Raw genomic sequence first — 234542 nt, forward strand, 5'->3', positions numbered from 1 at the left:
TTGATGAATCGGCCCCTTGTTATTGGTATATATAGTGTATACAGTATATAGGCCAGTGATTCTATATTTTGAAAATATGGCTATATTTATGTTTGGTGCTACCCTAGGCACTGGACCTCAATCCGCCCCTTCTCATAGCTGGTCAGAACATGTTCTAGGGAACAAATTGCAATTTGCAACATGTGAACATTATTTTAAGCAAAATATATAGCAAGAATGTTATTGCAATTGTCTGAACCTTGATGAATTTTTTTTTATTTATAGTTTTTATTAGTTTTCATTTAAACAGATAATAAGTTCAACCAAGTACAACACATGTTCCGCTATAAATGATCCATTATCTAATAGCTTTATATTGAATCACATAGATCATTCTGTGGGTCTGTTCAACTCAAGTGACCTTTCGGGTTGTACAGTATCTTCACTGTTGTCTTGCGGCTAAAGGGAAAGATGTAGGGAGGGACAGCTGGAACAGGAGGAGGAAAGGGCAGGTAAGAAAAATAGGTCGAAAATACAGAAGTTCTCTAAATTCAGTTTTTACCAGGGAACACCTCATCTAAATCGTTGTTTTGGTAATTTCAGAAGCGTTGGTGTCAGTCTTGGATTTAATTTTTTCAAGGTATTGGGCCCAATACCTGGAATGCTGCTGTCAGGATATGTGTAGCGTGTTTATGGCCCTAATTTTCATGCCTAAGAGAAATGTGTGTGGAGCTGCCTGAATGGTGTTGTGTAGAACCTTGGAGAGCAGAGTGGCTACCATCTTCCAGAATTTTTGTGCCACTGTACATGTCCACCATGTGCGAAGAAAGGACCCTTGTTCCTCACATCCTCTAAAGCAGGCAGAATCTTCTGGATTTCCACTGAGTTTGCTGATGCGTGTTGGGGTATAATACCAGCGAAATATGATTTTATATACTCTTTCGCTGATGTTTTTTTGGCCAATTTCCAAATGTATGACCAGGTATTTTCAGAAATTGGGAGGTCTAGGTCTGCCTCCCACTTTGTCATGTAGGGCTGATGTATATCAGTGGTATCTGAGGAAAGTTGGCTATATAGCATTGATATAAGATGAAATAGGTAAGAGCGTTTGAAACAGATTGTTTCAAAGTGGGTCATGGTCTGTGCTTTCTGGGTTTTGATTTCAGATTCCACATAGTGTCTAATTTGCAGGTATCTGAAAAACTATGAGTGCAGAATATCATATTTCTCCTTACATTGTTGGAATGATATAGTATTTTGGTTTGGGTGGAAGTTTGTGAGACTAAGCATGTTTTCATCTATCCACGGTTTAAAGTCTATTGGATTACACCCTGGTGGGAAGCTCTTGTTACAGAGGATGGTTCCGTATCTAGTGTCATGCGTGCTTAATTTCATCTTAACTGCTATGGAATCCCACAAATCCAGTGCTTGTTGTGATGAGGGTAAGAGGTCTCTAGGAGTGACTCTATTTGTCTTAGGTATCCAAAATAGATGTGCTAATTGCATAGGTGCTGTAAAGTGATTCTCAATTGCTTTCCATGGTTCCTCAGTATGAGCGTGTATGTGAACCATGGCCTCTAATCTACTGGCTAGGTAATATCTGTAAATATGTGGAACTCCCAGTCCTCCCAGAGACTTTGTTTTTGTCATAATTGTCGCATTAATTATGGGTCTCTTTCCTCCCCAAATGAAATCAGATATATCTTTTTGTAGTGAGAGGGCAATTTTTTCGGGGAAATTTATTGGTAATGTTCTAAATCAGGGGTCAGCAACCTTTACTATCAAAAGAGCCCTTTTGCCCCCTCTTCCACTAAAGAAAAATAGTCTGGACATAACATAACACCGCTTATTAACTTTTAAAAGTTTTAAAAAAATTTTTAAAATTGTAACTGCTATAACAACAGAATACAACAAACAGAAGTGCAGTGGGTATGTGTAGGCCTACTTTGAAATAAATTATTTAACTGAATAGCCCTATTAAATGCTAGTGGTCTCATCTGTTTAATGTGACTTCTGTTTCTGAAGCTCCATGCTGGTCTTCCCTCTCTTGTCTTGAGTGTGTGACCGCGGTAAGGACCATGATGAATCATATTGCTGTGGCTCGGGTTGCCTGTCACTACTGGGAAGTCTTTACAGCCCTCACACCTGCTGGCCGCTTCCTGAGTGTGCTACCGCGGTAAACTGACCGTTAGCGTACCGTGGTCGCACACTCAAGAAGCCGCCAGCAGGTGTGAGGGCTGTATAGACGACGTGACAGGCAAAGCCGCAAGACCAAGCCGCAGCAAACAGGATGAAGAGCAGCATGAGGCTCCGGAGCCGCGGGTTGCCTACCCCTGTTCTAAATAGATATAAAAGTCTTGGCAGTAGTGTCATCTTAACGGCTGCTATTCTGCCAAACCAAGAAAGGTTGTATGTATGCCATGTGTATAGGTCCTTTTTAAGTTTGTCAATCAATTTGGGGTAATTAGATCTATATATAGTGTCATAGGATGGGGTGAGCTTACTTCCAAGATATTCTAAGGTTTCCTTTTCCCATTTATAGTCATAATTTAGTTGGAGTAATTTTAATTCTGATTTGGATATTTTCAACGAGAGTGCATGTGTCTCTGTGGAATTTATTCTATATCCCAAAATCCATTGAAATCACTCTAGTATGTATCAAGTTAGGTAAGTTAGTCTGGGGTGCCGTAAGTGTGAGTAGCATGTCATCTGAAAAGATATTGCTTTAGTGCTCTTTGTCTCCCACATGAAATCCTCTTATATCTGGGTTTTGTCTAATGGCATGGGCCAGAGGGTCCAGGTATAGGACAAATATTAACGGAGATAAGGGGCAATCCTGACGTGTCTCCCCTTTTATCTCAATATGTTTGTTTTGTAGTCCCATATTGGTTACCCTCGCTGAAGGTATGTCATATAACTGTCTAGTCTAATGCTTCTGGTATTTTCAGTTTTCCAGGACCGCAAACATATACTTCCAGTCTAGTCTATCAAATGCTTTTTGTGCATCTAGAGACAAAAGGAGGGAGGAGGTGGGTAGTTCAGGTGCTAGGCTTATCAAGTTGATTGCTTTGCGAATGCCATCAGCTGCTTGTCGTCCTAGTACAAAGCCCACCTGGTCCTTATGAATCAGTTTGGGAAGTAGTTTTGCCAGTCAATTGGCCAGTATTTTTACAAATAGCTTAATATCGGTATTTATTAATGAGATTGGTCTATGGCTGTCACAATTTTGGTGGTCTTTTCCTGGTTTTAAAATCATTATTATATTAGCTAACTGCCTATGTTGTTTTAGGGGGGGGAGCCCTTTAGCAGCAATTGAAAGAGGTCTTTCAAATGTGATGTTAAGAGTTTCTCAAATTTTTTGTAATATTTTGTCGTGTAGCCATCTGGACCAGGGGCATTACTTGCTTTAGAGTTTTTAATCACATTGATTATTTATTCAGTTTCTATGGGTGAGGCCAGCATTTCCTGGTCTACCTTAGTTAATTGAGGTGGGGACCACCTAGTCAGGAAGTGTGATTCTCTGGCGAGATTGGCTTCATGGGCTTTATCTGCAGAGTATAGTTCCATGTAGAAATGACTGAACATGTTGAGAATTTGTTTTGTGTCTCTCGTTACAATCCCTGTTTGTGCTCTGATAGCGTGGATGGTTTGTGTAGCGTGAAGGGCTCTCAATTTGCGTGCTAACATTGTATGGGGTTTGTTTGCTTACTCGTAGTACTGATATTTTTTTTTACGCATTGCATAGGCTGCTTTATCTGATAGGATTTGGATGAGCTGTGTTCTTGTGTTTTGAATTTCCCTATATTTATCTGGAGTAGGGTTTTTTATGTGCAATGGCTTTTTCATGTATTTTTTATTCGGGATGCATGTTTAATCAAAATCCCCTGATTACCTCTTTGTGAGTGTCCCATCTGGTAGCTAAAGAAGTATCTGTCGGAACATTACATTTAAAATATTCTTTAATTGTGGTGGTTACTTCAGAACAGAAATATTTGTCTAACTGTAGGGATTCGTTTAATCTCCAGCTTCCTCCCCCTCTCACCTCATCCCATCTAGTAAGGATCCACTATGCCATGGTCAGATCAAGTAATGTCATGGATTTTGGCTGAATGGATGTATTGTAAGGGAGGCCTCCGGTGCAGCACTGTATGCTGAGGATGTGTCTGGGCCTATGTACCTCATGGCCCCCTTGACCGCTATGGGCCTTATATTCTCCAGGCACTCAATGCCTCCAAATTGTGCCCAATCTGTCCCTGTGTATATGACCAGGATCTGTCTCCTCGGGGGTCTCTCTCCCACCAAGGCCTTTGTAAAAATTCTGGCCAGAGAGATATGACATAACACAGCCTCCCCTACCTCGTGTGCTCCGTCCTCCCAGTTACAGCTCTGCACTGGGTGATACCGATCTCCTGAATCACCCATTTGAAGGTACTTGGAAGACTCCTGTCTCAATCTGATGTTCACTCTTTTGAGCACCTCGGTGAGGCCCTGTGGCGTGTCCCAGAGGGTGCGGCACTGTCCATTTCACTGGGGTTGTGATCCGACCTACTCCTCCATGTGGTTCCTTTATCCGGTAAGGGCTCAGATTGCTCCCAGTATTCAATGTTTCAGCTTTGATCCTGTGCTTGGCGGTTGTCGCTCCAGAGCTCTTCCGTCCTACACAACATAGCGGCTAAGTCAGAGGTGAGGGTTGGTAGCGTATCTCACCCGACACGTGAAGGGCCATCTGCATGCTCAGACACTGTGCAGTTTGCAGTCGGGTCCTGCTTCTGGGTACCGAAGGTCTTTAATGGTCCCAACGAGACTATTTAGATGTTTATTTATGTGTTACAGTATGCTGATGTAGGAATTTGGCTGGTTTGACTGCAGTGCTAATACAAAATATTGGCGTGACATTACTATGATGCAGCCCCGAGGCGGACCAATGATGATGTTGTAATAATGTGCCCATGTGTGACATCGACATACCACAAATTGCTACCATATTCAAAATTAAAGACTCTAAAGACTCCAGTTAATGCCTCAGGTTACTGGCTAATTGTCTGTCCCTTAGCATCTTGTTTCCTGGCAGCTCTGACCTTTACCTGAATACTGACTAGGAGACTTCTTAACTCTGTAGATACCACACTACTGGCTTGTTCTGCCTGTCAACCCCTCCTAAATCCTTGTTAACTGTTATGTCTACTATAGTTAGGGTTGCCACCTCACCCCTTTAAAACCGAACACATATGGAATACACAGTTTGCATGACTAATTAGCAATTAATTTAGATGCATGATGCATGGCTGCACATTAATCAGTTCAGTCCGCAGAATGCTTCTAAATGAATTTCTAATTAGCCATGCAGGCTTTGCATTCCATATGTGTTCGGTTTTAAAGGGGTGAGGTGGCAACCCTAACTATAATGGCTAAAGTGAACATTTCAGTGCAACATACTTAAAAAGGGCTGTTGCTTCTACTAACAGGGTCTGAATGGTAAACTATAAGAACATTTCATGAAAGTGCTCTTTGTACATAGTTCATTATTTCCTGTAATCACTATACATATAATTCACTGGTGACATTATACTTGTAGGTAATGCAAATGAAACAACATTTTGACCCTGTAACACTATACTTGAACATTGAGTAAATAATATGATTTGTTTGATAATGACACGCATAATTCATAGAATAAAATCTACAGGCCACAAAGCATAAATTAAACAGAGAAAATGAGAATTAAAACAATTAAGAAATTAAAAAGCAATAGAATCAAGGACAAAATAATAATTGTCATTGATTGCGGAATAATTGGAGCGTGATTACAAATCTTAGGACTGTACATTATTATCGTTATGCCAATGGGATTAGTGCAAATCAATTTAAAAAAAGAAAAGAAAATCACCCTAATAAGATCTAATGAAATTGAATTGATTGTTTAAATTTAGTATAAATAAATTATGCAGAAATTAAAAAATCATTTTGGAGTATTCACTGATTTGATTGAAATTGATTTGGCAAATATCTAATCATTAATCACATGCACATTAAAACATTATCAAATATGTTAATCAGACAATAGACAGTAAGTGCACACTTTGCTTGGAAAATAAAGGAACCCATCTACAGATTAAAGTGACACATAATAAACTAACATTGATTTATAATCCAATCACAAACCAAGAAAAGTTGTTGCTGCAAAAATCAAACATTTCTTGCAACACCTTTCTTCGCTGTTATTAAATCAACCTGTTTATCTGCTTAATCTCAGGTTGAATCAAATTCATCTTGATTGATTGTTAAATAAACACAAATTAATAATAGCTGTATTATTTAAACAAGTGTATCCAGGTAATGTGGTGTGTTCTGTTTTAGCCAAAGAGGAAGTACACAAAAACCTGTGAAAAACAAAAGGAAAAGCATATATGCATAATATGGATTGGAAGCAAAGACAGATATACAGTATCGGGGCAAATGCACTAAAGGGTACATTTTTGCCAGCGAAGGCTTCGCCACACTTTGCTCCACTTTACCAGGCTTTAATTTGCTACCACTATGCTAATTCACTAAAATGTTGTGTCTCAGCAGCTAAACGCTGGCGAAGTTTCGTTAGCATTAATTCATTGGCGCAAGCATTTCAAAGCAAACTTTTACTAATGTTTATTTCTACTTAGTGAAACTTCGTTCACTAACACTTAGGTAAATTTAAATAGGGCAGGTACATATAGTTCGTATAGACATCTTTACTTGAGATGTTGGTGGCTACTTATTATTACAAATGTCCAAGGAAGCAAAATAAAGGCAAAAGAGATCCTCTATTGTCCTAGACTTGAGCCCAACCTAAAACAAATGTGGCATGCCCCTCAGATTGTAAAATAAAATGTTAAATAAAAATGTTTTAATAGTTATAACTTTAAAAGACAATCCCACTTTAAAATATTTTATGACTTTTCAGTATACAGGGTTTGATGTCACTGACACAAGATTGAGGCTGATGTAGCTTCATCTTATCAGCTTAGACCTGGCTAAGGAAACTCTGGCGAAAGAGGCAAAGTTCTGTAAAATTCAAATTTGCGGATTGATCGCCTGAGCGAAATTCGCCTGCCGATAGGGAACTAGCAATGGTTTCTTTCGCTAGCGAATTGTCCTCTAGTAAATTGGTGATGTCCCTGCGGATTGGATTTCTGGCAAATTTTCGCTAGTGACGGCCACTTCACCCTTTAGTAAATCTGCCCTATGGAGAGGTGGGTAATGCAAAGGAGCCAGCTAAGAACCAATTAGACTTGTGAAGTAGATTACAGTAGTAGTTTGTTCTCTACACAGATATTTTTTTTTTTTTTTAGAATGGTTCCTAGTGTAGGTAGCTAGCAATAAATCCATAGCCTAAATTCAGTCCTTTCTGCAAAAAGTTGCATTCCCACACTTTTGAGATTGCCTTTGACAACTGTAATTTTGAAGTTGTCCAGGCTGTGGTTGGGACTGTTAAATGTCCAGTATTTTATTGTTTATAGTAAACAGATGATGAATAGAAATTTCTGAAGCTTTGTCGAGTTTACATAAATGCCTCCTGTTTTGCACTTTGTGTTTATTATTTCCCATGGATATTGTAATCCTCTAGTGTGCTAGGAATTGCCAATTTATCTAAGGAGAGGCTGTGTGGTCATGTCTTGCATCTCTTCCTTCCACATACGTGGGTTCCCTCATTGTTTTATATTTTATTTCATTGTTTTATTTGTTTTATGTTTACTCAGGTTTGGATTTTGTCTAAATGCTAGAAGAGGCAGATCCGGAAATATGTTATTTAGCCTTTCATCCCTGGCTATTTTCCTTAGGGCCTTTAGCTCTGGATTATAGGTTGTGACAAGTGGTGCCCAACTTGTCTCCATTTGTTTGTTTGTATTTTAGCAGTTGGTTCCTCACCACCTTGCTTGCTCGTGTATGTTGTGGTCTGCAATCCTTGTTTATAGCCTCTGTTAATAAAGTCTTTCCTGAGGATTCAGATGTTCAGTTCAGGTGGCAAGAAGCAGTATCAGGGACAGGCAAGGGTCAATACAATAGAACAATAGATTAGGAAGCACCAAGAACTCGGAAATAACCTTTACACTGGGCATGTATTACAGACAGATTGCTAGTGCCGGGCCAAGTCGGCTGGGCGCCCAAGGCATGTTGCCTCCTCCTCAATCGCCCACGGGAACAAGCGCAAGCGCGAACTAGCGCACACACTGGAGATGCGTACACCCTCATGTGTATGGGTGCTTGGGCAGGGGAACACGTGCATGCATGGAGGAGAATGCGGACAGACGCCAGCATACCAGAATTGCTGCCACTGGTGGGGAAAAAGGGGAAAGCTGCAGAAGAGGTACCTTGCATGGCACCCCTCCAACTTGGCGCCCTAGGCACGTACCTCTTCTGTAGTGATGGGCGAATGTATTTGCCAGGTGCGAATCCGCAGTGAATTTCCGTGATTCTTCAAAAAAAATTGGACGCCGGTGTCTGTTTTTTTGACGCCGGCGTATTTTCACTAGCATCCAAAAAGCAGACACTGCCACCTAAAAACGGACGTCGGCATCCCGGATACCGGCGTTAAAAACGAGACCCCTGCGCCGTTTTGCAAATTTTTAGCTGTTTCGCAAATTTCTCTGGAAATTCGCTAATTTTTCGGCTAAGCGAAATGGCCAAAATTCACCCATCACTACTCTTCTGCCTACCCTTAGTTCCAGCCCTGCAGAGTGCCCTCTAAATATTTGAAATTTGTGCCACTGCGCGATGACTAAACGCATCGCTCAGGTATTTCCTTAACTACCCAAAGCGCCGAGCAACCCAGAAGAGCTGCTAATTCGGCACGAACACCAAGCAAAGCAGACGGCAGCAGGCATCCCCACAGGCAAGACGGCGGGCGTCCCCGCAGCCTGCCAGGTATTATTCTTACATTAACCAAGTATTGTAATACACTAACTACACCATCAGAATTTCTATTATCTATGTTTCTATAGATCTATCTATTTGTCTATGTCTGTCTGTCTATCATAAAAACATCTGAGTTAATCGGAAAAAAAAATGTAACAGTTATTTCCACACATATACAGTAAGTAACATAGTACATAGTAACATAGTAAGTTCGGTTGAAAAAAGACACACATCCATCAAGTTCAACCTTTTCAACTTTTTTTTATCTTGCCTAAATGCCAGTTGATCCAGAGGAAGGCAAAAAAAATACCTTCTGAAGCCTCTGCAATTTGCATTAGAGGGGGGAAAAAATCCTTCCTGACTCCAAAATGGCAATCGGACTAGTCCCTGGATCAACTCGTACTATGGGGTAAATTTATCAAAGAGTGAAGTTCCGCCACTAGAGTGAAATTCCGCAGCTCTCCATTCATTTCTATGGGATTTTAAAAGGCGTATTTATCAATGGGTGAAAGTGAAATTTCACCCTTTGATAAATACGCCTTTAAAAACCCTATAGAAATGAATGGGAAGTGGCGGAATTTCACTCTAGTGGCGGAACTTCACTATTAACTTCACTGATAAATATACCCCAATGAGCTATCTTCCATAACCTTGTATTCACTCACTTGATAAAAAGCCATCCAACCCCTTCTTAAAATTTTCTATTGTATCAGTTGTACTAGCTGATTCAGGGAGAGAATTCCACATCTTCACAGCTCTCACTGTAAAAAACCCCTTCCAAATACCGAACCTACTGGTAAATAAAGCATTATAGAGATTATTATATGATCCCCTTATATATTTATACATAGTTACCATATCACCCCTTAAACGCCTCTTCTCCAGAGTGAACATCCCCAATTTGGCCAGTCTTTCTTCATAGCTAAGATTTTCCAAACCTTTTACCAGCTTTATTGCCCTTCTCTGTACCCTCTCTAATTCAATAATGTCCTGTTTGAGTGATGGAGACCAAAACTGTACGGCATATTCTAGATGGGGCCTAAGCAGTGCTCTATTAAGTGGAAAAATGGCCGCTTCCTGACGTGAATCAATGCCCCTTTTAATACAGCTCAAGACCTTAATTGTCCTTGATGCTGCTGACTGGCATTGCTTGCTACAGCCAAGTTTATCATCTACAAGGACTCCAAGTTCCTTTTCCATAATGGATTTGCCTAGTGCAGTCCCATTAAGTCTATAAGTGGCTTGGATATTTTTACATTCCAGGTGCATGACTACATTTATCAACATTGAATCTCATTAGCTACTTAGCTGTCCAGATTGCCAGTTTGTCAAGATCTTGGCTGGAATATATTGGGCCCGATAGTTTTGTGTCATCTGCAAACACTGATACATTCCTAACAATACCCTCCCCTAAGTCCTTAATATATAAGTTAAATAAAAGTGGACCCAATACCGAGTCCTGAGGGACCCCACTAAGAACCTTACTCCAAGTAGAGAATGTACAGTTAACAACCACCCTCTGTACCCGATCCTGTAGCCAGTTTCCAATCCATGACCTTAGTTTAGAAAGCAGTCATCTGTGGGGCACAGTATCAAACGCTTTGGCAAAATCCAAATACATGTAGATCACATCTACTGCCCCCCCCCCACTGTCCAGCATCTTACTTACCTCATCATAAAAAGCAATCAAATTTGTCTGACATGACCTATCCTACATTGTGTTCTATGGGTGATGGCTAAGTGATTATAAAATGATTTTGACACTATCTTTCCTCTGATTGTTACTAAAAATGTGCTAGCATATAGGATACATATTTTGCTAAAATGAGCTACTTTTGATACACAGTTGGTAATTTTTTTGTCTTAAGTGTTGCTTTATACCTGACAACTAAGACTGCTCTGTAAATGGACATTACCTCAGAAGTTTTTTCTGCAAAGTTTTTCTGCAAAGTTTTTTCTACAAACGAACGTAAGTATTTTTATTCAAATGTGCTTATAAATGAACTTTCATTGGACTATATAAATTCGTGTTAAACAGAGAAAAAATTTTTTATGTCAAGTTTTTATGTCTATTTTTGTACAATTCACTTGTTTTTCACATGTGGGGTTAATTTTTTCATTACTTATGCTAATACTGATGACGAGTGTATGATGTCATGCAGGGGGTGTTAAATAGCTTTCTCTCACAACAAAAATGTTATGCTTGATAAAGGGGCCTGACCCCGAAACGTCGCATTTTCTGCTAATAAAACGCAAGGGACTGTCCCTGCTTGCACCTGCCCTTTGAGTGACAGTGATTTCTTACCTACTTGCAGTTGGAGGTGCTGATCCCTTCGTCACCCTGCACCGGGCAATCAACACGTAGGCCAGGGAGTGCGAGAGGAGCTTCTATTTGAAATTATTTCTATCCTTCATAAAGCCATGATGATTGCTGTTCATAATGCAACTCACTAGGACAAAATTTTGAATGTGATCCCTTAACAAGCCTTCAAATAATAGGTGCTGGTCTAAAACTGAACTAAGCTCTCTTAGAACTCGGGGGTGTATTCCATCAGGCCCTGGAGCCTTGTTTACATTAATTTTTATTAAAGCTTTATGGATCATATCCTGAGTCAGTCACTGACTAGATTGTAGAATAAAGAGAGAAGGTGCATACCCTATTAGATAAACCTACAGGGTGCTAATCACTAAATATACAGAACAAAGAGAGAAGGTACACACCCTATTAGATTAACCTACAGGGTGCTAATCTGAATTGACTAGATTGAGCTGAGCCATCAGTGCAGCTATGAAGTGAGCCTGGGAACTCAGACTCCTCTATTGTATACGAAAATAAGTGATTTAGCACATTTGCCTTTTCTGTATCTGTTACAAGCATACTGGTACAATTTAGTGATGGGCGAATTTATTCCCCAGGCGCGAATTCGCTGCGAATTGCCACGATTCACCGCCGGCAAATACATTTTAAAAAAATGGACGCCAACGTCAAAAACGAGACGATGTTGCCGTTTTGTCAATTTTTCATTCCAAATTCGCCCATCAATAGTACCATTATTTAATGGAGCAACACTCTCAACCTGCATCTTTTTGCTATTAATATATTTTACAAACATTTTTGGGTTAGCCTTAGCCTCCGCCGCTATGTACTCTTCATTTCCTTTCTTTGCCCTCCGGATTGCTGATTTACAACATTTATTATAGTGTTTATATTCATTAAATGCAGCTTCTGTCCCAACAGACTTGAAGTTTTAAAAGTACAATGATACAATTTAGAATAAATTCTCTGTATCCATATCATTTTCATTTTTGCCCCAGACATTCCAGAGGCATCCTTTATGTCATTTTTAATGACAAATCTTTTGCAGATTTGTATCCATTTGTTTGGAGGCATGTACTGTAAGTGTACATAACACTCAACCCAATATAACTGGGCAGTTGCATTTTAGTTTTTAAGAAGCAACTTTAAAATTCTCCAATTATAGGAAATTACCTTTGATACTCTACATTTATCTAATTACCTCTTAGTCTTGAGCTGGTCATACACCTAAGGTTCACTCATTTGGGAAGGTCACAAAACAAGCAGATGTTTCCTTGGTATGCCAGCCTTGAGGTAGGTAATTTCAAGCTGATGTTGATCATGTGGCCCTTGTTTGGATCATAATTGCTGCCAGTGCACCCCTTCGGGGAGAGGACCAATGGAACATTTTCTAATTGGACCAGTGTTGTTAGTGGAGTACCGCAAGGCTCTGTACTAGGTCCCTTGCTTTTCAACTTGTTTATTAATGACCTGTAGGTGGGCATTGAAAGTACTGTTTCTATTTTTGCAGATGATACTAAATTGTGCAGAACTATAGGTTCCATGTAGGATGCTGCCACTTTGCAGAGTGATTTGTCTAAATTGGAAAACTGGGCAGCAAACTGGAAAATGAGGTTCAATGTTGATAAATGCAAGGTTAAGCACTTTGGCAAAAATAGTATAAATGCAAGTTATACACTAAATTGCAGTGTGTTGGGAGTTTCCTTAAATGAGAAGGATCTAGGGGTCTAGCATGTTTAACTAATTCTGGGCAGTGCCATTCTTTGGCTACTAAAGCAAATAAAGTTCTGTCTTGCATAAAAAAGGGCATTAACTCAAGGGATGAAAACATAATTATGCCTCTTTATAGGTCCCTGGTAAGGCCTCATCTGGAGTATGCAGTGCAGTTTCGGACTCCAGTACTTAAGAGGGATATTAATGAGCTGGAGAGAGTGCAGAGACGTGAAACTAAATTGGTTAGAGTGATGGAAGACTTAAATTATGAGGGTAGACTGTGAAGGTTGGGGTTGTTTTCTCTGGAAAAAAGCCACTTGCGAGGGGACATGATTACACTTTACAAGTACATTAGAGGACATTATAGACAAATAGCAGGGGACCTTTTTACCCATAAAGTGGATCACCGTACCAGAGGCCTCCCCTTTAGACTAGAAGAAAAGAACTTTCATTTGAAGCAACGGAGGGGGTGCTTCACAGTCAGGACAGTGAGGTTGTGGAATGCACTGCCGGGTGATGTTGTGATGGCTGATTCAGTTAATGCCTTTAAGAATGGCTTGGAGGATTTTTTGGACAGACATAATATCAAAGGCTATTGTGATACTAAGCTCTATAGTTAGAATAGGTGTGGGTATATAGAATTTAATTAAAACTAGGGAGGGGTGTGTGTATGGATGCTGGGTTTTCATTTGGAGGGGTTGAACTTGATGGACTTTGTCTTTTTTCAACCCAATTTAACTATGTAACTATGTAACATCAACATGCTTGTTTTGTCCTCACCCAGCGGGAAAATCAAACCTGATGGATATATGGCCAATTTTAAGCAATCTTTGTCAGACAGGCCAATATTTTTCTATGTCATTTTGTTTTGTTTCTGTCTGTGTTTCTGAAAATAAACATAGAAAAATACTTATTGTAAGTGTCGCTATAATGCCCTAATCATCATATACTGTAGTATAGGAGACTGTAGGAGAGGAGACTTTTCTACTGTACCTTTTTTTCAAACATAAGGTTTATCATTGGTGCAAACTTGATGCAAACTTTTTCCTGGTAATTCTGTAATGTTTTTATCAGTCTATAGCATTCTTCCTATACCATTCTATGAAATTCTAGAGCTTTACCCCCAAAAAAACACAGGTCCAGAATTTTTATTTCTAAATTACACTGTTTACATTACAAATAATTCATTCTACCATATAAAATGTTAATCATGAACCAATAAGTGTATTTATTCTTTAGTTGTAATATTGGTGTGTAGGCAGCTATCTCAGGTCATTGTGCCTGATCCTGTGCTTTCAAAAAGAGCCAGCTTTTCACAATGGAACTGCTTTCTTATAAGCTATTATTTCTCCTACTCAATGTAACTGGAGAAGTCACAGTGGGACTTCCCATTGTTCTGCTAATAGGCTGCTTGGGGGACGCTGGCAGAACACATCTCTTTGTATTACAAAGGTTCACCTCCATGATCTGCACTATAAGACTGGATTGTTTCATATCAGTGTGACTTATGTAAGTGCAATAAGTTTTAAAACCTTTTTAAAACTAAAGGAAAATTACACTATGGGCACTGTCCTTGCTTTTTAATGTCTTTGCAGAAAAAGGATTACCCTGGAGTTGATATTGATATGCTGCTTTGAAATCAGGAATTTTGTAAATTGTCAATCCCACCAGAGAGTTGAGAAGTTTTACTGCTTGAAGAAAACACCATTGTACCATACTTTAATTTATTTTAACTTTTGAAGCAAGCACTAAAAGCACCGTGTTTGAATTAATTATAATTTTATTTTGGAGATAGCTCTTTGAAGAAATCACTATAGCACTTTAGAACACACAAGACTCACACAGATTAGTGCTGCAACACTTTGGTGACTGCACTGAATATTAACAATATTACACTAGGTTCTGTTATTTGTTTTTTTCCAAAGCCTGTGGCGCTGATCTATAATTGTATTTTGCTTTGGGGAAAGTGGAGGTGATATCACTCCAACTTGCAGTGCACCAGTAAAGAGTGATGACGTTTATCAGAACACAATGGCACATGGCTGAGGTCACCTAGGAAACTTAGCCCCATGTCAGGTTTCAAAATTTAAAATATATTTTAAAGGGAATGTTCACCTTAGACCATATTCTACATTTGAATAGCCCCTGTAAGAAAAAACATTTTTGAAAATAATCTTTTTTATTTTAAATGTTCCTTTTTGAAGTTACAGGCCTGATAAGCCATGGATTAGCTCTGCTAAAGTTCTCTCTTATGTGCAGTCAGTTCTCTGTAGGGGACTTACCAGCCCTGGACTTCGCAGGCAGTTAAACAAAAAAATTATATATATATATATATATATATATATATATATATATATATATATATATATATATATATATATATATATATATATATATATATATATATATCACACTGAACTGGCTCTGCCCATGCTTCCTTCTCCTCTTTCATTTACATATCTATTGATATGCACGCATGCACAGTAACCAGATCAGTGTCAGCTTCCTGTATGAGGGGCTTGATTTCAACAGCTGGTGAGACTAGGCTGCCCCCACATGTCCCCCCGGGAGCGCACGAGCCAGAGCAGTGCTCCAGCGCAAGAGGCTGGATGGCATGCCACCCCTAATAATTTGGTGCCCTAGGACCGGGCCTTTGTGGCCTTGCCACAAATCCAAGCCTGCCTGTATGTGCAGAATGGAAAGCAGTGTCGGTGATCCCTAGCTGAGAGGCAGCAGAGAGACGAAGGGAGAGTCTTTTAGCAGCAGCTTATATGGATATATACTTTTTTCTGAAGGTGTACCACCCCTTTAAATATAAAAAAGAAGCTGTTTGCTCTTTTGAAAAATGGATTTCAGTGCAGAATTGGAGCAGCGCTAATAACATGCATTATGGGGGGAAAAAATGTTTTCCCATGACAAAATCCCTTTAAAGAATACATATTAAATGGGGATGCTATTTTACAGACACTGTGTCTTTATATAGCTGAACCATGTGTGCAAAATCTCTGGCAAAATGTATTATTGTTATGAGGGATTACATACTAGGGTTCCTCTTCCTCGACACAGTGTCGGACTGGCCCACCGGGATACCAGGAAAACTCCCGGTGGGCCCAGGTGTCAGTGGGCCACTTGCTTCTGACCATTTAGCCTATTAGCCTATTTAATGTTTTTTAATACATTTCAGTAGATTTAATAGATGCTCTGAGTATTTTAATTGCTGCATTTTACTTATTGCCATTGTCAGATAAATGTGACCCTTTAGCAGACTACTTACTAACTATTTTTTACTTACACTGTACTTGGCTTTTATAAGTGTGCACAGACTATTAAATATTGCCACAGATATTCAACAAAAAAGGGAAACAAATCTTTTTTGATGTTTATCAAAACAGATCCGAGCCTAATGGCAGAAAAACAAAATTTTCACTGGGCCACTGAAGAAATGCCTGTTAATCATTTGCTGTATAAAGCACTTGGAGGGTTATTTGCACAAAACTAAATATACTGTATATGTGCCCACTGCCCTAGGGTGTCTGCTCAAAATCAATGAAGGAGTTTGGAGGGGGGGGCGGTTTTTTTCAGCCCCATGCAGGAACCAATACATTTTTAAGAGAAGTGACTTGGCAGAACATGGAAGCCCATGTATGGCTAGCTTAAATTTAAATCTTCAACAGGACATTCAAGTCATATGCTGTAGGTATAAGGAAATACCCACATACTTCTTCACACTAATGGGAAGAGCTGAATCTTTTTCAGAATTCTACTTTACAGAACTTTATTATAATTTACTCCCATGACACAGACATAAAACTTCTCAGTGTTACACAGCAGATGTACAGTTTAAAATAAGGTTTTCAGATTGTTTGCTTTCTTATACATAAGCCAGACTGCAATAGCAACAGAACCAACAATGAATGAATGCAAAATGGCTACTCCCACCTGTCACATTAAATGGGTTGTTCCCCTTTAAATAAACTTTTGGTATGATGTAGAGAGTGATAGTCTGAGACAATTTGCAATTGGTTTCCATTTTTTATCATTTGTGGTTTTTGAGTTATTTAGCTTTTTATTCAGCAGCTCGCCAGTTTTCAGTTTCAGCAGTCTGGTTGCTGGGGTCCAAATTACCATAGCAACCATGCATTGATTTGACCATGATGAGACTGGAATATGAATAGTAGTGGCCTGAATAGAAAGATGCATAGTTAAAAGTAGCTAATATATATACATTTGTGGCCTTACAGAGCATTTGTTTTAAGATGGGGTCAGTGACCCCCAATTGAAAGCTGGAAAGAATCAGAAGACGGAGGCAAATAATTCAAAAACTATAACAAATAAATAATGAAGACCAATTGAAAAGTTGCTTAGTATTGGCCATTCTATAACATACTAAAAGTTAAATTGAAGGTGAACCACCCATTTAAGAAATAATTCTAAATCCTATGTAATGGTGTTAGTCAAGCAAAATAAACTTCACTTACACTGTATAAAGTATTTAAATCTTGATTATTTTAGTCACAATCACATCACACAGGCAGGTGCCATTTTGTGAATGCTGTTATTAAGGCAAACTTTGCATCATGGCAAAATCTAGTTTATGCACCAGAATGGCCAAGCACTGGCTACACAATTAGATGGTGAGGAGGGAAAAAGAATGTGAGGAGGCTAGTAACCATCTAGGAAGTGCAGAAAGGGAAAGTGAAAGTAATTGTCTGCCCCTAAGGCATAGAGGAGGGGCAAATATAATATGATTGACAGTTGAGACTTTTAAACAAGTTTATAACAGTTATGGATGTTTTAATTAAAGAGAAAAATAATTTTGCTTTCATGTTTAATTTGCAAAGGACTTTTATTATACAGCTTTTTATGTCTGGGTGACAGGTCCGCTTTAAGGAATTAATATAATACACAATACTTATACTGCCAAATACCCAAGTAACAAGATTTCCCAGGCCACTGGGCTCACTGGTTGCCTACCTTCTTGTTTCTCCTATTCATGCCAAGAGCCATGCACTGTACAGACACCAGGCACTGGTTGGCCTGTGTTCAGGGTCATAAAGTCTATCTAATCCTAGTTTTCTTTTCAGTGGGTCCCTGTTGGCAAAGTATCACTGGGGCACTGCACCCTTTTTTACTCCTTGTTGAAAGTCTCAGCTACTCAACTAACTGTTGACTCCTTTGGGGACCCTAGTGAGGTGGCAAGCTACTGTTCATTGCTTAAATTATAGTAATGTTTAGGAAGTAGTATGCATATGAAGGATATTGCAGGAAAATTTAGAAATGCATTTAGCATAGCTGCCATCAATAACAGAAATTAAAACTAGACACAGTACATTCCATTTTATCCTCTGAAAAACAAAACGGTTGCGCATTTAGTTTGATGGCTAAAAGAAGAATCTCTTATGGTGATTGTGTGTGACTGAACCCAAGGGGATGGCAAGCAGGGAGAAAATGACATTCTTAGACATTTCAACATAGGACTTAACTAACACTGTAATTATAATTCTGAAAGGAACAAAAATATTTAAATATGATTTTTTCCCAAAGCATATTTCTCCTACATCACTTTAACAATTGCTATGATAATATTGTCTTTAATAGCATTTTAAAACAGTGGGGAAGTAACTATTAGTGTATGTTCACAGGAAATTAGATTTTATTTTAATCATTGCGCTGTGTAATGATCTTGCTGCCCAGCTTCTTTTGGAGTTCTGCGATTTTTTAACAAAGGGAACAATATATATGCAGTATTGAACTGGGGATTCCTTTTACATGGTTTACCATCTTCTTCATGTTATACCTATTATCTGGGAAATATACTTTTGATAGGACCCAGACTACAAACACCCCATAGGCATAAATCTTTGCAAAACATTTATAAATAATGTTTTAAGGGTCAGACATTCACATTAAAACTGAAAATGCCAAAAATCTGTTTTACAATAAAGTGTTCTTTATGGAATAAAAGATCAAGCTCATTTAAGGTAAAGAAGTTTTATGTGATATGTGTATACACTTGACATATATAACATAAGAATTTATATATTGTAAGCTTTTTTTGGCTTTGCTAATCCAAAGGTTGATAATGTCTGGCACAGAGGGTAGTGAACACTACACCTGGAATAATGGAGAATAATTTTGATTTGAGTTAGCCGCCTATTAATCATTATAGTCGCCTATTTCCCTTTATTACATTTGTTTTTTTAATGTTTTAAGCAATCAATTTTTTAAGTTTTGAATTTTTTTAAATAAGCAGACATTACATATTTTAATTTTTCCTTCATGTGTTTTCAAATTCTAAAAAAAGTGAACATTCAAATGTTGATAATACAATTTCTTAGCACTTCAACAATGCTTTTCCAGCATCCTGAAAGTCACATGGAAAGGTGTTAAAGTGAATTGAGAGTTTGATACCAGCAAACTCCATCAATAAGAAAAAAGGACACAGCCAATGAAACCCAGGAATACAGGGAAAAATCAATAATGGGTAAAAGAATGAAAAATTAATTACAGACAAAATATTAAAAGGTATGGACTGCGGGCAAGCAGTGTTTGTGTAAGAAGTGTAAAGGTAATGGAAAGAGAAAGAACAGAGGAACATAAGTAACAAAATTTAAAAAGAGGAGGAAAGAATATAGGAACAAAAAAATAGAATGGAAATGACTGTGGAAGAGGAAGAGGGAAATGTAAACAAGGAGGACAAGGCAGGTGTGGAAAAGAGGAGTGAGGAAGGATAAACAAAAGATGTGGAGGAAAGGAAAATTAAATAGTGAAAACAGATAAAGGAACATGACTAGGAAAGACAAGAAGTGAGACGTTAAGCAATTACAGAATTATAATAATTAGAATGCTAATGTTGTTAATAGGGATGCACTGAATCCACTTTATGGGATTCGGCCGAATCCCTGAATCCTTCATGAAAGATTTGGTCGAATACCGAACCAAATCCAAATTTGCATATGCAAATTAGGGGGGAAAGGAAAAGGTGGGAAAAATATTCTTTACTTCCTTGTTTTGTGACAAAAAGTCACATGATTTTCCCTTTGCATATGCAAATTAGGATTCGGATTCAGTTCAGCCATGCATAGGGATTCGTCCGAATCTGAATCCTCCTAAAAAAGGCCGAATCCTGGATTCGATGCATCCCTAGTTTTTAATGGGATTGACTGATTCTTCTGGCTCCAGGGATGGGGGGTGGTATACCTTTATAAAACAAAATAATTATATATTTTTTTGGAAGTGTTGATTCTTTTTTGTTGATGTTTTTACACAGGCCCAACTGAATAAGCTCATGTCAAAAAGGGACGTATAGTTTCCCCTTGAAGACTAACCCTGTAGATACTTTTAGATGCATAGTTATGCTGAGCATCAATGCCTCGTTCTTGTCTTTTTTGGTGAATCATTTTCCACCCTGGATGTGGCAGTAATTTCAGGGTTACTGTAGCAGGTTGCATCAATAGGTTCTACAGACTTCTAGTATCTAGTAAATCAGGCACTAAATATGTTTGTGCCAGAAGTGAAGCAATTCCCAAAATGTGAGCTGCAAACTGGACCCGATTTGCAAAAACACACATGCACTAGTGCAATGGATGCAACTTACTACCCAGTGTAACAAATTATGATGATGATGAAGCTTTTGAATGTAACATCTCTCAGATAGGACAATTATTATTATTATTATTTACACCATCCATAAAATCCACCCTTTAAGAAAATTTGCATGTAGCAACTGCTACATTCCATTTTGAAAATGAAAAAGGTAGACGGGTGCATCAAGATGATTCTAATCAGAATAGCTCAGAATGTTGGAGAAACTAAAATATATATCCAACCAACAGAAGCAAAATTCATGTTAATTTTTTTTTCAAACATATGAGCCAAATCCAGGCAAAGCCTCTCAATGCTTGCAGGCTCTGAAGTCAGATTTAAATCAAAATCTACTGCCCCACTGCACATTTCTAATATATACAAATAATGAACTTCCTCTTCTCAATAAGAAATCACAATTAAAGGATGTCTGCTTTTGTTTTTGCCAGTTTCACTTTCAATCGAATAGATATTAAGTATAAGTGTTTTAAAGTAATGATAATGATAAAATATTATGTAGTGTTGCCCTGCACTGGTAAAACTGACCTGTTTGCTTCAGAAACACTACTATTGTTCATATAAACAATCTGCTGTGCAGCAATTGAGGAAATTGAACAAAGGCTATATGACATAGAGCATATCTGCTATCTGCTGTGTAACCTGAGCCTTTTTTCCTTTGAATGGGTGCCCCCATTGCTACACAGCAGCTTATTATATAAACAATAGTAGTGTTTTTGAAGCAAACACAGCAGTTTTACTAGTGGAGGGCAACACTGCATTATATTTTTATTACTTAATTTCATTTTTTGATGTTACTGTTCCTTTAACTTAGGATCTTAGGAAAACTAGAAATGCCCAAAACACTCTCTATATTATCTCTGCAGGTAACAGGAAAGAACTGAAGCTGAATGTCAGTTACTATTCAATAATTAGTCTTTTATTCTTACCCCATGAGAAGAGCAGGTTAAGTTTATCACGTAAAGAGAACTACAACGTTGAGCTAAAAGTGAAAGTAGTGCAAGAGAATACTCTATACATACAACTAATGCAAGTGTCGAAAATACAAGGTGGCACAAAACTGCAGAGCACAGAGACAATTGTATTTAAGGAAAGATACACAATGTTCTGTTTGGGAAAATATATTTGTAATAATATTTGATAGTAATTAGTAAAACATCTCTTTTATTTTTCAGTCTGTAAACAGTTGGATTGGACCTGTGGGATACTGGAGAAAACCAAGGAAGGGCTCATTCCTGGTGAGCCCTTGCTTCCTAACACAGAGTATATATGTGCAACTGTTCAAGCACCAGCTACCTTTCCTCACCTGTCTCACCTGTGCATATCAGATAGCACTAAGCACACAGAGTAATGCAGGTGCTCCGTGATTGTGTGACTTTACAAATCTCACTGTAAAAAAGCTGGTACCTTAAAGGAATAGTTCAGTGTGAAAATAAAAACTGGGTAAAGAGATAGGCTGTGCAAAATAAAAAATGTTTCTAATATAGTTAGTTAGCCAAAAATGTAACGTATAAAGGCTGGAGTGACTGGATGTCTAATAAAACAGCCAGAATCCAACTTCCTGCTTTTCAGCTCTCTATAACTCTGAGCTACTCAGCGACTTGAAGGGGGGCCACATGGTACATTTCTGTTCAGTGAGTTTGCAATTGATCCTCAGCATTCAGCTCAGATTCAAAAGCAACAGATATGACCCATGTGGCCCCCCCTCAAGTCTCTGATTGGTTACTGCCTGGTAACCAGGGTAACCAGTCAGTGTAAATCAAGAGAGCTGAAAAGCAGCAAGTAGTGTCCTGACTGACTGATGTTACACATCAAATCACTCCAGCCTTTATACATTAAATTTTTGGCTAACTAACTATATTAGAAACATTTTTTATTTTGCACAGCCTATCTATTTACACAGTTTTTATTTTTACACTGAACAATTCCTTTAAAGTTAAACTTACTGGTAAAAAGCCAAACAATGAATATAGTATTGATTAGAATTGCCCATGGCGGGGGTTCATAGAACTCTTTAGAGAATGCATCTACCATAAGGGGCAAATGTATTATTATTATTTCCTTCGGTTCAGGTATATCATTGTAAGAAAACACAACAGAGCTCTTAATCTTTTGCCAGTTTTCGTGCATTCATTTTCAAACCACAACCCCTCTTTGTAATGGTTGGCACCCTAAAGTCAGAACCGATGCCAAGCACCTATGTCTCGGCTCGTGCTTCTGCCTGTAGCAGCCGCCTTTGGCCTCGGGAGGAGCCCTCAGCTACTCAGGTGCCGCCAGGTCTTAAAACGAGAGGTGCAAGGCGAAGGTTTCTGACCAAGCAAAGGGGCACAACGGTATGCAAAGTCTTTGGGCGGAAGGTCGCGAAACAAGGCGCAAGACAGAATCGTAGTCAAATCAGGCTGGGTCGGGGCAGGCAGAGTACAAACAAAGTCAGGCAGGCAAGAGGCAAAACCAGGAAGTCAATCAGAGGGTTAAGCAGAATCGGAGTCGGTAATCAGGCAAGGGATCAGGATACAGAATGTAGGATCGTCAAAAGCCAGGCAGGGGTCAAAATAGAATCAGAATCAGGTTCAAAACAGAATAGCAACAGCTAACAGCACCAGGAAACAAGTCCTATAACGGGCAGTGTGGAAATAAAAATTTTACCTTTAAGTACATTTAAATTTTGCGCCATTGCATGATAGCGTCACCACGCCAGTGCGCCTGCGCCTATAAGTAAGGAAGAGGTGGCCGAGGGGGCGGCTGGCGTCCCTGCCATCCCCCCACTAGACCAACAGGTACAGCTTTAATTACACTCTTTTTTTGTAAATTATATTTTTATTAATAAAAATATATTACATTGTCAGAGATACATCTAGCATATTTCAGTAAATTATCACCTCAGAGGGCACTTTCATGTGTAGTAATAAATTGTGCTGGAATGTTCTATAAACAATAAAAGAGGAAAGAAAAATAAATAAACAATCACTGGAAAAAAAACTGGTAAAAGACATCATAAAACATTGCACATTTTCACATAACATATTTTGGATGCATACTCCTAGAGTATGTATGTGGCTAGAAGGTAGCAATACAATTGCTGAATAGCGGTAGAGGACAGTGTGCGGCTGAATGTTACAGTGCTGAAAGAAATCAAGTGGCCAAGTTGTGTAATTCCGATACAGTAATTTGCAGATTTTTGGCAGAGGGTCCTCCAATAATAGTAGGGTCCAGAGGAATCTGGCGAGAGATTGCCCAATTTAAAAGGTCAGTTACTTACTTTCATACAGGTTGGATAATGGGACAATCCCATAGAATATGTATCAGAGTTCCTGTGCTCTGCAGCTCCTCCAACAGGTCGAGGGAAAGTCAGGAAAAGGTACTGTATATTGAGTGTATCTAGAGTGTGAAACCAGAACATCAGGATCTTAAAAATATGTCCCTTTTGTTTGAAACCTGCACATCCCCCTAGCGTTTTGTTAGTCCAATCTGCCTCAGACTTGGGTTTTGAAAAATGGCATCTGATGTATTATATATATTTTATATTATTTTATTTGTGTGTGCTTTGAATATCGAAGTCGAAGAATTTACCATAATTAGTTTCGTTCGATTCGAAGGATTTTAATCCATCGATCGAACGTTTTTTCTTCGGCCAAAAAAAGCTAGCAAAGTCTATGGGGACCTTCCCCATAGGCTAACATTGACTTCGGTAGCGAACTGGGGGGTCAAAGTTTTTTTTTAAAGAGACAGTACTTCGACTATCGAATGGTCGAATAGTCGAATGATTTTTAGTTCGAATCGTTCGATTCGAAGTCGTAGTCGAAGTAGCCCATTCGATGGTCGAAGTAGCCAAAAAAAACATTCGAAATTCGAAGTTGTTTTTCCTCTATTCCTTCACTCGAGCTAAGTAAATGGGCCCCTAGTGATTTAGTTGTTAGTTTATGTGCATTGTTATAAAAATGTCCTTCTTAGGCTACCATACTCTTACCATGTGACCATGTGTAACACCAGGAAATGATTAGTATAGCTGCCATCTTTATAGTGTTCACAGCTAGAGAATACAATCCACAGTAATCCTACGCCATCAAGCCTCATGGTAGTGTCGTTGGTAGGTAAGGTTGCCACCTGGCCGATATTTTACCGGCCTGGCCGGTAAAAATGTTGGTTGATTCCAATGTTATTAATAGGGAAAAAAGCTAAATATATAGGAAGGCCGGTATTTTTTTCCAGAAAAGGTGGCAACCCAATCCTGGTCTTTAAATGCAGATCATTATTTATCTGTTTGTACTTTACAAAAGTTTAGAACTTGTTATATATGTGCAGTCACGTCATGGCACTGCTATTTCAGTTCCTGACAGGTATCGAGGCCTTATGTTATATACATATGCCTCTCACCCTTTTACAATTGTACAGGTTGCTGTTTAACATATTCTGTTTAACACAGTGATTAATGTACAGGTATGGTATCCGTTATCCAGAAACCAATTATCCAGAAAGTTCTGAATTACGGAATGAACATATCTCACAGACGCCATTATAATCAAATAATCCAAATTTTACAAAATGATTACCTTTTTCTGTGTAATAATAAAACAGTAGCTTGTACTTGATCCAAACTAAAAATATAATTAATCCTTATTAGAAGCAAAAGCAGCCTATTGGGTTGTTGGGGAAGATCCAAATTACGGAAAGATCCGTTATCCAGAAAACCCTAGGTCCCGAGCATTCTGGATAACAGGTCCCATACCTGTACTTTCTATACTATGATGTATTGTTCAGCCTTATTAAGCACTTTAATTTCTGTCTCCCAGTTTTACACCTTCCCCTTGTTAAAGGACCAGTAACATCAAAAAAAATTATTAGTTATACATAGAAAAAAAACCACCAAGACAAATTAAACTTTAAAATTGCAAAGCCTTTATTAAGAAATAAATTATTGAAACTCCGCTTCCGCTCCTCTTCAGAAAAGGTGACACGTGACGATCCATTGTGCAGCTACATTTCTCATACCTGGCTATCTCCTATAAGGAAGGAGAAATCGAGCACTACACAATGGATCGCTTGATCGCTTTCTGAAGAGGAGCACAAGTGGAGTTTCAGGTAAGTAATTTCTTAATAAAGACTTTTAAAGTTTCATTTGTCTTTGTGGGTTTTTTTCAATGTATACTAACACATTTTTTTGATAAAAATGTTTTGATGTTACTGGTCCTTTAATAAAACTCAATCTTTCTAATCTGGTCTCAGTTGATTAATGAAGGAAGGAGTTTAGCTGCATGTCAAACTACACACTACCCCAGGGTAACACGTAGTGAGGACAGAACATGTAAAGAAAAGAGACAAGGAGACTAGAGGCTGAGTAAGAAGCAGGAGAATAATACTGAAAGTGGGACTATGGTCTAAGGTTTTTGGGTGGGATCCTGGTCTAAGGTTTTTGAGTGGGCCCCCGGTGTCCCAGTCCGACACTGCTTCCTCCTGCCCATGATAATTCCTTTTTTGTAATTAACCCTTTTTCGATTATCAGGCTTTTTATTGCTGTGTGTGGGTCTAATGGGATCAGGTGAACGAAGCTCTCAGAACAAGCATCTACAATCTGCCATCTCCAGGCTCCGCCCCCACACCCCTTCTTTTTTAATTCACGATCAGGCTCTTAACAGAGTATGGAACACACATTTTATGTGGCTAGCTTTTTATTTAAAAAAAACCCAGACCCAAGGTACAAATTATAATGACATTGCCTCTGAAGATTCAAATGGGGGTACAATTTTGTGACCAAAAAGTCAAAGTTTGTGCTCATATAACTAGTTTTATGGTGACTTCTGCATTTGAAGGACTTATAAAAGGTCACATTTTTGCAGTTTTAGAGGTTTTTGAAACCAAGATTTTCTCTGAAATCACTTAGGCCATGAAAGTTTTTAAAAGATCTGAATTTAAAAAGTACGAACTGAAAAAATTCTGAATGATGCATTATAAAAATAAAAACCTCTAAAAATGTAAGTTTTTTATAGATAACTACTAAAAAGTTCAAATTGATTAAATATGGTCAAATAGTATCAGTGTAGCTCCCACTAACTATTGGTATACTTGGAACAGTTTTGTACAGGTATGGGACCTGTTATCCAGAATAATCAGGACCTGAGGTTTTTCGGTTAATCGGATTTGGATCTCCATACCTTAAGTCTACTAGAAAATCATGTAAACATTAAATAAACCCATTAATATGGGTTTGCTTCCAATTTGGATTAATGATATCTTAGTTTGGATCAAGTACAGGGTACTGTGTGATTATTACAGAGATAAAGGTAATTTTTTAAAAAAATGTTGGATTATTTGATTATAATTGAGTCTATGGGAAATGGCCTTTTTGTAATTCGGAGCTTTCTGGATACCGGGTTTCCAGATAGCGGATCCCATACCTGTGTTACAGTTTTTGTAGTTTTTACACTTAATAAATCTCAATATTTTTTGAGGTTTAAAGAAATACAGAAAAACCATGAATTTTTAAATTTTTTTTAAAAATGTCATATGTTTGCCTCTTCAAAACAGAAATTTATAAATACATACAGTTGTGTTCAGAATAATAGCAGTGTGTTTAAAAAAGTGAATGAACTTTTGAAGTCCTTATAATGACTTTTATTTCCACACACACTATTTCAAATCAAAACATGAAGGAAAATTGTAAAATTTGTGTTATTCCTTTACAAAAGGTGAAGAAACGGGAATATTAGACTGTTCTAAATAGTAGAGTCTGCATTCTTCTTTACAAACTCAAACGGTATATACTGAAATATGTTTCAAGGATTTGCTTTCCTTTGAAACTATTTACTTGTATAAGCAGTGTTTCTGAGAACTGCTGCACACCTGTGTTGCATGGAGTAAACCAACTTCTGGCACTTTTTACATTCCACAATACTTCTGCATGTTGGTTTTGCCTCAGAAACAGTATTTTTTACATCACCCCACAAGTTTAAGGTAAGGTCCATGGATCGGCTGAGCAGCCTATAATTTTTCTTATTTAAATGTTTCCCCTCTCCAATCAACTTTTTTTTTTTAAAGAAAAAAATTTAGTTTTACAACAGTAAAGTAAATTATATAGAAGTAATAAAGGAAAGAGAGAGGGAGCTGGAGAGTGCAAGAGTCATCACACTGGAAACCAGATGTCCTCAAACTTTTTCAGGCATCCTCTTGCCAGGTAGGTGAACTTATATAGTTAACAAGTATGATCCATTTATGCATAGTTGCTGGTGACGGGCCCATCCAATGTAGTGCCAAAACAAAAGCAGTCTTATTAAGTGTCTAGTATTTGTTCTGGGCACCATGGAATCTAGGTACTTGCGTAGGGTCTGTTCTGTGCCCATAAAGTGTGTGATCTGTTGCCAAAACTTCTGCACCTCGAGCCAGTTCCACAATAAGTGCAGGAAGTCAGCAGTCTGGGTCTTGCACCTTGAGCAGCTTGGAGAGACACATTTGTATTTTTTGTTATGTGAAGTATGTCTGATGAATAATTTTAAACTATATGAGCTTATCTCTGGTGCTTACTAAGGGTTGATAAAGACTGTTTGTAATTTCTTCCAAGTCATCGGGATCCAGTTGGATCCCAAAGTATTTCACCCAGGCCCGGATTTGTGGTGAGGCCACAAAGGCCTGGGCCTAGGGCAGCACAATTCCAGGGGCGGCATGCCACCTGCTGCATAACTTTCCTAATGCACTACATGCATTACAAACTTTAGTTAGCTGCGCGCAGTCTTCATTGTTGAAAGTGTCCCGAAAGTGTGTGTGCATGTGCGCAAACGCACCTGAGCGGGCCTGGGAAGCAGGCAGACTGCGGACAGCATAGATGCATCCGAAATAGAAATCCGGCCCTGATTTCACCCAGGCCGTTGGTCAAACTTCCTAGTCGTTTGTAGGTATTGGAAAGAAGTTTAGTCTTGGATGGTTGGGCTATAAGGCATTCTAAGTCTGGATATTGTATTTGTGGTGTAGCTGAAAATTGATCTAAACAGAGATGTGTTATCTGTATGTATCTAAATTCAGACAGGTCGAGTCGAGAAATAGCTTGCTATATGAGTGGGCGTGTGTGTAATTTTCCATTAGTATATAAGTGATTAATACATTTTACTCCCAATTTAGCACATGCTCCTGCCTCTGTAAAGGCTGCAAAGAGCGATAGATTGCAATTTCCCCACAGAAGCGTGTCTGGGGACATATCCCCTGTCTTATTGGTTAGCTGCATCATAGCATCTCAGGCTCTCTTAGTGGCATCGAGCAAAGGTGGTAGCAGGCTTACGTATATCTTTTCTACTCCTATATAGGGCATTGCTTAGACTTTCTATTGAGGTGAAGTAAAGTGCTTCTCGAGTTGACGCTGGATTTTCAGTGTCAAACGTCTTCCAGTTGACTATATGCATACTTTGGGATGCTATATAATACAATTCATAGTTGGGTGATGCTAGTCCTAGTTGCTCCGGTGGTGCATTGAGAGTGGGTCTGGAGAGCATAGGAATCTTGTTTCCCCAAATGAAATTAGATTGGGTACGATCAATATCTAGTAGGGTTTTTTTGGGGATATGGCATGGCGTATTACTTAATATATATAAGAAATATAAAAAAATTATTTTACATATATTAATTCTACCTATAAGTGTGAGAGGCAACTTTGTCCAGTGGGTTTCAGGGTAATAAGAAGTGAATTAAGGTTGTGTAGGAGAAATTGTGCTGTTCCTTTGTTAATATTAATGGCCAAGTATTTAAAAGTATTAGCTATTTTGAGTGTGCTTTGAGAAGCCATCATCTCTGGGATCTTACCATCCAGGGAAAAATGATGGATTTCTCTCAATTGATTTGGAGGCCTTGAGAACACCCCAAATTGCCTAATTATATCAAGGGCTGATTGAAATGATGTACGGTGATCTGCTATATAGAGTAATGTGTCATCTGCGTACATGGAAATCTTTTCTTCCACCGTCTTGTAAATGAAGCCACGAATCTGTGAGGAATGCCTAATCATTATCACCAAATGAGGGCATTACAATAACATTAACTTTAATGGTGGCTTTAGGTTCACTGTACAGTTGCATCCATTTAATAAATCAGGGGCCAAAACCCATTCTAATCATGACTTCCCACAAATAGCGCAATTCATTAGAATCAAAGGCTTTGACTGTATCAAGTAATACCAGCAATCTGAATCCTGCATTTTCATGTAATACTGTTATAGCCCTCTTCTGCTACTGTACGAGACCTAGCACGCATTTAGTTGTGTGTGGCGCTACAGGAGCCCTGTGCCTCCGCTATATGGGAGAGCAGGTTCACTTTAATATGGCGTGCCTCCACCCAAGGTCAGGACAGGCTGAACTGTAATGCCCCTCCCTGGGAACTTCTCTGATCCTCAATACACATACACAGTGGAGCGGTTGATGTGTTTATTTGGCAGGACACTATACCTTTAAATTGCAGTGATACAGGTAGACTGCCAGCCAGGAGCAACTTCACTCAAATAACACTGCTATTGATCTCTTGACTGCTAAAGGGAATCCCCACTTATGTGGCAGTTGCTTCAAAGTCCTGAGGAGGACTCCCTTTGGCTTTCTGTGCCCTGAAAAGAGCACTCTTTGTTCTTCAAAATCCTGACAAGGACCTCCTTTCCTTCCGTAACCTAAAGAGAGTTCGCTTTTCTGCCACTGGGGTTCCCCATTAAGTTTCACACACAAAACTCTGGGAGTATGTCCACTGTACTTGTAGTCTGCTGATTCTATATCCCAGCAGCACTTCCTTTCTCCCAGCAGCACTTTCTCTCTCCCTCTTCCTTCCTGTCAGCTCATAGAGGGTGGGGCTCCTCCCCCTCCTTGCACAGAAACAATACAGAGGTGAGAAAGTGTACACAGCTCTCCTACACTGTAGTTGTAAATAGCCTTCTGAGGTTAAAGTTTGTGGCTCCAATACATTTTTTAATTAAAGTACCCTGTTCCTCTGAACAATTTCTGGAACAACCCATTTAACTCAGATTTTCAAATAGAAATGCACTATAATCAGTCTACACAACATTTGCTGCCTTACTTCCTTAAATAAGGGCCATAATTGACACATTTTTCACAGAATGAATGGACTCACAAGTTGAACTCCACGCTGATCTTATTTGGAACAAGTTAATATTATTTTCAACACTGCTATTATTTGGAACAAGCCTCAATTAATGTTTCAATTACACAGACTCATCAGCATGCATGTCATGACTGTTGGGTCTGTCGGTTTTCTATTACTCTGCTACACCTACTAGTAAATTATTTGCCAGGTAGAAAAAAAAAATCAGTGATTGATCAGTTTAGTGAAGTCTGACTGCTATTATTATACAAAGCTGTAGGTTCAGATTAGTAAAATTACTCATTATCCTATGGTATATTACACCCCTTAATACCATGATATATAAATACTTCACTACCCTAGCTAAATCTGTCCACAATGTGGTCAGATGTGACCTTGTAGTTCCCTGTTAATTCCCAAAATTTGGGTTTTTTAAAAGTAGAATGAAGCAAAGCAAATATTTGGTGGTTAAAAAAACATGCCAGTCCTAGATCCAAAGTAATTGAGGCAATAACATTTGTTCTGTGCTTCATTGCCAGGTTACCTACCATACATTTGTTCTATTGTTTAGCAGCAGAATGGATTGGTTTAATGTTCTGCAACGGCAGCTGAGAGGTTTGATATGTTGGTCCTCTCCGTTAACATGGAAAATATCTTGTTACTGTGCTCAGCAATACCTTGCTTCAGTGATAATGACTCTTCCAGTAAGATACAAATATCTAACTTGATGACAAATTCTTAATAGTTTCCCTTGGGGCAAACTGTCATCCAGTAACAAATAGCACCACTCTTGTTTTTTCCTTAGACGATCATTGCAAGTAACCAAGATAATATCTAGAATGTCAAAAACTCCACATCACAGGTTTATTTTCTCAAGAAACATACTAGAAATATATATCTTTAGGTTTAGTCATATGCAGTAAAATCAAGAACATTAAATGGCTCATCTATGAGAGCAAGTGATCAGTGGTGTGTCAGTTGCAATTTCCATCATGTTAGCTAACCAGAATGCAGAGTTTGACCCACAATTTCAATACAATAGTGAACCTGAGGTGGCAATGTGTCTGATGTGTTAACAATTAGAGCTAATGTCTTAAAACATACCCAACTACACTTTTGCTTCAATGTGAATTGGGTGCAATTTCACTGAAAATCTTTGGTCTTTCAGTGAAGCTAAACAGGTCAGATTCGCCAATGACTAGTGTTGGATATTTATATAACCAAGTCAACTGATGCAAAATAGTGCTGGTGAATCTGGCCAGTTTTGTTTCCCTGAAATTCACAAAATGGCAAAAAAGTCACCATTTAATTACGCATGGTTTTATGTGTAATAGATCTTGCCAGACTAACTTAATTTCTTTTTATGAGAAGGTAAGCAGGGACCTTGATTTTGGGATGGCAGTGGATGTGATTTACTTAGACTTTGCTAAAGTATTTAATACAGTGCCACACAGAAGGTTACTGGTTAAATTAAGGAATGTTGGCCTGGAACATAGTATTTGTACCTGGATAGAGAATTGGCTAAAATATAGACTACAAAGAGTGGTGGTAAATGGAATATTTTCTAATTGAACCAGTGTTGTTAGTGGAGTACTGCAGGGCTCTGTACTAGGTCTCTTGCTTTTCGACTTGTTTATTAATGACTAGGAGGTGGGCATTGAAAGTACTGTTTCTATTTTTTCAGATGATACTAAATTGTGCAGAACTATAGGTTCCATGCAGGATGCTGCCACTTTGCAGTGTGTTTTGTCTAAGTTGGGAAACTGGGCAGCAACCTGGAAAATGAGGTTCAATGTTGATAAATGCAAGGTTATGCACTTTGGCAAAAATAATATAAATGCAAGTTAAACACTAAATGGCAGTTTGTTGGGAGTTTACTGAAATGAGAAGAATCTATGGGTTTTTGTAGATAACAAGTCTAATTCTGGGCAGTGTTATTCTGTGGCTACTAAAGCAAATAAATTTCTGTCTTGCATAAAAAAGGGCATTATGAAAACATAATTAGGCCTCTATAGGTCCCTGGTAAGGCCTCACCTGGAGTATGCTGTGCAGTTTTGGACTCCAGTCCTTAAGAGGGATATAAATGAGCTGGAGAGAGTGCAGAGACATGCAACTAAACTGGTTAGAGGGGTGAAAGACTTAAATTATGAATGTAGACTGTCAAGGTTGAGGTTGTTTTCTCTGGCAAAAAGCGCTTGCGAGGGGACATTATTATAATTTACAAGTACATTAGAGGACATTATAGACAAATGGCAGGGGACCCTTTTTCCCCATAAATAGGATCACTGTACCAGAGGCCACCTCTTTAGACTCGAAGAAAATAGCTTTCATTTGAAGCAACGTAGGTGGTTCTTCACAGTGAGGACAGTGAGGTTGTGAAATGCACTGCCGGGTGATTTTGTGATGGCTGATTCTGTTAATGCCTTTAAGAGTGGCTTGGATGATTTCTTGGACAGATATAAAATCAAAGGCTTTTGTGATATTAAACTCTTTAGTTAGTTTAGATATGGGTATATCCATTGGAGGGGTTTTTGCACACAAAATTAAAGCTAAATTAAAAGTTAAAGCAAAACATTGTGGGCACCTTTAAGCCAGTAGCAGAATGAGACATTATTGGGTCTGGAGATAATATTTAAACCTGGGATCCCCTATTCCCTACCCCATACTGTACCTTAACGATAGCTGCATGCACGACACCTCAATGCAGTTACTGCCCCCCATATAGTGTATACTGTTTCCTGTGGGTTCATTTTGCTTTCTGCCATATACAACAGATGTGACAAGAAGCTATAGACACAATTACCTATAATAACTTGGGGTGTTTCCAACAACAACTGCAGCAAATATGGTTGACCACTACAAAATTGTTTTAGTTTTGTTTTGCATTAATGTTTGTGACACATTAGGCTGAAATGAACTGGAGTCAATGGGAAGGCAAAATTACATTGTAATTAAGGGAAATTTAGCACTGCAATAGCATATACATTGCCTGGCCTTGTTAGTGCTCATTTCCAGGGTGCTACAACTGTAAAAGGGAAAAAAAGACTTTCAAGACCTCCATGTTCGAAATTTCTTCCATCAGTAACATATCTTGTTTAGTAACCAGACCTAGATTTGTGGGAAGGCCACAAGGGCAGAGGCCTAGAGAGGCAGGATTTTAGGGGTGGTACATCAGCCAGCCACAATGGTTCTGAAGCACTGGGGACACACAGAAGGTTTGATCCAAGTGCTCTGACCCAGCAATGGAAATTCACAAATGCACACATGTGAAGGTGAGGGAGCAGGGTCAATTAATGGTAGCAGGCCTAGGGGTGCCCACTGTTTAAAAGCAGCCCTTTTAGTATCTCTCCATTCACAAGCACAAACTCTCAAAGCAATGGCTGCCCTGACAGATTCCAATATAGACAGGAGGGTTTACATTCCATTGGTTAATTTGAAAGGCAAGGGGTTATTGTAATCCTGTGAACAGACAACAATTTTTAAAGGCAAAACAGACCATATTGGAAAATTTTACCAAAGATTTGCAAAAACTTTGCCACTGGCAGAACCGCAAATGTGACTGTGAAGCTGTACTGTTCGCTCATCCCTACTTGGGAAAAAGTGCAATGACTCACTTGTATGTGCTACTTGGATCTTCATTTAAATTTGCACCTGGCTGCTTTTTACTCCAAAAACATGCAAACAGCTAATGGACTTATAATGAAATTGACTGTAGCATTTTTTATGTGATAAGTATCTTAGATTGCAAGCTTTCCTGTTTAAAAATGGGGGGGGGATAATAAACACACTTAGAAAGCTCTCATGCAGGCACTATATAATTGAATGAAAAATATTTAATTGTCATGGAGCATGACCGCTAAAATAGTCTGAGCTTAACAGTTACGTCTGCATGCTAATGGGCTGCACAGAGTTTTGCATGGATTTTAGTTGCCTAGCAATCAAAGTACCTCTGTAATTATCCTCCCTTTACAGAAGAAGAGACTGACATTAACTGGATGGTTATTCTCTGATATTCAGGTCCATTCCTAGACATGTATTTGTAAGGAAACCCATTTAGCAAAGTACCTTCTGCAATTTCAGGTTTAGGGAAAAAGTGATATTGTATTGAAATATTAAAGGTAAATATTTTGCAAATTACATTTTTCACAGGGCTCTTTTATGATCGCAGATAAAGTGCGGTCACATAAAAAAGGCTGCGATCATTGTGCCCATTGACACCATTAATTGAAAGTGCGTGAGACCACCCACCATCTGTTAGGCAAGTACATCTATTCCTGCAGTGGATTTTCAGGCAAAAATCCAAAAAATTCAGGCTTTTTGGAAAAAAACACAGAGAAAAATTGTACGATACAAATTTTTGCATGATTTTTCTGTGTTTGTCCCCGATCCGATTAAATCATGATTTGTTATAATAAATAAGGTCCAATAGTGGATTCTAGTTTTGGTCAGACATTTTTAATTAAAATACTCAGACTTTGATAAACAAGGCCCCCATCTACTAGCAAATCATGTAAGCATGAAATCAACCCAATAGGCTGGTTTTGCTTCCGATAAGGATTAATTATACAGTATGGAAGTTTGGATTAAGTACAAGGTACTGTTTTATTATTACAGAGAAAATGGAAATAATTTTTAAAAATTTGATTATTAGGATAAAATGGAGTCTCTGGGAGATGGCCCTTCTGTAATTTGACGCTTTATGGATAACAGGTTTCTGGATAACGGATCCCATTCCTGTAGTAAATTTAGTAATTTTAAGTATTTCTAGAGCAACCAGACCTGCTGAGTAAATTGAATATGTTTCACTACTCATCAGAGAGGTGACACCTGAAACTCACAGAGATTCAATTCTGATAGGCAGAATTACACATAATATTGTATTATCCAAATAGTTTATTTAATTGTCCTTGTTCATTTTGTGATCATAGAAAAGTGTCATTCTTGTACGTATTGTGTACCATGAGAAAACCAAAATTCCCTATCCCTTAAAACAGCTAACCTTCGAGCTAGTTACCTATTCAATGCCAATGTATAACGTGTTCTAGTAAACAATGACTTTTCTAGAGAACAGTAAACAGGGTTAAGCTCATTTATCTTGGGTATCTGGGAATTACAGGGCCTGCGTTAGCAGACTTATGAGGGGGCACTGTTTTGCAGAGGCTATGCTTTTTCACAAACACTTGCCTATGCATTTTACATGAGATTAAGGGGCAGATTTATCAAGGGTCGAATTTTGAATTTGGAAAACTTCGAAATTCGAATTCAAAAAGACCAACCGAAATTAAATCAAAGGTTTTTTTGGCCGAATAGGTCTGTTTTCGATCAAATAGGTAAGTTTTCCATTGCATTCGAATTGTACAAATCAAAGTAATAGTGCATTCAATACAAACGATTCGAAGTTTTTCAAAGTCCACCAATTGACTCAAAATAGGTTTTAGGAGGTCCCCCATAGGCTAAAACAGCAATTTGGCAGGTTTTAGATGGCGAATGGTCGAATTTTAATTTTTAAAGAGACAGTACATGATAAATTTAGAATTTTCAAATTTTTTTCAAATTCAAATCGAATTTGGACTATTCCCTAGTCAAAGTACACAAAAATTAGCATGAAATTCTATTTTTTTTAATTAGAATTTTCACTTTGACCTTTGATAAATCTGCCCCTTAGTATTTATATTTATAGTACTTTGTTAAGAGGCTGACCTTGGAATTAAATTTGTTCATTGACTAGGGTAATGGGGTTGCTAAGACAGAAAAAGCTAGTAGGTTTGTAAATATGCTGAATGACAACTTTTTATTCCAGCTCGTTCAAGAACCTACTAGGAATACAGTAACTCTCTTTTGGACCTTGTAATAACTAACAATACTGAACTCATCTCTAACATTTGTGTGGGTGAGCATTTAGGGAATAGTGATCATAACATGAGATTCTGTTGCAGAAGCAATTCTATAAGGGAGTAACTAAAACACTAAATTTCAGACGTGCAAACTTTGACAGTATAAGGGCATCTCTGCAACATATTAAGTGGGAAATGCTTTTCACAGGGTTAAACACAGAACAAAAATGGGAAGTCTTTAAAATGCTGCTTAATAAATATACTTGTCAGTATATTCCACTTGTAAGCAAGGAACGTCGTTGCAAAGCAAAACCTTTTTGGTTCAATAGAAGCGTTGGTGTTGAGGTGGGTAAGAAAAGACGTGCTTTTAAGGCTTTCAAGTTAGCTGGTACAGCCGAAACATTTATAAGGTACAAGGAGGCCAATAAATCATGCAAGGAAGCTATAAGGCAAGCTAAAATTGCTATAGAAAAGGATATTGCAGCTAGCAGTAAAAAAAATCCAAAATTATTTTTTAAATATGTTAATAGTAAAAAAATGAAGCAGGAAGGGGTGGGACCCTTACTATCAGAGGGGGGTCAGCTGGTTGATGAAAACAAAATAAAAGCGCAGATTCTGAACTCATATTTTTCATCTGGCTACACAAATGAGGAACCAGTAAGTGAAGGTTTCCTTCTTAACAGTCCCAATTCTAGTAATACAACAAATGATGCATGGTTCACACATGAAGAAATTCAAAAGAGACTAGAAACATGTTAAGATTAACAAAGGTCCAGGGCCAGATGGTATTCATCCCAGGGTAATTAGCGAGCTTAGCTCTGTGATTGCCAAACCTCTTTACTTAATTTTTCAGGATTCATTGAGATCTGGCATAGTGCCGAGAGACTGGCGAATTGCTAATGTGGTGCCTCTATTCAAAAAGGATCCCGTTCTCAGCCTCAAAACTATAGGCCAGTTAGTCTGACGTCAGTGGTAGGAAAGCTTTTCGAAGGGTTAATAAAGGATAAGATACTGGACTTCATAGCAAATCATAATACTATGAGTTTGTGCCAGCATGGTTTTATGCGTAATAGATCTTGCCAGACTAACTTAATTTCTTTTTATGAGAATGTAAGTAGAGACCTCGATTCTGGGATGGCAGTGGATGTGATTTACTTAGACTTTGCTAAAGCATTTGATACAGTGCCACACAAAAGGTTACTGGTTAAATTAAGAAATGTTGGCCTGGAACATAGTATTTGTACCTGGATAGAGAACTGGCTAAAAGATAGACTACAAAGAGTGGTGGTAAATGGAACATTTTCTAATTGGACCAGTCTTGTTAGTGAAGTACCGCATGGCTCTGTACTAGGTCCCTTGCTTTTCAACTTGTTTATTAATGACCTGGAGGTGGGCATTGAAAGTACTGTTTCTATTTTTGCAGATGATACTAAATTGTGCAGAACTATAGGTTCCATACAGGATGCTGCCACTTTGCAGAATGATTTGTCTAAACTGGAAAACTGGGCAGCAAACTGGAAAATGAGGTTCAATGTTGATAAATGCAAGGTTATGCACTTTGGCAAAAATAATATAAATGCAAGTTATACACTAAATGGCAGTGTGTTGGGAGTTTCCTTAAATGAGAAGGATCTAGGGGTCTTTGTTGATAACACGTTGTCTAATTCTGGGCAGTGTCATTCTGTGGCTACTAAAGCAAATAAAGTTCTGTCTTGCATAAAAAAGGGCATTAACTCAAGGGATGAAAACATAATTATGCCTCTTTATAGGTCCCTGGTAAGGCCTCATCTGGAGTATGCAGTTCAGTTTTGGACTCCAGTCCTTAAGAGGGATATAAATGAGCTGGAGAGAGTGCAGAGACGTGCAACTAAATTGGTTAGAGGGACGGAAGACTTAAATTATGAGGGTAGACTGTCAAGGTTGGGGTTTTTTTCTCTGGAAAAAAGGCGCTTGCGAGGGGACATGATTACACTTTACAAGTACATTAGAGGACATTATAGACAAATGGCAGGGGACCTTTTTACCCATAAAGTGGATCACCGTACCAGAGGCCACCCCTTTAGACTAGAAGAAAAGAACTTTCATTTGAAGCAACTTGGGGGTTCTTCACAGTCAGGACAGTGAGGTTGTGGAATGCACTGCCGGATGATGTTGTGATGGCTGATTCAGTTAATGCCTTTAAGAATGGCTTGGATGATTTTTTGGACAGACATAATATCCAAGGCTATTCTGATACTAAGCTCTATAGTTAGTATAGGTATGGGTATATAGAATTTAATTAAAAGTAGGGATGGGTGTATGTATGGATGCTGGGTTTTCATTTGGAGGGGTTGAACTTGATGGACTTTGTCTTTTTTCAACCCAATTTAACTATGTAACTATGTAACTAACTATGTAACAATATAAATTAATGCAGTCTGTGCCTGAAACATGTTGTGCATGTAATAGATGCTTCATAGCACAGTTTCTGAGTATTCCTGTGACTGCCTTCATTTATTCAAATTTCTGTAAAAGAGGGCTCCTTTACCACCACTCCGAACAGAAATGGACATTTGTTAAATTCATAAAATGTACTTGCATACACTTCTTGTACTTTACGATTGGTACCAATGCATCCATCCTGCCTCCTGTTCCTAATCATGCCCAAGTGCACCCATGGTGCATGCCAACTCTGGAACTACTGCCGTCTTGAAGGTTACCAGTTATTATAGGGTTCCCACTGTGGGCTGTCTCAATACTTGCTGCAGGATTGCACCTAAGGAATCAGGCCCAGATGTCATTGGGAAGCAGATGACACAATATAAATGCAGGACAATTGCATCTAATTTTCACCAAAACATAGGCACATTTTGGTGCACCAGACAGAATTGCTCCAAAGGCAAGTTCTTCTATCTGGAATTGTGAATAAAATGTCAAAATATGTCTAAAATTTAACTTTGCATGCTGCATTTGTGTTTATAAGTAAAATGGGAACACTTTTCACAATGCAATTACAAATGACCCTTTGTCATGTATATTGTAGTTACCAACAAACGGCATTAGAATCTTGACCGCACAGGGTGAGTTGAGGACTTCAACTCAAAATCAGATGAATTGCTTTGAACAGGCTGCTGGTAATAGATATTGCTAACACCATGCTACAGCAAAAATATTTTTTACTCTCATTCCCCTTTAAGTGAATTGGATAAAATTTGGTCAGAGTTTGAATGACCTAATAATTTTGAGCAGAAGTGGGAAGAAGGTTTTGATGCCCCAAGTCATGTGACTTGTGCTCTGATAAACTTCAATCACTCTTTACTGCTGTACTGCAAGTTGGAGTGTCATCACCCCCTCCCTTTTCCCCCCCAGCAGCCAAACAAAAGAGCAATGGGAAGGTAACCAGATAGCAGCTCCCTAACACAAGATAACAGCTGCCTGGTAGATCTAAGAACAACACTCAATAGTAAAAACCCATGTCTCACTGAGACACATTCAGTTACATTGGGAAGGAAAAACAGCAGCCTGCCAGAAAGCATTTCTCTCCTAAAGTGCAGGCACAAGTCACATGACCAGGGGCAGCTGGGAAATTGACAAAATGTCTAGCCCCATGTCAGATTTTAAAATTGAATATAAAAAAATCTGTTTGCTCTTTTGAGAAATGCATTTCAGTGCAGAATTCTGCTGGAGTAGCACTATTAACTGAAAAAAACATGTTTTCCGATGACAGGATCCCTTTAAAGTGCATTACAGCCTTTGTGTGTGCATCGGAGGGGGAGGAGTTAGCTGACCTGGTTTGCCTAGGACACCCGGAAAGCTTGGCCTGGCCCTTGTACATAAAGCTATGATTTGCCAATAGATTTAGTTTGCCACTTATTGAAATTTGCTGAAATGTCCGACCATGTTGCTTCACATGCCAAGATAAGAGTGGTTTAAAAACACTCTAAACAGTCATCAAATGAAAGCTGTTTATTTTCTCCCACCATATTACATTCCATTAGCTCCAGTGTATAGTTTGCATACAAACATAAACAGCTTGCAAGTAATCTGTGCTGTGCCATCTGGTCACAAATAAAGAATCTATGGGAGTAATTTTACTGCTTTCAGAAACAGAATTTATACTGATATTATGACTGTAAAGCAGTAATATCTATAAATTGTCCCAAATAATAGTATGTCTATTAAATCTAATCTATTAATCTTGCTTTGCCAAAAAAATTGTGAAAATTTGCGAAATGGAAGTCAATGGGCATCAAAAAAATTTTTAAGCGGAACTAATTTTTACGTGCGCAACAATTTTTTTTCACTCCAAAAGTTAATTTGCATTTTTTTGTGGCAACTTTTTTGTATCAGTGACTTTTTTGTCCAAATTGATTAAAGTCAATGGGCGCATTTTTTCTTATGGTGACCTTTTTGTCTTGGCAAATTTTTTGTTGCAGCAAAAATTTTCGCGGCACATTTTGCAGCAGTTTCACAGATGGTGAAATACAGAAATTTGCTGCAAATCCACGTCTGCATAAAAAATTCACTCATCACTAGCCGTGGGCGAACCCTGGAGAACCTCGGGAGGTGAAGGTAACTTCAGAGTTCACACAGAATTGCACATAAATAGATGCAGCAGCTCTCAATTAAGACTATACGGAAGTGCAAAGAGCACATTTGGACCCAAATTCCTTTAATGAAAGTGGTTTTTGATGCAACTCACTGTGGGTAAGAGAGCATGCCCACTACATCTTCAAAGTAAATGAACCTTTAAAATGTACAAATCTGTTTTATACCCCCCCAAAAGAAAATGGGTTTACTTCAAAATACTGCCTTTTCCCCCACTCTGCTTTGTAGACTTATTTCATGGTAATGTTGCTCAGATCCCACTGAATGTAACAGTAGGAACACTTTACTGTCATTTATTTTGAATACTTCACTTTTACACTGTTATGACTTGGGTAGGTGTTCTTTAATCCATATTATAAGTGTAATTTTCAATGCTTCTTTTAGCTGTGCTTTTTATGAGTTAGATTAGTATATTTAGAAAGATGGAAATTATGGGAAAATAACAGAGAAGGAGGTAATTGCCTTTATGCAGTTTGTTGTTCATGGATTAAAGAATACTGTGCCATTTTTGTCAAAATTACAAAGTATAAAGCATGACGTTTAAAGATAATTACAAATATTCCTAAAAGCAAAAAAAAAAAATAGTAGCTGCCATTTGTAAAGCTAAAATCTTTTACATTCAGCTCTTTGGTAAACCCTCTACTGCTGAAGCTTTTTCCTTCTTTTCATTGACAGCTTTATTTTTCCCCTTTACAATTAGACATATCAGTCATTCCAGTCGCTTTTTTGGTGAAGTACTGAAACATGCATTTTCCTCTACACTGGGTTTATTAAAGTGATATCATTTGCCACAGTGGAAAATAAGAAGAGATACTTTCATCCCATAATTTGTCTTTTTGAGTTATGTCTAGAGTGCCACCCCCCTATCGTAGTTTCCCAAACCATGTGGCTGGCCCACTAGAGGGACATAATACAGAAATAAGTTCTGTTATCTGGAAAATCATTATCCAGAAAACTCAGAATTATGGCAAGGTCATCTCCTATAGACTCTATTTAAATGAAGTAAATCAAAATGTTAAATCATATGTATCATATGTTTGTGAAAATAAAACAATACATTGTACTTGATCTCAACTAAGATAATAAATCCTAAGGCAAAACAATCCTATTTGGTTCAATTAATGTTATGGTCCCCCACAGACCCAGACCTGATCCTTATGGATGCTGCGGTCACTCCCCCACTTAAAGGGATCCTGTCATCGGAAAACATGTTTTTTTCAAAACGCATCAGTTAATAGTGCTACTCCAGCAGAATTCTGCACTGAAATCCATTTCTCAAAAGAGCAAACAGATTTTTTTATATTCAATTTTGAAATCGGACATGGGGCTAGACATTTTGTCAACTTCCCAGCTGCCCCTGGTCATGTGACTTGTGCCTGCACTTTAGGAGAGAAATGCTTTCTGGCAGGCTGCTGTTTTTCTTTCTCAATGTAACTGAATGTGTCTCAGTGGGACATGGGTTTTTACTATTGAGTGCTGTTCTTAGATCTACCAGGCAGCTGTTATCTTGTGTTAGGGAGCTGTTATCTGGTTACCTTCCCATTGTTCTTTTGTTTGGGTGCTGGGGGGGAAAAGGGAGGGGGGTGATATCACTCCAACTTACAGTACAGCAGTAAAGAGTGATTGAAGTTTATCAGAGCACAAGTAACATGACTTGGGGCAGCTGGGAAATTGACAATATGTCTAGCCCCATGTCAGATTTCAAAATTGAATATAAAAAATCTGTTTGCTATTTTGAGAAATGGATTTCACGGCAGAATTCTACTGGAGCAGCACTATTAACTGATTCATTTTGAAAAAATAAATATTTCCCATGACAGTATCCCTTTAACCACAATCCAAACGAGGTAAAGTGTATGTAGAGCAGGGCAGGTGGGTGTTAGGAGCTGGCTAGGAGTTGTCTGCAAGGCAGGTATGGGTTAAACATACAGACACAGACATAATATCCAAGGCTATTGTGATACTAAGCTCTATAGTTAGTATAGGTATGGGTAGATAGAATTTAATTAAAAGTAGGGAGGGGTGTATGTATGGATGCTGGGTTTTCATTTGGAGGGGTTGAACTTGATGGACTTTGTCTTTTTTCAACCCAATTTAACTATGTAAATTACCTTCAGCTCAGACATCCAATCCTCTGTGAGGGGAGGCTTTTTATAGCCCTTGGTCACCTGATTTCCCCGCTTGAGCTACAGATTGTGTTAATTGGGAATATGGTTGGTTTGGTCCGTGGTTAAGAGGTTGGGGAAAAATCTGTTAAGTTTGCTTAAACTTATTCTGTGTAATTCCGTGTTGGACTTTGCTTTCAGCAGGTGCTGTTATTTTCAGTTAAACTTTGTTGGCAGTCAGTGACTGATTTGAAACATTGTTGCTACGAAGGGGGAAGCAGACAGAATACTTTGTTTCACGTCCGCAGCTGAAGGACTCACTGCTCTGCATTCAGCCCCCGCAGCCACGCTGCTGCTGATAATACAAGCAGCATGAATTCCCCATAAATCTCTATACGGAGTCAGAAGCCGCTCTCTACTTGGCAGTCCTTAACTCCCTTAACGGCAGTTTGTTAATTAGACCCGCTCCCTGCAACCGGATCCAACAGAGTTCAGGGTCGGAGCCTTCCGTTCCTAACAGTGGGAGAGGCAGAAACTGGGAGGGAGGCTTTGACTTTGCAGCTCCAACACACCCCAGTTTGACTCTGATTCTACAAAAATAGGATTGCCAAAAGGGATTACCTGGGGGTGCTGGATATTTTACCCCATATGATCTAGCTTTTCATTATCCATTTTTTTTTTTTTATAAATTCTTTATTTTCCATTTGCACATCTTCATATCACATCCAGCATGTAATTGTACATGGTTGTTCTTCTGTATTATGTATCATTATTGCAGCAAATCAATACACATACAAAGATACAGTTCTGCGTCATGTGCATGAGTAACAAGACCAATAACATGAAAATATAAGAACATAAGAAAATAAAAGAATTATGCCGTTTGTTTAACAATATGTGTGATTCTATAATCCATTTTATTTTTACATTGCAACCATGTAATACAGAAATTTCATTATATGCTGATATTTCTGTACCTTCATGGGGTCATGTACCCCATTGAATACCTGGTTGGGTTTTGGGTAGAAAGTTATGATTACTTGATTGTGTGGGTAACCCATTTGGGTACCCGGGTAAGTTGCAGGATTGGTCCCTGCAGCTTTTTCCTGGTGCTGTGGCAAAGTTTCTTTCTTTTCCCTTTGGTATAGGCTCTGATGTGACTTCATTTCCGACTCACAGTGACGTCACTCCCAGTTTCTGGGGCCCTGGGTCGGTTAGTAAATGAACTATTTGCAGGTCAGGTAATGGGTCTAGGAAGAGGAGGATACTGGGTAGCAGGCACGGGTTGAGTTGCAAATCATCGGGTCCATGTTGGTACCATGCCCGCACAGGACCTCTAGTCTACTGAAACAAAATTATAAAATGTTTCCACTTTTTATTATACTTCACCTCATCATAAAAACTAACTTTTCCAAACAAACCTTACATGTAAAAACTAAAAATTACGAGGCAGATTATTTTGCTCCATTTTTTTGCAAGGCAGTGATCTTACTTGAAATACAGCATTTTATATAAGCTTACCAGAGGTACACATATTCCAATTTCAGGGAACAGTAACTTCATCTTTGCCATTTTCGCATTCTAGCACCAATCGAGACCAATATAGCTTAAAAAACTGTTTAACATAGTTTTCAAGCTATATTCTTTTTTTTAACAATTATTTTATTGTGCAATTTGTATCAATACAGACAAAAAAGGTACTTTTAATGGTTGTATTGCATCTTTTTTTCCTTTTAACCAAATAAAACAATCTTTACAAACATTAACCAGCATGGTGTTATTGTTTACCTTCAGGTAATTATTATACTCAGGTTTATTCCAGTTACATATATATTAAATTCCAGTGTTACATACATCAATTTCCTCTTACTGCAGTTAGCCTAGATCTGAATCCTCCTCTGTCCAGGTTGCCCAAACTTTATTGAATTTTTCCGGACAGCCCCTTCCCATATATGTAAGTTTATGCAAGGGGAGCGCTCTGTTGATTAGTTGCTCCCACCCTGGTGTCGTTGATCCCCCTCTAGTTTTCCATTTTAATGCTATAGATTTTTTAGCGTACATGCATTAACTGATTAGAAGCATCCTCTGTGCTCTTTTTGGAGATATCTCCTCCATAAGATTTAATTTTAACACCTTGGGGTCCATTGGTACTGGAATACCAGTTTTTGTGCTGATTATTTGTATTACCTCCATCCAAATGTCTGCATGATCGGACAATTCCAAATCATGTGCATAAAGTTCGCTGGTGAGTTTGAACATCTGGGACATTCATCTCTTCTATTTGGGTTCATTTTATTTAGCCTATAAGGAGTAAGGTATACTCTATGCAGGTAATTCTGTCCTTACTGCAGATGACCCCTTCCAAACTCAACTCTAGAATCTCCTCCCATTCATCTGGAGCGAGCCCAGGAATATCTTGCTGCCATCTAGTTAAAAGTTTAGTGAGTGAGGGGCTACCAGCCTTCGTTAGTTGGGCATAAAAGTATGACAGTGGTTTCTTAAGAGTCTCTGAGCGGATATCTATTTCTACCTTCCTGGGGGGTAGTGTCAATTGGGCCATTTTTAAATTGAGTTTCTATAGCATGCCTCAATTGCAGGTACCTAAAGAACATTGAATTGGGAAGGGAGAGGTTTTGCTTTAATTCCTGAAATGACCTGAGGTTTCCATCTGACATAATATCTGAGAGGTACTTAATTTCATATCGCATCTGCGGGTCTGGGATAGTGCGAAGGTGTTGCAGTTTGGCGTTACACCACAGTGGGGAGAATTTTGAACAGTGCGGATGATAGTTTGGGATAGAATTGTGAAATGGTTTGCCACACTTTGATCATGGTGGACATTAATGGTGAGACATTCTTTGTAAGAGAGGTACCCCTGTACAGTAGATTCTTTAATCCTTCCCATGAACCCACCAGTTGCGCTTCTAGAAGAGTTGCTGCATTTGTGTGCGACGGAGAAACCCAGTTTCTTGCCACCACCAATTGTGACGCCAAGTAATACCAGTAGAGGTTAGGAGCCGCCAGACCACCCTGGACAATAGGAAGTTGTAGAGTGCTCATGGCTAATCGGGTTGGAGCACTATTCCAAAATAGGGCCAACATAATACTCGAGTTTGGTAAAAAATAGCCTTATGTATGCTAATCGGGGACTGTCTAAATACATATGTGAGTTTTGGAAGAATTATCATCTTAAACAAGTTAATTCTACCTAGTAGGGTGAGGGGGAGATGCACCCAAGCTTCCCTTTTTTCCACTATGTATTTAAGTATGGGTTGTTTGTTCAGCTCAACAAATTTCTTGAGATCAACATGTATCCATATCCCCAAGTATTTAAAGGTTTCTGCCCACTGAAGGCCATGTACATTCTGAGGTAGATTCCGTGGGAGGGGGTCAATGGAGAAAATCGCTGATTTAGACCAATTGATCTTCAGCCCTGAGTACCTTGTGTGTACGTTTATTATGGCCAATGCCCCAGTGAGAGCCTGATGTGGGTTAGGTAGGTAAAGAAGTGTATCATTTGCATACATGGAGATAATTTCCCTTGTTTCCAGCTGTAAACCCTTCACCTCCTGCAAGAGTTTTATTCGGCAGGCCATTGGTTCCATAACAAGAGCGAAAAGGAGAGGGGACAGGGGGCATCCTTTTCTTGTGCCCTTTCCAATTGTCAAGGCCCTCGACACTTCTGTGTTGGTTCTAATCTTGACCATTGGCAGGTGGTAAAGTGCCTGTACCCATTTTATGTATTCTGGGGGCATGCCCATCCTTCTCATTGCGTCCCATAGGTAACTCCACTCCACCGAATCAAACACCTTCTCATTATCCAGTGACGCCACTACCCTCTCCCCTTTGTTATCGTGTGCCACTGAGATGTTAGTGAACAACCTTCGAATATTAATGTCAGTTGTGCGGTCTGGCATAAAGCCAGTTTGAACCTTGTGCACCTTGCTCTCTGTTTCCTCACCTCTGTAGAGAAATCCGGGTAGATTGAGATCCTTTGGTTCTCATAGTGAAGCTCTCCTGCTTGTCTAGCTGCTGCCAGTGCCGCATCCCTATCCCTATAGTTTAGTAGCCGTGCTATTAGGGGTCGTGGGGGGGCACCTGGCAGAGGTGACTTCCCTGGTACTCTATGATCTCTCTCTCTCTCTCTCTCTCTCTCTACTGTGAAAGCTGTTGAGAATGTTGTCTGGCCAAAGGTGCTTGTGAGCCACTGTTCAATAAATCTTTCTGTTGCAGCCCCTTCTGCCCTTTCAAGTAGCCCTAGGATCCTGATATTATTCCTTCTGGGCTTATTTTCCAAGTCGTCTGTTTTAGTCTCCAATAAAGCAATTTGATTTTCTGCAGCAGTTAGGCAGCCAGGAATGGGGCGAGTATCTTCTTTTAGATCACTTATCCTCCTCTCTGCTTCCCACGTTCTCTCTCTCAGCTTTTGCGTGTCATGTTTCAGAATCGCAAAGTCTGTTTTTAGCTCATCTATTTTTCCCATGAGCACAGTATGATTTGTTGTAATAGTGATAAGAACCTCATTTAGCGTTGGTTCTGCAGGCTCGGGGCTTAGTGAGGGCTGGGCTACTGTGTCATAAGTTGTGGCCTTCCCTGGTGTTTCAACCCGCTGGGAGTCAGTTCCCTGTGAATTTCTGGGCTCACCTTTAGTTATCCATTGAGACTTGTGATCTCTTACAAACTGCGCAAGTCTATGTGCCGCCGCATCCCTGGCGCCCAGTGTGTGATCAGGAGTCATGCTGCGTGCGTTTGGGTCGCCGCCATTTTGATTCGGCATGTTGCGCTTTGATGTTTTCACCGGTGCTGCGCTTTTGCATCAGCCTCTCCACACCATCTGATTCAGCTGCCGCTGCGTTGAGGTACTTGCCTCTTAGCAGTTTTGCCTTTTTTGCCAGGTATTAGCAGGATAACTGCAGTTTTTTTGTGCCCCAGGTCAGAGCTCACACGTTGCATGTCCTAGCCTTCCTCCATGCAGGCCACGCCCCCCCCTTTCAAGCTATATTCTAGTTAAGACGTTTATGTTTGAAAGTTTTTTGTTAAGGAAGGCAAAACCAGCTAATACATATTTGTTATTCCTCTGGCACTACTTACACTAGTATCATGCAATATTGAGTGAATCATGCAGAGGTTTTATTATTATAATCAACTGTGTGGTGGGGACACAGCTGTGTATAGACTGTTTAGGTGTCTTTATCTATACTATTGTCCCTGAAGGACCACGACCACGGACCAAAAGACGTATGTGACATATGCCCAATTTACTAATCCACTATTATTAGTGATATGCAAAATTGGTACATTTCACTTTGGCAAAAAATCCGCCATCTGCATGATGAAATGAAGACTGAAATTACATTAATATAAGGCATTTTTAGCTCTGCAAAAGTAAAATAAATTGACCTACCTTATTAGAGAAGCTTCTTCCACTTTGCCTCTTGTCTCTCTGTTTGTATCTATATTCATTTAAATTGTGTATTGGGTTCCATACAGAAAGAAACTGTGATGGTTTGGTTGTTGGATACAACCAGTCTTATTCAACTGATGTATAAATTGTACAGACTGTCCACCAGAGGGTACCAAAATAGTGTTCTTGTTTGCATTGTAGCTCAAGGAGTGGGTTATTTGTAATTACTTCTAGATTATTTAGTAATCTGACATATATGCATATTCCCATTCACAGACTGTGTTCTTTCTTTGTGATTTTATACATTGAGCAATGAATGTAAGTGATATGTATAATAGGATATATTGTTTTGGTAGGTAGCACCATCCATTGGTAGAGATTTGAAACGAAAAAGGTGGTGTGCAAGGTCAATGAGAGTAATTGATATCATCGAGAGAGGAAGAAAAAGTATGACCCATATGATTGCACCTTCCCACATCCATTAACTGAGTCCCAAAATGAAAAAAATAAAGCGTAACTTTTATTAATCACATTCTAAAATTAATATGGAGAAAAATAAACTAAGTGTGTATTAAAAACAAGGTTAGGTGAGGAAGCCAAACAAGACTCATGGTCAGTAGCTTATAAACGGTGTTTGAAAGTGGGAATAGTGTGGATTTTTAGACACCAATGATGGCAATTTGTCCACACATATCACCACAGTAATGGAATGCTGGCGGTCCACTGAGTATATATGGAGCGGGTGTAACGCAGGGTAAGGTTGGTATTGGAAATCTGGGCCACGTCTGATTAGGGCAGTCTGTAGTCACTTGAGCGCTATGTTAAACCGTCAGAATTAGCTGCATATGGAACTTGGCGTGCGTGTTTGGGCAGTCGCCTACTATCCCCGTTTGATACGCCTGTCAGCGTCGGGGAGGAAAGAGCAGGTCTCTATTTTGAGCTTAACTGCCGACTTACCCCCGCACCGCCCTTCCTTAGTGAAACAATAAGACTGCTAGGCAGAAAGTGTCCAACACACGGAGCGCTATGCGCTGTGTTGGCGTAATGATACAGCCCAAACCAACCTTCCACCCTTCCACCCTTCCGTTTTAGCCACCAGTTTTTCCCTTGCACCGTCCCTGCCTAACAATTAAAAAAGAGAAATTCTAAGAGCGCCTGACACGCGTTTCGCTTGCTGAGCTGCAAGCTTTGTCAAAGGCTAATTTTTGGCGCTGAATCAGTGCAGGTTTAAATAGGGAGGTGAATATCACTCAAAATTTGAATGAGCCAATCAAGACACAGGAGGTGGGGCTATACGTTGCCCAATGCATCAGCCCAATACCTCTACAGGACACACTGTAATTAGTGTCATTGGCAACAATAGTACAAATGTATTAATGTGAAAAAATGACATGCTGTGAATTCTTGAAGTTGTTTTCGCAACATTTATGGAAACAGCTGAACATATGTTACAAAAAGCAGCAATAAATAGGGAAAAGTCCCCTCATCATGTTACATGTATATGGATGTGCAAGTATAAGCATATCATGGCACATGGTATGGTCAAATAAAAATATTCATAGTAATACTTTCGTTGAGACCTTGCAGACTTAAGGTGTTTAATAGGAAAATTAATTCACTTTCTTTAGAGAGAAGCAATGTCTCTAAATCGCCTCCTCGGATCCCTAGATTAATATTAAATAGACCAACCGCTTGTAGTCCCTTACTTATGCTATTGTGATATTCCATGAAATGTCTGCTAACCGGTGGAAGTTTCTTGTTAGCTTTGACCCAATCTGAGGCATTATCAATACTTGTCACATGTTCAAGGATTCTCCTCTTGAACGCTCGATTGGTCTTACCTATGTACATTTTGTTGCATGGGCAGATTAGCAAGTAAATCACATTAGTCGTGTTACAGGAAAAGTAGTGTGTCACCTTGTATGCTTTGCCAAATCTATCCATTACCGTTGTAGTGTTGTGTATGTACTTGCACGCTTTACATTTCCCACATGGAAAAGTGCCTGTTCTCACAGGTTTTGTCTTATGTTTAGAAAGATGACTTCTAACCAGGCGATCAAGTAGATTTGGTGCTCTACGGCTGCATAATTGTGGACGGGAGTCTATTGATGTAGCCAAGACAGGATCTGTAAGTAATATATGCCAGTGTTTTGACAGAGTAGAGTTAATCTCTGGCCATTGTCTGCAAAAGGTACTGATGAATCTGGTACAGTAGGTTGCTCAGTTGGGTTAGCAGAGTTTTTAGTTTTAGTTAATAAATCAATTCTTTGCGTATTAACTGCCCTGAAATAGGCTCTTTGAATTATAGATTTAGAGTAGCCTCTAGCTCTGAGTCTCTCAGTAAGTTCACGTGCTCGCAGTTTGAAGATAGCCATATCCGAACAATTCCGTCGTAATCTCAAGAATTCGCCTACTGGAATTCCCCTTTTGGTCGAGATTGGGTGATGGCTCTGAAAGTGTAGTATGGAATTAGTGGCAGTGGATTTGCGATATAGATCTGTGGAAATTGTACCGTCTTGATCCAGAATTAATGTGATGTCCAGGAAGTCCAGCTTCTGATTGCTGATTGTGTGTGTCAGTGGCCCAGATTTCCAATACCAACCTTACCCTGCGTTACACCCGCTCCATATATACTCAGTGGACCGCCAGCATTCCATTACTGTGGTGATAGGTGTGGACAAATTGCCATCATTGGTGTCTAAAAATCCACACTATTCCCACTTTCAAACACCGTTTATAAGCTACTGACCATGAGTCTTGTTTGGCTTCCTCACCTAACCTTGTTTTTAATACACACTTAGTTTATTTTTCTCCATATTAATTTTAGAATGTGATTAATAAAAGTTACGCTTTATTTTTTTCATTTTGGGACTCAGTTAATGGATGTGGGAAGGTGCAATCATATGGGTCATACTTTTTCTTCCTCTCTCGATGATATTGATATGTATAATATCCTATGGTTTTTAATTTCTGACATACAATTAAGGATGCCCTGTGGGTGAAAGTGGAAGCTAGTTGACAAGGGTTATTGTAGACAGGCTGTTCATCTTTTATGCTGTGTAAAAAGTGCAAAGGGGGTTTAGAAGCAATGAAATAAGGATCCTAAAAAGAAATTATGCAGTGTTAAAATTCCAAAGGCTTAGCTCATTAATATTTCCTTGAACCAGTTACAAGCATCTCTTATCTCTTTACAAGTGAGTCTGTATTTGAATTTTTTTTGAGAACATTAAGTGAATTCAGGAAAACACAACATACTGTAAATGAAGTAACTATTTATTTTGAGCAGCCTATTAATGTAGATTTTATTTTTATACTTAACTGTTCCTTTAAAAGAAATTGCAAAAAAAGAAATCGGCTCTCACATTTTTTCTTATATATATGAAATTAAACATCAATTTATATATGAAACAGCACAATTTTTTAAAAAAAAAAAAAAAATGTATGTTATTATAGGATGTCCTCATGGAGAGCATGAAAAGCATTCTACCCATCTTTTTTTTTTAATAAGTGCCAAATTTTACATTATTCCCAAAAACTCAAATTGAACAATAGCTTGAATTTTGCTAACAAGAACTCCCACTGACTTTTACTCTAACCATATACAGTCAGATTTCATGTATTTTACACATCAAAACTACTGTACCCAATATTTCATATATTTAAGTTGTCTGCTGCTAGGGCATGCTCTATATTCTAATTTATGGTAAAAATCCCCTTTTCCTCTAAAAGAATTGGGCAATAGTGTTGTAAGCAGTGTTAAATAGCCAAATATCAACCTGTTTTTGCTAAACAATTTTATTGTAAATGTAAAAGTTTTTTTATGCAGATTTTAACCAAGGTGCTCCAAGGCCCCTTATGCAGAAAGCCCCAAGTTACAAGGCACTGATACAAGTATAGGATCTCTTATCCAGAAATACAATAATCAGAAAGCTCTAAATTATGGCAAAGGTATCTCCCATAGACTTAATTTTAAGTAAATAATTCTAAATTTTAAAAATTATTTCCCTTTTCTCTGTAAAAATAAAATAGTACCTTGTATTTGATGGTTACTAAGCTGCTTGAATCTATATTGGTGGCAAAACAATCCTATTAGGTTTATTTAATCATGATTTTTAGCAGACATGCATGGTGATCCAAATTAGCCCAGATGCCGCCAACCCTCTCCTGCTCAGAACATCAGTGTGAGAGCGGGTCAATTACTAGTACAATGAGTGCAATAACACTCTATGCACTAGTGGAGCTAAAAATACCTTGTCCAAACATGGAAATTCGGCTCTTAAATTTACAAGTTACAAATTTACAACTATTTTTAAAAATTAACAAAGGTAAGCCAAAAAGGCAGGCTGAAAGGAAAGTCCAAATGCAGTCATTAAATCAGAGCAATAGCAGAAAAACAAAATCCATGACACAGGCCAAGGGTCATACTAAGAAATCAGCAGGAATACACTCACATAATAACAGCAGGAAAGGATTCTCAGGATATCATTGACTTGCTCACAGCAAGTAGTTTTGTTTAATGATCCAGCAAGCAGGAAAGAACATCCTTAAAAGCCCTTTAATTGTGAAATTACCTGCAGATGGATCAGGAAATTTAACAGGTGTGAAACAAGGAAGGCAAATGCATTGACTGTCATCACCATTAGCTATGGTTCTAAGCTCCTTTCCTCCTGTAGCTCAACCTGGAAATGCAGCAGTCTATGACAACAGGTTCTAGATTGGGCAGATCCCAATAGAAGGTTATTTTAAAGACATTACCCCTTAATAATTACCATTTTCCAATAATGTTTTTCCAGAAAAAAATAAAAAAGAGATCTTCCCTTGTTCTATAAACTCTGTTTGTATATTCTTATATAATTTATCCATAAAGGCAACTTCTCGCTGGTCACAAAGCTCTACTTTTAGTTGTAGTCTCTGGCTATAGTCTTCAGTGGCCTATGATAGGGAAAATTAAAACATGATCTGCAAACTTTGGGGTTATGGGATTATGCGTTCGAAGAAGCAATTGCAGAAGAGAGACGATACTGGAAAACCGATACATTTAAAAGGTTTGCATATACTGGATGTTGTTACTCATCTTTATATTCAGGCCTCTCCTATACATATTTCAGTCTCTTATTCAAATCAATGCATGATGTCTAGGGTAAATTTAACCCTAGTAACCAGATTGCTAAATTTGCAAACTGGAGAGCTGCTGAATAAAAAGTTAAACAAACTCAAAAACAACAAATAATAAAAAATCTGCAGTGGCATTGAAGTGGTGACATTAGCATGCATTGGGTCATATTTACCTAATTGCCACATTTACTTTTAAAATAATTGGCCAAGAATGTCTTAGAGCTCATCATCATCATCATGTGAAAGTGTAAATTACACAAAACAATGGAATGTCGTTTTTAAGTTACCAAGGCTTTGCCAGATGAATAACAGCTTGGAACAGAAAGAGCCACAAGGCATCTTTTGATAACTGGCTGCTTCAGTCTATAAATATTTACAGGTGATCCAGCTACTCCCTGTGGGGTTTATAGACTGAATATGTGCATTTAATATATGAAATAATGCTCTGGGACTTTCTACCCATGTAATGTTTCTCTCATGGCCTTAGCAAAAGCTTGCCCTGATACATCAAATACAGCAAGATGTGTGTCACAGAGGTAAAAATCCAGCCATGCTTGAAATTGATTTGTTACATAGTTACAGAGTTAAATTGGGTTGAAAAAAGACAAAGTCCATCAAGTTCAACCCCTCCAAATGAAAACCCAGCATTCTCCCTACTTTTAATTAAATTCTATATACCCATACCTATACTAACTATAGAGCTTAGTATCACAATAGCCTTTGATATTATGTCTGTCCAAAAAATCATCCAAGCCATTCCTAAAGGCATTAACTGAATCAGCCATCACAACATCACCCGGCAGTGCATTCCACAACCTCACTGTCCTGACTGTGAAGAACCCCCTAAGTTGCTTCAAATGAAAGTTCTTTTCTTCTAGTCTAAAGGGGTGGCCTCTGGTATGGTGATCCACTTTATGGGTAAAAAGGTCCCCTGCTATTTGTCTATAATGTCCTCTAATGTACTTGTAAAGTGTAATCATGTGCCCTCTTTTTTTCCAGAGAAAACAACCCCAACCTTAACAGTCTACCCTCCTAATTTCACAAAGGTTGAAACATATGCCCTTTTTCAAGTGTGAATACAAGTGAATTACAAAGAAATATATATAGACCACACAGGGGTGTGTAACCACGCCCCCCCACCTGATGAGTTAAATAGTAACCATTAAGCGATCCCATATAAAAGTGTATACAATGTTTCAAAAGTTCATGTTGTAGCAATCGTGTAAAACAAAGAGAAGAAATTCTCATTTTTCAAAACCTGAAGGTTAAAAAAGAGTGTTAAATGTGCCATTAAAAGTTGATGTGCCTTAAAAGATTAATATATATCAAAACCACATATATAAATAAACAAGGTAAAAACATTAGAAAACTTGCTACAAAGCGGAAGCACTGCCTCAAATAGGCCTACTTCTGCTTAGGGCGCATGTTGCACAACAAACTTGTATATACTAAGCTGTCCCTGCTGAATTATACATTACAGAAAAAGGTACATTCTTACCCTTAGAGGCGAATAATTAGATTTTCAAAATCTGTAAAAATAAGAAAGAAATATATCATGAAAAGGATTATAAGAAGGGTATTAGGCTCCAATGATCATTAAGGCCCATGGGTAACAATGTGTTAAATTTTTTAATCCATCGAGCTTCATGTTGAAGGAGCAATTTCTGAATATTGCCCCCTCTTTTTGGTAGCTTAAAATTTTCCAATACAAGCCACCTTAGTTGCATTTGATTATGGCCGTGGGAAGCAAAATGCCTAGATACTGGGGTGTCTGATTGAGTACCTGGTTTAAAATTTCTAATGTTACCCCTGTGTTCTTTTATTCGTTCTTTTACTGCTCTACTTGTTTGTCCTATATAGGCTAAACCACAGGGACATTTTAGCATGTAAATTACATTCTTAGTCTCACAGGTTGAAAAATCTCTAAGATTTATAGTATTACCTTTAGTGGGATGACTAACTGATTCACCTTTAATAATAGACGAGCAGCATATGCAGTTTAAACATGCAAATGTACCTCTTTTTGGTGGTCCCCAAAATGGTGTTTGCCTTTTGTGTTGAATAATATCAGAGGGACATAGAGAGTCTCTGAGATTACGACCTCTGGTGTAGCTGAAAATGGGATTTTGTTTGAAAACAGACCCATATTTAGCATCCTGTTGCAAAATAGGCCAATAGTTCTTAATGATTCGTTCAATCTTTTTACTTTGTCTGCCAAATTTTGACACAAAAGGAATTCTATCTGTGTTCTGCTGTTTAGAAGCGGGCACTTTCAAGAGATCCTGTCGATTAATTTTACTTACTTCTTTTTGTATCAATTTTAATTTTACTGTAGGATACCCTCGTTCAGATAATTTGTGAGTGAGGGTATCTGCAGCCTGTTTGTACTGTGAATCAGTGGTTGCTATGCGTCGTGCACGTATGTACTGGCTTTTAGGTATGGCACCCAATGTGTGTGGATTATGATAGCTAGAATGGAGTAATAGTGTATTACGGTCTGTAGGTTTTGAATACATTTCAGTGTAAATTTTATTATCACAGACGCTAAGTCTAACATCTAGAAAATTCAAAGATGTATTAGACCATTCACCAGTGAATTTTATAGTGGGATGGCACAAATTAGCCGTAGTCAACATTTCTGTAAAAGCTTGTTCAGTGCCTTGCCAAAATATCAAAATGTCGTCCACGTAACGCCAGTATTTAAAAATATATTTACTGTACGGGCCATTCAAAAAAATTTTTTGTTCCAAATGATGGACAAAAATATTTGCAAAGGAAGGGGCCACCGATGCCCCCATCGACGTACCCTGGCGTTGCCAGTAGAATTTCTCGTCGAACCTAAAGTAGTTCTTATGTAATACTAAGGTCAGGCAATCCAATAAAAAATAGATGAGGTGATGCTCAATGTTTGTTTCTAGGAGCGATTCCTCTATATACTGGAGGCCTTCATTCTGGGGAATAGCAGTGTAAAGACTCTGTATGTCTATACTACAAAGGCATAGATTGGTATTTGGGAGAGATAGATCCTGGATTTGTCTAAGTAAATCAGTAGTATCCAATAAGCATGTAGGTATGCCACGTACAATGGGTTGGAGATATTGGTCTACTAATTTAGACAAAGGTTCCAGTACCGATCCAATCCCTGAGATAATGGGACGCCCTGGTGGATTAACCAGGGATTTATGGATTTTAGGTAATAGATGTAAAATAGGTGTACAGGGATGATCTGTAATGAGGAAATCCTTAGTGGATGTATTAATCACACCTTGTTCCCATGCTTCTGTAACCAAACCATCCACCTCCCGTTTAATTGCCCAAACAGGGTCATTAGAAATTAGTTCATAGTGTTCAGATATGGACAGTTGTCTATTGGCCTCTTCCATATACTGGGAAGTGTTCATTATCACTATGGCGCCCCCTTTATCAGCTGGTCTAATTATAATTGCTGAGTTATTAGTTAAGGCGTGTAGAGCCTCCTTATCCCTTATTGAAAGATTGTGTAAGAACCTCGGATTACCCCTTATATCCCATATTTTTTGGACCTCCTTGCGTATTACATTCTCAAAGGTAGAAATGGCTGCATTGTCAATTAGAGGATTAAACGTCCTGGATTTTTTTAATTGTCTGGGATCAAAAGATTTGGCGGAGTCAGTATTTGGATAATCTACAAAATGCATTTTCAATTTCAATTTCCTAATAAATTTCAAAAAATCTATTTCCCAATCATACACATTGTTTTCATAATACGGTATATAACCCAGACCTTTGTTAAGCAATGAGATTTCCACAGCAGTCAAAGTATGTGAGGATATATTAATACATAAGTCTAATACCTCACTTTCTGATGGGTTCGTTGCGGGTATCGCTCCCTTGGTATTTGTGCTCGTGGGTTTCTGTATTGGCGTTTTGGTGGGTAGCGTTGCTCTCTGGTATCCACTTCTAAAAAAGGCTGGCTGGCTGGAGATGAACTAATTTCTAATGACCCTGTTTGGGCAATTAAACGGGAGGTGGATGGTTTGGTTACAGAAGCATGGGAACAAGGTGTGATTAATACATCCACTAAGGATTTCCTCATTACAGATCATCCCCGTACACCTATTTTACATCTATTACCTAAAATCCATAAATCCCTGGTTAATCCACCAGGGCGTCCCATTATCTTAGGGATTGGATCGGTACTGGAACCTTTGTCTAAATTAGTAGACCAATATCTCCAACCCATTGTACGTGGCATACCTACATGCTTATTGGATACTACTGATTTACTTAGACAAATCCAGGATCTATCTCTCCCAAATACCAATCTATGCCTTTGTAGTATAGACATACAGAGTCTTTACACTGCTATTCCCCAGAATGAAGGCCTCCAGTATATAGAGGAATCGTTCCTAGAAACAAACATTGAGCATCACCTCATCTATTTTTTATTGGATTGCCTGACCTTAGTATTACATAAGAACTACTTTAGGTTCGACGAGAAATTCTACTGGCAACGCCAGGGTACGTCGATGGGGGCATCGGTGGCCCCTTCCTTTGCAAATATTTTTGTCCATCATTTGGAACAAAAAATTTTTTTGAATGGCCCGTACAGTAAATATATTTTTAAATACTGGCGTTACGTGGACGACATTTTGATATTTTGGCAAGGCACTGAACAAGCTTTTACAGAAATGTTGACTACGGCTAATTTGTGCCATCCCACTATAAAATTCACTGGTGAATGGTCTAGTACATCTTTGAAATTTCTAGATGTTAGACTTAGCGTCTGTGATAATAAAATTTACACTGAAATGTATTCAAAACCTACAGACCGTAATACACTATTACTCCATTCTAGCTATCATAATCCACACACATTGGGTGCCATACCTAAAAGCCAGTACATACGTGCACGACGCATAGCAACCACTGATTCACAGTACAAACAGGCTGCAGATACCCTCACTCACAAATTATCTGAACGAGGGTATCCTACAGTAAAATTAAAATTGATACAAAAAGAAGTAAGTAAAATTAATCGACAGGATCTCTTGAAAGTGCCCGCTTCTAAACAGCAGAACACAGATAGAATTCCTTTTGTGTCAAAATTTGGCAGACAAAGTAAAAAGATTGAACGAATCATTAAGAACTATTGGCCTATTTTGCAACAGGATGCTAAATATGGGTCTGTTTTCAAACAAAATCCCATTTTCAGCTACACCAGAGGTCGTAATCTCAGAGACTCTCTATGTCCCTCTGATATTATTCAACACAAAAGGCAAACACCATTTTGGGGACCACCAAAAAGAGGTACATTTGCATGTTTAAACTGCATATGCAGCTTGTCTATTATTAAAGGTGAATCAGTTAGTCATCCCACTAAAGGTAATACTATAAATCTTAGAGATTTTTCAACCTGTGAGACTAAGAATGTAATTTACATGCTAAAATGCCCCTGTGGTTTAGCCTATATAGGACAAACAAGTAGAGCAGTAAAAGAACGAATAAAAGAACACAGGTAACATTAGAAATTTTAAACCAGGTACTCAATCAGACACCCCAGTATCTAGGCATTTTGCTTCCCACGGCCATAATCAAATGCAAATAAGGTGGCTTGTATTGGAAAATGTTAAGCTACCAAAAAGAGGGGGCAATATTCAGAAATTGCTCCTTCAACATGAAGCTCGATGGATTAAAAAATTTAACACATTGTTACCCATGGGCCTTAATGATCATTGGAGCCTAATACCCTTCTTATAATCCTTTTCATGATATATTTCTTTCTTACTTTTACAGATTTTGAAAATCTAATTATTCGCCTCTAAGGGTAAGAATGTACCTTTTTCTGTAATGTATAATTCAGCAGGGACAGCTTAGTATATACAAGTTTGTTGTGCAACATGCGCCCTAAGCAGAAGTAGGCCTATTTGAGGCAGTGCTTCCGCTTTGTAGCAAGTTTTCTAATGTTTTTACCTTGTTTATTTATATATGTGGTTTTGATATATATTAATCTTTTAAGGCACATCAACTTTTAATGGCACATTTAACACTCTTTTTTAACCTTCATGTTTTGAAAAATGAGAATTTCTTCTTTTTGTTTTACACGATTGCTACAACATGAACTTTTGAAACATTGTATACACTTTTATATGGGATCGCTTAATGGTTACTATTTAACTCATCAGGTGGGGGGGCGTGGTTACACACCCCTGTGTGGTCTATATATATTTCTTTGTAATTCACTTGTATTCACACTTGAAAAAGGGCATATGTTGTCCGAAACATGTTGTGTGGAAAATAAATTTACACACCAGCAGTAACTCTGCTTCAGCGTCCTGTCTGTTCTCAACCTTTGTGAAATTATATTACTAAATTTTGGTGCCGGGACGGAGCACCAGCGAGACAGCTATAGGACCAGCTATACTCTCCACCGTGTATATATCTACTATTGTGACAGTCTACCCTCATAATTTAAGTCTTCCATCCCTCTAACCAATTTAGTTTCACGTCTCTGCACTCTCTCCAGCTCATTTATATCCCTCTTAAGGACTGGAGTCCCAACCTGCACTGCATACTCCAGATGAGGCCTTACCAGGGACCTATAAAGAGGCATAATTATGTTTTCATCCCTTGAGTTAATGCCCTTTTTTATGCAAGACAGAACTTTATTTGCTTTAGTAGCCACCAAATGACACTGCCCAGAATTAGAAAACGTGTTATCTACAAAGACCCCTAGATTCTTCTCATTTAAGGAAACTCCCAACACACTGCCATTTAGTGTATAACTTGCATTTATATTATTTTTGCCAAAGTGCATAACCTTGCATTTATCAACATTGAACCTCATTTTCCAGTTTGCTGCCCAGTTTTCCAATTTAGACAAATCACTCTGCAAAGTGGCAGCATCCTGCATGGAACCTATAGTTCTGCACAATTTAGTATCATCTGCAAAAATAGAAACAGTACTTTCAATGCCCACCTCCAGGTCATTAATAAACAAGTTGAAAACCAAGGGACCTAGTACAGAGCCCTGCGGTACTCCACTAACAACACTGGTCCAATTAGAAAATGTTCCATTTACCACCACTCTTTGTAGTCTATCTTTTAGCCAGTTCTCTATCCAGGTACAAATACTATGTTCCAGGCCAACATTCCTTAATTTAAGTAACCTTTTGTGTGGCACTGTATCAAATGCTTTAGCAAAGTCTAAGTAAATCACATCCACTGCCATCCCAGAATCGAGGACGTTCCTTGCTTACAAGTGAAATATACTGACAAGTATATTTATTAAGCAGCATTTTAAAGACTTCCCATTTTTGTTCTGTGTCTAACCCTGTGAAAAGCATTTCCCACTTAATATGTTGCAGAGATGCCCTTAGGGCTCTTACTCACTGGCGTTTTGACCTGCGCTCCCCTGCGTTCCGTTTTTTGGCGTTCAGCCGCAGGGGAGCGCAGGAATAGACGCAAGTCATTATTTCAAATGGGGCTGTACTCACTCAGGCGCGTGTAGGCGCCGAACGCAGGTTCAGACGCAACATGCTGCATTTTTCCTGCGTTCGGCGGCTACACGCGCCTGAGTGAGTACAGCCCCATTTGAAATAATGACTTGCGTCTATTCCTGCGCTCCCCTGCGGCTGAACGCCAAAAAACGGAACGCAGGGGGGCGCAGGTCAAAACGCCAGTGAGTAAGAGCCCTTATACTGTCAAAGTTTGCACGTCTGAAATTTAGTGTTATAGTTACTCCCTTAAATAGAATTGCTTCTGCAACAGAATCTCAAAGGAGACCCTGTTATGATCACTATTCCCTAAATGCTCACCCACACAAATGTTAGAGATGAGTTCAGTATTGTTAGTTATTACAAGGTCCAAAGGAGAGTTATTCCTAGTAGGTTCTTGAAGGAGCTGGAATAAAAAGTTGTCATTCAGCATATTTACAAACCTACTATCTTTTTCTGTCTTAGCAACCCCATTACCCCAGTCAATGTTTGGATAATTGAAGTCACCCATAGCAACAACTTGACCCAGCTGTGAAGCCGCTTGTATCTGCAAGAGTAGCTGGGCTTCATACTCGACACTTATACGAGGTGGTTTATAGCATACACCAACGATAATTCTTTTTGTAACCTTTTGCCCAGTCAAAATCTCTACCCAGAGTGATTCTACACCCTCACCAGTGCCAGCTATTGTTATTTTTTAGCGCATGGCTTTAATTCAGGCTTTACATACAAACACACTCCTCCACCCTTTTTAATCCCTCCGTCCCTCCTAAAAAGGGTGTAACCATTTAAATTCACAATCCAGTCACATGTTTCATCCCACCAGGTCTCAGTGATACCAATTATATCATAATTTTTTAGAGCATGCAATTAATTCTAGGTCTCCCATTTTACCTGACAAACTCTGTGCATTTGCCAGCATACAGCGGAAGTTACTACTTTTACTTTTGAAATTTACATTACTTAGTGGAGACTTATATGTTAAATTATTATTCTGTTTTCCTTGTAACAGAGGGACCTCCTTAGCTGGTAAACTGTATGCCCCCCTCACTCCTCCACCATGACCCCTTACTAACCCCACTGCCCCGTCTAGCCTAGCTTCCCCATAATTCTTTATCTCACCCACCCCCCCTAGTTTAAACACTCCTCCAACCTCTTAGCCATTCTTTCCCCTAGCACCGCGGACCCCCTTCTTAAAGGAACAGTAACACCCACAAATTTTAGTGTTTTAAAGTAATGAAAATATCATGTAGTGTTGCTCTGCACTGGTAAAACTGATCTGTTTGCTTCAGAAACACTACTATAGTTCATATAAACAAGCTGCTGTGGAGCAATGGCGGAAATTGAAAAACGGCTATATGGCACAGGTTAGCTAATGGATAACAGATAACACCATTAGACAAACAGAGCTTATCTGCTATCTGCCGTGTAACTTGAGCTTTTTCTCCTTTGAATGGCTGCCCCCACTGCTACACAGCAGCTTATTTATATAAACAATAGTAGTGTTTCTGAAGCAAACACAGCAGTTTTACCAGTGCAGGGCAACACTGCATTATATTTTCATTACTTTAAAACACTTTTATTTTTTGATGTTACTGTTCCTTTAAAGCTCAGTGTTGAGTCTACTGAAACGAGGTATATAAAGTATATAGAACATAATAAAAGAGGACAGAAGGAAGAGAATGTTTTCAGGATAACATTTTAAAAGAATAGCACAAATCCTTATTATTTATACCCTTTTACTTTTAAGGTTACACACACACATATATATATATCTCCTATATACTTTACTTAAAACTCCCCACCATACTCAAGCCCCAGCACTGGAAAGAACACCTAGGTGTACTGTACTTTTGCCATGGCCCTCCCAAACAAATATTCATTATTTCATCACTAGAGGTCCTCAGTGACTAAAGGTCTTCACAACCTCCTATGGAGCTCTTTGCCAAGAATCCTGCATTTTTTATACTGTACATTTATTTAACTGTCTTTTCCATACTAGCACCATCCTTGCCCTTGTGCTCCCCTCCCAGAATTTACCACTGTACACGTAATCTTTAGGCCACCCTACCTTTAATCTTTCCCTGAATCTTTCTGTGCCACTTTTTGTCTTCCTGCTCGTTTTACTTAAATTATTGTACCAATTCATGTAATAACATTGTTGTAATCTGAGTAAAGAAGATCAATGGAAACATATTGTTGGTTTTCTTTGTTCTCTGCCTCTTGTCTGTTCCCATTAAAAGAATTGGTTTATGTACTTCTGTAATAGATTGGGTACATTTTTATAATACCGTAACAGTACATACAGGGGAAGTAGCTTTGCAATGATAACAAAAAAATATGCATAGTAACAAAAAGATACACAAGGACAGCAGACCTTTCCCTGCACCATTGAGTTTACAATCCAAGTGATTATGGTCAGATGTGCTAATGTTGCCTAACAAGATCAAAACATTAAAGCACATCTGGACCAAGCAATAAAGTATATACTTACATATATAAATATACTCTGATAGGAAAAATAGTTTTTATAACGTGTATTTGGCTTTACATTTTGTATAAATGCCTAGAATATTGAGTTAAGGGAAAGTAAATTAACAATGTGTCAGTTTACATATCTGCAAATAAATTGGATTTGGGAGTAGTTGGAGCGCAGGCTAGGTATGTTTAGAGCTTTGCAAATTCTTCTTCTGTTACTAACACACAAACAACCAAAAATGTTGTTTATATACTGTAGAAGCACAGTGGAAAACTGGCTATTGTAAATTTGGTTTAGAGGGTTGAAAAAGCAATTTAATTGCCCTTCCCCAAGAAAAGTAAAGTTGTCTACTACTACTAAAAATGAGCTATTGGTAAATATTACAATGTGATCTTGATATTTTTTTCATATTATCCATAATAACATATAAAAAAAAAACAAATACAGGTATCTGGGTCTGTTATGTGGAAACCTCCCATAGACTCCATTTCTCTTTCATTTTTTTTCTTTCTTTTTTTCCCCATCAAAACAAAATGCATTACTTAATTCTAGTACAGATTAGTGAATATGTTTCCCACTTGCAAAAATGCAAATTTTGATACAAATTTATATCAGGCAAAAAAATTTGCTCATTCAAAGTTTTTGATTTTAGCTTTAGATTTATCTTTACAGGCAAGGAATGTATCAAGAATCTAAATCGTAACTAAAACTCAATAAAAATAAAAAAAATATATTTGACGAGGGGACTCTTCAATTGACTCATTTGCTTTCAACTCTCCCACTGAACCCTAATGAAATACCGGGAGTCAGAAATGGTGTAAAATCGCCACAGCGTTTATACACATTTTATCAAATAAATATGACCTTGCCAGCCTCCCCCCGAGGCAATATTCAAAGCCAAAATTCCATAAGAGATTGCTACTATGTTCTGCCGTTCCTCACTTGAGATCAGCACTGTGTCATTATATCCACCGATGAGTATTAGGCTGCCTCTACCTAAAGAGAGGATGGCCCCCAAATCTGCTACGAGCAGGAGCTGCATCTCCCACCATGAGAAAAGTTTAAAAGTGCTGCTGTTGGTCCTGAATCTGCAGTGTGTCGATGATAGGGCTGTCACCTAGCACAAGCAGTAGTAGCATATGTATCAATAAACACACCATGCAGTCACAGGAGAGAACCTACTTTCTTTAAAATACATTATTATATATCCACTGTTTTGATCCAGAGGAAGGCAAAAAACCCTACCTGAAGCAAATACCAATTATGCCTTAAGAAGGAAAAAATTCCTTCCTGAGTCCAGTGGAGAATGGAAACATTCCCTGGATCAAGCATTTAACATTCATTTAACATAAATGATACAATGCAGAATCTCACCTTCATACTGTATGTACTGAAACCACAATATAACAATGCATGCAGAAAAACATCAACATTTAGTTATTAATAGATAATATGAGAGCATAAAAAAGAAAAAATCCTGACATTTCACAAAACATGCAAAAAGAGGGGAGGGTGGGTATAATGTTTCTAACTGCTCAGAAGAAGGTGAACTGCTTCTTCCCCTGACATCACATCCCTCTCTTTCTCCAACCCCAGCACAGATTTCCCTTACCTTAACTCATTCTTTCTCACCCAATCACAGCTGCATCTGATTCTGCCAATCTCTAAATTTAAACCAGTGTAATCTGGCTGCTGGTCATTTAGATCCCTGGTCATGCAGCTCCTGCATGTATAGCCCCAAGGCTTGCCCTTTTTTTATCAGTAAGCAGCATGACAAATGTATACTTGTGTAGGGACCCCTACTGGGTAATCTGCCCTGCAGCTTTAAGGCCCCCACCTTTTTTCTTAAGAGTGATCTGCCAGGAGAGAATGACACTCCACTGCTATATAGTTTGTGTAGGGAGTGGCCACTTCCTCTTTGGCCTGTGGATGGTGATCCAGCTGGGTGTGCTCAGGGGAGCCTGGGCACAGCTAGGCCCAGAAAGGCCCATGTGCTTTGAAAGAAGAAGTCGGGGACCAGGTAACCCCGTGAATGAGGAACAGATATACTAGGGAAGACTTGTCATAGTCTCTCTAGGAGAGAAAGGCAGAGAGGTGAGAGAGAAAGAGCAGCTGAAGCTCCAACAAGGATTTGCAGTAAGGGAGTAGCTTCCCAGAGGCTTTATGTGTTGCCTCCAGTCAGGGACCTCAGTGAAGAGGGACTGTAGGGTAGAAGCTGCTTTCCTGACAAATTCCAGGAGGGAATGTGTGTGAATACTGCAAATGCCTAATGGACACCTTTCCTCTGTGAGAAATGCCTAATGCCTGCAGCTCTGTGTGAGAAATGTGCTATTGCCTCAGCTCCTGTGTGAGTACTAAACCTGTGGTCACTTGCCTCGTGCATAGTTAAATAAACCGTTTTCTGTTTTACTGCAAGAACCTCCTGGCGCCCATCTTTTGTTGTATGCACAGTAGCCTGGGGGGATGTAGTTGCACTACACCATAGAGGGAACACTTCCACATGGCGAAGGCCCTGACCCTGTTGTGTGAAGTCGCGTGTAACCCATGCTTCTACTGCTAGCTGGACAGTTTAACTATTTGTGTGCTATGCAGCCCAAATAGGTGTTACACTTGTTTAATACATTTACTAGTAAAATTATTTATAAATAAAACTAGTATATGTAAATACTGTATATAAAAGATATACATATAGTATACAGTATATGTGCTAATGAAGAAACTTTGCAATAAAATGTATTGTTCATGCAGCTAACCAAGAATGTTATTCTTTTTGATGTTGCCTCTGGGCTAAAATAAGAACATTTCATAGGTCATTCTCTACTCTAAGGCTATGTATTTATCATTTTAGGTTAATGACAGCTAGACCCAGCAAAGACTGTTTATGTATATAAGCAGAGAAATTATTATTTTTCTTTGTGAAATTACCTTCATCCAAAATTTTATTTTAAATAATATTAACTAGTAAGAGCTTAAAAAACATCAAGATATGTAAATAGAAAAATAAGCTATATATATTGGTCCTTGGAGTCTTTCTATTCTTTTTTACATCACCTTAAGTATAAATTGTGGATAACAAACAAAATGTTCATATGGCAAGATCTACCTTTCTCCCAGGCAGAATCAATATTTTTAAAATGATCTTCCCAGGGTTCAGTGAGTCTATGGGGTGGATAAAATATTCAGGAGGCTTTTATAGGCAATGCAGCATCCATGCTTGAACATCATGTTACTACAAGCACCTTCTTCTGAAGGGGGCCTAGCTTAACCTAATCGCAAACTCTATTTTATTGCCGCCCAGCTAGTATATGCTCATTGGTGGCTGCTCCCTAATATAAATAACTCAGCGGTAAATTATGAAAAAAAAGGCATGACTTTTCTTGGATTTATTTAGCAACAAAACTGTGACAATTCCAAATATGAAAATACTCCAGCTAAATTCTGTCTAAATAATGTAGAAGTCAAAGGCAGATGTCCCTTTTACAACTGGAAGATTTATTTGTGGTTTCAAAAACCTTTAAAACCACTAAAATTCTACCTTTTATTAATGGGCCTCCCTGTGTCAAAATGCAGAATGCAGAAGGGCTCAGCTGCAACTCTTTCTGTACCTGTAGTGTAATTACACATCCCCTTAATGTCCTACCACACGAACCATTTAGTTCAACATACATATGGCAAAGGGTATAGTGTACTGTTTACCATATCTTATGTATTTGACAGCTTGGACATTTACCCAAAATGAAACATGCATTTTGCGGGAAAACAGAGTGGTAGATGGGTTCCAAACCATTCTGTAAGAATGAGCAAAGATGAACTAATTTGATATTCTTTCTGTTATTATCCTTATTATGAGGATAAACCCAGCTTCATAGATGCAAAGGATCCACCTAGCCACATTCAGCATGGTTTCTAACTGTCACGGTCGGCACCCAAAATCCAGAACCAATGCTAAGTACCCTGTTCTCGGCTAATCGGGTGCCGCCAGGTCTTATTAAGAGAGGTGTCAAGTGAAGGGTTCTTGACAAGCAAAGGGGCACGACGGTAAAACAAAGTCTTTTGGGCAGAAGGTCGCAGTACAAGGCGTAGACAGAAGACGTATTCAGTCAGGCTGGGTCAGGGCAGGCAGAGTACAAACAGAGTCAGACAGGCAAGGGTCAAACCAGGAGATCAATCAGAAGGGATACGTATAAAGAAGAGCCGGTTACCAGGCACGGTCAGGATTACCGAAGTCAGAATCATCAAAAACAGGCAGGGGGTCACAACAGATATTAGATATCAGACATCAGACAGAATACAGGCTCAGAAGCACCAGGAAATGACTAGAAATGATCCTATAATGTGCAGTGAAAAAATACAAAATGTGCCCTTAAATACATTTGAATTTCACGCCATTGTGCACTGGCGTCATAACGCCAGCGCGAATGCACCTATAAGACAGGAAGAGGCGTGCCGTGCGCACCCTAGGAAGGCTTTGAAGAGGAACAGCAGCGTGGCGGGCATCCCCGTCTAGGGGGCTGCAGGCGTCCCTGCAGACCCCCTCCCACTAGACTACCAGGGTAAGTTATTACACAACAGTCAAAAGAGTTATCTGGCTGGAACAGAAAATGAAGGAAAAAAGTCTATATTAAAAAAAGAAATCAATATAAATACAATAAAGTCTGCCTTAACTGATATACTGAACAACATTAACTTTAGATTAGAACCTCCTATAGGAAGCAGTAAAAAAATAATTAAGATTCTTCTCAGGGAAGAGGTGAAAGGTCTAGAAATGTTCCATGAGTGGTTGACTTAATGAAGAGTTTGGGGGATAGAGCTGAGAGAGAGATCAAAGAATGACAAGGAAATAAAAGAAAGTGAAAAAAAGTGCACTAGCCCTAAGAATTCCCTTTGAGAAATCTATGATTCAAGCCTAAAGTCCTTAGTTAATAAAATTACTGATTAATTTTATTTAATAGTTTCCAACTAGATCAAACCCAAACAGTAGTAGTTCTTAGAAAAATTATACCAGACTCATGTTTTATTTAAAGCTGTATTGTTTTTATATCCAAAATAAAGCTTTATTATTAGATAGAATTTCCATTTGAGAGGCTTAGGAACAATTAAGCATGTCATTTTCTTGATATGAAAGCAATAAAAAAGGACATAAGGTGGAATGAGGATGAATAAAGCTACATTATCAAGTAAATTAATCAAAACAGAACAGTGAAAAAATAAATTTTGATTCGTTGTAATGAACTGCTGAGGGCGCAATAGAACCCTGTTATGTAATAAGCCTATTAAGATAAACAACTGGATATTTTATTTATTCGAGTAATCTTTACATATTTCTAAGGGGAAAATAACAAAGGGTCTGGGGATAATAAATGATAGAAAGGGAAAGTTCATGAAGGAAATTGAGAAAACTCCCAGCTTTAACGGGTGGCTTGGGGCACATTTACACAGCTCGAGTGAAGGATTTGAAGTAAAAAAAACATCGAATTTCGAAGGTTTTTTTGGGTACTTCGACCATCGAATAGGCTACTTCGACCTTTGACTACAACTTCGATTCGAACGATTCGAACTAAAAATCGTTCGACTAAGTACGGTCTCTTTAAAAAAAACTTTGACTACATACTTCGCCACTTTAAACCTACCGAGCTACAATGTTAGCATATGGGGACCTTCCCCATAAGTTTTCTAAGCTGTTTCTGATCGAAGGAAAATCCTTCGATCGATTAAAATCCTTCGATCGATTAAAATCCTTCGATCGATTAAAATCTTTCGAATCGTTCGATCAAACTATTTTTCCTTCGATCGATCGATCGTAGGATTTGCGGTAAATCCTTCGACTTCGTTATTCGAAGTCGAAGGATTTTACCTCGAGGGTCGAATTAGAGGGTTAACCCTCGATATTCGACCCTTATTAAATGTGCCCCATTGTGTAAGACACCAACTCACTGGAAGAGGATGAATGACGAGGATGTTCAATTATTTTTAGGAAATGTGGGCTATTTTGTAAGAAGGCACATACTGTATTTTAGCAAATCAAGAACTACCCTGGACCTGTTTAGGGATTTATTTAGGGCTACAAATTGGGGATGTCACTAACACAGCTAGTCTCTGCATTTAACAGCATTCTGTGGCTGCGCCATTGTGTTTGACTAATTTATTCCTAGCATGCCTATGTATTTAAGCCTACAGCCTTTTTGGTGTTCAGAAGTGATCCATGCATGAGCACTCATGCACTTTTCCCCAGGACAAATAATCCTAACTGTATTAAGTCAGATTTAGTGATGGGCGAATAAATTCAGGAGGCATAGATTTGCCGCGAATTTACACACTGTGAATAAATTCGTGAAACTGCGTCAAAAATTTGCATAAGAAAAATCCACCACAACAAAAAAATTGTCACGCATCAAAATTGGCGCGTGCATAAAAATTGGTGCTCGTCAAAATTGTTTGGACGTCCATTGACAAAATAATTGTGCATATAAAAATTGATGGATGGAGGATGAAGAGGATAATCACTTCAAAATTATTTTGACGCCTATTGACTTCAATGTGTTTTGCAAAATTTATCGTCCCTTTGAGACAGATTCACCCATCACTAGTCAGATTTAAGAAACAATACAAGGCAAATCATGATTTTCGTAAAAGTCTTATTCACTGGACACATGTTGCAGGTAGATTTAAACTAGATTCTAGTGTAGGTTATGCGATAAATATGCAACACACTGGACTTGGAGATGAGTAAATATATTTATTTGGACAAACTGGGGAAAGGGCATGGGTCTGTGTGCCCAATGTGCCGTTGTGATGGCCCATCTCTATGTAAAAGTATTTTACTGGTTTATTATACATTTGTAATCATTTTCTTTTCAGAATTGAAAAATTCATTGGGTTAGCAATGTTTTACATACTGTTCATTCTGAAAAGAAAATGATTTAAAATAAACTCTATTTCCCACATCTCAGATAAACTCCTTGAGGTTACGTTGTGCTGCGCTTGTCTTGTTCTTTTAACAGCTGTTTATTTTATTGTATTCAAAGTGCAAATTTATTCTTTGCGTGCCACAGTATTTATTGGTTTAGAGATATTAATCAAACAACTCCATGTTAAAACAGGATAGATCTGTAGAATACAGATAAAACTACTTAAGCACCAAGGCAGTGAGACTGAAAATATACCAAAGAGCAAGGTGAATGGGCAGGTGACTTTTCTTATAGGTTGGTGACTTGAATTATTAACTCCAACCAGCGGCGCTGTAATACTTTGCTCATAAAGACAAGGTCACTGGATTACCAATAACATTAATTGTGCTTTCTTCAAGGGAAATGCTTGGGGATGCTTTGACTGTGTCACCAAATATACAGAAACTTGCAGGCAAAAATCTTTGGAGCAATAATGATCTGTGTGTATGTGAGTGATAAAGACAAGATTATAGGTAAGGGATCTGTTATCTAAAATGCTCAGGACCTGGAGTTTTCCAGATAAGGGATCTTTCTTTAATTTGGATCTTGTCTGATAAAAAATCATGTAAACATAACCCAACAGGATGATTTGCCTCCAATATGCATAATTATATCTTTGCTTGGATCAAGTATAAGATACTGTTTCTTCATTACCAAGAAAAAGGAAAAAATATTTAAAAACTGAAATTTGTGATTAAAATGGAGTCTATGGGAGATGACCTTCCTTTAATTCAGAGCTTTCTGGATAACATGTTTCTATAAGTGCAGGGTAGTGTGTAAAGTGCAAGTTCAGGGGATAGTTGCCATGTTTTTAACCACAATGCAGTTTCGTGGCAACTAGCACCTATGTGTGCACTTTGCACACCACACCCATAATTGACCCCTACAAAGTTTTCATGTTTAAGTATGTGCCTCTGTGCACAAAATGCATGAGGTTGTTTGTGCACCTTATATTTAAAATAATACTTTTCCTTTATCCATACACCTGCATTCTCTTGGTGTGGTTATTTTTTTGTGCTATAGGTCTTGGGCATTTGCAGTTGGTCCTACATTTGTACTTATGAGCTTTACCCACTATGATGTTATTTGGGCATTATATGCATTTTTTTCATATCTATTACAACCCTGGACCTACTGACACCTCCAGGGTTCCTCTGTGGTAAAAGGTGAACCCCATTTAATCCATACAAATGCCCTAGCGGGTGCACTGGCACTTTGTGCCAAAACCTGCAAGTGAAAGAAGCAGTTTTTGATGCAAGTACCTTTAACAAATGGTGCCACTTTGCACAACTACTGTAATAAACATTTCATGACCATGAGTGTGGTTGTGCTTAGTAAAAAACCAAAGAAGGGAAATTTGTGCTCACCACTAATTTTTAAAACCATTAGGCGGGGGTGCAATGAGGCTGTGACCACAAAATACATATAGACAAATACAAGAGTCCTCTGCACTTAACCCATTATCAATATATTTAAGACAGAGACATTTTGTGCATACTGCTACTGAAAAATGCCTTACCCTTTAAACAAAACAGGGTTTGTTTGTCCGTCCTATGCTCAATTTTCATCTGATTCATTAAGAATTCTATTGCTTCATTATACATTTTACAAAGGGACCATAACCATAACTATAGCCGTTATACAGGAGCAGTGACCAGCTCCATGTTGTAGCTCCCATCCTTCCCAACTATAGTCAGGTGATCCCACTGGTGTCTAATAAAAGGGCAGCCAAGTTTGGGAGTTTTACTTTGAAAGCAGCTAGTAAGTTGCAGGTAATACTGTCAGGCTCTTTTGGAGACTCAAGTAGGAAGAGCAGTTAGAACTGCTGTTAGTGTACAGCTCGCAGGACTTGACACGATGAGGCGAGTGCAAGTTGCAGAAAGCGTGGTCGAATATCAGGCAGAGGGTCGGTAGGCAGGCAGCAAGTAATACGTAGTCAGGGACAGGCCGAGGTCAGAGGCAGGCAGAAGATAGTCGTATCGATAATCAGGCAGAGGGTCGGTAGGCAGGCAGAAGAGAATCGAAGTCCAAAGTCAGGCCGAGGTCGGTAACAAGAAAAGCAAATCCAAGAGTTCTCAGGAAAACACAGGAACGAGTACTGGCAAGGGAAATCACCAAGCACTGTTTGCTCTTGCTGACGTCTATTTACAGGGACAAGTTTGGCGCCAAAACGTAACGACGCAGCGTCAACGCGCCCGCGTCATCACGACGTGCGCGCATCCGAATGAACGGACGCGCGCCCGCGCAAGGACGCACGCGCGGGCTCAGAACGAGGACAAGCTGCAGCTACAGGTACCTTACAAATACTTAGTAACAGTTATAATGAAGCAATAGAATTCTTAATGAATCAGATGAAAATTGAGCATAGGACTGGCCAGATATGGGATGACTTTGACGTAGTTGGCCAGCTTAAATATATTGCAATATATGGACAAACGATCCCTGTTTTGTTTAAAGGGTAAGGCATTTTTCAGTAGCAGTATGTTTCTGTCTTAAATATATTGATAATGGGTTGAGTGCAGAGGACTCTTGTATTTGTCTTAGTAAATAAGCCCCAGAGCTCCTTCCTCTTAGCTCCCATTGGGCGTTTCATCAGAGGATGTGAAATGCATTATTAGGAACTTTGGAGCTATGGAGCTCTAGACCACCTTTGCTGTATGACAGGGGTTCTCAAACATTTTTTACCCATTTGCCACATTCAAATCCAAAAAATTGGAGAGCAACACTAGCCTGAAGAAAGTCCAAGGGGATGCCAAATAAGGGATGTGATTGTCTATTTGCTAGACCCTATGTGGCTTGGCAGCATGTATGAGGCTCTACTTGAGAGTTAACCTAGTTTTTATGCAATTAAAGCTTGCCTCCAAGCCTGGAATTCAAAAATAAGCATTGCGTTGAGGCCCCTTAGAGCAACATCCAAGGAGTTGGTGAGCAACATGTTGCTCAAGAGCCACTGGTTGGGTTCAACTGCTGTATGATATTCAAGGTTGTTATATAATTAAATACACTAAGTTTGCCCAGGAGCAGTAACCCACACTAACCAACCAGTAGAAAGAATGTAATGGTGACCTTTATAAAAGCAAATATCTTGGTTGGTTGCTATGGGTTACTGCTCCTGTGCAAACCTAGTGCCTTTTATTACATATAGTGGTAAATGTTTTAATGTTTAATTATGTACACCAACTAAATGTAATGTGTAATGTTGTGCTTATAATTGTGTATAAAGATTTGTTTTGTTTGTTCTCACATGAACCACAAAGAAGAGAATGTGCCTCTGCTTTCAGTTTCAGACTTTGCCAATTTAATACAAGAAATATGAAAAACCATAGGTATTTCATAATTAAAACAATAGGCAGAAAGCATGCTCAGCACAAGCTCTATTCTTTCAAATATAATTCCCTGCAGTAAGAACTTACAGTACTGATGATTCATACAAGGCATTTGAATCACTTATGGAGAAGCCAATTAAGGTGATGGGCACTTTTGAAAGAGGCTGATTGCATGTCGATAATTCAAGGTTGTGGGTAAGGTTTATTATATGACTAGCTAGTGCTTTATAGAACAATCTATTTTTTATCTTTAGCTCCTTAAGCAATAAAGAATCTGTTTTATCTTGAAAATATGCAGATACTGTATATGCAGATACTGTATGTGTAAAGGCAATAATGTTCATGGTAGATTGGCAATCTGGGCAACTAAGTGGCAAATGAGATTCAATGTTGATAAATGTAAGGTCATGCACTTGGGATGTAAAAATATCCAAGCCACTTATACTCTTAATGGGACTGCACTAGGCAAATCCATTATGGAAAAGGACTTTGGAGTCCTTATAGATGATAAACTTGGCTGTAGCAAGCAATGCCAGTCGGCAGCATCAAGGGCAAATAAGGTCTTGAGCTGTATTAAAAGGGGCATAGAGTCAAGGGAGGAGAGGGTCATTCTTCCACTGTATAGAGCACTTGTAAGGCCCCAACAGGACATTATTGTATTAGAGAGGGTACAGAGAAGGGCAACTAAGCTGGTAAAAGGTATTGAAAATCTTAGCTATGAGGAAATTTACCAGTAGGTCTTTCCAGCTGACACAAGGTCACCAATTCCGATTAGAAGAAAAGAGGTTCCGCCTAAATATTCGGAAGGGGTTTTTTACAGTGAGAGCTGTGAAGATGTGGAATTCTCTCCCTGAATCAGTTGTACAGGCTGATACATTAGATAGCTTTAAGAAGGGGTTGGATAGCTTTTTAGCAAGTGATGGAATACAGGGTTATGGGAAATAGCTCATAGTACAAGTTGATCCAGGGACTAGTTCGATTGCCATTTTGGAGTCAGGAAGGAATTTTTCCCCCTCTGAGGCAAATTGGAGAGGCTTCAGATGAGTTTTTTGCCTTCCTTTGGATCAACTGGCAGATAGGTAGTTAATAATAATAAAAAAAAAAAAGGTTGAACTCGATGGACATGTGTCTTTTTTCAACCTTACTTACTATGTTACTATGTTACTATGTAGATTAGGATGTCCAACTGGAAAACCTTGGACCAGATGTGACCCTTGCTCCATGGTGGAGGGTCAATGGAAGCCATTGCTGATGACTCCCTGTTTTAAACCACACCCACTTTAAACCACACCCATGTTACCATAAGACCAAGGGGCAAATTCACTAAGAATCAAAGTTGCGCCAGGCGCAACTTCGCCGCACTTCGCCAGACGAATTTTCGCCAGCGCTCCGCAAATTCACTAAAATGCGAAGTTGCGCACAGGGGTAGCGTAAGTTTGCGAAGTTGCGCTAGCGTTGTTTCGCTATATAAAGCGAAGTTGCGCTAGCGAAGGCTAATTTGCATATGGCGCGAAATTCAAATTTCAATGGAGGAACACGTATCTGCACTACAAATGCCTAGAAAACCTTCAAATCAGCCAATAAAACTTTTATTTTGCCCTACACATGTGCCCACTGTCTAGGTAAGTTGCCATGAGTCAGGAAATGTAGGGGGGAGGAAGGGGAGCCCCAAAAAATTTTCGATCTTTTTCAGCCTATCACCCGTCATGTAGAAAACACGCCAGCGTTTTTTGGGACTTAGAAAAAATTTTGACTTTTTTTGAAACAATCCCTATCTACTCTATTGCGCTTCGCCAGGTCTGAGGTGGCGAAGGAAGTCTAGCGTAAAAGGTAGCGTTCGCTACACTGCGCAAGTTAGTGAATTTGCGTAGTTTCGTCGCTAGCGAAAATTCGCCTGGCGTAAGGTTGCGAAGTAACTCTAGCGAAACTACGCCAGCGTTCGTTAGTGAATTTGCGCAGTAGCGAAAATGCCGAACGCTAGCGAAAAAACGCTAGCGTTCGGCGCTTCTCTGTAATTATACCCTTTAAATCTTACACATGATAAGAAGACACTTTCATGTGGGGGGGCCAGACATGGGCCACCCTGGGACAGCCCTGATCTAAAAAATTGAGTATTATTAGATGATGTCATTTATTTCACGTGATTTATTGGAATATAAGAAGTTTGTTTAAGCCTAGTCAGGCTTTTTGGGGCGAAACTCGATTTTTTTTAAAGATCAAGTTTTTTAAGATTTATTAAAGCCTGATGCTGCAAAAAGTCTGGATCCGAAAATCCAGCATCTCAGACCTGCCGAGGTTGTATATAAGTCAAAGGGAGAGATCCCTATTCTGTTTGGAAGTTTCTGTTGTCTGCACTGGAATTAGCCCAAAAATCTGAACATTTTGGGCTTTTCAGGCAGAAAAATTTGGGCTTTTTGGGAAAAAGCTTGAAAAAATCATACGACTAAATTGTGCTTTTTTAATAATAAATAAAGACACATCATGGATTCTAGTTTGGTTGAACATTTTTATTTTAAAAAAATCAGAAAAATTTAGATTTTGATAAATAACCCCCTAAGTGTTATAAAGAAGTGCTGTCTTTCTATGTTCATAAACTCTTCAGTGACGGAAAACTTACAGCAGGGAATATACTATCTTTTTAATACTTAAAGATTATTCATAACGTTCATGTAATGTTCATTTAATGTAAAGAGCACCTATTATTCAAAAGTTATTTACCTCACCAGGGATGTGGGCTAGTGATGGGCGAATTTGCGCGAAAAACGAGACGCCGGTGCCGTTTCACAAATTTTTCGCCATTTCGCTAATTTCGCTGGAAATTTCGAATTTTCTGGCAAAACGAAACTGTGCAAATTTGCCCATCACTAATGTGGGCTATAGATCCTGCACTCCAAACAGGGGAAACAAAAGTATTTTTTTTTAATAACCACCCCCCTGTAAGCACTTTAACCACTGCACAGTGAGTGAGCACAGTGTACAGTCATATTGGGGTACATGCATGCTCATAATAGGAGATTCCATCTTGCCATGCATGTGTGTGTCACAGGGCTGGAACTATGGGAAGGCAAAAGCAACACATGCCACATTACCTCTTTTGTTGAATATAGACTCAGTGAAGTGGACTGTATATTGGACTTTTTTTTAAATTTAATTATTGTGCAACCACTATTCTTGCCTACTGTTTTCTTTCTCCTGTCCTCCAAGAAATGTTTTTGTAGAAGTGCATTGATATTAGAACCAATAACAATGCAATACAAGAGCAAGAAAAATATTCTCTGTTAAGGTTTCAGAAGAACTACTTCAGTATCTGTAATGATATTGTGCTCTAATAACCAGTAACGTAACTAGAGGGGGGCTGGCTCTTGCGCGGGATGTGCAGCCGGGCCCCCCTCCGTACGCCATTTCCTGTCGCCGGAGTCAGTGGTGCGCGAGCTGCCGGGGGGCCCTGAGGGGGTGCGGGCCCTGGCCCAATCGCACCCCCTGCTCCCCCGGTAGTTACACCACTGCTAATAACAAAGGAAAACAAACAAATCTTATACTTAAAACTAGTAAGAAAGCTAAAAGGAATGAAATAGTAACAAAGGTTATGCCCCTGACATAAAAAGAGGTTTGTTATACCGTATATACTCGAGTATAAGCCGACCCGAGTATAAACCGAGGTACCTAATTTTACCTACGAAAACTGGGAAAACTTATTGACTCTAGTATAAGCCTAGACACAACTACAGCCCTGTCTCCCAGCAGCGCACATTCTGCCAAAGTGACCCCCCCAGCGATCAACCGGACTTCTTTGCAAAGTTGATGGTGACAGAGAATTGCCAAACGGATTACTGTGTGCATTGTCCCACTGTCCCACTACCATGTGCAGAGGGTGCTGTTTGATATTGCTATCACTGTTAATCTTTCGTATAACCAACAGAGGGCACTGTGTGATATTGCAGTCACTGTTAATCTTTCATATAACCAACAGAGGGCACTGTGTGATATTGCAGCCACTGTTATTCTTCCATATAACCAACAGATGGCGCTGTGTGATATTGCAGTCACTGTTATTCTTTCATATAACCAACAGAGGGCGCTGTGTGATATTGCAGTCACTGTTATTCTTTAATATAACCAACAGAGGGTGCACTGTTATTCTTTCATACAACCAACAGATGGCGCTGTGTGATATTGCAGTCACTGTTAATCTTTCATATAACCAACAGAGGGCGCACTGTTATTCTTTCATACAACCAACAGATAGCGCTGTGTGATATTGCAGTCACTGTTATTCTTTCATATAACCAACAGATGGCGCTGTGTGATATTGCAGTCACTGTTATTCTTTCATATAACCAACAGAGGGCATTGTGGGATATTGCAGTCTCTCCCCAAGTGTACTGTTGGTATAGGAATGATTAAAAGTGACTGCAATCTCAGCTACTCGGGTCGGGTACCGCTGACCCGAGTATAAGCCGAGGTAGACTTTTTCAGCACATTTTGGATGCTGAAAAACTCGGGGTATATACGGTATGTGTTTATTGCCAGGACACTGAGAAATATGATGTTCCATTTGGAATACAAAGCATTCTTGTTAGCATGCATGTAACTTCAATTGGAAATATGTTAACTGACTGGTGATAACTATAATGTCTTCCCATAGTGACAAATAGGTCATTCTCTAATCCCATATTCTGGATAATTTTTAATCCCCAATTTTGTCTGAGCCCCAACAGATACCTCCTGGATGCTAGACTGATGCCTACCTTGCTCCTTTTGGTGATGATAATGGGGCAAAGCAACTAGCAGAATAGATTGATGATGATCGATAGATAGATAGATAGATAGATAGATAGATAGATATACCCCGATCATTTCAAAACTGTGTGCAGGTATAGGATCCATTATCAGGAAACCCATCATCCAGAAAGCTCTCCCATAGACTCCCTTTTATCCAAATAATCCAGATTTTTAAAAATGATTTCCTTTTTCTGTGTAGTAATAAAACAGTACCTTGTAATTGATCCAAACTAAGATATACAGTAATTAATCCTTATTGGAAACAGAACCAGCCTATTGAGTTTATTTAATGTTTCTGTGATTTTTTACTAGACTTAAGGTAAGACGATCCACCTTATGGAAAGATCCCTTATCTGGGAAACCCCAGGTCCCGAACATTCTGGATAACAGGTTCCATACCTGTATTTTTTTTTAAAATGATAATATACTAGTAAATATAAATAAATCGTGCAAAAGTGCTTTAATACAAAGAGAGCGACAGTGTAATGCATTAAAAATATATACTAAATATATTGTTAACAAAACACAGCAACCTGAGAGTAAGAACAATTTAAATATTCATAGATATATATCCATAGGTTTATTAATATCAAAATAATAAATAAAAAACATATCATAATTAAGAAGCCTAATAGTCTGAAGATAAAAACAGATAATTGCAAGGATTATTGATATCTTTAAAAGTTCTGAATACTCTACATCTCCTTGCATCAAAATCTTGTAGTGATGGTAAAGCAGATCTAATGCAAAATTATTCTGCCCGTATCACCTGCTGTAAATCATTACAATCTTGTACACCACAGTCCCCAAACCTTGAGCTGATATTCTGTGGCAGAACACTCTCCACGTAACCAATATAAAAAGTCTTTGAAATTTCTGCTGAAATCCCAAATTTCCACAATTTTCTTAAATAATAAAGATACTGTTTGGCCTTTTTAGACTGTGCTTAAATATGTTCAGACATGTCAAATCCTCAAATCCTCAGCCACCTTTCACTTTGGGAGGAGCTCTTCGCTACTCGGATGCCGACATGTCTTCATGCGAGAGGACCATGGAGAGAATTCTTGGCAGACAAGAGAACTGTACATTTGCAGGAGGAAAGAACAACAAGGAGCATGGTCAAGGGACAGGCCTGGTCAATACCAATCAGGAGAAGCAGTACAATTACAGAAGATGAAAGAATATTCAAGTCAAGGTAGTCAAGTCAAGGCCAGGTCAAACACACCAATATTGCAGTACAAAGCAGGATCCAAGAGAGTAGTCAGTACACGGGCAAGGTTCAGGACAGGCAGCAGACTAGACAAGGTCAGGGACAGGCTGTCAAGAACAGATAAGAAACACTAGAAATCTCACCAAGGAACTATTGAAAATAGACTAAGTTGGGCAGTGTGTTACCTAGCGCAGGCCTTTTAAATATTTGAATTTCGCAACAATATGCAATGATGTCAGAAACAGTGCTGCATCAAATCTGGAAGCGGCGAAGCGCGCTGAGGAAGAAGATGCAGCAGTCGTCCTTGCCGCACCACCGCTAGCCCACCAGGTATTCGCAGAAAGAAGATCTTTGGACGGAATAAAATGTGGCATCTTGGTGAATCTATGTACATCTACCAAAACAGTGTTATAACCCCTAGAGTGATGAAGATCAACTATAAAATCATGTCATTTAGCTCCACTCTCTACTGGGTAAGGGTAAGGCTTGCACAAACCCAAGTGGCGAAGACCACGTGAGCAACTTTGCTTCTTGAAAACATTTGGCAATTTTTGCCAAAATCCTTAATATCTTGTTTTAACACCCGGTCTCCAACATTTTCTGTCAATTACAGGGTTGTTAACCTTCCAAACACTTTTTTCACTTCAGTTGTTTTCAGATCACCAGAAATTAAGATGTTTTCTTATTTTCTTAATTATTTTCTATGTTTCTGACTGCTTTATTGAAGTGTAAGTAAAATTTTACATCACCTTATATCATATCTTTCTAAAGCAGCTCGGTGGGGGTGGTGGGGGGGTGCCGACTCTGTTACTGTTTTAAATTGATACATTAGTTGATACATTTCTTATTTTTGTCCCTGTTGATCAGAAACCTTGAGTTTCATTGAAGCAGGGGTGTCCAAACTACGGCCTGCGGGCCAACTGCGGCCCGCGATCCATTTTTAATTGGCCCGCAGCAAATTCCAAAAATATAACAGAATATGGCCCGCACATTGTAAACCTTTAAATTAAAAAACCTGCCCCTGTTTCTAAAACTCCCTGTTGTACAACAATCAGTGGGTTAAACTGAAAGAATCCGTCACCTTGCATGGTCATTTATATCCATTATATCTCCTCCAAATCTCTATTACAGGCGCCACATTTAACATCTTCCAGCACAGAAGCAGGAGCCTCTGCCTGCCACAATACTTCACAGTGAGTTGGAGGCAGTGGCGTAACTAGATGTTGCTGGGCCCCACAGCAAATTAATTTTCGGGCCCCCAACATATTCAGTGTTTGTCCTGTTTTACCAATATATGTTCAAATTGCTCATTAATGAGAGCCTCATGGGGCCCCTGTACCTCCTGGGCCCCCCTGCAGCCGCAGGGTCTGCTTCCTCTGTAGTTACGCGCCTGGTTGGAGGAAGCAGGCGCAAGGATTCATTCTCTCCCTGAGAACACATACTGTGTAGGAGACCCATGCTGCTTAGAAATAACTAGCTTCTTTTCTTTCTGCACATGCTGCTGTATATTTCAAGGAAGATAGTGGTCACAGCTCCCCTCCTATCTTCTGGTCTGCCTCTTGGAATGCGCCCACTGCTCTGTTAATTAACCCAGTATTGCCAAAATTTGAAATGTGCCTGGCTTTGAATTGTTAAGAGCTTTTAACTATATGGTCACATAACAACCCCTCAGTGACTTCTAATATCCTTATCATTTTCAGTAGGGGGTACATTATCCCTTATAATACATGAGTGATACTCAGAGTTCCCTGTATAACTTGGCCTGCAGCCTTGTGCCTTTATATGGTCACAGAACAACCCCTCTGTGACTTCTAATATCCTTATCATTTTCAGTAGGGGGTACATTATCCCTTATAATACATGAGTGATACTCAGAGTTCCCTGTATAACTTGGCCTGCAGCCTTGTGCCTTTATATGGTCACAGAACAACCCCTCAGTGACTTCTAATATCCTTATCATTTTCAGTAGGGGGTACATTATCCCTTATAATACATGAGTGATACTCAGAGTTCCCTGTATAACTTGGCCTGCAGCCTTGTGTCTTTATATGGTCACAGCACAACCCCTCAGTGACTTCTAATATCCTTATCATTTACAGTAGGGGGTACATTATCCCTTACAATACATGAGTGATACTCAGAGTTCCCTGTAAAACTCAGCCTGCAGCCTTGTGCCTTAAATAAACCAGGTGAGGCAATACGTACTTCACCTCGAGTGAGTGGCCCGGCTGTTTGTGTATTTTACCGCATATGGCCCTTGGTGAAAAAAGTTTGGACACCCTGCATTAAAGGCAGCTGAAAAGTGTATCAACTAAATGTAGCAAATTGTAACAGTTCAGAATACACCTTTACCAAATTAAATAGAAGGTTTTGGGGGAAAAAACTATAAAATGGTCTGGTGAAGATCTTTGCAAACAAAAAGTGAGCTCTCAAAGAACAGAAAATTCCACAATCAGATGGGACAAGGGGTCCAAGGGTCCAAGATTAGAGGCCTTGAAAGTACATTGGCTTTGTCTTTTTTAAAACCAAGGTGAATAGTATTAACAATATCAAATCTAAAAAAGAGCCACATGGCCTTCTTATCATCAGTTATGGGGAGAGACAGGGGGGAAGAAGACCCTTAACCCCCTGTCGCTCCGACAGCAACATTAGATGCATCCACCTCAATGTTAAAAATAAGTGTTGGAGCCAAGGTAAATATAGCTTTAAGTTTTTTTAAACGCCCCTGGAGCAGTTAAGGTCCATTTTAATGGACACTTTTGTCAGTAAGGTAAGTCATAGGGCTAATAAAAGAAGACACATTTCAAATAAATCACCTGTAACAACTAGCAAATCCAATAGGTTGCTTGCTGGACCTCTTTAATGCAGGAAGAAACCAGTATTGCAGAATGGCTTCCAGATTTTCTCTATGGAAATAATCTCAGCTAAGATTCTACCCCAGTGATAGGATATCAAAGTCAAGTAGCATAGGGAGAAGGATGGGGAAGCAGCTACTGCACTGAAAGACAGAATTTAATAAACCTTTCTACAGTATCTGTGGAGGTCTATTCAAGCAAGTTCACTTTTAATAGCACTTTCTAGCCCCTTCCTAAAAAAAGGGGAACATTTAAGGCCAACCTGTGGTGTCAGATACCTACCTCCTGAAAACTGCTGCATATTCTTCCAAAGTACATTGACCCTGCAACAAACTTCAGATACAAAAGTCAGATACAGCAGTGGCAGCATGATTAGTATCATCATCAAACAAGGCATGCATGGCTGCAAAAAACGAATAGAGATGTATAATAAAGGGGTTTGCTGTTCAATTAACGGAGTGCCCTATGCCAATGTCTCACCTAGAAGTAAGTTTAGAAATAACTCAACCCTAATTATAATTAAATCTCAGATTGTTGCCCTTAATTTGAAGAGCTACTTACCAGTAGCTTTCCTTTACCAGAGTTCTTCTGTTCCAGTAATCAAATATTGAAGTTAAAAATAATGTAAAGTGGTTTGCAAGCATCCAGCATGAACTCTGAAGTAGAAAATAACAAGTTGAGGGTGCAAACTGGAATAATCTTAAAGCGTAAGCAAGGAAAAACCTGGGAGGCAGTGTACACTTGACAAAGAGCCAGGAGGCTTGAAACACAAATTTACTATAGCGCTACACGTATATACTTTTATAGCTTTCCCCAGGACAGCAAAGATGTTCAGGTCACATGTACATAGGGATCGTCATTGCTGACTAGGGATGTCGCGGACTGTTCGCCCGCGAACTAATTCGCGCGAACATCGACTATTCGCGTTCGGCGAATGTTCGCGAACGTCGCGCGACGTTCGCCAATTTGGGTTCGCCTTAGCTGGCGCTTATTTTTGCCCTCTCACCCCAGACCAGCAGATACATGGCAGCCAATCAGGAAGCTCTCCCTCCTGGACCACCCCCACACCCCCTGGACCACTCCCCTTCCATATATAAACTGAAGCCCTGCAGCGTTTTTTCATTCTGCCTGTGTGTGCTTGGAAGAGCTAGTGTAGGGAGAGAGCTGTTAGTGATTTGAGGGACAGTTGATAGTAACTTTGCTGGCTAGTAATCTACTTGATACTGCTCTGTATTGTAGGGACAGAACTCTGCAGGGATTTGAGGGACATTTTAGGTTAGGTAGCTTTGCTGGCTAGTAATCTACCTTCTACTGCAGTGCTCTGTATGTAGCTGCTGTGGGCAGCTGTCTGTCCTGCTGCTGATCTCTCATCTGCATCTGTTCTTCAAACAACTGCCACCTAGCTGTCTAAATATCAATAATAATACCGTCTCCAGAAACACCACCCGAGTGACGTTTTTCAAGCAGCAATAATATATTCCGTATCCAACGGCTGTAGTGTATACGTTGACCTTGCAGGCATTATTTGCCCAGTCTTTAACCAAGTGCCACCTAGCTGTGTGAGCTTTTTCACATTCCGTGTCCAGAAACATCACCTGAGTGACGTAGTGTGATTTCTGCCCTTTACAGCACAAAACGCAGCGCTGTGTCAACAATGGATTTTTCAGATACATTTTTGCCCTTGATCCCCCTCTGGCATGCCACTGTCCAGGTCGTTGCACCCTTTAAACAACTTTAAAATCATTTTTCTGGCCAGAAATGTCTTTTCTAGCTTTTAAAATTCGCCTTCCCATTGAAGTCTATGGGGTTCGCGACGTTCGCGAACTATTCGCATGTTTTGTCGCAAGTTCGCGAATATGTTCGCGAACATTTTTTCCGCCGTTCGCTACATCCCTATTGCTGACCTCTCCCTCAGCTCCCCCTTAGTGCACTAATACTGATAATTTGGAAGTTTAATGAACAGTATAAAAACAATCCTTGGTGGCCAGTGTAAAATTAACAATGCACATGCACAGTTAGGATAGGAAGCCAGGAGGAAGTGACGGGAGCTCAGGAAAAATGGCAACCGCAAGGAATATTGAAATCAAATCACGCTTGGTGCAGGCAAACCAAGTAAATGTTCAGTACAGCATTTCAGGAGAGAAACAAGAAGATTTAAAACCATTTCAAAAACTTAGGTTTTTCTCTCCTTTGACCCCACTCTTGTTATAGCATTTTTTTGTGGGAGGCATTTTAGGTCACACTAGGCACTTTGTATAGTAAATGCTGCACCTGAATCAGCACATTTTGCATTACTTGTGCCATAGTTACATAGTTACATAGTTAAATTGGGTTGAAAAAAGACAAAGTCCATCAAGTTCAACCCCTCCAAATGAAAACCCAGCATCCATACACATACCCCTCCCTACTTTTAATTAAATTCTATATACCCATACCTATACTAACTAGACTAGAATAGAGCTTAGTATCACAATAGCCTTTGATATTATGTCTGTCCAAAAAATCAACCAAGCCATTCTTAAAGGCATTAAACTGAATCAGCCATCACAACATCACCCGGCAGTGCATTCCACAACCTCACTGTCCTGACTGTGAAGAACCCCTTACGTTGCTTCAACTGAAAGTTCTTTTCTTCTTGTCTAAAGAGGTGGCCTCCACTTTATGGGTAAAAAGGTCCCCTGCTATTTGTCTATAATGTCCTCTAATGTACTTGTAAAGTGTAATCATGTCCCCTCGCAAGCGCCTTTTTTCCAGAGAAAACAGCCCCAACCTTGACAGTCTACCCACATAATTTAAGTCTTCCATCCCTCTAACCAATTTAGTTTCACGTCTCTGCACTCTCTCCAGCTCATTTATATCCCTCTTAAGGACTGGAGTCCAAAACTGCACTGCCTCACCAGGGACCTATAAAGAGGCATAATTATGTTTTCATCTCTTGAGTTAATGCCCTTTTTTATGCAAGACAGAACTTTATTTGCTTTAGTAGCCACAGAATGGCACTGCCCAGAATTAGACAACGTGTTATCTACAAAGACCCCTAGATCCTTCTCATTTAAGGAAACTCCCAACACACTGCCATTTAGTGTATAACTTGCATTTATATTATTTTTGCCAAAGTGCATAATCACTCTGCAAAGTGGCAGCATCCTGCATGGAACCTATAGTTCTGCACAATTTAGTATCATCTGCAAAAATAGAAACAGTACTTTCAATGCCCACCTCCAGGTCATTTATAAACAAGTTGAAAAGCATGGGACCTAGTACAGAGCCCTGCGGTACTCCACTAACAACACTGGTCCAATTAGAAAATGTTCCATTTACCACCACTCTTTGTAGTCTATCTTTTAGCCAGTTCTCTATCCAGGTACAAATACTATGTTCCAGGCCAACATTCCTTAATTTAACCAGTAACCTTTTGTGTGGCACTGTATCAAATTCTTTAGCAAAGTCTAAGTAAATCACATCCACTTCCATCCCAGGTCTCTACTTACCTTCTCATAAAAAGAAATTAAGTTAGTCTGGCAAGATCTATTACGCATAAAACCACGCTGGCATAAACTCATAGTATTATGATTTGCTATGAAGTCCAGTATCTTATCCTTTATTAACCCTTCAAAAAGCTTTCCTATCACTGACGTCAGACTAACTGGCCTATAGTTTTGAGGCTGAGAACGGGATCCTTTTTTGAATAGAGGCACCACATTAGCAATTCGCCAGTCTCTCTGCACTATGCCAGATCTCAATGAATCCTGAAAAATTAAGTAAAGAGGTTTGGCAATCACAGAGCTAAGCTCGCTAATTACCCTAGGATGAATACCATCTGGCCCTGGACCTTTCTAGTCTCTTTTGAATTTCATCATGTGTGAACCATGCATCATTGGCAAGATTTTCTGACAGCCCTGCTACAGCCTCATCACTAACAGCAGAATCCATTTGAGAAAATTTTAGTATTTCTTATACAGATTTCCCATGGCTAAAAATTTAGGATATAATTTAAAGAATCCCGGTGGCTGAATGACACTGAGAACGTATAGGCAGACCCTTGGTAGCTAATTATTATTGAGCAGGAAGCAGGGCTGAATGGTAACTGATAGTAAGGGCATACTGTCCAGACTTATACAATGTAGCAAGGGAGATGTTTATATCAAGGTAAGATGGCCAACTAGAACATACATTTCAAAACTGCATGCTGCTAGATAGCATATTGGCAGGGGATGGGTCATACACTAAGAGCCTTATTTATCAAAATCCAAAATTTTTTAAATATTTAGATAAAAAAAAGTCTGACCAAGCTAGAATCCACAATTGGACCTTAGTTACTAATAAAAAAAACTATTTAATTGGATCGGGGACAAACTCGATAAAATTGAGTCAAAACCAGAATCATATTATTTTTTCCGAGTTTTTTCCCCAAATCACACGATTTCTTCAGGCTTTTTCTCAAAAAGCCTGAATTTTTGCCTGAAAAGTCCGAAATATTTGGATTTTTGGGCTAATTCCAGCGCATACCACAGAAACTTCCAAATAGGATAGGGGATTCTCCTATTGACTTATATATAACCTCGGCAGGACTGAAACACCGGATTTCCAGATTCTGCCTTTTTCCATCCTTGAAAAATTTCAAGGTTTTTATTCCACTAAACATTTGAATTTTTATAGTAAAAAAAGTAGAGTCTTTGACATTCAGACTTTAATAAATAACCCCATATATATGTGTGTGTATATATATATATATATATATATATATATATATATATATATATATATATATATATATATATATATAAACACAGTACCAGGAATGAGAAAGAGACTAGGTGCATCCAGGTCATACATAGAAGGCTAAAGGAGAACTAAAGCATAACTACAGAAGTGGGCTAGAAATGTCGTACATTATGTTTTGTGCTTCTGTACCAGCCCAAGTCAAATACAGTCCTTTAGCAGGGAAGATCTGTGTCTCCAAAGATGCCCCATTAGCTCCCAATCTTCTTTTCTGCTTATTCTCTGCACATGTTCTGTGCTGTTGGCACTTACTGAGCTTAGGGACCAACTCACAACACAGAAACCAATGCAATAAGCATCAGAATAATCAGCCTTGTAACATCAGATTATATTACAGGCCACTTTCACTTTCAATTGCAGGAACACTCTAGCACTACCATAGAACCTGTTTGCCCAATTTATGAACCGGCGGGGTGGGGGTGGAGAGGGACCCAGAAGGAACTTTAAATAGCCTCCCATAACAGCTGCTTGGATGAGACAAAAATACATTTAACTCCAACTGTGGCTGGGTCCTTTGTTTGAAAAATTTATTGCCATTTGAGTGTTTCCATACAAAAGGACATTTTACCACTAGAAATAAAATTACCCATTTAAAAAAACAAAACTTCTGCATTCAAACCCTTTTATCAGTTATTCTTGAGAACTATCAAGAACTATTGAGAACTGCTAAGTTATATTACAACACGCGGGGTCGGAATTTGCCGACGGGACACCGGGAAAAAACGGGTGGGCTCCGGCCCAGACCTGCTCCCCCAGCTGCTCCTGAAACAGTGGCTCCTGTGCCGCCAATGCGGGTAAGAATTTGGAGGTCAGGAGGGGGCATTTTGCAGCCCAAGTGGGCCCCCAAGGCTCCAGTCTGACCCTGACAATACCAAATGCGATAAATATAAGTGATATGTTTAATAAAAATACAGAGAGAGCTGAGTTCACAAGAGCTGGGCATAATACTGCATATGCAAATGTATATATGAAAGCAAAACAAGTCAAATGTAAATGAGATACTTGGCATGTTGTAATGTTGTTGTCAAAAATAAAATAACACGTAATGTACGTTAAACATGTCACATCTGTGTAACAGATGGGTAGCTATGTTTTCATAATTTCCCTTAGCTGCCCTGTGACACAGACATACTGTAATATAAATCTTTCACTCTCTTCTTTCAAATCCATTGAGTTGTTTATAAAGCCATTGCTGACAAAATAATCCTTGGCAACCGAAAACAAAATGATAGAAAAAAAATTAGCAACATTCTGTTTTTCCATTAACACATGGAAAACATTGTTTGCAGGGGGGTGGGGCTACTGAAATCTCAAATATGTTGAAAAATTTTAAAATGTGGCTCCAACTGGACCGCCTCCAACGCAGGAAAGATATACATTGGGCGCCGAAAAGGGCTGCTCCTGGTACACAGTTGCCCCTGGGATCTACTAAGGGGTGGCAAGGAGCAATCTGCAAAAAACCAAGCTTTTTGCCCATAATGCACTTTGCACAATGGTACCTTAGGCATTCACTTAATAAAGATCTGCCTTTTGCCTTCTGTGCCCCATGTTCCATTGCTAATATTTCAATTATAATTAACAGGTTACAAAAAAACACAGTATTATTTTTAAAAGTATAGGATCATTTGCATAATTACCTGGAAATCTCCCAGGTGACAGTTTTGAAGCCACATTCGAAGGGATGTACATCATATAAAATATAAGAGGAGTGTAGTGTTCAAACTAGACATATATGGTTACAAAACATAAAAAGAAATTGCTGATGCTAGGCTTCCCCTGGGGAATAAAAATTATTTGTTGTGCCAATGTGTGGCATAGTGAATGCACGGTACATTGCCAGTCATTTTGGGCATAATTTCAGCATCTTAATTTTCACACTGTTGCATAGAATATCTTATTTATCTATTTCAGTAGATGTTTATTATGCATATTGTTTGTGTGATACATCATATCATTACAAATAAAGAGTATATTCCCTACTCCTGAATAGTGATGAGCGATTCTGAATTTTGCAAATTTGCCCAACACATTGAAGTCAATTGGCATTTTTTTGCACAACAAATTTTCAAAGTGTGCAAAAATATTTAAACCGCACAACAATTTTTTTTACTACAATTGGATAGTAAAAAAATTGTTGTGCGGTTTAAACATTTTTGCACACTTGAAAATTTGTTGTGCAACAAAAATGACTATTGACTTCAATGTGTTGGGCAAATTTGCAAAATTCAGAATCGCTCATCACTATTCAGGAGTAGGGAATATACTCTTTATTTGTAATGATATGATGTATCACACAAACAATATGCATAATAAACATCTACTGAAATAGATACATTTGGAGAGGTTGAACTTAATGGACTTTGTCTTTTTTCAACCCAATGTAACTATGTAACTATGTAGTTTGTACCTGCAATGTTTCTTCACTCTCATTATATTCGGTGCCTCTGACTTTTCGCACCCATTTTATCGCGGGGCACTTTTGCTTACTTTTTCTGTAATCAAGGGAGGGAGTGCAGCATGGGGAGCTACGGATAAGGGCAGATGGTGATTGGGTCTGGTCCTAGTGTCCCACTTGCCCAATCCAACCTTGATTGTGCCACTTACAGCGCTTGCAGCACACTTGCATCTAAAGAATTTGGTTTACATGTCACTCTTGCCCTGAATACCAGAAATCTTGTTTAACGTTGCACTGTGCTCACTGAATTTGTGACTGTAAATGACTCCTTAGGTGTTTTCGTCACCTGCACAAAAACACAGATAAGAAAAAGCTGATTCACTGTTCTCTGCTCCATGTTCTGTGCCTGTCAGCACACACACACAGGGTAGGCTTCAGCATGGAAATCCTGATACTCCCCCTATACTGTAGCTGTCTGTAGCTGTCAATGTATACATAACATAGAGCATAAGACAGCAGAGAAGACGTCTATTGTGTCACTAACCTGAAGGTAAAACAAAACAATTATCCATTAATTCTAAGTAATACAAAAATAACTCATCACTACCAATAACTTGCAGTGGATGGTCAGATGGATTTCAGTGCTAGCTGAATACAGGTATTCTTACCAGTCTATGAGTTTCTTAAAGCTATTAGGTGTTCCCATTGCCAGTTGCATTGACTTTTGCAAAAAAAAAAAATCCATCTTAGAACAAGGAGATACTGAGATGTTTCCAAGACAAAACATTTCCCTGCAGCTGAAATCCATGCACAATTCTATAATAAAATGCAGCAGTTAAAGCCTGGGGGACAAGCATTACAATACCTCAGCCCAGGAACAATGCCATTTTATGGCATTATGGCTTTCCTTGCTGAAGCAGTAGTGCCTTTATGTTGAACTTGAAGGTGACAGAAAGCCTTCATGTGATACTTTATATATTAAAAAGACTCTGCACAAAATGTAATTTTGCTTCCCTTTTTAGAATTGTTTTCTTATCTTGACGAATCAGATGTAGTTGAGTGGGTAGTGCTTAATATCTGGGGCTTGCCATAATAATGACATTTGCACATTAACCATGGGACACAAGTTTGGTGTGAGTATTTAATGAGTGGCATCAAAGCAGTCAACAGTTGCATTTAGCCCTGTAGAATCATTGGATCACTTTATGTTAAACTGATTGCTGTAAGAAACTCAGAAAGCAACAAAATACTGTAACTTTACAATAATCAAACATTAACTACATAGGGTGAGAACTTGTCAAAAACAGGAATGGATCAGCTGAAGAAGAAGAAACTTTGTTATAATTTTCCCATAATAGGACAGTAGTACAACATCCCTTTGTGTCATCAACCTAAATCATAATATTTAGGATCACACAGAATCATTGCTGGTATTATGGGAAGTCTTTAAATTATTAACAGCATCCAAAATACTATGTCACAGTGAAGCGCTGGTGAGTTTTACATTCAGAGCTGCACATAGGCTTTCTAGCAAAGCTATATCAGTTGCGATATACAGTAGCGGAATGGGAACTATTATCTTGAAGCCCCTTATTCAGAAAGCTCCAAAATACAGCACTGCTATTTCCCATAGAATCCTACAAGCTTCTTCAGTTTTTTACGATTTGTTAGTTCTTTGTAATAATTAGACCATTTGTTGTACTTGATAATAAGTAAGCTGTAAGACACAGTGCTCCATATTATTTAAAGGTTTCTTATCTGGAAAAACCCCAGGTCCCAAGCATTCCAGATAATATACTGTATCCTCATGCCTGTATATTTTTTGGACACTAGATCATTCTAAAATTACACTAAACAAAAGGCATTTATACAGGGAGGCACACTAATTTCTTGTCATCTACTTTTATCCTAGAAAGGTACAGGGCATTGGGAATGTTACTCCTGTCTGAGTGAATTGATTCAGTTGGGTGCAGTGTATTGAGTACAACCTATGACATTAGCTCATTGCATTTTAAGCTACTATATAAAAGAACTTCCTCATCTGCGTCTTTGGGTTGATTTGCAGTGACATAATGAATCCTCTTCTTTCATATTATATGTCTGTCCCTATATTATGTAACCACCAGCACTTTACATCCTAATGAAATATTTATTTTAGAATTTAAGGAGAACCAGAAATGTTGGGCTAAAAATATGAAAATGTTTTAATAAAACTATTTTAAAGATGTTTTTCAGAGGTATTGTAGCCTACAAATGAAATGGCATCATTGTACATTATACTGTATATGGTAGTTGGGGCAGTTCATGCAGATGTTCCATAAACATCTGCATGAAGATTACATCACGCTGGCGCAACCATCCAGACACCAGTACTGGGGATTGACTCCGGAGTACAGATTAATGAATTCATTTGCACATGGATAGGAAACTGGCTACAGGATCGGGTACAAAAGGTGGTTGTTTATGGTACATTCTCTACTTGGAGTAAGGTTCTTAGTGGGGTCCCTCGGGGCTTGGTATTGGATTCACTTTTATTTAACTTGTTCATTAATGACTTAGCGGAGGGTATTGTAAATAATTTAGCAGGCTGGCACAGTGGTAATTTCATGTATAATGCTCCAAGTGCGGACTAAGTAAATTATTTTGAGTGATAGACACCCCAAGCACCTCAAGACATAAGTGACACCTCAGTTTGGCATTCCATGTATAAAAACTCATAGGTGGATGGCAGAGTGGCAATTGCATGAATAATACACTAGTGATAGGCGAATTTTGACACCGGAGACAATTCACCAGCGTCAAAATGGACACCGGCCGTAAAAGTAGACGCCTGCGCCCATTAAAGTCAATAGGCGTCCGTTTATCATCTGCGTCTAAATTGGCGCTGGCGTCGGAACCGTCGAAGAAACATTGACGCCGGTGTTGAACTTGTGACGCGAATTCGCACCTGGCGAATAAATTCACCCATCACTATAATACACCCATAACAGGGAGATTCTGAGGCTAAAGAGCCAAAATGCAACAAGGTAACAGTGATAATGTAGGTGAAATGCAGACAGAGTAAATAGTAAACAAGTAAAAAGTAGCAGGATGTTGTTGTTTTTACCCGTCCTTTCTCTGTACAGTTGGGGGGCAAAGGGGGGAATTGCAGAGCAGCAGCAGAAGATTTTCTCCCTCCCCTTCACCATTAGGAATCGATTGGCTGGAAATTCCCCGCCGGGCTCTTCAGCTTCCGGCTCACTTCGACTGCTGTGCCCATGCTCCCCCTAGTGATAGAAAGGTTTATCACTGGCCCTGCTTTACTGAACTTCTCCATGCTTTGCACGCACACACACACAGGGACTTTTAACTGTGCATGTGCCATGCGGGGACAGTTCGGAAGGGGTTTTTTACAATGAGAGCTGTGAAGATGTGGAATTCTCTCCCTGAATCAGTCGTACAGGCTGATACATTAGATAGCTTTAAGAAGGGGTTGGATGCCTTTCTAGCAAGTGAGGGAAGATAGCTAATAGTACAAGTTGATCCAGGGACTAGGCCATTTTGGAATCAGGAAGGAATTTTTTCCCCCTCTGAGGCAAATTGGAGAGGCTTCAAATGGGTTTTTTGCCTTCCTCTGAATCAACTAGTAGTTAGGCAGGTTAAAATAGAGTTAAAATGTTAAACTTGATGGGCATGTGTCTTTTTTCAACCTAACTTATTAGAATTAGGACTGTTTCCATGGTCGAGATGTGATAAATCTCAAATTCTAATTTACATTCAAATAGGGGAATTAAAATTTTAATGTGTGAATTTTGACACTCGAAAATTTGAAATAAATTTGATTTACTATTTGACCTTTGATAAATCTTCCCTCGGTATAGAGATCCAAGTTACAGAGAGATCCCTTATCTGGAAAACTCCAGGTCCCATACCTGTATGCCCAGTATACAAGCATCAAAATAGGTCATGATGCTTTAACATGCATGTGAATAAAAAATGAGGACTTCAGAGGGTTCTTTCTTTATGCAGGCTGCTGTACAAGATTGTACAACTTCCCTACTTTACATGTAATTCAGTGTAAATTAATTCCCTTTAATGGGACATTATAGTTCATAATTATAGATGAAATAAAAAGGTTTGTATTATTGTTTTATTCCTATTTATTTATTTTATTTAAAAATAAGCACTCAATAAATTTTCTCCAACTCAAGGAGGAAGCTATATGACAGATTCCATCACCCCCCCCAAAAAAAAATATTAGTATAAATGAAAGAAAAATTTTCTACCAAAAGAAACCTCTAAGCTGTATGAATACAATAACAACAAAGTAAATCTGCCAGTACCTTTCTACAACAATTTGAGTATTGTAAAAGCATTTTCAAGACCTGGCTCATTGCCATCCATACTTTAAACAATGAATGCCTACTAAGCATTTTAAGAGGACACTTTGATTTATATAGAATGCATCCCCATCACTGTCTGTAATATCTCCAACCCCCCCCCCCATTTGTTAGTCATGAGAGTCTCTTGCAAATTGGGTAACTGATTCAAAGCAATAGGATCATAACATCTCTCTCCTCATGGAAGCTGGCCATAGATGTAAAGATTTTTAAACGTTTTTTTCATTATTGTTACACCAAGCTTATCTTGAAACGATTGTTTAAATGTATGATTTGTTCATCAACTAAAAGACCATTTCAAGCGATGTTGTCTAGTTGAAGCCAGGGAAACTGAGGGTAGCTGCCTGCTTGGCCCTGCAAACAATAGGTAGATTTCACTGCGACCAATGAAAATTTTCTAACCTGGCCGATCAATTTTCTGACTGATGTCGGACGAAAGATCATTAGATGAACGATCGTTTGATTCCCAATAACCTCGCGATAATTTGATGGATTGGTTGGATTGCACTAAAATCAGTCTTTCATCAAAGAAAAATTGTTGCGTCTATGGGGACCTTAACTAAAGCTGAGTTTTATTGTTATAGTTTGTAAATCAAAACAAATCAATACAAAGCAGCAACTGCACAGGCAGACCAGATGGCTAGTGCCAGAGGAGTTTATAGTCCTCTAACCTTTTTAATGCTTAATTTTTTCTCAAACCATTAAATGCAATTTTTCCACGTTCCACTACCATTTTCATGCATTTTATGATATTTTTTTTCTCTAAAACTATGAACCATTACTAACGTAAATGTATCTGTTGGGGCAAGATAGTATATGTGTAAAATGCTGCAAAAGGAGAAACCCATGATACCCTTAAAGGTTGTGAAATTAGCAGAACAATTAACTCTCTCTGCAGATTTTATGCTATTAATCAGTGTACCTTAACCAATCTTAATTGGAAGAGTCTGTGACTTGTGTATTTACATTGTACAACAATCCAATGGACTGCAGATATTGATTGTGGCAGTAATAGACTTTCCTACAGATTCCTACCACTAAGTAATAAAAAGGACACAAGTGGGTCAGACTTTAGCACACAAGAACCTTGTACATCACAATACATTTCACTGTCAATATATATATATATATATATATATATATATATATATATATATATACACACACAAAAGAGATAATAGAGATCGCACTTGCAGGTCTTAGAAGAAATAAGTGTATTTTTATTAGTGGACAATAGCTGAGGTTTTGGCTGATGCAACAGCCTTTCTCAAAGTAAAAAAGTGGTTCAAACAAACGGAATAAATAACAAGTGTGGAGGGAAAACAAAAAATAGCAACCGAAAGCAGGGGGAAGTGACGTGAGAGAAACATCATCAGTGACAACATAACAATACGTAACAGGAAAAAAAGTTTGTTACACGAAAAATAATGTTAAAATTCTAAGTAGACAATAGTAGTGAAATAATAAACATTAAGAATAATTAAAACGCATGAAATTGGGTATAATAAGTATAGCCGCAGTTGCCACGAACTGGGACCCTCTAAGTGGTTACTTAAAGCAGTATAACATTCTCAACAATCTAACTAATCTCTCTTAGGTCAGAACAATGTATCAAAATGAACCAGTATCAATTAAGGATCGTGAAGGAGAAGGAAATGGGAGACGCTATGTCACACAGTGTATCAATACAATAGTGGATACGTCTAATCAAGGCTATATAGTAGGGGTCAAGATCGGAAATAGAGGGAACGAGGAGAAAAGGAAAACATAAATGGGAGCAAAAAGTAGAGAGGATTTCGTGTAACAAACTTTTTTTCCTGTTACGTATTGTTATGTTGTCACTGATGATGTTTTTCTCACATGACTTCCCCCTGCTTTCGGTTGCTATTTTTTGTTTTCCCGCCACACTTGGTATTTATTCCGTTTGTTTGAACCACTTTTTTACTTTGAGAAAGTCTGTTGTATCAGCCGAAACGTTAGCGATTGTCCACTAGTAAAAATACACTTATTTCTTCTAAGAACTGCGAGTGCGATCTCTATTATCTCTTTTGCATTCATTCTTCAACGAGGACTGCACCCAGGCACAGTTGGCTCCATTATCATGAGTGCCGGTTTTTCTCCACTGTGTGTATGTATATATATATATATATATATAGTCCTCTGCACTCAACCCATTATCATTATATTTAAGACAGAGACATTTTGTGCATACTGCTACTGAAAAATGCCTTACCCTTTAAACAAAACAGGGTTTGTTTGTCCGTCCTATGCTCAATTTTCATCTGATTCATTAAGAATTCTATTGCTTCATTATACACTTTACAAAGGGACCATAACCATAACTATAACCGTTATACAGGAGCAGTGACCAGCTCCATGTTGTAGCTCCCATCCTTCCCAACTATAGTCAGGTGATCCCACTGGTGTCTAATAAAAGGGCAGCCAAGTTTGGGAGTTTTACTTTGAAAGCAGCTAGTAAGTTGCAGGTAATACTGTCAGGCTCTTTTGGAGACTCAAGTAGGAAGAGCAGTTAGAACTGCTGTTAGTGTACAGCTCGCAGGACTTGACACGATGAGGCGAGTGCAAGTTGCAGAAAGCGTGGTCGAATATCAGGCAGAGGGCAAGCTTTAATTGCATAAAAACTAGGTTAACTCTCAAGTAGAGCCTCATACATGCTGCCAAGCCACATAGGGTCTAGCAAATAGACAATCACATCCCTTATTTGGCATCCCCTTGGACTTTCTTCAGGCTAGTGTTGCTCTCCAATTTTTTGGATTTGAATGTGGCAAATGGGTAAAAAATGTTTGAGAACCCCTGTCATACAGCAAAGGTGGTCTAGAGCTCCATAGCTCCAAAGTTCCTAATAATGCATTTCACATCCTCTGATGAAACGCCCAATGGGAGCTAAGAGGAAGGAGCTCTGGGGCTTATTTACTAAGACAAATACAAGAGTCCTCTGCACTCAACACATTATCAATATATTTAAGACAGAAACATACTGCTACTGAAAAATGCCTTACCCTTTAAACAAAACATGGATTGCTTGTCCATATATTGCAATATACTTAAGCTGGCCAACTACGTCAAAGTCATCCCATATCTGGCCAGTCCTATGCTTAATTTTCATCTGATTCATTAAGAATTCTATTGCTTCATTATACATTTTACAAAGGAACTAAGTTTTACCTGCAACTTACTAGCTGCTTTCAAAGTAAAACTCCCATACTTGGCTGCCCTTTTATTAGACACCAGTGGGATCACCTGACTATAGCTGGGAAGGGTGGGAGCTACAACATGGAGCTGGTATATATATATATATATATATATATATATATATATATATATATATATATATATATATATATATATATATATATATATATATATATATATATATATACATACACATATACTCTCTCTGCAGATTTTATGATCTTAATCAGTGTACCATGGGATCCATTATCCAGAGAACACCAAATTATGGGAAAGTCACTTCCCATAGACTCTATTATAATTAAATAACTTAAATTTTCAAAAATGATTTCCTTTTTCTCTGCAATAATAAGACTGTACCTTGTACTTGATTCCAATAAAGACATAATTGATCCTTATTAGAGGCAATATAATTAGATTGGGTTTATTTAATCTATAAATTAATTTTAAATAGAATTAACTAACAGAAATGTAAATTATGAAAACATCCCATTCTGGAAAAAAATATATTGTATGCAATCACCATGCTGGTTATTAAAATTACATTATAATTCTATTTTATATAAATGTGAGTGATTTGTCTTGAATATTATTCTTATTCTTATTAGACTCTACATGACTATACATATATTTCAGCAAGAAAACTGTCAACCAAACAAACATAATGGCAACTTTGGGATACTGTTTTGGATACGCTTTGGATTATCATCACTTTCATGTTCTAATGGGCTGAGCAGAGAAGCCATAAACCATACCTCCCAACATGTGAAAAATGAAAAAAGGGCCCATTCTATGGCAACACCCATGAATTATCATGTCCATTTTACCAAATTTTGCAGGTTATAAAAGTTTGAACACATTTCTGAGAGTTTTAGGGCCATTTTTTTAATGTGTTATAATAGTTTTGCCAACTAATTTTCTTAAATAGTTACAATAGTTATCTTAAATTGCTACAAATGTATCTATCTGCATGTGCTGACAAAAAGGTCTTTATTTTAATTAAGTTTCAGAATCTTTTTCTGGTGTCAGGACATTTCAGAAAGAAACCTGGGACTGCGGGTTGACCTGTCAAAATTGGAACTGTCATTTAAAAAGACATTTGCTTTTATATGAGTACAGTTTCCTAAAGGTCATCAGAAAAACAATATACAGATATGGAATCTGTTATCCAGAAACCAGTTATCTAGAATGCTCCAAATTATGGAATGGCCTTCTTCCATAGACCCCATTTAATCCAAATAATCCAAATTTTTCAAAATGTTTTCCTTTTTCTCTGTTCTAATAAAACAGTCCTTTGTACTTGATCCAAACTAATATAGAATTAATCCATATTGGAGGCAAATCCAGCCTATTGGCATTATTTAATGTTTACATGATTTTCTAGTAGACTTAAGGTACGAAGATCCAAATTATGGAAAGATCCATTAACCAGAAAACCCCTGGTCCCGGGCATTCTGGATAACAGATCCAATACCTGTACCTGAATTTAAACTTGTGTGAATCTTTTCAATGGGTGAAAAAACTGATAGATAGTGATGGGCGAATCTTGGGCGCGAATTTCCTGCTAAATGTGATGTTTTTTTGACGTTTTTGATGCCGGCATCCGTTTTTTCATCTTGAACATTTGTGGCGGTTTTGCAAATTTATTCGCCGGTGGCAAATCAATGCAATTTGCCTCAAATTTGCGCCTGGCGAATAAATTCGCCCATCACTACTGATAGAGATTCACTGTGAAATTTAAGTTTTTAAAATTCTTATGAATCTGTGCTATGATTTCCCCATTCATTTTTTCTCTGTTTTTTTGCATTAAAAACACATAAAAAACACCCATTAATGCCAAAGCTTTTGATGCAAGAATTAACACAAAAAAATACTCATTGACTCCAATGCATTTTTCAAAAAAATACCACTTCTTACAATTTCCCCCTGAAGCAAAAATGCCAGTTTTGCTCTTCACTATGTATATGTTAACCCACAAATGATTTCCTTTCACTAAGCTCATTAAAGTCTACAGCAACCGAGGGCTTGGAAACATAGAAATCTTCAGATGTTAGCCCAAAAGGCAAATCATTTGAGAAGATAATCATGCCCATATTCCTATTCACTTATTTTGTAGACTACAATGAGAAACAATCTGTGCCACCACAGCATTTTAAGGTTGCCTTGTATGCCAAAAGTCTTCTAGAGGCCACACCAAGGCCAAAAAGGTTCTTTAGACAGATGTTTAGCATTAAACTGGAGACCAGGTAAACAATAGGGATCTCCAAATTCTGGATTCAGTTTCGGTTTCAGCAAAATCAGAGCCTTTTTCAACAGGATTTGGATTAAGACAAATACGAGAGCCTGGCGCAACCAATCAAAACTTGTAGGGGGCTATTTATTAAAACTTGAATTTCAATTTGACCTAATTCTAAACCACAATCTGTCTTAATTTACTAAAAATTCAGATTGAGTTTCAACAAAATTGTGTGATAATTTGAATTGTGTGACTTTTTTGAATTTTCACCAGAAAAACTCTAATTTCTCACACCACAAAAACCACAAATATCTCGGATTATCAAACAAAAACCAGGGTCAAACAGGGTTTCCTACTAAAAATATGAATTTTTCCCCTTAAAAGCTTGACCATTTATCTCATGATTAAGGGGATCATTTTTTTTTTTGTGTACTAATGCGCGTGGACTTTCTTTTCCTCTTCCATTCACTAATTTTCATATACACAGTAGGTTTCTGATTTGGTTTGGGAATCAGCCGAATCCTTCCTGAAAGATTTGGGGACTCAGCTGGATCTCAAAAATAGGGATTTGGTGCATTTACTAATAAACAACAACCCAAATACAAGGAAAACATTCATATACACAAAATGATGAAATACAATATGAAGAGTGCTATAAATGCAACAATCTTTAGACAGTCATACAATCTTGTATATAATCTCATGGGCAAACCATTTGCTGGTAGATAGTTGCCAGAGTGAAATATACCAATATACATGGCACATCCTCTGATTTCCTTGATTTGGAATGGAATTCAATGTACATGTAAAATGTATTGAATCTGTTATCCAGAATGCTCAGAACCTGGGCTTTCTTTCCATGATTTGTATCTTTATACCTTAAGTCTACTAGAAAATCATTTAAACATTAAATAAACCCAATAGGCTGGTTTTTCCTCCAATAAGGATTAATTACATTATATTCATTAATACAAAGAAAAAGGAAATAATTATTTTTTGGATAACGGGTTTCTGAATAATGGATCCCATACCTGCACAAATGTTTTAATAGCCACATATGCATTTTTAAGGAAAGCCTTGTGCTTTGCTTTAAATGCCATAAACTGATAAAGAGGCCATGGGTCTGAGTCTGACTCAGTATTCAACCCTGTAACAGTCACCAGTCTTGCTGATAAACTCTGGGAATAGGACCAAAATAATAAGCATTTCCATAAACAGAGATACAATGTTCATCACAGATAGAGAGAGAGCAACCCAGGTATATTTGATTCAACTGTCAAGTAAACATAAACAAAGGATCAAATGAAATAGAGTCTAAAGGATTTAAGTCATGAAGACCAAGGAAAGCATGTCTCAAAGTGGGCAGCATGTACAGGGTGACACATAAGGGTTTAACTGACATGTGAAATGTGGAGCAGGACCAGCTGGTTACTAGTTATGAATCAGAATGCATTAAGTAATAGGCAGCATGACAGAATTGTTGCGGAAGGGGTTCATTAACAGACATCTTTCCTGACTTGTATATCAGGGCAGTGGAGCTTTGCAAGGAAGACACATGATAGGGGGGTGTGGGGGAGATCACAAGTGGCCAATTACTTAAAGTATCAGGCAGATAAATGAAATAAGGAATTAGAAGGGTTTGCTGACAGCATGTGTATTTTAAGTACAATATGATAATAGAAGTTGCCCTCTATGCTGCTAAGATGGTTGAATTAAATATGAAATATAATATATGTAAAATATAATAGCAGCCTAATCACATTAGTTTAAAATTTGATAAAACTAGGGGGCGGGGTTCAAACAGTAAACAAAAAAACTGGCAATTTAGTTGTTAATAAGACACTTATTGATATATGACACAGCCAGGTATCAAATTTTAGACAGTCAGCACTGTGCACCCAAAAACGTTTTTTTTTTTTTGCAAAATTAAACAATGAAAGAAAATGCAACTCTAAGCCATTTCCCAATATACATTAAAGGGGTTGTTCAATTTTAAATTAATGTTTAGTATGATGTAGAGAGTGATATTCAGAGACAATTTGCAACTGGTTTTCATTTCTTATTATTTCTGGTTTTTGAGTTATCTGGTTGCTAGGGTTCATGTTACCCTAGCAACCAGGTACTGAGTTGAATAAGAGACTTGGAATATAGATAGGGGAGGGCCTGAAAAGAAAGACGAGTAATAAAAAGAAGCAAAAACAATATGTTTGTAGCTTTACAGAGCATTTGTTTTTAGATGGGGTCAATGACCCCCATTTGAAAGATTGAAAGAGTCAGTAGAAGAAGGCAAATAATTAAAAACTATAAAAAATAAAAGCCATTAGAAAAGTTGCTTAGAATTAGCCATTCTATGACATACTAAAACTTTTCTTAAAGATGAACCATCCCTTTAACTATAAACACTGTTTATAAATACCCCCCCCCTTTCAGGCTGGCACAAACCAAATTTATTCATACAGCCTATGATTAAGTGCCCTTTCTTTGGCAGGAAACACCTAAGGCTTGTATTTTCTTTAAATAAGCAACTTTCTGTCTGCACCACTTTGGCTACATTGGGTCCAGTTTGTACCACCCTGCTACATGAGAAGTTTAAGTTCCTGTAACCTCATCTAAGATGATGGTCTGGGGCAAGTGCATCTGGAACCCACATATTTAATGGTGAGTTCACGCCCAGTATAATTGCTTTATTATTATTATTTTTGTAACTTGAATTTTTATTGTATAAAAAAAAGATTGCTACAGTCAAAAATAAAGTACACTGGATACATTGTCTTTTGTATTAATAGTCTACATCTCATCTCCATTTTTTACATCATGTGGTGACTAAGCATAATTATATAACCGGCATAAGAAAAATACAAAAAAAATAACAAAAATCGGTTAAACTATGGATAAACTAATTTCAGTGATGCTTTATTATTTTGGACTTATATAGAAGTTACCTTTAATCAATGCATCAGAAGACATGAAAGTGATAGGATTCAAGCAAAACAAACAAAAGCCTCCTGTACCCTTTCATACAAGAAAAATGCCGCTTTGGCACCTCATTGTCGCAAAAAATGAAACATGTAATGTATTAGGTCAGACAACCAGGCAAAGTTTTGGGCTTAATTTCGCCCTTTTTCAAGCCTTTCAATAGATTAAGCTGAAAACGTTTGCCTGGCTGTCTGACCTAATGAATGAAATTTTTCACTTTTTGCAACAAAGAGGTGCTGCAGCAGCATTATTTCTTGTATGTCTGTGGGTCTCTGGACTTCTTTGCACTCAACTCACAAGGTTAGATAAGGTGGTTGAAGCGCACACACACAATATTGACTATACTGTGCCCTTTCATGTGTGTGCCATGCAGCAGCCTGCCATGCAGAAAAATTTCAGCACCATGGTCAGCAGCAAGTCTCTTCACCATTTTCCTGGTTTAGGACCCTGCAGCTGTGTATGTGCCGGTGCACGGCTCCCAGATACGCCCATAAGGCTGTCCGGGCAGGATTCAGACTTTGACTGTCTTGGAATAGGGAGAAGAAGAAGAAGAAGAGAGAAAAAAGCTTTGTTGTAGCCGTGATCTCCAAACTGGGAAGGGATTTGGGGGTTGATTCTCGCGGAGGGGAAGCAGAGATTTGCTTGTGATGCATTGCTGCTTGAGCGAGAGGCAGGGCCGTGGATAGCGCCATCCAGCCACACTGATTCTCACTGCCTCTCCAAGTCACTTTCACCAGACTGGATTTCTCAAGCGACCTACAAAATCGCACTCCTGCAACATCCAGGTAGCCTTAGCTAGGTAAGATTCTAACATACCCTCTAAATGCCACCGGCGGGATTCTCTTTTAATTTACTAAACCTGAGAAAATCCATTCCATTTCTCATTCACACTTTTAGAAATCTGCAGTGATCGATGGGCATTTTTAAAGAAGCCTGAAATTCATCGTCCGTGTCAGCTGTATATACCAATATCTCTATGTGTGTCCCCCTGAGAACTTAATGTGCCTTTCCTTCCAAATAGCTCATCTTTTCTTTCTTTTTTTTTTTTTTGTTCACTTGAATCTCTGCAGTTGCGTTGCTGCCTGTGGGAGCAAATGGATACAAATACATAGTTTAACAAGAGATCACATCGGCGTATGTGTATCTGTTTGTGCTTTATCGGAATACTAAATCGCAGCAGCAATTCTGCCGGATAATGGGCATGTTTCCACCTTCAACGCCAACAAGCTGCTGCAGGCATTCAGTTCACAATGGAGGCTGCTGTTAAATCAGACCCGTTTCATTATTTCAATACTGATGCTTTTTGGACGTCAGTTGCCTTCAATCGCGCTGGTGTTAGTTAGTGTGTGTGTGTCAGTCTAAACAAACCTGCTCTCATCAGGTACCTTCCGTGTGTCTCGCTGCCACCTTGTTAGTGAGAGGGTGGCAGTTGCAGCTACCGATGGCAAAGCAGAGATCGTGGGGAGGACTGAATACATGCAGAATATTTCATATGTGGAAACTGGAGCTATATATTAAGGGAAATATTAGCCATACCAATACATACACGTCTAACTTTTTCTTTTGAGATCAGAGAACAGAGGCAATTACATATTCACAGTCACACCTCAGTAGGGATTCCTGATTTCCTTTTAACTTTCACTTAGAGGCTTTGCCTTTAACACACAATCCTCTAAAAAAAGGGGGGGCAATGGAATCAAAGTTGTCATGAGGAATTTGTTGAATTCACTATACGAGTTTGATATTTTAGCTTAAAAATGACTTACAGTAGATTCTAAGTTCTCCTTGTGATGGCTCTCAAGTATAAACATATTTATCTCAGTGGCATTTTAAGGGTTTCCTGCAGCTTGCTTAGGGGACTTGGCATAAAAATTGATTTCAAAATTCAGACACGTTCATTTAACTCATGAAACACATTTGCGTACCAGCATTGAGTTAACACTGTACCTTGACTGAAAACTGGAAGAAGAAGAAACCCAGTCATAGAGCAGAGATGAAGATTGAAGAAGGTTTTTTTTCTTATATATGATTTATTAGGGTTAACCTTTACTTTTCTTTATTTTGTTTTTATTTTTTGCAGTTCAAGATGAAGAGGAAATTCAAGTTCATAGATTGTCTCTGGGCCTGCACCATTGTGTTAAACCTATTAAGTGAAATAAGGTGAGTTGGTTCATTTTCAGCTATAAAATTGTATGTATATATATATATATATATATATATATATATATATATATATATATATATATATATATATATATATATATATATATATATATATATATATATATATATATATATATGTAACTTTCATGGCTCTGCTTGGGATGAAACACACCCCTCTTATTTATTACATTTTCAATTAAACCATTTGGAAACAAACTAAATTTAAATATAGCCACTTGGGGTTAAGAAGAATGCCCTGACCCTGGGTGCAAACAAATTGAGGATGACTTAGAGCCCGGTAACATGTGTTAATGAGTGAAATAGGTCCTTATAAATTAAACATATACAATAAATAATGATTTTGACTTCACCGTGTTCTTTAATGGTTTGTGTAGGTAATATTTACCATTAGATAGATAGATAGATGATAGATGATAGATAGATAGATGGATAGATGATAGATAGATAGATAGATAGATAGATAGATAGATAGATAGATAGATAGATAGATAGATAGATAGATAGATAGATAGAATGGTGTGTCTGAAGCACATTTAAACTGTAACTTTAGATTAGTGGGAAAACAAGTTGTACCATTCGTTTTATCCTATAAAGTGCCCAGTAACTATCGCTGCCATCGTTTTTCCTCATAATCATAGACACTTTTAATTCAGTCTTATTCTTTATGTCTAGTTATGGTAATAGGGCACTCACTGTCCAACTGTGCTAATCAAGGAGTCATAAAAAAGAGCAATGTGATGAGTCAAGATTGTGCCTGCTTGAAGGGCCTGAAGCATACATTATTTAATCCATGTCTGGCATGGGGGGTCAATGAAATGGGTGTTTCTTTCCTAGTAATGCGCAAGGGGGTTGAAGTCTGCAGCAGTACCATGACATGTTAAACAAATGCATTTTTATGTGAAAAGTCATTTCTATTACATTTATCTTAGTTTGGGTACATCTGCTCAAAACGTCCCTGTATCTCCTGAAAAGCAAGTAAATCTGAAATATATATATATAATAATAAGTCTATGGTATATGGCCTTTTCGCAATTTGGAATAACAGGTTTCCAGATCCCATACCTGTGTATGTGTGTATATATATATATATATATATATATATATATATATATATATATATATATATATATATATATATATATATATATATACATATATATGTATATATGTATATATAAATCAGCAGACACCATGAATTCACCAAGCCCAACAGGGAAAATAAAGGTGTCACCACAATAACGACCTGTAGATGGAGTCAGTGCACAGTGTTTTAGTTTCTGGCTGAGGTGTGGACTGATGTTTATTCACTTTTCCATAAAAACAGAGCACAAGGCTGGAGATCAAGCTGACTGGGTGACGGAAATTACTTTTTAAAATGTCTCACATCATCAAATCTGCTACGAAGACATTTCCAGAAGGGAAATAATGAGATAATGGTAGAAAAAGATGTGGGTTTCTTTAGTGCAGCGTTATCATGTGTGACATTAAACCAGTATATTAGCATTTGTGGAAATGCTATTTATTTGGTGGCATTTTAGGACTGGTTATGTAGAAGTATTTAACAGTATATTTCTCTTTGTGCTGGGAGATGCTGCCCTTATGGGCAGTCTTATTTATTGCTGTTTATAATGCAAATCATTGTGTCTATGTCTATGTGAACTCTTCCAATCTTGTTTGGGGATGGGAGGCCAATCAATTTTATCTGTAAGCAGTTTATGAAGGACGAATGTTAAATATAATAGAAGAGTGTTTGTCTAAAGAATAAATTCATTGCCATTTGGTTAGGGAAAACAGCTTAATATCTTCATCCAAAAACCCTATTAAGGTTCTAATTGTTGCTTATCTCAAATTCTCAGCTCATAATGTTTGCAATCCATCATCATCTATTTTTCAAGTGTTTTTTTTCTTGTCCATTCTGGTTACTTCTATTTATTCTGATCACAGCCAGTAAGGTGCACCTGTGGCTGACATTCACCTTTATCTTGATACCCTTCTGCTACCCTTGAGAAGTGGAAGTGTGTATCCAGACAAAACTGTTTATAAAGTGCTATTGAACTTCTAGAAGGAAAAGTAGGATTAAAGAAAAAAAAACCTAAAAAACAGGAAGATTGTGCCCAAATATCTTGTAGGAGATAGTGTAAGGGAACTGTCCTCATCACTGTCTTGGATATCAGGCATTCTCGTGATGTTGTTAAGGGAAGCGACAAGATGATAAAGAGAATTCATTTGTGAAGACTTTGATAAAAATAAATGAGGTTTTTCGCCATGTTGATTGGATACAGGTTTCAAATGTTCATATTCCGGTGGATATCTTCTGTGTTCACCCTTCATGTACATTCATAGTAGCGTTTTGTAGGCAGGAAAAGTTCCAGCAAGCTCTGAGAACAATTGCTAAATATCCTAGAACTTTGAGATGGAAAGCTTTGTGGCAAAGCACAGATTTAGCTTCATGCTGTCTCCTAACAAGTAATTACAAGATTTCATAGGGTGTCTGTATTTCCTAGGACCCCATTCAAATCTAGCCTTGCCCCTGCTGTCAATAATAGGCTCCACCTATAGAGCGGCAGCATCTACAAATAAAATACCAACAACCTTACTGGAGCATGCGGCAGCCCTGTGTTAGTATAATTGGCTTAAATGTTTTTTGGAGCAGATTCTTTTCTTACTTTGTTGGGTTTATGCCCCCTCTTTCAAGTTTAAAGGACAAGGAAATGTTAAAACTAAGTAAGCTTTATCACAATGGTCTATATATACACAAGTAAACCCTCAAAGTCATGATACTCTGAGTCCTCTGTCAAAAGTAACACTGCATTTCTTTCCTTCTATTGTGTACACATGGGCTTTTGTATCAGACTTTCTTCATTCATCTTAAACCTCCATGGTTTGGGTTTAAGCATGCTCATTTTGTTCTTCCCCTCCCTGCTGCAATCTGAGCCGAGAGCTACAGGTGAGCAGGAAAAGACTCAGGCAGGAAGTGATGTCATACCAAGCTAATATGGCAGCTGCTATCCTAAACAAACAGAGAGCTTCTATTGCTGGTATGGTAATGCATTCTACAGAATAAATATAGCTTTCTAGCTTGCACTATTGTAACTAATCTATTGCCAAAAAACACCTTGGTAGCTTTCCTTCTTCTTTAAGGTCTGATTAGGCCCCCATAACCTCAAATACTGCTAAAACGTACACTTTAATATTGTTTAAGGGAATCATCATCATTTATTTATATAGTTCCAGCAAGTACGCATCACTGTACATGCATTCATAACCAACAGGGGTCTTGCAATAATTTAACAAGCAAAGTTTACAGAATAAAAGGAGACCCAAGGTTAAAGAAGTATCTGTTTAGTATAACCATTGTGGTCTGTTTTTCCACCAAAATTAGTTCTTTGGGGTCCTAGGAAAAACCAAATCAGAGTTGCTCAGCTGTTAGATACGACTATAGACTATATAGGCATGGGACCTGTTATCCAGAATGCTCGGGGACTTGGGGTAATTCCGTAATTTGGAGCTCCTTAGTTTAGATCAATTAATATTACAGAGAAAAAGGAAATCATTTTTAAAAAAATGTAATGTCTTCCATGCCTTAACCACCTTAATGTTTTATAAGTAGGTTATCAATCTCTTGAAAATTAATTCCTCTAACCATGGAAGTCAAAAAAAAATTATTTGCCTCAAAAGCAGTTCTATACTAGTATTAGTAATAGTTATTGCTCATTTTCATAGTTGTCAGCTAACCCAGAGCCCAGATTGAATAAATAATTCCATGACTTGTGACCACTGCTCTGCAGTGAGGAATGTGGTAGGATAGAATTCATATTGTGGCTTTGGCTAAACAGGGTAAGAAAAATGTAATTAAAGCTGAGGCCACCTCGGTGATTATGTGCCAGATGTAGAATCCTCCATTGAGGAACAAATTAAAATACACTTTTATTTGCCAAAAGTGGTGATCAATGGGCAGTTAGGCAATCTGGCCATTGGGATATAACTGCTGACACCCCAGTAGGCTTCCCAGTTAGCTATCATTAGGCTAAGCACACATTGCATCCATTGTGGGGCAGTCGACTATCCATCTGTTTCATCTTCAGCCCTGGCCTGTTGCCTGCAATGCAGAATTTCCTCAAGATCTTAGCCATCAATAGGGATTGACTGCCAGCAGCTTTCATTAGTGAGTGTGTCACTGACTGCTGTGGCTGCAGCCATGGTTTGCCCTTGCAAGTGACAATCATCTTCCATTTCTCTCTTGCAGACTTCAAATTCATACAGTTGCATGTGTACACCGAGCATAAAGGATGAGTAAAAATAAAAGAAAATCCATGTTTCACGAACATTTACATATAACATTCTCTTTACTTTAAATATTACTCTAATATTAATATACTTTAGTCTAGACTGATTGTTTAAATGTTTAACTATGTACATTTCTTTGCAACATATTCTAGGGCTGTAGCCACCATCTTTCTTTAGCTTCCAGGTATTCATTGTTTGGGTTTGGGTTGGGCTAAAGTGCAATACACTTGAATTCATTAGAATCACTGTACTGTCACAGAAGGGCTGGGTCGATGATTGGAGACAGAAGTGGGGCAATACAATGTCGCCTAAAAAGATTGCATGGAAGCCGGCACAAACTCACCTGACCTATGGGATTTAGTCTGGCCAGCACATCATTGGTGATTGATAATGCTTTATGGTAAATAATTGTCCCATTGTTGAGCATCAATGTTCTAGAAACCATTTTTTCTATAGCTACATATTTATCATATCAATTTAATCAGATCGGGGAAAACCTCAATAAAATCGAGCGAAAAAACAAATCGTACTAGTTTCTCAGATTTTTTTCCTGAACTGCACGATTTTTTCGGATTCTGACTTTTTGCAGCCTTGGGGTAAAAAATTCAAGTTATTTTTCAACTAATTCAGGTTTTATGGTAAAAGAACAACATTTTTTCAAGTTTTTAGCATTTAGACTTTTATAAATAATGCCCTAGTTACATTTTTATTCCACAAGTGGTGTGCTATTTTGATAGTTTCATCTATTCCCCCATTTGATGCACCATGCAAAGCTGAACCCAAGACAAACTTGCAAAGACTGATTTCTGAAAAGCAGAATCAGTATTTTGTTTGGGGCTAAATTTGAAGCCCTGTTAGTTCTCCACAATGTCTGCTATCATTAATACCTTTTAGCAGTGAATAGCTTAGCTTTATCAGATTTGCATGGCCATCATCTCCATTAACTGAAGGAGTTAATATTTCATTATCACATTCCCTGACTAAGGCGATTCTGAGGCTGATAATGAGGGCAGGTTGACACAGAAAAGCTTACATAGTTCTCTGAGCAAGGACTGAGGGTAAGGCCAGACGAGTAGATTCGGGGAGATTTTGTCGCCTGACTCAGTGAGGCAACTTTGGGCGACTATCGAAAACGCATCGCCACGTGTGCATTAGCACAGGCGATTTTGCGCTGTAGCCTATGGGGAAAAGATGCTGAGGCAGTTCGGGGAGATAGTCGAGCAAAAGACGTGGCGATAAGTCGCCAGGCGACAAAATCTCCCCGAATCTCCTTGTCTGGCCTTACCCTTAGAATAAATGCAGAAGATATTTTAGGGAGCTGTGCTGCCAGGTGCAAAGTTTGTGTTATAATAACCCATAACAAGTAATGTTTTTAAGAAAACCAGATGTTTACACTGGTTACTAGATGCAAACAAAACATTCCACTTTTGTTACATTATACCAATGTGGGATGAGAGAAACATCAAAGGCCAACAAAATGAATGCCCACCTTTTGTCCCCCATTTCTCTGTTTTAAAGCAGAGTAGCCTGTTTGCTAAAGAACAGTACCTCTTTAAGATCTGTAAAGACAACTTACTTTTAAATGAGTAAACTTTCATTTTATTATTATCATTATTCTTATGATTTATAATCTTTCTGTCTCTGGAGGATGGTTGTATAGCTCCAGTTCTTCCAGCTTTTAAGTATATTCCTTTGTATGAAAAAGACTGCAATAAATATTTCCCCTGTGTGTTTACAGAGGTGGGCTGAGCTGCACCTGGAGTCTCTTCACTTGGATTATTACAGAGTATTAATAGTACATTCTAATTGTCATTTTTTCCCATGATTTAGTTAACTGGAGAGGTTGTGGTCTGTGGAAATTAATTTGTGTTTCTCGATCAGGTTTGCTTTCAGCAAACTTCTAGAAAGGAAATGGTCAGAAAGTTTTAAACCAGGCACAGTAATTGCTGCAGGTCTAGTTCCCCATAGCAACCATAGAGGTTCCTGCTTTTAAACAAGAGACCAGTAAATGCTGTCTTCGTGATTGGTTGCTATAAGGAGATGGAAATGGAGCAACCACCTGACCATTGTAATAACATTTAGCAGAACTGCTTGAGCAGGCTGACAAATATGATGCAAATAGACAGGCTAATAATGTAACTTGGCAGGACAAAGATTTAAATGGTTGGGGTGTAAATTGAAGGGCCAGCAGCTTAAATAGCCAAGAGGATAATGTAGTCAAGATGTTAGTCATGGAGGTGAATTCTGGGTGATGCCAGCAAGGAAGGGGTGAGATGGCGCTAGATTTAGAGCATATGGTGTTTAAATGGGTTAATTAGTGGAGAAGAATCGTACATTAAAAATCTTTTGGCAAGTGCATACTAATAATGTCGGCCCCAAACTTGGCTGGTGTTTACCCAGCCAGTAAAATACTGGCTGCGTGGCAATGCTAACCATCAAGTATGGCAGGACTGCTTTAAACATATGTTTTTGTTAAAGAAAAAAACGCTTTGCTTTATTAAAGTGCTTCGTCACGTGAAAACTATTTTTACATAGTAACTGGTTTTAAAGTTATGTGTAAATGTAATTGCAGTAAACTGTCATGATGTTAGAGAAACACCATACAGGTATAACAATGTTACCTTACATATGTAATTCTGCTTGAGCATTAGTGAAAAACAATTGGTTTGGCAACATTTCTACTCAGCAGTCACCAGCCTCTTTGTAAGCCACTCAAGTTCTTCTTAAGCCATATTGCTACTTGACACAGCAGAGCCATGCCTCTAACCCTTGTCCCCCTTTTCTGTCTCTCCAGCTGAGGGTAAGGGGAGAGAGCATAGGGGTATATTTATCAAAGAGTGAAGTTAATAGTGAAGTTCCACCACTAGAGTGAAATTCCGCCACTCTCCATTCATTTCTATGGGATTTTTATAGGCGTATTTATCAAAGGGTGAACTTTCACTACACCCATTGATAAATACGCCTTTCAAAATCCCATAGAAATGAATTGAGAGCTGCGGAATTTCACTCTAGTGGCGGAACTTCACTCTTTGATAAATTTACCCCATAGAGTGCAGTTAAGTTATGTTATATTTCCTGTTGAAATTGAATATTATAGTTATGTGTTGGGAGTTGTTGCCAACTTTAGTAAAAATATCATCTAATATATCTTATAGCCGAGGTGACCTTGTGCCAAATCCTAGAAGAAGCAGTAGTTAATGATAAGCACAAGATTAAGTTGCAGACGGCTTAGGTTATATGCTTGAATAAAAAGATGAGTTGTTTTTTACCTTTTGCTAAACACACACCCAGTCCTTTCTTGAAACTGTTTCTAGTAGATATTCCACAGCTTCAAAAAAAGTTATTATATGCATAGAAATTAATGTTAGGTGTAGGTGTAGATCTGAGCAGTTGTAGGTACTCTGATGTCCATACAAATAGATAATGAAGGGTTGGCACATACCAGACCACATCCCGCAAATAGTTGTAGTAAAAAAGTATTTATTTATACAAAAAACATCATAGCAAGCTTAATGCATTTTGTGCTTAAAGGGCACTTAGTCATAGGCTGAACAAACATTAAATCATGCAGTCATATTTAAATGAAAAGGAACCAATCACAGACATGTATTCAATTGCCAATCCAAAAGAGGCAGTGATTGGAAATGGACCAAACAGAAACATTTTTTGAAAGGCCAATCCAGAACATCATTACAGATTAGGTACAGACATTGATTGACCTATACATAGAACATTTTAAATGCTAAAGTTAAAAAATATAGATAGTTTTTGCAAAAGAAAAAGGGCAGTTAAATAGCATTAGTATAAGTATATAATTTAGATAGGATGACAATGCAAATATTGAGTTACATATGTAAAGCAATTGTTTTATTTATTTAGACAAAGCCTGAGACATTATATTCCAAGTGGCTGTCTAGTTTCCAAGAAAAATATCCACTTTGCTTCTTGTATTAGAAGTTTCTCTAGGATGCTCCCACCCCTAATGTGTGGAAAGACCTTCTCTATACCTGTTATAGAAAGAAAAAAGAGGGATCTATTCGTACATGTAGCAAAATGTCTGGTTACAGTAGTGGAACAGTTTGGATCATTAATATTGCGTATATGTTCCCTGATTCTCTCTTTTTATGTACTTGTTTGTCCCACATTTTGTTGGAGACATTTTTTGTACACATAATGAGGTATATCCAACATTCTTGGAGTTGCAATTGATGTATTGCCTAATGTATGTTTTATTGGATATAGAAGACAAGAAAGTGGTAGTTTTGTTGACATAATTACATGTGATGCATCTAATTACATTTGTACATTCCCTTTGTGTTTAGCCAAGTGTTGTCCATCCACACATACAGTTTGGGGTTATTGGCAAAACAGATTATGACTTTGCAATCACACCAAAATATATCCACTAAATTACACATTTGGAGCAGTCACAGAAAAATGCTAAACACTTTACTAGACTTCAAGCATTGCTCTTCTAGTCATGGAGAAACTGACATTCCCTCTCCATTTTCAGATATAAAGACACTGCCCTATATATGTACAAAAGCCTTTCTGCTATCAACTGCCAGGTTTACTGGGTGCCAGTTTTCAATATGTGACAGATAAAAACATTTTGCAATTGCTGAGATTTTTCTAGGGCACCTTCGGATTATATAGTTATGAGTCAATGGAGTAACTACAGAGGAAGCAGAGCCCGTGGTCACGGGGGGCCTGGACCGCAGGGTCTGTTCCCCTATAGTGTAATCCCCCTCTCGGGATATGTGGTTCGGGCAGAAGTGCCTATGTGCACCAGAACCCCTGAAAAATGTTTTGGTGTGGGGACATGCCCCTGGTTATGAGGTTCTCTTAGTTCTCTGACATGTTACACAGGTGCATTTTTGTGAACTGAAATAAAAGACTAATAACTTTAAAAACATAAATAATTCTCAGATGTTTCCCAAAGGACCAGTGCTTGATGATTGAGGGCATGAGATTCATAAATAATTCTGCTCTTCTAAAGCAAAGGTATCCATAATTTCAGTCTTGCTGATAGCCATTACAGATAAAACTGAAGAGTAATGTGATTACACATGACACATGCAGTTACTGTATGTTATTATTCTGTGTGGAGCTGTCTCAATCTACTTCTCACTGAGGACAACTTGAAGCTCTAAGTGGCATATCTGTATGATATGTACTTAGTCATGAAAAAATGCAGTACGTTCAGCTTGTCTCATTGTCCTCAGTGGAAAGCAATTAAAGACATTCACTCATAATATTTTGGAGAAAAGCTGTTGGCACAAATCTCTGACGAATCTTCTTGTGCACGAAGGGTAGTTTTAAAAGGTCTAGTTTTAAAAGCTTAAATAAAAAGTTGTTTTAAAAGTTGTTTTAAACACTTTAAAGAGCAGTACTAGACACATAGGGGCTGTTGTGAAGGCAAACAAATATTTATATAAATAGTTAGGTTAGTGCAAAGAAGGTTTTCAGTCATAGCTGCTTCAAAGGCCTGGTGGTGGGTCTTTCCCTAGCCCCTAGTCCAGCATTACTGAATTAACCATAGATAAAATAAAGAGTTGCAAATCTTTAAATCCTTAAATGCACCAGTATCACATTAAAAACTTATGGGTACAAACGATAGTTGGTGCAACAAATTTAGTTGGTGCAACTTTTAGTGGTGATCCAGTCTTGATTTCTTCAGACTTCAGAAGTCTTGCAAATGGCATTTTGGCTACTAATGTGTTGCATGGTCCTAGTTGGCATGAATGATGTGCAAGATTTTGAGTCTCAATGTCTATTTTTAACAGATTGTGTACCTATTCATTCCTGATAAATCATGCTCAATACAGGGAAATATCTTTAAATTACCCACACCAGAATTATATTTGCCATTCTCTATTGTCCTGCTAGGACAATGTCCCACCTGGCTTCTTGTAAGTGGTTTAAGACAACGCAAAATGTTGACTACTGGCAGAGTTAAGAAGCAATGTAATTAGCTAGTGAACATTTGAGCCTTACTCAAGGGCAGAATTTTTGACACCTTGATAGATGCCAGGGTAACAGAGCATTGTGCTGTTGATATTTCAGTTTAAAAATAAGGATACAGTTGTTTCCATTATGTTGATGAAGGTAAAAAGATATAACCTTGGGTAGATTGCACAAGTCCAGGAATTTCAGTGAGATAAATGTACCATAAAAAAAACTAAAATGTACATTAAATTCCGGAAGATCCAATGAAGATATTTCCTAGAAATAAAATCACATGAATTTTAGGACCACAGTTGATCACTGTTTTTAAACCATAGAGAGACTAGTCATTTTCACGGGCTCAAGAAAAACGGCATCAGAATTTTTCCTGACTACGCAGAGCTACCAAGTACCTGCCCAAAATGATTTATGTGTTAATGCTTCATATGCATATATACAGTTATTTTCAAGTCCAATCATACATAATACAAATTTTTTTAGCTTCCTCTGAAAACAAGTTTGCTAGGTGGTAAAATTATGAATTATACTGCATGGATATACATAGCATGGAGTCTTTACTACTACATTTAGGGGCACATTTACTAAGGGTCGAATATCAAGGGTTAATAAACCCTCAAATTCGACCCTCGAATTTAAATCCTTCGAATTCAAATATCAAATTTGAAGGATTTAGCGCAAATCCTACGATCGATCAATCGAAGTAAAAACCGTTAGATTTGAAAAACGATTCAAACGATTTTAAGTGATCGATTGAAGGATTTTTCTTCAATCAAAAAAAGCTTAGAAAAGTGATGGGGAAGGTCCACATAGGCTAACATTGTACCTCGGTAGGTTTAAACTGCCGAAGTATGTAGTCTAAGGGGCACATTTACTATTGGTCGAATATCGAGGTTAATTAACCCTCGATATTTGACCGTCGGAGTAAAATCCTTCGACTTCGAATCTCGATGTCGAAGGATTTACCGCATTTCCTTCGGACGAACGATCGAAGGAAAAATCGTTTGATCGAACAATTAAATCCTTTGAATCAAACGATTAGAAGGATTTTATTCCTTCGATCAAATGATTTTCCTTCGATCAAAAAAAGCTAGGAAAGCCTATGGGGACCTTCCCCATAGGCTAACATTGGTGCTCCATAGGTTTTAGGTGGCGAAGTAGGTGGTCGAAGTTTTTTTTAAAGAGACAGTACTTCGACTATTGAATGGTCGAATAATCGAACGATTTTAAGTTTGAATCTTTCGAATCGAAGACGAAGGTCGTAGTAGCCTATTTGATGGTCGAAGTACCCAAAAAAATACTTTGAAATTCGAAGTTTTTTTCATTCGAATCCTTCACTCGAGCTTAGTAAATGTGCCCTTTAATGTCACCGTTTCTTCTTTTTGCCAAGCAAAACAGTAGGAAGGAATGTATGTTGTGACTGGCATCTAGATGCTCAAAGACCGATACAAGATAATATCACTGTGCTCAAAGGAACTTTATCCTTGCCTTTTAATATTTCATGCAGAATAGTGTAATGCGGAACATTGCTTTTCCAAATGCTTTAGAGCTGTGTGTTTAACTGTGACATGCTACACAAGTATGGGAAGGGTAAAGGGCTCTGCCATAAACATTGCCTTGAGAGGTGTACATTCAGACATGATTAATAACAAGCACAGGTATCTGATTTGTTATCCAGAATGCTTTGGATAAGGGACGTTCCAGATAAGGGATCTTTCTATAATTCGAATCCCCATGCATCTACTAAAAAAGCATTTAAACATTAATTAAACCCAATACGATGGGGTTGCTTCCAGTAAGGATTATTTACCATATATACTCGAGTATAAGCTGACCCGAGTATAAGCCAAGGTACCTAATTTTACCTACGAAAACTGGGAAAACTTATTGACTCTAGTATAAGCCTAGACACAACTACAGCCCTGTCTCCCAGCAGCGCACATTCCGCCAAAGTGACCCCCCCAGCGATCAACCGGACTTCTTTGCAAAGTTGATGGTGACAGAGAATTGCCAAACGGATTACTGTGTGCATTGTCCCACTGTCCCACTACCATGTGCAGAGGGTGCTGTTAATCTTTTGTATAACCAACAGAGGGCGCTGTGTGATATTGCCATCACTGTTAATCCTTCATATAACCAACAGAGGGCGTTGTGTGATATTGCAGTCACTGTTATTCTTTCATATAACCAACAGAGAGCGCTGTGTGATATTGCAGTCACTGTTAATCTTTAATATAACCTACAGAGGGCGCTCTGTTATTCTTTCATATAACCAACAGATGGCGCTGTGTGATATTGCAGTCACTGTTATTCTTTCATATAACCAACAGAGGGCGCACTGTTATTCTTTCATATAACCAACAGAGGGAGCTGTGTGATATTGCAGTCACTGTTATTCTTTCATATAACCAACAGATTGCGCTGTGTGATATTGTAGTCACTGTTATTCTTTCATATAACCAACAGAGGGCGCACTGTTATTCTTTCATATAACCAACAGAGGGTGCTGTGTGATATTGCAGTCACTGTTATTCTTTCATATAACCAACAGATGGCGCTGTGTGATATTGCAGTCACTGTTATTCTTTCATATAACCAACACAGGGCGCACTGTTATTCTTTCATATAACCAACAGAGGGCACTGTGTGATATTGCAGTCTCTCCCCAAGCGAACTGTTGGTATAGGAATGATTAAAAGTGACTGCAATCTCAGCTACTGACCGTTGACTCGAGTATAAGCTGAGGTAGACTTTTTCAGCACATTTTGGATGCTGAAAAACTCGGCTTATACTCGAGTATATACGGTATGTCATTGAGGATCATGTACAAGGTACTGTTTTATTATTACAGGGAAAAAGGAAATCATTTGTAATAATCTATGGGTGGTAGGTTGGAGATGCAATAATGCCAAAGTAACTTACAGCCATATTTAGTACTTATTTAAAAAAATGAAACCCTACTGGAAAGCATTGTTTGAATGAAAAATTGAGGCCCAAGGTATGATTAAACTGTATAGAAACTTGTTCAGTCTAGACAAAAAATACCAAAAAGTTATGCAAGACAAATTGATTACACATAGGTTACAGGCAGCAAGAGCGGAAATACAGAATTACTGGAGTAACCCTAATCCACCACAAAAAATAGAATGGGCAAACAAAATAGAAGACATAAAATGGAAGAGCTGACAGCTTTAAGATGCAGAAAATTGAAAAACTATTAAAAAATATAGTGAGATGCGGTCCACATTCTATAAGGGTGAAGACATACAGAGCTATTAGTATTAGCTAATTGTCATCATGGCTACAAAATAGACAATAGTGATAATTGGCTTTGCTAGGACACTATGGGGCAAATTCACTAAAGGACGAATTTTCGCCAGCGAATGGTCACCAGACGCAAATTCGTTACCATTACTCTAATTCACTTAAATGTGAAGTTGCGTCTGGGCAGCCGAACACTGGAGACGTTTTACTAGCGTTAATTTGTCAGCGCGACCATTTCATTGTGATCTTACGCTTAGCGTTTATTAGTAATATTACGCTTAGGTCAAATTGATTAGGGTGGGTACATATAGGTTGTATGGATGTCTTTATTAGAGATATTGGTGCAAATGCTTGAAGAGGCCACTTATTATTAAAAATGTCCACGGAAGCAAAATAAAGACAAAAGAGATCCTCTAATGCCCTAGACATAAGCCCACCTTAAAACAAATGTGGCATGCCCCTCAAAAGGTTGGAAAAGAAATGTTAATACAAAAATCTTTAATAGTTAGGACTTTTAAAGGCAATCCCGCTTTAAAAAATGAAAAAACTACAACATTATTTTACAACTTTTATGACTTTCTGACATGCAGGATATGATACCACTGACATAAGATTCAGGAGGATGTAGCTTTATGTTTATGTTATCAGTTTGCCAGGTCTAAGGTGGTGAAGGAAACTCTGGTGAAAGAGGTAATGTTCTGTAAAATTTGCACTTTAATGAATTTGCGGAGTAACGATTGTTTGCCTGAGCAAAAATTCACCTGGCTATAGGGCGCGAAACTAGAGACTGTCTCTTTCACTAGCGAATTGTCCTTTATGCCTGTTAGGGGTCCCTGCAGATGAGATTTCTGGCATATTTTCGCTAGTGACAGCCACTTCTCCCTTTAGTAAATCTGCCCCTACATGTGTTTTAGCAGAGGCTATTCTCATTATTGTCTATGGTGGGATATGTTGTGTCCACACAAATTATCTGCTACTAGAAGCTCCAGGCCTGAAAGTAGCAGTTTTTTTTTTGTGGCTACAAAATACCCTTCCATAGACAATACTGATAATTGCCTCTACTAAACCACATGTAGGGGGTTATTTACTAAACTTTGAATGCAAAAATCACCAAAAATGTATGATTTTTTTTTTTAATAAAATTGGACTTTTAAATTTTTTTTAATTTTTTCGGAATTTATTAAACCCAAAGGATCGATAAGTTTGAATCTAAAAATAAGTCAATGGGAGAAGTCCCAATGTTTTTTGATGTGCGCTTGGTTTCGTGCAATACCCCAAGGTTTTCGGAGTTTTCGGGTGAAAATTTGGAAAAAATAGTGAAAATCGGATGGAAAAATCCAAAAAATATTGAAAATCAGATTTATTCCCACAAAGCAAATTTTTGGGCAAATGGAGTAATAAAAAAGTGTAAAAAACGTAAGCGGATTTGATCGGAGATCGTAGCAGAAAATATTGACATAAATTCGGACTTTGATAAATAACCCCGTAGTGTCATCTGTATTATCTATTTTGTAGCCGTGACAAGTAGTTGCTACTAGAAGCTCTATGGGGCTCATTTACTAAGGGTCGAATATCGAGGGTTAATTAACCCTCGATATTCGACTTGGAATTGAAATCCTTCGACTTCGAATATCGATTTAGCGCAGAAAGTATGATCGAACGATCGAAGGAATATTCCTTCGATCGAACGATTCAAAGGATTTAAATCCAACGATCGAAGGAATATCCTTCGATCAAAAAAGTTAGGCAAGCCTATGGGGACCTTCCCCATAGGCTAACATTGAATTCGGTAGCTTTTAGATGGCGAACTAGGGGGTCGAAGTTTTTTTTAAAGAGACAGTACTTCGACTATCGAATAGTCGAACTATTTTTACTTCGAATCCTTCGATTGGAAGTCGTAGTCGAAGGTCGAAGTAGCCCATTCGATGGTCGAAGTAGCCCAAAAAAACTTCGAAATTCGAAGTTTTTTTAATTCGAATCCTTTACTCGAAGTTAGTGAATCGGCCCCTTAATTGAGTCTGACAAAGCTCACTGGCTAAAACACACCAAAAATATTTTACTTCTTCACCTGCTTCCCTCCCCTCTAACTCAGCAGTCCCATATTCTAGGTTGTACCAGTAAACCCCCGATTCTCTAAAGAATCGTTAATGAAAGAATGGTAACAACAGTGAGGCAGCAAAATGCGATGGGTGCTGATTCACTCGGCATCCCCAGGCAGCAACTGGCGACGCTAATTTGTGGGGATGTAGAGTGAATCTGTGCCTATTGCTTGTTATTACCTATCTGCTATTAGAATTCTTAAATTTTGAGTTTATTGGTAGTAAAGTGTTACTGAAAAATTTCTTTATAAACAACATTTTTTGTGAAAATGTTCTCCTGTCCTTGAATGAGTTCTACCTGGTGAGCTGTACTTAAAATCTTGACTTTAACATCAGATGAACGCTGCACTCTTGAAAATGCAACATAAAGTTGACCATGACCAAACACAGGCTCAGATAGGTAAATGCCGACTTTATCCAATGTTTGTCCTTGTGATTTGTTGATTGTCATGGCAAATGCAGCCTTAATGGGGAATTGTCGTCGTTTAAGTTTAAAAGGTAATTCCTGGTCAGAACTGGTAAGGTCAATTCTGGGAATCAAAACAGTATCACCGCTATGGGATCCTGTAAGCACTTCTGCCTTGATAACATTTTGTCTCATGCTCTTCACAACCAACCGTGTACCGTTACATAAACCTTGCTTAGTGTTAGGGTAGGGGCACACGGCGCGATTTCGCCGCGATTCTGCGCTGGGCGAGTTGTCGCTGCGTTTTTTAAGCCGAAATAGCTTTGCTAACTTTGGCGCTGGCGTCAATGCAAATCGCGGCGAAATCGCTGCGCTAATTCACACGCGGCGATTCTTTTTCTACTGTCGCCCGGAAACGCTCAGCGAGGCAACTTCGGACGACAATAGAAAACGAATCGCCGCGTGTGAATTAGCGCAGCGATTTCGCCGCGATTTGCATTGACGCCAGCGCCAAAGTTAGCAAAGCTATTTCGGCTTAAAAAACGCAGCGACAACTCGCTTAGCGCAGAATCGCGGCGAAATCGCGCCGTGTGCCCCTACCCTTAAGGTTTCTTAACAGCATGACTATTGTTCCTACTTTGAGTATAAGATTGTGTTGTGGTAATCCAGCATTGTTGATAGTGTTTAAATATTCTAATGGGAAGTTAAGTTTCTCACTTTCGTCTTCAGAATCAATACAGTCAGTACTCAGAAAGACACAGCTTTGTCCAGGAAGTAATGCAATCACTTGGTTGTTTATCATGTCAACATCAATATTTTTTGGAGATAATATAGCCCGTTTTGCTAAAAATGGCCACCCACGCAGGTACGCAACCGGTTCCCCTCCTAGAGTGACGCTAGCGCCGCCATTAGACAAACTTGCAAAGGAGTAGCAAGATGGCCGACGCTTATACAGACTTTAGTGGGCGGATGACAAACTCGCAGAGGAGTAGCAAGATGGCCGACGCTTATACAGACTTTAGTGGGCGGATTTGGCAGTGGGCGGATGACAAAGTCGCAGAGGAGTAGCAAGATGGCCGACGCTTATACAGACTTTCGTGCAGGTACGCAACCGGTTCCCCTCCTAGAGTGACGCTAGCGCCGCCATTAGACAAACTTGCAAAGGAGTAGCAAGATGGCCGATGCTTATACAGACTTTAGTGGGCGGATGACAAACTCGCAGAGGAGTAGCAAGATGGCCGACGCTTATACAGACTTTAGTGGGCGGATTTGGCAGTGGGCGGATGACAAAGTCGCAGAGGAGTAGCAAGATGGCCGACGCTTATACAGACTTTCGTGCAGGTACGCAACCGGTTCCCCTAGTGTGACGGTGAGCGCATCTGCCTCCCTAGATCCTAACCTTCCAGCGGTCGCCGCCTGAGTGAGCAGGAAAGAAGAGGCGGCGGGAGGCAGAAGGAGACGGTGAGCGCATCTGCCTCCCTAGATCCTAACCTTCCAGCGCATCTGCCTCCCCGATCCTAACCTGTTCTGATCCTAACCTTCCAGCACATCTGCTAATCGAAGGCCGCATCTATGTCTTTCGTCTGAAGTTGCGCGCGCATCTCATAGATCCTAACCGAAGTTGCGTGCGCATCTGCCTCCCCTCCACTCGGGACATAGATAGGCCTTCGGTTAGTATATAGGATGGTAATGTATCTACAAGTTACCTCACACTTGCATGTACAAATGGTTTCATGTAACAATGATGTAGGAACTGATAGTATCAAGTAGAAAATGAGGTTGGCCTGTAATATAAGCTGATGCTAAAGGACTGATTATTAAATTCTGGTGCTAGGTGCACTAGTTTCTGTGCTGCCATGTAGTAATTAGCTGTGTTAATTACTAATCAGCCTTATATTGTTACATTTCTATTCTAGGGGGCCCATTTACTTAGTTTGACTGAAGGAATAGAGGAAAAATTGTTTGAATTTCGAATGGTCGAATATGGCTACTTGGACCATCGAATGGGCTACTTCGACCTTCGACTACGACCTTCGAATCGAACGATTCGAACTAAAAATCGTTCTACTATTCAACCATTCGATAGTCGAAGTACTGTCTCTTTAAAAAATTCTTCGACCCCCTAGTTCGCCACCTAAAACCTTCCGAGGCCAATGTTAGCCTATGGGGAAGGTCTCCATAGGCTTCCTAACAATTTCCTGATCGAAGGAATATCCTTCGATCGTAGTATTAAAATCATTTGAATCGTTCGATTCGAAGGATTTAATCGTTCGATCGAAGGATTATTCCTTTGATCATTCGATCGCAGGAATAGCGGTAAATCCTTCGACTTCGATATTCGAAGTCGAAGGATTTTACTTTGACGCTAGGTAAATGTGCCCCTATGTGTACCGTATATTGTGAGTGGGTCCCCAAGCTCAGTAAGTGACAGCAGCACAGAGCATGTGCAGAGTGAATCGGCAGAAAAGAAGATGGGGAGCTACTGGGGCATCTTCAGAGACACAGTTCTTTACTGCTAAGGGCTGTGGTTGCCTCGGGGTGGTACAGAAATCCAAAACATAATGCACACTGTTTCTAGCTACTGTACTTCTTTGGTTAGGCTTTAGTTCTCGTATAAAATGCACCTCTTAGTCCAAGTCTTACACACTAGCCTGTTAATCCCTTATAAAAGTCTTAAATCCCCAGAATTGCCCTTGTGGCCAGGGTATTCATTAATTCACATTCAGACAAACTGGTACAGTTATTATCACCTTGTATGCACTCTTACTGTATCTACAGGGATGTGCAACTTTTAGGTGCTTTATTAATAAATGTAATCTTAATAAATACAGGCTATAGAGCTGTTAAACTTCATAAAGGGCATTGATGCAATTAATACTGTGATAATGGATGCTTATTGGCTCATAATGAAGGCATATTGGTGTGGTATGTGTTATATTGTGTTTATTTAATTTTTAAATTTTGATCATAAAGGTAAACTGTCCATCAGATTCTTTTTTTTCTTTCTTTACTGTATTTCTTTTGTGCCCAACAAATATTAAACATATTTATAGTAAATGTACAGTTTTGGTGTATACCCAAATGTACAGTTTTGGCAAGATCACAACAAATTGCTATTAGGAATTTGCCTAAAGGGACCTCCAGATATCTAGCATTAATTTAATGAAGATAACAGAGAGAAAGAAATGGGAATCCAAAACAGAGCAAAAAAGATAACATTCCTGTTAAGAAAATAAGGCAAAATGATTATCTTGTTCCATTTTGAAGGATGTACAAAAAATGTTTACAATATTATAGCACAAGTCTCTAGGGAACAGAGAAACTTTTTATATTTTAATTGATAAGATGATTATTGCTTTATTCATGTCGGGACCTTAACATTTCCTCTATCACATCTCTGCTATTGGATCACAAAGGGAAATCAGTGAGGAAGACCTTGTCTCTCAGAATACACATTAAGGACTATGTTGATATAATTTACAGAATGAAGAACACCTTGTTCCAGAAATTATTTATTGGGGCACTGGACTAAAATATGTGTACCTTCTATGTTGTACCTTCACAAGACTGGAGGGAGGGGGGGGTGGTCAAAAATAAAGTTTTCAAACTCTTTGAATCAGGACTCTTTACAGCAGAATTATATTTAGGTAATCTGTCCATCACTGGTCACAAGTGTACTTGTTATGTCGTTGTTGCTGTGTACTTGTAATACTTGTAACATAATGATATTAGAGTTAGAAAGAAGTTTAAAGCACATTATGTTAATACTAGCCTAGTAACTTTAGTATGATTAATTATTCTAAGACAATTGGAGGGTGTCTACTCAAACATGCAATAACTTATTGTAATAAAATTACCTGGTGTGCGGCAGCGTGGACGGCCGCCACGCCGCCGCGCTCCTGGTCCGGCGCCATCTTGATTCTTCTAGGGCGTGTGCGGCGCGCCTGCGCGCCTCTTAAAGGTACAGGCGCGCTGGCGTGATTGCGCCAGCTCGTATTGACGCTCGCAATTTCGAATGTATATAAAGCCCATTCTGACCCCCAGCCAGTGCCCGTGATAGAATCTTGATTCTGGTGGTTCCTGAAGCCTTGTGCTGTCTGTTCCTGTGAAATTTGTATCTGCTATTCCGGTTTTGATCCCTACCTGTTCCTGACTATTCTGATATCCGAATCCTGACCTTTGCCTGCATCTAGACTACTCTTTCTGCCTGACCCCATCTGTTTGATGATCCTTGCCTGCCTGACGATTCTTGATATCTGCCTGCCTCGACCCTGCCTGTCTGACGATTCTCTTGCCTGCTCCATTTGTACCGTGACCTTCGGCCCAAAACACTTTCTACCTGCCGTGCCCCTCTGCTAGCCAGAACATCTCGCCTTGTACCCCTCGTTAAGTCCAGGTGGCACGCAAGTAAGCTAAGGGCTCCTCCCGAAGCCCAACGGTGGTCACACTACTGGTGAAGCCGAGCCGAGACCAGGGTACTTGGCACCTGTTCTGGTATTGGGTGACATTATCAAGGGCCATGAAGGATGATGGTCATGAAGCTGCTGCTGTCTCTGCTACACCTCAAACTTCCACTGAGATGTTGCTCACTACATTGCTGCAACGTATGGAGGAGCAAGAGCAAAAACAGAATTATTTGATTCAAGGGTTCCACAATCTGACCCGCCAGTTGGGGCCTTCGCAGCAGCCGCCTAATCCTGTTCCTGTACCTCCTGTGGGTTCTTCTGCCAGTGGGGGTAACTCATCTAAACCCCATGAACCCAAGATTGTGTTCCACGAAAGGTTCAGTGGGGATCGCACTAAATTTTTCGTTTTTAAAGAGGCTTGTAAGCTGTACCTTAGTTTCTTTCCTCATTCTTTTCAATCTGATGAGGAGAAAGTAAGGTTCATAATGACCCTGCTTTTGGGTGACCCCCAAATTTGGGCCCTCAAGCTGCCGTCTTCAGACCCTGCTCATTATTCCCTAGACACCTTCTTTAACAGCATGGCCATTCTTTACGATGATCGTAAGTTGCGCCACGGGAAAAGGGATGCGGAGGTGTACTGCACCGAATTCCGCTGGTGGGCAGTGGAGACTGGGTGTCAGACTTACCGAGCAGGAGGGAACCACTGGTGTTGAGGAAGACAACCCTTACAGCCCCTTTTCCAACACACCCTCAACTAGGTACAGAGGGAGGTTAGAGCAGGTGAGGTATGGGAGCCTGTAAGTCTTTAAGAGGGAACACCGACCTCGTGAAGTACTTTCCGTGCTGAGTCTTGCGGCTGCAGATGAGTACAGAGAAGGGTGAATTAATGGTGTAAACAGCTGTGGCAAGAAACTGTAGGAACATGCGTGGATTTCGGCAATCACCTTAATGTCAATCGCAGGTGAACGTAACCTAAATGGGTGAAGGTCAGCGCAGACAGATAGGAATGGTCACAATCACAGCAATATACACGAGCCAGATGGGTGTCCCAGTAAAAGACAGACGATATTCAGAAACAGGATCCACAAGGGTTAATCTGAGGCGTAGTCGGTAGGCAAGCAGGGTTGGCAACAATAATCAAGTCCATGCAAAGTTTCAGGGGTTAATGCAGTAGAGCGTAACAGGGACAAGCAGAGTCGGCAACAGGGAATCAAATCCAAGCAGAGGTTTCAAGGGTTAATGCAGGAGAGTAATCAAGGCAATAGCAGGGTCGGCAACAGGGAATCAAAGTCCAAGCAAGGGTTCCAAGGATTAGGATAAGGAAAAGTCGAGGCAAAAGCAGAGTCAAACCGGAATATCAAATAAGAATTAAGTTACTCACTTAGAGTTTTAGCCAGAAAACGATGTCCGAGCACTGGGGAGATCTCTGCGCCGCAAGAAGTAGGATCCCCTACGTCATCACGCTGCGTCAATCGGCACCCCTGCGCCAGCGTCATGACGCACACGTCATGACGTCACTGACCCGCATCGGTGGAACGCAAAGCGCAGAAGAGCGACATCGCGCGGACTTCAGGCAGCGGTAAGCTCCTGACACTGGGTGGAATGATTTGGCTCTAAGGAGTCAATTCCGGTTGGGGTTATCCGATTCTGTAAAGGATAGTCTGGTTAATTATCCCCTGCCTTCTAACCTGGATGGTCTCATGTCCCTCGCCATCCAGGTAGATAGAAGGCAAAGGGAGAGAAGGGGTGAGAGGAGTACAAACTTCTCTGGGGTTACCAATATAAGATCCAATGTGGTGACCAATGTGAAATCTCCTAACCCCTCTGTGCCTCTGCCTCAGGAGGAGCCTATGCAATTAGGCATATCCCACCTAACTCCTGAGGAAAAGGCACACAGGCGTTCCATGGGTCTCTGTATGTACTGTGGTGAAAAGGGACATTTTCTGAACCAATGTTCTAAGAGGCCGGAAACTCCGAAGCCTAAATGGAGAAGGGGAGCTTCATTTGGGTGCAGGAGTTTCCTCTCCCCAATCTGCCTCTAAAGTTTTGTTACCAATTAAACTAACTTGGCCTACGGGCTCTGTTAAACTGTCCGCATTTGTGGATTCTGGGGCGGAGGGTAATTTTCTGGATACTGCTTTTGCAGCTAAATTCTGTATCCCTGTAGTTCCTCTAAGTGCCCCCATGAGAATAATGGCTGTGGGCAGAAGACCCTTAGGGTCAGGTGTAATCTCTAAGGAGACGGTAACTCTTTCCATGTGTGTTAATAACTTGCATTGTGAGGAGATAGCTTTTTACCTCATAGAGGGTGCTTCCTCTCCTCTTATTTTGGGGTTACCGTGGCTCCAGAGGCATAACCCTCTGATTGACTGGGTCTCAAGGGAGGTGGTTCAATGGGGTACTATGTGTGGTGGGGTATGTTTTCCCTCTGTAGTTGCAACTACTTCACTTGAAGGGTTACCTGCTGCATATGCAGACTTCGCTGATGTCTTCTCTAAAAAGGCAGCAGAAACCTTACCCCCACACCGGCAGTATGACTGCCCAATAGATCTGGTCCCTGGGTCAACTCTTCCTCGTGGTAGAACCTATCCTCTTTCATTGCCCGAAGACCAGGCAATGAAAGAGTATATAAAAGAGAACCTAGAAAGGGGTTTCATCAGACCTTCTAGTTCCCCTGCGGGGGCGGGCTTCTTTTTCGTTGGGAAAAAAGATGGTGGTCTTCGCCCCTGTATTGATTATAGGGGGCTTAATAAGATTACCATAAAAAATCGCTATCCTCTCCCTCTAATTTCTGAACTTTTAGATCAAGTTAAAAATGCAAAAGTCTTTACCAAGCTTGATCTTAGGGGGGCTTATAACTTGATTCGAATCAGGGAGGGGGATGAGTGGAAAACAGCGTTCAACACCAGGGATGGCCTCTACAAGTACTTGGTAATGCCATTCGGTCTTTGTAACGCCCCTGCAGTGTTCCAGGAATTTGTCAATGACATCTTTCGGGACCTGCTGGGGATATTCGTAGTGGTCTATCTTGATTACATTCTTATTTTCTCTTCTAATCTAGTTGAACACAGGAATCATGTTTGTGAGGTTTTACGTAGACTGAGAGAAAATAATCTGTATGCAAAACTTGAGAAGTGTACTTTTGAAGTTACCTCTGTTCAATTTTTGGGTTTTAACATTTCTAACAGGGGTCTTGAGATGGATCCAGGGAAGGTGAGAGCAGTCCTGGAATGGACCCAACCCCTTTTTTTACGAGCAACCCAAAGATTCCTCGGTTTTGCAAATTATTACCGCCAATTCATCAAGAATTTTTCCCTGGTAGTTGCCCCAATCACCAACTTGACCAAAAAGGGTGCTGACCCTAGTATTTGGCCCCCAGAGGCAGTTCAAACTTTCGAACACCTCAAAAAAGAGTTCAGTTTTGCAGCATCCTGATACTGCTTTACCATTCATTGTGGAGGTAGATGCCTCTGAAGTGGGTGCTGGGGCAGTCCTTTCCCAAAGGCACCCGATTACCAACAAGTTACATCCCTGCGCCTTTTTCTCTAGGAAGTTTTCGCCTGCAGAGGCAAACTATGATATTGGGAACAGGGAATTGTTGGCTATCAAGTGGGCCTTTGAGGAATGGCGGCATCTACTTGAAGGTGCTAAACATATGGTAACCGTATATACAGACCATAAAAACCTGCTTTACATTGAATCGGCCACACGGCTAAACCCTAGGCAAGCTAGATGGGCATTGTTCTTCACCAGGTTTAATTTTTCTTTAACATATAGGCCTGGATCTAAAAACACCAAAGCTGATGCACTCTCTAGGAGTTTTGAATCTACCTCCTCTGACTCTAGTGAGTGCATCCCCATCATTCCTAGGGAGTTGATTGTAGCCGCATTGGATTTTGACCTCTCCACCTTGTTGTCCCCTGTCCAATCTTCTGCTCCTGCAGACACTCCTTCTGGGAGAATGTTTGTGCCTGAGGAGTTGAGGGAACAAGTTCTCGAAGAGGTTCATAACTCCAAAATGGCTGGGCATCCTGGCATTTCCAAAACTGTTTCTTTGTGTGGTGGCCTTCTTTTAAACAGGATGCTAAGGTATTTGTAAATTCTTGTCCAATTTGTCAAAGGTCTAAATCCTCTCGTCAATTGTCACAAGGTCTGTTGAATCCATTACCAATCCCTGAGAAGCCATGGTCCCATCTTTCGATGGATTTCATTTTAGATCTGCCTCCTTCCCAGGGTAAAACTGTAATTTGGGTGGTGGTGGATAGGTTTAGTAAAATGAGCCATTTTGTTCCCCTTCCACACCTCCCTTCTGCCAAAACCTTAGCCGATCTGTTTATCTCTCATATTTTCAGGTTACATGGGTTCCCTGTTAACATTGTATCTGACAGAGGAGTTCAGTTTGTCTCAAAGTTTTGGAGAGCTTTCTGCTCGTTAGTTGGGATTGATTTATCCTTCTCAACTGCTTACCATCCCCAAACCAACGGACAAACGGAAAGAGTGAATCAATCCTTTGAGCAATATCTCAGGTGTTACGTTTCTGATAACCAGTCCTCTTGGGCTGAATTGTTGCCCTGGGCAGAGTTTGCCTACAATAATGCCACTCACTCCTCCTCTGGGGTGTCTCCTTTCTTTATTGTAAATGGGCTACATCCAAAAGCATTTTCTTTTTCTGGTTTAGATTCCTCTGTACCCTCTGCTAATTCCTCTGTCAATCATTTTTCTAAGGTTGGGGCCCAAGTTCATCATTCTCTTTCTTCAGCTTCCTCTGCTCAAAAGAAAGCTGCAGATAGATCTCGTAGAGTGGCTCCTCAATACAAAGTGGGAGATTCTGTTTGGCTATCTACCAAAAATATTAAGTTGAAGATCCCCTCTCTCAAACTGGGGCCCAGGTTTATTGGTCCATACCCAATAACTGAAATAATCAATTCTTCTTCTGTTCGTCTCCAATTACCTGCAGAGTTTAAAATATCTAATTCTTTTCATGTTTCTCTTCTAAAACCAGCCATTCAAGTCCGGCATATTCCTGTTCCTCCCCCAGTGTTAGTCGAAGGTCAGCCTGAATTTGAGATCCAGGAGTTCCTCGATTCTCGTCTGGTACGGGGTAACTTCAGTACCTTATTAAGTGGAAGGGCTATGGCTCTGAGGAGAACTCCTGGGTCTCAATGATATGATGATATCAAAGCTGATCAACTCAGGAAGAAATTCCATCAAAAATTTCCTGGGAAGCCTGGGGGTCCAGTGGCCCCCCCTAGAGGGGGGGTAATGTAATAAAATGACCTGGTGTGCGGCATGGACGGCCGCCACGCCACCGCGCTCCTGGTCCGGCGCCATCTTGATTCTTCTAGGGCGCGCGCGGCGCACCTGCGCGTCTCTTAAAGGTACAGGCACGCTGGCGTGATTGTGCCAGCTCGTATTGACGCTCGTTTTGGCGCCAATTTCGAATGTATATAAAGCCCATTCTGACCCCCAGCCAGTGCCCGTGATAGAATCTTGATTCTGGTGGTTCCTGAAGCCTTGTGCTGTCTGTTCCAGTGAAATTTGTATCTGCTATTCCGGTTTTGATCCCTGCCTGTTCCTGACTATTCTGATATCCGAATCCTGACCTTTGCCTGCATCTCGACTACTCTTTCTGCCTGACCCCATCTGTTTGATTACCCGGTTTGACCCTTGCCTGCCTGACGATTCTTGATATCTGCCTGCCTCGACCCTGCCTGTCTGACGATTCTCTTGCCTGCTCCATTTGTACCGTGACCTTCGGCCCAAAAGACTTTCTACCTGCCGTGACCCTCTGCTAGACAGAACATCTCGCCTTGTACCCCTCGTTAAGTCCAGGTGGCACCCCAGTAAGCTGAGGGCTCCTCCCGAAGCCCAACGGTGGTCACACTACTGGTGAAGCCGAGCCGAGACCAGGGTACTTGGCACCTGTTCTGGTATTGGGTGCCGGCCGTGACACTTATTATGACTTGTGTATGTTGCTGTGTAAAAGATTCTTAAAGATAAAAACAATATCTGAGCAATTTCCTTTAAATCTGTTAAATAATGTATTGCTGTAAAACAATCATGTTATGAAATGATATTACTGTATCGCTGACATCGGTGATACATTACTCATCAGCAATGATGGATATTAGGCAGTTCATGCAAAGTTGCTAAACTTCTCAAACCTTGGTTGCTAAACTCAAACCTTAGATCACTGCAAGGAATTCCTTTATCCTGATTCCTTATCCATTGGGACCTTTACATTACAAGCAATATCACCTGAAAAGATACCTCCAATATGCCACTCCTACGTTGGAGCTCATGACTGATCTTTCTAGCTCAACCCTACACTCTTGGATGCACATTTATCAAGGGTTGAATTTCAAATTCATGTGATTTTTTTAAAACTCCCATAAACTCCCATAAATTTGAAATTCGAAATGTATTAATAAAATCTATTTTTTTCAACTCAGGCGAATTGAAACAACCCAAAAACTCGAATCGAATTTGATTTGAATGTAAAAAACTAACTTGGTTCCAGTTTTTTTCTCTAAAAAAAACCTTGAATGTCAGGAGGGCTGATTGATCCCTGGCCCTCCTCCATTGACTTATACAGTAATTCGACAGGTTTAAGGTGGCAAATAGTCGATTCGAGTTCTTAAAGGGCCAGAGTATGATAAATCTCGAAATTCAAATTTGAATTAAAACTCAAATCGAGTTTGGATATTTCACAATTCGATTTTAAGAGTCTTGACCAAAAAAACTATTTGAAAATTCGAATATTCACTTTGACCCTTAATAAATCTGCCCCCTTGAGTGTACCGGTATGGGAGCTACACCTACTGTAACTCATTCAACTCATTCAAGGGGCCCAGTTCCCGGAGTTCATCAAGGGCTTCCATGCCCTTGGGGCCTTTCCTTTCCTTTACTGGGAACATGCCCAGGTTCCTTGTTCCTCAGGTGGAGGCCAAAAAGGTAGTGCCACTTTTGACAGAAAGACCTACAAACAAACAGCAAATGAAAGCCGCTGCAGTAAAGGCCTGACAGAGCATTAAAAGGGAGGAACCCCAGAATCTGTTGATGTCCATAAGTTCAAGACTTCAGGCTGTCCTTGCCAGCAAAGGGTTTTCAACCAAGTATTAGAAATGAACATTTTATTTTCAGTTTTTTAATTTGTCTAATTATATATATAACTTACACATTATAATTCAGCATCAATAAAGTATCATAGTCTTATTCACGTAAAAGTCTTTTACTTTCCACACATCTGGATCATCTGGGTTTTCCTTCTCTATGGAATGTTCTGTTTCCTCTTTTTCTTAATTTAGGTCAGAATGGGCTCATAGACTACAGTGTATCGCTGGGAGCTGGTGTCATAATTAAAGAACAGATTTATTCACTTTATTGGAAATTGTACTGCAGCATACAAAATGCTTATGAGTATAATATTACATTGAAATCTCATATTACATTCTGGAGTAATTCAATGATTATTTTCCCTGATTGCTCCACTGGGCAATCAGGGGCACTGATTTTTAATCATAAGAATATATAAGTGCCATTATATGTTTTATTTGTCTATAAAGGCACAGAAATGTCATGCTTATTGCTTAGTTCAGTATGAAAGCTCAACTAAAAGAGGAGAATTCCTACCATACTTACGTAATTCTCTTTTCCTGGCCACATATCAGCATTACAATTGGGAGGCTCCTCCAACAATTTCCTTTGTGTGCCCTGCTCTGCATGTTTGTGCCCTGCTCAGCATGTGTGTGTGCCCTGCTCTGCCTGCTTGTGCCCTGCTCTGCCTGTGTGTGCCCTGCTCTGCCTGTGTGTGCCCTGTCTGTGTGTTCTCTGCTCTGCCTGTGTGTGCCATGCTCTGCTTGTATGTGCCCTGCTCTGGCTGTGGAACATACGCCTGGTATTTGTTCTGGGGGTTTGTTTGCATTTATAAATAAATTAAAATAAATTATTGTTAGGGGCCCTAAGGTGTTTAAGCTGGGGGTGCTGTGTTATCCAAGGGGAAGAGAAGGTATAGATATTTAAGGGTCTTAATATGACAACTTTTTCACATATAAGTGATATCCCTGCAGTAAGCACCAACCATATGGTTTTTTGGTGTGCTACCACAATTACTGTGGACATGATCTTGTGGTTACATGGGTGTGGTTTAAAAACAGGGAGTGGTCAACACTGGCTTCCATTATCAGCCCTCCACTATGTAGACTGGAAAAATTTCGGCCCTCAGTACCAAAGAAGTTGGACAGCACTGCTTTAAATGATGCTCTAGAACCCACCTACCCAAGCTTCTAGTTGAAATGGGGTGGGGAATGCTGATATGGAGAGTGACCAGGAAAAGAGAATTACGGTAAGTATTGTAGGGATTCTCCTCTTTCCTGGCCACTCCATATCAGCATTACAATCGAGTATACCAAGCCATGCACTCTCCAACTGGGTGGGAAAAAACCACAAGGCACCATAATTGCTGAAAAAACATTTACTGAGAAGATAAGGCAAGGTGGGCTCCTGCAGCAAGTTACTTGAGGAAGACAGGTCCAGCTGACTTATGAAGGTTCGAGCCGAGGACCATGAAGCTACTTCACAAATATATGGTGTAGGGAGCCCTAGTAGAGTGAGCCATCAGACCCTCTGGTGCTAGCTTGCCCTGTACTTTATAATCTTTAGAAATGCACAAGGACACCCATGATCATGGTTGAAGTGCCAGTGGCTTGACCCCTCCTGCTGCCAGCTGGAACAACAAAAAAATTCTTTCTCAAATGAAAAGCCTATACCACTTCTGGAAGAAAAGCATTCACCAGCTTTAATATTACTCTTCTATCATGCAGATAAGAGATTTGCCCTTGATCAGAGGAGAGGGCCTGCAACTCTCCTACTCTGCAAGCCAAGGCTATAGCCAATAAAAACTCTTGAGAGTAAGGTGCCAAAGGGTAGTCAACTCCAAAGGCTCAAACGGGGGCATGGACAAGGACTTCAGCACCAAAGGAAGATTCCAGGTGGTAGGTGTTTTAACCATGGAGGCTGAACCTTGAGAGACACTTTCTAAGCGCTGTTGGGTCTGCTGACCAGGATCTCTCTGACAGAGCTGAGAGGGCAGAGGCATGAACCTTCAAGGTTCTGACCTGAAGACCTTTATCTAGACCGGCCTGAAGAAAACCCAGGACTTGAGGGAGAGTGTCTTCATTCCATGAATATCCATTTTGAGTACACCAACACTGAAAAGTTTTCCAAACTCTGTAGTAAGTGGATAAAGTGGATGGCTTTCTAGCCTTCAGTAGGGTTTCTATGACAACTTGAGGAAGCCCTAAATTTGCCAGTCTCTTGAGAACTTCCAAGCCTGTATGGATAGGGCTACTGGATTTGGGTGGAGAAGAAGCCCTTGGCTCAGCAGATCTCTCCTCCTGGGAAGGGGCCATGGAAGAGCTGTGGCAAGTTTGATAAGCAAGGGGTACCACAGTCTGCGTGGCCAGTTTGGTGCAATCAGGATCAATTCACTCTTGTCCTGGATGAGTTTCTGAAGAACTTTCAGGATAAGGGGAAACAGAGGAAAAACATACCAGACCAGACCGAAAGACCAGGTCTGAAGCAGAGCTTCCGACCCCTGCGCTGAAACTGGAAGCTTCGCATTGAGATGAGATGCCAGGAGATCGACTTCCGGAAGACCCCATCTCTCTACCAGACTCTGAAAGACTTCCTGGTTCAACGATCATTGGTGACTCAATATGATGTGGCGGCTCAGGAAGGGTGCCTCTTGATTGTTTACTCCCGGGAGGTGTTCTGCAGTCAGTCAGCGCAGGTTGTTCTCTGCCCAGTGGATGATGGGCTGGACCTCCTGAAGAAGAGTCATGCTTTTGGTCCCCCCCCCCCTGACAAAGGCCACAGCTGTGGTGTTGTTTATCAGGAGCTTGACTGTGTGACCCTGCAGAACTTTGGCAAAATAGAATAATTTCGCTGCCTTTATCTCCAGGATGTTTGAAGGCACATTTATCTTGAAGGCTATTTTCCCTGTTCTCATTGTGAGCCCAATCAGCCCCCCCCCCCAGCACCAGGTTGAGGCATCGGTAACCAATACTTTCCACTGATATTGGGACAAAGGAAAGCCTCTCCCTAGGTTCCTTTCCAAAATCCACCAGTTGAGCGAATCTTTAAAGGGTTGAGGAAGAAGAATCACTTGGTCCCAGTCTTTCTCTTTCTTGTTCCACTGGTCCAGGAACAAACATTGGGCCAGCCTCATATGCCATTTTGGTGACTGGGATGGTCGATGCCATGGTACCCAGTAACGGGCTGAAACTTGGTCTATTGTCAAGAAACTCGAGGCTAAGCTGGGGGGAAGAGATATTAATTTTCCGTGGTGTTGAACCAAGCCCCTAGATAATTCAGGGATGGGGACAATTGACTTTTCTCCCCATTTATCAGCCACCCATGGGACTCTAGGAAGTTGATGACTTGTTTCCGATGCCTGAATAGGGTTTCCTTCTCTCTTGCTAACAGGAGGATGTCATCCAGGTAGTGCCATATGGAAATTCCTTCCAGTCTGAGGGTTGCAATCAAGGTGACCAAGATTCTAAAATACTCTTGGGGCGGTGGCCAAGCCAAAGGGCAGGCACCAGAACTGGAAGTGCATTCCTGCAACAGCAAATCGAAGGAATCGCTGGTGCTGGGCTGCCACTGGTATATGCAGGTAGGCATCCCTGAAGTCAGTGAAAAGAAGCCAGTCCCCCGGGAGTACTGCCGCAATAATTTTAAACGTTTGCACCAGTTTGCACTTTGTTGACCAGCTTTAAGTCTAGAATGGGTCTCCATCCCCCTGAACTTTTCCCTACCAGGAACAGCACAGAGTTAAACCCCATCCTCTGCTCTGCCACTGGAACCGGAGTCACAACTTCTTCTATCAAACATTCAACCATTACAAGTAATGATCCAAAACCTCAGGAAGTGACAAAATGAAAAAAAAAAAAATTCTGTAGGCATGACAAGATACTCTAGATGATACCCTGTTGTCAAGATGTCTAAGATGGAGGATAGCCATGTGTGGAGAAAACCTGCTAACCTTGCTCCCGCCTTCCCCTTCCTGGACAAATAGTCAGGTTGACTTTTTGGAAGGCTGGGAGGGCTTTGGCTTGTCTCATCTGGTGAAGGCAGATTGCCCCTTCCTCCAAGAAAAAGGTCTTCTCCTGCTGACCTAGATGATTGCTGGCCTGTCCTGGATCTTCCTGAGTTGCAAAAAATAGAGGATTTTAACTGTGTAGACCTCTGCTTCCATTTCTCTTGGGGAAGAAATAAGTTTTTTCCCCCTCAAAGCCTTTGCTATAACATCATCCAACTTGGATCCGAAAAGGCACGAAGGCAGAGTGCTCAAATTCATTTGGGATGAGCTACTGCTGGCTTACATGCTACTCCTGCCACCAGAAAACCCTATTTGAGTTCTGATTCTACCCATCTGTCCATGGGGTCTCTTAGGGCAGAACTGTCATCAATCGGCAGGGTAATCTTTTTTGCAAAGTGAATAACTGCTGGATCTCCCAAAGGGGCAGTGACCCAATCCTTGACCTACGAATCCTTAAATGGATACTACTTGGATAACCTTGTCCTTTGAGAGAAAAAGGAGACCTTCTTAGTGGCCTTCTGCCACTCAGATTTGATAAGGTCAGAGACCTCTTGAAAGAGGAAAACAAATGACGAGTCTTAGCAGGAGATGGCAGAACTTTGAGGGATATAGATGCCTCTCCCTCCTCTTCCACTCCCTCCCTCCCTCTTCTTCCACTCCCTCCCTCCTCCTCCACTCCTAGTGTCTGCTTCACAGCCTTGATAAGTGGAGTGACCAAGGAGAGATTGAATGAGTCCAACAGGGCATCAGAAAGTAAATCAGGAGAACATCATCCTCAGAGGAGTCTTCGGGTGCATCCCAGGCATAACCATCAGGCTGAGAATCTAAGCCTTGTCTTTCCTCCTGAATTCCAGAGACACAAGGCAGAAGACGCAGAAGCTGAACTGCAGATATCTCTCCAAAAAGATCTGCAAAACTTTTTGTCTTGAAGATCCATTTTCTGGCCAGCTGAAAATAAGAGAAGAGAGAGAGGGATTAAGAAAAACTTGAAAGAAAAGAAAAACATAGAATATAGAAGGAGCGACCTACCTAGCTTGGAGGGCAGAGGCACCTGAGGCTGAGGAATCCATGAAGAGAAAGAGATTCTGGCATCTTCTGGCAAAAACTAGAGGAACCCAGAGAGGTAGCGCACTTCCTCCCTCACCGCTGCCCTACACATAATGGCCGCCACGCTCCTCATGGACGATGCAGAAGAGCGGATCCTTGGCACAACGTGACAGATGTGAGAGAGCCACCCTATTCAACAGGAGGCAGCTGAAGGGAGCCATACAGTAAAAAGAGTAAGAAAGAAAAAGATTCCTTATAGCACAAGCAACTTTACAAGAATCATCTACATGACACATCTCCATATGACCAGGGTTCCTGGGGCAACCTCTAGTACACCAGGGGGCCAGACCCGTCCCAGTATGCCTGCCAATCCCAACTTTCACAAGGAAGGGAGGAATGTGAAAAGCACTCTGCCACCATTCACCAAAGGAAGCTTACAACTATCAAGGGAATATGGACCAAACTAGGAAGGACCCTTTGGTCAGTCTGAGCAAGGACAGAAAGAAAAAAGATAAGGGAGGTGGGCTCTAGAGGATCATTTAAAGGAGAAGGAAATGCTAAAATTAATCAAGCTTTATCAGAAAGGTCTATATAAATAAACCCACTAACCCTCAAAGTAATGCTGTCCTCTGTCAAAAGAAATGCAGCATTTATTTCCTTTTATTGAGTATACATGGGCTTCTGTATCAGACTTCCTGTTTTCAGCTTACACCTCCAGGGCAGGGCTTGAGCATGCTCAGTTTGCTCCTCTCCCCCTCCCTTCTCCCATCCCTGCTGTAATCTGAGCTCAGAGCTGTAAGTGATCAGGGAGAGACTCAGGCAGGAAGTGATGTCACACCAAGCTTATATGGCAGCTCCTATCCTAAACAAACAGAGACAGTGTCTAGAGCTGTTTACTCAGGTATGGTAAAGCATTCTGCAGAATAAATATAATGCTCTAGCTTGCATTATTGTGGCTAATCTATTGGCAATAAACTGTCTTGGAGCTTTCCTTCTCCTTTAAAGAGTTTTGGAGGGAGGGCGGGAGAGTTTGGTCTATGGGCGGGGATGGGACGAACCTGCCAATTGTAATACTGATATGGAGCGGCTATATCACTTCTATTAAGACATCATAATAAAAGCCTAACTCATTTTATATTAACATATCACTAGAAATAAATTTACTTCATTTAATTGTGATTTACAGTATTTAAAAGTATATTGTATTGTGTTATTGTTATTGTATTGTATTCTCTCTCCCCGCTGTACTTTTAAAGTTTGTCCACCTGTTCCCTCCCTATCATTCTCCTCATTTGTGGCTCACTGCATTAGGTTCTTTTCTCCTGTTTCACTCTTCATTGCTGTTATATATCGACCACCAGGACCAACTGCACAATTTCTGGACAACTTTGCTGCCTGGCTTCCTTACTTTCTTTCATCTAACATCCCATCCATCATATTACGTGACTTTAATATACCCGTTAAAGGGATACTGTCATGGGAAAAAAACATTTTTTCAAAATGAATCAGTTAATAGTGCTGCTCCAGCAGAATTCTGCACTGAAATCCATTTCTCAAAAGAGCAAAGAGGTTTTTTTATATTCAATTTTGAAATCTGACATGGGGCTAGACATATTGTCAATTTCCCAGCTGCCCCAAGTCATGTGACTTGTGCTCTGATAAACTTCAATCACTCTTTACTGCTGTACTGCAAGTTGGAGTGATATCACCCCCTCCCTTTCCCCCCCAGCAGCCAAACAAAAGAACAATGGGAACGTAACCAGATAGCAGCTCCCTAACACAAGATAACAGCTGCCTGGTAGATCTAAGAACAACACTCAATAGTAAAAACCCATGTCCCACTGAGACACATTCAGTTACATTGAGATGGAAAAACAGCAGCCTGCCAGAAAGCATTTCTCTCCTAAAGTGCAGGCACAAGTCACATGACCAGGGGCAGCTGGGAAATTGACAAAATGTCTAGCCCCATGTCAGATTTCAAAATTGAATATAAAAAAACCTGTTTGCTCTTTTGAGAAATGGATTTCAGTGCAGAATTCTGCTGGAGCAGCACTATTAACTGGTTCATTTTGAAAAAAAACTTTCCCCTATCTGATCACAATATGCTCACATTTCAACTTTCACTAATTCCCTCCTCACCCCCTGCTATTCCCCAAACACGTACTTACCATGACTTGCAAGCTGTAGACGAGTCACATCTCTCTTCTTCCTTTGACTCTCTTCACTCTAATATCTCAGACATCTCTTGTCCTAATGTGGCTACCTCTGTCTACTATAATACTCTCACGACGGCCCTCAATGAGCTCAAAAACTAAACGTGCTAGACCCAAACCACTTCAACCTTGGCATACTGCTCATACAAAAGCTCTCCAAAGACATTTACGTGGACTTGAGCGTCGCTGGCGCAAATCACGTTCAGAATCAGACTTTTGGAGCTACAAATCTGCCCTGCGCTCCTATAACACCAGCCTCTTCCAAGCCAACCAAACATACTTTACTTCACTCATTAACTCCCTTTCTAAAAAACCAGCACAACTTTTCTCCACCTTTAACACTCTCCTTTCCCCTTCTCCACCACCTCCATGCACATCTGTCTCTGCTGAGCACTTCAAAAACAAAATTGACACTATCAGAAGGGACATTACACTACTCAACCCCCCCTCGACTTCCACCACCCTCCCTCCACACTCCCCAGTCTCTCCTGTGCTCCTTCACCCCTGTCACTGATGAAGAAGTCTCAAAGATTTTGGCCTCTTCTCACCTTACCACCTGCCCGCTTGATCCAATTCCCTCAAAACTTCTCCGCAATACCAAAAAACGTACTTCCCTCAAAACTTCTCCGCAATACCAATCCTTGTTTAATCAAAGCCTTAAATCACCTATTTAATCTTTCGCTCTCAACTGGACTGTTTCCTTCTGAACTAAAACATGCTCTTGTCACCCCCATTCTGAATAAAACCCTCTCTTGATCCTTCCAATCTTGACAACCTCCAACCTATCTCTCTGCTACCTTTCATCTCTAAACTACTTGAGCGCCTAGTCTACAACCGACTAACCTCATTCCTCTCTGACAATAACCCGCTGGACCCCCTACAATCTGGTTTTAAGCCACAATACTCCACGGAAACTGCCCTGACTCGACTAATTAATGACCTTTTAACCTCTAAAGCAAACAATCATTTCTCACTACTAATACTGCTTGATCTCTCAGCCACATTCGACACTGTAGATCACCCTCTCCTCCTCCAGTCCCTCCATTTGCTTGGCCTTCGTGACACAGCCATGTCCTGGTTCTCTTCTTACATCTCCAATCGTTCCTTCAGTGTCTCCTACAATGGAGTAGCATCTTCTTCCCTACCTCTTTCTGTTGGGGTTCCTCAAGGCTCTGTCCTGGGACTATTCTCCCTCTATACTTCCTCCCTCAGCAAACAAATCAACTCGTATGGTTTCCACTACCACCTCTATGCTGACGATACTCAGATCTATCTCTCATCTCCTGATCTCAACCCAGAACTCCTAACTCGCGTCTCCTCCTGCCTGTCTGCTATCTCTACTTGGATGTCGCAACACTACCTTAAATTAAACCTCTCTAAAACTGAAATGGTTCTCTTTCCTCCAACTGACACCGTTAACATCCCGGAAGTATCCATCATAGCTAACAATTCCACTATCACCCCCTCTCCCCAGGCCCGGTGACTTGGGGTTATCCTAGATTCTGCCCTGTCATTCACTCCTCATATCCAGTCACTTATTAAATCATGTCACTTCCACCTAAGGAACATATCCAAAATACGATCATTTATCACCCAAGATGCTGCCAAAATTCTTATTCACTCTCTCATCATATCACGGCTAGACTACTGTAACTCTCTTTTAATTGGCCTTCCCCTCCAGAGACTGTCACCTCTCCAGTCCATAATGAACACTGCTGTGAGGCTCATACACCTCAGCAACTGCTCCTCCTCTGCCACGCCATTCTGTCAATCCCTGAACTGGCTTCCACTACATTTCAGAATCAAATTCAAATTAATGACCCTGACATTCAAAGCACTTCATAACTCTGCCCCACCCGATATCTCTGAACTCATCTCTATATACTCACCCAACCGCTTACTACGCTCCTCTACTGACCTGCTACTCAACTCTTTTCTCATTACCTCCTAACATGCTCGCATTCAAGACTTTGCAAGGGCTGCACCCCTCCTCTGGAATTCTCTCCCACGGTCTGTCCGACTTTCTCCCAACCTTTCTGCTTTCAAGAAATCTCTTAAAACGCACTTCTTTCGAGAAGCCTACCCTCACTCTGCTTAACTACCAAACGCAACACCACATACCACATTTCTCACCCACTTAATTCGATGTTGCCCACTCCCACACCTTGTGTATTACTCCCTTTAGAGTGTATGCTCCTTTGCATAGGTCCTTCCTCACCTTTTTGTACCGGTATTGATTGTGATGTATGTAACCCCATATGTTCTATGTATATAATTCATGTTATTTAGTTGTATAATCACATTTACTTTACAGTGCTATGCAATATGTTGGCGCTATATACATAGTAACATAGTAACAGAAGAATAGTGAAAGGAAACCATAGACTGCAGAGCTCTGCTGCGTTAGTGCTTTATTGTTCACACAATAAAGCACTAACGCAGCAGAGCTCTGCAGTCTATGGCTTAATTTCACTATTCTTCTGTTGATGTTAATTGAGGTCTATACGGTGTGACCTTTGGAAGGAGTGCCTACTATTGCAAGGATTGGGGATACGCTGATAATTCGTTTGTTATAGTAACATAGTAAGTAAGGTTGAAAAAAGACACATGTCCATCGAGTTCAACCTTATATTTTTTTAATTAACTACCTATCTGCCAGTTGATCCAGAGGAAGGCAAAAAACCCATCTGAAGCCTCTCCAATTTGCCTTAGAGGGGGAAAAGTTCCTTCCTGACTCCAAAATGGCAATCGGACTAGTCCCTGGATCAACTTGGACTATGAGCTATTTCCCATAACCCTGTATTCCCTTACTTGCTAAAAAGCTATCCAACCCCTTCTTAAAGCTATCTAATGTATCAGCCTGTACAACTGATTCAGGGAGAGAATTCCACATCTTCACAGCTCTCACTGTAAAAAACCCCTTCCGAATATTTAGGCCGAACCTCTTTTCTTCTAATCGGAATGGGTGACCTCATGTCAGTTGGAAAGACCTACTGGTAAATAAAGCATTAGAGAGATTATTATATGATCCCCTTATATATTTATACATAGTCATCATATCACCCCTTAAGCGCCTCTTCTCCAGCGTGAACATCCCCAATTTGGCCAGTCTTTCCTCATAGCTAAGATTTTCAATACCTTTTACCAGCTTAGTTGCCCTTCTCTGTACCCTCTCTAATACAATAATGTCCTGTTTGAGTGATGGAGACCAAAACTGTACGGCATATTCTAGATGGGGCCTTACAAGTGCTCTATACAGTGGAAGAATGACCCCCTCCTCCCTTGAATCTATGCCCCTTTTAATACAGCTCAAGACCTTATTTGCCCTTGATGCTGCTGACTGCCATTGCTTGCTACAGCCAAGTTTATCATCTACAAGGACTCCAAGGTCCTTTTCCATAATGGATTTGCCTAGTGCAGTCCCATTAAGGGTATAAGTAGCTTGGATATTTTTACATCCCAGGTGCATGACTTTACATTTATCAACATTGAATCTCATTTGCCACTTAGCTGCCCAGATTGCCAGTTTGTCAAGATCATGTTGCAAGGATGCCACATCCTGGATGGAATTAATTGGGCTGGATAATTTTGTGTCATCTGCAAACACTGATACATTACTTACAACACCCTCCCCTAAGTCATTAATGAACAAGTTAAATAAAAGTGGACCCAATACTGCCATCATCTGGTATGGTGCTTATGGATTGGAGAAAAGCTGATGTTATTCCAATATTTAAAAAGGGATTACGATCTCAGCCTGGCAATTATAGGCCAGTAAGCTTGACATCTGTGGTGGGCAAATTATTTGAAGGCTTGTTAAGGGATCACATTCAAAATTTTGTCCTAATGAATGGCAAAAAAGAGCAACAATCAGCATGGCTTTATGAAGGATAGGTCATGTCAGACGAATTTGATTGCATTTTATGATGTGGTAAGTAAGATTCTGGACAGTGGGGGGGCAGTAGATGTGATCTATTTGGATTTTGCAAAAAGTGTTTGATACTGTGCCCCACAAACGACTGCTTTCTAAACTAAGGTCTGTTGGGCTTAATGAAGTCGTTTGCACGTGGATAGGAAACTGGCTACAGGATCGGGTACAGAGGGTGGTTGTTAATGGGACATTCTCTACTTGGAGTAAGGTTCTTAGTGGGGTATAAATACATGTTAATAATAATAATAATAATAATATTGTGACCAAACAAGGGAAATCCTGAGTAAATTAAAGATTCTTTTTCTTAGCACCTGCCGTAGGATATTCCCCTAGAGATTGATAGGGGGACCTAACAATTATTTTAAGCAGAAAAAAACATGTCATATTTTAAAAGAGAAATTGCAAATTTGATCAAGTTACATATTGCAGTTCCATGTACATATGTAGCAAATATTATCTATAGAGCTGAAGCCAGTTCTCTTTCTCTCCAATTCTCCAATGCCTTGCAGGCTTCTTAACAACTGTGTTAATCACAGCACTTGCAAGTCTTGGATTGAAGAGGCATGCAGAACCAAAAGCCAGAACTAGAAGTGTAAATAATAGGAAAAATTATCTGCAAATTGCTTTAAACTTACTAGTGGTCATTTGCAATCCATAGAGCATGTTTTTTACCCACAATGCAGCTTTCTGTTGCCATGATTTGAAATTGTAGTCGCCAGGGGGAGATGCACCTGCCCAAGTTGCAGAGGGTGCACATTGTGCACAATTCCCCTTGGATTTTTATGCAAAGCCAATGCAATTGTACAAAATGTCCAGTTGCAGTCGTTAACGTCACTTCACGCATGCACCCCACTTATACCACTGTACCAAATGATGGAGACCACTCTGGGAACCCTTAAGCTACTGTCTAGTTTATAAGTGCCAGTAGCCCCAGTTTTTCCTGTGTCGGTAGTTGGAACTGTGTGAAATTTGCAACAGGAGGTGGAAGGACTGAACTATACCAAGCACAACCACATGGAAGTACAAGGGGCAAATGTTGGCACAGGTCCCTCATCACCTTTTGTATCGGTTACTGGTCACTATGTATGTAATTCTACATGTCCATTTATTGTACAGTGGTGCGTAATATGCTGGTGCTGGTTAGTAATAGTAATAGTAATAATAATAACTTTTTACACAACTGATTGAAGCCAATTGTTAGCCAGAGTGATTCTTAGAATCTGCATAAACAAAGCTAAGGATAAAAATATTTAGCTTTTCATCAGCATCCTTATATATATATATGTATCTGAATGTCTTTTCTTTCCAGATGTGGACAAAGCAAACAAGATGAGATTAGAGACAATACAACTATATTCACAAGAATTCTGGACCGTCTTCTTGATGGCTATGATAACCGCCTAAGACCAGGACTGGGAGGTTGGTTTAAAAACTTTTGGTTGTAAAAGTTAAAAGCATAACAGCGTAACTTCTGTTTGCCAGAGTGAAAAGTCACCTGGTGACAGACTGCAAATGATGATAGTGAAGGTCCCATTTGCTAGCAAATTGGCGTCTGCTAGTGAAATGGCAGTGTCCCTGTGGGTTGCAATGCTGGCGAAAAGCCGCTAGTATTAGCCATTTTGCTCTTTAGTAAATCTGCCCCTAAGGTGTATGTGTATCGAAAAGTAAAGTTAGTGATCACCACAGTCCTCTAGAGTGAAATTCCTCTGTTCTCCATTCATTTCTATGGGATTTTTAAAAGAGTTTTAATCAATGGGTGGAATTGAAAGGTTATCCTTTGATAAATATTGAATGGAGAGTGTTGGAATTTCACTTTAGAGGACTGTGGTTATCTCTAACTTCACTTTTTCATAAAAATACCCCTAAGCCCCTTTCTACCTATTTTATGCTGGTATGAACTACTTTTATTTCTGTTGACATGTTCCCTTGTTGATTTTAGTGGTTAAGTGGTTATCTAACATCAGAAAGTTCAAAGAGGAGTCAAGGTCCTGCACAATTTGTGAGCTCTTAAATTCATGCAAAGCTAATGCTTGTGCTACTGTGAGCATAGTCCTTAAAAATAGATTGTACTCATTTATCATTGTTCAGTGTTTTATTTGTTACGCGCTGTAGACTGAGAATATTGAAGGGTTAGAGAGGCTTAGCCTCCCCAAAGAGACGCCAGTTGCCATATATCAATATATATATTCACTGTAAGTGAATATATTCATGTATATTGTTACCTGTCTGTGCAGCACTGTGTATACAAGTTGTGCTGTATGCATTAAAAAAAGATGGCTTTCCATGGGAGAGCATATATATATTGAAATAACTGAAAAACCATAAACATTTTTAAACCAATTACGAATTGTTTCAGAATATTAATGTCTATATATATATATATATATATATATATATATATATATATATATATATATATATATATTATGTACAGTAACTAAGAAAGCATCTCTGCCTCTCTGTTATTTTAAGAGGCAGTTTGTTCATTAAAGAAAATGGCCAGTTAAACTTCAGAGATATTGCTGAAGCAGATAGCTATGTCATCATTTGCTTTTCAGTGTTTTAGATTGGCTTTTAGAGAGAAGCTTTGCTGTCATTAACTCTTTAGGCCTCACTCCATCTACAGCTATAATGACACTCACCATTGATCTAGCCTTCTTCCCTCTCTTTAATTCAAGAAATGCTTATAAATAATACACAAATATGTTATTTCTATGGTTTAAAGGGGAAATCTATTGTTATTACATTTCTGTTTATATTTGATCCAGTCAATTTAGCCTTTGTCTATATTTATTATGTAAAGACTACATGAGACAGCATCTAGCATCTAGCATCTTCCCTTAAAAGTTAGACTTATAACGCTTTCAATTGCAACTGCAATTTAGTAATTGCTTTAAAAGAAACAACAATTTTAATGAACATGTGTGAGTTATTTTTCATTAATTATGCAGAATGTTATGTTTTGTTGCTTTAAGAGGACACTTTTATTAAGGTGCTATGGCAGAGGTATTTTTTTAAATATTTTATATTTTCAACTTAGGGCTTACAGGTTATTAGTATGGTAGCATGGTGGCATGAGATATTGAGTTTATCTAAAATAGTAATCTCTACTGGATGAAACAAGTTGTGTTTAGCCTTAGCAAACTCTACATAATTTTTCCACTATTGACAGTTTATTACAGGTATGGAATCCGATGTCTGGAAACCCATTATCCAGAAAGCTCTGAATTACAGAAAGGCTGTCTCCCACAGACTTCATTTTATCCAAATAATCCAGATTTTTAAAATTGATTTCCTTTTTCTTTATAATAATAAAACAGTACCTTGTACTTGATCCAAACTAGGATATAATTAATCCTTATTGAAAGCAGAACCATCTCTTTAATTTTACTGTATATAATGTTTATATGATTTTCCAGAAGACTTAATGTATGAAGATCCAAATTATGGAAAGATCCATTATCCAGAAAGGCCCAGGTCCCGAGCATTCTGGATAACAGGTCCAATACTTGTAAATAGTTGGTAAATTATCAGGCTATATCGGTATATCTGATATACCACATATAAAACAACGCCCCTTTAAAAGAGATATCAATTATTTTTCATCATAAAATAAGCGCTTGCTGTTCCCACACCTATTGGCTTGTGTCTATTATTTGACATGATAGCATCTACCTCATATGAATGTGATTCAGAAATCAGAATCACAATAACCCGCAAAGAGAAAAACATTTAAAATATCAGTATTTGACTTTACCTGCCCTGTCAAAGAATTGTAAAGGCAATACATGTCTGTTTTGCCATTGAAATAAAATGTTTCACATGTTGTCAAGCGGACTACGACAGCTGACTTTGGAGCTGGAAAATAATACCGTATCTTCAATGCTAAAGCTGTGGCAAATGTAATGTCTAGAACAGGAAAAGATCGGCACACAGGCATTCAGGTTGCACGATATACCTGCTCGTTTATTGTGTGGAATGCAACGTTTCAGGGTCACGCCCCTTTGTCAAGCATGTGGAAACCGTAGTGCGAACCATACAAATAGAGTGCTCAATTAATGAATTAGCATAAATAATTAACATTAAAAATCAGTTAAAAATTGTTTTAAACAAATGTAGAAAAAGATTAATTACAAAAGTGCAGATTATTATCATAAGATCCCCCAACGTGAGCATATTGAGTGTCCAAGGTGTTGATGGTGTAAAGAACTGTGTTAAGTCCACATTTAAAATGTCAGTATTTAGGCAACATACATCTGAATAAAAGTGAGAGCACTGACTTGGTAAAATATTCCCCACTTACTGGTTACATACTGTATCTTCAGCATTGGTGTCTTAATTAATTGAATTGGTGCTCCTTCTCTGATTTAGTTGATCCAATATGGAGATAAAATACTAAGCTGATGTTTATATGTATTGTAGACAATAATCAGCCCCATTTGGCTAAATGTTTCAAGAACTTTTCTGATATCTCAAAGTTCAACTAAAATATAGAATACATACTCATAAATAAGGTTTGATTGGCCATCTCCAATGATATAAAATGTTGTGGTCCTTGATGTAATTTTAAAGTCTACTGATCCATTATACATCCTATTACTTCACATATACAACTCAACCCCAAACCCTCAGAGTTTGAATTCATGTTCAGTAACAAAATAATATTCCTCTTATAAGTGACCTCTAGCTTATAATGAAAATCTAAAATGATGCCTCATTCAATTTGCAAAAATCCTTTAGCAATATCCTCAATGCATTTATGGGGATGAGATGATCTTCCATGTACAGTAATACAGGTATAGGATCTGTTAACCAGAAACTCATTATCCAGAAAGCTCTGAATTACGAGAAGGCCCTCTCCCATAGACTCCATTTAAAGCTAATATTGAAATCAAAACAGTACAAATTATTTCATCCTAGCTAACATATAATCAATCCTTATTCGATGCAAAACAGTCCTACTAGATTTATGTAATGCTAATAGAAGTGGAAAGAGAGCAATCCAACAAGCAGGTTAACTGCTAAAGTGAAGTTTATTTCAGACTAACTGACAGGACATGTTTCAGGCCCAGAATGATGCCCTTTCTCAAGGGTGCTGGTGACTGGTAGTGTGCTGGGATATACTATATTTCTTTGGATTTATTTAATGTTTAAATATCTTTTTAGTAGAGGTTGAGGCTTATTTATTGAAGGTCTAATTTTAGTGGTTCTAGAGGTTTTTGAAACCATGACTAATCTCACAAACTCTAAAACCATGAATATCATGTAATTTATTAAAACATAAGAATATAAAAAGTATGAATTTTAAAAAGTGCTGAACGATACACTAAAAAAAATACAAAAACCTAAATAAAATCAAGTTTTTTGGACAATTGCTAACGAAAAAAATCCAAAAACCTGTTTAAGTCCAAATTGATTAAAAGAGGTCCAGCACAGCACCATTGGACTTCTACAGGACCTCTTCAGCTTTTATTTGGTGAATTTTGGATAACAGGTTCCATGCCTGTATACGATTGCTGGTCTCAGGTTTTCAGTGAAGTTTTGTCTTTGCCATTTATTTCTTTAGCATTCAAAAATACCAAATTGCTTTTATTGTAAGTTTAGGTAAAATGTAAATTAAAGAAAATTATTTTTTAATGAAAAAACAAATTCATGCAACATAGCTGCAGTTGCCTTGCAACTATCATAAAGACATCATCAATGTACCTGTGTCATCTGAGAATATGGGCCAGGTAACCCATTGTTTTTATGGGTTATTTATAAATGAGACAGGACACAGTTTGGGTGATATTATATGAGACAGGACACAATTTGGGTGATATTATAGGATGTAGTGCTAGTTCAGGTCCCATTGGGCTAAATGCTATTAAGGCTTTTCATGGCAGTTTAAAACTTGTGGTAGTAGACCTTAAGGATATAACTGTATTAAATATAGATCCCACATCACTAAAGTGACCCCACTGGTGTAGACGGAAGAGTTTTGTGTAGTAAAATTAGAATGTTCTACAGAGTACATGCAACTTTTAAAATAAAATAATAAATAACAGATCTGTCCCTCAAGATAATTATTTTATATACTGCTCTTGGAGTCTGTTTATTTCCCATCCACCCATCAAACATATAGCTTAGCACATCTGCTTCCAATTAATGTTATGTTAATAAAATAGCTGTCAGCAGTCAAGTTAATTATGTTAGAACTTCAGTTATTGGTCCATCCAGACATTCAGACAAGTTGCACTTGCTTAGGACTAGAGCAAACATACACTATTACAAATCAGCATTAACTTGAATTTCAGTGACTGTTGGATGTTTTGTTATTATCAGTGCTCAGACATGCGTTGCTGATTCACTTGATGTATGTCAAGGTAAATTGTGCTTTACTCCCATTGTGAGAGATAAGACAAGTAAAGATGTAAAGATGTAAAGATTGCAAAATAACTTGATATTGGAAGTGGCTTCAGAACTGATAATCATGTTTGGATTTCAGTGTGATAAGTTAATTTGATCTCTGACAAAGACTGCAGAAAGTAATCTGCCCCATGAATTGAACAACCAACAGAGTCTAATGTGTGCTGGAAGTGACAGATCTTCTCAGCTGTGGGGATTGCTGTAAATCTGCTGAGAGATATCCTCCACTTCTAAACTGTCAGAAATATTTCTATATACAGGTATGGGATTAGCAATCCAGAAATCCATTATCCATAAATCTTACCAGAAGGCCATCTCCCATAGACTCCATTTTAATTAGATCATTACAATTTTTAAACATTTTTTCTTTTTTTCTCTTTAATAATAAAACAGTAACTTGTACTTGACTGCAATTTAGACATAATTAATCCTTATTGGAAGCAAAACAATCAAATTACCAAAAGAATCCTTATCCGGAAACCCCCAGGTCCCTAACATTCTGGATAACGCATCCCATACATGTACTGGGGCAATGTACAATGCAGCCACAGCTACATTGTCCAGTCTGGATGGGCAAGAAAAGCAGTTACAGAGGTTCACAGATGCTCAGGCCCAGATCAGCATTTAGGGGTGACATGCCGCCCAGCCACACAGGATACTTGCTTAATTCTGGAGCACAGTGCTAGGCGCTTAGTTCTCTGGTACGGGAAGGATGTACATGCATGTGATCCTGTGGGGGGAGGAAGGTTTGGCACAGGAGGACATTGACCTCAGAGCTCCCTCAGGGGGAATCTGGCCCTGCAGATGCACAGATCTTCTATCATTGTGTTGCAAACTGAACATTGCCCCTTTGCTGTTTTACGGTTGTTGAAATACATTTTATTTTTGTTGGTAGTTGTTCAATAAAAACAAGCATAAACTTTTTATGACTACAGTAAATAGAAAAAACAATATAACAGTTGATTTAGCTGGCATGATTTTTTTTCCTTCTGACCAGACTTGACAGAAGATAAGCTCGAAAACAAACATTATTGCAAAAATAAAATATATAAAGGATTCAGTGAACGTTTGTCAAAACTTGCAAAACATATTGTAAGATGCTTTACCAACTATAACTATGCCTTTATATTTTTGGAATAAATGACTTGCATATCACCACAATATAGACCACTGTATTGGCACCCAGTTGGGGGCCTTCTTATTTTCTTACTTGCTGTGTGGAAAACAGTGCATACACTCCAAGAACAGAAATGAAGGACAAGAATCAAAAGCAACCCCTGAACAACCTATTGATTCAAACCTCAGTACTAGGATGGGTGAATCTGAGCAATTTCGTTTCGCCAAAAATTTGCCACCGGCGAATTGTCGCCGACGCCCATTAAAGTCTATGGGAGTCAAAAAATTTTTTTTTTGATGCACGCCGCCATACAAGTCTATGGCCGTCATTTCCATGGCGAAACAAGGCGAAAAAATTCGTCCATCCCTATCAGTAGGAGTTTATTAGGGAAAAATGTGTCCCCTTTACAAATATCTATTTGTCCTGGGACAGAGTAAGGTTATGAATAAAGACATCTAATTTTAGTCGCCCATAGCAGTTTTCCCCCAGTGGCTCACTAGCAAGCAAATGCTTGCCACCTCTTTGATATGACCTCAAAAAATATACTCCTTTTTGTGTTTAAAATATTTTATTTGATTTTCATATTAAACAAATGAAATCAAAATGACAACAAATGTTATGCAGATGAAGAAAATATTTTGCAAAGGAGACAATGGCATGATAGTATCAAAACTATATCATTCATGAAAAATAACAAAAAACGAACTAAAAATTAACTAAGCCAGTGGATGCACAAGTAATAAAAGAAAGAAAAAGCCCATTTATCATCTGGAGTGTCAGATAGGTCATCTAACTATTGAAGAAAGCGCATTATTTGATCGCCAGTATTGGAGTTCTCCTTTTTGAATAATTAGCTTGGAGGCAAGTATATGTGGCACAAAAAGTCAGTAATGCATCACATACTTTTGCACACCAGAGTTGACACCATCCTTGTGGTATTTCTGGGGTCCTTGCTGCCCTGCAGTGACCTCTTAGACTATAACCCCCCCCTCGCACCTGGTACTTTCTGAGGGCTGGATCAGTCGAGAGGGGGGCGTATGTCTAGTGCAAAGAGCGCAATTGCGCTCTCTGCACTAGAGTCTGGAAAACTGGAATGCCAGCTACCAGCCCCTGGTTGCTTGTGGGCTGCTGCCTCATAGCAGAAAAGTCCCAGACTATCCCCTGTGAAACTGTCAGCTGCAACTTGCAATTGAAAATAGTTTTTTACTCATTTTTTCCTACCTACCAACGCAACAGTAAATTAAAAAAGCAAGGTATTTTTGTAAACTTGTATGCCCTAATCTGGCAGAGGCAAGGACTTAGGCCTTTAAAGGAAAATCTAAGTCCAAATGAATACAATACAGTATTAGATAATGTATATTTAACTTAATGTAGAAGCTTAGATCCATGCCTTTGAAGTTGTCCACAAAAGCTTCCCATCTTCTGATTCTGTATGGCCATTATTTGAGTTTCAGCAACATTGCACATCTTCAGTCTGCTCTTGGATTCAGTTGAGCTGCTAAGCTAAGAGCTTGTAGGAGCCATCAAAAAGAAATTTAGACCTCTGCCATTGCTACTTCTGGTGGTAGTTGGATTATGGGGAATAGGCTACATACCCTGCTACCTTACCTAATATGCCACATATGCCATGTACTACCTAGGATTTTTCTTTTATTCCATGACACCTTTATATTGCTTTATTTTACTTTCTTTTCTTTTTACTTTTCTTCCTTCTTTCATGTACCAAACAGTTTGCATATTGTTTGTATTTATATGTGCTTTAATTATGTACCATCGAGTCAAGTGTTTGTTCTGAACTCGTTTATTACATAATAAACATACAAGTTTCAAAAAAAAAAAGAAATTTAGATAACATCTGTTGTTGAAGGTGAACAATTGGCATGATTGAGTAGCCTTATAGCAATAATGTATGAACGTGTTATAGTCTATTGTTTGAGTGCCAGTAGCACTGCACATGCTCAGTTTGTCCTGGTCTGTAGTTCAGAAACTCAGTTTAGGGATTCACAGAGATCATGAATACATTATCAGAAAGTAAGCTTACAACTGTCAGATCTAAATATTTGTAAAAGCAGGTTTTGTGAGAAAATCACAACTATCTACCTGCATGTGATGATGCATTCGATGAGAAATATAATTTTTCAGAAGCAAAACAAAGAAACCCCTCTTATAATGGAATAGGGAGTATCCAGCTCTCCGGTATGTGTAAATGACGCTTCTAGATTGGATTCATATGATGACAAAAAAAAAAGAAAAACTACTATGAAATATTGCGAATCACATCCAATATATTTTCCATTTTGGGGCTAAAACAGAGATGGGTAGATCTAATGAAAGCACTTAGTAGACACTGAACATCCTAATTTCCTGCTTCAACAGAGCGTGTAACTGAAGTGAACACGGATATCTTTGTCACCAGCTTTGGACCCGTTTCTGATCATGATATGGTAAGTCTTGTGCATTTTTGTTTGTTTTCATCGGAAGTGGAATATAACGTCAAGGTTTGTGCACATCATAATAAAAAATAAGATATATTTGCATATGTTAATGGTCTCATGAATGACTAATTTCACAAGCTTCTGCACAACTTATTATCCCTGTTCTTTTTATGTGTAATGCCTGACCTATATCTGCAGTATTCTAAAAAAAAAAATAAAAGAGACTATAATAAGATATTTTATATGTAAATCACAGATAGGATTAAGAACAGCAATTATTATTTTAAGGTATAAACAATCTGTGTATGATGTCCTATTTTATGTAGGTGATTAATCATTTTAGATTCTAGAGTGATATTCTGAGATCATTCTAAGTTATTTTTTATTATTATTTGCAGTTTTTGTGTTATTAAGCTTTTTATTCAACAGCACTCGAGTTTGCAATTTCAGCAATCGGTTGCTAGGGTTCAAATTACCCTGACAACCATGCATTGATTTGCATGAGAGACAGAAATATGAATAGGAGAGGCCCTAAATAGAAATATAAGTATTAAAAATTAGCAATAACAATAAATGTGTAGCCTTACAGAGCATTTGTTCTTTAGATGGGGTCAGTGACCCCATTTGAAAGCTGGAAAGAAGAAGGCAAATAATTCAAAAACTATGAATAAAAAATGAACACCAATTGAAAAGTTGCTTCAAATTAGCCATTCTATAACATACTGACATTTTGCTTAAAGGTGAACCACTCCTTTAACAGAGGTGAGATTGCAATGGTAGAGTAAGGGAAATTTGGCCTCAGGGGGGGCCCGAGATGTTGAAATGAAAACTACAGCTTTCCAATTACGAGTAATTGACGTGTTTCTATTTAAAGATGAGTCAATGGAATTTATAAATTAACCCCACTCCAACAAGCAACAGAATAGAATAGTGAAGGCTTACAAATTCATATCAGTTTCAATAGATCTGCATACATTTTAGAGTTACAAGGAGCTTATTGTGGTGAACTTTTCACCAGCTTGAGCGCTAGTACTTGCTGTGATAAGAACTTCACTAATGGAAATGGAGAGCAGTTTTTAAGTGCCCGCGTCAGCATCACATGGTACTATCCGGCTTTTTAGTTCAAAGTATTGGAGGCATGGAAACGACTTTTCAAAGAGATGCTGTATGCTGAGAAACATGATCACCTGTCTAAAGTATTTCTGCCTTAATTATTGATTGAGTTAAATAAAATGCAACTTTGATGTGGTGACTAAGCACCACTTAAACTGGCCTGCAGCATTCTACAATGGTTGTAGTGCATTTAGATCTTCAGTGAAGCATGTGGGGAAAATGTTGCACCTAGTATTTCCAAAGTGGCCTAAGGGCTCCTTAGATGCTTTGGGTCAATCTATGCCTGAAGCCTATGGCCCACAATGTACATTAATTACATAAGTGCCTGACCACTCCATGATAATGTGTCATGGGATGCAGAACCATGGCAATAACATTTCTGCACAAGTAGGTATTAAGAGATTATGGGCTCACCGGGCTTCTGCATCAGGGTCCCCTCCAAGGGCCCCTCCCCAGCCACAAATCCCCCTCTGTCCCTTCCTCCTGCCAGCATGTACCCACTTTACAAGCATCAGTTCTTTAGGCAATCAGGTGGGGTGTAGTCCTGTGCTGTGGCTGTGTGGAGCGGGTCCCGGTGTCCTGTCGGCCTGGTCTGACACTAAGCATTACTACATGTCTGATGTTATCACAGAAGCATAAGATTATTGTAATGCTTAGCTGCATCTGCTGCCCTCAAGCAAGCAAAGTGCACATAGTTGAAAATGAGCAGTAGCTCACAATAATAATGGTAGAAGAGGGGTTTAAATTGCTGCATGCTTTCACAGTTGGTAGGTTTAGCTAGCTATTCATGTTTATAAATAGTAATGAATGTATTATATAAGATAATATACAAGAGGTTGTTCACCTTCAAATTGACTTTTAGTATGATGCATTTTTTGTGTTATTTAGCTTTTTATTCAGCAGCTCTCCAGTTTGCAATTTCAGCAATCTGGTTGGTAGGGTCTAAATTATCTTAGCAACCTTGCATTGATTTGCCTAAGAGACTGGAATATGATTAGGAAAGGCCTGAATAGAAAGATGAATAATACAAAGTAGCAATAACAAATGTGTAGCCTTACAGAACATTTGTTTTTAGATGGGGTCAGTGACCCCCATTTGAAATCTGGAAAGAGTTAGACAAGGAAGGCCAAAAATTCAAAAGCTATAAAAAATAATTGACCAATAAAGAAGTTGCTTAGGCATTCTATAACATACTAAAATGTAACCTAAAGCTATTTAGTATTAGGAGTTACTTGGTCTTCCTATGTTTACAAAACACCTCAATGACTTCCAGTATCCTCATATATACAGTATGGAAGATATCATCTATTTCATAGTAAGTAAGAGACGATGACTCAAAGAGAGAATAACCCAAAGACAGGTAGTAAAACAGGGTCTCTAATGAATTACCTTCTATGAAAGATATTATTGATAGTTATTGTAGAGTAATAATTAATTAATTTTTTGGGGTCTGAGATTCATGGATTCATGGGAAATGGCCTCACATGGCCTATTAGCATTCTTTTTGATCAACTAGAAGTTAAACAGCTTTAATGTGGACAAAAACTAAATTTTTCTTGTGAAAACAAACATATACAGTATTCTGTGATGTATTTTAATCAGTTGGGTTGTCCCTTTGAACTTAGGAATACACAATCGATGTATTTTTTCGTCAAGGATGGAGGGATGAAAGATTGAAATTCAAGGGTCCCATGACTGTTCTCCGCCTGAACAACTTAATGGCCAGTAAAATATGGACACCAGATACTTTTTTTCACAATGGAAAAAAATCTGTGGCGCACAACATGACCATGCCAAACAAACTGCTCCGGATAACAGAGGATGGGACTCTTTTGTATACAATGCGGTAAGCAGACTTGAAATGGTTCAGCATAGTGCAACAGAGCTCTATTAAATATTTACTTACACAAATAGTTGTACAAAACAAAAGTACTGCATTGTGTATGCCACAGTATTTGGCTTATGTAATTGTGTTTATAGTGTTGCTATAATAATATAGGAACTTTTCTTATTTCACATTGTTTATTTATTATTATTGGTCAGTTAAAATTCTGTATTTATAATTCCTTTGGCTTGGATAGCTTAGGTAGAAACTATGAACAAAAAATGAACAATGACAAAAAAATATACACACATTGTAAAGATTGGTTCATGTTTATAAACTAGAATTCCATGAGAATAATTTAATTGTAGAATATATGCAGTAATAACTGCAGCTGCAAACTCCATGTGAAAGCAATATCACAGAAAATAACTACATGTAATCATTGATAAGTAAGGCTTTTAAAAAATATTTTGTACATAATATCCTTAATATGAACTTACGAAAGATAGGCCCTGGTCTTGGGCTGTAATGAAAGCCGATGAAACTCAAACACTAGAAACCATTGCAATGGTTAAGAGAAAGCTTTATGGATTCAAAGGCAAAGTATTCCACTGAAAGGCCTATTACAGGTAAAATGTGCATGAGTTCTACTATCCATAAACCTCTTAGGCAGAAAGCCCAGAAGATCAGAATCTCTTGTTTCCTAAATTGTTTAAAAAAAAAGGTGTAGATTTTGTTTTGATTTGTTTGTTATCTTCTTATACTATAGCAGTGGGGCAGATTTATAAGATACAGGCATAGTATCCATTATCCAGAGACCTGGTATCCAGAAAGCTCAGAATATTGGAAAGGCTGGCTCCATTTTATCCAAATAATCCAAATTTTTAATAATGATACATTTTTCTCTGAAATAATAAAACAGTGCTTTGTACTTGATCCAAGATAAGATTTACTGTAATTAATTCTTAGTGGAAGCAAAACTGGGTTTATTTAATGTTTACATGCTTTTCTAGTAGACTTAAGGTATAAAAATCCAAATAACTGAAAGATCTGTTATCCAGAAAACCCCAGGTCCCTTGAGCATTCTGGATAACAGGTCTCATACCTGTATATATTAATAATATATCCTGTGTTATAGTTCATTAAAGACATTATACTTTACCACCCTAAAAGAATTGACTTCAACTGCTCAACACAATCAGAATCTCAAATCTGTTAAAACTGGCATTAAATAATTATTTAATATATATATAATTACTAAGAATGTGTTAGTATTCAAACCAGTGCTATGCATGCTAGAAGCAAATATTACACTATTTGGCTAGTTGAGCCAGACAGCTAGAGAGCACCTATCACCCAAAAATTGTTTCAGCCACCAGAGTTGAAGTATAATAGAGGCTGCTAATAAAATTACAGCACACTTGACAGCATTCCTTATAGGTACTATGCTGAAACATTGTACATGCACCCCACTAATCTGTTCAGGTATCTGGCACACTGGCAACTGTCATAGCAACTGTCTGGCAACTGTCATAGTTGAACCTTGGAGCTATCACCACCTCAAAGTTGATTGTAGTTGATGGCAATGAAAATGTTCCTCAAATAATCAAGAGCAGATGTAATTTTGACTCTGAACACACAAAATAATGCTTGAATTTTGGGAACTAATGCTACATCTTGGTTAAAAAGCAAAAGGAGTCGAAGCGTGTTTTGTCCCTTGACTTTTAATTGCTCTTTACTTGTTTGTCATGTTCATCTCCTGGAGTTACCAGCCCATTAACTATTCATCTCTTGTTACATTGCTATTTTTGAAATATAATGTAACATGATTTTGGACTATTTAGGCCAACAGGGTTAACAACCAGATAGTATACTAAAGCATGGGTTATATTTGACTCTAACACTTGAAGCTGGGCTTTCGCAAAGTGGAAGAAAAAGTGTACTGCAACTATAACTCCCATAGGTTACTGTGCATAAACTGAATAAAGAAGAGGGTGCGTGGGTTCTTGCAAATCAAACAGAACAGAATATTTTATTTGTCAGAGACAAATGATCCGCAGGGTTACTTACAGTGCATAAATATATATGCACAAGGCTAGGACAGTACTGTAGCTTTCTCCCTTTGTATTCTCTAAAAAAAGTATATGACTATTGGAATGACTAGATTGAGATGAGCCATCAGAGCAGCTCTGAAGTGAACCTCAGACTCCTCTATTGTATACACTGAAGAAAAGAACTGTTTTAGCACATTTGCCTTTTCTGTATCAGTTACAACTATACTGGTACCATTATTTAAAGGAGCAACACTGTGAACACACATCTTTTTACTATTAATATTAAAAATATTTTGGGGTTAGTCATAGCCTCAGCTGCAATGCAGTCCTCATTTCCTGTTTTTAATTTTTGGTGTGATCAGTGGAGTATGGCTATTTGTTATAATTGGTTTTTTTGTATTAACCACACTGCTAATAAGCTATCCACTAACAGGATCCGCAATAAATTGCCCATGGAATTCATTCTGTATATCATTTAATGGAGCAATATCATGCAGATTGGGGCTAGTGATGGGCAAATCTGGGCCTGGGTGAAAATTTGCGAAACACATTGAAGTCAATGGGCATAAAAATAATTTTGACATGCAACAATTTTTGTTGTGAGTGTTTTATACGCGCAACTATTTTATCTAAATGCCTTAAAGTCTATGGGCTGCGCCTATTTTCATGCACAACAATTTTTGGCGAAAGCCAAGACACACTAGGTTTTTTTCCCACGCGTCCTGCCAGCTCTTTCCGACACTGATATGATTGCACGTTCAAAGTTAACCGAGTTCTATAACCACCTAGCGAATAATCAGGAAGAGCATTCTCTAGCCAGGTCTGGTTGCTGTTGGTTACCAGCCCTGGAGCAAACTTTACACCATTACATTATTTCTTTGCATCAAACAAAGATTTATTATTTTAATACATCCTTTCTTTTCTTCCTTCTTTAATAGACTAACTGTACGAGCAGAATGCCCCATGCATTTAGAAGATTTTCCAATGGATGCACATGCTTGCCCCTTGAAATTTGGAAGCTGTAAGTTTTAATATTAAAATTAAGAAAAATGTACTTAGACTGATTCATCTACGTTCCTTTCTGGGGAACATAGACCATTCTGCTAGTTGATGCCTGTCATGTTACACATGCATCACATGTTTCATGGTTTGCTTTCCCTTGTTTGTCCCATCTCTCCACCTGTTGTCCCCTCTGATCTCTGACTGTTGGTCTACTCTACTTGCCCGGTATTATATGCTAGGCTCCATTTTGAACTGCCTCTATATTGCTAGAGTGGATCATTTTATAATCTTTTGATCTATCCGGATGTTAACTGTTGTAAAGACTATGATCACAAACAAGATAAGGGAGCACCACCCATCAATTGAGAAATCCAGTGGATGGTGTGCAGGGTTAAGGAGATAAATATTGAAAAAGAGAAAAAAAGTTAACCCTTGAGATTGCACCACCCCATCCAGGAGCCTTGAAACCCACGGAACAAGGTTAAAACTTAACGTTTACTACTAATTAATTAAAAAAGATTGGTCCAGAAGAGCATTTAAAACCAAGTTAGACACAGGGAGACAATGAACCCTGATTAGGTAAAGCAAAATTTGCCACCCCTGGCAAACCCTTTGACAAAGCCTGCGTATTGTGGGCGAAACACGCGTCAGGCGCATTTTAGTTTGGTTAGGCAGGGTGACTGAATCATTAATAATGATTGCAAATTTCGCTTTAGTGCCATTCGTTTTACATTAAATGGACGTCATTGTGTCCTTGAAAAATAAAAAAGATTAGAGCAGATACTCTTGGAACCCCCTGGGAACCCTAGCTGAAGCTGCATTCAAAAACATGGGCTGTCATGCTAGCATCCATTTCACTTAGAGCTCTGCTGCACTCTACAGACACAATGTGCTGAACAGGCAATACATTGTGGATAGCTGCACGATGTTGGGATTAAAGCCTAACTGCTACAAACTCTGAATTGCTCTGATTTAATTGAATTTATGGTGGAAAAAAAGACAAGATATCTATCTCTCTCTATCTTGCTATGTCTATGTCTATTTCTCTCTCTCTCTCTTCCTGAAGGGTAAATTGGAGTGCTCATACCAAACCTCATTGACCAACATCAGTGCCCAACCTCTTGCATATGAATGGAAGCAAATCCAATAGAAAGCCTTTCTAGAAAGTAGAGGATAGAGCCTGTTTAGCAATGAAGAGAGGACCAACTTATTATTATAGTTTTTGCTTTGGAATTAAATGTTAAACAAGCAGTTGTTCCCAGCAGTGTATTTCTGCAGAATGCAAAATAAAGGTTCACAATGCCATTACCAGAGACCCTGGGCTTTGAGAGGTGGTTAAATGTATATGTATGGCCAGTTGTTCCCATGTTGTCTTCCATAAGTACATGGCTAGATGGCAGAAACATTCATACCTGAATGCTTGCACACACAGTTCATATGTAAATTTGCATCTGCATGGTCACATAAGAAGCTGGTCAACATTCAAGAAGCTTGTTAGTAGGAGAACTTAAAAAAACAGTGTAGTTATTATCATTTAATAAAATATGCTCATTTGTTATGCAATTTGTGTGTGTGTAGTTTGCAGCAAATTACATTGCACAACAGGCAGCAGTATGTTGCTTTACTTGCTATATCTAGAACTCTAATGCCAACACATGTTATTATGTGACCCTTTTTTCACCCTGTATAACTTCTTAATACAGACAGAATAAATAGACAGAATAAATCCCTGGCACATACTCTTTTGTTGCACTTCAATTGTGTGGTGTGTGCATACTGTGCACTAAACACACCTAAATAATTAAAACAATATTGGTGTATGTCGTAAACAAATTAAATGCTCCAAATTCCATATATCCATTCAGAAAGATCCGCACTCACAGGTCTTAAAATTATAACAAACTTTTATTCAGTAAAAGCTACGTTTTGGCCTACTCTAAGGCCTTTCTCAAAGTGCCAAATTACCAATGAACATGCCTTAAATCTATATACCAGCGGTAAAGCAGCAGCAGCTGTAATGATGACATATAATCATTAACACAAACAAGCGACTATCATTTACATGTATCACCATAAGCACATACATCATGCTTTCCACATAATTTAGATACACACACTTTCAATTCAATTAAAATCCTCACGCATATACTTAGGGGCCCATTTACTTGGCTCGAGTGAAGGAATAGAGGAAAAAAACTTCGAATTTCGAATGTTTTTCTTGGCTACTTTCGACCATCGAATGGGCTACTTCAACTTTCGACTACGACTTCGAATCGAACGATTCGAACTAAAAATTGTTCGACTATTCGACCATTCGATAGTCGAAGTACTGTCTTTAAGAAAAAACTTTGACCCCCTAGTTCGCCACCTAAAAGCTACCAAGGTCAATGTTAGCCTATGGGGAAGGTCCCCATAGGCTTTGCAATGTTTTTTTTGTCTAACAAAAATTGTTCGATTGATGGACTAAAATCCTTCGAATCGAATGATCGAACGAATATTCGAAGTCGAAGGATTTAACTTCGACAGTCGAATATCGAGGGTTAATGTACGCATTTAGGATAAAACTGCTGGCAGGGAAAGAGTTAAAGGCCTCACCTGATACTCTGCAGAGAAACTCCCTGTGGAGTCTTTTATTAGCATCAGTATATAAATCTAATGTAAGACAGAGCACTGTATTACTCAGAGAACTTCCAACGATAGAAGTTGATTCAATATCATTGACATTAGTTCTGGCCTTGATGGAGCTTACAATCGAAGTCCCACCTCATATCCACTATGTTCCATTTTACCAAGACCCAAGTAACTCCCATTCACAGTGTCCCACACAGTGTGCATAATGCAGAAAATGGACCCAATAGCTTGTGGTGGGACATCGTGAAAATAAACACAGGACTCTTTGCTCCTCTTGTGCCCCCTGTGGTTGTACATGTACCCTACAGTTGTGGCTGCAATTGAGATCAGGATCCCAGTACTGCAACGGAGCAGCATTAATCACTTCACCTCCATGTTGCCTATAGCATGTACCCTGACACTTCAAGGTTATCATATTTGTAGCTAAAATAACTTAGGAATAAACACCCTCTATTTTGAATTCTGGCACATAATAGCCATACTGATTTTTATTTTAAAACAATTCCAGTACAGGGTTAGGGACAAAAAAATAAACATCAATTGGTAAAGGATTCAGCAGATCACAGCCTCCCAGATAAAATAAGATTTTATTTCCTGGACAGGACAAAACACACAAAAACGCTAAACCACTCTCTTAATCCCCTACACTCTATAATGATCTCAGGAGCTGGTTATGTTATCAAATGACTGTCAAATATGTATAGAAAATTCAGCTTTGTTAGAAGCACCTATTTAGCTGTACACATAATAGACAGTGCTCTATATATGCAGTGTAGGTGTATACTCACTAATTAAAATTTTTTGATTTCTTATAAAATTCCGAATTAAATAATTTACCTGTGCTGGACATGAAACATGGCTTTTGGGTTCTGGAGGCTGGTGGGTTAGGTTCAGCTTTGTGTACCAGCTGCAGCTGTAACAATCCTTACACCTTTAACTCAAATATTAAAAAAAGACACGTATAATGGTAATTAGAAAAAAAAATGTTGTACAGCTTTTTTTCCTAGGAAATGTTTATCTCATTTGACTACCTTTCCTTCTACACGTTTTACCTTTTTAAGCCCTGTTTAAGAAATAATATATATATATATATATATATATATATATATATATATATATATATATATATATATATATATATATATGTATATAGTATTAGATATATATGATTGCACCTTTTTCTAAAGTAATGCCATGCTTTTAGGTTAGATACAGGTATAGACAATTTTCTTGCATAAACGATTCTCTTGAATGTAGCTTCAGAACTATTCTTAGTGTCAAACCTTTATGCAGTATGCTTGCAAATCCTTTGGATCACCTGTGAGACTATGTCAAATTGTGTACAAACAGTACTCTTAATGGCAAGTTACTATAGCAACATAATGGAGGCTCTAGCAGAGCAGTATCATAGCACAATGATGGTTAGATAGTGACCTAGCTAGTAACTGTTACAGTCTTTGTTCCAAAAAGAGGAAAAATAGATAATATAGAGAAATGCATTTGTACGATTTCACTAGATTTGTATTCCCATTGGCCCTAGATTTGAAAAAGTGTCCAATGTTACCAGTTCTTATTCTATTCTACATTATAAAGTATAAAATGGCTAGTTCATGCCATATACTGTATTTCTATAGTACATTTATTGCATATCAAAATCATTCCCCACTTTTAGTCTTGCACACAAGCTGCTGCTTAAAGGAAAACTATACCCCCCAAACAATGTTAAAAGACAATGTTAAAAGATACTGAGTAAAACAGCTCATGTGTTAAACCCTGCTTCATGTAAATTAAGCATTATCATAATAATATACTTTTTTAGTAGTATGTGCCATTGGGTAATCATAAATAGAAAATTGCCATTTTAAAAAATAAGGGCCGCCCCCTGGGATCGTAAGATTCACTGTGCACACATACAAACCACATGTAAGGTCACATGAGCCAATTAACAGACAGAGTTCTGCCTTTTGCTTCCTCACTTCTTCCTGTTACAGTTAGTGTTGTTGGTCAGGTGATCTCTGAGGCAGCACAGATAGAGTCACGAAATGGTGGTTCAAGGCAAGAGATGTAAATGGGCAATATATTTGTAAATATATATTCCAGTTTGGTAAGATTCTTTAATATGTCATTCAATTTGATATAAACTATCTGTTGCTTAAGTATTCATTTTGGGGGTATAGTTTTCCTTTAATATGCTCTCAATTCTTCTAGGCATGTACACGCAGACTACAAAGGCCATCAAGTAGAGATCATGTGTTTATTCCTGCCAAAAAGAAAAATAAATTGCTATAGATTTCAAATAGTCAATACGTGATTGTAGTAGGGAGTCCATTCAAATGGTTCCTATTGTACAGATTTATTGCTGCAAATTTATAAAGACTTGATTCAAGCCATTGAGAAAAGGTCATGTAAAAGGTAGGAATTGTGTTTATGTGCAAACATCAATACATATCGAAAGAGTGGATTTCTTGACAGTTAACAAGTGAGGGTTGCACTGGAACAAAATGGGTCACCAAGTATGCCCCAAAAAAGTATTTTTAATTATTTTATGTTTTTTATGAACCAATGATGGTAAAATAGTTTTCTTAAATTGATTAAAATTTTTAATTAATGGGTAACCGCTGCATAACTTAGTGAAAAATTTCGCTCATTGCTAGTGACAAGTTAGGGGCAGATTTATCAAGGGTCGAATTTCGAAGTAAAAAATACTTTTAATTCTGAATTTGGCGATCAAAGTAAATCGTTCGATCGTACGATTAAATCGTTCTAACGATTTCAGCGATCGATCTAAGGATATACCTTCGACCTCTAAAGACTTAGAAAACTGCTCTTGACGGTCCCCATAGGCTAACATAGCACTTCAGCAGGTTTAATTTGGTGAAGTATTGAAGTCAAAGTTTTTTTAAAGAGACAGTACTTCAATTATCGAATGGTCGAATATTCAAATGATTTTTACTTCGAATCTAAGTCTAAGTAAATTAAAAGTCATAGTATCCTATTCAATGGTCGAAGTATCCAAAAAATTACTTTGAATTTCGAATTTTTTTACTTTGAAAATTCCCTCGAATTCACTTCGACCCTTGATAAATCTGCCCCTTAGTTTCAACAGCTAATTGGTTGCTATGGGTTAATACACCCAGGAATTCATTACATAACCCCATTAATGTTTTCAATACAAAACCAAAGGAATGAATATTAATAAGAGGGAGGTCACCCATAGAAACTAAAGTTGGAGTACAAATAATTGACATGTTTTACTTCCCAACTGTTTATGTACCGGAATTTCCAATTAAACAGATGCCTATACAAGAGCAGAAGTGGTGTATTCTTGGACCAGGGAACCAGCTCAGTCTGTTGTTGTAGCTGAAGATGGCTCTCGTTTGAATCAGTATGACCTTCTTGGTCAAACAGTGGCATCTGGAATTGTCCAGTCAAGTACAGGTTTGTGCAGATTTTCTTCTATTCTTTCCCAATAACAGATTTGTCCTATTGACTGTTCACCTTTAATGCATCTACTTCAGCTAACAGCTATAAGGTAGTTCATGCAACAAGAGAAATATAATGATTGTCTGTTGATCAATGCTATAATTTTTCAAGGTAATTAGTATGAATAATAATGCCCTAACATAACTGATCTAAAACAAAAAAGCAAAATTATAAATTTTAAGAGACTACCAGCTGTATTGACGAGTTAGATATTGTGTCTATAGATTCTTACATCTTAACAACTGCATATCTTGTAAAATGTAAAATAGGTGAATTGAATTTACCCCCACATAAATCAAATTAGAAGTTTATTTTACAGTCTTTATAATTTGTCCATCAGCCAGTTCTCTATCCAAGTACAAATATTATAGCCCAATACCATACTCCTTTATTTAATCATTAACCTACTGTGTGGTACAGTATCAAATGCTTTATCTGACGCTAAGTAGATCACATCCACTGCCACCCAAATGTCCTGGCTTCTGCTCTCCTGTTTTATTTACTATTAAAAGTAAGGAGGCAATTTATTTTGGGCCATCTTTGCCTGATTGGGTGTCATGTAATAGCAATGTTGCTATTATTTTGCTAGGAATTGAAAACTCCTCAACTTATATTTTAAGTACTAGTATATTTTAATTGTCTTGATAACACAGCATTTGGTCACAGTGATCACCAGAGAAGGGGGGGTAAGATTTTGGTTTGGAGAGGCTATTAGTATGCTATGTATTATAAGAGAGCTTTAGAACATATACCATACATAAATATGCATAAATATGATCAACTAGCAGTTAGGCAGGTTATATACAGACTTAAGGTTGAACTTGATGGACATGTGTCTTTTTTCAAACTAACTTACTACAGTATGTTACTATGCCAGATGGTCTCTTTTTAAGAAGGATAAGCCTTCCTATGCTGTCATTATTCTATAGCTATGGTAGTCACATTTTATGAAACAGAGCAGCTACATAATTGCTGCTGTTATATAAGTATATATTTTAGTCATCAAATAAATCATTTAATTCTGCTTTTAAAAGCATAATGCTATAATATGGATTTCAAAATAGTTTTTTTTCCATATATTTTTCCATATATTTATACTTGAAATTAGAAAAGCAGGCAAGCTATTCCATTTGATTCCCATCTTCCTACTTTCTTCTAAATTGTGCTTTATGTGCTTTACCGTTGTCCTACAAATTAGATTAGGGCATGGCATATGCTGGTGGAGAAATGCCTAAAACACATCTTCCACATCCTACTACATTCCCTAACACATACAATACACTAATAATTATGAGGGTAGACTGTCAAGGTTGGGGTTGTTTTCTCTGGAAAAAAGGCGCTTGCGAGGGGACATGATTACACTTTACAAGTACATTAGAGGACATTATAGACAAATAGCAGGGGACCTTTTTACCCATAAAGAGGATCACCGTACCAGAGGCCACCCCTTTAGACTAGAAAAGAACTTTCATTTGAAACAACGTAGGGGGTTCTTCTCAGTCAGGACAGTGAGGTTGTGGAATGTACTGCCAGGTGATGTTGTAATGGCTGATTCAGTTAATGCCTTTAAGAATAGCTTGGATGATTTTTTGGACAGACAGAACATCAAAGGCTATTGTGATACTAAACTCTATAGTTAGTATAGGTATGGGTATATATAATTTGTGTGAAAGTAGGGAGAGGTGTGTGTATAGATGCTGGGTTTTCATTTGGAGGGGTTGGACTTGATGGACTTTGCCTTTTTTCAACCCGATGTAACTATGTAACTATGTAATACACATTTTCAGGCCAAGAACTGCCTGTACCTGCAGTGACGTGTAGCTTCCATTTCAGTCAGTTTGAAGCAGCATAGTTGGTTTTTAGCTTTTTGCCTGCCTCATTAAAAACACTGAAGAAGAAACCACCCTTATTACCAATCAACCAAACTTGTTGAATCAACTTGTACAGGAAAGACAATACATATAAAATACTTGTAAACTCCCAACAGCAGTGTCACAATCATACCCCAACTAATGGAACATTGATCAACAATAATTATTGGCACATAGCCCTCTATCCTCTAGCAACTAATTGCACAGTGGCACAGAGGAACTAGTGGTGGCATAATATAATAAGTATAATGGCATAATAAAGTAATTATAAATAGTAATTATATTATAATGGCATAATATAGTACCGTATATACTCGAGTATAAGCCGAGTTTTTCAGCACCCAAAATGTGCTGAAAAAATCTACCTCGGCTTATACTCGGGTCAGTTCCTGCAGGCAAGCGAGCGATAAAGTTAATGCGCAGAATCACCAAAGCACAAGCAACACAATCACTCAGCAGACGGGCTTAATGCTATCCTGCCTCTCACATCCACGCCCCCTCTTCTGCTGCCTTCTCTCTGCGCACACGCCCCTGGGAGCCGAAGAAAAGGAAGATGTGGGTGGTACAGAGTGCGACGGGGTTGTTCACCTTTGTTATGTGCTACACATAATACTCTAAAAAACATCCCCCCCCAGTTTGATAAAGCAACTTTGGGTATGATTTTAGACACAAGTAGCTGCATTTGAAAACATACCTGAATCTGCAAACTTTTCAAGGAGGCGCCGCTGGAAGATTTGGAGTAGCTGGAGCATCATTCCCTAGGCAGTGTGGGGAGCGTGATGACATCAGTACTGGCATTCTCTTTACCCTACTCTCATTGGACATACGCAGACCTTTTCTATTACGTGAATACATCCAGCTTCACTTGCTATCATACTGCTAATAATGTGTGGAGAGTCAACAGACAAATTCTACCGCAAGACTAAACTAAAATTAAAAGCCCTTCAGCTCTGCTTCCTTACACACTTATCTGGATGTGCCCCCTCCCTCTTTCCCTACAGCATATATACACGGGACAAGGAATGTGTCTGCTTAGCGCCTGCTCTTTAATGATGGATCACTTTGTCAAGAAATTTACGACTTCTCTTTCTCAGCTATTTGCCTCCCCCAGCATGTATCGCTGAAAACACCAGAATGCACAATTCACGAACATTACAAACTCTTGTTAAGACAGAGAATAAATTGTATGAGATATGATAATAGCATAACAGCAGTATTATCTCTAGCACCAGTGACAGCATGCAGACTATAGGTAGTAAGCAATGTGAACCAATGGGAAGAAGGTCATGCAAATTAGCTGACATGCGCAAAAAATGTTGAAGCTTTTACTGCCTGGTTCTCAGCTCTGTGTAGCGTTTCTGCACCATGACGTAGTCCTGTCTAAAAAGGGATCGGCGACACCCTGCCCCAGGTGCCTATGCTAAGAGTTGCCATAGAGAGAAACTGAAACTTCTCAGGTAATTATCTGAACAATGCTGAAGAATTTTTAATGCACATACATTGGTCTTTTGCTTAAAATGACTTAGTCTACTGGCATAGGCACATTTATGTGAAGGTGAACAACCTCTTTAAGATGGTAGGGTGGGAGTAGGAATGCACACTGTTTGATACAGAGGCAGCAGGAAGGCAGGTATGTGCAGTATAAAGTGGTCTGTTGCAGTAGCATTCCTACAGAACATGTACATGTCAAAATAATATAAATAACAGGAGATTCTTAGTGCTACATGGCAAAATGAGGCTGTGCCGCATTACGTGAGCATTGAGTGAGGATCTATCACTGCTCATTAGATCATTGATCTACCTGGAATAGGTAGATCTAGCCCAGAGAGGCACAATTTAGGAAAACTTACCAGTAGCTGCTGCATTTCTCACCCTAGGCTTATACTCGAGTCAATAAGTTTTCCCAGTTTATGTAGGTAAAATTAGGTACCTCGGATTATACTCGGGTTGGCTTATACTCGAGTATATACGGTAAGTCTAAATGGTTGCTTACATATAATAATTAAAACCAGAATTAAGCAATTAATTGTTTTGAAAAAGTTCATGTTATATATCTCAGTCTGGATCAAAAGTACATTGCTGCAATTGCCAACAAAAGATAAAATTTATAAAGGTAAAATATTTAAAAGACCATAAAATTGCACAAAATTATTTAAAAATTCACAGGGATGCAGGTTATTTGATGATAATAAAATTTTTTGCACCCATACTTAATAACGAAATAGTCCATAAGCTCTGCATTTGTAGAGATGTTTATATATTTGTTATATATTTGTTATGCATGAATCAGGATAATTTGTGCAAGGAAATTAAATCCATTCCTGTCCACCATATATTTTAATGTACACCAGTATCTTTAAGATGGTAAAAAATTCCCAAAGTACACATAAATAATATCTTTTAATTATTGTTAGTGGGATGTCATAGTTACATAGTTAAATTGGGTTGATAAAAGACAAAGTCCATCAAGTTCAACCCCTCCAAATGAAAACCCAGCATCCATACACAAACCCCTCCCTACTTTTAATTACATTCTATATACCCATACCTATACTAACTAAAGAGCTTAGTATCACAATAGCCTTTGATATTATGTCTGTCCAAAAAATCATCCAAGCCATTCTTAAAGGCATTAGACTTACATTGGCATTGGATTTCCTTAGTTTCTACCTTTTTGGCCATCTTTCATTTGGTTAAGTTGTTTAGTTAACAGAAAATCTATACAACTATTGACAGCCGAGTGTTTATATGGATGGTAATAAACATATACTTCAGTAGCTAATTTAAATGTATTGCCTTATTGTTGGAAGAACTGTTCAATTAGTTAAGGAGAACTAACAAATAGTATTAAAGGGGAAGGAAACCTAGTTGGCGCAAAAACCCTCCCGCCCTCCCGTGTGTTGCCCACCCTCCCTCCTCCCCCCTGGCCTACCCGTCCCGCTGGGCAAATGCCCCTAACTTGTTACTTACCCTTCTGCGCAGGTCCAGTCCAGGGAGTTCACAGACGACATCTTCTTCCACGTGAACTCCCTGGACTGGACCTGCGCAGAAGGGTAAGTAACAAGTTAGGGGCATTTGCCCAGCGGGACGGGTAGGCCAGGGGGGATTAGGGAGGGTGAGCAACACACGGGAGGGGGGGAGGTTTCCTTCCCCTTTAAGTAACATAACTGGTGCCAACAGTACCATGCAATACGATTGAGAGCACAGTATTATAGCAACTTCACACTACAATATAGTGGTTTAATCTTTTTATTATTTGTCCAGGTTATTTTTACCACCAGTGATATTATAAAACGTTTGTTTGAAGTCAAGAAATACATAAAAATGGTATTATTTAATTTCAATATTTATTTTGCCTTCAAACATAACAAATGATAATATTTGATGCAAACTAGAATAACGTAACTAAAGATACAATTGTAAAAATAAGGTCAGTAAAAGTGGCAGTTCCGTTATATGACACACAACTCCTGTTTTTCAGATTTCTTAATGTACTTTTTTTGTTGCTCCACTATCAAAATCATTTGAGAAATTGTCAGTGATTAGATCAAAATAGAAGCACAGCATGGTAACGCTAGCAACTGATGGGAAACACGTGATGGTTTTTTGATGTGAGAAGTGCGATAGCTTCATGGCGGCAGGAAGAGAAAGAATAGTGTGGGTTGGTGTGAATGGTAAAAAGTGTCCAGGGAAGCAAATGGAGCACAAAAGAGAGATGACACTGAATGGAGCAAAGACAAGAGAAATAGAAAATAAAGGCAGGTTAAAAGGTTAATAAGAATGGGAAAATTTTAGAATGATAATTAATTCTTAGTAACACAAATAGATTGATAATAAACATTCCTAATAAAAACCAATTTCCATTTTTTTTAAGTAAAATGCAGTGAATATATACTCATTAATATGGCAAAATTCATATGCATTTCTCTCTGTATATTACTGCATCATAAATGGTTAGTGGGGTGGAAAAGCATTCATATGGTAAGCATGCTATTAAAAATGATAATAAGGCCAGGTGCAAAAATAAACAGTAATAAATACTACTTCTAATAACAATAGTAACTGGTGAGTTACACGGGGAGTATGATCCTATCCAGAGACAAGGGGGCAGATTTACTAAAGGGCGAAGTGGCATCACCATTTTACTAAGAGGCGTAGTGGACAATTCGGTAGTGAAAGAGACCGTCGCTAGTGCAGTTTTGCGCCCTTTCGCCAGGTGCATTTTCGCTCAGGCGAACAATCATTACTCCGCAAAGTGTGCCAGCTTAGATCTGACATAATGTAGTAACAAAGTGTCACTAGACAGAAATGAACATTAGAGAATGTTCGCTATGAAATGCTTGCACTGACGATATAACGCTAGTAAAACTTAGCATAGTGGTAGCGAATTTGCGCCTGGTGAAGTGGGCTGAAGCCTTCGCAAGTGAAAATTCGCCCTTTAGTGAATTTGCCACATGGTGAACCAGATGTTTGCAGACATTATTGATCTATGATACTATAATAATTATCTGCCCCCTTTTGTTGACAAACCATATCTTTAGTAAACCTTAAAATGTTTGGGGCTCTACCATCCCTTGCTCTAAGCAAGGGGTTCACAATAATTGCTAATAAATGCAGACATTTAAATAAATATAATATCAATACATTACTTTTTCAGTAAATAATGTTTTTATTTCTGGTTAAATAACCCTTAATGGCATTGTGTTAGTATAATCTAAAAGATCTAACCACTATTAGCAGTCTCCAGAACATTCTATGTAACTAGGTACCAGGTAACTCTCTGCATTATTAAGGGGCCCATTTACTTAGCTCGAGTGAAGGAATAGAATAAAAAAAACTTCGAATTTCGAATGTTTTTTTTGGCTACTTCGACCATTGAATTGGCTACTTCGACCTTCGACTACGACTTTGACTCGAACGATTCAAACTAAAAATCGTTCGACTATTCAACCATTCGATAGTCGAAGTACTGTCTCTTTAAAAACAACTTTGACACCCTACTTCGCCACCTAAAATCTACCGAGGTGCCATGTTAGCCTATGGGGAAGGTCCCCATAGGCTTTCTATAAATTTTTAGGTCGAAGAAAAATTGTTCGATCAATGGATTAAAACCGAACGATTTATCGTTCGATCATTCATTCGAACTATTTGCGGTAAATCCTTCGACTTCGATATTCGAAGGATTTACATTCGGCAGTCGAATATTGAGGGTTAATTAACCCGCGATATTTGACCCTATGTAAATCTGCCCCTAAGTACAATTTTTTTCAGTCACAATGAGGTATCTGCACATGCACTATTAAGCCCTTCATTTCACTCTACTATTTACTGTAAATTTTATTATAAAGTTTTAGCTGTAATATTGAGATGAATGTGGCAATCTTAGGTCATTTTGCCTGATTCTGTGCTTTCAGAAAGAACCAGTACTTCACAGTGTAACTGCTTTCAAAAAAGCTATTGTTTTTCCTACTCAATGTAACTGGAGGAGTCGCAGCAGAACAGGATTTTTACTATGGATAACTTTTCTCATATTTACCAGGGAGCTGTTTTCTTGTGTCAGGGAACTGTTATCTGGTTCCCCTTTAAATCTTGTTATCTCATTTGATGTTCCATGCTCTTTGCTTTTTTCTTCTTTACCTATTTTCAAATCTCTTCTCTCCTTCTTTCCTCAAAATGTTTTCTTTCATCCACCTTTTTGTGCTTTTCTCACACAGAGTGGCTTTTGAATATAAATATAGTCTTATTTAAATTAGTTTGTAGAGTTCTATCTCTATGATTGTGACACTGCTTTTCTCACACAGAGTGGCTTTTGAATATAAATATAGTCTTATTTGAATTAGTTTGTAGAGTTCTACACACTTTTTTATACAAACAGAGTTGTAAAACGAATTGTGAGACCCAGAGTCCAGGTTCGAGAAGATTTAACTGCTTAATCATTATTTTTATGGTACTACCAGTCAGTAATATTGGTACATGTACGGCAAGTTTAAATGGGTAGTTCATCTTTTAATAGTTCACTTTTTAGCAGTGAAGAGAATATCAAAGGACAGATAATGTATTATTTAGAAATTATATAATGAATGTATATTGGAAAGTTACTTCTAATCACATTTTACATTTCAGTTTATATTAACTAACAACCATAAGATGTTTTTGATGTTTAAATGGGGAAGATAACAAGAGGATTATTCTTCAGGCAACTGATGAGTCAAGGATTTAATGATGTTCTGGAATCAGTTAGTGAGAAAAATAGAAGAAATTGTAACAATCCTTTATTCCAAGTATAACAACTCATTGAATGGTTATATTATATCTACATTTGTATTCCCTTCTCGAGATATTAAGTCAGAAAATTTGTATTATAAAATTTACATGGTTAGTCCCTGTCCCGCAGGATTGTTTTATTACAATAGCATACAGTACCTAGAGACTTCATAAAGGAGTTAACTGACATTAATGATGTTCTTACGAATCATAGTAATGATATCCAGTATCTATGTTTATTAATGTACTGTACTATAGACACAAAGACAATAGAGAAAGAAAGCTATAGTATTGGTTGTAAATATTTCCATGGTTAATTGGTTATAGGTTTCATTAGCTTCTAAAGCCTTTATATATTAGAGATAAGCAATGTGAATGTATATATCCTCTAAAAATAACCATGCAAAGTCCAAAGCATTGCAGCACACTGACAATATAAAGGCTTGATAAAGGGCCCTGTGAAGCCCAAAACGTGCCCTTTGTCTACTTGAATTGAAGCCAATAAATGCCACGAATATAAACACATTCATCTTGTCAGTGTGCCGCAGTGCTTTGGACTTTGCATGTGTATTCCCTAACCCGCAGGTGGGATATTTTACTGCTGAGCACCTGATTTTGAAGGAAAGCATACAGAGGTAGAGCACTTCAACATTGTCTGTAAAAATAACCAGTCACCAAGTACTATAATTAAAGTTTAAGTTAATGACATTAATTTGGCACTGGCAGTTTATTCATTGGTCTCATCAATAACATGCCACATGTAGTTACTTCAAAGGTTGGTGATTTTGTTGCATCTCATTTGTTACTCCTGTAATTATTTGACATTTGTAATGATCTGTTAGCAGTGGGGTTATTCATTTAGGCAAGTTTCCTGATCCATAGTTTAACTGGTTGGTTCACGATAACCTTCTTTATCGTGGTGTGCAGCCATGCAAGTAGAGGATCACACCAGTTTACACGTAGGGTCTGGGTGCACATGCCCCAGACCTACAGCTCAAGGTGGAGGTATCAAATCACAGATCCCACAGAGAGATCTGAAGATTTTTTTATGTCCACTATTTGCCTAAAATAAAATCTGCAGTTCTTTTACTATGACTGTCTGTTGGATCTGTGAGTGTCTTCTGTTCTCTTCCTTTCACTTCCCAAAAGGTCTCAGGTATGTTTATAACCTCTTTACAAGCACCCAGTGTGTGGCCTGACAGGCAGTAGGGTACCAAGAGAGTAGACCTTCTGTGTGAATTTTTTAATATTCTATATCCAATGGATAAGAGTCTGTTTAGACTACATGTTCATCTGTCATGCTATAGAGGAGTACCATAAAATAAAATTAATTGGTATTCTTTTCTATTACAGGTGAATATATTGTTATGACAACTCACTTCCACTTGAAAAGGAAGATTGGTTATTTTGTCATTCAGACCTACTTACCATGTATCATGACCGTCATTTTATCTCAGGTTTCTTTCTGGCTCAATAGAGAGTCTGTTCCTGCAAGGACTGTATTTGGTAAGTATTTTGCCAAACAGCTTATGAATATGATTTATATATTTGTATATTAACCAACAACTATGAAAAATGCTGTAAATGATATCCTTATAAATAGTGTTTAGTGATGTGATCAGTTATTCAGTCCATAGTGATGTAATCTGTCACATAATTCATTGAATCTTGTGTATTATAAAAAATAATGTACATATGAGGAAATTAGAAGTCACATGGAGTTCCATGACCCGTATAAAAATACTTGGCCTTATAATATCCTTGTATTTAACACTAGAATGTACATTATATTCTTTATGTGTCTTGATTTTTTTTAACCATTTGGGAATATAAAACAGGCAGAAAATTATATCATGATCAAACAAATCCCTTTTATATTATGTATTTCCCTTTCCAATCATGTATATATCAAGAAACACATAAACACAATAACATTAATTTTTTTAATTATCTATAGACATGAAATCTCAGTTTTTGATCCGTAATTTCCCATAATACAGAGAGAACCATTGCAAATATAGTTTATTTGAAGAAGTAGTGGCAGCTAGAGTGAGTTATTGAGCTTGCAATGCAAACATGCTAATACACAACACTAATAGAATACAAGAGTGTGTATTTGTGTGTGCGTGCATGTGTGTGTGTGTGAGTAGTGGTGGGGAAAATACAACTCAGATGTGTCTCCCCCGCGACTATAAAAGATAAATAAGTGTTTTATCTGGAATTCAGCATGGATCTTTTATAGACTTTAACCTTGGGCTTGTAGCTGTCTGAATGAAATAAGTTTCATCTTGATAATGTCACTCAAACTGCAGCCAAAGAATTTATTTGACATAAACCAGTCTCTGCAAGTGACTGTTTAGCTCTCATATCATCATCATCTTTTGAAGAACATAATTTTACATCATGAGACAGCCTTTACAGTATTAGGTTAGCACAGTGTGTTCTTAGCTATGAAAAAAATGAGAAAAAAACTGAAACAAGTCAATGTCCTTTCCTTATAATTCAGACAAATCTCACCTATCCAATTTTAAAGCCCTCAAAGTGGGGTAGAATTAATTACAGGTGGAGGACCTAGGGTTGACAGTGCCTAAGACAGGTGTCCACCCAAAGGTGCTCCCCTTATGTCCCCATTGCGAGAGCATCCTCCCCAACCTGTGCACGCACCCTTCCCCTATGTTCATGGATGTGACTACTATACTTCTAATTTAAGTGCAAACCTGGAGATTCCTGGCTAAACTAGGGAAAGGCAGGCAAAAGAGGTATGTGCCCAGCACCCTACACCATTGTGCCCCAGGTATGTGCCTCCTATGCCTAGATCAAGGTCTGTGAGCTCACACCACCCTGCTTACTGGTGAGTCACCAGGTAAAGCCAGTTGTAAAGGAGTGATCAGATTGGTCCAGGGGCAGGATATCTTTCTGTTGAATGATGGGTGTCCAAGAGAATAATGTAAAAAGAATAATTAACATATGGGCTATACAGTATATAGCATAAAAGATTTGACAACAGTAAACCTGCAGCATACAGGTGCCTTCAGCTACATGAAGTGATTTACTGTACATACCACTTAAGTCAGAGCAAAAATCCCACAGATGGGCAGTATACAATAATCAGTGTTTGTTTAGGAAAATGTCCAAAAGCATGCCTTAAACCCTCTTAATCCCTTGAAGTGTTGGTGGTTGGCATGTGATCTATGCCATTTGTTGCCATAATAATATCAGCCTAACACAGATCAAGTGACTGAAAATGTAGAATCTACAACAACAGTGGTCTTTTTAAGTGATAGGCGAATTTATTCGCCAGGCGCGAATTTGCGGCGAATTTGCGCGATTCGCCGCCAGTGAATAAATTTGCGAAACGCCAGTGAAAATTTGCGAAAACGCACGCCGGCGTCAAAAACGGGCGCTGTTTCGCGAATTTTTCGCCATTTTGCGAATTTCGCACGAAATTCGCAAATTTTTCGGCGAAGCGAACCTGCACAAATTCGCCCATCACTAGTCTTTTTATGTAGGCTTTGTAGAGTCTACATTTATATGGTGTAGAGTTAATTATGACTATAAATTAAGAAAAGGAGATTGTACGGGCAATGGGAAGAAAGTGTATACCAAACAACACAGCTATATCTTTATCCATCTCAAGATATATATCTTGAGTAAGTAACTCAAGATATATAGTAACCTGGAAATATTTCCAGGTTACTTGTGGACTGCAAATTGTTCAGTCCATTCAGGGAAGATCCCACATGGCTTTGTCTGGACCATATTGTGTATTCTCCCGTCTACTTTAAAAAATATTGTACAAGTAGCAAAGTAGTATAGCCAAGCAAAGAAACTGACAGAAGCTTTTCTGTCAAGGATGTTTAAAGCCTTGAGGGAACCAGATATCTTATGGGACGAAACTTCATCATACCCAGAATTGCTGACCTTAATAAGAATTAGAAATTTTAAGTTCAGGAGGTAGCTCCAAACAAACAGGATTAATAACCTGGGATACAGGGAAGGGACCAAAACATTTTGGACCTAACTTGGCAGAAGGGACTTTTAAAAGAATATTTTAAGAGGACAATCAGACTTTATCACCAACCTGATACTCAGGGGACACCCTCCGATGCCTATCAGAAGCTTTCTTTTGGGCAGCTACAGTGGAAGATAAAGACTCTTTCACCTTCTGCCAAATTTTAGACAAATGATCACCCAACAAGTCAATAGCAGGAACATCAGAAGAACAATCAGAAAATTAAAACGCACTAGGATGATGCCTAAAGATAATGAAGAAAGGAGACTGACCAGTGAATGCATGAGAAGCATTATTGTATGCCCACAGTAACTGATTATTGAAGACAAAGCATCTTAGATACTGCTTCAATGATTGATTTATTCTTTCCGTCTGGCCGTTAGTCTGCAGATGGTAAGCTGAGGAGAAGGACAAATCAGTACCCATAAGAGAACTTTGATACAAACTGGACCCCTCTGTCCAAAACAATATTCAGTGGGGCCACATGAAGCTTAAATACATTACATTAGATATAAAAAAACTCAGCAAGGGACTTAGCAGAGGGGAGGGTGGGGAGGGGAATAAAGTGAGACATTTTACTAAACCGATCCACCACCACCCAAATAACAGTAAACCCTTTAGAGGGAGGCAATTCTACAATACAAATCCATGGAGATATGAGTCCATGGTCTTTTGGGAATAGGAAGTGACTGAAGCAGTCCCTGAGGTAAGGATCTGGAAGGTTTAGAACGTTGACAAACTGGAGAAGAGTAAATATAATAACCAACATCCTGTCTCAATTTCAGCCACCAGAGAGTACGGGACAGTAGAGAGCAGGTTTTACTGCGACCAGGATACCTGGCTACCATAGAGTCATGAGACTCAAGCAATACTCCCTCAAGGAGGTCTTCAGGAACAAAAGGTTTGCCTGGAGGGACATTAGAAGGCAGATCAATCTGGCCTTCAGACAAGGCAGCATACAGATCTGGGTTTAGAGCTGCTACAATCACTTCCTTGGGAACTATAGATGTAGGTTCAGACTAGTGATGGGCGAATTTGCGCCGGCACTGGCGTCTCGTTTTTGACGCCGGCGCCCGTTTTTGACGCCGGCGCCCGTTTTCCCGATGCCGGCGCCCGTTTTTGACGCCAGCGTCCGTTTTTCGGAAAAATATTTTTGACGCCGGCGAATTTTTTTCCGCTAATTTTCTAGGGAGTTTCGCGAATTTATTCGCTGGCGGCGAATCGCGCAAATTCGCCGCGAATTCGCGCCTGGCGAATAAATTCGCCCATCACTAGTTCAGACTCTTTCTTAGGCTGGAAACAAAGCTTCTAGAGAGGGTATCCGCCTTAGTATTCCTTTCCCCAGGCCTGTATGTTATAATAAAGTTAAAGGAGGTAAAAACAAAGCCCACCTGGCATTTAAGTGCTTTGATGATTCAATAAACAAATGGTTCTTATGATCTTTGAACACAGAAACCACATGTTTAGAGCTCTCTAAAAGATGCCTCCACTCCTCAAATGCCCATTTAATAGCTAACAGTTCCCTGTTACCGATGTCATAATTAACCTCCACAGGGGAGAATTTCTTGTGTCACTGTGACAAAATTGCTTCAGCTCCAATTTCTGAGGGATCGACTTCTACCAGGAAGGGGAGGTAAGAATCGGGATGCTGGAGCACCGGAGCTGAAATTAAAGATTTTTTGAGTAACTCATAGGCTTCAACACCAAACCAAATGCTAGTATCTGCCCCCTTCTTAGTGAGGGCAGTAATTTGGGCCACCAAAGAAGAAACGTTTTTTATAAACTGCCGGTAATAATTGGCAAACCTCAAAAACCTTTAAATGGCCCAACCTAGAATAGCCTGGACCTTAGTTGGCTCCATCTCTAGACCTAGGTGGGAGATAATGTACCCAAGGAAATGTACAGAGGGGACCTTGAATACACATTTCTCAAATTTGGAAAACAGCTGGTTCTGCTTTAATCTACATAACACCTCCTGGACATCCCCCCCATGTTCAATCAGATTAGAAGAATAGACTAGAATGTCGTCCAGGTATACCATGACATACGGACCCAGAAGGTCACGTAAGACATTGTTAATGAACCCTTGGAAGATGGCTGGGGCATTACAGAGCATTACTAAATTCTCCTAGTGCCCATCATGAGTATTAAAGACAATTTTCCATTTGTCCACTTCCCGAATTCAAATTAAATTATATGCACCCTCAATCCAGATTTGAAAAGATGGTGGCACCACTAACCCTAGCAAAGAGTTCAAAAATCAAATGAAGGGGGTAACGATTCTTAACCGGGACCTTGTTCAGACCCCTATAGTCAATGCACAGTCTTAAAACACAATCTTTATTCTCTACAAAAAAGAAGTCTGCCCCTGCAGGAGAAGAGAAGGGCATATCAAGCTTTTTAGTTTGGGAAGACACTAACCCATCCCCAAGGGGACTTTCGTCAATGGCTAACAGTTTAAGTGGAGGGACAAGGGATTTAATGGTTATTCCATGCCTAAGCACAAAGCTGATATCCAGGAAATTCCCTGCTGCCCCAGAATCTAGAAATGCTGGACTCTCTATGTGACCCTAGGGAACCACCAAGGAATCTTCCTGATGTCTCTCCCTATGTCTCTGGTCTATCTGAATAGCCAGGTGCATGAGCGAATCTAGGGAGGACGGAGCAGGACAATTCACAAGGCTATCCTTAATAACCACTGCCAAACCCACCCTGAACTGGCTACTTAGCGCAGCATCATTCCAGCCCATCTCTAAGGCCATCCGTGGAATTCTATACAGTAATCCTCGAACTGCATTAAACAGCAACATCAGCCAAAGCTGCATGTTTTGGATCATCATAAGGATTGCCATAGCCTTAAAGAAGGCATCGAGAGAGACGGGCTAGATCGAGAGCAGAATAGAAAGCAACCAGGAACTATGAAAAGATCTTTACGTTGGGCAATGCACAAAAGTCGTCTGGGCCTTTAAATATTTGAACTTCGCGCCAAGACGAAATGACATCACAAGTAGCGCGAGACCCGCCGGCCCGCAGGACCCCCTAGACCACCAGGTATCCTCACATAAACATCCTGATTAAGCCAGTGAGAATTGACCCATACAGCCTTCTGAGGTACCTACAAATAGTAGAAAAACATTTGTATGAAATAAACAAGTTCAAAATAAATACACATACTGTAGATGCTAAATTGAGATTTTCTCTTTGTTATATTTACACTGACATAGTAAAAATATTAACTGAACCAGATTAGTACATTACTGCCATGCTAGCTAATCTGCAGTTACTTTAGAATATTTTAACTAGAGGACTGTATCAGTCATCAACTTTTGGTAAACAAAATCCCTGATTTGCTGATCAGATGAGTGATCTGATCAGCGGCTACCGTGCCTGGGTATAATTGTGGGTTATAATCTGGGAACTTTTCACGTGATGAGATCACCAAACGTGCCAATTTGGCCACCTACACGCAGGTCAAATCAGACTGATATGATTGTTTGGGACCCAGACCAACAATTGATTTATAACAAAGGCCTATGCCAATGTGGTCCACGCCCAATGGGATTTTCAAAACGACCTGACAGATATCAGACCGATATCTGTTTAAAAGACTGTCAGGAAGGCCTGGGCAGAGAAGCTGCTGACTTGGTCTAAAGATGGCCATATATTGTAAGATCCAAATCGTTTGGCTCAGAAAACTAAATGTATCAGTGTATGGCCATCTTTACTCCTCAAACAATGTATCAGAAGGTGATTAACAGACCTGGAGGAGAACTGACTTCTGCTACACTGTGACAAGAATCAAAACCATACAACATAAGTTGATAAAAAAAAAATACTGTTTCAGCAGGGCCATATTTACCAAAAGAGTGAGCCAAGAGTGAGAGCTTTAAAGGGGTGGCCCTTGGGTGCCTATATGGTAAATAAATTTTTTGGGGGGAAAAATCCTCTTCCCCTGCTGCCGGATATATTCCCATAAAGTTTGGGGGCAGAGGTGTGGTGTAGTGGATATTAGTGGAAGTCATGGGTGGAAGCCTAGGGCAGCACCAGACCAGAATACATCCCTTGCTTTCAGTAGTGAAGTATAGCGATGGGCGAATAAATTCACCTGGCACGATGGGCGCGTGTCTGAAAAGTCGATTGCGTCATAATCAACGCGCATCAACACTATTTGGACGCCCATTGACTTTAACGCCAGCGTCAAAACTGACGCAATCGACTTTTCAGATGCACGTCCAAAATTGGAATTACATTTTCTTTCATCATGTTAATGGAAAAGTGCAAAATTCCATACACCTGATGGCAAATGTTTCTGTGTATTTTTTATCTGATATTAGCTCCATTATACACCTGTGTATGGAAAATTACCATCATTTCATTTGCAATAAACTTAATGAGCTCTGGTTTTAGCAGTCCCTCTGTTGCCGCTTTTGCAATGAAACTGCAATATAGAAAGCAAATGTTTTTCAGAAAATACAAAATGCTCACCCTGCAGTTCCAAATGACTATGTGCGGAGTTATGTAACTATCACTGTCTGTTTTACTGTTAGTTTCAGCATGTAAATCTGCCAGTATGCTATGAGCATATGATGAAACTGCTGCTTCATGACTTGCAGAGAGTACAGGAACTAATTGAGTTGGCAGAAAAAAAGGTTTCATTGTTTTCTGCTGGCTAAGATGTCCATTATCAGTGCCGGGCCACGCTGGGCAGGTGCCCTAGGCAGGCCCGGCGCCTGTGCGCATGCACGAATATGCGCTCGAGTGCATGAGCGAATTCCTGCTCGCGCGAATGAGCGAATTCCTGCACGCGCGCATGTGCAGAGATGTGCAAACAGAAAAAAAGGGAACCGGACTTGGGGTAGGAGACAGGTACGTGCCTGGTGCCCTCCCAGCTTTGCGCCCTAGGCACGTGCCTACTCTGCCTACCCCTAGTTCCGGCCTTGTCCATTATGCCCCCATTGGAAACAGTATATCTGATTACTAACCAATCACAAATAGACTACTATAGACTATAGCTAATTGCAAGCAATCAGAAATTAGCTTTAGTTGGTCTACTGTAGAATGAAATTGGAAGCTAATCCTTGATTGGACACTATAGTTTTTTGCACTGGTGTAAGTTTGCCACATATACAGTAAGTAAACTATTCCAATTGGATAATAGAGACTAGTTTGTTTTATAACCTTAATGGAACTGCACTAGGCAAATCCATAATAAAGAAGGACCTTGGAGTCCTTGTAGATAATAAACTTGGCTGTAGCAAGCAATGCCAGTCAGCAGCATAAAGGGCAAATACGGTCTTGAGCTGTATTAAAAGGGGCATAGATTCACAGGAAGAAGGGGTTATTCTACCACTGTACAGAGCATTGGTAAGGCCCCATTTAGAATATGCTGTCCAGTTTTGGTCTCCAGTGCGTAAACAGGACATTATTGAATTAGAGAGAGTGTAGAGAAGGGCAGCTAAGCTGGTAAAAGGTATGGAAAATCTCAGCTATGAGGAAAGGCTGTACAAGTTGGGGCTGTTCTCACTGGAGAAGAGGCCCTTGAGCACGGTCGGAACTAGGGGTAGGCAGAGTAGGCACGTGCCTAGGGCGCAAAGCTGGGGGGGCTCCAGGTACGTACCTCCTCTGTTGCCTACCCCAAATCCAGTCCCCTCTCTGCCTGATTTTCTGTGCTGTTTTGGCCTATCTTGTGGTTCTGCGAATGCGCGCAAACTCAATTCGATGCGCATGCGCACACGAGTCCAAATTCGCGCATGTGCACGCCAATTCATGCACGCAAGTGTCTATTTGCGCATGCGTGCACTAAGACGCGCCACGTCCGGCCGGCTCTGCCCTTGAGGGGTGATATGACACTGCTGTATTCATGAAGAAAGCTGAAATAGCAAACAGGCCTGCAACAATTTATTTAGGGTGCACTTAGATGGGCACTGACATGTGAGATTTATTATATGTAAAACCCAAGAAAAACTTGAATACAAAAATTTGCCAGGGGGGTGGAGTGGTGTGGTCTATGGTTTTTCACATTGTCCTACTTTTTTTTCGTTTGTACTTTTTATATTTTGATCTTTAAATAGATTAAAGAGTGGTTCACCTTTAATTTGACTTTTAGTATGTTAAAGAATGGCCAATTCTAAGCAACTTTTCATTTGGTCTTCATTATTTATTTTTTATAATTTTTGAATTATTTGCCTTCTTCTTCTGACTTTCAAATGGGGGTCACTGACCCCATCAAAAAACAAATGCTCTGTAAGACTACACATTTATTGTTATTGATACTTTTATTTTGCATCTTTCTATCCACACCCTCTCCTATTCATATTCCAATCTCTTATTCCATGCTGCATAAAAAGCTAAAAACCACAAACAATAAAAAATTAAAGCTAATTGCAGATTGTCCCAGAATATCACTCTCTGTATCATACTAAAAGCTAACTCAAAAGTGAACAACCCCTTTAAATGGCATTCATGGTTTTAGAGAAAATGTGTTTATTTAGTTTCAAAAACCTCTAAAACCAATAAACTGAGAATGTTGATAAATGGGCGACTATTTAAAGGTGACATGTGGCATGAATTGCTGGCAGCCTTCTACTGTTTAATTGCATTCACTCAGAAATTATTTAACATAATTCTTAGCATAATATGACTCTGTCAGAGCTGAACACCACACACAGGGAGAGCCCTAAAATTGCATAAGTGACAGGTGCCTGGGGGAAATTTTAAAAAAATGTCATTGAACATTTAACTGTGAAGGCAATATAATAGTATATTTGGTGGGAAAAGGACAGAATCCTAAAAAAATACATTTTATGTGTTACCAACTTGAGCCAGGTTCCTGAGCACTGGAAAGCAACAAGTGGAGTTTGTCTCCTACTATACATTAGCTTGGCAATTTATTTTTGTTTAATTAAACATACAGTGTTTTTTTGTGAATGGAATTTGTATATTACATAATGCCCATAAAATGCAAAACATTTGTAAATTTTAGTCCTGTGGGAAAACAAGCTTTACACTTCTATTGTGTACTCATGGGCTTCTGTATCAGACTTCCTGTTTTCATCTTAAACCTCCAGGGCATGGCCTTGAGCATGCTCAGTTTGCTCCTCTCCCCTCCCTCCTCCCCTCCCTGCTGTAATCTGAGCCCAGAGCTATGAGCGAGCAGGGAAAGACCAAGGCAGGATGTGATGTCACACAAAGCCAATATGGCAGCCGCTATCCTATACAAACAGAGAACACTTCTAGAGCTTTTTACTCAGGTATGGTAAAGCATTCTGCAGAATAAATATAGTGTTATAGCTTGCACTATTGTGGCTAATCTATTGGCATAAACTGCTTCAGTAGCTTTCCTTCTCCTTTAAGAGATCGGTTATCTCTTTTCACTTCTGGTATTGCTTCAGTGCTGCTGTCCAACTGTGGGGAATCAGAGGCTGGAGGTTGAACTCTGAACTTTCCCCACATCAATACAATTTCCGCTCCCTGTTCAGCAGCACCGAACCTGTAGCTCACATTAAAGAAAGTGCTTGACCCGTGGTCATCAATGTTCCCAGCACACAGAAACTGTCCACTCCCCAGCTGCAGCAACCTAATGACTGTCAGGATGTCAGTAAGGAAACAGTTTTTGTTTTTTAAATAGAATAAAATTGAGGAGAAAAAAACATGGTGGGACAATAAAGAAAAAAATTATGAAATGCATAAAAAATCTTAAACAGATAACATTGGAGAGAATTGAGGTATTGGATAAAAAATTTAAATACAAAGGAAAGAATAAGAAGCACAAAAAAGAACAAAAAGCTGGAAGAAGTGAAAGTGGAGGAAGGCAGGAGAGAAGACATGGACATAGAAAGGAAATTATAGAAAAGTAGAAAGCACTAAGCAACAAAATAGAATCTGAGTAGGGTGCTCAGTATTTTTTGACTACATCTATAAATTATATGGTTGTGGGTCTGTGATGCTTCATATGTAACAGTACCCGTGTTGGTGGTGTATCAGTGGCACAGGGCAAACTGTACCTTAATTATATTCTAACAGCATTGTGTGAAGTGATCATGAGCTTGGGGTATCAGTGCCCTCTGCCAATTGCTGTAAGTTCTTAAGTTCAAGCATCCACTGTCTTTCACTTTATAGCATTATGGTGGTGCCTTAGTTTACTGCCCTGAGTGTAAAATATGCTTAGTGTGCCAGTACTGACTAACTTCTATTATATTTAATTTACTTTGGCAGTATTTACTGATTCCTGCTGTATAAAATGTTTGATACCTCTTGCTATACAATGTGTTTGGGTCTATTTAAAATCCTAGTCCATACATGGTCACTGCTTTTTTTGTTATTGAAAATAATTATATATATCTTCTTTTCACATGTGTGTGTGTGTGCCAGAAAATGCTGCACCAGTGTGGTGGTAGCAGCAGCACCCCTGGTCCTGCAGTTAAAAACTTCAGGTGAGGGGTCGGGTCGGCCAGCAGCAGGGAGGGTGCAGGGGCACCCGGCCGGGCCCAGCAACTGCTGTAGAGGCAGAGGCAGCCTGCGCCTGAAAGTGAAACAGTATGATAATTTTTGCTGTCAGCCTGCCTGCACTGCAGACAGAGAAGATTTGTAGCCTGCAGACATTGAAATTATTTCTGCAGACAGTAAAATAATTTTTGTAGCCTGCAGACAGTGAAATGATTTCTGCAGACACAAGTGAAATCAGTGAAGTGAAATAATTTCTGCAGACAGTTAAATCATTTCTGCAGACAGTGAAATAATTTCTGCAGACAATAAAATAATTTTTGTAGCCTTCAGACAGTGAAATAATTTCTTCAGACAATAAAATAATTTTTAGAGCCTGCTGACAGTGAAATAATTTCTGCAGACAATAAAATAATTTTTGTAGCCTTCAGACAGTGAAATAATTTCTGGAGACAGTTAAATAATTTCTGCAGACCGTGAAATAAATTTTGTTTAGCCGCGTAATTATGCTAGTGTCATGTGCCATTGCCTAAGCTTGAAGCCGCTAAAGTATTTACACGGCGGACGGCTTTTTTTTAAAAAAACATGTCGCGTACCACACCGAAATATAGCCCTACCCTAGAAGGGGGCCCTGTGGAAAGTGTAGCCTAGGGGCCTCACATGTCCTTAATCCGCCACTGACCAGATGCTGTACCATGAGAGGTAAATGACACATATGGAATACAAAGGGAGTATTGATTCATTGAAATTTAAATATATGACAATTTCTATTGTGTTCCCCACATCAAGACTGAAGGGGTGTAGGCAGTTTGACTGTCATATATACAGTATTTAACATTCAGAATATAAGACACAAGAGGGCTTTAAATGAGAAGGAAAGATCCAATCCATGGGGCAGGGGCGATCCTGGCCCCTCCAGCGCCTGAGACAGCAGCAGTTGCTGCTGCCCCCCCTCCCCTGGAAATTTGCTTTTAAAGTACCAGGAGCAGCATTTTTGCTGCCCCTGGCACCTAGTGGGGCGCTGCCGCCTGAGGCGACAGCCTCAACTCACCTCATTGGTGAAGCACCCCTGCATGGGGGGTTCCAAATGTTAAGGCACCCGCCCCCAAGAATTGTAATGACATACCTAATACCATGAGCCAGTGCTTCTGTTTACAGAAAACTGCACTGGCCTGGGGTGATTACAAGTGATCAATATCCTTCGCCTTTCTTCTTTCTGCAAAATCCAGCGGCCCACACATGCGCAGTAGAGCAAAAAAGACAGATTTTTTTAGTTTAGTTTGTAGGGATGTGTAAAATAGCCACCCCTAGTATTTTGTGCAGGCAGTCCCTCAATGTTTTGGACACCTATTTGGGTCCTAAAATACAGTTGGGAGGGGTACTGTTTGCTCTTTCTGCTCTGAAGCCATGTTTTCAGTGTCCATTTTGTGTAAGCTCTGACCTGAACAGGCAGGCAGAGCTCTGTGGAACCTAGACATGTCAGGTCTAGTAAGAATGGGCTACTCACCATTATAGGTCACTCTAGGAGTGACAGACAGACAGGTTATTTAGCTGAGCAGCTCCAGGCTCCGACGAGGAGAGTCAGAGGGATTAAGATCCCGGGTACTAATAGCCCAGAATTAGGGACTAAGTGTATAGGAACAGGGTAGATAGATTCCCATCAGGTTCCACTTAGGGAAAAGGCTGAAAGCTGGGTGTACCTTTATTGCTGCTGAGCTTGTCCTCTTGCCTGTGGGGACTAATACTGACCATATGGTGTTGTGAGTATTGCCTATTCAATGTGATGCTAAATCCTGTCATGCTCTATTGTATACTCCACTGAGGATTGTGTATGTTCAATAAACCAGTTCATGTTTAAGTTATAAGAACCACTGCCGCCCAATTATTATACCCTGAATCCAGTTACAGCTGCTCTACACCCTGCCTCCACACCGTTGCGAGGGCTTACTCCCTAAGATTACAGGTCTCATCCGGTGCACATTTATTGGGAGTGGAGCTCAATCGTGGTGTAAATAACGCACAATTTACTATAGCGTTACAAGTTTATGTCTGGCTTTTAATTCTACTGCACATGTGCACCCACGAGAAGAAAGAAGGAAGAAGATTGCTTGTTCCAAGTGCCCTAGGGCGGCCAACGGTTCATTATAGTACCGTATATACTTGAGTATAAGCCGAGTTTTACAGCACTCAAAATGTGCTGAAAAAGTCTGCCTCAGCTTATACTCGAGTCAGCATGTCAGTTGTTTTTTAAGGCTTGCCCCTACCCAAACGCTAGGTTTTTAGGTCAAAAAGCCCTTACCCCTGTGATTTAAGGCTCCTTAAACTTCAGAATCCTCCCTGCATGCCTGTCCTGAGATCCGGTTAGAAGGAGAAGTGCGTGGGTAGCTGTGCTGTGTGAAAGGAAAACGTGACCCTGCAGGCAAAAGTGGCCATCTCTGCACAGTGAGACTGGAGAAGGAGGGGCTAAAAAAAGGTGACTGTGCAGGCAGAAGTGAGCTCTGCTGTGGAAGTACCTGACCCATGCTGCAGAAGGAGAGGGCTGGAAACCAGACAAAGTAGAGAGCTATGCTGGGACACAACACTGAAGACTAAAAAGCAGTCAGAAATGGTGAGCTGTGTTGAAGGGGGCAGTACATGTGAGCTTTTAAAAAAAAAAAATGACTCCTATACTTATTTCTGAATATATGTGTGTTTAATACATTTCCGATGTTTCATTAACCCCTGGAAAGAAGCACGCTACACTATATTTTGTTTTAGGTACAGGCAATTTACTTTTTCAATCGTGAGTGCACCGCTCTTTGATAACTTTCTGTTTCACTTATATAGCAAATATATAGTATAGGCTTATACTCGAGTCAATACAGTTTCCCAGTTTTCCTAGGTAAAATTAGGTACCTCGGCTTATACTCTGGTCGGCTTGTACTCGAGTATATACGGTACTTGGACATTTCATTCTCGTTTAAAGAAAGTAAATCTAAGGATTTTTGTAATTAGACATTTCAATTCTACATGGAGAACTTCTTCAAGAAAGGAAAATTTCAAATCAGTCCCAAATGGAGTTTAGGCTGCTTAGCCAAAGGTATGATCACACTTTGTAACCTTAATTATTGTTAAATGGGTAGTTTGTTTTTTTTTAAATTCTCTTTTAGTTTGATCTTGTATGATAAAGTCTCTTATGCTAACTCTTTGGGACAGTAACCTTATTCCCAACTATGTATTGAAATTCCTAGTACAGGTATGGGAGCCATTATCTGAGCTCCAAATTTTGGGTAGGTCACCTCCCGTAGACTCCATTTTTTACAGAATTATTCAGATTTCTAAAAATTATTGCCTTTTCTCTGTAATAATAAAACAGTACCTTGATCTCAACTAAGATATAATTAATCCTTATTGGAGGTAAAACAATCCCATAGGGTTTTATTAACATTTAAAAGATTTATCAGTAGACTTAGGGGGTTATTTATCAAAATCCAAAAAGTTCTCACAATTTTCTGAAAACAACTCCAACCAAATATGCACAGATTTTTTCCCCATTTATCAATAAATTTTCCCGAAAATTTCTTGTGTGGGAAAAAACTTGTGAAAAAAAATCACAATACCGATACTTTTACGATTTGACACACGAATATCGAAACTTTTCCAGATTTGACAGCCAAATACCAAAACTTTTTCGGAAACCCAGCACAGATCAGGATATTGACGGGACATCTACCATTGACTTCTACATGAAATCGGCAGGCCTGAGTTGGAGTACTTTAATAAATAACCCCCTTAAGGTAATAAATAACCCCCTTAAGGTATGGAGATCCCAATTATGGAAAGAACCCTTATCTGGAAAATCCCAGGTCTTTCTGGATAACAGTTATTCAATTATAGTAGAAGTAAATTAACCCTGGATAACAAGTCCCATAACTATAGGTCCCATTCTGGATAACATGTCCTATACCCATACTTATGTATGTGTTTTCTCTGTGTAATTGATTATAACCGTACATTTGCTTTTTTTAATGCAATAGATAAACAACAGACTACGAAGACAATGCACTGGTACATAGTTTAAGGCAATGGTTCTCTTGTACAGTAACCAATAGCAACCAAAAATAATTTAGCTGCACTGGGCAGTTATAATAATAACACATATTTCAATGGTTGTTCAGGGTTACTGCGGCAGAGTAAATTTGTTGCATGTTACTGCACAAGAGATACATACATAAGAGCTCACATTATAAAAAACAATCTATGGTCACCTTTATTAAAAAGAGTGCACAATAAAAATTCATGGTGCTGATAATGAGATGCTCAGTTCAGCACTGATACAGTAGCTACATCAAAATAAAGCAGGGCTAATTATTCAGTTACAACCACCATGAAATAAGCATTGGCATTCCTTTTTTTTTTTTGGAGGATTTGATTAGCTTGATAAACTATACTATAATTTCAGCAGAATGATTTTTATGATGTTTCTACTAAATGACAGAAAAAAATCCAGTAATTCTATAATGAGTAACACTGAAAATACTGCAGTCTGTTTAATTTATTAATATCTGTAGTTGTCAAGGTAACAAGCTGATATGTGGTGGCAGAGAATCTGCAGATGCGAGTGAAACAAAGTGTAATCAGTGTGTGTGTGTGTTCTGCTGTGTTATCTGTCTTGGGGTTTGACACCAAATTTCAAAAACAATTTATGTTAATGGAGAGCTTTGATGAATAAAATGTATCAAAACAAAAAAGTCGCCCCAGGTAATACATCTGGTCATTCATGTTAACAATGGCTTTGATTGATACAGATGCAGCCACTTTAGTTTGTCTGTTTGACACAGAATAACTAAACACAGATATCCCATTTATCTCAATTAACACAGAAAACTGCGTCACAACATCCCATCTAATTAAAGCATTCACCATTGTGAACAATGGAGCTTTGGTATGCTAATGAAAAGGTTAAATGCATTAAATGAGTTAAGATGACTTTAGATAACACAGTTTCTTCAATTACCCCTGAGTCATGACACATTTAACTCACAAATCAAAGTGGCTTCATCTGTACTTAAAGGGAGGATTCTTAAACTTGCTAAAATACAGGGTACTCACAAAGGAGAAGAGGTAGAAATATTTGCAGATTTAATTTGTACTCAGAATTTGTCTTAAATCATACCTCAAGAACGATAGAATTGGGGATTGGATTTTAGCTTCCTCCTACCAATTCAAGGACAAAGAAAGAATGAGAGGTATTTATCTAATTATCTAATCATTTACAGGTATGAGACCTGTTATACAGAAAGCTCATGACCCAGGGTTTTCTGATGATGTATATTTCCATAATTTGCATTTTCATATCTTAAGTCTACTAGAAATGCATGTAAACATTAAATAAACCCAATAGGCTGGTTCTGCTTTCAGTAAGGATTCATTATATCTTAATTTTGATCAAGTCCAAAATGAGGTTTGCCTGTAATATATGTTGATGCTACAGGGCTGATTAATAAATTCTGATGCTAATTGCACTGGTTTCTGTGCCAACATAGTAATTATTTGTATTACGTAGTAATCAGCCTTATTGTGACATTTCTATTCTATATTTACAGTATATTGTGAGTCGGTCCCTAAGCTCAGTAAGTGACAGCAGCACAGAGCATGTGCAATGGATCAGCAGAAAAGAAGATGGGGAGCTACAGGGGCATTTTTTGAGGCATAGATTTTCCCTGCTAAAGGGCTGTGGCTACCTTGAGCTGGTACAGAAGCCCAAAACACAATGTCAACATTTCTAGCTTACTTCTTTATTTAAGCTTTAGTTCTCCTTTAAATTTAGTTGGCACAGGAAAAATACAAGGCCTGCATTATGTAGAATTTATAGTATAAATGTAAACCAGCTTCCAAAAACATCAAAGGATTGAGAAAATGGGCTTTATGAGTGTAGAGCCGTTGTTCTGAGACTGACCAAGGATTCCCATTTGTGTATCACTTTTACACACTTCCTTTGGATATTCCTCCCTGTCTCCACACCAGTTCCAGACCAAGTCATATATGAATATGTTTGAGGCTAGATCCTTAAAGGATTGGTCATTTAGATTTCACAGATAATTAAGATAATTTTTTTAGTGTCCAACAACAGAAATATTTTAATTGTACTCAAAGGGAAAAGGCATACCTTTGGCCCATGAAAGAGCCAAGGACAAACAAAGTTCGAGTTTCAAACAGTAACAACAGCCCTAATAATCCTGTTATATTAATTTTTCATTTTACTTTCACAGGTGTTACAACTGTCCTTACCATGACAACGCTGAGTATTAGTGCCCGAAATTCACTACCAAAAGTAGCATATGCCACTGCCATGGACTGGTTTATTGCAGTATGTTATGCTTTTGTCTTCTCTGCCCTGATCGAGTTTGCAACTGTGAATTACTTTACAAAAAGAGGATACGCATGGGATGGAAAAAGTGTTGTTCCACAAAAGGTAACATGTTCACGTGTTAACTACTTTCACACTTTCACAGGAAAAAAGTGATTGTAATTTGCTCTGTAATTTACTTTTCCTGTCTAAACTCAAACTCTGTTTATTAAGTGTTTGTACACAATTTATCTATTGCAGTACACTATCATCATTGTCAGACTTTTAGGGGTGGCATGCTACTCAGCTATACTGAGGAGATATGGAGGAGATATGCTACCTCTTTAAATATCCCATGTGACAATCCTCTTGCTCCAAATACAACATGACAAGGCTTCATGCATAAACAGAATAAAGGGGTGAGGCTGAAAGGGAGAATGGGGGCAGGGGGCAACAAGTGGTCCCGGCCTAGGGACAACTTATGTATATATCCTTCCCTGATCATTGCTAGGTTATTTCTCTTCAGATGGGAAACTTAATGAAGCAGTTACAACACAGTAGGTAAAGTGTTAGGTGCTGTGTGTGCTTACTTACTTTCTGGAATAGGAGTGTAATGCTGAGCCATTTTGCATATGTTGGCATATCAAGCACAAGGAGCAATGTGTTTGGATTATTGGGTTATATCTACTTTAGTCAAATATCATTCAAAGGACTTTTTGAAAGTGCTGCACTCTTGCATCTAGGGAATAAACTGAGTAAAGGTGGCCATACACGGAGAGATCCGAGCGGATCTCTCCCCGATATGCCTACCTTGATGTGGGCAATATCGGGCTGATCCGATTGTGAGCCCTATAAACCAATGGTTACTCTTTTGTTTTTAAAGCAGAGATGGGGTATAATGCAGGATCTCTGATTAGCCAATATGAAGCCATTTCAGTGTATTCACACAAAAACCTATAGATCAAAGCAATTAAAACAATGTCCCTACTAATTACTGAAAAATAATGTGTTCACATACATTCACACTTGTAAGTCATGTTGTTATAGTAGCTGACTTATTTTAAGCAATACATTAAAAATATCTTTATATTATAAGAGCTGCAACATTAACAAATATTCTGAAACAGGGGATGGGGAGTGGTCTCCCAGGAGCATTACACAACCATAAGATCCAGATTTACTAAAAGGTGAGACCATTTTTATTCACATAAAATTTCCAGAAACAGCCTACTAAAGGGCACACCAGTAAATCTGATTGATGACAGAGAGCAATGGCCTCTGATGATATATTTTACTACTAAATAGGATTCATCTTCCATGTATTTAGACTTAGAAGCTATATGACTGCTGCCTCAGCAGAAGCATTCTTAATTTAATACAATATTGTGAGCACCACTGTTGATAATAACGATGGCGTTTCTAGCATTATATATGCAAATGTAAAACTAATGATATTTTGGCCATGTACCTTATCTTTTCCCCCTTATGCCATGATGCAACCAAACATTGCACAAATATATGTTAAACATGTCCCTTTTTATCTAGTATAGGTAAAACTGGAGGATCAATCAGAGTAGTCAAACAGGCATGGGTCGCATAACGGACTGTAGAATAGTCGAATAACAGGCCAAGTTCAGGATCAGAGAAGTCAGGAGAAAGTCAGGCAGGCAGGGGTCAAAACAGGAATCAGAAGACAGAATATAACAGGAATAGCACACAGGAACTCACAAATGGAACCAAACAACGGGTAATGAGAAAATACACAAGGTCCCTTTAAATACTTTAAACTTCGCGCCCCTGCCCGATGATATCATCATGCCAGTGTCGCTTGCGCATAAACCAAGGAAATGCGCACTGCGCACCATAAAGGAAACGGCAGCCAGGGAGGAAGAATCAACGAGGCGGGCATTCCCGCCGAGAGCGCGGCAGGCGTCCCCGCCGGCCCCCTAGACCACCAGGGTGAGTTTTCGTCACAGAAAATAATGAAACAAATTCTCATGAAAACAGTATGTTTTCTCTAAAGGACTTCCTTGACATGTAGGCCTTTGCTGTGACTTATTATTCCCAATACCAACAACAACTATTCTTTCATTACAAAAAAAAATCCAGTTATCAATTCTAAACAATAAAATCAGAGAAGAAATATTTATAGAGGGAGAGTCCACCTTCCAGGCACATCAAATCTTCATATTTATTAAATTTGATCCATCCTCTGGCCCCAACACCTGACTTAAATCCTCTGCAAAGATAAGACAATACCTACCTGCTACTGGCTGTAGCCTATATACATATGCAGTACTTAATCTTTAAGTCCTTCCACCTAATTACACATCCAAAGTCAGACACCCACCAAACCTAATTACTGATGGCTCGAGTGCTGTTAAGATTGATTGCTTTTCCACCTCCCTTTTCCCTTCTGATAAAGAAAGCATAGTGGAAATGTTCTTCCCTTTCTTTTCTTCTTTGCTCTTTTTGACTTCAAAACCTTATTTCATCTCCGCTCTTTTAAATTCCTCCTCCTCTTCAGCGAGAAGCACTCCTTGTGAATAAGCTGTCTTTCTCCACCTTCACTTCACCATTCAAAACTTACTATCTTTCTTCCCATCCATACCTTTACTCAAACCAGTTCCATGCCAGTGTCCCCTCCTGCCTCACATTCATGTCTCTCAGCAACACCAGTCACACTAATGTCTATAGCATCAATCACATCTTAAGATGAAACTTCTAACACATTGCCTACAGATTCACAAAGAAGCACAAAGTCCATATACATTGATTTAAGGGATTATATGGAAGATTTAGCAACGTTTATAAAATCAGGCTCTATTAATGAAAATCTCTTTCCAGGGCAAAGTTAAAGTCAAAGTTATTTTAATTTCATTCTCCAACCTCTTCACTATTAATTCTTGCAACCACACTGATCCTCTTGCTCTTGTCTTTCTTTTAGCAAACTTAATATTACTAAATAAATTTTCTCTCAATGTTTATTTCCCCTTAACCTTTTGCTTTTGCCATTTACCAATAGATCATCATCCTTCATTTCCCCTGCATTGCATAGAGTCCTCACAAACCATTAGCAGCATTATCAGAGAATGAGACTTAAGCATTTTCCAGTGTGCCCCTTACCTCCAGACGTTTGAGTTCTCACCAGCCCAGTGACTCTGCCCTGGCTGTCCACACTGTCTTTTGTCTACAGCCCCTCTGATCTCAGGGTACTGCATACACCGGGGTAGCCTCAGTGTGACTATTGTCTCTCCTTACCTCCTCTTCTTCACCTTCCACTGCAGCCTCCATGCAAACCTACCCCAATCCATACAGGTGTTTCTAGGTGAATTGTCCCTCTAGGGGCTGGTAACCAAAACAAGAACAGGCATAAAAAATAAAAAAAATGCAAACTCATTGGGGGGGGCATTTCTACCTTTGGACTTCCAGGGCCACACTGGAACTTTATAACTCGTTGGGGGGGGGGGGCATTCCTACCTTTGCACTCCCAGGGCCACACTGGTACTTTCTTTCAAACTCCAAGCCAATTCCTCCTTCGATCTCCACCTGCCTCCCCATGAAAAAGCAGCCAAAAAATAAATGCCTATTGAAATATAGAACAATATTTATCAGTGTTATAACATTTTTAGCAAATTGACTACTTTACTACAGGACCTGTAAAAACATTCAGTACAGGAGCTCTGTCTCTCACACATCCTCACAGCACATGGGTTGGAACTGTTGTATTGTAAATTTTAGTTGTGACATTTTATCTGATGTCAGCAGTAAAACATAATTTATTTAAGACCACTAGATGCTGCTGTGGCATATTTATATTTAGTGTAAATCAATATCTGTGCAGAGATTTGGCAGCCGGATTAGATTCAATTAAAAATATAGAAACAAAACATATATTTAACAATGTTATTTATAGTTTTGGTTCATGACCCTTCAAACTGTGACTCTTATTGTTTCATTGATTGTTCTCAATCCCTAGAACTCACCTAAGACTTTTCATGTCAAACTATGAGTTTGTGCCAGCATGGTTTTATGCGTAATAGATCTTGCCAGACTAACTTAATTTCTTTTTACGAGAATGTAAGTAGAGACCTCGATTCTGGGATGGCAGTGGATGTGATTTACTTAGACTTTGCTAAAGCATTTGATACAGTGCCACACAAAAGGTTACTGGTTAAGTTAAGGAATGTTGGCCTGGAACATAGTATTTGTACCTGGATAGAGAACTGGCTAAAAGATAGACTACAAAGAGTGGTGGTAAATGGAACATTTTCTAATTGGACCAGTGTTGTTAGTGGAGTACCGCAGGGCTCTGTACTAGGTCCCTTGCTTTTCAACTTGTTTATTAATGACCTGGAGGTGGGCATTGAAAGTACTGTTTCTATTTTTGCAGATGATACTAAATTGTGCAGAACTATAGGTTCCATGCAGGATGCTGCCACTTTGCAAAGTGTCTAAACTGGAAAACTGGGCAGCAAACTGGAAAATGAGGTTCAATGTTGATAAATGCAAGGTTATGCACTTGGGCAAAAATAATATAAATGCAAGTTATACACTAAATGGCAATGTGTTGGGAGTTTCCTTAAATGAAAAGGATCTAGGGGTCTTTGTAGATAACACGTTGTCTAATTCTGGGCAGTGTCATTCTGTGGCTACTAAAGCAAATAAAGTTCTGTCTTGCATAAAAAAGGACATTAACTCAAGGGATGAAAACATAATTATGCCTCTTTATAGGTCCCTGGTAAGGCCTCATCTGGAGTATGCAGTTCAGTTTTGGACTCCAGTCCTTAAGAGGGATATAAATGAGCTGGAGAGAGTACAGAGACGTGCAACTAAATTAGTTAGAGGGACGGAAGACTTAAATTATGAGGGTAGACTGTCAAGGTTGGGGTTGTTTTCTCTGGAAAAAAGGCGCTTGCGAGGGGACATGATTACACTTTACAAGTACATTAGAGGACATTATAGACAAATGGCAGGGGACCTTTTTACCCATAAAGAGGATCACCGTACCAGAGGCCACCCCTTTAGACTAGAAGAAAAGAACTTTCATTTGAAGCAACGTAGAGGGTTCTTCACAGTCAGGACAGTGAGGTTGTGGAATGCACTGCCGGGTGATGACATTATTATGTCTGTCCAAAAAATCATCCAAGCCATTCTTAAAGGCATTAACTGAATCAGCCATCACCACATCACCCGGCAGTGCATTCCACAACCTCACTGTCCTGACTGTGAAGAACCCTCTACGTTGCTTCAAATGAAAGGCTATTGTGATACTAAACTCTATAGTTAGCATAGGTATGGGTATATAGAATTTTAATTAAAAGTAGGGAGGGGTGTATGGATGCTGGGTTTTCATTTGGAGGGGTTGAACTTGATGGACTTTGTCTTTTTTCAACCCAATTTAACTATGAAACTATGTAACTATGTAACTATGTTCTATCTGCCTTGAAAAGATATTACGAAAAGAATGTTAAATGTGACCTTTAAATTGCAGCAATTTATACTGTATTGTCTGAGAAATGAGATACCCTTTAACTTAGCTGGCAGCTTAGCATTATCTGAAAGGGAAACTACATCTCAATGGGAAATCGCACCATTATTGATTGCTTCAGTCTTAGCTAATTCTTAAAAAGTGCCATACATGCTTAGTAATGTCTTTCATGCAAAGCATTAATGGATTTAAAGTATGTTTATAAAGGGTAGTTATAGATATGCACAGAAGCAAAAATTGCATTTTCCTAGTATGTTATACAAGGTTTATGTCATGACTTTAGTTTAGCCAGTCCCAGCAGTTTTTCTCTATATTGTACAATTTGGTCACGCACTTGCATGGGTAAACTGGAGTGAACTGCAATGTCAAACCTCCAGTAAGATTTTAAGGGCACATTCTGGTCAGTTACATCACATGCCTCTCTCCCAGCTTAACCAGGACATTCCAATATCTCAAGTAATAATGTAGGACTTACAGACCTTTCAAAATGAATAAAATAATTTGGGAACAACATATAAAAAGCAGGTGACTTGGCTTTTACTGTAGAAAACTGGGAGAAAACCTTCTTTTGACATATTCAATATCAGAGGAGTTGACATATTTGCTACTGATGAATTTTGTGGAGGTGAAAGCCTAAAGCTAATTATTGTACTGGTGTTCAGTTTAGACAATTATGAAACAGTTCTATGAGAAATTACCTTCCAGACTGGATGTGGCACACTTAATTCACAATCTAAACATGCAACTGTTTACATGATATGTTAGCCACTGAACCAGTGGTACCCAAACTGTGGGGTTGCCCTCCCACAGGTGACGCATAGAACAGTGCCAGGTGTGGCTCAGCATGTTAAGGAGGGATGTCAATTGCAGTCAAATACACTAGAAAAGCTGTTAGTTAGTTAGATTTTGGACAAATGATTCATGATTTTGGACAAATGATACAATGTTTGTATTGGACTTGTTTCATTTAAACGTGACAAAGCAGATATTATAGTAACTCCTGCACATTAAAAAATATTTAAATATTCTAATAGATATGTCATCTGCACAGAATAACATATTTTATTAATTAGGGTCAGACTGGACCCACTCGCTGCTGGCAGAGCCTTTGCTCTTTCCTGATCCCCCCCCCCCTTTGCATAAAGAAATAACGTGTGTTAAAGGTGCGCGCTGGGAGGGGAAACAGAGAGTTTAAGAGGATTTGTTGCAGGGCTGTACTGGTGGTGATGGGGCAAAATAAATGCCTTTCTTGTATAGTGACTGATATACTAAAATTCTTATTGGGGGACCTTGACAGTGGTACACTTTTTCCCTACTGCAAACAATTCAATCATGTTATATTGTAGTAGCATTGCAGTACAAATTGCTGATTTATGCTGGAATAAATCAAGCAATTCACAGCTTGAATTTGTTTTTTGCAGGGAAAGATCTAGGGGCATATCTGTTAAGCCTCACATTTTTATGGTCAAGTTGTTAAGCTGATAAACTCAAATTAATAGAGGGAAAAAACTAAAATGTTTCGAGATTTATTATTAGTGATGGGTGAATAATTCCCATTTAGATTCGCGAGAAATTTGCGAAACTCAGAAAAAATTTGTGAATGCCGGAAAATTCGCAAAACGCATTGTCAATGGGCGTCAAAATTATTTTGACACGCAACAGTTTTGACACAAGCTTCAAGTTTTCGACTCTTTTGTCCAAATGCATTAAAGTCAATGGCGTCCAAATAATTTTGACGTGCGAGAATTTTGACGGACGACAGTTTTATCGTCGCAGTTAATTTTCCCATGGCGAATTTTCACGGCAGTTTCGTGAAAACATTCACTGTCGGTGAAATCCGGAAATTCACAGCTAATCCATGCCTGCCGAATAGATTCTTCCATCACTATTTAAGCTCCAAAGCTGCTAAAAATCCAAATCTGAAAATACTCCAGCTAAAATCTGTTCAATTGTTGCATGAATTTGTTGAGACTGTTCCCACACATACAATTTTTGTTCTGATTTTTTAGTAAATTATGGGCATTTGTGGTTTGGCATTTGCTCAAATTTTTTTAATCATAAAACCGAGAAAACCACAAGTTTTAATAAATACCCCCAAAAATGTTATGTTGAGGAACTCACAAACATATTGGTATAATCAGAATTAACTGTATAAAAAATAAATAAATAAAAAAGTAAAAAAATAAAGGCTATTTCTAAAAAAAGATGTTTTATACATCTACGGATTAATGTATGGTTTTACAAAAGCAAGAAATGCTTTCCCTTTTAGGTGATATATATAATTTTTATTTCCAGGTTTTTATGTAGTCCCGGCACATTTATGTAGCACTTTACAGAGATTATACATCATTCCCTGTTCCAGAAGAGCTTACAGCCTAAGGTCCCTCTCACATACCCATAGGGACAATTTTATCAGGAGCTAGTTAACCTGCCTATATGTTTTTGGAGTGTAGGAGTAAACCCACACAGATCCAGTGAGGACATACAAATTCCTTGAAGATACTGTCTTTGCAGGAATTGAATCCAGGACCCCAGCCTTGCAAGGCAGTATTGCTCCCCAATAAGCCACCATGCTATAATTTTTCTTCTCAGTCTAAATGTTTCTTCTCATCATTTTTTTGAGTAAATACCCACAACATTTGAACAATACAGAAACAAATTATTAAAATATAGATAATAATTAAATGAATAAGTAATTCATTCGATATTTTAAGGTTCTGTCAATGGGTGCATGCACAATTCTTTTCTCCAAATTCATTAAAGTCAGTGGGCATAATTTTGATGTGCAACAATTTTGATGAGCGACCATGAGTTATGCAATATAATGTAATAAAAATTCTTACGTAGTAACCCATAGCAACCAATTCGATGGTTTCAAACAGCTGATCAGTAAACGCTACCTATTGATTGGTTGCTATAGCTTTCTAGCAAATAAGACTATTTATTACATAATTCCCAGAGTATTTTAGCTGGCCAGATCCGTGATAGTTTTAGATGGGCAAATGAGAAAAGTAGTAATGGGCGAACCTGACCCATTTCCTTTTGCAGAAAATTAGCTAAACAGCGTAAATTCGCTGAAATGCATTGAAGTCTATGGACGACAATTTATTTTGACATGCAACAAGATTTTTCACCTATTACAGTCTATGAGAGTCATTTTCGTTGAAAACTTGCTGTTAAAATTTTACTCATCACTAGGAGGTTAGAGAGAAGGTTAGAGCTCACAAACCATCTATATGATGGCATGTCTTTGCTGTCCCAGGTCTTTCAAGAGAGACTGAACTACATATATACCTATATAAAATGCATTAAAGTGGACCTGTCATCCAGACACAAAAATCTGTATAATAAAAGTCCTTTTCAAATTAAACATGAAATCCAATTTCTATTTTTTATTAAAGCATTCACAGCTGTTGTAAGCTCATTTAAAAATTTCAGCTGTCAATCAAATATTGTCTGCCCCTCCTCTATGCCAGACTTGCCTTAATAACACTGTCCACAAAATGGCTGCTTCCTGCTTGTTATAATTATGAATCCCCAGACTGAAGGAAACAAGATTCAAATAATTTATATAGTGTAATTTAAGTTCATTTTGCTTGACTAATGTGATAAAATAGGATTTGGACATTTTTTTTGGGTGACGGGTCCCCTTCAAAGAAAAGGCTCCTGGATATACTGGAAAAGGGAAAGACTATGAACATCAATACTTAAAAAGCATTACAGGAGCAAAGCATTGGAGGTCAGATATCTTTGTTAGAAAGTCAGAATCTAATGATTTAAAAATGTATTTATTCCAGATTATACTATTTCAAAAGAAAAATCATCCAATTGTAAATGGCAACAATTTTAACCCCCAAAGAAATACATCACTCGCCTTATGAGGGATCCTTAAATGGAGCAGAATGTATGCAATTTACATGGACAGAATATGCCCTAGGTCCCATAACTAAAGCTTTGACCATTCTAATACAGTTAAAAATATTACACTAAATTATTGATCGAATGCTTTAATGGACCAGTGAATTTATTGTCAATGTCACATTATAAACCCCTATGTATTTCTGCCTGTTCATGGAGGAAAATGAAGATAAACCTTACCGTATATATGTATATACATATGACACCCAACTCTACTTGTCAACTCCTGACCTCTGTCCTTCTGTCCTTTCCCAAGTTGCAGACTGAATCTCCTCCATGTCCTCCACGATCTTCTATCACTCACAGTAAAAAACACTACCTTTTATTCCACCACACAGGTACGCTGCCTAGGAGTTATTTTAGACTCACATCTGTCTTTTTCACCACACATCCAAAATCTTGTCATATTCAACTGATTTCAACTCATTTCATAATCAACCAAAATGTAATGCTCTGAAACTGCAGAGAGGTACTCAGGAGGTAATAGCTAAGGCAGGAAGCCTGGGGTATACCCGTAGATTGCAGGACAGAGTCTAGAAGCAATGATAAAGTAAAGATTTAATGAAACAATGTGAAAAACAGTAACCAGTGAAAAAACAGAATAAACTGAGATATCAGCAGGCAAAACAAAGTCCAAAGGGAAAGTCCAGAGAACACGACAAGGTCAGTAATGGGAGTGCACGCAAAGTAGGCAGTGTGTCAATGAGAACGTCCAGAGAGCAGGCTGAGGTCAGTACCGGGAGATCCACACAAAGCAGGCAGGAAACCAGGACAATGGTACAGGAACAGGAAGGGAACTCAGAACTAGGAACTTGGAACACAGGACTTGGAAGCAAGACTTGCAGGAAAACGCAATGACCAAGCGCCAGGCAAGGGTCAGGGCTGGGCTTATAAAGGGAACATAAATGGAAATTGGAAACACATGAGGCTAACGAGATGGGAGGAGACCAGGGATGATACATCCTGGGAACAGGCAGAGCCAGGAACATAGATGAAGAGTTCAGAACCAGCCTCAAGAGCCTCCAGTGGCTCACAAGGTAAGTGCAAGTGTCCCACAACTGCAGACACAAGAGTTCAAGCCAGGGCTGGTCCTGACCCAAAACACTTTCAGACTTTCTCCTTTTTTCCAAACTTTCAAATGCTCCTTAAAGACCCACCTGTTAAAATAAGCTTATTCAGTGTACCTTAATCAATCATTGCTGTATCAAAAATCACAAAATTGTTTCTACAATCCTAATGTCTTATTTGTTACCTAATTTTTAGTTTGTAAACTCTATTTTGTAGACCCTCTAATCCTATTGTACTCTGTAAACCCTTGTTTGTTATCCACCATTTATTCCCTGTTTGTTATAACTAAGGTAAAGCACTGCGTATCTTGTCGGCGAAATAAATAAATGTTGATATATATTAAATTATATATACTGTATATATATATATATATATATATACTGTATATATATATATATATATATATATATATATATATATATATATATATATATATATATATATATATATATATATATATACTGTATATATGAGTCATCTGCACTCAACCCATTATCAATATATTTAAGACAGAGACATTTCATGCATACTGCTACTGAAAAATGCCTTACCCTTTAAACATATATTCCATATATTGCAATATATTTAAGCTGGCCAACTACGTCAAAGTCATCCCGTATCTGGCCAGTCCTATGCTCAATTTTCATCTGATTCATTAAGAATTCTATTGCTTCATTATACATTTTACAAAGGGACTAAGTTTTACCTGCAACTTACTAGCTGCTTTCAAAGTAAAACTCCCAAACTTGGCTGCCCTTTTATTAGACACCAGTGGGATCACCTGACTATAGTTGGGAAGGGTGGGAGCTACAACATGGAGCTTGTCACTGCTCCTGTATAACAAACAAGGGAAAGTTGTGCTCACCACTAATTTTTAAAACCATTAGGCGGGGGTGCAATGAGGCTGTGACCACAAGATACATATAGACAAATACAAGAGTCCTCTGCACTCAAACCATTATCAATATATTTAAGACAGAGACATTTTGTGCATACTGCTACTGAAAAATGCCTTACCCTTTAAACAAAACAGGGATTGTTTGTCCATATATTGCAATATATTTAAGCTGGCTAACTACGTCAAAGTCATCCAGTATCTGGCCAGTCCTATGCTCAATTTTCATCTGATTCATTAAGAATTCTATTGCTTCATTATACATTTTACAAAGGAACTTAGAAGTTTGTGAGTTTTACTTTGAAAGCAGCTAGTAAGTTGCAGGTAAAACTTAGTCCAACTTAGTGGTGAGCACAACTTTCCCTTGTTTGTTGAGTAGTGAGTGCCGATAATCCCCCCCCCACACACACACATACTGTATATATATATATATATATATATATATATATATATATATATATATATATATATATATATATATATATATATATATATATATATATATATAAATCCACTGGTTCTTACACGCTCCATACACTGAAAAAATGCCCCAGGTGCTACCGAACGTAGCTGTATTATTCAACAAGTCGGAAAATATCAGTACACACTGGGATTAATAGAAAGGTTAAAAATAAATACTTTATTAATTACATTAAAAGAACTGGTCAACGTTTTGGTCTTTCCCTAAAACCTTTGTCAAGAATCTGTTCAGGTTAAGAAAGACATTGCTTAAATAAGTAAAATGTATGTCACTCACCATAGGTGCACACCCCCAAGATCACATGACTGGGTGAAGCCCTGCACCAAGAGGAAAAATACAGAAAGTAGCAATTAGTGTGTAGAGAATCCCCGTAACATGTTATCAAAAAGGTTGCAACATAGGTTCCACCAGACGGAAACATTATAGTAAAGAAGGCCATGGCCGCCCCAATCGCTGTCCCAGACGTCTGCGGGTAATAGGTACTAACAAAATGGAAAAAATACTTTTACAGAGGGAATGCTTTTGGATTCATAAGCTGAATACAGTACACTGGCACCTAAGGGACTCAACGGATATTGTTCATTTAATTGTTTTTGGATCAACGTTAACATGGGGTTAATGTAACTCCTGACAATTCACTTTGCAATTACTAAATCCCTTCTTTACTATAATGTTTCCGTTTGGTGGAACCGATGTTGCAACCTTTTTGATAACATGTTATGGGTATTCTCTACACACAAATTGTTACTTTCTCTATTTTTCCTCTTGGTGCAGTGCTTCACCCAGTCATGTGACCTTGGGGGTGTGTACCTATGGTGAGTGACATTTTACTTATTTAAGCAATGTCTTTCTTAACCTGAACAGGGTCTTGACAAAGGTCTTAGGCAAAGACCGAAATGTTGAACAGTTCTTTTAATGTAATTACTAAAGTATTTATTTGTAGTCTTTCTATTAATCCCATATCTGCCTAACTGCCAGTTGATCCAGAGGAAGGCAAAAAACCCATCTGAAGCCTCACCAATTTGCCTCAGAAAAAAATTCCTTCCTGACTCCAAAATGGCAATCGGACAAGTCCCTGGATCAACTTGTACTATGAGCTCTCCCATAACCCTGTATTCTCTCACTTGCTAAAAAGCCATCCAAACCCTTCTTAAAGCTATCTAATGTATCAGCCTGTACAACTGATTCAGGGAGAGAATTCTACATCTGCACAGCATCTTCACTGTAAAAAACCCCTTCCGAATATTTAGGTGGAACCTCTTTTCTTCTAATCGGAATGGGTGACCTCATGTCAGCTGGAAAGACCTACTGGTAAATAAAGCATTAGAGAGATTATTATCTGATCCCCTTATATATTTATACATAGTTAGCACACCTTCCTTAACCGCCTCTTCTTCAGCGTGAACATCCCCAATTTGGCCAGTCTTTCCTCATAGCTAAGATTTTCCATACCTTTCACCAGCTTAGTTGCCCTTCTCTGTACCCTCTCTAATACAATAATGTCCTGTTTCAGTGATGGAGACCAAAACTGTACGGCATATTCTAGATGGGGCCTTACAAGTGCTCTATACAGTGGAAGAATGACCCCCTCCTCCCGTGACTCTATGCCCCTTTTAATACAGCTCAAGACCTTATTTGCTCTTGATGCTGCTGACTGGCGTTGCTTGCTACAGCCAAGTTTATCATCTACAAGGACTCCAAGGTCCTTTTCCATAATGGATTTGCCTAGTGCAGTACCATTAAGTGTATAAGTGGCTTGGATATTTTTACATCCCAGGTGCATGACTTTACGTTTATCAACATTGAATCTCATTTGCCACTTAGCTGCCCAGATTGCCAGTTTGTCAAGAAAATGATCAATGCTTACTGATTTACCTAGAATTTAAAGGGGAAGTACTTTGAATGTGGTGAAATGAATTATATATAAAAGATTAATAAAGATATGAGGCTGCTATAAATCTTTATTGTCATGGATAGTAAACAATAATTTTGAAGTCTCCAAATAGTGTGTTGTGTGAATATTTATATGAACAATGGGAGAGGGGAGAAGGCGTGAAGTTAAAAATATTCTTTTTTTCTACTTTCTTCTTACTTCTAAACTTGACTGAATGTCAAGGATGTATGCACAAATAAGTATGGTCAAAGAATACATTAATATTGGTATGCAAGATCATGCCTGGTGTTCAGGCCCTTATGGACTCTAGTGTCCAAATTAAAAATCCAAAAAGCTCAGATTTAGGGGGCGTAAAATATCCCTACCCCTGGGGGGAATCTTGACCTTTTCGATAATTTTTACTCCCAAATCCTGGGGGCCCCTACGGGAACAAACTGTGAAATTTTTTCCTATAGGGGATTTTTTGTCCTTCTTTTCAAGGGGCCTTATATGTTCCTGTATTCTATCTTTCAAAGAACCGGTCGATCGTCCGACATACTGTTTGGTACAGTTTTTGCATTCTAACAAATAAACTATATTTTTCGAATTGCAGTTGAAAAACCCTTTGTTCTGGTATTCATGGCCTGTTGTATTAGACTTGGAGCCCTGAGTTTCTGTAATTAGTTTGCAGGTTTTGCATGTGGTGGCTCTTTCGCGGAAAGCCAACTCGCCCCAACAACAGATGTGGGGGAGGAAACCACACTAGGGGCCAGAATCCTACCCAAAAAGTGGGGGCTTTTCTTGATACAAATTTGATATCATTCGGGGAAAATATATCCTTAAGTTGACTATCACTATATAGAATGGGAAGGAATTTTCTTATGGTTTTGCGTACTGCAGAACTCTATTTTGTAGGGCCCTCTAATCCTATTGTACTCTGCAAACCCTTGTTTGTTATCCACCATTTATTCCCTATTTGTTATAACTAAGTTAAAGCACTGCGTATCTTGTCGGCAAAATAAATAAATGATGATGATGAAATATATTAAATTATATACAGTATACTGTATATGTATATATATATATATATATATATATATATATATATATATATATATATACCAATATTCCACAGACCAGCACTCCCTTTGATATAAGACAAACAATCTTTTATTGCATCTTTCTCCAACGTTTCGGTCCCTTTTGGGACCTTTTTCAAGGATGATACTATATATATGAATCTAATGGCATTGTTCATCCCATGGAAAATAAATTGTTATACCTTTTTGTATTTATATTTGCTTACTATATTGTATATATACTGATTATTTCAGCATCCAGTAAGGTCAGCAATACTGCATTTCTGTGATTAATTATGCTGTACAGTACTTCTGTAAGAATAAACTGATAACCTGTTATTTTCCTTTTCTGTAGCCATAAGACTGTAGCTGTAAATGTTGCTAAATTTAATACACCAGTGCTATTAAAAGCTACATTTTGAAAGTGAAATTGAGGTCGGTTTTTTTAGCCCTTTTTTCCCACTGAGTCGATTTACAGGATAAAATAAAACATATTTTTAAAAGTATATTTATAAAATAAACACATTTACTTACCTACTTTGCTGTGATAAAAATACACAGGGTTGTCATATCAAGGACAGTTTTTACCAGATACTGTACCTTATATAACATGTTGTGCAGAAAATGAACCCACTGATTGTTGTGATAAAGCACAAAAAACATTTTTTAAGAAATTATTTCGAACATTCTGGGACAGAAGGAATACTCCCAAGAACCCTAGCAAAGCTTTATACTGGCCTTAACTAACAATTAGTGATGGGCGAATTTGCACGGCGGAATAAATTCGACCATCACTACTAACAATCGTAAAACCTTCTCTTGCCTGGAATAAAGCAAATGGATTTGAAAAAAGCAGCTGTAATTAATAAGGCCCATTTATTAACATTCTCATTATAGAGTTTTTAAACCAGTTTGAAACCATGATTCAACTCTTTTAAACCATGAATTCTATGAAAGTTGTTAAAAGAACTGAATATAAAAAGCATGAACAAAAGAAACCCAAAAAACACTAAACAATCCACAAAAAAAATACAAAAACCTAGTCCTAGGTCTGGACCCAACGAGATAATGCTTATAATTACTATTGATTTCTATAGGACCATTACTGCTTTTACTTGCCAATATTTTGTATTCGAAGTTTTTTGTTGGTTTTACACTTCATAAATCTCAAATTTTTTAGGGTTCTAAAGAAATTTTTAAAAAAACTAAAATTTCCAGGAAAAAAAATTCAAATTGGGGAAAAAATAGAAAGTCAAATGTTAAAAAGTAGCTAAGTGTTTTTAATGTATATATAGACAATGGTATTGAAAGCAGGCACTGCTATAATTTTATATTATGGCTCATGTTGCTAAATTTAATTAGCCACAATAACCTTTAAACCAAACATCACTTACACCAGTGACATTACCCAAATTGAATCTTTGCATTTCCTTTATGGAAAATTGGATATTTTTCTAGCTTTTTGCAGAAACTTTCTGTGCCACTCACCTTTCTTGTGTCATGCAGTGCTTGTATAAGTGATGGGTGATGCTGACCTGTTTTGCTTTGCCAAAAATTTGCCAAACTGCGAAAAATCACCAGAGTTTATGGGCCTCAAATGATTTTTTGATGTCTGATGCAGCATGTCAATTTTTTTTCTCGTGAGACGATTTTTTTTAATCATTGGAGTGTATTGGTATCTTTTTGTGGCAAAACTCAGCACTTTTTCACTAATCGCTACTTGTAGTAACTAGGCTGCTTAGCCTTTAGGCGGAAAAGAAAGCCCTGAAAATACGTGGGGGAAAAAAGTTTAACTTTTCTGACCCCAAAACTAAGGGGAACTATGGAAAAGATGGCAATACTTCTAAAACTATGGTAAGGCTGTACATTCTGTTTTGCTTTGTATAGCAGTTAAGGAAATGAACACCGCTCAACAAATTGCACTTATAATTATTAATAAATAAATAAAAAAAATTGATTTCATGATACATACAATGTAATCAGTCTTTAAAGCACAAGATGGTGGTAGAGAGTCATTTTTACTTTGATTATTAAAACCAGTTGATGATATGGATCCCCGGAAACAAGAGTCTCAATATATTAAACAGAATATATATGTTCTGCTGCAGCGCTGAGCACATTTAAGTGCATATTGTCATTCAAAAGAGTCTATTATTCTATGGTCTACAATCATAGTACACTCTATTGGTTTTTCCACCTTTTCATTGGCTCACAATATTGAACATGGTATAAACAGTTGGCTGCATCACCATTGCTTGCACATTAAAAGTATAAAGGGATAAATATATTGAAACAGTTGTTTTGGATAACTTTTACTTAACTAACAAATGTTCCTGAAATAATCATGTTGAAGAGAACAGGGGTATAATTTCCTGAAGTGACTGCATAGTAACTGCAGCTACAATTTAGCTCCTGGAAGCAATAAGTAGTTCCTTTAGGGGTCTTTTTTGCGTAACACATAAATCCCAGACTGTTTCTAAAGAGCAGTAAACAGGCATACAGGCAACTGTATGGGCTTAATCAGGGAGAACTTATATCTCCTTCTCAATCAGGGAAAACTTACATCTCCTTCTCAATCAGGAAGAACTTACATCTCCTTCCTCAACCAACTTTGTGCTGGTAAGTCCAGTAGTATTTTGCTGATTTGCAGAATGGGATGCTAGGAATTATTCTCTGAATTTAGCACTGTAACACAAACTAAGAGGGTGGCACATGCAACTATCAACCCATAATGCTGTAAACAAATGAACAGCATATCTAAAAACATCAAAGGAACTGGATTACATGTGATGATTTTATGTTCAGGATGGTGTTGTGTGACTAAAGGTGTAGCGACTCAAGCACAATTGATAAACTGCTTAAATGTTGTGATTAAATATCTCTTTTTAAGTTTGACTAAAATATGTTTTCTTTCTTCAGCCAAAAAAGGTAAAGGACCCTCTTATTAAGAAAAACAACACATATGCTTCTGCAACTGCAAACTATCCTCCTACTATACCTCGGGATCCTGGTCTGGCAACCATCGCCAAAAGTGCAACCATAGAACCGAAAGATATTGAGCCAAAACCAAAGCCAGCAGAAACAAAGAAAACTTTCAACAGCGTTAGCAAAATTGACCGGCTATCAAGAATAGCATTTCCTCTTCTTTTTGGAATCTTTAACTTAGTTTACTGGGCAACATACCTAAACCGGGAGCCAGCAATTAAACCTTCAAATCCACCTAAATAATCTATCAACTCACATGTTTATGTTCTGTCTTTTGCACTGGGAATCACTTCCGGTAGCTAAAATGGAATGATTCCCATTTGCCATATTGCCTCTGTCTTAAGGATATTGAAGGTTTGCTTAAGAAATGTGACAAGAAAGAGGAGACCTATGCTTGATGCCACGGTTCAAATATGGCAAATTTACAGAATAGAGGGCATCTTTGAATTGTATTTCTGAGCTGGAATGTGAAAGCTAGGTCTCAAGATAAGAGCCAATTAAAAGCATGTTCCTGAAATACCTAGCAGTTAGAAATGCGTCCAGTACCATATAAACAGTCTATAGTTTGCAGGGATTTGTGTTAAAATCTTAATAAATTGAATTAAAATTGTAGTATTGTAAATACAGGTTCTCCTCATATATGATCTCAGAGAAAACATAACACACGTCCTTCAAGATGATTCTGAAACCATAATAATGAAAGCAGAAAATCAAAATCAAGTATAGAAATCTATTCTTGAATACATATAGTTTTTTTCTTTGACATAAATGCAGTTACTGAGTTGCTATGAATGAAATGAAACCATGGATAGATATTCCTGATTTCAGACTGTTGGCTTGGTCTGCTTTCCTGGGCAGAAAAAAATTAAGAGGAATACTTATCAAGTATTTGTAAAAGGTTTTGTACTTTGAGAAAAGCAAAGTTGTTGGAACAGAGTATATATGCCAGCTTCTACTGTAACTGAAAGTGGTATACATATCACAAAAGTAGAGGTAATGCTACATTTTCTTATCTCATGAAATGTTTTTATAGGATATACAAAAATGGTGCATAGGCTAAATAGAAATGTAGTCATCATATTATCATGCTATATGGGTGTATGTAAAAATTATAGTCTATAGTCTTGATATGTCTATTGATTTAAATATACCCATTTCACAAGACGGATGATAGTTGAGAAATTTGAGTTCCTTCTTACTCTGGAAGACAACACTGACACTATTTGCCTAGTCAGTTCTCTGTTTGTCATTTGTTGAAAGCACAGAATAAGCAAAATCAGTTTTCACTTAATTCTCTTAATATTATGCTGAAACACAAGCCACATTTCCTCCAGCCCAATCAGAAGTTGTGCAATTATTATAATGAAAGCAAATGTAAAACTGATAGCTAATGAATGCTTCACTAGTGCAAACTTCACTCATGTTTATGCACAACTAGATACATTATTAATCATTTCGATTTTAGAATATTAGAGAAGGCAACTGTTCAATTTGAGTGTTTTTGCAGTGGGAAGAAATAGCTGAAGCAGGTATATATTGAATGAGAAAAAGTAAAGCAAACGTATTCTAATGAAGAACTAAGGGCCTTTCAGCTTTTTTTTACATTCAGAGGGAGAAAAAGCTGGAAGGCCCCTGGTTCTTCATTTAAAGCTGTATTTTATCAAGAGCTGTAGGTACATAGATTCCATAACTTTGCTATAGAATATATAGTTATATGTTATGTTTAAGTTATAAACATATTCCCATTAAACAATATTATAGCAATTGAGATATATAATGTAAAATGTAAACATTTTGGGTAACTAATTAAAGTAAGATAGAGAAAGTAAACCTGTTCTCTACTACATCATACTTGTGTAGAAGGAAACTTATCTTCATTATGTTCTGCTGTTCCACGTATGCCCCATTGTCCCATATAAATATAATAATCATTGTTTTATTAAAATTTGAAGAAGTAGTTTAGACCAACTTTGTTATTAAAATGTATCCACATAGAAAACAACTGCATTGAAATGTATACATTGGAACTGATGTAAATGGCCAGCAATTGACCCTGCTTTCCCATCAACTGAGTACTTACCAATTGCCCATCTACACTGATCTACTGTAGATCATTAAAGGGGTACTATACCAAAAAATAATGTATTATTGCTCAGAGTAGTCTGCTAAGCTATTATCAGGTTTACATTATTATTTTTTGTTTGTTTGTTTTCAAAATGTATTACTCATCTCACAATGAGCTATAAAACCATGCAGAGAAGTCATGGGACCCTTCCAACTTCTGTACATATTAACCACCCCATATTAACCACATATGAGAAAACTACTCTTAGCAGTTTTACATTAATTTGGGCATGTATAGTTTCCCTTTAATATTTTTGGTTTCTGGGGTTCAACTGCAGGGCAGTAAACCAATAAACTTGAGATACATACTATTCACTGATGGTTAAGGATATAAAATGGAGTTGAGTAAGTTTAAGGACTCCTTACTTACTCCTTACTGTTCTTGGTCATTTAGGGGAAAAGTTTCTCCAGTTTTGTTATTTTCAGCTCTCTGTATTTTAAGTATTTTTCTATCATCAACAAAGTTCTGTTTTGAAACATAAATGTTACCATTACAGCCACATAAATCAGCATAACAGCTATCACTGTATAATAAGCAAAATATGTAATCAGTATCTAATTGTTAAATGACCCTCTGGGCAATTTATTAGATTCATTTTCTTTACATTTCTTTAACATCATTGTGTCAAATATCTGCTTTCTATCTCCCTGCCATGTATCTGCTAGAAGAATGTAGTTCAGCAGTAGCTTGAGATTTGTGTGGACTATTGTGTGCTCCTGGAACCATCTTAATTAAATATGGAAGCTCAGATTCTAATTTCCAAATTGTTCACATTTAAGACTGTATTTCACTTCATATCAAATGGTAATAGAATTAAGTCTTTAAAATGCTAGGACTGCTTTGTTAGTACATATCCAGATGGCAATATGTAATTATTTGACATGTAGCTCTCAGACCTTACTGTTCTTTTCATGAGAATAGTTATCAATGATGTGTTACATGGGAAAATACACTGCTAAAAGTAGATAAGGGGTGATAAACATTATGTAATTCAGTCATCTGGAGGCACATGCAAATCTGTATAATATTATTCAGTCACCTGGAATATTGACTAGTTAATAAGAAAAAAAATCAGCAAATACAGGCCTATATTCATTTCTTCTTGTGACTTTATGTTAAGAAATCCTAGTACAGGTATAGGATAAAAATGCTCAGGACCTGAGGTTTGCCAGGTCCTGGATTTTCCCATAATTTGGATCGCTATACCTTAACTCCACTAACAATTAATTAAACCATTAAATAAACCCAATAGGATTGTTTTCCCACAAATATGGATTTGTGTAGCTTGCCATCAAGTACAAGTACTGTTTTATTATTGTTACAGAGAAAAGGGAGGTCACATTTTAGAGATTAGAAATATTTGCTCATATTGGACTTGGGAGATGGCCTTCCTGTAAATCAGAGCTTTCTGGATAATGGGTTTCGGGATAACGGATCCCATTATCAGTGTATTAAACAGTAGAAGGCAAATCAAGATTATTTTTTTACACAATTCCAGATATTTTAGGTATACATTAAGGGGGTGATCTATCAATGTTCGAATTTGATTTTTGCCGCAATTACATTTTTTGGCACAAAAATTCTAATTATATTTTCAAAACCTGAATGTTTGATATTTATTAAGTACAAAAAAACTTGAACAATTCTAATGTAGTTCTACATCTAAAAGCTTGCGAGTTCATGCAGAAGTCCATGGGAGTTGTTTGAGGTAAAATTCTAAAAGTTGTTTTTTTTCATTTGCGTTTTTCAAGTTTTTTGAGCTTGTAAATGTAAATTTTTCGAGTTTTTTTACAATTGTATTTAATCAAGGTTTTTATATTCAAGTATTTAATAAATAAACATACATTCAAGTTTTTTTAAATTGTGAGTTGATTTGAAGAATAAAAAAACTCTAAAACCTCATAAATTAGATTTTTGATAATAAGCCCAGAAATGTGAAATATAAATGAATAATAGCAATCAATAATGTGTTCTTTATTAAACGGTAACAACAATGATCATTTTTATTTTAGATATTAAATTAAGATATATTTTCCTCTAAAGTTCCAATCTATTATAAAATTGTACAACCCTAAATGAAATATACAGTATCTTCACACATAGTACATGCTATTAGGCTATGCTCATAAATAATATAAAAATTTCTCAGTTTATAAAATTTTCTCTTTGTAGAGAGACATTTTGGTACTGTTAATATTTTTAATCTAAAAAATTCAGTTTATGTAATAGAGAGACAAGATGTTTCATGATTTCTAATTAAAAACTTATTTTCTCATCTAATTTAAATTTTGCTATTCATCTTTCCCTTAAATCCAATTCAAAGTGTTTTACAAGAGTGTATCATGTGGATTTCTCTTTATTTTCAGAGAGCATATAATTCAGATACACAGGGGCACATTTACTAAGCTCGAGTGAAGGATTCGAATGAAATAAAACTTTGAATTTCAAAGTATTTTTTTGGGTACTTCGACCATCGAATAGGCTACTACGACCTTCGACTTCGATTCGAACGATTCAAACTAAAAATCGTTTGGCTATTAGACCATTCGATAGTTGAAGTACTGCCTCTTTGAAAAATACTTTGACTACATACTTGGGCAGTTTAAACCTTCCGACGTACAATGTTAGCCTATGGGGACCTTCCCCAGCACTTTTCTAACCTTTTTTTGATCTAAGAAAAATCCTTTGATCAATCGCATAAATCGTTCGAATCGAAGGATTTTATCTTCGATCGAATGATTTTTACTTCGATCGTTCAAAGGATTTTCACTAAATCCTTCAAATTCGATATTCGAATTAGAAGGATTTAAATTCGAGGGTCGAATTCAAAGGTTTATTAACCCTCGATATTCGACCATTGATAAATGTGCCCCACAGTGTTGGGTTTTAGGGGAAATTAGTTGGTTGAAGATAGCATTTGATAATGTATATACAGTACATGCAAATGATATATTGATTTGCTCAGCTTTTCATAAAATAGATTCTTTTTAGCAAACTCAGTACATCTTAAGACAGAAGAAAACGTTATTGTTAACAGTTTTTATTTACAGACTCTAATGTAAAAGTAATGTAAAATATGTAGCATTGAATGCATTAATTAATTAAATAAAGGAATGTACAGATAATAGATTTTACTAAGTAAAGTTTTTATTTAAATTTTTACAGTAGCAATATATTTGTAGGAAAACTTTGTAAGGGCTTTAAAAACAGGATGTCTTTTTAGTAGGTCGGGCATTCCCTTTAATGTATTGTTTACATTGTTTCATTTCCTCTCATGACAATGATTCCAGCAAAGTACTGTAAATTAAAGGGGTTCTAAAGTCAAAAACACAAAAATAGATTTTTGGGTTCTCCACCCAAAAATAAACATTTTGTACCATTCAGAAATAGAGGTCTATTGCAAGGCCAAATAAAAGCAATTTTTATACTGCCTTCTAAGCAGCACAGCTGTCAGCTGTCAGAACATTACTATGAATACAGTATTGGGCAGATTTATCAAAGGTCGAAATGTAAATTCTAGTTTAAAAAAATTCTTATTTTGAGCTAATTTTTGTGTACCTCGACCATTCGCCATCTAAAACCTGCCGAATTGCTGTTTTAGCCTATGGGGGACCACCTAGAACTTATTTGGTGTCAATTGGTGGACTTTGAAAAATCAAAGTTTGTTTTGGGGAAAAACTTTGAATAGTGCAATTCGAATGCGCTATTACTTAGATTAATATAATTTGAATTTGATCGAAAATGAACCTATTCGGCAAAAAAAACCTTTGGTTGGTCTTTTTGAATTTGAATTTCAAGTATTTCAAATTTGACCCTTGATAACTCTGCCCCCTATACGTCAGGTCAGAGTAAGAAACATAACAAACATGAAACGGTGCAAAATGTGTAAAGCATGGCAATTGGTGCTATGTTTATTTTTGGGTGGAAAACCCAAAAATATATTTTTTGTTTTTTTGAATTCAGAACCCCTTTAACTTGCAAAGTCAGTGCAAGAAGAAGATAAGAGAACCAATTCTGTAAAGACATCACTAAGGGAGTTATTTATCAAAGTCCGATTCTCAATATTTTCTGCTACAAACTCAGATCAAATCCGCTCGGATTTTTTACGCTTATTTATTATTACACTTTCTCGAAAATTTTATTTGCAGTAAAAAAAATCAGATTTTCACGAATTTTTTCGATTTTTTCATCTGATTTTCACGATTTTCATGATTTTTTCTGAATTTTTACCCGAATACTCAGCGCACATCAAAAATTCACCCGAAAACCCAGCCCACATCAAAAAATCACCGTTGACTTATATGCAACCTTGACAGGTCTGAGATGCCGGATTTTCAGATTTGGACTTTTCCCTTCTCTGAGTTTTTTTTTGTGATTTTTGCATTCAGAGTTTAGTACATTTTAAAGGGCACATTTATAAAGGGTCAAATTTAGAATTCACGTGAGGTTTTTTGTAACTCACATGAATTCCATTTTACTCTAAATTTGATTGGGGGTTATATATTAAACAAAAATATGCAAATCATCAAAAAATCTTTTCAGGAAGGCTGCAAACATCTTCAAATTGGTCACTGGACCTCTCCCATTGACTGATACTTAAATTTGTCAGGTTTTTCGGTGGCGAATAGTCAAATTTGATTCTTAAAGGGCCTTTGATAAATCTCAAAAATCAAATTCAAATTTAAGTTTGGTTAATTCTCTAGTCGAATTTGATGGTTTTGACCATATTTTTTTTTTCTTTCAAAAATTAGAATTTTCAATTCGACCCTTAATAAATCTGCCCCTAAGATTATAGTGCTTTTTAGGACCCTTATATAGTCATGTGAATATAATTGGTATAATTGTGCCTGATGTATTTTTTTTCTTCTTGGGTGCCTGCGTAGCACCTCCTGGGTTCTACTGACATTGATGTGCTCCAAGAATTTTAAAAACATGCTCAAATGCAAACGGCACATATATATCACTGTTAATATATAGCCGTATTCTATTGTTTCTAACTCATGCGACCTCTTTTTGAAAAAAATAAATTTTCAATCTTTGCCATTCAACCATCCTCTGTTCCTTTGATTTAAAAAGTATTGACTTATCTGTTTGCACAAAAGCTGATCTGGCATATAGGTGCCATGCATGTCAAATAATTCTAAACTTTCATGAAGCTTACTGCATTAGTTAACTCTCATGATTGTGAACATTAATACAGTTCTGGCCCTTCTCAATTTTGTTTTATTAAAAAAAAAAAAATATATATATATATATATATATATATATATATCTATATAATATATATATATATATATATATATATTATATATATATATATATATATATATATATATATATATATATATATATATATATATATATATATATATATATATATATATACACTTGTAACACATACACGTTATTTTATAGCACTTTGTACTTGTTTCTGAGCATGTTTTTATTGGTTACAATTTGCTTGAAATCAAGTTCCACACTATGGGGCAGATCAAAGTGTGAAATTAAATCTCACCACTCTCTCTACGTTCCTATGCAATTTCTAGAGGCATATTTGTAAATGGGTGACAAATAGGTCAGTTCTCCATTTGATAAATATTCCTCTAAAAATCCCATTGTAATAGAGAGTGGTGGAATTTTACTGTGGTGAGCTATAATTACCCACTTTCTTTAACCGCCCCTTTGAGTCCTTGTGTGCATATATATATTTTTCTATATATATATTAACTCTGGTTTTCATCTGGACACTCTGGATAGCAGTCTCAAGTACTTCAGATACATTAACCATGATTTTTAAAGACAAGAAAGAATGCTCCAAGGTGAGACTGTTACAACATCCTCTGAGAAGTCATATGATTTCAGCAAATAAACCAATTGACTGTTTTCTTCTAGTTAAAATATGTATTGCACTTACTGTATTTTAATGGTATAGACATGGTTTAACAACTAAATGTAAAATACATATAACATATAAATGAATACACTGAAAATCTAGTGGGAAAAAAGCACACACAATGTCAGACCTCAAAAGTTTAAAAAAATTGCTGTCTCTTTTATATAAACACATATGATGAGATCAATTTGACACCATACACCCGTCATTGTTTTAAAGATGATTTTTTGAAAGCATTTAGTTGACATTGACACCTACTGAATCCTTTGATGCCTACAGGGCAAGTAAACACATTCTTCTTCCACCTGGGTTTGCAAAGTTGCATTTATAAAGTTGTTATACTATAGCTTGGTGTTTGAAAATGTTTCAGACAATGAAGAGATTTAATTTGAAGCTAAATCATTAAGAGGACACAAACTGTACTGTAAACCAACAAAGGAAAACTATGTTGGACACTTATTGGGGATGTTCTACCTTTTAGTACCATGTGTAGATATTTGTATAGAAAAATAAACAGAAAAAGAAAATAAAAAAAATGACAGTTCTCTAAACTTTAGTGAATATTTATATTGTTACTTTAGCTTATGTTCACTTTTGATCTTTTTTCTCCCTTGTTCTTTAACCATAGCTAACTTTCTGGGCCTGCATTTTGCACAATAGATATGTGTATTTTATTTACTTAGTCTGCTTTTGCTATGCAATAACAGCATTATATAATATCTTATTTTGTTAGTATGTGTGACTAGTATGATACTGTATAAACAGAATTGCACAGGTTATCAAAGAAATGGTATTCTATGTAGCTTTTATACAGTGCTTTGCTAAACCGTTTAACAATAGTTAAGTCTTCCTTGAGAATATTGATCCACTCTTATAGTGGACAGTTTCTGTTTACTCTTGGGTAATTTTAAAGATGACTTTGAATGTTTATTGCACCTCAGTGCAGTGATGTGGCAATAAAATTTAAAAACTAATAGAGGTTGTTTATGGCAGGTGCATGCGTTGCTTTATAGAGATTAGCTGAAGCTCTTTATTTTATGTCAGATTGTAATTTAATCAAACAATAAAAGTAAAGAAGACCATTAAAAAATGTCCTTTTTTGCAAATATTTTGTAAGTATAAAATCATGATATTTAAGAAAGGCTAAATACAAATAAATAGATAAGTTTGCTATTTTTCTACATGTCTATCACCTGCTGCGACTCACCTACTCTTCATTTCCTGGCTCATTCACAGTTTATTATAACACATTGAATTGTTGTTTTCACATGAAGGTGACACACTCAGACAGAACATTCTACAATATATAAACTTGTTATGCTTCTTCATAGTTTGTTTCCATTAAATAATAATCACATGAAAAGATATCTTAGCTCTTAGATTCAGAAAGTAATGTGGCATTCACGTGTGTGTGTGTACAGAATAGCACCTTTAGCACAATTAAGGGTGCTGGAAAGACCAAATGAACATTTGACAAGACAGTAAAGTAAAAAAAAAGATGGAAAGTTTGTTTAGTCTTGTAAACTTTAGAAACAAACAGGTTTCAAATAGCAGACCAGTGCTACCTGCCCTTTGGTATCTATAAGTTACTAAAAGTGATGCAAATCGTACACGTTATTATATTATATACTTTATTCACTTTATGTTAACATACACAACATTTACAGTGGCTCTTAAATTATGCTTCTAATCTGCAGTTCTTCCAATATGGGTCTTTGGCTGGTCTGGTTCTATCTACTTAGTATATACAGTATAGTAGCTTATATTCGGCAGCACCAGGACAATTTTTGGAGTGCATAGGTCCAGCTGAATATATAGAGAAAAAAAAAGAACGAGTGAGAGAGAAAGAAAGAGAGCAAAGCAGTAGAACTGTGGGCTAATCCGCCTGGAGCAGTGGCTGGGGGTGGTGCAACATGCAGACCAGATAAATGAGAGTTGACATATTTGACCCCTATGAGTTGAACAGTCATTTGCTTTGCAAAATTTAAATTAAGGGGGTACTTGACTAAGGGGTTTATTTATCAAAATCTGATTTTATCTCAACATTTTCCACTACATACTCCTCAACAGGTCTGAGATGCCTTTTCTGATTCTTTTTCCATCCTCTGAGATTAATAAATTCAGAAAAGTGATTATTTTAAAAGTCCAGTTTTATAAAAATAAATCACAAATTTTCGGGATTTTTGCATTCAGAGTTTAGTAAGTAACACCCTTAATGTTGGACTTTAAAGGAGTGATGTGACCCAAAAAGTCTGGCAACCATTCAGTCTTTCTACCCAAAGTCTCTTCCCACTAAATGGGATTGTGGGACTACAGGATGTCCTAATGTAGATACAGTAAGGTACAGTATGTAGTGCCCAATGAAAAAGGAAACTTTTCTACCAGCTAAAATACTATGTTTTTAATGCACCCAACACCGTAGTATAATAGCATCTATTAGTGTACAGTATGTACTGTATACAGGTGCATATTGGGACCATCAAGAGCAATATAATTCTTGATAAGCATTAAAATGGGTGCTAGTCAGTGGGTTAAATATTTACCAAATCTTATTTTCTGTTTTGAAGAGTAAATTATTTTAAAAAAAATAGTAAAATGAAGTGAACATTACAACCAGTCTGCTACAAATACACATTTGAAAATGAAAGAAAAACTTATCTCTATAAAATAGATAGTTTATCTTTATTTGTTTGTATAAAAATGTGATGATCAGCTTAACCTATGGTTTAAAGGAGAACTAAACCCTAAAAATTAATATGGCTAAAAATGTCATATTTCATATACTGAACTTATTGCACCTGCCTAAAGTTTCAGCTTCTCAATAGCAGCAATGATCCAGGACTTCAAACTTGTCACAGGGAGTCACCATCTTGGAAAGTTTCTGTGACACTCACATGGGCTCAGTGGGCTCTGAGCAGCAGTTGAAAATCTAAGCTTAGAGGTTATAGCAAATTATCAAGCAGAAAATGAGGTTGGCCTGTAACATAAGATGATGGTACAAGGCTGATTATTAAATTATTATGCTATTAGCGCTCTGTGCTGCCATGTAGTAATTATCTGTATGAATTACTAATTAGCCTTATATTGTGACATTTATATTCTACATGTACTGTATATTGTGAGTCGGTCCCTAAGCTAAGCAACTGACAGCAGCACTGAGCATGTGCAGTGAATCAGCAGATAAGAAGATGGGGGGCTATTGGGGGCATCTGGTGCAGAAGCCAGTAACATAGTATACAACATTTCTAGCCTACTTCTTTAGTTAAGCTTTAGTTCTCCTTTAAGGGCTACTGCAAATTAAAATCACTTAAGCCTTTTGTTAAGGAATTCATGTGAGGTTTCGGGGGAAAAAACACTGTTAGATGAGATATTTTTCTCCAAGTGGGCTTCTTTAAATAATACATAGTTTGGCAGCATTTCAACTCCAAACAGTCTTAAATCTGCCCCTAAGAGTATTTAATATATCAATAAACTGCATAAATATGCAGACTAATGTCCTTGCCAGATTGTACTTCATAGTAAAGTGAAACAGTGAAACTGTCCTGTCGACTGTTCTTCAACATTTGTCCACATTAGATAATATAATTTAATCAAACACGCTTAATATTTTATTCAATAATAATATCAATCAGGGAAAATAAATAATGTACAGCAAAATGATCAACCCTTTTTGCTAATATTAGCAACCTCACTAAAGTTTTGCAGTTGCAATAGTCAACACCTACTGTATGGTTCCTAGTTATGTCAAACTGTGTACATTATGAAATATGCTTTTCTAAGCAGCCCATTGAATATTTAGGAGTGGTTCTAACAAATGCATTTGTATATCATATGGTACCTACACATGCACACACAAAGTTAACTTCTGGATTTCCATATAATTTATTAATTATAGAAAAGATTAGACTCAGTTACCTGAAATTCACATGTTCCTCAAAATGTAAACAGGTCAATAGTGACGAATAGTGAGCTGAATAGTGAATTAGCAAGATACATTTGGAGAAACTGGTGAAATTCTAACTGGAAACTTGATCTTCCAATCCATTTTTTGAAACAATAAAACATGGTTTTTAGAAAGGTATATATTATGAAAGGAATGCAATCGAATAAAAGGAACAATGAAAGATTAGTTTATCTCAAGGGTTGCAAATAGTGATGGGTGAACGTCTTTGCCAGGTTTGGTAATGAAAAAATGCCTGTAGAAATCCAATGTATTGTAAAAAGTTGAGCAGCTTGAAAGAATTGCCATAGAAGAAGCTCATTGGCTTCAATGCAATTTGCACTTTTTCACCTTCAGTGGAGCAAAACAACATATTAATTCATCGTTGTTTGTAAATAATAATGAGGCTGTTTTTAGTCTTTGTACAGTGTGGGTTGATTATCCTTCATCATATTATGCAAGACTTACTACACAGGATAAATATGGTTTCCTTCTTCTAATTTCCTTGCCAATTAAACAATGTTTATCTCTGCAGTTTCAAAAGAGATGACTTGTGTTATGCATTAGGAGGTCCCATACCCTTCTTTTGTCACTATCGGCTCCCTAAATCCAGAACAGGTGCTACGGTCCCTGGTCTTGGCTCTGCTTCCACCTGAAGCAGTTGCTTTCAATTCGGGAGGAGCCTTCCGCTTATTGGATGCCGCCAGGTCATAATAAGAGAGGAGCCAAGCTACAGTTCTGGACAAGCAAAGAGGCACGATCGTTATAAAGTCTTTGGACGGAAGGTACAGTTCTTGGAATAGACAAAAGCGTAGTCAGACAGGCCAGGGTCGTTGCGGGCAGAGTACAAGCAAGATCAGACAGGCCGGGTCAGTGCAAGCAGAGTTCAAGGATAGTCAGACAGGCAAGGTTCAAAACTGGTACAATAGTCAAGCAGTCAGGAGTCAGATATTAGGGTCAATATTGACAGAATAATCAGACAGGCAGGGATTAAAACCAGGAATCAAACACACTCAGGATACTAGCAAGTAGACCTAACAAAGGGCAATGAGTTTGTGCTGAAATCCCCTTTAAATATTAAAAATTTGTGTCATGGCCCTCGTGACACACCAATACCTGGAAGTTAGCAACCACGTGCCATAGGGAAGTGACGCTTGAGGAAAAAGGATTAATGTGGCGGGTGTCCCCACCAAAGGTGCGGAGGGCGTCCCTGCTGGCCCTCTAGACCACCAGGGTGAGTCCTCACATTACTCCCCCCTCGAGGAGGGGCCACCGGACCTTCAGATTTGTCAGGAAATTTGAGGTGGAATTGTTTCCTGAGACGATCAGCCCTGACATCACAAACAGGAACCCAAGAATTTTCCTCAGGACTGTATCCCTCCCATTGTACTAGGTACTGTAACTTACCCCGCACAAGGAGAGAGTCAAGGAGTCTCTTGATTAAAAATTCGGGCTGGCCTTCGATCAACACTGGAGGAGGAAAAGATTGCTGTTGTACCGGTATGAGAGAGAGAAACATGGAAAGAGTTAGAGATTTTGAAATTGTCAGGTAGTTTGAAGGGTCAATAAACATGAGACCAAACTTGAGAGAAGGAACCTTAAGTTTAATATTCTTTGTGGCTAACCAGACCACATTTCCCACCTGATATTTAGGTGCCTCCCTAAGGATTTGGCTGCTATCTTTTGAGTGACTGTAGCTGCTGAAAGGGAATCATGCCCCCCAGACCAAATCTTAGCAAAGTGAGTTATAGAAGCATTAACAGAATGTACAGAGGATAAACGACCACAGAAGGAAAAAGCCTTCAGATGCAAACCATTAACAATAAAAAATGAAGATTGACCAGTGGATGCATGAGATGCATTATTATAGGCAAATTCTGTCCAAGGCAACAACTCAGCCTATGATTATCAGCAACATAGCATCTTAAGAATTGTTCAAGTGACTGATTAACTCTCTCCATTTGACCATCGGTTTGAGAATGGTATACAGTGGAAAATTATAAATTGATCCCCACTACAGAACAGAAGGCTTGCCAGAACTTAGAAACAAATTGTACTCCCCTGTCAGATACAATATTGATTGGAAAACCATGCAGTCTAAAAATGTTAGAAATAAACAATTCATAAAACAAAAGTCTTTAACAAACCTTGTGATAAATTCCGAGAAGATTTTGATGTTTGACAAACAGGACAAGCAATGATAAAACTTTGTACATCTTGTTTAAATGAGGGCCACTAAACATTTTGGGATAACAAAGCAGTAGTTTTGGTAATACCAGGATGTCCTGCTATTTTAGAATTGTGAGCTTCACTGAATACCTACTTCCCAAAATTTTCAGGAACAAAAAAATCTCCCAGAAGGAGTTTCCCCAGGAGACGAAGTTTGTACCTGAGATAAAAGTGTGGCAAGATCTGACCCTTAAAATGCCACAATCATCTCCTTAGGAATAATAGAAACACACTCTAAAGGTTCAGACAGGCTTGATTCAAAGCTCCTAGAGAGTGTGCCAGGCCTGTAAGTTAAAGCAAAATGAAATTTGGTAAAGAATAGAGCCCATCTGGCTGTCTTGGGTTCAAATGCTTTGGTGACTCAATGTATAAAAGAATTTAATGTTCAGTGTAAAGTGCGATAGCATGTTTAGCCCCCTCCAACAAGTGTTTCCATTCCTCAAAGGCCCATTTAATAGCCAACAATTACAGTGTCAGACTGGCCCACTGGGATACCAGGAAAACTCCCAGTTGGCTCAGGTGTCAGTGGGACCCCTTGCTTCTAAACATTTGGCCTATTTCACGGTCATTCCCTATTTCTTTATGGGAAAAAATGCTTAATAATGGAAGAATAGATTATAGTAAGTAGATATAAAAGACTAGGAGAATAAAAAGTTGAGTAGTGATAATAATTTGGAAAGTGGGCCCACAGTCTTAGGTTTTCTAATGGGCCCATGCTCTATGGTTTTTTGGTGGGTCCTGGAATCCCAGTCTGACACTGAACAATTCTCTATTACCAATATCAATAATTGGCCTCAGCAGATAAGAATTTCCTAGAAAAAAAAGCACATGGATGTACCTTGTTGGTTACTGGATGCCTTTGGGAAAGACCTGCCCCAACTTCTGAGGCATATACCTCTACAGTAAATGGTAGGGTTGTATCAGGGTGGCAAAGAAAAAGACACAAATTACCTTTTTAAGACCGCAAAGGCTTGAATAGCCTCAGGAGGCTACATACTGGGATCTGCACCATTCTTGGTCAGATCCGTAATTGGGGACACAACCAGGGAATTTTATGAACTGCTTGTAGTAGTTCACAAAACCTAAAAACCCTTTGGGTTGCACATAATGAGTGGGGTTGAGCCCAGTCTAATACAGCCTTGACTTAACTGGGATCCATCTCCAACCCCTTCCCAGAAATATTGAACCTTGAAGACGGTACCGAAGGTACATTTCTCTAGTTTTGTGCACAAATTATTCCTCCTCAACCAGAGTTAAACCTCACGTACATGCTATTGGTGGTCACCCAAGTTAGAAGAAAAAATTTAAATATCCTCACGATACACTACCACAAACAGTCCAAGTAAATCCCGGAAAATGTCATCGACAAATTCCTGAAACACTGCAGGGGCATTGCATAGACCAAACGGCATTCCCAAATACTCATAGTGGCCATCTCTGGTGTTAAAGGCCATGTTCCACTCATCCCCCTCCCTAATATGAATGAGGTTATATGCACCCCTAAGATCAAGTTTAGTGTAGATGGTAGCATTTTTGACTTGATCAAACAGCTCAGAAATAGGTGGAAGGGGATATCATTTTTTTACCATCATTTTATTAAGGCCACAATAATCAATGCATGGATGAAGACCCCCATCCTTCTTTCCCCCAAAAAAGAAACCAGCCTCAGTAGAGGAATTGGAAGGTCTAATAAAACCTCTTTCTAGGTTTTCTGTAATATAATCTTTCACAGCCTGAGCCTCAGGCAAAGAAAGAGGATAAATTCTCCCTCCTGGGGCAGAAGACGCAGGGATCAGATGAATAGGGCAGTCGTAGCGCCTATGAGGGGGTAATATTTCCGCAGCCTTTTTGGAAAATACATCTGCAAAGTCAACAGAAGCAGAAGGTATACCTTCCAAGGAGGTAACTGCCAAGATTTTAGGAGAAATTAAGCAAGAATATATACACTTAGATTCCTATTGAATAATCTCCCCAGTCATCCAATCTATGTGGGGATTGTGTACCTGTAACCAGGGTAACCCCAAAATTAGAGAAGAAGAAAAACCATTAATAATGTGAAAAGATAACTCCTCAACATGCATATTATTTGTACACATGGTTAATATCATAGATTCTTGGGTAACCAAACCTGACCCAAGTGGACTCATTAATTGTCAAAATCCTCATAGGAGGAATAAGGGGTTGAAGGGGAATATTATACCTTACTGCGAAGGCAACATCCAAGAAGTTCCCCGCCGCCCCTGAATCCACAATGGCAGAGATTTTAACACAACCCCCCAGGCCAGGATAATATGACTGGTACCAAGATTCTAGAGGAAAATTGGGGAGAGGAAACTTTTGAACCCAAGTGGAGCTCACCTTCTTTTAGGCTTTAAAGTTTCCCAGCCTCTTAGGACACAAAGGCAAAAACGTAGTCAGTACTAGCAAGGTCAGACAGGCCGGATCGGTGCAGGCAGAGTTCGAGGATAGTCAGACAGGCAGACAAGGGTCAATATTGGCAGAGTTCACAATAATCAGACAGGCAGGGATCAAAACCACCCAGGATACTAGCAAAAATATTAAAAATTTACGCCATTGCATTGACGTCATGGCTCTCGCGACGCACCAAACCCCGGAAGTGAGCGGCCCCGCACGCCATAGGGAACCGACGTTGAGTAGAAAGCATCAACGCGGCAGGTGTCCCCGCCAGCCAGGACCAGCAGGGTCCACACATCATTTAATTGATCAGGATAATATACTTTCTTTCTGTTCCCCCACATATCCCTTTTGATGTCTTTGCAAACAGACAGAATATATGTTGAGGTAGGGTTTTTAGCTAAGGACAAATACTAAAAACCAAACAGAAAGGACAAACAATGTCTATAGCTTATTGTAAAGACTTAAACTTTAATGACATCTGAAAAGCTTTGTAATCACTAGTCTACAAACAGTAAAGTGTGTACAGACGCCTACTATTGATTTGTGGGATATGAGTTATGACATTGTCTTCCATCTTCAAGATTCTTGATATATAACGCAATGCATTGCAATTTGTTTCCACCAAAACTTGATTCTGACTAGGATCCCACACATGATTGATAAAAACTGTCAGCAGTCATTAATCTGATTTCCCCGCTTTAACTCTGAGCAAGTGGAGGTAAGCATGATGGATAAGACATCATTTTAAATTCTTCAGTTTTAGAAGCAGTTGTAAACACACTGGCCACGATAAAAAGATAAATCCAACTATTCCGGGTTTAAATAATCACTGCAATAATGTAAAATGTATTTTGCTCACTAAAAAAAAAGCAGGACAAAGGTATTGTATTTGCTATATACCGTATATACTCGAGTATAAGCCGAGTTTTTCAGCATCCAAAATGTGCTGAAAAAGTCTACCTCGGCTTATACTCGGGTCAGCGGGCAGTAGCTGAGATTCCAGTCACTTTTAATCATTCCTATACCAACAGTTCGCTTGGGAAGAGACTGCAATATCACACAGTGCCTCTGTTGGTTATATGAAAGAATAACAGTGCGCCCTCTGTTGGTTATATGAAAGATTAACAGTGACTGCAATATCACACAACGCCATCTGTTGGTTATATGAAAGAATAACAGTGACTGCAATATCACACAGCGCCCTCTGTTGGTTTTATGAAGGATTAACAGTGATGGCAATATCTCACAGCGCCCTCGGTTGGTTATACGAAAGATTAACAGTGATGGCAATATCACACAGCACCCTCTGCACATGGTAGTGGGACAGTGGGACAATGCACACAGTAATCCGTTTGGCAATTCTCTATCACCATCAACTTTGCAAAGAAGTCCGGTTGATTGCTGGGGGGGTCGCTTTGGCGGAATGTGCGCTGCTGGGAGACAGGGCTGTAGTTGTGTCTAGGCTTATACTAGAGTCAATAAGTTTTCCCAGTTTTCGTAGGTAAAATTAGGTACCTCGGCTTATACTCGGGTTGGCTTATACTCGAGTATATACGGTAAGTGGCATGTGTGATATAAACTCCAATCTGTTGGGATGTGCATGGGGGCATTATTGCACTGAGACAGGAAGCAGAATTCCCAAAACTAAAAAAAAGGGCATTGATCAGTTCACATTTTCTCATTCTCTTTTGCATTGGTAATGTAATCACTGTCGAGTAATCACTGTTGAAATAAAGTGTTTCTTACTCCAGCACCAAAGCTAGGGGAAATTTTTAAAACAAATAGTATAGATTATAGAATATTATACAGTAGTGCAGCCATTTCTACTTATAGCTAGTGATGAGTGAATCTGTCCTGTTTCACTTTGCCAAAAAAATTTGGTGAAAATTGTTTGCAAAACTGAAAAATTTGTGAAATGCATTGAAGTCAATTGGCGTCTCACTCCAAATGCCTTGTCAATGGACGTTTATTCTGGTGGCGACTTTTTTGTCCAAATGCATTAATCCTATACATAGTTTTGTTTCTGTTTAGGACAAAAAGCAATTAAATGCAGTTTCTATGTAGGTCTGTCAGGCGAGAGATAACGTGGCTATTTTAGTTAAGATGGCCATAGACACAAAGATGCGATCGTACGAATCCTCAATGCATACAATTCAGACCTTGTGTGGAGAGTCCCGACATTTTTCGTCCCATGGAGGTTAAAAGATTTCTGTCGGCTGCCAATAATATCTCTGCATGTCTCATTGGGAGACTGTCACCAGCTTTGTCGGACATAAACTTTCGTACGATTGCTGTTAGGGGCAGAACATTGGATGATCTGTTCTTTTACTACTTTATTTAAACTGAAGGTTAGTGGCAGGTCTGGAGATGGGGAAGTCCAATCGTTCGAAGATTCGAACGATCAGATCTTTGCGTCTTTGGCCAGCTTAGCTAAGCTGAGTTAGATCTTGTGAGATCCCATGATGGGGCATGTCATTACTGTGGTCATAGTTTATAGTCAGCAATGCAATCAAGCATTGCTAATATTAAACCAGTGGGAGTTTTGTTCCTTTAATGAAGACCATTTTATTTATCCATAATGATCACTTCTTTTCCCTGATGTCGCTGCCCATTTTATAAGAATGGTGCACTAGTTTGACAGACAATGATGGATACATTTTAAATAATGACAATATTGCATCGTAGTTATACTGCTGTAGCTTCAAAATACCCTTTTTTATATTTTATGTACCTTACCCTGAGGGACTTATTTGTTAACATTCAAATTTGAGTTTTTACTGTGATCCAGGGATTTTACAGCTAAAACTAATTAGGGCTACTAAAACTCAAATTTTCCAGATTTATTAAGTACAAAAAAATTAGTGGAAACTTAAATGTCAATGATTCAGCATCTAAAAGAGACCAAGTTCATTTAAAAGTCAATCAGAGTTGCCCTAGCAAAATTAAAGCAATTTTTGTCAATTTGAGTTTTTTGAAAGATGGTAGACACATTATAAATGATGATTAGAATGTGACTGTGCTTGAGATTTTTTGAATTTGAATTTTTCACTGTTTTAACAGATCAATATTTTAGTTGATTTAATAAGTGCACATTCATGTTTAGTGAGTTTTTGAGTTGTCAATTTTAAAATTAATTTTTTTTTTTAAAAAAAAAAATAGATTTCATGTATTTTTAAGTTGTAGTAGAGCAAAAAACAATTCATAAATATATATTTCTAGGTCTTTTTTGAACTGCCATTACTGCCATGAAAATAAAACAGGAGTTCAGAAATAAACCTCCTGTATACAGTATGTGAGAAAAATGATTTGTTATATTCAGCATCCATGAAGTTTTGCTGAAATCAGTCAATGCACTTATGTTTTTATGAAGTAATTTTTCTACTAGAAAATTACCCTGTATGCAGTATATATCCTTACGAGGTATCTCACTCTCATGCTGATAGCGGAATATGATGAGAAATACCAAATCTTTTGAGGAGACCAGCACAATCAGTCACCCTTGAAACAAACCACCCGTGCTACCCACCACCTGCCCACTTGCATCCCAAGCTCCCTGTCCACTCTCAGGTACGTAAGCAGACGGGGACACTGCAGTCCTGGCCCCCACACTAACGGGGGTCTGTTTCCTCTAAAGGGACACCACTGGAGATGGCTATTTACAATGTAAATAGACATGGTGATATAACTATATGCAAACCAGCAGCCCAAACAGGAAAGGTACCCTATTGAACCTTTTTTTTTTTTAGAGTCTTTTTGCCCATCCACAAAAAATGATATGTGCTTTGGTTCTGACATGTATACACATAGAATAAGCCTTTCTAGCCTACAGCTGGCTTAGGGTAATGCGTATAATATAAATATGTATGCAGAGCACACATACCACCTCCAACCTGTTCATAAATACAGGATGCTTTCTTCTGAAGGGATTTATCCAATAAATCCTTTATTTTTCTCACTGGAGAACAGAGTGGCACAAGTCAGTAGTCTTGGGGCCCATGCTTTAATCTCTTCTGTTTAGTGATGAGTGAATTTATTTTCCAGGCATAGATTTGCAGTGAAATTATGCACATCACCACCTGCAAATTGTTTCACAAAACAGCGGCAAAAATTCACCATGACAAAAAGGTCACTGCAACAAAATTATTGCAGAGACAACTTAGTTGCCATACGAAAAAATGGGCATTAACTTTAATGCATTTGCACAAAATAGTTGCTGAGTCAAATAAGTCTAGAAGACAAAATTGTTGCTGAGACAAAAGTTGCCATACGAAAAAATGCCCATTGACTTTAATGCATTTGGACAAAAAAAAGTCACCAAGACTAAAAAGTCGCAATAAGAAAAAATGGAAATTTTTTTGCTGTTTCAGAGTTTTGCTGTTTTTTCAGTGAAGTGAAACTGGACAGATTCACACATCACTATTTAAAAACTTTAGGCTGTTGAACTTGATGTCCCACAAAAATAAAGAGACTCCATGCCTGTCTTTGACTATAGTACTTCATTTATTTCCCAGTACAAACTAAATACCCAGACTTCTCTAATGATATTTTTTTCCCTTACTGGAGGTGGTTGACAGATTTTGGGAAAGCTACATGGGAAACAGTGGCGGAACTACCGGAGGAGCAGGGGGTGCGAGCGGGCCAGGGCCAGGAAAGACATGGTAATTGCTAATTAGGCTTTAAACCATGCTGGGGTGCTGCTATTTATCCAAAGTCCCTTATTCTCTACTATGGAAATAAAAAAACAATTGTGAAAAACAAAAATCACACTCTGATGGGCGATTTTGCTGAAAATTCCCGAAATGGCTAATAATTTGTTAAATGCATTGAAGTCAAGGGGGACAATTTTTTTTGACATGTAAATTTTTTTCACCCATTGAAGTCTGTGGGCTTTTTTTTAAGCAAAACATTAACATTTACAAATAACTTCAAAACCACTGAAAATGTATAATGAATGTATAATGGGCAGTTGCTTAGACTCACATTGTCTCTTATTAGGCAACATTTTTTTAGGTTTATAAATTCTTTTAGGATTACCTTTAAAGGAGAAGGAAAGCTACGGAGGCATTTTATTGCCAATCGATTAGCTACAATAGTGCAAGCTAGAATACTATATTTATTCTATAGAATGGTCTACCATACCCGAGTAAAAAGCTCTAGAAGCTCTCTGTTTGTTTAGGATAGCAGCTGCCATATTTACTTGGTGTGACATCACTTCCTGCCTGAGTCGCTCCCAGCTCAAATATAGCTCTGGGCTCAGATTACAGCAGAGAAGGGGGGGAAGAGGTGCAAACTGAGCATGCTCGTGCCCGGGACAAGGAGGAAGATGAAGGCAGGAAGTCTGATACAGAAGCCCATGTGTACAAAATAGAAGGAAAGAAATGCAGTGTTTCTTTTGACAGGGGACTCAGAGCAGCACTACTTTGAGGGTTTACTGGTATATTTAGGTGGACCTTTCTGATAAGCCTTACTTAGTTTTAACCTTTCCTTCTCCTTTGAGTGCAATTGTAGTACAGTATTATGTAGACAGTGATATTCTGCAATTGGTCTTTTATTTTAAATATTTAGCTTTTTATTTACCAATTCAGTAAATTACTAGCTATGGGATTAGAAGGGTTCAATTTACCCTATCAATTAGGCAGTGGTCAACTCATACATAATAACCCAAGAGCACATGGCAGAATAAATACACTGCCCAACTCATACATAATAATATAATAATATATAAAATAAATATACTGTAGGTAAATGTAATATAAGTGCAAAATAATTCATACTAATTAAGTAATGTGCTTTTTACATTATAAAATATACAGCCAATTTAACAGTTTCAGTTTTCACTCTAATATTAAATACCCTCTTAAAGTATATGCAATGGAAGTACAGTGCAGACTAGTCAATTCAAAAGTCAGCTTGCCACAGTTTGTGTTTCTTTCTTATTGGGAGCTGAATTAAAAACATGTTCATCAGTCTCCAAAGAACATTTTGTCTACTCAGATTAAGTTACTATTTTGTCATACTTAGTAAGGCCAACCTGTGGAAGGCTGAGTGTAGCTGAGGAACTGTAGCTATCTTTATTATGAGAAAAAGAACAGCCTTTAGGCGAGCCATTCATTTACATTTAAATTCATACCTAACGTCATGGGCTTATTTTGGAAAACACAGATCAGTATTATAATACAATATTATTATAATACAATATTTATTGTTTCAGTGAACTAAAAGCAGAAACTATGATAGGAGGGTAAACATATTGCTTAGCATTTGTATTGAGGGTAATGATTACCTCCTATTAAAATAGTTCCCAGGGGGGAAAATGTGATTTACCCCAATATGTAGCATTATACCTCTTTCAACTGTAATGGGGTTATTTATTAAATGTCAGATTTTTTGGTCAGAATTTTAAAGGGGAAACCCACAATTTTTTTCCTCGGAAAAACCTTGAATTTTTCGAGATGTATCAAAACCCAATGGCGTTCAATGTCCTGTTCACATTTTGAAGATATCCTGATCTGCACTGGGTTTTTTTAATAATCCGAAGATTTCGTGGTTTTGGGCATCAAATCTTAAAAAGTTGCAGGTTTCGAGTGATAAATCCAAAAAGTGCCGTTTTCAGAGACAAAAACAAAAAAAATCATAGATTAGATTTTTTTTTATAATTTTATTACATCTTTTCCAGCACAAGACATTTTCATGAAAATTAATTGATAAATACTGGGAAAAGACCATGCAAAATCTGGGATTTTGATAAATAACCCCCTAAATGTAAAAATATCACTGAAATATGTTGCCCCGGGCAATCAAGGCAAAAAATGGTATACCAGTCAATGAATGGTTAGTCATGAGCGAAATTGCCTCATTTTGCTTTGATGAAATATTTGCAAAATATTTTGACAAATGGATTGGACATCACCAATTCAATAACAGGCATAGAGGACAATTCACTAGCAAACGAGACCATCGCTAGCGTTCATTTGCACCATATCGGTCTATACTGCATAAATTTACTAAGATGCAAATTTTACTGAACGTTACCTCTTTCAACAGTGTTTACTTTGCCACCTCAAACCTGGCGAACTGATAAAACAAAGCTACATTCTGGAGTACGTCAGTGACATCATATCCTGTATGCTGGAAATTCATAAGCATTCAAAGTAGTAAAAAATGCTTGCGCCTTTAATTTTTTAAAGCGGGATTGCCTTTAAAACTCCAAACTATTAAAGATTTTTGTGTTAACATTTTTTTCCCACACATTTGAGAGGCATGGTACATTTGTTTTAGGGTAGGCTCATGTGTAGGGCATTAGAGGATCTGTTCTGTCTTTATTATGGTTCCTTGGACATTTGTAATAAAAAGTGGCCACTGCAAACATTTGCACTAACATAAATAATTAAGTCATCCATACGACTTTAATGTACCCGCTCTATTCAACGAAGTTTCGCTAGGCAGAAATAAACGCTAGTGAAACTTTGATATGAAATTCTCTCACTGCCAAAGTAGCACTAGCGAAAATTCATCAACGTTCAGCTGCTGAGACGCGACTTTGCATTTTAGTGAATTAGCATAGTGGTGATGTCAATGGGTGTTTTTCAAGGTTATTTATCTCG

At 38.4% G+C, this 234542-nt stretch overlaps 1 protein-coding gene across 1 annotated transcript; it reads left to right on the plus strand.

The window, feature by feature from the left end:
- The first annotated feature begins 103154 nt into the window (after positions 1 to 103154).
- On the plus strand, positions 103155 to 213226 carry gabra1.S (gamma-aminobutyric acid (GABA) A receptor, alpha 1 S homeolog). The gene is made up of 10 exons (XM_041588044.1): positions 103155 to 103455; positions 104737 to 104816; positions 144868 to 144977; positions 153460 to 153527; positions 156257 to 156477; positions 159449 to 159531; positions 165438 to 165581; positions 175115 to 175267; positions 192467 to 192669; positions 210268 to 213226. Exons 2-10 carry the CDS (start codon positions 104743 to 104745, stop codon positions 210574 to 210576), a joined length of 1365 nt encoding a protein of 454 aa, XP_041443978.1. The 5' UTR covers positions 103155 to 103455; positions 104737 to 104742; the 3' UTR covers positions 210577 to 213226.
- Positions 213227 to 234542: the final 21316 nt, after the last annotated feature.

The sequence above is a fragment of the Xenopus laevis genome, chromosome 3S (assembly GCF_017654675.1).
Source record: "Xenopus laevis strain J_2021 chromosome 3S, Xenopus_laevis_v10.1, whole genome shotgun sequence".
Lineage (NCBI taxonomy): Eukaryota > Metazoa > Chordata > Amphibia > Anura > Pipidae > Xenopus > Xenopus laevis.

Bases quoted from the DNA above. Each gene is read 5' to 3' on its own strand.
- gabra1.S (XM_041588044.1), top strand. From the start codon at position 104,743: ATGAAGAGGAAATTCAAGTTCATAGATTGTCTCTGGGCCTGCACCATT. The intron at 156,478-159,448 runs GTAAGCAGACTT...CTTCTTTAATAG, and splicing joins ACTCTTTTGTATACAATGCG to ACTAACTGTACGAGCAGAAT. The intron at 165,582-175,114 runs GTTTGTGCAGAT...TTTCTATTACAG, and splicing joins AATTGTCCAGTCAAGTACAG to GTGAATATATTGTTATGACA.